General features: G+C 40.2%; 6 protein-coding genes and 1 long non-coding RNA gene across 30 annotated transcripts; 2 read left to right on the forward strand and 5 right to left on the reverse strand.

Moving 5' to 3' along the window:
- Positions 1–547: 547 nt before the first annotated feature.
- Positions 548–13042, reverse strand: MSS51 (MSS51 mitochondrial translational activator). Of its 2 annotated transcripts, XM_024986623.1 has the most exons (7): positions 10567–13042; positions 4068–4312; positions 3646–3801; positions 2904–3028; positions 2146–2712; positions 1746–1839; positions 548–1482 (listed from the first exon to the last, which is right to left on the reverse strand). In XM_024986623.1, exons 2-7 carry the CDS (start codon positions 4286–4288, stop codon positions 1263–1265), a joined length of 1383 nt encoding a protein of 460 aa, XP_024842391.1. In that variant the 5' UTR covers positions 4289–4312; positions 10567–13042; the 3' UTR covers positions 548–1262. The 2 variants fall into 2 exon arrangements, with proteins under 2 accessions (XP_024842391.1, NP_001192570.1); NM_001205641.1 differs by lacking the exon at positions 10567–13042 and having other exon boundaries at positions 4068–4718.
- Positions 13043–13189: 147 nt separating this feature from the next.
- On the reverse strand, positions 13190–61133 carry PPP3CB (protein phosphatase 3 catalytic subunit beta). Of its 7 annotated transcripts, none has more exons than XM_024986803.2 (15): positions 60914–61133; positions 45994–46194; positions 45171–45295; positions 42230–42341; positions 40296–40441; positions 39891–40030; positions 39706–39783; positions 39506–39600; positions 36642–36767; positions 29305–29382; positions 24027–24053; positions 21883–21964; positions 21047–21144; positions 16205–16234; positions 13190–14802 (listed from the first exon to the last, which is right to left on the reverse strand). In XM_024986803.2, the coding sequence occupies exons 1-15, from the start codon at positions 60996–60998 to the stop codon at positions 14624–14626; spliced, it is 1602 nt and encodes a 533-aa protein (XP_024842571.1). In that variant the 5' UTR covers positions 60999–61133; the 3' UTR covers positions 13190–14623. The 7 variants fall into 7 exon arrangements, with proteins under 7 accessions (XP_024842571.1, XP_024842570.1, XP_024842572.1 ...); XM_024986802.2 differs by having other exon boundaries at positions 21883–21967; XM_024986804.2 differs by lacking the exon at positions 24027–24053.
- Positions 60066–69619, forward strand: LOC112444726 (uncharacterized). The gene is made up of 2 exons (XM_024986834.2): positions 60066–60926; positions 69302–69619. Exon 1 carries the CDS (start codon positions 60452–60454, stop codon positions 60917–60919), a length of 468 nt encoding a protein of 155 aa, XP_024842602.1. The 5' UTR covers positions 60066–60451; the 3' UTR covers positions 60920–60926; positions 69302–69619.
- USP54 (ubiquitin specific peptidase 54) lies at positions 62968–194173 on the reverse strand. 15 transcript variants are annotated; one of them, XM_005226500.4, is made up of 24 exons: positions 193594–194173; positions 183560–183601; positions 124849–125704; positions 122232–122324; positions 107150–107284; positions 105409–105522; positions 105187–105269; positions 104662–104767; positions 104405–104551; positions 102597–102746; positions 100776–100944; positions 99277–99447; positions 96635–96766; positions 96084–96464; positions 95592–95820; positions 94549–94682; positions 91638–91805; positions 89073–89192; positions 87960–88155; positions 84764–86151; positions 70355–70473; positions 69614–69754; positions 65959–66145; positions 62968–64268 (listed from the first exon to the last, which is right to left on the reverse strand). In XM_005226500.4, the coding sequence occupies exons 3-24, from the start codon at positions 124993–124995 to the stop codon at positions 63709–63711; spliced, it is 5070 nt and encodes a 1689-aa protein (XP_005226557.2). In that variant the 5' UTR covers positions 124996–125704; positions 183560–183601; positions 193594–194173; the 3' UTR covers positions 62968–63708. The 15 variants fall into 15 exon arrangements, with proteins under 15 accessions (XP_005226557.2, XP_005226558.2, XP_059738658.1 ...); XM_005226501.5 differs by lacking the exon at positions 193594–194173 and adding an exon at positions 193222–193429; XM_059882675.1 differs by lacking the exon at positions 91638–91805.
- LOC132344142 (uncharacterized) lies at positions 137939–139932 on the forward strand. Its single transcript, XR_009493262.1, has 2 exons — positions 137939–138363; positions 139711–139932. It is a non-coding gene; the product is annotated as an uncharacterized lncRNA (long non-coding RNA).
- An 8035-nt stretch (positions 194174–202208) lies between the features above and the next one.
- Positions 202209–214594, reverse strand: MYOZ1 (myozenin 1). 3 transcript variants are annotated; one of them, NM_174397.2, is given in 7 exon segments: positions 202209–202719; positions 204643–204815; positions 205210–205446; positions 207352–207530; positions 208431–208521; positions 209915–210016; positions 214530–214594. In NM_174397.2, coding segments are annotated over 5 exon segments (894 nt in total). In that variant the 5' UTR covers positions 208504–208521; positions 209915–210016; positions 214530–214594; the 3' UTR covers positions 202209–202487.
- On the reverse strand, positions 212383–221801 carry SYNPO2L (synaptopodin 2 like). Its single transcript, XM_005226507.5, has 4 exons — positions 221594–221801; positions 220173–220324; positions 219252–219766; positions 212383–216054 (listed from the first exon to the last, which is right to left on the reverse strand). The coding sequence occupies exons 1-4, from the start codon at positions 221696–221698 to the stop codon at positions 213905–213907; spliced, it is 2922 nt and encodes a 973-aa protein (XP_005226564.1). The 5' UTR covers positions 221699–221801; the 3' UTR covers positions 212383–213904.
- Between the last annotated feature and the right edge of the window lie 1218 nt (positions 221802–223019).

Consider the following 223019-nt stretch of genomic DNA (forward strand, 5'->3'; position numbering starts at 1 on the left):
AAAGTAGCTGCACAACTTTACATCCCTACAAGTAGTGTATGAGGGTTCAATTTCTCTACATTAACACTTATTATCTTTTGTATTGTTGTCATACTTGCAAAAGAAGTGCTTTCTTTTATTGTACAAATGCAAATTTCTTTTGATTTGTGTTTCCAGATGACTAACGATGTTGAGCATCTTTTCATGTCCTTATTGATCATCTGTGTATCTTCTTTGGCGAAACATCTGTTCACATCATTTTCCCATTTTTAAATTGAGTTTTTTGTCCTTTTATTATTGAGCTGTAAGAGTTCTATATAATAATCTGGATACAAGTGGAGAGGCTGAGGTCTTAACAAGTTGTAGAAATGAATACTTAGGGAATATCCTAATCCTGAGAGTGTGGTAAGAAATGGATGACAACGGACAGGGTGTGGTATAGTGACAGGCCTAAAAAGAGAACTGACGTTAACCACTCCTTTGGCAAGAGAGAAACCTCCAATCTTGAGATGGTCAATGTAGACAAGTAACACTTGCCAGTGAATAGGAAATAAGATAAGACAAGTGATTTAAGAAGCCCCAAACTGAATTTATTGTGGTGTAGACCAAGTGATAACAAACTGCAGTATATTCAAGTAAAGTCTGAGACACCCTGGGATATCTAAAATACAACACAAGGGCAAAAAGTTGCTCTAAAGTTAGAAGAAACAGGAAACAGGAAACAGGAAACAGGAAAAAGAACAGGAAAAAAAGAAACAGGAAAATGAGAAATGTATCTTGAAAAAGCCAGGAAGTACAACAGTTTGCCAATCCTCACAACCTCCCCCATGCTCCCAACCACTTCTCTGAATTGCTCATTCTTCCACCACTTCAAGTCATTAAGACATCTGCATTTTTTTAGCCCAAACTGCTGTATAAGAAGAAAATCTTTTTCAAAAGAGTAAGGTGCCATTCTTCTCCTTGGTGCCATCTGGTTCAAGTCAAAAGGTATAACTTTCTCATGAAGGAAACTGTTAAGAACTTTATGGTTTACAAAGACTGATATGAGGGCCTTTTGCGATACACTAAATCTAGAATCTTGTCTCTAGAAGCAACATGTGACTAACCTCTTAGAAATGAGTCACATCATACAGGAGCTCTCATTCAGCTTAGAATCTACCCAGACAAGTGAATTAGGTTTACGATATAGTAGATTTGAAAGTTGGCAACAATCTGGCATCAGCAGATATTTCATCACAGCCTCTCCATTTTCTAGACATCCAGTCATGATCTGGCTCAGCTATTTATACCCTGTCATTTACTTTCTCTTCCAATTGCCTCTTATCCAGCTGGCAGGAGCTTCCAAGAAACATGATATAGTAGGCACTGCAGTAAACTGGCTGCTTGTTGGGGTTGGAGTAGACCTGTTCAGGTTTAAGGGACGCAAAAGGGTTAGCTCCATAGGCTGTGATGTGTGTATCCAGGTCCACCAAAATCTGCAACGAGGCTGCCAACTCCTGATGGCTATGGAAGACAAAGAAAAAAAAAATTGCTCTGCTGATTATGAAAAAGATAGAAGAACTGCTCATTAACCCCCAAAATTACCAAATGTCTATACTAACTGCTCAATTAATTAGCATAGCACTTTGAAGGGATAAGAAAGCCAAGTATGTGAAGGAAGAAAATCCTCACCAGAAGGTAGAACATGAGCAAGGGGGAGAGAAATGAGTTTATCTATAGAGGTGTGAGTGAATCAGGGAGGTACCACAAAGAAAGGAGGTCAAAACCTGTAAACAGTAATCATTGTAGGGATCCCATAATCACGAAGTAGCAAGAGGGTGGGCAGCCAAGCCTCCATCAAGTCCGGGGAAGCATGGAAACCTATGGAAGAAAGTAAGATGGGAATAGAAAGGGGAAATGCAAAGACAGACCCCAAACAACATAGTCCTATAATTGTGTCCAACCCTCACCTAGCTCACCTCCAAGGCTCATCTACCACCACCACCAGCTACCCTAGATTCTTCAACGGAAAATTATGAACCGAAATAAAGCACATAATGATCAAACAGGGTCTTCATTATATTATGTTTAACCTGATCCAATGAAGAGGGCTCTAAAAGTACAAGGACCAGGATGGAAAACTCCCAGAGGACTGACCCCTTATTCCCCCAAACCAACGGCTCTTACCTGGATGGAATGCCACCACCAAATCTGGATGGGCTATCTGCCCAGTCTCTATCTGCTCCTCCCAGAAGTCATGATAGAGGCCCCTATGGCTACTAAGCTGTACTGTGCCAGGTTCCAGGAGTGAAGCTGAGGTACTCTGTGAAAAGCCAGCAGCCACATCTACACCCACCATGATTACATGGAGGCCAAGGTGTCCAGGAAACATGTAGCCAAGCTCATCATAGTCCCCAGGGCGAGTGAGGAATGTCTCTGCATGAGAAGCACCAACCACGTGCACTGTGCTTCCCCCAACCTTCCCAACATTTATTCCCAAGGCTCGAAGCCCAAAGCCCAGTGTCAAGGGCCGAGACAAGACATCTGTCAGCAACCGCTTCAAAGAGCCCTTCAGGACATCTGGGTCTGGTCTTGGCCGTCTTACACTGGCCCACAGGGTGGTCATGGCCTGACTGTCAAGCACAGCATCCATTGTATCATCTAGCTGTAAACGTCGCATAGAAAACCAAGTGTCCCAACCCTGTACAACTTCAGTCAGCCATGACCAAGGTCCTGAGGGTAGGACAAAATCACCTGCAGGAAAGAAGGAATAAGAAGATTCTAATCTTTTCCTGCCTTCAATATTCCCTCTATGTTCATTCTCCCAACCTGTCTCCACAACTGCTACCCCACTCCCCTGTCCCATTCAGTTCCTTTTTTTTTTTTTTTAAACAATATGCTTTCATATGACCATTATGGCAGAGTTCCCAATACCGTCACTCTACCTGTGACCAGAAGCCATTCCATGAGACGGTCCACAGCTACAAGACGCAGTTCTTGACAAACCTTCCTGTGTGTTGGCCAGTCTGACTTCTGGCACTCTGGACCACAGTAATAGACATTTCTGCACCTGAGAGAATGAGCCCCAGAAATAGATGTTCCTATACCTCATAGGTGAATGGGGGACGCCTGGGGAAGGGAACTGATATTTCCGCACCTAGGAAGAAAGATCACTGGGTGAGGAAGGTAGGGAGAGGAACGACAGCTGCTGCACCAAATTTGGGGACTACGTTTGGCAGAGGAGGAAGGAGGGTGTGGGAATGCAATTTTTCTCTTGGATCAGAGTGACACTTCAGCCTCTATCTAGAACTAACTTTTTATATCTCTTATAGAGAAAAAAAAAAAAAGCCCACCAGGAGTTTGTAGCTGCCCTGTTATCACAGGCGTGGCCCCAACCTCTTCAGAACATATATGGTCTTAATACTTAAGTACTCAAGAGAAGAGAGGTAGAAAGGATTATATTCTCGTCTCTGTCTAATCTCCCCATACCAAAATAAACATGAACCTCATAAGCAACTCTTTTCTAATTTCTCTGTGGCCTAGATCAGACAAAATGAGGAATGAACCTAAAGTTATGAAGGTCTGAAATGTCTAAAGGTCTTGTAAGTCTCAGACCTTTCTTCCTGCAATGAAGTCTTGGAACAGGATCATTCCAGAAGTCTCCCCAACCAGCTCTTGACTAATCACCTTTTGCAGTGCCGGAGGACCTTAGAGTCTGAAAGGCCCCTAGGGAGTGCTTTACAGTAAGCACAGAATCGGAATGTGTCCTCCATCTTCTGGAACATTTCTTCAAGGCATCGGTATCCAAAGCCTGACACTGGAGTACCCCCGTCTAGCACCAACCTGCAGAGACAGTATGGAGAAGGAATGGCAACAGGAAAAATATCTCCAAAAGTTCTCATGATACCTACCCTGACTTCTATATATTTTCACCTCTCCTACTCCCATTATTTCTCATTTAAGCAAATTATATTTTATAGTAATAAAACTGGCACAATTTGGGATGAGAAAATCCCTCATTGCAAATACCCCATATTTCCCAAGCTATACTTCCTCTCCACCTTCTGCCGGAGACAATATATCACTCTTTCACAGAGCTACTCACTCACTTGTATTCTTCGTAGCTTTTCATGTTCAGTTTTTGAAGGATCAGCTGGGATAGGCCAGGAACATTATCCTCCAAGGAGGAGAAGCCAAGTTTATCAATGCTAGGGCCAGGTTTAGTGAGGATCAGAGGCACAGGAGCCACAACTGTAGGTGGGGTCTCAACCACAGGAGCCACTGATGAGGGGGATTTCTTGTGCCTTCGTCGTCGGGACCGTGGAGCCATGGTCTATCCAATAATACCTGGGGACTATATGTAGAACAGATATGTAAGTTTGTAAGTTGGACACACATGATGTGTTTTCATATGTTTGACCTTTTACTTGTCATTCTAGTCTCTCAGGCCCAGGTAATAGTAAGATTTATTTCATATCTACTGATTATTGATCACCACATGCAGTTGTAAAAAACAGAGAATTAATTATATGTGAATATAATTATGCATATATGTGTTATACATGAAGTTCTATATATAATATAGATGCTTAGAAAAAGTCTGGGACAGCTCATATAAAACTGATAACAGTTATTTTTCCTCTGAGAAGGGGCAAAGGCCCTACAGTGGGAACTAGGTCAATGAACTTTAGCCTTATTTGCAATGTGTGACTTCTTATACAAAGAATATATTCATGTGCTATTAGTGTGTTCCTAAAAATCAACTTAAAATAAAGGAAAAAGCAAGAAAGGTTTTGGTTGTCCAAAACTATCGTGTAACTGGAGAAATAATCAATCTAATCTAGTTGGAGAAGGAAAACACTCATTTTAAAAGACCTATCATCACATTTATAAGCAATAAACCCAAAAGTAGAAATCAAATGGATGTAAAATGAGCACTAGCACTTACAATGCTGAGTTATATAGCTGGAGCAAGTTATACGAAATAGTTGTGAAAAAAGAAGCGAAAAGCAAAGGAGAAAAGGAAAGATAACATCTGAATGCAGAGTTCCAAAGAACAGCAAGAAGAGATAAGAAAGCCTTCTTCAGTGATCAATGCAAAGAAATAGAGGAAAACAACAGAATGGAAAAGACTAGAGATCTCTTCAAGAAAATTAGAGATACCAAGGGAACATTTCATGCAAAGATGGGCTCGATAAAGGACAGAAATGGTATGGACCTAACAGAAGCAGAAGATATTAAGAAGAGGTGGCAAGAATACACAAAAGAACTGTACAAAAAGATCTTCATGACCCAGATAATCACGATGGTGTGGTCACTGACCTAGAGCCAGACATTTTGGAATGTGAAGTCAAGTGGGCCTTAGAAAGTATCACTACGAACAAAGCTAGTGGAGGTGATAGAATTCCAGTTGAGCTATTTCAAATCCTGAAAGATGATGCTGTGAAAGTGCTGCATTCAATATGCCAGCAAATTTGGAAAACTCAGCAGTGGCCACAGGACTGGAAAAGGTCAGTTTTCATTCCAATCCCAAAGAAAGGCAATGCCAAAGAATGCTCAAACTACCTATTGCACAACTGCACTCATCTCACACGCTAGTAAAGTAATGCTCAAAATTCTCCAAGCCAGGCTTTAGCAATATGTGAACTGTGAACTTCCTGATATTCAAGCTGGTTTTAGAAAAGGCAGAGGAACCAGAGATCAAATTGCCAACATCCGCTGGATCATGGAAAAAGGAAGAGAGTTCCAGAAAAATATCTATTTCTGCTTTATTGACTATGCCAAAGCCTATGACTGTGTGGATCACAATCAACCGTGGAAAATTCTGAAAGAGACGGGAATACCAGAACACCTGATCCGCCTCTTGAGAAATCTGTATGCAGGTCAGGAAGCAACAGTTAGAACTGGACATGGAACAACAGACTGGTTCCAAATAGGAAAAGGAGTACGTCGAGGCTGTATATTGTCACCCTGTTTATTTAACTTATATGCAGAGTACATCATGAGAAACGCTGGACTGGAAGAAACACAAGCTGCAATCAAGATTGCCCTGGGAGAAATATCAATCACCTCAGATATGCAGATGACACCACCCTTATGGCAGAAAATGAAGAGGAACTAAAAAGCCTCTTGATGAAAGTGAAAGTTGAGAGTGAAAAAGTTGGCTTAAAGCTCAACATTCAGAAAATGAAGATCATGGCATGCGGTCCCATCACTTCATGGGAAATAGATGGGGAAACAGTGGAAACAGTGTCAGACTTTATTTTTCTGGGCTCCAAAATCACTGCAGATGGTGACTGCAGCCATGGAATTAACAGACGCTTACTCCTTGGAAGGAAAGTTATGACCAACCTAGATGGCATATTGAAAAGCAGAAACATTACTTTGCCAACAAAGGTTCATCTAGTCAAGGCTATGGTTTTTCCTGTGGTCATGTATGGATGTGAGAGTTGGACTGTGAAGAAAGCTGAAGGCCGAAGAATTGATGCTTTTGAACTGTGGTGTTGGAGAAGACTCTTGAGAGTCCCTTGGACTGCAAGGAGATCCAACCAGTTCATTCTGAAGGAGCTCAGCCCTGGGATTTCTTTGGAAGGAATGATGCTAAAGCTGAAACTCCAGTACTTTGGCCACCTCATGTGAAGAGTTAACTCATTGGAAAAGACTCTGATGCTGGGAGGGATTGGGGGCAAGAGGAGAAGGGGACGACAGAGGAGGAGATGGCTGGATGGCATCACTGATTCGATGGACGTGAGTCTCAGTGAACTCCGGGAGTTGGTGATGGACAGGGATGCCTGGCGTGCTGTGATTCATGGGGTGGCAAAGAGTCGGACATGACTGAGCGACTTATCTGATCTGATCTGATCTGATATGTAGTATTAGGAAAATCTCCTAAAGAGATGAGTTCTGAAGTATAACTAGGCCCACATTCACCAACTACCTAGCAAGAACTCTGTGATGTCCTCCTTTCCTGGCCTGTCTTCTATTCCTTTTACAAGGACTGAGGAAATCAAAGAGACTATATTGGAAAAAATTAAAACACCCATTCATTCAATAAATACTTACTGATAAACAGATGAAATCATTCACAAAATACCATAACAGAAACAAATGTGAAAAAAAATATACAGGACATTTAAATGTCTTATAGAAGGGATAGATGTAAACCATAACAAAAGGCAGTATATAAATCTTACAAGAAAAATGAAACTAAAAGCACTAATGGGAGATCAGAAGAGAGTCTCTTTAGTTGGTAAGCTGCAGGCAGATTTTATGAAGCAGGTAGCAGCTGGAATAGACCATTAAGTATGGTGATGTTTTGAATATACAAATACAGGGAAAGAGGAATTCTAAGCATAGAGAAGAGTATGAGCATAACAAATGTAGATGGGAAAATCCTGGGAACTAAGGAACTAGAATGGTTTGAGTTTAAGTGTAAAGATCTAACTGTAAGAGATAAAACTATAAAATCTTAGAAGAACACAGGAGAAAAGTTTCATGATATTGGATTTGGCAAGTTCCTGAATATAACACAAAAAGCACACACAATAAAATAAAAAAGATAACTTGGACTGCATCAAAATTTTAAACCTTTTGTGCATCAAAGGACAGAGTGAAATGACAACCCACAGAATGGGAAAGAATATTTGTAAAGCACGTATCTGATGAGAGATTAATATCCTGAATATGTGAAGAACTTCTAAAACTCAACAAATGGCTCAATTAAAACTGGGCAAAAGTCTTGAATAGTTCTCCAAAGAAAATATACAAATTGCCAATAAGCATATGATGCTAAACATCACTAATCAAAGGCTAATCAAAACCGTGAGACACCACTTCACTCCAACTAGGATGGCCATTATCGAAATACTAGAAATTAACAGAAGTGTTGGTGAGGATATGGAAAAACTAGAACCTTCCTCAACTGATTGTAGAAGGACAAAATGGTGCAGCTGCTTTGCAAAACAGTATGGCAGCTCTGCAAAAAGTTAAATATAGAATTACCATATGACTCAGCAATTTCACTCCTAGGTATATACTCAAAATAACTGAATACATGCACACAAACAAATGCCTATACACAAATGTCCATAGCAGCACTATTCACAACAGTCAAAAGGTAGAAACAAACTAAAGGTCACCAAAAGATGGATGAATAAACAAACTGGGAGACACATACATACACACATACACATGCTGCTGCTGCTGCTGCTGCTAAGTCGCTTCAGTCGTGTCCGACTCTGTGCGACCCCATAGACGGCAGCCCACCAGGCTCCCCCGTCCCTGGGATTCTCCAGACAAGAACACTGGAGTGGGTTGCCATTTCCTTCTCCAATGCATGAAAGTGAAAAGTGAAAGTGAAGTCACTCAGTCGTGTCTGACCCTCAGCGACCCCATGGACTGCAGCCTACCAGGCTCCTCTGTCCATGGGATTTTCCAGGCAGGAGTACTGGAGTGGGGTGCCATCGCCTTCTCCGCACACATACACATACATACATATAAATTCAGCCATTAAAAGAAATGAATACTGATACATGCTACAATGTGGATAAATTATGCTAAGTGAAAGAAGCCAGACATAAAACAACACATTATATGATTCCAATTTTATGAAGTATCAAGAATAGGTAAATCCAAAGACAGAAAGCAGATCCATGGTTCCAAGGGCTGGGTTAAAGGAGGAATGAGGAATAACTGCTTGGTTATGGGTGTTTTGGGGGGGAGTGACGAAAATGTTTCAGAACTAGATAGAGGTGATGGTCGCACAATAATGTGAATGTACTAAATGTCACTTAATTGCTCATTTTAAAAGGATTATTTTGTTATGTGAATTTTACCTCAATTAAAAAAAAAAAGAAAGGTACCTATAAGAGCTCTTGAAGCTAAAAAGTTGTTTTGCTCCCCAGATAAAAATGCCTGTAGGTACAGGGAAATGACAGGATATGACAATGCCGACAGTGGCTGGTTTTACTATGAATGAGTTAACTATTAAAGTTCAAATCAAGAATTGTGTTCTGCTCCAAAAATGGTCTAACACTGAATCGTTCCAGACCTGATCTGTTGGAGAGAATGCTCATTCAGCTGAGATGTAGGTGGCAGAACAATCAAACAAAAACCCTCCCCTAATCATCCAGCTAACACACATCACTTTACAACATGACTCTTGTAAACCACTGTTCCCAGGCTAATGGAAGAACTAATTTGATTTCCTTTGTACTTTCTTTCTCTTCATCCTTTCATTCTACCCTTGTATTCTTTCCCCTCATTGCATAAAGGAACAGTTTCAAAGTCCACAAAACAGAAATAACTAAGCTCATCTGTATATCATACCTTCTATATTCCCACCAATAAAGAAAAAATTAGACCTAAAGATAGTACATTATTTTAGGATTCAAGAGTCATCTCTCTCTACTAAAGGGTGGATGGAATTGCCCTCATGCCTTAGGATCCCATTTCCAAAAACTGACCTGGCTTTTCCCTCCAATTTTAATCACCAAGCATTTGCTTCACTGGGATTCTTCTGAATCCCAGAATCACTACAATTCTAGAATAAGTATTTATATGCTCTCTCTACTTAGCCCCCTCTGGCAAGACATCACCTTCTTAAACCTTGAAAGAATGGACTTTTCTTTATAGATATGGAGGAAAAGTATTTTTGAGAGAAATCAAGTCTTAATTCCATAAGTAGTATCTTTCTGATATTCAACCAAAGGCCTTTATTCTGCAATAGAAGCCAAATAAGACCAAAAGGTGCTTATCTGCCTTTCCAAAGAGAGGTCCTTCCTCCAATGGAAGATTAAGTCCAAAGGAAGACTGTTTGAACCCGCTAGAAGTCAAGGGATCACAGAGTTTGGGGAAGTATGGTGTTGGTGAAATCTTTGACGTCATACTTGCCTCTGTGTCTGGAGTGGGTTCCTGATACAAATGGACTAATTTTCTGACAGGAAGGTAAGAAGGTGGGAATGAGGAGCCAGATCTTTGCATTTGCATCTGTATATATCATCAGGCTCATGTCTGAGTTTGTATACCCAGATTCCCTGGTCCTAACTTTCCTGCAATGAGATCCAGGATCCTTCAAGTTTGTGGGTGGGGTTGGGGGCTGACCTGAGAGAAACAAAGGCAGTGACTTGAGCTCTAATTTATTCTCAGTATATAGAGAGAACACCAACACCAAGCACTGGAGAAGAGACATGAATTCGATGGCCTACAAAAACTTATTTCTCATCTCTAAATTTCCTAAAATATTACCTAGCCTATTCCCACACCTAGGTTTCCCATCGTCCCTGCTCCTTACCACCAACAGACTCAAATTTCACCAAATCATACTCATCTTTTCACCATCTCCAGACCGGTGAGACTTATCTAATTTTCTCTAATTCACCAGCAAACAAAAAATGTCTTTAGGGAGGTAAGGAAGAGAAGGGTAAGTAAAGCTAGTCACTGGGGATCCTCAAAAGGGGTTGGGAAAAGAAAAAGGAGAAATACATTAGGAACATTGCTATTATGACCACATTTAGCTGCCTAATCAGTGATTAACACTCCCTTGGGTGATAAATTCTTTACTTAACTATAAACTAAGCAAGCAGAGGAGTTGATGGAAAAGTAACTTACCCTGCTAAGCCCTCAGCTTCCTTCCTTCTCTTTCTTCCAAGTGAAGTAAATGCTTGATCTCCTCAGATCCAGGTTGTGGCTGATTTGCAGCTGTCCCTTCATATCACTTTCATTTGCAAACTGCTGAAATGCTGGGTCTCTGTGATTAGGTGTGCCCTGCCAACCAGACAGACAACACTGAATTCTTCCTAACGAGGCAAGCAACGGCCTGGCCCCCTGCCCGTGGACTACTCTCTTTCTGACCTTCCTTCTCTGCCAAGAAGGCTCAGAACTCTGTCAACACTCCCAAGCCCACCAAAGGCCAAGAAGGCTGAGGAAAGGTGAAGCCTACTGCTTCCTGGGCCTCTCTTATTAAGGCAACATTTCTGTTCCCAGTCCACGACGTCAAGAATAAGCCCCGGGGTTAGTTCAGAAGTCAGTATTTGATACACATTAGCACAGAGAAACAGGAACTCCTACAGTTCTAAGATGTCAATCTAGACCTAGGATGGGTTCTCCCAAGCCCAGAGTCCTTTTTAGCATAACAAACACTGCTCTAACTTAACTTGACAACTTAAGTACAAATATAATGCCCAGAAAAGAAGAATAGAAATAGTCATTCAATGGTAAACAAAGGGAAATCAGTTGTAGGAGAAACATCCAGAATTAATTTGTAAAATTCAATTTCCCTGAAAAGAGAGCAAGGCACTTTCTGAGGAGATGTCATCAGGGTATTCCACCTGTTTATTTTAAAAGAGGAATAGTGACTTTCCTCACGGTCTAGTGGTTAAGACTCTGAGCTGCCACTGCAGGGGACGTGGGTTGGACCCACAGAATGTGGCAAAAAAAAAAAAAAAAAAGGAATAAAACTTTCTGGGATATTAATGTAAGCAAGAGCAATATATTAATGACTAAAAACACACTATTTCTAGGAACAGAAAAAAAATAGAAAACAATCAACTCAAATACCTCATTCCTTCCTGTAATGGATGCTGATCCAGAGAATTTTTAATTCCACATTCCTAGCTCCTTGTCACTTAGAGCTATTAAGCACCAGAACCTATCAGAAGTTGCTAGTGCATGGTTCTGTATGACTCTAAGACCTGACTTTGCTCACATCTGGCCCCAGCTATGTCACTTACCTGCTTCTGTGAACATCATCAAACTAGGGAACAGAACCACTTGCAGTGAGGTCCTGGACCGTGGCAAATAAATCTACATATGAACAGATGCAGAGAGTGGATTCCAAGGAAACCTCAAACTGCAGAAGCACAAACTACAAGCAGGGAAGGTGGAAGAAAAGTGTTAAGGATGCCAAAAAAAAAAAAAAACCCATTACATAACATTATGTAGAATAGCTGTGGAAAAGGAAAATCAGTTGCAATAGGCAAAAATCCTGAATAAAATAAGGATAATTCATTTTAAGCAAAGATTTCAGGCCAATTTCAAATTTAATTGGTAGAGCATTTAAAGGTTTTGAGGTTTGTTAATGGCTAAACTGCAAAAGGTCACAGAAGTCAGATCGTCTTTTCTAACTCAGAATGTCATCTTTGAATGTAAAGCAAGATGATATATAGGAAAAATTTGATATTGAATAGTAATTTTACCAACATTACTACTATTCTGGTAGATATTTAAATTTATAATTTAGGAAGATCTGAACTTTTCACAACTTGCATTCATCATCAGTTATGTTTTAAAAAAACTTTTAAAATATTTCTATAGTTCATTGTGAAACTAGTTAAAAGACAGACTAGAAAGAGCTTCCTATTCAACAAATAGGAAAGGATCTATGAGACACTGGGTGATAATACTCTACCACTCTTCATGTATACCCCTTTTTCTGAATTCCATTCTTTCCTCTTATTTTCTTCTTTTTAATTTTTACCATTAACCCTAATTCTTCTGCTTTGCTAACGATGCTTCATGTTTACCTATGCTTCCATAAATATTATATAACCCTAGTGATGGACCTAAGGACTAAAGAAGTTAATACTACTTGATAGATCAGTTAAGCTCTTAATTTAGAAATGCTATTACAGCAAGAAGCTGTAATGATTAACAATTTGAGCTCTCTTTGCTACCAAAAATTAGGCAAGTATAAATATTTCAATTTAATGTTTCATAATGTATCATAATGTTGAAAACTGTAATTAAACTTCCTATACAGTTATATTATAAAATGTTGAACAAAATGCAAATTTCCCTCAATTTGCAAAGTTCTATACTTATTTTGATTATGACAAAGAAGAAAGGAGTATAATGGCAGTATCGTTTTTTTCTTATTGTTAAAACATCTAATATATTCCAAATAGTACTGTAACAAAATTATAGACAATGTTTTCTTTCAATTAAAAGTTAACTGAAACACTGATTTTAAATAGTAGATTTAGGCCTATAATAGGCATCCAGAGTCTCCTAGTGCTCAGTCACTAGTACTCATATAAAACAAGTGCAGTCAAAGTTTTTTTTAAAAAAAGAGCAAAATTTATGAAGACAAGAATTTAATTAATCAAATTAGCATTAACTATCCAGGAGATAATTTTCTCTTAAGGATATATCCCAATTCTATTAACTGGATTTTCTGATTTGCAGGAGAAGGTCAAATCAGACTATATCTTCCAAATAAAACCCAACACAGAGATAGGAGCAGCGGCCCATGCATGGAATTTATTGTGTGCTACTGTTTATAAAATACTCGAATAGTCCTGCACATGCATAATATTTCCAACTTAGACAGGAGACCATACAGGGTGCACTTTCTGGCAAACAAACAATAGATGGTTCCGCTGCCTGGAGCTCTGAGTTGTATTCCAGGGCATGAGGGAAGCAAGCCACCAAAGTAAAGGTAAATACCAAACTGCAGTGGCAGTCAATACAGGTCAGTAATTGTGTAAAATTAGCACATGGTTCCATTTAGTTTACCCAAGCAGTACTGTAACTATCAAAAGAAAATGTTCAACATGCAGTCTTGACTCTTATGCTTCCACTAACATCTGAATGACTGAACAGAACCATTGCTTCTATGCTGCACTGTGTAATCAAAACACTTCCAGAACATTTTAAAATTTCCTTTGCATCAAAACATAAAATGATAGAAAGCCAGCAGTAAATCACCCTGGTGGCTGTATAAGCAACTTGAGTACTCACAATAAACTAAAATTTCTCGTAACATCTAGGTAACCTATACATGTCGTACCTGTACATCATAGGTCTATATATTAAATATCTGCAAAATTAAAACATGCATACACAAAATACGTCAAGTTTTACAGACATGATTTGAATTAAAATTACTTTGACAATGTACAAACTTCTTTTTAAAGTACCTTAAATGAGTAATTCTGTAATTCTTCATAATTCTGAAATTTAGAGATTTTCTTCTTAAATCTGTGGGGTTTAAATCTCAAAAGATCTGGGCAAGAAAGATTCTAAATTAGTTTTTGGATTTGTATTCAAGTAAGAGAGTCTGCCTAGAAACAGGTTATGCATTCATAATTGAAAAAAACCAAGACTATATTACAGAATTAGCCACATTTAAGAACTATAGACCTGAGGTCAGCATTTTATTTAAATGCCAACTGGGTTTCTCAGCATTTTGCCCATAATTCAAAATACAGCTTAGTAACCTCGGAAATGTATTTTAAGACCATGCTAATTCATCCTTTAAAGACATTTCATGGAAAAAAAAAAGTCCACATTAGCTCTTAGGATTGTATTTGAAGTAATGGTTGAAAAACAAAATCTAATTCTACTGAGGGGAAAAAGAAATCTCATTTGTAAACGTAAATGTGTGAACCACAAGCATAAATGGAGGTGTAGTCGCCCTCCACTGGAAATTGCCCCAAGCCCCTTGCTCACTGCTCTCCACCTTGGCAGCGATGACCCAATCTTATCAGTTAGCACATGTCCCAGGGCCCTCAAGCCTCCATCCAGGAAGGGGGCTGGGGTCTCAAAAGCACAATGGTTTCTCCAGAGGGACTGTGACATTTACAGTCAGCTTGGCCGACCCCTCCAGTTCCTCGGGTGATCTGTCCATTTGGGGCCCGAGATGTGAGAGTCCCTGGGAAGCCGTGGGTCACTGGGCACCATGGTTGCCAGTCCCGTGGTTCTCAGTGGCATGTGCGGTGTTCAGAGAATTGAAACCATCTTGCTGTACAGCATCTTTCCGGGGTGGCATTCTCTCATTGATCCTATCCAAACCCTTTGCCTCTTCAAAACTGCAGATTCTATGTGGTGGAGAGAATCCTCGTATTGCTTAACAAAATGCAAATTTGATAAGTCAGTAATTGAAAACATTTCTGAGATTTCAAAAACATAATTAATGATTTTTAAGAAGAAAGAAATTAGTTGTACATAGCAACATTTAAACTGTACTGTAACTGAAGCCTATCCCCATTCCAGATTTCCCCTTAAAATATGAAACATTTAAACCTAAATATAAACATGATAGCTTCATAGATGGCAAGTGTTAGCATAGCCTTAAAAAAACAAGACACAAAAATAGCCCTCTCCTGACCCTGAGATCAGGCAATGGTCTCAGGGTCTCAACCTGACTCCTACTTCATCAATTATCTCCTACCTCAGGCTCTAAAATCAACAGTGGCTATCACAGTAAGACAGCAACAAGAGTAGGGGCAAGTGAGGAGGCTAAACGAATTAATCCTTCACATACAAATCTGTACCAAGAACATGGGAGTAGAAAAGAAATAAAGCTAAAATTTAGCAATTAGAACTACCTTGGAGGACAAGGTATCATCACTCCATCACCACCAATATGAAATGAAAAAGGTGGGAAATGCCTCCAGGAGGTAGATCTGTGTTTGTAGGTAACAAAAAGTATTTAGAGTTCCATATTTAGGAGATGCTTTCCCTAATTCACTAGCTATTCATTGCCTATTTTTTGGAAACCTAAATCAAAACAGACAGCAATCCTCCTTCAACTGGTATGGTTTCTTATTCACTTCATCTGGAGTGATGTATCCTCTATTATTAAAATGTGCATAGAAAAGATTTCCATACTATTGATTATGATCTAGTTGCTTCAATATGCAATCCCTGAGACTCAAAAGTCTGTGCATGTGAACCAAATAAATGGTTGGGGCAGCAAAGCTTTCAGCAACGTGTAATACCAAGTCAATACAGGATACACATGAATATACTATTACCAGCAAACAACAGCCCAAACTGCAGCACAAAATCATAGTGACAGCTCCTGCACTCTCAAGGGAATTACTGAAAATGACTTCATCATTTTTTTATCACGAGAATACCAAACCTGTATCTAGAGAGGATTTCACTCAAGAATATAAAAATGTGAGTAGCAAAGAATCATGCAAAATATGGAACAGGTCTTTATTTGCAACTATAAATGCTATAATATTATAGGATAACATGCTATACTCTAAAGAATTCTGAAACATTAAATGCTTGTCTCATTACTAGACTAGAAAAGGGAAAAAACCAAATTGTCACTATGAATATCAGTCCTTGTGATTTTAAAAAAAAGGAAGAAGAAGATATGACTGTTAAACTTGAGTCAGTGAGTATGATTCATCTTGGGCTGTGCAAGCTAGAAGTAAGACACACCCATAGGACATTCTCTGATGCCCACCCACACACCACAGATCTCTGCCCAGCGCAAGGACTCTGATCGTACCTTTTTCAGCCTCAATAGCCTCAACTGTGGCTGTACAGAAGTGAGCAGAGGCATGCAAAATGAATGAGAGAGATGAGAAGGGTCATATTGTACAGCAGAAAAGGCAATGATCACTTAAAAAATATAACAGTACCCCATACTACATCATCATTTACAATTTAACATATATAGTACCCATATTAGAGAACCCCATCCAATCCCCCAATTCCTGACACAGCACAGTTTACACACAGCACTAAGACACCATCGCTCAATGCACAGAACACATAGACCTATTATAAACACAGACACCTCAGCATCCATGCAAATGCTAGTATTAAAATTATCCATCTTGAATTCAGTATTTTGATGGCCTTAGAATTTTTCAATATGTTTATTATATCACATCCATAACAATTGCAAGGAAATCTCTAGGATGAAATTATGAAATTCTCTAGGGTGAAACCAAGATAGTAGAATTGTAGCAGAGCAAATAGAAGGAAATTCTTTTCTTTCATTTCTAACTGAAATAATACTTATCACCAGTTGGTTCCCTAAGATATAAACTAGAAGGAGTTTAGCAATGCTTTTCCTGTCACTTCTAATTCATAGAGAGAAGCAAAAGCTGCAGAAGTTGCTATGTTCAGAGGATAATGAAATAAAATTTGTGGGCAGTAAACTTGGTAAGTTACACCAACTAGAACAATTTTGTAGTCCTATCCTTTATGGGTAATCTAAAAGGACTCTGCTCATCTACTAGGATTTTCCTTTCTATTCTAACACTGGTGTTCCAAATATCTAAAGATATTAACATAATAGCCTTAAAAAAAAATCCATATATGTTCAGTGTATCATGAACCCAAATCTGCCTCAGATAATAAGAGCCTGCATTCTTAAGTGAAGATAAAAAGGCTACTGAGCATCTATCTTTTCAAGCCCATCTACCAACTAGAGAGGAATCAAGAGATAGAACTGAGGTCTTTCAGGCAATTAAATCCTAATCATTTCATGATATGGACATACATATAAGTCATATAAACAAAAAATGCATTCCTGATATAGCCTATCTCTGGCCTATTTAGAGAATTTCAACATATTTAGTCATATATTTTTTGTAGGCAAAGATTCTTTGGGCTCAATTCTGGGTTCAAACTGTATGAAGCACTCACATTGAAGACCAGGACCAAAAACTGCAGAAGAAAATATTGTCTGATAATATTGCCAAGTCTTAATTCTTCACTTTACCCAAAGTATACAAACTCAGAATATTTAACAATAATGTCCATCCGTTCTATTTTGCTTCTTCTACAAGAAGGTCAATTAGAACAATTATTCCTAAAATGACCTTTTAGCAGTATACATGATTTAAAAATGATAAATTTTATCCAAAGCAGTTATTAATATGAAAGGACACTGATAAATCTAAGGAATTAAAGAAGGCTAAATTAGATAAGTTTGTAGATCTCAATCAGATAGTAAATTGGGGACTCCCCAAAAGAAATATGAACACTGAGTAAAGGAAGAATTTTTCTTAACTGTTAAATCATATTACAAATTAAAGCAGATATACTTAACTGTATACCCACTGTACACATCATCACTTAAAAAATCTAGCCTTGTATGCTTGTAAAATACTCTTATAATTTGTCCACACGGAAAACTGGTATAAGTGACCCACCTCTACTGGATCATCCCTGGAATTCCTATTCTTCAAAACATGGACTATTTTCTTTATAATTTACAAATTAATTGGGAAAATAAGATGCCTACCAGAATGTATGCTTTAAAGAGCTTGTGGTAACAGAAATGACTTTACATGAAATATTTCATAATTTCTATTATATACAGTAATAAATTAAAAAACTGATATTACTATAAGAATTGGTATCTATTTGGGTATATCAATAGTTTAAAAAGTCTGTTAAAATTTTTTCAAATTATAAAATTTGACAATATACTTTTGTGGGCTTTTAATTTTATATGTAAAAGCATTTTCTAGGTCAATTTATATTCTTTGCTCTTTCCCAAGGCCTCTAAATGCTTCTAAATCCTTCTCAGAACACAAAATATACATCACACTCAAAACTGCACACCATGTCAAGCTTGAATGCTTAGAATTCAAAGATCATTTGAAGCTTACACATTAAGCTGGAAAGAAAGAAATCTGATAATTTCAAAATTCAATCTGAAAAGCACTAATTTTCCTCAATTTTTTTCAATTTTACAGGGCGTCCTGACATGGCCTTAGTAAGTTTGGATACAATGCTATTTCAAACTGTGTTCCTCAGTACTACACAGAGTAAGTGATCAAGAGGAAATGACCTTACTATAACATAGATGGTCACATATTTTCTCATATAGTTCCTAGTGAAGGCAGCATTAGGCTAGCTCCCAAACTCCCAGAAGAAAATCAACATAAAATATGATTAACAAATCCTACTCCGATAGTTAGGCAGTCTGTAAAACACTTGAAAAATACTATAAATTAACTGTAATGTTATTGATAAGACAATTTCAATTTTCTGACAACAGGAAAGAGGTCTCAGAATTTTAAAACTTTCTTCTTGCAATACTTAGCTCTCCATTATTCACATAAGGGGTCATCATGTCTATTAAAAATTTTAAATGTTACATAAATTTATAAAAATCACACAGGCGATATGAGTTTTGTTGTTTCAAAATGGGTCTACTCATGCTAGAGAAATTACTTCAATCAAATACTTAAACCACACTATCAAGATCCATTGCTGGCAGAGCTGTAGAGCTATCTAGTCTCCTAAACTAGACCCCTTAAGCTCAGCACTATCCAGTAACTCACTCCATGCCAGGAATAGACAGTCTCTCAGTAAAGCCGTCTTTCAATCCTTCCCTGCAGTTGGGGGTGATTTCAAAGTTGGAAGACTGAGCTTCAGGCTGCATGCAAATTACGATGAACAGAAGTGCTGAGCTATCAGCAAAGCTTGTAATTAGCAGGTGCCAATTACGAAATCTGAAAGGTTTGTTGTGGATACAACATAAAAGTAATATTATACCCAAGGATAACTGAGAGATGACTGTAGTTTAGATTTAAGTATGAGACCCTTCTGGGTTTTTTTTTTCCCTTTTCTGAATAAACAGGAAGAAGTGTAGAACAATTTTCAAGCTATTGAAATTCATCCTTTTCTATTACTCAATTTATTGAATGTTTAAGATCTTAATTTGTTTTAATGAAATTCTTTTCAGCTAATTTTCCTAATGCTTACAACATAATAAGAAAAATGAAAGGCAAGAAATATAAAGAGAATCAAAGTACATTTTTTTAAATAAAAAAAAGAAACTTTGTTCAAAATGAAAATTTGAAGTTATAATTTCAAAACATACTTGTATATCTCACATATACCAGTGGTGGTAGCAGACAACACAATAACATATAAATAGAACATGTATAGGCTACAAGTAGAAATTATTTGTCTACAGAAAAAAATTCTTTTTATTTATTTATTTAAGCATTTATTATGAGACTAAGTGAAATGAAATTACGAGAAGTCAATCTAATTTAAATTTATTGAAAAATGAAAATTAAAACTTTCCTGTTTTTTTGCCTTAAAAAATTGACTAACTACGATACCAAAAAGATACTGTCAATCATGACTAAGGAAAACATCAGATCTGTTGCTTCTTGTCTTAATACAACAATGACCCTTGGAGGGCTGTGGTTACAATAAAACATAAAGTAAGGCTTTACATATCACATTTTCTGCTTTCCAACCAAAAAGGAAAGAAATCTAGACTTGGAGTTACTGTGTATAGACTATAACATTCATATCACTTTCTTCTATTTAATCTGTAATGGGCTTTCAGAAAGTCAACTCAGTATTTACACAAATATTTACGCCAAAAAAACTTGTTTTCTTAGTATAAAATATTCAATGAGCCAGATTACAGGAATGCTTTACGTATAATTCTTTTTATTTTCATGCAAAATAAAGGCACACTTAATAACACCCTTTCAATTTTGACTTACAAGATTTAAATTCAACCCCTTATAACAATGACTTAATATCTAATGTTACATTCACGTTTAGAATGCACAAAGCACAGCAACAAATGCAGCAAACCTTAAAACAAGGCGCTACAAAGTTGCCTCTACATCAAGACAGATAAAGTGCCTGATAGAGTAATTTAATTTAACATACTTTTACAGACATACAGCTAACCTAAAGAAAGACAGACAGATTTAGGAAAGCAGCTACATCTGCAGAGGAAGGAAACAGCATGTTACAGACAGTCAATTATACATAGAACATTTGACAAACACCACAGAAAACAAACTTTGGCATCATTTCCCAGGGTACAAAACCTTGCACAAATGTTTTGGCAAGTGAAGTGCATAAGTAATGTTCTGGGGCTCAGGCAGATTGTTAATTCTAAAATTAACATCTGAAAATATAAGCATAGTCTAATACAATTACATAAATTAAAAAGATAAAAAATAAGAAACTTGGAATTACATTTCCATTTTAAGTAATATGAATATCCTGATTCACATTCTGAAACTGAGGCTTTAAAAGGAAAAGGGTGCATTAGACAAACGAATAAATATTTTAGACATTATGATATGAGTTACTCCCATATCATTTCATGAAAAGCTGAGAGACTGATCATTATTTTCAATTGCAAAGAATACTGATTCTATCAATTTTCTGCCCTGGTCAGGTTCTTAATCAGATATTACCTATCATACAGTATTCTGTTTGTGTCAGCTGCTGAGACAAGAACTAAAAAGCAGAAAGAATTCCCTGCATGCATTATGTGTATTGTTAGCAAAAGAGTGAGGTGTGCCCCAGTCCATCTGAGGCACAGCAAGTTGCATAACATCATTACCACTTTGCAGGGTCTGCCGTCCTCCAGCCAACACTCCACTAGGCAACATCCCTGTGGGAGTCAGGCCCTTGAGTGTCAGCACACTTTCACTCTCCTCCCTACAGCAGAGAGATATAACAAAGATCAGAGACTTCCAACGAGTTCCTAGTTAAAAAGAGGGAATGGGGCCCAGATGAAGGCCATGCATATAACTCATGACATTTGCTGCTACTACCATATTTTCCTCAATTCCAAGATACACATTTTTCCACATTCTAAATGTTTCAGATATGAGGGTATGATGTACAACTGAGACATTTATTGTTTCTCCTGAAAAGTTTATTATATGAGATTCATCAGCAACAGGTATCATAAAATTGAAAAAATATGGGATTTCATATGCTTTAAAGATAAAATGTCTGATATAAGCAGTTTTGCAAACAACTTTTTAAGGACTGACTCATTCGCATGCACTCTTAAACCTGGTCTTCCTGAATTAACCCCAGGAAGACAATTTGGGGCTCCAGCATAAAGGAGTTCCTTTATAGATAAGCAAGTTCATCAGGATCACTCTAAAAAGTGCCCCTGCCTTATTCTGCACTAATCTTCAAGGTACAGATATACTACTTTCATCACAGAAGGATAAGAGATACCAAAGGTGAGAAATAACAATCAAGGGGTCAAAAATGCTAATTTCAAAGAGATTTGTGTTACCATTTGCAACACATAAATATACAACTTCTTTACAGAAAGACTGCTACTATATTGTTTTTAGATATCAAACAGGACACTGTGTGTAGTAAAGCACAATAAAAGTGATTTCTGTAAAACAAATCAGTGGGAAAATGTATCATTACCTGAGAACAGAGAAGACCCTTGCCATCTTGCCAATTGCTCGAATTTTGTTTCTTATGATTTCTTTCCGGGCTGCAGCTGAACCTACTTTCAATGGAATAAATAGAAAGAAAGACTCAAGTTTAGGGCATCCATACTTATATCATCTTATCAGCCTGTTTCACGGTCATCTGAAACAACACCAAGCCCCCTAGCACCAGCTCACATGGAGACTAGATGAACTCATGCCAAAAAGCTTCCCCTTCAATGTTTAGCTCACCACTGGTCTAATATTGGGATCTGATACAGATACAAATGAAAAGTAATCCACAACTTTGACTCTCACACTACTGACTAATGAGTAAAAGAGCGATGGAAAAGAAACTAGAGTCCAACCTATACCACAAACCAGAGGACAAAAAAATGGTAACATTCCTACAGTCTGTCTAACTTTCATGAGAGCCTACAGCATGCAGACTAACAGACTAGAATTGGTAACAGCCTACAGCCTTCTGCTTGGTTAACATAAAAGCCTTTGACATGCAGGCTCGAAATATGCCATTATACTATGACAAAAGAAGCTCCCTTGCTCAAATTTGGTCAGAAAATGTGATATGAAGTGACTACTGGGCAGGTGACCCAGAACTAAGGACCATACCCACATTTCAACAATGTACATCTCAACTTCATGGACTAGAAGTCCTTTAAGGTCATGCAAATACATACAAGCTTTTACATCCCTAGGTGAGTGTGACATAAGGAGAGTGACAATGAGAAAAGACTCCCAAAAAACATGGCTAAAAAATCACTAATGCTTCATCTCCAAAGGGTTAGCTGTACTGCCTATCACTGATACAGAAGAGAATATATCAAAATAACTGAATATATGCCTGAAAAAAAGACTCAAAGGTTGTTATCTTCCTTCCCTTGGCCTCCAGAAAGAACAACAATCTCCATCCTGTTATCTCATATATAGCAACTAGAATCACTCTGACCCAAGAGTGTGGTTCCTTAGAATTGTGCTTCAACATGATGACAACGCACATATGGAAGCACCATAGTTGAGGAGAAGGTTAAGGAAAGGCTAAGACACTAGACCAAAAGGGGCCTTAGGTATATGGAGGTCTGGACAACCACCAGTCTTTTGAGCTACAGTATCTCATTTAAAATTCAAGCAGTCCACAAGCACATATAATTAAAAACTAAGATGATGACTGGACTTTACTGTAAGTAAACAGAAAAAGAAATCCAATTTCAAAGATGAAAACAAAGGACATATTTTAGAGAAAACAGGTTGCACAACCATGTTTATGATGCTCTCAGGGTAATAGTATGAGCAATGAAGCTACAGCTTTTACAAATCCGAAATTGTGTGGGTACCATGGTATTATACAGGTATTTTTAAAATGCCAAAAAATTACTTAAAGTTTCAAAATCATAGAATATTAGAATTTGAAGAGACATTAGAGATACTGCAAAACTTAATTTCCTCATTTTATAGACAAAGAAACTAACTTTACTAAGTATCTTGTCCAAGGACATAAGGATAAATCTGATTCTCTTCAAATAAATTAATATAGATACTTTATTTTAAAATTGATGGAGTTTTTAAAATAGCTAGACTGGAGGAGAGGAGTATGGGGATAGGGGAGGATGGCTGTAAGGAGATACATTCATATTTTCAGCTTTAATTATTATATCTATAAAACTGAATGATATGTAAACTATACTTAATTTCAAATTAAAAATTCACTGGAATATAAAAACACTTTATAAATCAGGATTTTAAATCAGTCTACAAACACATCATGCATAATATTAAAGTAAATGTCCACAGTAAAATTACTTTGGGGAGTAAGACAGACAATCAAACACCCCTAGTCATGCAGGGAAGAGTACAAAACATTACAAATAAGCAAAAGAATGAAATTTTAAAACAAGAGGAATGAAAAAGAGGGAAAAATATTTCCATGCACAGAAAGACAGATATCTTGGAATATGACTTCTAAAAACATCAAATTCTAACTTAGATTAAACTTAAACTAAATTTGCACAAGGCCCAGAGGACTCTGCATAAATATACTCAATGAATACACTAACTTACATGGACATGAGAATAACTTATGAAGTCATATTTCAAAACGATGTTACTCTGTCTGGTCTGTACCTTTTTTATTGCCATATATGAGCCGTTCTTCAGATGGAGAGTCCAGAAAAAAGGAAGTGAATGATGGAGAAAAGGTGGTTGAGACAAATAAAAAGATAGAGATTTAACTTGGCAGTGGTACTGAAGAATGAATGTAGAAAGAAAGGGAGAAAAATGAAGTCCCTCATACTTGAAATTTGAAAAATGTAGTACTGTAGATCTGGCAAATAAGGAGGGATGCCACTGGGTAGAGCTCTAAAGGAAAGATTTCTTAAAAGATATGTGTTCAGAAGAAATTATGGACAGAATGACTATAATATTTGATGAAAGTAGACAAATTAGGGACAGAAAAAAACACGTGAAAACACATAAGACTGATAAAAGACTATGCTAACAACAATCGCACATTTATATTAATACCCCTAAGGAAATGTGTCACCCATGAAAGTATGTTAAGTGAAAGGTAATGACACAAATGAGATACAAACTCATGTGGTTCTTCAAGGACACCAAATCTGCAAAATCTGTAGCATACACAGAGAAATGTAGGTAACTTTATAAACTACCTTGGTGAAAAACCTTACCCACTCCCAATAAAGAAAAGGCAAAGCTTCCCACACTCCATTGTAACAAAAAGCCTATAATTTCTTGAAATCAGAATTGTGGAACTTTTGCACATACTCAGGATCAACAGTATGTGCTATCTGTTCCCAATCCAATCTGGAAGTTTGAGGGACATCTTTTTACACAAATAGCAACAGACTGTTTCAATGTAAGTAATAGCTCTAAGAGTAGGCAGCAGAGATGTTTCATTTGAGCTTTCCATTGAAATGCTGATATACATGATTCCATTACAGGAAATGCAAAGTTTTAGCTTAGTAAAACTGTAACACATATAGGTTATCTATTTCCTTTACCAAACTTAAGACAAATATAACTGAAAGAAACAGTATTCATTCTAAATATCATAGAAATCAGTCTTCAAAAATTCCCTTAAATGATTACATAATACCTCTAAAAGGAATGCTATTGCCATATATTCCTTCAAATTTTTGCCTTCAAAAATAAACCCACAGGTATATTAAACAATACAGAATATCAAAGTCCATCACTTAAGAAGAAAGAGTCATTCCTTTGGCCAATTTCAGCCTTGAATATGCAAAAACTACTCTTTTCTTCCTCCCACTGGGAAATCTCCAATCCTATTTTTCCCCTTTCCCCATGGAAAAGCTAAACTCTTATTCTGCCTCCACAGCAATCCCCAACTCAGTAAGTTTTCTTCCTAAGTCAGGTTTCTCTGCAGGCTCAATCCATAGCATAGCTTCACTGCTGAGCAGGAAAAGGAGAAGGAGAGGACAGAAGGCACGTTATTGTGGTCAAAGGAAAGGAAAAAGATGGAGTTGAGGGGAAGAAATAAGGGAATATGAATAAGAAAGGGAAACAAATGTAGCTCCAGCAGCTGTTTTCCCAACCCACCCTAGTATCTATCCTAAACTCCCTTCCTTTCTTCCATTACTCAAGGTTCTTTCTCCTCCAAATCACTCTCGTTCCTAGACAAACTCCCAGATCCATATCCTCAAAATTTTCTTGGAGTCCCAACTCTTAATACTTGGTAGTGCAAAGGTGAAGCAATGTGAAGTAACTGCACCTGCTATGTTGGCAGTGAAGGGAGATCTATTTCTAGTATGCAAAGTTGGAACTCAGTGTATTTCCCCAGAGAAACACTGTCAAAAATGGTGCTTATGCTCAGACGCTTAGTCGTGTCTGACTCTTTGCGACCCTATGGACTGTAGCTCGCCAGGCTCCTCTGTCTATGGGATTTCCCAGGCAAGAATACTGGAGTGGGTTGCCATGCCTTCCTCCAGGGGATCTTGCAGACCCAGGGATCAAATCTGAGTCTCCTGCATTGGCAGGAGGATTCTTTACCACTAGCATCACCTGGAAAGCCCATAAATGATGCTTCCCAATTTTTAAAATTACTTGAAGAGTGAGGAAGAATTTTGATCCTCTCTATTCCCTCATATGGAAGAGAAGATTTTGAGAAGTTAGGTTACTTTCCTAAGATTACACAGCTAGTATAATGGTAGCACCAAGACATCTGAACCACTGATCCTTTTCACTAAACTACAGTGCCTTTTAATGATCAAATTTGATTCATCTCTGGAGTGTAAGAATGATATAACAAGTTGATAAATAAGTATAATTTTCATTGATAGAAAGAATATTGATAAGATGCATAAATTTCATTAGAAGGAATATAATAAAAATTTGTATTTATTCTTGGTTGAATTCCCAAAAACAATTGTGTCTGCTGCTGCTGCTGCTGCTAAGTCACTTTAGTCAAGTCCAACTCTGTGCGACTCCATGGACGGCAGCCCACCAGGCTCCCCCATCCCTGGGATTCTCCAGGCAAGTACACTGGAGTGGGTTGCCATTTCCTTCTCCAATGCGTGAAAGCGAAAAGTGAAAGTGAAGTCAATCAGTCGTGTCCAACTCTTAGCAACCCCATGGACCGCAGCCTACCAGGCTCCTCCGTCCATGGATTTTCCAGGCAAGAGTACTGGAGTGGGGTGCCACTGCCCTCTCTGACAATTGTGTCTATCTTCATATAAATCATCAATATCTAAACCAAGTACTATATTAGACTTAACAGAGAAATGTTTTCCTTTTTATTATAGAAAGAGGACTCAAGGATCACCTGTCACTACTTCTATTTAACATTATTGATTCAAATTTTTTAAAAGAAATAAAAGATTAAAATGTAGAAAATAACAGTATCAACCTTATGCAAATGGCATTTTTTAAAGCTATGGAAAACAAAATAAAAATTATCGTAGGAAGTAATTCTGCTGATCCAACTTGTTGAACATAAGATAAACCCCAAAATATATAATTATACAGTTAGAAAATACATTAAGAGAGATACCAGTTGCAACAGTAATTAGAATACAAAATAGTGAAATATTAATTTAACTTGGTAATAACAAATTTTTTCAAAGAAAAAACACATAATTTTAAATACAATAATGATATACTGAATATATTAAAAGGAATAATTATAATAAATGAATTATATAGTGCAAAAAAATTTTATCTTAGTTTAGAAAATTATACATTATTTTTAAAAAACTTTCTAGATTCAGATATAGATGGAATGTAATGCCAATTAAAACTCCTACTATGAAAAAAAAAAAAAAAACTCCTACTATGAAATGAAGAGCAGAAATCAATGAAATTCAAGCCAAGAAAATAACAGAGAAAAATCAACAAAATCAAATACTGGTTCTTTTAGAAGTAGAAATAAAAGTGATACACGTCCCCACCAACCAGGCTAAACAAGAAAATAAAGATTTTTTTGAAATTTATTTTTAGAAATAAAAAATCGGTTATAACTACTGAATCATGGATATCAAAATAATAATTAAAAATATTATGAACAATTAAAAAAAACTCTTACTAGATAGTTCACAGAATTTGATATTAACAAAAAAACTCTACTGAAAAAAAATTCATGGGATATGCACAAAAATTATTTCATTATATTATTGATCATTATATCAGTATCTATAACACTGTGAACTAAAATCTAAACCTAGAACTAATCTTACAACAATGGTAGCAGAACAGGGAAAATAAATATTTAATTAAAACTATAAAAATGCTATAGAAAAGACAGATGATGAAATATATTAGAACTAAAAACTTTTCTACAAAACATCAGATAGAGAGAATTAAAATAAGGAAAAATAAATATTACTCATTGAAGCTTATTACCCGCCCCCCAAAAGAACTAACATAAGTTAATTTATTTCAGTTAACGAAACTATAAGCCAGAGTAAAAGCACTCGCTGCCTGCCACCAACAGATGGCAACAGCAGACATGTGTATATATCACTCTGTACTTTGAACAAACAGAATTAAAACAGTTTAAGAACTGAACCTGTTTGTAAGTAAAGATATTTCTGGGAAAAAAAAAAAAAAGCAAGGGGGAGAAATTGAACTAAAAAAAAAAAAAGTAAAGATATTTCTAAATAGCTTTATTCAGATTTTACTTGTTAAGTGGTCACCTGAGAGGAAGTTTACACAGCTGGTAAAGCAGATTTCTTCCTTAGCATCATTAGAATTCAAACAAATATACATTAAACCAACGGTAACTTATTTCTAAGTAAAAATGACCAAAACCCAATTAGGTGGGCCTGTGAAAAAATAGGTCTATGGATTCATTGCTAGAAACACTTCATATTGGTCCAATTCTTATGTAATCTGGCAGTTCACAGCTAAAATAATGAAGCTAAAATTCTTCATACTCATTAACTCTGTAATTTTCCTCAAGAAATTTATTCTAAGAAGGAAAATTAAAACTATTATATGACTATGTTTATTGCATGCTATTCATAATAAAGATAATTTAAAGCAACCCAAATGCCAAACAACATAAGATTAACTACAAAGATTATGGTATAGTAATATATAAAAGTATGCAGGTGTATCATTTTAGCACTATGTAGACCATGTTTAATACATGAGAACATTTATATACTGATTAAAACTATGAAAAATATGCTGCAACAAAGATGTAAGGGGCAGATGGAAGGAAATAAAGAGTTTTCAGCTTATAAATTATTTATATTTTTTGTTTATCCAATTAATTAACGCAATAAATATTTAAGTTCTAAATAAAATCTTCAAAACATAAAAAGAAAAGTAATTTTGCTTCTATGTTGTAGTTTATACTATAAATGTCCATTAGATACACAGGCTGGCTGTCTTACATAAGAACTAATAACCATGCATAACTTTGTTTGTATTAAAAAAAAGGGCTTTCTGAATCTCCAACTAAACTAACAAGAGGTTTCTTAGAACATAACCACTCAAAATTGGGAACAGCTTATTTTGATTTTTGAAAAGAAGTGACAACAACACTATGTATTCAGGTATGTTTCTGATGCACCAAGAATACAGTACCAATGCAACAAAAAGCATTTTTATCCTCCCTTCTCTAAGTAGTGTCCATATTCATGAAGAACCACATTCTTTTAGCACTTCAATTTTCTTTTCCTTCTGTTCTCTTTCAAATTTCCCCTTTCCCAAAATTCATTTTCTTCCCAGTATCAACAGAAAAAAAAAAATCACTAAAATTATTTTAAAGTCTTAAGTAGTATCTAAAAAAAGTGACTTGTCACTTATCAAATAGTATAGCCATTTGAGAGCAATGACTATAATTTACAAGAGTATATTGAAATTGGGCAGTTAAACAATACCATTTCACAATAAAAAACAGTAAAATAAATAGTCATACCATCAAACTGGTCTTCGCCTTCAGTCATAAGTTCATCATCAGAGCAAATACTCAGAACGTTTACCAACATTTCCGTCACTATTAAAAACAAATGTTACACATTAGCTGATTATATTCAACTCTCTATATGTATACAGAGCAACCATTTATAAAAATGATCAAATGATTTATAACACAAGATTAACACATTTAGATAGTAGAAATGATGGAATTAAAAAGCTATATGGGCTTTCAAATGTAAAGAAATCAAATGGCTAACAAGCCTGAGAGAGATTCTTTATGGAGCAAGTAATCAGGTCCCTTAGAGGGAAATAAAAAAAAAAAGCAGCCCCCACAGGGATAAATACAGGGATGAATAACATCTAAACACATACATTAATTTTTCATTATGGATACAACATTAAGGAGTCAGAAAAAAAACAATGGCACAGTTTCATTGTTTCAAAAAGTTTTAGCATTCAATCTTTTAAAACTTGGCTCCAGCAATTCCCCTGAAACTTAATCTTAAGACTACTAATGACTATCTAACAACTAGAACCGACGGTTCTTTTTTAGGCTTAACTCTTCTTCATCATTTTGCCTTCTCTTTTCCCTTGGTTTCCAGGATTCTACTCTTCTGGTTTTTCTACCTTTTAGACATTTTTTTCCCCTGAATCTTCTTTTTATATGTTCAATCTCTCGGTGATTCCATCCGTTCCTATATATTTTCAAGTTATCACCTTTTGAGGATGATTCTGAAGTCTTTACTGCCGGTCTCTACCTCCCCTTAAATTTCTGGATTTCTTTGCTGGTTTTATTGTCAACTGTTTCACACTATCTGTATATTGTCTGTTTCCCCTACTAGAATGAAAGCTTCCTGAGTGCAAGGGGTTGTTCTGTTTACTCCTGCATCCCCAGAGCCATGCATATGAGAGGCATCCAGTAAATATATGACAAATGAGTAAATAAAAAAAGAAAGGTACAAGCAAACTTCAATTAATAAATAAAAATGTCTATTGAGTATTAGCCCCTGGATATCCTGACAACACCTGGAAATGAACACATTCAAAACAAAATTTAATACTGCCCCTATTGTTTCTCCTAATAAATATATTAATAGCATACTATATGCCAGGCACTGTGCTAAAGCTTTGGGATTCAGATAGAAAAGGTTCAGTCTTGACCCTCCAAAAGCTCACTAACTACTAAAGGACATATAGTTATAAATATATATATATATACACAAACTATCACAAAAATGCGATGAGCACTATGCTCTAAGTATGCAGAGTTATGCACAAGATCTGCTGAAGAAAAGCAGGCTTTTGGTTTGGAATAGAAATTTGTCAGGTGGAAGTGGCAGATAAGGCATTCTAAACAGAAGTTAGAAAAAGTATGCAACAGTCAATAAATCAGTGGAATAAAATTAAGGAGTCCAGAAATAAAACAAGTCAGTGGGGAAAGAATAGTTTTTTCAACAAACGGTGCTGGGACAAGTGGATATCCACATACAAAAGGATGAAGTTGGATTCCCACTTTACAACACACACACACACACACACACACACACACACACACAGAGTAAATCAAAAAGGATCAAGAACCTAAACGTAAAAGGTCAAACTATAAAATTTTTAGAAGAAAACACAGCGGCAAATCTTAATGAGCTTGGCAATAGTTTCTTAAATATAACACCAAAGCACAAGCAACAAAAGAAAAAATAAAGAGGACTTCATCAAAATTAAAGACGCTTGTGCTTCAAAGAATATCACCAGTAAAAAGATAATTCACAGGACAGGAGAAAATATTTGCAAATCATATATCTGATATGGGACTCACCTTTAAAATATACAAAGAACTCTTATAATTCAATAGTAAAAAGACAAATAATCCATTTAAAAATGAACATTTCTTAAAATAAGACATGCAAATGTCAAATAAGCACATAAAAATACACTCAATGTCATTATTAATTAGAGAAATGAGATACAATTTCATATCCAATATGATGGCTATAATAAAAAAAAAGATTTTAAAAAAGTATTGGCAAGTATAAGGAAAAACTAGAAACATTATACACTGCTGGTAGGATTATAAAATGGTATAGCTGCTTTGGAAAATAGTTTGGCAGATCCTCAAAAAGTCAGACATAGAGTTATCATATCATCCAGCAATGCTATTCTCAATTACATATCTAAGAAGAATGAAAACATATTGTATAGGAATATTCATCACAGCATTATTCATAGTAGTCAAAAAGTAAAGAGTACCAAATATCCATCAGCTGATGAATGGATAAACAAATTGTGGTATAGCCATACAGTAGAATATTATTTTGTCATAAAAAGGAGTAATATATTGACTCAGGCTACAACATGGATAAACCTTAAAAATATTATGGAAAGAAGTCAGTCACAAAAGACTACATACTGCATGATTCCATTTATCTGAAATTTCCAGAACAGGCAAACCTGTGCAAACAGTAAGCGGACAAGTGGTTGCACAGGGCTGGAGAGAAGATGTGGAGGGAACTGGGAACTGCTAACAGACACAAGGTTTCTTTGGGAGGATGAAGAAAATGTTTCAAAACTGATTGTTGTGACAGACACATAACTCTGAATATACTAAAAATCAGTGAAGTACACAATGGAAATAGGTTAATTGTATGGTATTTGAATTATACCTCAACAAAACTGTTATGAAAAAATAAAGAAAAAGTATTAAGGCATGAAACTTGAAAGAGCATATACATATAGTACATTCAGGAAGTTGGCTATGCTGTTTCATGGCTGGAACATAGAAAACGTGAAAAGAAAACAACAAAAAAATGAAACTGAAGAGAAACTAGGCAAGGTACAAAGACCTCATGTGACAGGTTAAGGTTTGAGAGTTACCAGGGTCATTTACGGTTACTAAATACTAGCTTCTACGTGTGTACTGCTTTCCATCTAGAAACTTTGCTGTGAAGGAAAGGCAAGAGAATCATAGCATAATAGTGGCCAATGAAAGATATCAGATAGGGGAAATGTTATTTTTTATTTAAAGATCAGATATATTTGAACAATTTACAAAAGAGCTTAGTAGAGAGAGTCTGAAGATATAGAACACCTAAGTAATAAAGTAAGTTTCCTGAAAAAGCAGGATAATGGAATATAAGAACAAGTTAGAAACAGTAGCCCTGGATTGAAGGGTCACATCTTCAACAGGCTAAGAATTCAAGATGAGTGCAGTTTATCAGGATGATCTAGTGGTTAGGAATTCATGTTTTCACTACCAAGAGTCAATCCCTAGTTGGGGAACTAAGATCCCCAAAAGCCATGCAGTATAGCACCCCCACCAAAAAAAGATGAGTGCAGTTTAGAAAGCAGGGGAACAGTAAGCAGAGAAAGCTTCCATAGATGGTATGTGTTTTCTCTGACAGTAAGGGAAGTGGCTAGAAAAAGAAAATGTTTAAGTTAAAAAAAAAGAATTTTAGAATACATCCTGGTGGCAATAAGTGGGGAAGGAGACTAGTGACATAAAGATGTTTGGGTACTACTGAGAGCGTAGCTAATGCTAGAAATCAAAGGGTGATACCAAATCATTGTTGTTGTTGTTTAGTCACTAAGTTGTGTCCAACTCTTTTGCAACCCCACAGACTATAGTCCACAAAGCTCCTCTGTCCATGGGATTTCCAAGGCAAGATTGGATTCCATTTCTTTCTCCAGGGGATCTTCCTAACCTAGGGATCAAACCCACATCTCCTGTACTGGAAGGCAGGTTCTTTATCACTAAGTCACCAGGGAAGACCCAAGGCGATATAAATATCTCCAGTAGCACTCTATATCCTAACTGTAAAAATGGAGAAAATGGATAGTTAGACTTTACTGGGGCTAAGATTCATAGGACAAAGTAGAAAAACAAGAGAGAAAAGAGTTTGGGAGTGTGTTAAGAAGAGAAAGAGGCAAAAGGGCATCAGATTAAAAAGAAAACAACAGGGTCAAAGGCCTAGCAATCCCAATGAAGACGAAGAGCAGCCTATAACTGAAGTGAGGGGTTGCTAGAATAACAGGAGTTCTCATCAGCGTGTGTTAATGGCACTATCATTATCACACTCAAAACATCCAAGCCAAATTCAATCATTCCCTCCTCTTAAACAAGCAATCTTGTTAAGTCTCACTGATTCTACTTTTACAGTTCTTGGAGTTCTCCCATGCTTTCCATTCCTGATGTTAACAGGGCTTCATTATGTTTCTGATTCCTGATGAAGTTTCATAACAGGTCTTCCAATCTCTAGTCTTTCTTCCAGTTCATTTCACCAGAGTAATTTTTCTAAATGACTATCATGATTATTTTCTGTTGCAGTTACATCCCACCATTTATCAAAGTTCCAGATTCTCTGTTTAAATGATCAAAATCCTCCTGATCTAATTTTGACTTTTCATTCTTTTTCTACTATTATCATTCTTTCTAATGTATGAAGAGGCTTCCCTGGTGGCTCAGATGGTAAAGAATCTGCCTGCAATGTGGGAGACCCAAGTTCAAATCCTGGGTTGGGAAGATCCCCTGGAGAAGGGAATGGCAATCCACTCCAGTATTCTTGCCTGGAGAATCCCAAGGACAAAGAAGCCTGGCAGGCTACAGTCCATGGGGTTGCAAAAAAGTCGGACACAACTAAGTGATGAACATTTCATTTCATCTTTCAAACATTACTTGCTAATCAAATTGAACTCCTAAACATTTGTCAGTGACCTTATTTCTTTCTTTCTGTCAGACTCAGCCTTGGGAAGTACCTTCTCCTAAAACTGTCTTGCTCACATCTACCTGCACAATTCCAACATTCTTTAAGCCCCAGTTCAAATGCTACTTTAATCTCTCAGATAGAATCTCCTTCTCCTGTTAATTCCAAAAAAAATCTGGTAAATGAACAAATCTTACATATATGACCTTCTATGGCAGATCACACCATACTGGATTCTCTGAAACAGAGGTTCTTAAATTGCGGCCAATAAACCTGATGGCATTACCAATTCGCTTCAGATCTATGAGCATCCTCAAAATGTTACATATGTAAAGATTATACATGTATTTCATACATGAAATTTTCTGGGCGGTGTAAAAGTCTCTAACTTTCACCACGTTCTCAAAAGGGTTTTAATCTTATCTCTGAGATTCATTCTATAATATTTATACATACAAAAAATAACAGCTGAGATCTGATTCAAAACAACTGAGGTGTGGGATAGGGAGCAGTGGATGGGGATATAAATGACACAGTATTGGCCATGATTTGATAACTGTCAAAGCTGAATAATTGGCACATAGTAATTCATCATATTATTCGCTCTACCTTTTATATGCTGCAAGTTTTATAACATAAGATTTTTTAAAAATGAAGTAAAAAGTCCACAAAAGGTTAAAAAACTACTTTCACCTAACTTTGGGATTAAACCAGCCTTCAAGGAAGCCTCTGGCTAGGTTAGTTGCCTCCCAGGGACTAGATCAGAGTCAAACTGGTTTTCTCAATGTGGAATCCAATGAAGAGTCATTTGCAGATTTTCACACCAAAAGAAAATTTTCATTAGAATGAAGAAGTAAATAGGCTATTTAAACAGCTAACGTGTATTAAAATGGAAAAATATGCAAAGAGTTTAAGAAAATTTTCTTACTGTGTTCAACACTGGTTAGAATTCTATTTGTGTATAATGTTCAAATCTGAAATTCTGATTTTAGAAAGATATGAATAATTTAGAGAAGATTCACAGAAAAACAACAAAAATGGTCAGATAGTTTGAATACTTCCTCACAATAGCTAAGATGATGTAGAGTGGCAAAAAAGAACAAAAGATCACTTTGTAGCAGACTTCAAATACAGGATCACTGAAAGAAATCCACTTTCACTTCTGAGAGAGCCACAGAAACTAGATTAAGTTTTCTCATCTCTCAAAAGGAGTTAGACTACATGATTGTGATCACTAAGAGATCTAAAATTCTATCTAAAACCAGGGCAAAAATCAGATGCCCTGGTTTTTGACAGGTGCATTAGCTGAGAAAACCTATTAACTTCTCTTTGTTTGAATACTCATAGCATAAACATTTAGATTAGATATAATGAACTACTTCCTTTTTCGTGGAGGCATCAGAAAATCAAATTAGAAATATCCGTTTTCCTCCTACTTATCTTCCCTGCTTTCCCCACTCCCCATCCCACTCATACTACGTTAAAACAGTTGTGTTGCAGTCTAGCCTGGAGGCAGGAGAATAAACAAGATGAATTCTTAAATTCCCTTTAGCCTGATGAGGCTATGATTGAACTATTTCTCATATACCAAAGATAGAAGGTTATAAGTGTAATGCATCCCTTGCACCTAAGCCCTTTACTGGCCCCCTTCTCAATTGCTAAAGTGGGTAATTCTATCTCCATATTAATGCTGACCTACGGAGTAACTGATGAAGCCCAAAGGGAATCTGCAAAAAACCTGTTGAACATACAGTTTAAGTAGTAACTCTGAATTTTAGAACCAAAAATGCCTTGGCAGAAGTAACATATCTCAGGCAGAAAGGAACATTTTGTAACATAGAGGAGGTGAGAAAAAATAGAGAGGGATATAGAACAAAATGTTTTACAATCATATCTATACTCTAATACTCATATTCCACATATGGAAACTGAGGTATTGCCTCATCGGAAAATTAACGCTAAAATGGAAAAAGAAGAATGTGATAAAGTAAGGAAGTCTTAAGAACTCTACAGAACTAAAATAAAAAACAAAAATAAAACCTCTTAAATAGTATTTATGCTTTTTTAAGCCTATTAAGTACATACTAATAGGAATCTCTAAATTATCAGGAAACCATTACCACTAAAATTATATACATATAACATATTGCTCCATATAGGAGAAGAAATATTAGGTCAGAACCTGAATTTCTCTTTATCATTTCTGACAGTACAGAGCTGCTACAAAATGACTAATACTGCCCCAAATGAAGGCTATTAAATTCTCCCATGAATTGCCATGACATCCCCAAGAGTGATGTTAAAATATGCAAAAGCGTCAGTTCCAAAGCAAAGCCATCTCTCCATTCCTTCATAAAAGATTTAAGCTAAAGAAAAAAAGAAAGAAAACCCAACAGCTGAAGACAACATCAGGCTATTTATAAGTCTTCTCCCAGTCCCCCAGATACCCTCACATGGGGGCTGTAAACAGCTAACTCAAATATCTTTGAGGCTCTCATATCCACACCCACTGACACAAGCAGAGCTGTATCCACAGTGAAACTAGACTTCAGCTCCCTTTAGCAAGTAGTATGTGCCTGCAATAGTAAACTGGAATAAATATAACAGTATAACAACTTTTTTAAAACAAAAATCATACCTTTTTCTCCAACAAACGGTAAAGACCATGTGAAAACATCCATAAAATTGGGCAACCAATAAGGATGTGGAGAACAGTTAAACTGTCGAATATTCATCACATTATTTTCATACTTTAATACAGCAGCTGCAAGATAAGTTTGAATGTCAATGTAACAATTTGTCTTTAGCCCCAAAAGTCTAAAACACATAAAAGCAGAAAAAATATCTTTTAAGGTGGGTGGGAAGTCAAGGGGTGAGTGGAATGAAGGGTAGTAGAGAGGTAGGAACTAATTTTTAGTAGTAATACACTTTTTGCTTCCAACACAGTTTTATGTAGAACATAGATATTTACTTGTCATTATTAATGAAATTCCCAATCTTTCTAGAATGCTTGTTGTACTTTATAATCCAATACAAATAATCCAACATGCACGTTTACTAAATCCAAAATTGTGAGAACTCAGTTTTTTTGAGGAAACACAGAACAGCAATGAGCAATTTTCTAGGTCTAAGAGTTCATACAAGTTGGAGGAATTTAAGAGGGTTCTTTTTAGTTGCAGGCAACCTGAAAAGGACAGCTAAATGGAAATAAAGCAAGAAAAAAAAAAAACACAGAGAAGAAAAAGAAACATTTGGAACATTTTATTTATGAATACAAGAATGTACTTATTTCATGTATTAAAAGAAATCAAGTGAAACTACTACAAAGGAATATTTCACTTCATTTAGGAAAAAATTCCATTAAAATACCAAAAGAGAAAAACTCAAAGTAACATACTCATCTCAATTTCAAGTATCTTTCTAAAGCTTCGTAAGTTGATATAAATAATACCTTAAATTAACCTGATAAAGATTTCAGGCACTGGTTACATTATTTTATGGAACATTGGATTAATGGGCTAGATTCTAATCTAAACTACAGTATATACCATATGTGTAATAGTAAATTATTTAACTAATCTGTTTCTCATTTATAAAACATCCTGCCTATCTCAGAAGTTTAAGGTCAGAGAATATAGTTCACGTGAAACTACAAAAAAGTATAAAATGTTTGGCAGATACTATAATAGTTATGTGCTTACTTTTTTTTAATTTAATGTAAAGCACTGAAATGTATGTATTAAATTCCATGATTTGGGATTCTAGCTGATGTAGAGTTTTGTTTCTCTGATGAAATTCCCATGAAATAAATGTATTTCAAATTTAGCCTCAGAAATTAAGGACTGATACCAAGCTTTTAATTTAAAAAAAGAGAAAGATAAAGAATCTAGAAAATTGCCCTATAGATGGAATGAAACATTATGAACACGTCCTGTACCATGTAAGCACTCAAATCATTAACACCATGTACAGAATTGGCACTATCAAGAGACATTTGATTTTGACAAGACAGATTGAATGGTTTGAGTTTCTTTTTGGAGTACTAAGAAAAGTATCCGTTAATCTCCTGAGTTAAACTCACAAAGGACAACCAGTATGGCAGTAATCAACTGACCACTGAACACCAGTTCCTTTAATACTAACAAAGGGAGGTTACAGGTACAAAGTTAAATATAACAAATCAATTCGGAGAATGGAGTCCAAACTTAGATGTATTTTTCTTTAAAAATGAAGGCTTGCTTCATTAGGTACCTTTATAGAAGTTTCAAAATTTATAAAACAAGATATAATTTAAATGATTATCTTAGCACTGGTATAATCCTTGGAGGCATTATAGTTTCTAAAGACCACCAACTCGGGTAATCTCAATGGTATGGTTGTTTTGGTGATTAATATAGTATGGAGTTCTTACAACATACCCTGTATCCAAGCTATTTGATAGCCTGCTACTGCTACTATCTGATCTCAGGTAAATGTTTTAACCTTTTAACTATCACCTATAATCTTCCAAAAACTCTATTTTGCTCCTCTTTTGAACTCACACCACAAACCCGTATTTAGCAATGACCTCATTAAATGTACTTTAAAAAATCTTTAACCCTCTGTTCTTTACTCCTGGCACAACCACTCCTGTCTGACCTTGGGAACTATGGCATAGTCAACTGAATTTCTGACATGTCAAGACAGAATAGGAGCTGGCTTCTGGATTTCCTCTTCTGAAAATGTGAACTGCCTAAACATACTCAAGCTCATCTTCAATGTCCTTGGCACAAACTTAACTAGATTAAGATCCTTTGGTATTATCTCTCAGTGAATTATGTTCCAAGTTAAAGGAAACCCAGTTGTTACAGACAGATCAAATTTGGAGGGAAGGAGATGGAATATAAACCACTAGAAAAGAAGGTAAATTACAAAGACATAAGAAAAAAAGGAAGAAAGAGCAGTAAAAAGAAAGGAAAGGGGAGACTGTCTTCCTGAAAGAAGGTCGGATTGAATTAAATAAAGGTTCAATTACAAATCATCATGGGGCAGTGGATATAAAAGTAGAGAATAAGAAAGGAAAAGAAAACCTACATCAGTGAACATAAAACAAGAAACAGGGCAAACAACCATATAGTCCAAATACATGAAATGGTCAAAGGAGCAGCAGCAGCTTTATGCAAACAAGAAAACATTCTCTTGATTATAAGAGAAAAGATTTAAGAAAGGGGAGTTTGAGAAAATCATGTGCATTTTTACTTGACAGAGTTACCTCAGAACATTCTTTCACAGGCAGTTTTTGTAAATGACAAAGCTGTGAAATGGTTAATGTTATGACTTAAGTTTCACATTTTGGATTTTCATTTCTTGTCCTCTCCCCTCCCTTATATCTTATATTTTTTCATAAAGAGATTTGGATAGTTACAGTTTCAAACAATGCCCCTTTTCTACTATATTTTCAAAAAATAAGTCAATTAAAATACTAAGTTGTTTAACAATATTTTTTTATCAACAACATCTTACCTTTATTATTGTAGACATCTAAGTAATTAGGTGCCGAAAAAATTGTTATTAATGAAGGGAACCCTGTAGTTTGACTTTTTCTGTACATTCTATAGCTGCAAAACAAATAACTTAATATGCATCGTAAAGCATCAATCATGGTTACTAAGTTTGATTTGTATATAAGGTGTTAATTTGGGTCAGGGAAACAGAGTTCTTACCCTGCATCTTGAGCTTCATGAGCTCTAATAATCGATAACAAATTATTGTTTTGCAAAAATTCACACACTGCTGGATAGCTGTGGGGAAAAAGAGAAAATTAAGTAAAATAATGACTTTCTATATAATGAAAGCATATGCTATTTTTACAACTAAAATGTGATTAAGCTTGAATATTTTTCCTTACTTATAAAAATAAGAACATCCTCGAACTGTATTGTGACTAAAATGTTCCTGTGATTTTTCATTTCCAAAATCTTCAGAAGGATCGGACCATAGCAAGTCACACATTGGTCCAAATGCAGGTGGCTCTTTGAATCTATCTAACTGTGAAAGAAAAAAAAAGAAACAAAGAGCAGAAATAACTTGTCAAAAGTGAGAATGGAATGGACAAAGGAAAGTGGTACCAACTCTGAATACTGTGCATACTACATTGTTCTGAATGGTTAAAAGATATTTTCTTAAAATACCAGTATATTAATTTTTACCATTACCTAATCTTGGCAGTGAAGAGACGTTTGAAGTTTCTAGTCTCTACTCAACAAAATGCTATAAATAGGAATCAACTCTTGTTACTAAAATATATACTCACTCTCCTAATATCATCCAGTGTGTGTATTTCTGGTGAAAGTCCACCATGAACACAAAGAAATTGTTGGTTTAAAAGTGCAGCAAGAGGCAAGCTATCAAAAGCTTCCATACAAGCTTCATAGACTCTTTCTGAATATTTAATTTTACCTAGAGAAAAGAAAAAATTCAGTAATTGAAAACTGCATAATTTGTTAATCATTTAAAACATATACATGCACATACATAAATGACTATTAAAACCAAGGCAAAAAAATTAAAGATATGGATAACAGCCAAGTTTTAGCTAGGGGTTCAGAGTTGGTAAAGGGGTGAGTATCAAAGGCAGCAAGGAGGAATTTATGGGATGATACTTTTCTGTATTGTGACTGTGATGGTAGACAGCTTTAATCATTTGCTAAAGTTGAGAACTAAATACTTCAAAGAGTAAATTTTACTGCATAAAAAAAAATTTTTTTTTTAAAAAAGGCCAGCATCTTACCCATAAGAATCAATAAAGATAAGCAATGTTACTGTACTTACAAAGACAAAATATTTGCTCTCCTTAGATTTATTTTGTGTATGCAGCAGATAGTCATAAAATATTACTAAAAGTAAATAAGTCAAATCTCTAAAAATAGCTCAACTCTTTACCTTTATAGGCCAAGTAAGGCAAAATTAGTACTATACTTAAAGGCAGTGTTAATTATTTTATTCTACGAGTCAGTGACTACTTTTTTGTTACAGGGAAGACTACTGTAACATCACAACAAAATTCAAAGTCCATCCAATTTAAAAAAAAAGAAAAGATCTTATTCTTATTTTGGAGGACCAGAGGGTTTCCTTTAGCCTACAATGAGCAGCGAAGCAAGAAGTCAACGTAACACAAGAAAGAATTAAAGAATTAAACGGTCATCTACTTTTAAAAGTCTGTCATACGTATTCCTTTGCACCTTTATATTTTTAAAGTCCTGGATATTTTGGGATTTTGCTGGACGGCTTGTTACTTATATAAGAAAAAAAGAATTCAGTTCCTATTTCACTGCTTAACACTGTAACATTCAAATACGAGAAGATCTATATCTAGCAATCAGAGGTTATAAACTGGTAGTCTGATGACAGACCTGTTTTCCAACACTGCAGTTTAATAAAAACTTTAATTTGATTGCTTTGAGGTCAAGCACGAACTTTCCAGGCCTCATCTTATATTCATTTAAGTTACCCACCTGATCTTTGAAGTTATATCAGAGTTTGCCACTTCTGCCACTACCTGTCACTATATTGATCTTTATTGCATCATGTTTTGCATCTCAGTAATCTGAAGTTATTTTCTAATTTTAAATCTTAATTCTAAGACTTAATACAGCCATGAGTACTAACAAGTACATAGCTACGAGATGTGAGAAAAGGTCAAACTCTATACTATATGATTGCTTATAGCTATTAGATTACCACAGCCATAAAAATTTGAGAGAAATGGGATAAATATTGTAGACTAAGACCTTCAATTAATCAACTGTGTGTGTATAACACAATCTGCATAATTAAAAAATAAATAAAACAATCTGCAGTGATGACAGGATGATTAATTTGCTAAGAATGTTCATGGGAATGTCTCAATATTGGTGGAGAGAAATCTCCAATGCAACATTTCTTTTCACTTGGTTCATATTCTTCTTGTTAGAAAAAAAATAATTCTAAAATTAAAACTATACACAGAGCTCAAAACTGTTCCTAAGTACATATGTAAAAATCAAATTTAATAGGAAATATTGAAATGAAAACATCTGAATAATATTAAACACTAGAGAACTGTAGACAATCTTCCTGAAAGTTTTACATGTTTGGACACAAAATCTGTTCTTACATCTTACACTATAAAATCTTCAAACTCTTACTACCCACATCACTCTAAAAGAACCCTGAGGAAGTGAAAATAGTTCTCATGGCAGTACTCACATTCCTGCTTAAAGGTAAAATATTCAGTAAGGTGTCTGCATTCATGGTTGCCTCTCAGAAGAAATAATGTACTTGGATACAGAATCTTCAGGACCCATAAATATAAGACACACTACAAAAGAAAATGTTTCCAGTGAATTAATCTTATGTTTTTGTTAATCTTTGTTTCATTTCCTCTAACCCTATTACCCTTATAATTTCTATTACTCTTCATTATCTTTTTATTATCTTTTTCTCTTTGTCCCTTACTAAAACATAAGCTCCATGAAATTAGGGACTTTGTTGTCTTATTCACACCTGATCAGAAAAGTACCTAGCAAGTAGAAGAAGAGCAGTAAACATTTGTTGAATAAATGAGTCAAATAATTTACTTTTGACTTACAAATTGTTTGCTGTAAAAACAATTAGCAGATTGGTCTCCTCCTTAGGTATACCAATAAATAAAACAGTAACAATGTCAAAAATAATAGCAGCTAATATTTACTGAGTATTCATAATATGCCAAGCACTAATTATTCCTCAAACAACTCTATGAAGTATGTAATATTATCTCTGTTTTACAAATGAGGAAACAGAAGCAAAGAGCTTAGGTAACTTGTCCAAAATCACAAAACCTCTAAGTAATGGAGATAGGATTCTAATCCTCTGATTTTAAGCATTATGCCATGCTGCCTAATGAAGAGAAAAGTCATGTTTTATGTTTACTTTGTTCGTTATGAATGTTGCCTTATATAATTAAGTGCTTATTATCTGAAATGATTCAAAGACAATGCAATTTTAAATAAAAAGAATATTAGAACAGCAGCTATTTTTCTCTAAATACACCTAAGAAACAGACTCACATATTACTTATTTGGTTTAAAAAAAGGAAAGACTATTTCATATGTAAATAAGTTTGGTTTACATGATCACATACAAAAAGAAAATACAAACTCTTTATTTTTTTGGCTGCACTGCATAGCTTGCAGGTCTTGGTTCCCTGACCAGGGATCAAACCTGGGTCCTTGGCAATGAAAGTGTGGAGTCCTAACCACTGGACTGCCAGGGAATTCCCACAAACTTTGTTTGAAACAAGTTAAGGTTAACTGAAATGTGTAACACATTTCATTTTATTCACAAGAAAAAAAATAATTAAGCCTGGTAAGTACTTAATAAATACCTGCCCTTTTCACTTATTCTGATTCTTTATTACTTTCCAACAATAAAATGAATTAAAAGAGTCAGCTACAGGGACTTCCCTGGTGGTCCAGTGGTTAAGACTTACAGTGCAGGGGATGGGGGTTCAGTCCCTGATGGGGGAACTAAGATCACACGTGTCAAAAAAACCAAACAGAAAACAAAAACAAAAGTATAACAAATTCAATAAAGACTTTAAAATTGGTCCACATTGAAAATAAAAAAAACAAACTTAAAAGAAAAAGTCTTGTTTAAAAAAAAAAAGTCTGCTACAAAACCCTCTAATACCAAACGCTCAGTTACCAACTAAGCTTCCTAAAATTGTTCTATTGTTTCTGTCAAAGGCCCCAGTCTTTCTATCAAGAAGGGCCAATTTCTAGCTTTCTGAAGGCTCCAAGGGAAGACTGAGAGGGGCTGATGATGACACTATGGACAGAAAGAACAACTCAGGATGATAAAATTCCCAAGGGAATTTGGATGGACAGAGCCTGGAGCTCCCTTTCCCACCAGGGATCCCAGTATACCTCAGAACGGAGGCTGAAAACACTACAGGAGACGTAAACAGCAGTAACTGGCATAGAAATTCATCAGGTAAGGTTTCAATATCTAGTGGAGGACATGGTTAAAAGCACAGGCTCAAACTGCCTAGCTCCACCACTTACTAACAATATGACCTTGGGCAAGTTATTTAACCTTTCCAAGCCTCAGGCTCCTCTATAAAATGGATAAAATAATAGTACTTACCTCATAACTTTGTTGTAAAAATTAATCAAGCATGTTAACTGCTTACAATATGCTTGAAACACATTAATGATAACACACCTATCTATTTGCGGAGCTTCTACTCAACAATTTAACCTCTAAGAATTTGTCCTATAGAAATAACTGGGCAAGTATATAAAGACGTATAAATAATATGGTCCACTGAAGCATCAACTGCCATGGCAAAAAACTGGGAATACCTTAAATGCCTAACAATAAGAATTGATTGACTGTGACTAGTTTAGTCAACAGAATACAATGCAGCTATTAAAAATGATGCTGTAAATTTATAGTTGAACTGGCATGACATCAGAGCATAGGAATTAATAAAAAAAAGAAGTTACAGAACATTATAATAGGAGTTCATTTTCATTCCAAAAAAGGGGAGAAATGCATATATTAGAAAACACAAATTGTTCTATGTCTTAATTTTTATAATTAGAAAAATAAAAGGAGCAAAAAGAACAATCTACTATTAAGTGATAATAAACAGGTCATTTTAATGCCTCTCAAGTTTTTAAAAGCTGATTAATACTTTTAGAATACATAAAGATTCCATATGATATACTTGGGTCTTAATGGCTACAGGAGGAAAGACAGAAGCAGTAGAGTTTAAGTGATAAAAGCATTCTATTTTATTTAATTAGAAAAATACAATTAATCTTTTTTTTTTTTTTGCATGGCTAAATGCCTTTAAGGGCAAGAGAGATAAACAGCATTAGCTCCTCAGGGCCACTAGATAACAGGGCAATAAAGGCCCCTCATTTTGCTTATAATTTCCACTGGGAAATGGTAATTACAGTAACACACACAAAAATTAAGAGAATAGTTTGCAAGACAAAAGAGGAATAAATAATAGCTTTACCTAAAAACTTCAGAATATGCAGAAGTATTAAAAAGAACCCAACACAGGTAATTTAAAGAACTTATTTTATGAGGAAGTAATAGAAATCATCTATGATAACACTTAAAAGCAAATCAAATGATAGTATATGATTATTACCTCTATACTAAAATAACCTCTGTCCACATAATCACCAAGAAAAAGGTATCGTGTATTAGCAGGTGATCCTCCTACTTCAAAAAGTTTCATCAGATCAAAAAATTGGCCATGGATGTCACCACACACTGAAACAAGAAGATTATTAGATATGAAAAAAAAACTCTAAAATAACAAATTTTACTTAAATTCTAATTTCGTCTACATGAGAGAGAGCATAAAATTCTATCAAGAAAGATCTAAGACGGAAGCAATCTATGAAGAGTCATGACAGGGATAATGTGTACCCAACTGTTCATGTGCTCAAGATCTAGAACAAGATATAACAAGAGTATTAAAATTTGTAGTAAGTGACAAAATTTTCATCTAAATTTATAAAACTCTTCTTTAGGAAGTCAAGCATGCACATCTTAGGATGATAAAATTATATTGGCAGTAAAATATCCATTCTAACTCCTTATTTTCTGATGACTTCTGAATGATCATTTTTGGTATCTGATATGGCACTGAGGTATTTGCCCCTGATGACTGAAAGCATAGTAAATAAGTATTTGTTGAATCAAATTCAATGATGGCCAACTCAACTGATGAAACCTTCATAAAAGCATATTAGACTAACTTCTGCACTCAGATTATTTAGGATCATGTTTCTTCATTGAAAACAGGCAAAAACTTTCAAAAGTTATAGGAAATAATCTGGAAATTCAAGATAATGTCCATGTAATACTAATTTAGTATATAATATGCATGAAGAAGAAACAGTTTTATAATTAGGTAAATAATGGTACAGTAAAAAAAATAATATCCAAAACAGAAATAAGTGTACCTGTAATTGGAGCCTCTACTTCTATCATAGTTTTCTCTCTCCGAAGAATGGCAGCACCCTCATTGATAATTCTAAGTGCAATTTCTTCATCTACCCGACCTTCTTTTACTAAGTGGTTCTTCAGAACATCAACCCTGGGTATCCCATCCATATCAAATACTTCTTCAGATGTCAAGCGATGTGTTGGGGGGAAAGGAACAGCTGCAATTTTTTTAATTAATAAAAAAAATCACTATTAATATATTAACATAAAAACTAATCAATGGATCTAGGTAAGTAAGAGTCAAAACTGAAAAGCTGAAGTTTTTGTTTTGTTTCTTCATTTACTAGATAGAGGTATTAACATTTAAAAGCTTTCTTAAAAAGAGAAATCAAATTACACTTCTTTTTAAAATTATATATAACATGAGAATTATTAGAAAAATGAATTGTCTCACAAAATTAAGTTTTTTCAGGATAACTAGAGCTTTCTTTAACTAAAAGAAATGTTTTAGCTTTAACTGCTGCTGCTGCTAAGTCACTTCAGTCGTGTCTGACTCTGTGTGACCCCGATAGACATCAGCCCACCAGGCCTCCTGCCCCTGGGATTCTCCAAGCAAGAACACTGGAGTGGGTTGCCATTTCCTTCTCCAACGCATGAAAGTGAAAAACTGAAAGTGAAGTCACTCAGTCGTGTCCAACTCTTAGCGACCCCATGGACTGCAGCCCACCAGGCTCCTCCATCCATGGGGTTTTCCATGCAAGAGTACTGGAGTGGGGTGCCATTGCCTTCTCCCTAGCTTTAACTAAAGCTAACTAAAACATTTTTTGATAAAACTCTCAAAACATATTACACACTCTTCATCTTAAATGAAGTATAATAAATATAATATCATACAAGCATAAATAGAAATCCCAAATATAAGGTGACTGACCAACTTCCCAATAAAAATATATAAAACAATGCCTGCTGGCCAACTTGAGCAGAAATTTCTGTGCTGTGTTTAGTTGCTCAGCTGTGTCCGACTCTGCGACCCCATGCACCATAGCCTGCCAGGTTCCTCTGTCCATGGGGTTTCTCCAGGCAAGCATTCTGGAGTGGGCTGCCATGCCTCCTCCAGCGGATCTTTTCAGCCCAGGTATTGAATCCAGATCTTCTGCACTGCAGGCGGATTCTTTATGGTCTGAGCCACCAGGGAAGCCCATGAATATGGGAGAGAGTAGCCTATCCCTTCTCCAGGGGAACTTTCTGACCCAGGAAATCAAATCAGGCTCTCCTGCATTGCAGGAGGATTCTTTATCAGCTGAGCTACCAGGGAAGCCCAGAAATTTCTAGAAATATAGATTAAAACAGCCAAACGTTTACTTACAGATTTAAATTAATCTAGATGCATATATATACTTAAAATAATATTAATAAAATACTGCTTTTTCTCTCACCTTCATTTTTCACATAACAGTTTCATTCAAAATCTTTACACACATTTTTGACAGCAGTGCATTCCTTGCCACTGGATTCATTTTTCGTCATCTAAAACACTTTTATAAGCAAATCATCCTCCCTTCCATTTAAGTTGCTTAAGATACAGCACTTTTTAAATACATGTTCAATGCTATTGCTGCAAATTTATCCTAAAACACAATTTCCACTTGTCTAACTACTGAAATAGTTGGCCTTTTTACTCCTGTAGCATATATTTATGATTTCCGCAAGTATTTACCAACTGTATTGTTTTAAATTGAAATCTGTTAAGTGGAATAGAGAACATGAAAGTCCATTTTCAATGGCATCTACCTTAAGGTCATGTGCCTAGGAAAAGTTATTATATATCTGTTAAAATTCTTTATTCCTTTTTAACTGAATCCAACAAATGACCTCTTTATGCATTCAAAATCAGCTTGGGTTGAAGCAGTTTTAGGCTTTTTACCAAATAGTACTTTGTTTTTCAAAAAAAAAAGAAAGAAATTTATAGTAAGAATGTAGTCTACATATAGACCCAAATGTATTTCTCTCTTTTCTGAAATAAATTTTTAAAGAAAAAACTCACTTTGTGTATGGGCATAGACTACACAGTATCTTCCTGACCATCACTGTGATTATCAATTATTATACAGAAGACTGGCAAAGTATAGGATGGACTGCTTCTTCACAGTTCAACTTAAAGTAACTAAAACAGGGGACTGGGTTAGAATTTTATCAATTACCTAAGAAAGAATAATAAATAACCATATTCTCATAGCAGAAAAATGATTTAGGAAGAGCTCAGTTCTTAGAAGTGAAATAAGAACTAAAGCAGAGGAATACAAACCATTTCTAAAAGACTTTGAAATCATCAATCTCTCTAGCTTTTACGTTTTTTTGATAGTAAAACAAAACTTGCTTTTCCCGCCCCCTTCTTGAGAACACATTTATTCCCATTATTTTACTGCATCTAGAACAAGGCATTAAAGTACCCCAAATAGGACTTCCCTGGTGGCTCAGATGGTAAAGAATCCACCTGCAATTCGGGAGACCCGGGTTCGATCCCTGGGTTGCAAAGATCCCCTGGAGGAGTGCATGACAACCCACTCCAGTTATGTCTTGCCTGGAGAATCCCCATGGATAGAGGAGCCTGGTGGGCTACAGTCCATGGGGCCGCTCAAATATAGCTATGTCAGATTCTAAAAAAATAAAAACCTTTATTAATGTATGTTTTTCTTCAACCAAAGATTAAACAGACTATTATACTATATGCTACCGGAGAAGGCAAGGGCAACCTTCTCCAGTACTCTTGCCTGGAAAATCCCATGGACACAGGAGCCTGGTGGGCTGCGGTCCATGGGGTCGCTAGGAGTCGGACACGACTGAGGGACTTCACTTTCACTTTTCACTTTCATGCATTGGAGAAGGAAATGGCAACCCACTCCAGTGTTCTTGCCTGGAGAATCCCAGGGACGGCAGAGCCTGGTGGGCTGCTGTCCATAGGGTCGCACAGAGTCGGACACGACTGAAGTGACTTAGCAGCAGCAGCAGCATACTGTATGCTATAACCAAATTTGCCACTATCAGTAAATCAACTGTTTAAAAACTACAGAAATTAACAATTGCTAAATAAATCAAAAGTTACTTTTGGGACATTACGAAAATATAAAGTTTAAATATCTCTTAAATAAAAATTTCTGAGATCAAACTGGGATATTTTTCTCATCAGGCCAAGAGAATTTTTCCTCTACTCAGGAAAAGAGATACTGTTTAAGATGCTGCATTCCAGATTATGCAGAACATAATTCCTAATAATCAACAACATAATTCCACTAATAGCTGAACTTTGTTCAAAATACAGAACTTCCTAAAAACCTAAGTGGGAGGCCCTCCCCTGCATCAGCCAGCCACCTGTGGCACTGCATGTTCTCACGCACACTGTGATGCCCCACTGCAAGTCACACCGAGCTACTGCTCCTCCTGAACCAAGAGTCAGAATGTCTTACTCATTTGGGGGAAACAAGTATACACTGCCCCCAGACCTGTGTTTTCCATTTCTTTTTCAATTCAAGGCATACTTTTAAATCTCAACAACAGCTGCAATACCTTTTAAGGAATGGGCAGGTAGAGGGGTGAAGAAATGTCACCATAGGTAAAAGCAGATGAAAACTAAACACAACACTGAAACGGGAGAGTAGACCGTTTTGGAAAAATGTTTTAATGTATCAGTAAATAAGAAAATAAGAGGCAAAAAGGCACTGTGCTCTTTGGCAGGTGGAAAAAGGAGCCATAGCAGGTGATATAACTAAGCAAAAGAAAACTGACCAAATAGAATCTGGCCTGATAGGAAATTAATTACTGACACTGGTGGTCAATAGAGGGTTGAATTTGCTATTAATTGAGAAATTAATATTCTCTACTACCATTTTGCAACTCCTAAGGTACTTTTAAAGCATTTCCATCTAATTTTAGGTTTTTAATTGTTTTTTTACATTTCTAATTTGTCTTTAGCCAACTATTCCTGTGTTCCAACTCTTCTAAGTTTTAGATAGGGAAAAACCAGCACATAAATGTATGTACATACAATGTGAATGGCCAATAAACAGAGGAGCTTTCCCCTGTTGCCCAACCCTAAGCAAAGACTCCAAACTATCAGCCCAGTGAGGCCTCCAAAAAAATGTGGGGCACAGCCTGTGCCACCTGAAAACTCTACTCCAAAGTAGCATTCAGATGTCTGTGCTTTTCATCACTGCCATTACTCGCAACTGTCCAAAATAAGTTCTTCTTGAATTTTTTCTCTGTATTTCTTTTATTCACATCATGAGTAAGAGCAAACTCCGGGAGACAGTGAAGGACAGGGAAGCCTGGCATGTGGCTGTTCATGGGGTCGCAGAGTCAGACAGGACTCAGCGACTGAACAAGAACATCCTCAGGCTGTTCCCCTCCCTCCCAATCCTCTTAATTCAGCCTCCAGAATTCCCACCACTCTGAGCAGAAAAGGCTACAGTCTTTTAGCTCTCCATTTCCACATCTAACATCATCACTCCTGTGAAGAAGAAAATGCTGCCTCCTTTGAGGTTCATGTCTTCTGGCTAGTTTATTCTTGTCCTAGCCATCTACGGAGAAGGCAATGGCACCCCACTCCAGTATTCTTGCCTGGAAAATCCCATGGACGGAGGAGCCTGGTAGGCTGCAGTCCATGGGGTCGCTAAGAGTCGCACACGACTGAGCCACTTCCCTTTCACTTTTCACTTTCATGCACTGGAGAAGGAAATGGCAACCCACTCCAGTGTTCTTGCCTGGAGAATCCCAGGGACGGGGGAGCCTACTGGGCTGCCGTTTATGGGATCGCACAGAGTCGGTCACGACTGAAGTGACTTAGCAGCCATCTACTATACTTCTGGTCAACTCTCACATGAAACTCGGGTTCCTAGTTCAAAAGCTTTCTCCTCTCTAAGCACCACCATCATCAATGTCCCTGAAGATGACCTATGTAAACCCAAGAAATGAGAGGTTCTGAGCTCCACTCCACTTAAACTTTCTCAGCCTTGCCCATAATTTTTGCTCCACCTCTGAAATCCTGAACTCCAATCTCTTACTCCATGACCAAAATTTCTAATGCTTTCAGACTCACTCCCTTTTCTCTATTTGTTCTCCAATTATATGAAGAACCTGGACATGTCCCCTAATCAACTACTTCTGGAAACCTTTGCTTCCTGTAATTTTGAAGCTATCCCATCAACCACCCACTTTTTAAACAACATCCTGAATTGTTTTGTTCTTTTCTACTTCTACTTATAAAACTCCAATTCTTGAATGAGCTAGTTTCTAAAGTTGGACATTAAGTAAAAAATCATCAAAATAGTTCAGTGCTTATACAAATTAATGGTCTCCAACTTTGTTGGTCATTGGCACTTGCCAGCAATCCAATTAAACATCCTTGTCTGTGCTCTCTCCCATTCTCCTCAGTGGAGATTTCAAATGGTCACCTCTTCCTTGAATCCTAAACTTAATTTCTCTCTTACTCAGTAATCAACTTTGCATCTTTTTTGGAGAAAATTGAGACCTTCAGACCAAATGTCATCTTTCTGCTCCTCTCCATCTACATTTATACCAGTATCCATCTTTACATTTCTTCCTATCTCAAGAAAGAGGATTCCTCCCACCCAATACTAAACATTCTACTGTGCTTTGAATCCCACCCCACCCCCAACATCTTCACTTCAGTCACCCTTCCCACCCACCCATGCCCTTATTCTGTGTTTCCTGCCTCCAACTCTCCATGGGGTCTTCCCTTTGAGGAGATAAACATACAGTCAGCCCTCCAAAATGACAGGTTGGCATGTGAGGATTCAACCAACCACAGATAGAAAATATTTTAAAAATAAAATTTCAAAAAGAGAATATTGAATTTGCCTCTCTAGCACTACTTCGGAAAAGGCAATGGCACCCCACTCCAGTACTCTTTCCTGGAAAATCCCATAGACGGAGGAGCCTGGTGGGCTGCAGTCCATGGGGTCGCTAAGAGTCGGACTCGACTGAGCAACTTCACTTTCACTTTTCACTTTCACGCATTGGAGAAGGAAATGGCAACCCACTCCAGTGTTCTTGCCTGGAGAATCCCAGGGACGGGGGAGCCTGGTGGGCTGCCGTCTATGGGGTCACACAGAGTCGGACACGACTGAAGCGACTTAGCAGCAGCAGCAGCAGCAGCAACTATTTACATATTATTTACATTGTACTAGGTATTATAAGTAATTTAGAAATGATTTAAAGTAAATGAGAGGATACAGATAGGCTATATCCAAATATTACACCATTTTATAGAAGGGATTTGAGCATCCACTGATTTTGGAAGAGGGATGGGTATCCTGGAATCAAATCCCCACAGATACTAAGGGAAGACTGTACGCAATTCTCTATGATCTTAAAAACAACCCCAAAAGTAATTTTCCCTTACTCCTCATCCCTGTTTCTGCCATATATATCGTATATTTTACAACTAAGCTTCTTGAAAGAGTAATCTACAGTGGATACCGTCATTTTTTCACTTTTTGTCTTCTTTCCTCAACCCACATTTATCTGGCTTCTGCTCTATTCCTTCACCTTATAACTCTCTCTCTCTCGGGTTCTTGAAATCACTCACCTGGTTTTTCCCATAATTCTCTGGTCATACCTGATTAGCCTATCTCATGAACTTCTAGTCCTTTTCCTAATCCTATGACAGTGTGGCTGAGGATTCTGTCCTTGGTCCTCATATTATACTCCTCTCATTCATAACTATGGCTTCAACCAAAATCTATATTTTGTGGACTCCCAAATAGATTACTCAGTCCAGACTGTGCCACTAAACTCGAAATCCCTATTTAACTATTAAATATCTCCACTTGGATGTTCCATAAGTATATTAAACTTAACACAGCCAAAACTTAATGCATGAACTTTCCCTCTGAACCAATATAGTTATTTATCTGGAAATTATCCTAAAAGTCTTTTTCTTCCTCACCCTAACACAGCCAATAAACAGGTCCTAGATAATTCTCTTACCTGGTTTCATCCCTTTGGTTCCAAGACACTGAATAAGGACTTTTTTCCCCAAAAATTACAAAAATCTTTTCAATTTTGCCCAGGTTTCACAGTAACTCAGAATACTCTTTTTAAAATTCAGAACTCAACATCCTCCTGTTGCAAAACTGGATGCATCACGTAAAATCCAAATTCTGTACTTTAACATGTCATACAAAATCCCTTCTAATCTGACCCTTGCCTATATTTCCAACCCTCATCTTTTGCCACTACTCATATTCCAGTCACATACTATACTCCAGATGTTATTTTCATTTTTAAAATAACATCACTCAAAAAAACCTCTGTACACTGCATTCCCTATTATTTATGGGTACACTATTTCCACATTGTCTAATTTTTCTTTGTCCTTAAACTTCATATCAGTGTTCCAATTCTTGAAAAATGTTCCTGTAGATGGCTAGGTTAATGGTGCCCCCTCCTTTGTGGTTTCATAGCAAAGCATATGATGCCGCCTACAGCGTGGTGCCTATCAGCTACACTGTAACTACCTTGCCTCCCGCTCAAGCTTATGAGCTCCTTGAAAGGGAGCAAGCTGTCTTTCATCGCCATATACCTAGTGATTAGAACATAGGTACTAATGAACATTTACTGAATTAATGAAACATGAGTTACAGTTTCTAAATTACTTATCTTTACACTAAGTTTGGAGAAGGCAATGGCACCCCACTCCAGTACTCTTGCCTGGAAAATCCCATGGATGGAGGAGCCTGGTAGGCTGCAGTCCATGAGGTTGCTAAGAGCTGGACATGACTGAGCAACTCCACTTTCACTTTTCACTTTCCTGCATCGGAAAAGGAAATGGCAACCCACTCCAGTGTTCTTGCCTGGAGAATCCCAGGGACGGGGGAGCCTGGTGGGCTGCCGTCTATGGGGGTCGTACAGAGTCGGACATGACTGAGGCGACTTAGCAGCAGTAGCAGTACACTAATTTATATAGCAATGACAATGTATTTCTAGTGCTTTGTTTACAGTTTACAAAATGCTTTCATATACACAATCCTATGATTCTCAGAGACATCCTATGAGTTTGGTAGGACAATTTTATCTCAATTTCACAGAGAGGATAACAGGTTCACACAAGTTAATGGCTCTCTCCAGGTGTTTCAACTAGTAAGGGATAGAGTCATGATTGAAACTGAGGTCTTCAGAATGCTACTCCAGTACCACTTGTCTTATATCAACACAGCGACAATGCTCTTCTGACTGAGAGTCATCAAAATCTCCTGATGAGGAAAAATGGTATAACCCACCCAGCTGCCAGGGGTAGAAGCATGCATTAGCCACATGCTTTAAGGAAAGGTTCAATAAATACTACTAAGTCGTTTCAGTCGTGTCCGACTCTGTGTGACTCCACAGACGGCAGCCCACTAGGCTCCTCTGTCCCTGGGATTCTCTAGGCAAGAACACTGGAGTGGGTTGCCATTGCCTTCTCCAATGCATGAAAGTGAAAAGGGAAAGTGAAGTCGCTCAGTCGTGCCTGACTCTTAGCGACCAGATGGACTGCAGCCTACCAGGCTCCTCCATCCATGGGATTTTCCAGGCAACAGTATTGGAGTGGGGTGCCATTGCCGTCTCCAATAAATACTACAGAACTGTCTTCAAAATTTCTAGGTATCCCCTGAATTCCTTTTAATTTGTGGTGGTTCTCTGAACACGATCCCCTTCCCTCAAAAATTAGTTTCTCCTTCCTGGCTTATTTTTGTTATGATATCATCATTCTTTGTCACTCAGATTTAAAATTTCGATGTCACTGTTCTCTTTCTGGACTCTAGTTCTATTTAAAATTTTCTCTCTCTCTTTTTTTTAATATCTCCATTGCTGCAATGCTAGTTCAAGTTCTTATCACTTTGTATACTAGAAAAATCTAAGTTCTACTTTTCCTCCCCCTTTATTGTACAAAGCACAGCTAAATAAATCTACTCAAAATACTGGGGTGGTTTCCACCCTAATTTCTTTTCTACCCTTTCCTGTTTAGTCCAAAAAGGACTAATGAATAAAGGAGACAAAGTCTGAAACTTATTTTTCAAAGTCCTTCTTAACCATCCCCTGTCTCTTACCTATCACTCCAATCTCTGCCTCTAACTACAACTGCTCAATTTAAACAATCACTAAAGCAAAATTAGTCTCATTACTGTTTTCTTAAAAAAGTTTGCTCTTCTACCTGTTTCATTCCCACATCCAGTCATTGCTCCTGTATATCTACTTTCTAATTATTACTCAGGATTTGTGTCATATTTGGTTTTTCTCTTTCTCATAATTCATCCATGCCATGGTCATTCTACACTTGGACTACTCCATTAACCTTCTGACACCCTGATTTTAGTCTCTTCCATTTTAATCAGTAATCACTTATCAACAATATCATGTTACCTTTCAAAAACCAAAACATTTGGGTCATCCCTCTACTTTAAAACTTTCAATAATGTGTCAGGCCAGGCACTATGGTACAAATTTTCATGAATTGTCTCTGTTAATCCTTCAAAAATCCCGTAACTTTATTAACTGTATTTTGCAGATGAGAAAATTGAGGGCTGGGGATACTCAGTATCTTGTCCTCAGTGAAATGACTGAGGCAGAACTGCTGCTGCTGCTCCTAAGTCGTTTCAGTCATGTCCGACTCTGTGTGACCCCATAGACAGCAGCCCACCAGGCTCCCCCGTCCCTGGGATTCTCCAGGCAAGAACACTGGAGTGGGTTGCCATTTCCTTCTCCAATGCATGAAAGTGAAAAGTGAAAGGGAAGTCGCTCAGTCGTGTCCGACTCTTAGCGACCCCATGGATTGCAGCCCACCAGGCTCCTCCGTCCATGGGATTTTCCAGGAAAGAGTACTGGAGTGGGGTGCCACTGCCTTCTCCGGAGGCAGAACTAGGCAGTCTTAATTCAAACCCAGGCAGTCTTAATCATCCAGTGTTCTTAATCATCCAGAGGCTATACTCCCTAAGTTTCAGGTCCTCAACTTGGTGTGCAAAAAAAACCTTTTCATCTGCTATTTCTTGCAAAGAACTTTACACAATACTGTCACACACTCCATGCTTTTTTCAAACTCCATGCCTTTCTACTGCTGTTTTCTCTATTAGAAAATATTTTCTCCTTCTCAGCCCCACCTTAATATCTGGAGAAATTCTACTCATCCTGTAAGGCTCCCTTCAAAATATAATCCTTTCAGTGAAGCTTTCTCTCCAAGTAAGAGTCAATTCCCTCTATACAGCTCCAACAGCACTTCGTACCTAATTCATTATATTATTTATTTGCAATAGCGTCTCCTCCACTAGACTGCCTCCAAGAAAAATCTATCTTACTTAATATATCTAATTCAATTCCGTATCCCTAATGCCTAGTATAATGTCTGGTACAAAGAGGTATTCAATAAATGATGCACAAATAAATGGTCCCAATCTTCTGCTTATTTGAATCCTACCCATCCTCAAAGCTCTTTCTTCCTATACAAACCCTTGCTAGACCAATCAAATCTAGATTCATTCCTATCTCCTTTGAACTCAACTTGCTGGGTCTGCCACTTAACTGGCAATTATTAATCACACAGCCTTATGACATAAATTATTAACTTTTCATGAGAACCTATTTCCCCAAGGACCAAGATTGTATTTTACCTTTTACACTGTTTCTGAACAATTTTTAGGTATATGGCAGGCATTAAATAAGTAGTTGCTATTTGGTTACTTTGAATTTCAAAAATAAATTTTACATACCATATAAAAATGTCAATTAGTGTTAGCTTATTTCATCTCTATGTAAAAATAAACATTTTTATACTGAAATGAAATCACAGGACTGGCACTAAAACACATCTCATCTAATAAATCAAAATTCTTTCACCCAACTTTTCCTTATAACTCTTGCCAATTCATTCAATAGCACCGGAACCTGAAGCTTTTGCCTCACTACTGAGCACCTGTATTTCTTCCTTGGCATTTTCCTTCTAAGATGACTTGTTGCCAGAGTGTTCTCTTTCCTTCTCACTGCTCTCTCTGTCTCATACACACACACACACGCATGCACACATACACACACACTATTCTCTGTTCCCCTGCTTTCTCTGGGACACATGGTACTGAAGATTTATTTTAGTATGCTTAACAGTTTGACTAGGGTAAAAAAGAAAAGGAAAATCATTTTCAAGAATTATCTTTTTTAGATAGGTTAAGTCCATAAAACAGATTTTGTTTAAAAAAAAATTAAAAATCAAGTTGCTTTAAAATAGAATGAACTAGGGCTTCCCTATGACTCAGTGGTAAAGAATCTGTCTCTCATTGCAGGAGACACTTGTTCGAGCCCTGTTCTGAGAAGATCCCACCCACATGCCACGGAGTAACTAAGCCCATGCACCACAACTATTGAGCCTGTGCTCTAGAACCTGGGAGCCGCAACTATTGAGCCCACGTACCACAATTACGGAAGCCCACACGCCCTACAGTCCATGCTCTGCAACAAGAGAAGCCACTACAAGGAGAAGCTCTCGTACTACAACTAAACGGTAGCCCCTGCTCTCTGCAACTAGAAAAAAGAAAACACAGCAACAAAGACCCAGCACAGCCATAAATAAATAAAATCATTCAAAAAAACAAGCAAACATAATGAACTAGAATTAGCGCACGCACACACACACACACACTCACACATTTGAAGAAGCTATGTGACTCCAAGACCTATGTGGGTCATCTAAAAATCTGTAATGAAAATAAGCAATCCTATTAAAGCTAAGGTACTGGAAAACACATTAGCCAAACAACCTCTGATTTTTAAGCAGGGCGGCAGGCAACAGAACCTAAATGAATCATAAGGCTGCCCATTAGATACATAACAGGTAAAAAACTTACAACACACACATTTTGGTTCAATCTCAAAGTCTGATAATTTAAGAGATAAGGATAATAAAACCTAGGGAGTAAAACATGCTGAATAAAAAAGAAAGTGAGTAGCACTGTGGGTGCTAAAATGAACACATACACAAAACAGACAATGCAATGTAAGCAATAAAGGTGAATTTTTGCATTAAGTGTAATAGATTTATTAATTTCAAGGGAAAATCTAGTTTTACAAATCTGGGACCTCTTCTATACAGCAAAAAGTACATTTTAAAAGTATCTGAGGGAAAAAAGTAAGTACCTGGACATTTCAGGTCAAGTAAATTTCAGGGGGAGGAGGAAGAACAATATAAATAAATTCAGGGTTTTATGCTTTAATTTTACACACACCAATTTTGCTGATGTGGCAAAAAGGCACTAGGAAAAATTAACTGTTCTTCCTAGTTTGTTTCTATTTTCTTATTGCCAACTTACTATGTTAGCTAAAGACAGAAAAATGCTTAACAGAAAATAGTTAAGAGGGCATACTCTCTCACCTAAACCACTTGGGCTCCACCAACTTTCAAACAGATGAATTTACCAGAGCCAGAAGCTGGAGCAGGCCCAGAACTGAACTGTCTTAATGAACCAGGAAACCTAATCACCCATCATCAGGGATATGGAATTACCACTAATAATTTCAGTGAATAGATAATTTATACATGAATCACCTACCATATTCCAAGACCTCAAACTTCACATGATGTGAAATTCAGGCATTTGATACTAAACACAGAAGACCTATTCCCCTTTAAAACCTATGTGACCATAAAACACAGGCCTCTTGGCTAGAAGTGTAAGAGTATAAAATCTGAAACAACAGGGGAAAGTTTCAGGGAGTAAAATACTATTTATATTCAATGCCAATAATGGTCTCTATAACCTTACCACTATGAAATGGTGCAAAACTAGCACATACTAGACTTAAATCTAGATTTGTAACAAGTTAAACTTAAGTTGAATTAGCACCGTGGTTATATAGCTTCAGCAAACTGGTGTTATCATCAAATGCAACATTATATTACAATTACTTACTGAGGAAGGCAAGAAAGAAGCTTGAAAATGAAATATAAAAGATTTCTATAATGAAAGGTAAGTTTCCCAGTAACTTCCAAGGAAGCCAAAAACTCCTGGAGCATCACTAACCAGTCTATTGCACACTGTCTCTAAAGCATGTGATCCGTATCTGCCATTCCAACTGGCTAACGAATTCCATAAAGAAATGAAAGTTGTCTTGAAGAGCATACTACTAAGTACATGGGACCTTATATCCAAGAGTTCGACTATGATTTTCTATATCAACAAACTCCCATTTACCTAAATCAAATGACTTTTATTTCATACCAATAAACTGCAAATATGACTATGTCTTATATTCACAACCCACTCCTAAGGAATATGCCCTATGTCTGGAATCTTATTTTTACTGTATTAAAGCAGTAAAAGGGAAACATTACCATATAAATGACAAAAAAAACAAGAAGATTCACAAGCTAAGTACAGCATAAACTTACTGTTCAGAAATGTGACTGGTTGTCCCATCTAATAGTAGGGTGAAAAGTGCCAGGGGAAATTAACACAGCACAGGCATACTGTCAGAAAATTAACAGGCAGCTCATGTCTCCTATTCCCAACCCAACAAAACTTCAAGATAGCATGAATGTCTGAACTGCCAATCTTTTTTCTTTCTCTTTTTCAAAAGACTTCTTGGGACAAGGATTCCATAAAAGCTTTTTTCAGCTGATGCCTGGCCCGAATATATACACGATTAAGCTTTTAAAATTGTCTACATAAATCTAGATACAAATTAGTATTATCATTAAAGGAGGCTAGAATTGATAAAAACCACAAAACAAAAAGTTTTTCTTGTTTTTAAATATTTTAATGGAAACATGTCTAGTCAGATTTCCAAAACTGGGCTAACAGTGTTTAAACATTATGCCAGTATGTTTGAGAAGTTGAATGAAATAAATAAAACAAATAAAAGAAGTATCTATCTTTCAAAAATAAATGTGATACAATAAAGAAAACTTTATTCTAAAATGACTTCAATTTATTGACCAAGCTACATGATAAAGAAAAATCATTTCAAATTATGTTCTTCACCTCCACAGCAGGGTTTGAAGCTGATGGGCTCTCCCAGAAAGCATGGAAATTTTAAGCAATTCTAAATTAGCCTTCAATTTCTGTATTTCAAATTAATGTGATGACCTGTTGTAGTTAAACAATCATAAATTCTGCACCAGCTGAGAAATATTTAATTTTTTCTTCTAGGGGGAGTCTGTAGGCGTTTGCATGCACGGGAGGGCTAACCCCTCTTGCCCTCTGACCAGTGTTGCGGGTTCTAAGTAAATGCTTCTGCCTATCCCCGAAGCGCTTTTTTTTTTTTTTTAACTGTCTTTTTTTCATCTGGTATGCACTTAAACCCGGGGCCCTCAAATTCTGGTTTGTCCCTTCACCCTTGTCCAATCCCATACAGTTCCCCCAATTTCCGCGCGGGGTGACACCTGAGGGCCGAGTGCGAACCCCTGCGGCTGGCATTAACTAGGCGCGAATAGGGCGGATGGCTGTCACAGGGGAGCAGGCGTGGGCCAAAGGCGAGGTGATTTCTGACTGCTCATCGCCCAGCCCCGCGTGGCTGAAGGTCTCAGAGCCCCTCCGTTCGCCCCGGCAAGCCAGGCGTGCAGCTGTCGCGGTGCAGGAAGCTAATCGCGGCCTCTGGGCCGCTTTGACACGGCGGGCAGGAAAAGAAAGAGGCTCACTGCGACTAGTAGCCTCACCCCTCCAGCTAGGAGACCTACAGAACGAAACCTCTGCCACGGCCCGAAGGCAAGCGAGAGACCTCGGAGCCGCCGCCACCGACTCAGCCCAGCCCAGCAGGGGCCCGCCCAGGGGCCACTCCCCAAGTGAGGCAGCCAGTCACTCGCCCGCCCTTCCGGGCCCGCTCCGGAGGGGACGGTCTCCCGCCCGCCCTCACACAGCTATCTCATCAGGCCAGGCCCCCAGGGCTTCGTCCACCTCTCACCTTTGACGACGCGGTCAGCCCCGGGAGGGGGCGGCGGGGGCGGGGGTGGGGGCGGTGCAGCCCGGGCCGGCTCCGGGGCGGCCATGCTGGGCCCGGGGCTCGGCTACGCGCTGGGCCGGGCGGGGCTGGGGGCGGGGGCGGCGGCTACCAGAGCCAAGCGGCGGCGCCGCCGGGGAACATGGCGGACCCTCTTTCCCTACAGAGGGGCTAAGACCGGCATGCACCGCGCTTGCGGGGGCGGGGGCGGAGCAGGCTCTAGGGACTTGAGCAAAATTACTGAAGCTAGGAGAGAAACAAGACCATGCCAAGGGATCAGCTTAAAATTCTGGGCAAGCAGAAATAAAAGAGTGAGGAGAGATGATTTGTCTGTAGCTAGTTCCTGCGGTGAATGAGTGCTGGGGAACACGACACCGGCTTTCATGGAGCTCCTAGAAAGATGGGGAGACCTGACCAAACCTAAGAATCTCCCGCAAATAGAGAGAAAAAAAAAAAAAGTATAACAATTTGACTATCAGATCCGGGTACTTCGGTTGATAACTGACAGAAGAACTAGAGGAAGCGTTGTAGGTTCTAGAGCGAAGCAACGGTTCAGAATGGAGTTTGAGAGAGAATCTGGCCCTTGTGTTTACAGCCTGGAATTGTCAAGAGTCTGAAAGCAAAGAATGCAGGTAGAGCAGACTAGTCTCCAAGGGTTCAGAATCAAAACAGGTAAGAGGAAAGGAAGGGTTTTGTCACAGATGTTCAAAGAGTCTACGAAATTCACCTGAAAAGGACACAGCCTCCCTCTTAATTCACTGAGAAAAGAGATTTCGAAGGCAATAGGGAATTGGAAATTAGTTCCTCATAAGAAATACCTCTACGATAGAATGTGGGCCCAGGTTTTCTACGGAAACTTTAAAGAGATGTACACTCTTGGGGAAGGGAGTATTGGGACAAGAAATGATTGTTCAATGGATAATTATTAGAAGAAGAGTATGACAGAAGATGAGATTGCTGGGTGGCATCACCGACTCGATGGACATGAGTTTGAGTGAACTCCGGGAGTTGGTGATGGACAGGGAGGCCTGGCATGCTGTGATTCATGGGGTCGCAAAGAGTCGGACACGACTGAGCGACTGAACTGAACCCCAGGAGAGGTACTGGATCAGTAGCAGGGATCAGAATATCCTAAGATCTATATATCTTTTTTTTTTTTTGCTGCACTGAGAGGTATGTCAGATCTCAGTTCCCCAACCAGAGATCAAACCTGTGCCCTATGCAGTGGAAGCGCGGAGTCTTAACCACGGGACTGCCAGGGAAGTCCCAGATCTATATATCTTGATGGCATAGGACTCAAGTAGGATAGAGTGAGAAATGCCTGCCCATCCTCCTGCTCAATTCTACATGTGCTCAGGCAAGCAACAGTCCAAAAGACTTAAAGACCATCTCTCTACCTCTTGACTTGTCAATCTTAATGATCCCGAGAGCTGGAATAATCTAAGAAAAAGAGAAATGCCCAGTGGGTAATGTTTGCTAAGGGAGCTCACATATTATTTTTTAGAGGGAGATGAATTTTCGAGTGAGGAAGGGGTGAAACTGGATCTTTCTTACATGGAAGTGCCATATAATTCTGGAGGGAAGGGAAGGGGCAGCCATATGAAGTGAGCAAGGAAGGGATAAGAGGCACATGATAAACTTGTAGAGGGAGGGCACAACGGGTACCTAGATCAGGAGTGAGTTTGTAAGAGGAGTCTGAATCCCAGAAAATCTCCCTGAGGAGTGAAGGAGAAAGTATGTAATGTGTTGAGTGCCTCTTGGCAGGAAAGGGATAGAAAATATACTAGCAGCAATAACAACAAGGAAAGTCACTCCATATTAGGACTCATTGACTCCTACCTTGAATACATACCCTTCAACCAGTCTTCAACTCCTCTTTGGCTCCTCACTTTCACTCAGTCAAAAGCCATATACTGAGCCCCAGGCCACTGGAAATTGCTATTTCTTGCTTCCCCAGCCCAATACAAAAGAGCAAGAAAATATAAAAGGAATCAAATAGACAATTAAATGACAAGGAATTAAATAGAACTATCTTATAGATTTATTAATGAAAAATACTTTACAAAAACAGTATGTTTGGCCCTAAAATAGTTCAGCTGACTCTGAGGGTTTACAGCGGCGACTGAGCAAGTGGCAGTAATGGCTGTGCTGCTGAGGACAGGAGGGTATGTTAGTGTGCCTGACTCCCATTTGTTCTGAAGAGTAAATGTTATGTTGGCAGCCCCACATTCTAGGCCTAAGGTTTGGGGCTGAGGGAAGGCTGACAGTCCGGGCAGGTGGGCTAGCCTGAATGATGTGGTCAGGACCAAGACTACAGGGCTACATGTCCCGCCAAGAATGAGGGATGGAGAAGACAGAAGGTTGGATCATAGGGATAGGTGGATAAAACAAAGCATAGAAGTTGGTAATATAACAGGGAACAGAATATGAGGGCTTAGAGTATTCAAGAATAAAATGGTGACCCTAAGATCCTAATGAATGGTTGGTGTCCAGAGTAACATGGATTCATCTTTAAAGTGGATCAAATAAAACCCTAAACAGCAGCTGCTTCCTTTTGCTAGGTGAATGGAAATTGAAGTTTCAAATATTCCCTCAAAGAGCCAGGTCTCCTTAGGGGTTCCTGGCACCCCTGGGAGAAACTGCCAACTCTGTGTTGAGATAAGACTTGCACAACCCTGGCAGGGATGCAGGGTACCAATTCTGCTGCAGTACAGTTTAACAGAGAAAGCTGTGGCTCCAGGAGAGGAAAGGGGTGACCCTTACCACCTGCTGTGCTGCAGGGCTCTAGCCCTGATCTGTTCTCTGTTAGGGGCATCTGCTAGGACAAAGAGAAACTCCTCTCTCCCTGTCCTCCTGTGCCTAGATGGCAGGGCATAACTGCTTTGCCTCCAGTCATCATCCGGGGGCATATCTACTCTTCGAGGACCAGGGGCTCGAAACCCTGGAACAGGACCTGAATTCCAAGCTGACCTCAGGGGTACACAAAGACTGCTTGATGGTGGCGACACAGGGTGAACAACAGGAGGGTGGGAGGGTGAATGGAAAAGATCCCCCCAGGACTGAGCATGAGGAACCTGAAGGCCCTGGTGTCTTTCTGGTAGCGTGGCAGTGTGGGTTAGCTGAGGCTTGCACCCTGGAGTAGTCAGGAATCTGGCCCCAACATGCTGGTTGGCCTCTGACCACAGTCCCCGGGAGGCATCTGTTCTGGAACGATGGGGGAGACTCCGGTAGTTCAAAGTCTTTCCTGTGTACTTGACCCCTTCGGAAGTTTCACCCCTGTCACACATAGCCAGAAACTGCTGGACACTCCTCGAAGTTCCTGGGGAGAGAAAAGAAACCCAAAGATTGAGCATCTTCAGTAAAACCATTATCCTTCCCAGAGGACCATTCCTGGCTGTTCCTTTCAACTCCCCGCCTCTTTAAAAACTTACAAATAAGGGAAAGAAGGAACCTAGCTTTGCTTTTAATGTCATTTTTAAAAATTCTTAATATACATTAAAATCAAGTCACTGCCAATCTGTGCAAATGAAACAGTCTCCTGGATGTTGCCATACTCCTATCTCACTGCATTATAATCTGTCCTCCAAAAGACAGACAGACAGACACAAACACACATACATGAATGGCTCTCTGATATTCCAAATATATGTTCTCTGTGATAATTTTACTCCTTAGAGCCACCACTCCAAAACATCACTCAGTTTTTCTTAACATGGTACTTTCACTCCAGTTGAACTGTATCTGCTTACATTCGTGTTCATTCTCCAAGATTTCTGCTTTTGTTTGCACTACTCCCACATACATAATGTAGAATGCCTTTTCTATACATTGATTCCCCTTTACTTAAAAGAAGCAAAATAACTAATTTTCCAAATGTCACTTCTAAACAGTACTTCTCATTTTTACTTTTTAAATTCCATCAATAGCTGTATTATACACACACACACACACACACACATATATATATATATACCTGATTACTGAAACTTTGAGCTCTTTAAGAGCAGAGAACTGCCTTCTTTGTCCCATGTATTTACTGTAGTATTTGGTGCAGAACAAGTTGCAATAAATGCTGCCTTAATGATCAGATACTTCTAGTAACTCTCAAAGGATGCTGGTGACCTGGCAGCTCCACTGAGTAATAAGAAGTCCATTTATCCAGAAGCCCTGCTTATCTAAAGCTCCCTAAAATTTGGGCACAAATATCAACAGTACTACTCAGGTCTAAGAAGATTCTTTTCCCTGGGGATTTATACCCATAGACAAGTTTCTCAACTTTGGCACTACTGATATTTGGGGCTGATAATTCTTTGTCTTAGGAGTAGGGTAGGGGTGTGCAAGGAAACTTCTCTGTGCATTGCTAGATGTTTAGCAGCATCCCTGGCCTTTCTACCCAGTAGATGCCACTGGCACCTCCCCTTTCTCATTAAGAATCACTGCCTCAAATTGTAGATTTGGTCCATGAGGGGAAAAATGGAACAAATCTTGCTGTGGAGCGTCAAAGCAAGCCAGAAGGATGCTGCCCACCTTCCCCAGGATTGTCTGGGTCTCTATACGTGGCATGGGTATTCTGTGCATGGGATCTTTCCAAGTCTGCCATTCACTACTCATCCTCCTAGACCATCCCTCAACTGAGACTTGGGATAAAAGGAGAGAAAAACAGCCGATAGAGATGATATTTCCTGTTTTGGGGGATCCTAAAGACTGGGTACTAATTCCCTGGGTCAGTTAAAATCATATCTTATCACAGCTGAAGCAGTTCATTTTCATGAGTAGTTAGATTCTGGGAGCTCTGGTCTAGACCCCATGTTGCCCAAGAAATGATTCAGTCATGATTCATCAAGATCAATGCTTGATCTTTAAAGCAATAATTCATTTCCCTTTACAACTCCACCTTAGGACCCTCCTTCCCCTTCCCCACCCCCCAACAGATGCACCGATTTGATTCTTCCAGGTCCCTGGAAAAGTACTACATTCCAGCACATAATATTAGATTTGGGGAGAGTTACCTGGGGGTCTATGGGGCTCCCCTGCCATGCTGGGCATCAAGACATCTGGGGACAGGAACTGTGGTTGGGGTGGGTAGAGTTGGGGACCAAGGAGAAATACAGGAGGGTCATGGATGACAGGGAGGGAAGAGGAGCTGGAACAACGATGCCGGGTTTCCAAAGGCTTTTTCCTCACGCTTGATGAATCCTTACAATGAGACAAGACAAAAAAAACATAGAGATGAGGATTAACACACAGCAGGCTATGGTTGGGTAAACACAGTGAGGGAAGCAGGGGGATATGGAAGGAACTAGAGTACAAACATTCCTTAACCTAGAGATGGACCCAATCTACTCGACACTCTTCCCATCAGCCCCTCTAGGAAACATCCTGACTGTGAAACATCCTCCACTATGAACTTAAGACACCAAAGTACAGTTCTCTTCTCTTAATATGTCTTCCTCATAACCCTCACTTTCCCAATCAAGGTCTTTAGCAAAGTCCTTAATGCTACTATCAAAATTAGAGAATGAGATAGAAATTTAAAAATAGAGAAGAGGGAAATTCCCTGGCTATCCAGTGGTAAGGACTGCAAGCTTTCACTGTCAAGGTTCAATCCCTGGTCAGGGGACTAAGATCCTGCAAGACGTGTGGTGTGGTTAAAAAAAAAAAAAAATAACAGAAGCCTCTAAAAAAATTAATAAAAGTGTAAAACAGAGAAGAAATGAGAGAGAAATTCAGAAAGCCAAAAAGATGGAAAAATTCTACACTCACTCTAAATATTGGGAACTAATATTTCCCTAAATATACAGTCAGATATTGGGAACTAATATCTCCCTAAATGTCCAGTCAGAAACTCTCTATTCCATCTCTCCTGTTACTGCTACACTCCAGTCTCCATTTTGGTGCTGCCTGTTAAGTCTGTACCCACTGTTGCTTATGACCTACTTTGTTCATTTGTCATTCACTTATGTGGCAAAGTCTCAGAAATATGTCTTTTAATATATGAGACACTAACATGTCCAAAACTGAACCAACATTCTTCCCAACTCCTCCCTCTGGTACTGTATTTTCTTAAGTCACCTAGACTCAAAATATTGACACTCCCCTTGATTTTGCACTTTTAATCCACAATTCCATTAGTTGCCTATGCCATATACTGTCATTTCTACCTACAGGTTTTATATTTAAAGTCAACTAGACCACTGCAGCAGCCTCCAATTTAGTCTTCCTATCTCCAGCCCACAGCCTCCTTTAGTGTGGCCTGCAAGTTCCATGTGATATGGCAAAGCTGATCTTTCTCCCTTTATCTCCTACCATTCCTGTGCCTTTTACACTCCAACCTTCGTAACGTTCTTCAAACCTACGAAGCTTATTCCACCTTAGGGCCTTTACACTTTGTGTTTCTGTTACTGGGAATGCTCTTCCCATGGCTTACACCTTCATATCACTGAGGTCTCTCATCACATGTTACTTTCTTAGAGCTGATTTTCCTCACTACTCTATCAAAACCAGCCCTGAGAATAACCACTATTACCTCTTTACCCCTTAGCCTCTTGCTTTGTTTTATTCTTTATCACACATTGTCTGGAGTTTACTTGTTTAATGTCTTTTCTCTCCTACTAGAATACATTTCTTTTCACTCCAGTGTCCCCATAACCTTGAACAGCTCCTGGAGGATTATTATAGGCACTTAATAAATAATATATTAAATAAAATAATCTATATGCCAGTGTATCTTATTTCTTTTTTGAAATTGTAAGATACTTTGTGCTGTTTCAGCAGTGTGTGCTCATAGCGCCTAACACAGCCTGGCACACGGTAGGCATTTACCAAGTAGCCTAAGGACCAGATGCCAGTCCTCTCTGCATCTCTATAGCCTCTTACCAAGTCTCCTTTTGGGGTTCTTCAAAAGAAGAACCTTAAATCTGATTCTCTTCAGAGATATGTCCTGGTTTTTTTTTTCCTCTTTTTGCGATTCTCTTCCTCTTTTCAGTGGCTATGATTCTCAAATCTAAATTTTAAGTTTATATGTCTCAGAATCAAAAGCCTACCAGATATCTATCTCCACTCAAGCTTAATACGTCCAGAATTGCACATATCTCGCCCCCCAAATATATTCCTGCTTTTCTTCCCTCAAATATTATCATCATCAACCCACAATTCCTAGATATCATCCTTGATTCTCTTTTCCCCATTTCCAGGCAAGTAGGCACCAAACATTTTAATTTCCTAGTTGACTCTCCAATATGTCCACATCTCTCTATTCTCCCAAACTCCTTACTATGGTTCATGAGATGACCCTTGTTTATAGTCTTAACAGTCTCACTTGTCAACATTCTCCATTTATCCCTCGCCAGACTCTAATCATACCACACCAAAAAGCTTTTTCTAACTCAGTTAATATCTGCTTCAGTCCCCTTTATCTGCTACATTCATTTTAATTCTCCAGGAAGACTTCCCTGATTCCTCAAGCCTGGTTTAGATATCCCCTCTATTTTGCTTCCATAGCATCAAATCCTATCATATTTATATTATAATTGTTTATCTGTCTCCTCCAGTAGACTGTAAAGTCAAGAGAGCAGGGACTGTATCTAGCTCACTCAACACCATTTTTCGGCACAATACCTAGAAGATAAGCTCAGAAAGCATTTGTTTAAAAGAATGAATCAATGAATCAATGAATGATACAGAAGTCAGGCCAAAAGGAAGCCAACTCTCCTAGGAAAATAACAACTTGCCATTAAAGGTATATGAGAACAAATGCTGGGCAGAAAAGACCACCTTTCCCAAAAAGAGTGGCCAACTGTTCAGAGCTATTTATAAATTTATGACAATAAACTGGAAAAAAATGACTACCTCTTGGGTAGTCACTGGGAAAGAAACTGGATCTGAAGAACTGGTGGAAGAGACTTAGTTTTCCTTTTTGTACTTTTCTATTTTTATACCACATATTTAAGACCTGTTTTTTAAAATTTTTATCAAACTGACATGGTGAGCAAGCTTCAATGTACTACTGGTGCTTTATATCCTGACCTATACTTTAATAAAATCTCAAGTTGCCTCAGGCAAGTGTATGAAATTCTCAAAAGGCACATTTTAGAAATCCAACCACTGAAACTATTTGAGTTTGCTGATCTCTGCTGACTTGGATATCCCTGTCCCTTTCATCTGTAGATTACTGCATTAATTCTATATGAAATGCCCCAAAGATGAGGACTTTAAATCATTTTCCTTCTGCTGCCAATGCATATGCTTCATTTCAGCTTGAAAGCCCACTGGACCCCACTGGGTCATTTTCTAGGATGGGGAAGAACAGGAAAAACAAGACGTCATCCCATCTCTTCTTTTTCCTTTGATTAGTGCAATGGATTCTGACCCAGTCAGCAGTCATGGCTCCTCAGAGACTCCTCTCAAGGCTTCTGGGACTCTTCTCATCCTGAGGAAGTCTACATTACACCTTCCAGAACTGCTACAGGGAAAGAACGTTCTTCTGGGCTCCAAGTAAATGTGTGACCAAAAAAAATAATGATTCCATGTCCTCATTTTTGCTGAGTGCACATGGCTTTCCCCAAATCACAACCTTCCATTTCTCTTGCCCCTTCACCCACAGTACATTTTTACCTAGCAAGAGAAAGAAGATGCTCTAAACAGACAGACCCTGATTCTACTTACAAAACTGTGGGACGAGACTGGGACCTCCTCCCTCTCTGAGACAACGGTGCCACTGAGACTGCGTGAGATGCGCCGAAAGTTCTCTGCACCATACTGATCATCCTCCCCACATTCCCGGCTGGGGCCTTGGCAAGGTGCGGCCTTCAAACACACAGACACACAGGCAGACACATAACATCAGACCTGTGGTTTTCCCACAGACTCTGTCCCGAGGGATATGGGAGAGAATAGGGTAAGTAGGACTCACTAGTAGAGATCTGAATTAGATATATTTGAAAGGTAGTAGCCATGTGGCCAGAGAAGGCAATGGCACCCCACTCCAGTACTCTTGCCTGGAAAATCCCATGGACGGAGGAGCCTGGTGGGCTGCAGTCCATGGGGTCGCTAAGAGTCGGACACGACTGAGCGACTTCCCTTTCACTTTTCACTTTCATGCATTGGAGAAGGAAATGGCAACCCACTCCAGTGTTCTTGACTGGAGAATCCCAGGGACGGAGGAGCCTGGTGGGCTGCTGTCTGTGGGGTTGCACAGAGTCGGACACGACTGAAGCAACTTAGCAGCAGCAGCCATATGGCAACCTCCTCTCACTCAAAAGAAGCCCAATCATAGATCATGTTCTCTTCTAATAGCCCCACATTCCTATGCCCTGCCTTATCACCAACCCCGCCACTCATATCTCCCCGTAATTCTTTCCCAACACACCACCCCATGCCCAGAACTCTAGAACCTGAGGTGGCTACCTGAGAAGCAGACACTGAGTTGGCTTCATGGAGACTGTGCTCCATTTCTGCTGTTGGGGTCTTTGAGAGACCAAGGCCAGGGGCTGAGTGCAACCTCCTCCCTACACCATCTGCAGAGCCTGAGGAGGAAAACAAACATAAGTTGAACCCATCTCTTCTCCCAGAGTCTGCACTCAGCCTGCAACACAAAACTCTGGAGTTTTTGCTTCATTAAATAACAAATATTCATCTCTGAATTCAATGGAGGATGGATTCCTAGAATGTAGAAACAGGAGTTTCAGAATATGGATAGCTTCCCATAGGCCATAGGGATCTCAAATACAGGCCCTAGAGAAGGGGCTCTGTGGACACATAGCTAAATAGTAAATATAATCAGCTTTGCTGCTGTCAGATTTGGGTCCAAGACTTATAATAGATATAGAGGAAATTACCTGACACAGTAATTCTCTAGAGCATCTGCGATGACAAGGGAAATGTTGTCTCCAGTCTAGTTAGGAAATTATCATAGTAATCATATATTAAACCATCTCATTTTACAAAACAGGAAAATAAGTTCCAGAGTCTGACAAGTAGTAAGTAGTTTAACCAGGATTAAAACTCAAGTCTTTGGATGTTCACTTCCAATTATATACTATGAGCAGGAGCTCTTCAACATTTTATATGTGTAGTGTGGTCTTTTATTTCCTCATTAGCATCTCTCTAATCACTTACATTCTAAACAAATTCTAAATGTTTATCTCTTCCTAAAAATCTTGTGAGACTGTAAAGAGATGAGCTGCTCCAAACTGGATATGTGACTCCCAAGGGGCTTGCTCCAATACAACTAATTAAGCCTTCTGAAAGCGCACACACCCTTGACCTACATTTGATATATATGTCTATTGCCAATTCACATCTTGATTTGATATTTTGATTCTAATATGTATACCTAGCTAAAGCATGATATTGCTGATACTAAGCTAAAAGGCCAATTATTTTTAATATTTTCTTGTGCTTAAATGCAGTGGTTCCAATACTACCTCTGATTCATCTAGAACTTTTTGAAAATACAGCTTTGTGTATCTCTCCACGGACATACTAAATCAGAATCTTTCTGGTTAGAGCCTGGGAATATTTATTTTTAAGAGATTTCCATAAAGAATGTGGGAGAATAGCCTTAAACATTGTTAGAGGAAATGTGAAATATTATAGTCTTCCTAATAAGCAATCTAGAGATAACCATTAAGATTGAAAATAGATTTACCCTCTTACCCTCTTGAGAATAAGAAGCAAAAATATCAGTTTATTGTGGCATTGTTTGACTAATAACTAGAAATAAAGTAATGCCTATCCACAGCAGAATGGCTAAATACTTTATAGTATCCTCAATATCAAATACTGTTCAGCCACTAAAAAAAAAAAAAAAAAAAGAATTTAATTAAACTAGATGACTTAGAGGAATTTTCAAATATTTTCAAGTATTGAGTTAAAAGAAATCTGTAAAATAATCCCCAACAAAAAGACATGATATATATATATATACATCTGCATAGGATTACATGAACAGAAAAATACAGATATATGCACAGTAGATTATTGTCTGAGAAGGCTGAGGGCAGGGGTAAACAGTAGGGACTGATTTAAGGAAAGGAAAGAGAAATTTTCTATAATAAAAACATCAGGCATGTTATGATCCCATTTATATGAAACTATTCCTCTTTTTTTTTTTTTTTTTTAAGCCATTTCTTCAGTGACTGTGATGGGCAGCCAGATTTAAGAATTATAGTTGTAATGGTTAGAGTTTGCTCAGTTGCTCAGTCGTGTACGACTCTCTGTGTCCCCACGGATTGTAGCCCACCAGGCTCCTCTATCCATGGGATTCTCCGGTCAAGAATACTGGAGGGGGTTGTCATTTCCTCCTCTAGGAGATCTTCCCAACCCAGGGATCAAACCCCTGTCTCCTGTGTCTCTTGCACTGGCAGGCGGATTCTTTACCACTGAGCCACCTGGGAAGCCCAGGAGCACACTGATAAGGCAAGGTGAGCTTTTTGACTAAGAACGGCTCCATGTTATTCATGGCCAAGCCCTGATAAAATCCTTCATCAGACTGAACTCCTTACTTGCCTTCTGCTTCACTGATATATAAAGAACTGTTGGACAGAACCTGGATCCGCTTATTCGCAGACACTTTTGCTTCATTTTTCAACCAAGTGACCTTAATAGGAACTTCTCCATGAGCCTGGCAATCTAAGAATCTAGAATTTGGAATTGCTCTAATCAAATGATTCCCATCTAGCGAACGAGGTAGCCACTGGAATCTCCTGAAGAGACTAAACACTGATTCCTTTAAAGACATTTAAACAGAGGTGAAGGTGGCCTCCGTAAGGGGTACTGTTGAGGGCACTTCTGGCTTTGATAGAAAGCAGAATTAAGGTGCCCCTTCATGGATCACAGCCTTGTCATAGTGAAGGGGCCTGCGTAATAACACAATGAAGCTATGAGCCATGCTGTGCAGGGCGACCCAAGACGGACAGGTCATAGTGGAGAGTTCTGATAAAACGTGGTCCACAGGAGGAGGCAATGGCAAACCACTCCAGTATTCTTGCCTCTGTTGCTGCTGCTGCTGCTGCTAAGTCGCTTCAGTCGTGTCAGACTCTGTGCGACCCCACAGACAGCAGCCCACCAGGCTCTGCCATCCCTGGGATTCTCCAGGCAAGAACACTGGAGTGGGTTGCCATTTCCTTCTCCAATGCATGAAAGTGAAAAGTGAAGTCACTCAGTCGTGTCTGACTCTTCGCGACCCCATGGACTGGAGCCTACCAGCCTTCTCCGTCCATGGGATTTTCTGGGAAGAGTACTGGAGTGGGTTGCCATAGCCTTCTCCGATTCTTGCCTCTAGAACCCCACGAACGGCATGAGAAGGCAAAAAGATTATGAAACCGGAAGATGAGCCTTCCAGGTCAGAAGGTGTCCAATAAGGTACTGGGAAGGAGCAGAGAGAAAGCTCCAGAAAGAATGAAGAGGCTGGGCCAAAGCCGGAATGACACTCAGTTGTGGGTGTGTCTGGTAGTGAAAAGTTGTAAAGTCTAATGCTGTCAAGAACAATATTGCAAAAGAACCTGGACTATTAGGTCCATGAATCAAGGTAAACTGGATGTGGTCAAGCAGGAGATAGCAAGAGTAAACATCGACATCTTAGAAATCAGTGAACTAAAATGGAAAGGAATGGACAAATTTAATTCAGATGACCATTGTATCTACTATTGTGAGCAAGAATCCCTTAGAAGAAATGGAGTAGCCCTCATAGTCAACAAAAGAGACCAAAAAGCAGTTCTTGGGTGCAATCTCAAAAACGACAGAATGATCTCAGTTCATTTCAAGGCATATCATTCAACATCATAGTAATCAAAGTCTATGCCCAACCACTAATGCCGAAGAAGGTGAAGTTGAACAGTTCTGTCAAGACCTACAAGACCTTCTAGCACTAACACCAAAAGGATGTCCTTTACATCACAGGGGATTGGAATGCAAAAGTAGGAAGTCAAACGATACCTGGAAGACCAGGCAAGTTTGGCCATGGAATACAAAATGAACCAGGCCAAAGGCTAACAGAGTTCTGTCAGGAGAAGCATTGGTCATAACAAACACTCTTCCAACAATACAAGAGATGACTCTACACATGGATATCACCAGATGGTCAATATCAAAATCAGATTGATTGTAATTCTTTGCAGCTATAGATGGAGAAGCTCTATATAGTCAGCAAAAATAAGACCTGGAGTTGACTGTGCCTCACATCACAAGCTCCTTACTGCAAAATTCAGACTTAACCTGAACAAACTAGGGAAAACCACTAGGCCATTCAGGTATGACCTAAAGCAAATCCCTTATGGTTATAAAGTAGAGGTGATAAACAGATTCGAGGGCTTAGATCTAGCAGACAGAGTGCCTGAAGAACTATGGACGGAGGTTCATAACACTGTATAGGAGGCAGTGACCAAAATCATCCTAAATAAAAAGAAATTCAAGAAGGCTAAGTGGTTGTCTGAGGAGGCTTTACAAATAGCTGAGAAACGAGCAGCGAAAGGCAAGGGAGAAAGGGAAAGATATACCCAACTGAAGGCAGAGTTCCAGAGAACAGCAAGGAGAGATAAGAAGGACTTCTTAAAAGAACAGTGCAAAGAAATAGAGGAAAACAATAGAATGGAAAAGACTACAGATCTTCTCCAGAAAACTGGAGATACCAAGGGAACATTTCATGCAAAGATGGGCAAAATAAAGGACAGAATGGCAAGGACCTAAAAGAAGCAGAAGAGATTAAGAAGAGCTAGCAAGAATACACAGAAGAACCATACAAAAGAAGTCTTAATGACCCGGATAACCACGATAGTGTGGTTACTTACCTAGAGCCAGACATTCTGGAGTGTGAAGTCAAGTGGGCCTTAGGAAGCATTACTATGAACAAAGCTAGAGGAGGTGACAGAATTCCAGTTGAGCTATTTAAAATGCTAAAAGATGATTCTGTTAAAGTGCAATACTCAATATGTCAGCAAATTTGGTAAACTCAGCAGTGGCTACAGGACTGGAAAAGGTCAGTTTTCATCCCAGTTCCAAAGAAGGGCAAAGCCAAAGATTGTTCAAACTACCATACAATCATGCTCATTTCACATGCTGGAAAGGTAACACTCAAAATCCTTCAAGCTAGGCTTCAGTAGCTTGTGAACTAAGAACTTCCGGATGTACAAGCTGGATTTAGAAAAGGCAGAGGAACCAGAGATCAAATTGTCAACATCTGTTGGATCATAGAAAAAGCAAGGGAATTTCAAAAGAAAATCTGCTTCATTGACTACACTAAAGCCTTTTAACCGTGTAGATCACAACAGACTATGGAAAATTCTTAAAGAGGTGTAAATACCAGAACATGTTACTTCTCTCCTGAGAAACCTGTGTGTGGGTCAAGAAGCAACAGTTAGAACCGGACATGGAACAACCGACTGACTCAAAATTGGGAAAGGAGTACATCAAGGCTGTATATTGTCACCCTGCTTATTATAACTTATATGCAGAGTACCTCATGTGAAATGCCAAGCTGGATGAATCACAGGCTGGAATCAAGATTGCTGGGAGAAATACCAACAACCTCAGATACGCCGATGATACCACTTTAATGGCAGAAAGTGAAGAGGAACTGAGAGCTTCTTGATGAGGTTGAAAGAAGAGTGGAAAAGCTGGCTTAAAACTCAACATTCAGTATGGCAAAATCAATACAGTATTGTAAACTAATTAGCTTTTAATTAAAATAAATAAATTTAAATTTAAAAAAATTAAAACCTTCTGCACAACAAAGGAAACTATAAGCAAGGTGAAAAGACAGCCTTCAGAATGGGAGAAAATAATAGCAAATGAAGCAACTGACAAACAACTAATCTCAAAAATATACAGGCAACTCCTGCAGAAAAATAAATGACCCAATCAAAAAATGGGCCAAAGAACTAAACAGACATATCTCCAAAAAAGACATACAGATGGCTAACACACACATGAAAAGATGCTCAACATCACTCATTATCAGAGAAATGCAAATCAAAACCACAATGAGGTACCATTTCACGCCAGTCAGAATGGGTGCGATCCAAAAGTCTATAAGCAATAAATGCTGGAGAGGGTGTGGAGAAAAGGGAACCCTCTTACACTATTGCTGGGAATGCAAACAAGTACAGCCACTATGGAGAACAGTGTGGAGATTCCTTAAAAAACTGGAAATAGAACTGCCTTATGACCCAGCAATCTCACTGCTGGGCATACAGACCGAGGAAACCAGAATTGAAAGAGACATGTGTACCCCAATGTTCATCACAGCACTGTTTACAATAGCCAGGACATGGAAGCAACCTAGATGTCCATCAGCAGACAAATGGATAAGAAAGCTGTGGTATATATATACAATGGACTATTACGCAGCCATTAAAAAGAATACATTTGAATCAGTTCAAATCCGTTATAATGAGGTGGATGAAACTGGAGCCTACTATACAGAGTGAAGTAAGCCAGAAAGAAAAACACCAATACGGTATACTAACACATATATATGGAATTTAGAAAGTTGGTAATGATAATCCTGTATGCGAGACAGCAAAAGAGACACAGATGTATAGAACAGTCTTTTGGACTCTGTGGGAGAGGGAGAGGGTGGGATGATTTGGGAGAATGGCATTGAAACATGTATATTATCATATATGAAACGAATCACCAATCTAGGTTCAACGCATGATACAGGATGCTTGGGGCTGGTGCATGGGATGACCCAGAGGGATGGTATGGGGAGGGAGGAGGGAGGCGGGTTCAGGATGGGGAACATGTGTACACCTGTGGCAGATTTATGTTGATGTATGGCAAAACTAATACAACATTGTAAAGTAATTAGCCTCCAATTAAAATAAATAAATTTATATTAAAAAAAAACTCAACATTCAGAAAACTAAGATCATGGCATCTGGTTCCATCACTTAATGGCAAACAGATGGGGAAAAAGTGAAAACAGTGATAGATTTTATTCTCTTGGGCTCCAAAACCACTGGAGATGGTGACTGCAGCCACAAAATTAAAAGACATTAGGTCCTTGGAAGGAAAGCTATGACAAACCTAGAGAGTGTATTAAAAAGCAGAGACATCACTTTGCAGACAAAGGTCTGTCTAGTCAAAGCTATGGCTTTTCCATTAGTCATATATGGATGTGAGAGTTGGACCATAAAGAAGGCTGAGCACCAAAGAATTGATGCTTTCAAATTGTGGTGTCGGAGAACACTCTTGAGAGTCCCTTGGATAGCAAGGAGACTAAACCAGTCAATCCTAAAGGAGATCAGTCCTGAATGTTCATTGGAAGGACTGATGCTGGAGCTGAAGCTTCAATACTTTGGCCACCTGATGTGAAGAGCAGACTCATTAGAAAAGACCTTGATGCTGGGAAAGATTGAAGGCAGGAGAAGGGGACGACAGAGGATGAGATGGTTGGATGGCATCACCATTACTGAACATGGGTTTGAGTAAACTCTGGGAGATAGTGAAGGACAGGGAAGCCTGGCATTCTGCAGTGCATTGGTTGCAAAGAGTCAGACAGAACTTAGAGACTGAACAACTGTGAAAAGACATTTGTGGGAAAACTAGAAAAAAAATGAATACTGGCTAGTTACTATATTATATAATTTCTACTATATTATATTAAGAAATTATTGTTAATTTTTTAGGTATAATAGTATCATAGTTCTGCTTTTAAAGGGGGGCTTCCCTGGTGGCTCGGTGGTGAAGAATTCGTCTGCCATTGCAGGGGACACAGATTCACTCTCTGATCCAGGAAGATCCCACATACTACGGAGCAACTAACCCCGTGCACCACAACAATTGAGCCTGTGCCCTAGAGCCTGGGACCCGCAACCACTGAACCCTGCTCACCCTATAGCTCACACGCTGTAACAAGAGTAGTTACCACAATGAGAAACCTGGGCACTGCAACTAAAGAAAAGCCCCTGCAGCAACAAAGACCCAGCATAGGCAAAAAAAAGAAGGAAAAAAAAAAAAAATTCCAGTGGGGAAGGGAAAGGGGAAGAGGGCTGCTAAATCAAAATAAGCCACATGTTGATAATTGGCCAAGATAATCACCATGGAAGTTAGTGATAAGTACAAAGGGGGTGATCATAATACTTTATTGTTGTTTTTCAGTCGCTCAGTGGTGTCCGACTCTTTGCAACCCCATGGACTGCAGCACACCAGGCTTTCCTGTCCTTCACAATCTCCCAGGGCTTGCTGAAACTCATGTCCATTGAGTTGGTTATGTTATCCAACCATCTCATCCTCTGTCATCCCCTCTTCCTCCTGCCTTCAATCTTTCCCAGCATCAGGGTCTTTTCTAATAAATCTGTTTTTTGCATCAGGTGGCCTAAGTATTGGAGTTTTAGCTTCAGCATCAGTCCTTCCAATAAACACCCAGGACTGATCTCCTTTAGGATGGACTGGTTGGATCTCCTTGCAGTCCAAGGGACCCTCAAGAGTCTTCTCCAACACCACAGTTCAAAAGCATCAATTCTTTGGCGTTCAGCTTTCTTCACAGTCCAACTCTCACATTCATACATGACCACTGGAAAAACCATAACCTTGACTAGACAGATTAGAGGTTTACTGACACCTTTTTAGGGTACTGAAAAACACTTTAAAACTGATTGTGGTGAAGGGTGGATGACTATGAATATACTAAAAAACCATTGAACTGTATACTTTAAATAGGTGAGCTGTCCACTATGTAAATTATATATCAATAAAGCTTTTTTTAAAGTAGTAAGTCAGAGAAAGACAAAAAACATACAATCACACTTAGATGTGGGGGTCTTATAAGAATTAAACTCATAGAAACAGAATACAATGATAGTTGCCAAGAGCTAGGGGTTAGGGGAAATATAGAGATACTGGTCAAAGGGTACACATTTCCAATTATAAGATGAATAAGTTCTGAGAATCCTAATGGATAGCATGGTGACTATAGTTAACTATGTTGTGTTATTATATACCTGAAAGTTGCTAAGATGGTAGATCTTAATTAAATATTGTCACCACACACACACACACAACAGTAATTAGGTATGGTGATGGTTTTGTTCACTATCTTTATTGTGGTAACCACTTTGCAACATATACATGTATCAACCATCACACTGTATACTTTAAACTTACAGTGTTACTTATCAACTATAGATATAAATCTGGAGGTAATTTGGTGCTTAATAAATGCTTTCAAATAAAAGAGGGCTCCCCTAAAATATATTCTATCATATATGGACCCTAACCAGCATTTTCCTTCTCGATTGCCTTCCTTCATCTACTTCTCAATTTATTCCACTGATCTCTTCTTTATTTTGTCATGTTAGTTCTGAAAGACTCGATTGAAAAGAGACTAACCAAAATACAGCGTACTTTGGTTTGACAAGTTACTTTCAGGACTGATTCACCAAATGGATTTTAAAAATGTTTTCTTTCACTACCAAGTACAAATTAAAGGTTGGTAGGTATGCTTTCATACTGCCTTCAGAAGTATAATCCTCCTGAGTTTATCAGTATGTATCAAGAGATTTTTTTAAAGTTTACAACTTTCAACTAGTTATTATCCTTCTAAAAGCTTATTCTAAGGAGTTTATCAGAAATGTGGCCAAACTCTTAAGTATAAAGATACTTATCACAGTGCTATATTACCAAAAAATTGGAAGTATTCAACCAAAGTAGAGTGGTTGACTATATTATGGTACATTGATGTGAAGCATATGATAGTCATTAAAAGTAGTTTTTTCCAAAGGGAAAATGCTTATGGATATAAGAAAATCATGGGACTAAACTGTATCCATATTTTACAATGATTCTACTTTCGGTAAAAACAATACAAATACATATATAGTATATATACATAAAAAACAAAACCAGCAGCAACATGGCTGGACCTATAGATTATATTCAGTGAAGTAAATCAGAGAAAGACAAATATACATCACTTACACGTGAAATCAAAAAAGATGATACAAATGAACTTATTTATAAAACGGAAATTGACTCACAGACATAGAAACCAAACTTATGGTTATCAAAGAGGAAAGAGGGGAAGGGATAAACTGGGAGTTTGGGATTAACATATATATACTATTCAAGCTGGTTTTAGAAAAGGCAGAGGAACCAGAGATCAAATTGCCAACATCCGCTGGATCATCGAAAAAGCAAGAGAGTTCCAGAAAAACATCTATTTCTGCTTTATTGACTATGCCAAAGCCTCTGACTGTGTGGATCACAATAAACTGTGGAAAGTTCTGAAAGAGATGGGAATACCAGATGACCTGATCTGCCTCTTGAGAAACCTATATGCAGGTCAGGAAGCAACAGTTAGAACTGGACATGGACTGGATGCTTGGGGCTGGTGCACTGGGACGACCCAGAGGGATGGTATGGGGAGGGAGGAGGGAGGAGGGTTCAGGATGGGGAACACATGTATACCTGTGGCGGATTCATTTTGATATTTGGCAAAACTAATACAATTATGTAAAGTTTAAAAATAAAATAAAATTTTAAAAAATTAAAAAAAAAAAAAAAAAAGAACTGGACATGGAACAACAGACTGGTTCCAAATAGGAAAAGGAATACGTCAAGGCTGTATATCATCACCCTGCTTATTTAACTTAAATGCAGAGTACATCATGAGAAACGCTGGGCTGGAAGAAGCACAAGCTGGAATCAAGACTTCTGGGAGAAATATCAATAACCTCAGATATGCAGATGACACCACCCTTATGGCAGAAAGTGAAGAGGAATTCAAAAGCCTCTTGATGAAAGTGAAAGAGGACAGTGAAAAAGTTGGCTTAAAGCTCAGCATTCAGAAAACGAAGATCATGGCACCTGGTCCCATCACTTCATGGGAAATAGATGAGGAAACAGTGGAAACACTGTCAGACTTTATTTTTCTGGGCTCCAAAATCACTGCAGATGGTGATTACAGCCATGGAATTAAAAGACACTTACTCCTTGGAAGGAAAGTTATGACCAACCTAGATGGCATATTGAAAAGCAGAGACATTATTACTTTGTCAACAAAGGTCCGTCTAGTCAAGGCTATGGTTTTTCCAGTGGTCATGTATGGATGTGAGAGTTGGACTGTGAAGAAAGCTGAGCGCCGAAGAACTGATGGTTTTGAACTGTGGTGTTGGAGAAGACTCTTGAGAGTCCCTTGGACTGCAAGAGATCCAACCAGTCCATTCTGAAGGGGATCAGTCCTGGGATTTCTTTGGAAGGAATGATGCTAAAGCTGAAACTCCAGTACTTTGGCCACCTCATGCGAAGAGTTGACTCATTGGAAAAGACTCTGATGCTGGGAGGGATTGGGGGCAGGAGGAGAAGGGGACGACAGAGGATGAGATGGCTGGATGGCATCACTGACTCGATGGACGTGAGTCTGAGTGAACTCTGGGAGTTGGTGATGGACAGGGAGGCCTGGCGTGCTGCGATTCATGGGGTCGCGAAGAGTCGGACATGACTCAGCAACTGAACTGAACTGAACTGATACAGAAAATACATAAACAAGGACCTATTGCATAGCACAGGTAATAGTCAATATTTTGTAATAGCCCATACTGGAAAAAATATGAAAAACAATACACACACACACACACACACATATATATATATTAACGTACATATGTATACAATGGCTCAGCAGTAAAGAATCAGCCTGCAGTGTAGGAGAAGCAGGTTTCATTACTGGGTCAGGAGGATCCCCTGGAGGAGGAAATGGCAACTCACTCCAGTATTCTTGTCTGAAAAATTCCATGGACAGGGGAGCTTGACGGGCTATAGTCCAAGGAGTCACAAAGAGTTGGACATAACTAAGCAAGCATGCATATATATATATATATATACACGCATACATACATTATATATATTAATATATGAACTGAATCACTTTGCTGTATACTATATATCTAAAACTAATACAACTCTGTAAATCAACCATACTTCAATTTTTTAAAAAAAAGTGTATCAACCAGGGCTGGAACACAACCCAAAGCCAGAAGTAAACTCATGAAATTACTGAGTGGGATTATCAATTTTTCCTACTTTCAGTTTAGTTCAGTTCAGTTCAGTCGCTCACTCGTGTCCAACTCTTTGTGACCCCATGAATCGCAGCACGCTAGGCCTCCCTGTCCATCACCAACTCCTGGAGTTCACTCAGACTCACGTCCATCGAGTCAGTGATGCCATCCAGCCATCTCATCCTCTGTCGTCCCCTTCTCCTCCTGCCCCCAATCCCTCCCAGCATCAGAGTCTTTCCCAATGAGTCAACTCTTCTAGTGAGGTGGCCAAAGTATTGGAGCTTCAGCTTTACCATCATTCCTTCCAAAGAAATCCCAGGACTGATCCCCTTCAGAATGGACTGGTTGGATCTCTTGCAGTCCAAGGGACTCTCAAGAGTCTTCTCCAACACCACAGTTCAAAAGCATCAATTCTTCGGTGCTCAGCTTTCTTCACAGTCCAACTCTCACATCCATACATGACTACTGGAAAAACCATAGCCTTGACTAGACGGACCTTTGTTGGCAAAGTAATGTCTCTGCTTTTCAATATGCCATCTAGGTTGGTCATAACTTTCCTTCCAAGGAGTAAGTGTCTTTTAATTCCATGGCTGCAATCACCATCCGCAGTGATTTAAATAAAGTCTGACACTGTTTCCACTGTTTCCTCATCTATTTCCCATGAAGTGATGGGACCAGATGCCATGATCTTCATTTTCTGAATGCTGAGCTTTAAGCCAACTTTTTCACTGTCCTCTTTCACTTCCATCAAGAAGCTTTTTAGTTCCTCTTCACTTTCTGCCTTAAGGGTGTTGTCATCTGCATATCTGAGGTTATTGATATTTCTCTTGGCAATCTTGATTCCCATCTTGTGCTTCTTCCAGCCCAGCATTTCTCATGATGTACTCTGCATTTAAGTTAAATAAGCAGGGTGATGATATACAGCCTTGATGTACTCCTTTTCCTATTTGGAACCAGTTTGTTGTTCCATGTCCAGTTCTAACTGTTGCTTCCTGACCTGCATGTAGGTTTCTCAAGAGGTAGGTCAGGTGGTCTGGTATTCCCATCTCTTTCAGAACTTTCCACAGTTTATTGTGATCCACACAGTCAGAGGCTTTGGCATAGTCAATAAAGCAGAAATAGATGTTTTTCTGGAACTCTCTTGCTTTTTCCATGATCCAGCCTGTAGAGTTGCAAAGAGTTGGACACACTGAAGCGACTTAGCATGCACCCCAAATAGCAACAATTTTTTTTTTTTTTACTATAGATACTTTTGAAAATATATACAAAGTCTTTTTCAAAAGTATCTATAGTAAAAAAAAAAAAATTGTTGCTATTTGGGGTGCATGCTAAGTCGCTTCAGTGTGTCCAACTCTTTGCAACTCTACAGACTGTAGCCGGCCAGTCTCCTCTGTTCATGAGATTCTCCACCTAAGAATACTGGAGTGGGTTGCCATGCCCTCTTCCAGGGGATCTTCCTGACCCAGGGATTGAACCCATGTCTCTTACATCTCCTGCCTTGGCAGGAGGGTTCTTTACCACTAGCGCTACCTGGGAAGCCCACTGTTTGGGTTAACATATGGACTTTTTGTTTTGTTTGTACTATAATGTTTGACATTCAATTGCTTAGTTCAATTTTAGTCACAGTATATTTTTTATATGTGTTTCTTATTCTTAAAACACTTCACATTTGTATATTCTTTCTCTGTTACATTAGACAGGATCTAACTGAGGCAAACTCCAACTTTTCCTTTTTCTTTAGAATCTTCCCATACTGCTCTGTCCTATGTATCTAAGGATCATAAAAATGTTATTGCAAAGTCTAGAGTGAAGATCCTAAGAAAAACATATTTTAATATCAAATCTTATATTTATGTGGTGACCCCCACTCTGACACTACTGGAAACATAGAAGATTCTGAATAAACACTTGTTTGGCTGTAATTAAATGTTGGTTGGCAGCATGCAAAGAATCTATACCACCTGAACTGAAGATACATTTCTCTAAATCAATTTCACAGAATCATACGTATCATTTTAAGAGTTGCAAAGTATCTTTAAAAGAAAATCACTGAACCAATTTTCTTATAGGTAAAATCTTAGATATTAAATGACTTATCCAAATTTATACTGACAGTTAATGATGGAGACAGGATGATAGTTCAGGCTTTGGAGTTCTTAAGTACATCAATCCTAAATTATAAATATCCTTTATGTCTTCAGTTTATAGAACTATGTGCATGCTTTGCATTTAACATTAGACTTCACTCTTCACACAATATAATCTCACAAAGAGTCAGTAAACAGGTACCCTACAAGCTTACCTCCTTGAAAATTCTAAACCTGGTAGTTCCAGAATGGATGAGGGAAGGTCTTGATATAACTGGTTCAGTACAATCTGGAAATGCTACACTGGAGACCTGGCTCAGTGTGGACATCCTTGTGGCAAGCTGGATCTTGCCATCAGTTCAGTTCCTAAGCCATTGAAGGATGACTTACCCACTCAGCCTCCCCTGTCTCATGCTGAATCACTCTCAAAGGCCCAAGAACCACTCCTTAGCATATATACTGCAGCCGCCCTGGACATACAGTCATTGGTCTCTTTCTTTAGAAGGAGGGAACTAGCCTGTGAGTGATGATTCTGCCCCCATCTCTTCTCTAGCCAGGAAAATGTCTAGCTCTTATCATGAAGTCGTTATAAATAAAGTCAGAAATTCTGCTGCTGCCACCTAAGCTGAGGATATTATTTAGATAGAACACCATCCCCCCTTCTGATCTTATCCTCCTGCCTTCAGCTTTTCTGTGTCCCCCACACCTCCTGCCCCTGGTTGCATTCTTACCTGTTTGGCTCAGCGGGTTCCAGGCTACTTCCTGCTGCCCACATCCAGAACAGCCAGATTGGGAAACCTGAAGACTGGCTTGGTAGAGAGACTCCAATTCTGAGGTCTCCTGCTCTGTGTCCTGGTTCCAATGTGGATGCAAAATGATGTGGTTTCTTTCTGGATAGGTTACACAGGTATGGGAATCATGAGGGGAGGACTTCATTCCTGGCCCAGGGACCCCATGTTTAAGCTGAGAATCACAGAGCCTTGTGACATTCACCCAAGAATCCGAAGGCAAGGAAGTGCCCGAGTCGACGCTGCTGCCCAGCTCCTTAGGCCCAGCATCTCTCACTTGAGACGGTTTCCCGTGGTGAATACCTGACTCTGCCAACCGGGGCTGTCCTCCCCTAGAAGCTTCACCATTAGGCGGCCCAGAGTTCGTGGCAAGAGAAGGATGATTAGCAGGCTCTTCCCAGGAAGGCAGTTTGTTCCTACCATCCAAAGAGGGTTGTTGTTTTGCCCAAGACCAGTGGCCTTTCCCTTGACTCTGTGGGAAAGGAGGCTTACAGTCGGAAGGTGGAGAGTCCTTCCTTAGACTGTTTGGCAAACTTCTATCCTGGGCACCTGTACCATCCCTGGTGGAGGCTCCGTGCATCCTCTGGAACTGCTCTGCCAAAGAGCGGACAAGCCCCTTGGTGGTAGGAAACTCTGGCATAGAGGGCTCCTCGCTGCCTCGATCCATATTTGAAGTCAATGGAATTTTGAAGTTTTGGGTTTGGAGGCATTGGTTAGTTTTCTGTACAGTATTAGAGGAGTGAAGCACAGATGAGGAAGGAGCAGGTTTTACGGGGTGGCAGGCCCTGTACAGAGAAAGGCTAGGCTGAGCTGCTGAATTTGAAGGACCACAGCCTAGACTGTGTGCCTCTCCTCTCTCAGAGGTGGCTATTATTCCAATTGGCTGTGGCCAAGGCATCACCTGGGATGAGTCAGCAGGATCCCTCTTTTCTCGGAATAGCTGTTCTCGATCAGTGTCTCTTCCTTCTCGTTGGGGGGACCTGGCGCAGCTGCTGCTTTCACCCCTGCAGCTTTGCAGCTCATCCTCTGATTCCCAACCATGATGAGAACTCTTCTCAGGTCTCCCTGGTGTTTTAGGTAAGCCCTGCCTGTGGAACACAGAGGGGTCAATACTGTCCACCTCAACAGAAGTAAGAAGGTTCGAGGCAGACCCACTGGGGGAATTGTGCTGTGGAGCAGACAGGGCGGATGACTCTGGGAATAATGGCGAGTGTGGCTCATGGCAGGAAGCAGGTGAGTAAATGAAAGTACTGGCCCCAAACTCCGTATTCGTGTAGGGTTCCAGTTGGGCCTCCTGGCTTAACAATACTTGGAGCGGGATAGGCTGTTCACTGAAATAAATAAAGAGAGCCAGTCATAAGCTGTCTTAATTGACAAGATTACTTACAAAAAGAACTGTTCATCTGGTTCCCATTTCTAGCTATTCACAGAGGGAATGTGAAAAGAAATAGAAAGACAAGCATAAGTAGAGTCAACAGATTGGAGGTTCACAAGAGAAGGCATGTGGTCAGCTCATACCCAAGTAATGGGTAATATTAATTCTCTTTATTAAATATCCTCATCAAAGTTGTACACAGTAATAGTAAGCAAAGCTCTTGCCAATATTCTTCATTACCTGTAAAGTCCCATTCCAATCATCCTCTACTTAAAAATTCAAAACCAAAAATTTCTAGTCCCACATGCAGATGACAAGAAAAGGTAAGCAAAGCCTAGAGATCACTCATACCTAGGGTCCTGAGAGGCAGATCAGCCAAAAGAACCAGAAGGCCATATTTACAGAGTACAGGATGACTTGGGCTCCTGGCATTAATAGAAAGATCAACCATTTCAAGTGTATTCTTATAATCTGGATTTGATCGTGTTTATTCACTGAGACGCTTCCCCAGAGTAACAAATGGTGACTCTCTTGAGATCTGGGAGTGGGAGTAGGGATTAAATGCATTTAATTGGTTTCTTACTAATTGTTTTATATTTCTGATCTGAAAATCTCATTAGAAGCACTTAGATATAACCTTAATTACTCACATATATCAAGTGGCCTTAAGATTTCTGAAAAGAGTTTAGCTCCCTCAATTGCTTACATTCAAATATATCTCTGATCAGATTCTCAAATCAGCATTCAACTAGTAGAGTAAACAATAGGAGAAAAGAAGAAAATGGAAGATCCTAGCTAGGAGCATTAAATTTCAATGATAATATACTATAAACTTTTGTGGATATATTAATTCTATTACCCTTATAACACTGTGAAGAATATATTACTTATAAGGGAAACCTAATGGAGTCCAAAAGACCTGGATTTGAAATTCCATGCTTCTACCACTTACTAACTGAGTAATCCTGGGTATCATACTTAGTTAATCCTCTCTGAGCCTGAGTTTCCTTATTTATAAACCATTGCTAAATAGTAATCCCTGTCTCCTAAGGTTATTGCGAGATAGGTAAAATAAAACATGAAAGTATTTATTTACCTTACTGCCTGGGCAAATATTCAAAAAATGTTAGCTTCCTTTATAACACTTATATTCTGAAAACTACTCAGGCTTATTAACAGCCAACATTAATTCTTACTTAATTCCATCTATTCTAAGTAACAGCCAGTTTCAAGGGCTAAAATGTGGGAACTATACTAATGACCATGGGGACTTTTTTCCTATTCCTGACCACAGGGAAGTAAAACAAAGGGAATCTTCGTGTCTCCTCGCAACCGTTCAGTCAGAGCAAGGAAGACTGCTTTCTCTGCTTCCTTAAGGGACAGGAGACACTGAAATCCGCAAATAAATCACATGGTTTCTACTGCAAAGTGAAATGCAACTCAGATTGCCATGTCTAAGATCATAACATGTACCAATTTAATAATCATGCTGTTACACAAGTCCAGAGACAAACTCACCCACAGGAAATACGGACAAGTGGCCTATTTATGATGCTCTACTTTCTGTATCTTTCTAGGAACTGTTAAGAGAAGGACCAGCAGTGGGATGAGCTTTTCTTTGTATATCTGACCTGAGAGAAGAAATCTTTTCAGAGGACTCTTCTCTCTCCCTGGAGTCGCCAAGACAATGAGAGCTGGCTATGGAGCACCCAAGGTCACTTCCTCCCCTGGCGTCCATAAACTACAGTGGTTCCCAGGCACTACCTTGTTGGCTGAGGAAGGGCTCCTCCCTGTGAGGGGAGGCAGGTTGAGGGCTGCGACGGCGGCTGAGATGATTGCTGCTGCTGCATGCGATCCTGCAGGCTCCGTGCTTTTCGAATACTGATTTGCAACTTCTTATCGACTAGGGCTCTGCTGTGCGTGCTAGAGCTGGCACCATGCAGGGCAAGTCTTAGTTTAGCTAAAATGCAAAAGAAAATATAGCAGAAACAGAACACAAAAATACAAACAAAAATAAAAAATAAAATTCAACCAAAAATGAGCAAAGTTAGGCAGTAAAACTGAAAATATGCAGCAGAACTACAAGGCATGGACCATGCATATGGTATCCAGGGCACAGAGCTGCCTCTGGCTGTAAGGAACATTCATGGAAGCCATGGAGGCCAAACAGGTTAATTCAAATTTAAAAATCAAACAAACAGAAAGCTAAACTAAAATGAGTCAAGAAGATAAATTGGTGCTTCCATCTCAGATGTTACCACTCTCATTGTCCTTTGCAACTGACCTGTCCAATTCTGGTCTCCATTCTCTGCTCCCAACTCCCCCTTCCTGACAGCCAACAGCAGAACTAAGATCCAAACCTGCATCTGTCTTTATAGAACACAGCTTCTTGTGGGTTATATTTAAGAACCAGATACAAATTCTTAGTCCCTTGCTGTAACCCTATGGTGCAGCATACCAGGAAGGCAGGGGAGAAACATAAAGAATCAAATATGCGGTAAGAAGTCACAGGCCTAGGAAGTCACAGCCAATTTATTCATTTCTTCCTGCCCTAAGCTCCACCACGCTAGTCAGTAACTAGCGCCAAGAGCAGACTAACCTCGCCTCTGAGACCTAACTTTATTTGGGGATTAGAAGATAGGTATGGCTGGATAGTTCATTTGTAGACTCCCGCTGAGATTTTTCCAGTAAATATCCACAGGCCACAGTGACAGTGCCCAGCACATTTAGGAATCTGAAAGGAAAAGATAGCTAAAGGGCCTCAGTTTTGGGGAGTGAGAGTAACGAAACCTAAAAGCTCTTTTTATCCTATCTGAGTGAATTACTATCATGAAGTTAGTCAAAAGTGCCATAGCCATAGCGGTTAGAGTTACTTACAGATAGCTTCGTTACAGAGAGCCAAAGCGGCAGCACAGTCTCCCTTCTGCTCCAGATGCAGCGACTCTTCAAACACTGAATCTGCCTCTTGCAGGGACCTCTCAAAGCCGTCACTCCTCCCTGAAAGGGCCAGCACTTTTCATTTTCATAACAACCTGTTCCAACTTTTCATATGTACTGTTGTTTCCCTTCGGTGCACATAAATCCTCAGTGCTGAGCGTCTGGTACACCTTTACTCCAACTGACCATTGCTAATAAGAATTCCCTGAAACTTGTAGGACATCCACTTTTCTTTGCCTTAACTGAGACCTTACCAAAGCCATGAAAGACGGGCATGTCATTGCCCACCACATATTTCAACTCCAAGACCTCTTAGGATGGCCCTCAAGAAAGAACAAAGTACTGTCTATAATAGAAGGGTGGGTTCTTCTGCCTGGAAATGACCTGCTTCCCCACAAAAGTGTAACAAGATACATCTTGGCAGTGTGTGTCCAGAACCCCAGATCTCCCCTGAGACCTCCACTGCTGTGTTAAGGCAAAGTGGCTTCATGACTCTGTGGACAGCCATGTGTAACACTTCTTTCCTGTACTAATTCGTAGTCCTCTCTATACCACCCGCACCTGGAAAATCAGTACTCCTCTTGGGCACAGGTGTTCTACAGTTCCTAACTTCAATACATCTACCAAGTCAGTGGAACCATCTTTGTTCTTGGTTTGCACACACATACCTTTCATTAGCACAGCTAAGTATTTACTTCTATCCTGCCCTTGCTCACCAAACCTACCACAAAAGAGTCACCTTCCCACACAGTGACCATGAAATGTTGCCTTCTCCCCAAAAGTGAATATGTGCCAAAGCAGGTACAGGAGTCGAAGAGCAGTGCCAGATAAAAAGTGACAAACTACTGCAAGTGTAAATCCTCAGGTTTATGTATCCCACTGCCTTTTCCTCACTCATAACCATAAATCAGTAGTCAGCTGTAATGTAACTTCATCTGTGATTGGAATTAATGGTGAGTTTCACAAGCTCACAAGGAAAAAAAAATCATATTATTTCTCCCATAATATCCCCATCCTCCATTAAACTCCAGCTGGGCATGGTAAGAAAAGCTCTTCCATACCCCTATCATTCACTCCCTAACTCACTAATAACTTTTGGAGAATAATGGGAAGACAGTGGAAGTAGCATTTGGGTTCTACTCCACCTCTAGAGTTATGGTTCCTGGGGTAGGGGGTACACAGGCTTGAAATTTTCTCATTATATCTGAAATCAACTGAATCTATGCAACCTTTATAATCAGAGGTGGTGGCTACAGCAATTAAAAAATGTTCTCTACAGAGACATAGGAAAACTACAGCTGGCCAATCATTGTACTAAATTTTAATTCTTATCCTCCCGAATTCTTAGCACCCCATTCCTTGCTCTTCCAGGAGATGCTAAACCAAAACATCTGGAGCACTGATAGTGAAATACAACCAGAGGGACCCATTCTCAACTCTGACGTACTACCCAACTGACAGAGCGGGGAGAAGGGCAAGGGAGGAAGATGACAAGACCCCTCTTTCAGAAGCAACATAAACCTGAGACCCCAATGTGATACAGCTTAAGGAAAAAAAATCAGAAAAAGCTATCTAAGTAGAGGGATATCTAAGAAATTAGGAAAGGTAAGCTAATTTGGAGACAAATACAATATTCTGGGAAGTGTAAGGCAACAATGGCCTTGAATCAAAAGACAGTAGAATTAGAGGAGAAAAGGGGCCCCCCAAAAAGCCCAGGAAGTTTCTCTGAGTGTTGATAAGAAGAAAGAAGTGAGCAAGAGAAAGCAGCCACCCAAAAGAGCCCAGGCTCCTGCTCTTTACACTGCTTTAGCACAATCTGCTGTATCTGGCTGGAGGTTCTGAACAGTAAATTTATTTCATAGACAAACAGAGATATAGATTTCAGGGCCTATTTAAAATAGACACCTCAGCCTTTTTAAACTCTTATTTTGAAGGCTAGTCTCTGCTGGTGTAAAATGACATCTTAAAGCAATCGAAGAAAAAAACAGTAACTAATCTGGGGCAGCCAGAGCAGCTGAAATAAAGGCCAGGACAACTGTGTGAGATTGGAAAGTGAACCATCAGAGGATGAAAAGGCAGTCAGCCTCTTGTTCTTAGAACCTCCTTGGTAGATCCACTTTCCTGAAGCTCCAGGTAGGAAATCTCAAGGGCATTTTTCTGCTGAGCAAGAATTCCCCTCACAGTCAGTGAGGTTCACTCATTGCCTTTTTCTGCTGTTTCTGAACTGTCAGTAGTTTAATTTACACCTTCTATAGCTGCTCATCAGAAATACTTTCCATGAACAATATACTATCTCCAATCTACAAGCTTTTAACAGGCCCCAAATCAGCGCCTGTCTCTAACCAACTGGCTTGTTGCCTCCTACTTTAGTTCTCACTGAAATGGCTAAATTAAGATAAAATAAAACTCTGCTAAAGAAAAGACAGAATTTATGAGCTCAAATACCTTTTTCCTTCCCCCTCTCTCTGTCCCCATCACCCACAACCTAATGCTCACAACAATTACCCTGATTCTGCAGTTCATCCAAGTCCATGAAGCGGCTGGGATGAGGGTTAAACCCTTTAGCTGCCTCTAATTCCTTCTCTCGTTTCCTTCGAAGTTCCTGTTCCTGTGCCCTTCTGGCCACTTCTTCCTGCAATTCATCCAGTTCAGTTTTGGAAGATATCTCCCCACCTGGAATACAAGCAAGGGAGAAGAGAAACCGCCACTCTCCCATAACCAAGACTAAGCACCTGCTATGTTCACGGTCACCACACTGCTTTTTCTTTGGAACTCTTGGCTTCAGTTTGGAATGCAAATTTGGACAGTGTTTGCCATATCAGATTCAGGATGAGGCCTGGGGCATGAATAATAGTAATAAGAGTGGTGTTTATTGAGCACTTTATAACAAAAATAACAACACGGCAACATTTGTGGAGCGTTTACTACGCGACAGGCATAGTTGCAAGCGCTTTTGCCTGTATTATTTCATGTAATTCTCTCAACAATATGTGAGGTAGATACTATTATTGCCCACATTTTAAGAATGAAGAAACTGAGTCACAAAGACAATAAATAACTTCCCCCAAATAACAAAGATGGCAAATGGTAAAGCTGAATTAAAGTCAAATAGCTTAAATTCATAATCCAAGCTTTTAACTATTAAGGAGCATTCTCTACTGCCACTGATTCACCAGGAAGTTTCAAGCAAGTCAATTTCTCTCCCTTAATTTCCACCACCTTCCAAATGAGTTTGTAAAATATCCATGGTAGTAAACCTGAATTTTATCAGTGTTCATAGATGGAATCAAATAGATCTAAAAGGATAACCACGATATATTAAGTGAAAAGCCAAGTGACATAATAATATCTATAGTATAACTTTCTTTTATTTATTTTCAAATGGTAGTAATAAATTTATTTAGGGGTTCCCAGGTGGGTCAGTGCTAAAGAAGCCACCTGCCAATGCAGGAGACGTGGGTTCGATCCCTGGGTCAAAAAGATCCCCTGGAGAAGGAAATGGCAATCCACTCCAGTATTCTTGCCTGGGAAATTCCATGGCCAGAGGAGCCTAGTGGGCTATAGTCCATGGGGTCGCAAAAGAGTTGGACACAACTTAGCAACTAAACAACAACTACAATAAACTTATCATTATACTTGTACATAGAATACAAAGCATAGAAAGAGATGTAGAAAGATATATACCATAATGGTAACACTGGTTCCTTCAAACTCAAGAGGCACAGGGCAGGTTACCAAACTGTTGGACTTGTGTTAACCTCTGTAATTTTTTAAAAGGGTGATCAGTCACCAGATAAAAAAAATAGAGTTTACAAGGAGGATGGTAGTGTAGTGTAGTATATAAGGAATTTATTCTAACTCCTTGCCAAATATCTTTTACAAGTTGAGGAATCCAGTTGGTGAGTTCTATACAGCTAGTCTAGAATTAGGGCTATCAGTGAAGTCATAAGATTCAGTCTTTAGTGTGCTGAAAAGCTACTGGCTGTTAAAAGAGAAGGGAGAACAGGCTAAAGTAAGAGCACAGGTATCTCAAAACTATGTTAGTCAATATGAGACAAAATGTGGGAAATAAACTAAACCTATAATTTCATTAGGAAGAATAAATTTCTTCCATGGGTTTCTAACTGTAACCTACTCTAGCCCAGAATTTCAGAGATTATCTGCCCCTACATGCATTGTTCTGCTTTGCCAGATGTTAGCAGTCCATGCCCGTCACTCATACCTGAAAGAGTTCAGACCTTTTTATTTCTGCTGCATATCACACTTCCAGCCACCTCTAGGAACGTTCCGTGGTCATTAAGAGAACTGGCTGTCAAACCAGTAAAGTTCCTGGTCTCATCTCTATAGTTTTCCGTGTAGCATTCTGTCCTCATCTCCCTAGTGAGCTGGCCACAAATCTATATTCAGATGTTCATTAAATCAGACCATAATTAAACTTCTGCCCACACATGCGACTCCCGATTCATCTAACATACCAGAAAAAAAGGGGGATGATGAAACACATCTTTCATAGAAGGTTGATTTCTAAGTTAGACAAGTGGATCCCAGAAATCCTCAGCTGACTAAACAATACTGAATACATATTATCTTCCCTCAAAAATCACAAAAAGTCTCCATCTTGGGGAGACTATACAGTTGTTACCTCGATTTTCTGCTCTAAGTAGGGATCTATTTATTTTGCTTATTTGAATATGCACTCTAAGTATATATGTGTGTTGTGAGAAGAATGTAAATAGGATATAAAATCTATGACTACCTCAAATCTCTATGCTTGGTGTATGATGCCTAAAATTCCAATATTCCTTTATCTTTAAGCTTTGACTTGTGAAAATACTAGCTTCTCTTAAAGAAAGCACATTTTCAGGCATTTCCAGTCACATACATCTAGTGTGAAAGAGTCAGATCATCCCTTTAGAGCTTCTTTGGAGAAGGAGGGACACAGGCACGTTCAAGAAGGAAAAACCAAGCAGGGATACTAGGCAGGAGAGAGAGGCAGGGGTAAGGGTAGCTCTGACCTGCTCATTTCCCAATTTTGTCTATAGTCTACATGTCCCCCTTGTTATCTCAATTCAGAGAAATAAACAATAAAAAGTCCATTCCCAAGAGGATGCCTCTACACCGAGGAAAGCCCCAGGACGTATTCTTCTGAGGAAAGCAGGTGCTCCTGACACTGTTCACCGTGTTTCTGTTCCTTCTTGCTTCCACCAGAAGGAAAGGAGCACGCAAGTGAGCTGTGACAGAACAACAGCGAAAAAGATAAACCTGGAGAGACAGCGGATCGATCGCCTTCACGTTCACGTCCTGGTGAAACAAAGTGCAACTGCCCTCTCATTTCAAATGTGCTCAGGTTAGGCTGTTTTCCAGACAGGACTAGCAGTGAAATCCAGCTCTCCAAACCCAGTGTCCCTCCACTTACCTGAAAGGGGCTGGTTCTTCATCCAGCCACTCCTGGACACGGCAGAGTCTGCCTCCAGGATGCTGCTGCTGTGAGACTTAGGGATGTGACGCCAGGAAGGGGCCAATCCTGCTGACCTCTTAGCACTTGGATCCCTTCAAAACAGAAACCAGAGGCGAGGGAAAGCATCAGAACGCTGGTAAACAGCAATAGTCATAGGACCAAATTCCCTCCAAAAGCAACAACAAAACCCCAAAGCACCAAACTAACATTAAAATATCTGCTAAACTATTTCTGAATATCTAAACACCCATTCGTTCCCCCATCTTATCGCACCTCATTCACGTTTTGTGTGTGTCTGGCACAAAATTTCTTTAATGAATTAATAAACAGATGTTCTCATATACACTGCCTTCCTCTTTCCTACACTTTTATAGAATCTTTGCGTGTGTAAAACTGAACAGGGTCTGAGGTCAGGTAAGAGCAGTGGGAAAGTATGATGATACAGTTTATCAATCTTGTAGATGATTCCCTCCTTTCAAAGCAACTATACTGTTGGCAAACTTGTCTCTGAGGCAATTCAGTAAAAAAACAATGTATGGAGATCTGAAATATATAAAGCAAATGGGTTTTATGGACAAGGTGCAATGACCACTATTAAACTGTCATTGTTATCTTATGGAATGATGAATATCATTGGCTTCATAAGACACAGACTCCCTGGTGAACCTAAAAATAAAAATAGTAAAATAAAAGGCAGGAATAAACAAAAATTGGATTTTCTCTCTGATCGTATACAAGTTTCAATTCACTAACTCATTCTTTCATTAAAAGTTTGCCAGTTATTTTGAATATAACACTTTAAAAAAGTTGTCTCCCCTTTCTCAAATGCCTTTGCTTCTTCCCCCAGCAGAGGGTGCTGTTGCCACAGAAATTGATAGAGCACAGTTTGCTTGCCCACACCAGGGCAACACAGTGCATCGCTTTACTTGCGTGAGTTAAGAGCCTCTTGGTGGCTTACATTCTGTGAGGAACAATACAGCTATTCAAAGGCCAAACAATACCTGCAGACACTTGAGCTCTCAGGCAGGGCTGCATCCAGGCTGACAGGGCTGCTGCTGTTCCTCTCACTGCTCTCGTAGCCAGATTCCATTCGCTGGATGAGGCGAGGGTGTTGCTCTAAAAAGTGACAGCCTGGCCGTGCTGGGCCCCAGATCTTGTACTGGGGGCTTGGTCCAGTTCTAATGTCATAAGCAGGCGGCTTGCTTGACTCATCTGGTGTAAATTCTTTTGCTATACCAATCAAAGGACAAGTGTGGAAAGGGAGGTAGATTTAGCATCTGCCTCAAAACAAGACACAACTAACCCCTCCCTCTAGTAACTCATTCATTGAGCTCACATCCACAGTAGGCCACTCATGAGGGTAAAATTTTTACCCTTCAAGGTAAAAATATACTTGCCAAGTCTACCAGAAAACCCAGGCTTTATATATATACATATATAAATAAAAATCAACTTTATTCAAAAGCTCAATTCTTCCCTAATTATCTTCTCACCTGAATCTTCAGAAAAGGGGCTAAGCTGGGTATAGCCACTGTGCTTCCTTTTGTCCTTACTAAAGATACTGTCAATATTCAGAGACTCCCGTTTGGGTCTCCATGTTGGACGATATTTGCTAGAAGAACTGGATTTTGACTCGCTGCTGGTACTCTCTACTTCCCAGTCACGAGAGTGTAAAGGCAGGCTCCGAGGAGGTTTTTTGTCCGTCTGTTCTCCTCCCTTCCCTACACAAGGAGGTCCTAGGGTGGTCTGAGAAGCCAGGGATGGTCTGTTATGGATCATATTGCTGACTGTCTCTTTAAAATCCCTTAGCCTGTTGGTGCTGCTGGATGATTTGGAGGCATTCCTAGGAGCCTGCTTCTCTTTCAGTGTTTCTCCTAAAAACACAAAGAATGAAACAACTGTAAACGTTTAAAGCCATCATGGATACCCAGACCCCAGAGTCGAGAAAGAAAGGCCTTTGAGCAGAGAGAAGAAGCCACAGGCTGAAGTGTGACAAAAGCGAGACAGAGGAAAGAAAGAAAGAGAAGCTCTGCAGGGGGCTTGCCTTCACTGTGGTACCCTGAGGCCTGAGACTCATCGCCTTTCCTCCTGACCCGGCCAGAGCTCCTCTTGCGCTCTATCAATGACCCTTTCTTGGATGGGAGTTTCTGATTACATTCACTATCAGTCAGGTGTCCTGAAGAAAACAAGGAAATGAGGGTAAGTTGGTATCTGAGACTGACCTCCATCCATTTGAGAACCTACTCTCCCTTTGGGATTCCTGGCAGCGTCACCAAACTTAGGGGATCAGAAGCTGCAGAGGCCAAAACTATGTATCTGATTTAAGTGCAGCAGGAATCTCTCAGTAGACAAAGGCTTTAAGCTCAAGTATTTATCAGGAATTTCCAAATTTACAGTGTCTCCTGAGCAATGACCAGTCTCAGTCTCCCTCATAATCCTTTCTGGTGACCCAGAAGGATATATCACTTGGTAGTCTGTAAAAAGCAAACGTTTTAAAGATTTTATAAGAATGTCATGTACCAATATATTTTCATTCTCATCAAAAGAAGACAGAGTTTTCCTTCTATTTATTTAACAACACAAATTAAGTGAAGGCTAATTTCTGTTACATCTGGTATTATCCCAGGGGGCCCTAGGCTTTGCCCACAAAAGCTCTGACTATGTATGGCTTTAAGACCCAATTCTAAACATGTGTTAAGAACTGGGTCTGGGAATCATCCCAAAGGACATTTGAACTTTGAATAATTCAAATCATTCCCAGCCATAACCCAAGTCTTACCAAATTTGACTTCACCCAGAGATTACATTTCATAGTTCCTCAATACTTATCTCTGGGAAACCCGGGAGATCTGGGCTCTTTTATGTAACTTGCCACATTTCATGACCACAGTACATAAATGTACATACTGTATGTACGTATGTATGATCTGACCACAGTCAGATTCTAAAGGTTTAAGCTGCTGGAAGCCAAAGGTGAATTAAGCAACTGAAATAAACTGGAATGTAGACTTAGAGGAAACCCCCTAGGGTTCTCAAAATGTCTGAGAGCTAGCAGAAATTTGCTTTCATATGTTAGTTATGAAAATCCTTATACATATTCAGGTACAAGATGCAATGATATGGCTACATATTTACAATCACTTACCAACACAATCTTTTATTGCTTTTATCTAATAATTTGCAATCTCTGGGCTGATTTAAGAAAGATTTAAGAAAGGAAGAAATCAACTGGAACAACTAAATTCACTAATGTTAAACCAATGTGCATGCTTCCCCACCCCCGGCCATTCACAAACCCTTAAAATAAACCTGACTCTCCTCATTTATCCTGTGACTTGGTTTCTCCCTGGTTCAGTTTCAGAAGTATCATCTAACAAAAATCACACTTTGCCGTAGTCATTCATACAACAGTCATCAAAAGAAATCCAACATGAATCTGACCAAAACACTATATCCAACTACCAATTTATAAAAAATAGAGAGGACAAAGAAATATGCTAAAGTTTACCACATAGACACAATCAGCAAAATTTAGAATGAGGAGAAACTGTAGCACAAACTATCTAGTTGTACAACAATAAATAGAAAGGAAGAAATAGAGGAGAAACCTGCAGATGAAAAGAAATGCAAGATTTATCAACCCATTACAATGTGGCTCATTTGGATTCTGAGTCAAACAAAAAACTACTAAAAATGTGAAATTATAGACACTAGGATATTTGAACACTCACTGGTTATTTAACGGTTTTAAGAAGTTAATGGTATGTTAAAAAATGATTATTTTAGATACATACTAAAATACTTCTGGAAAAGGGGATATAATGTCTGGGATTTGCTTCAAAATAACCCATGAGTAGGGGAAGTGGGCAGAGGTACAGATAAAACTAGACTGACAAAGAGTTATAATTATTGAAACTAGGTGACAGGTACGTGAAGGGGCTGCATACTATTCTGTATACTTTTGAATATGTTTGAGAGCCTCTATTTTTTTTTTTAAGGGTATGCACAGGATGTAAACACTAATTCCCAAGTCTCTAAGAGTATGGGTACTGTTCTATGCTTTCAATGATGAGCTTTTTGTCTCAGCAGTCACTCACTGTTCTTCCTTTTATACCCTGTAATGATTTCTTCTAGTGACACAGGCACAATCTTCTATAGATTAACAGAACAATTCAAGAACATTCTCTGCATGGAATTCACAATAACAAACAGGCTAACTTTTCATTTTTTTGGTTCTCTGTCCTTCAGGAAGCCTAGCAAGGTGATGAGCAGGTTCCCCATCCACAAATACATCCCTTCTCGAAAATCCCTTTGAGATGTGAATGTGATGAGGTGCAGGATCACAATGGTTAATGGGACACTATGAGAATGAGGGATCAAGAGCACAGCAGGAGAAAAGTTTTTAGAAAAAGACTTCAGGATAAACAATCACATTATAATCACATAAATAATCTCATTACAATGGTCCTTACTGAGAGGCTGCTGTTGACAGGTACGTGTCCAATGGAACACCATTGTTCATTCAGAATTGCATTGCTTCCTTTCATCCCAGTCAATTACTCAAGTTCTCTGCATTGCCCCCTTTGCATGACAAACATTTCTGACTTGCCACGTTTCCTTTTTCTTGGGAGACCCTCCATGTAGAATAGAGTAAGGCAGGCAGGGTTGACTGTGTTAAGTCCCTACCTGTGTCCCGACTGCTCTGAGACGTGGAATCAGTCTCCACATTATAGATGACTGTCCCCTGAGAATCAGAAGAGAAGTGACTGACCACAGACTCATGGTGGAAGTGTTTGTAGGGATAGCTCTCCGTTGAGGAATCTGTTCGAGTATCACTTGAGATGGAGGGCTCCCTCCCTGAGGGAAGGAGGAGACAGGCAAAGGTGAGGAGAGAGATGACAGTGACAGAGAGAGGGGCAAAGAGTTGGATGGCAACACAAGTCCATGAGGTAGGAACTTCCTAAACAGTAGGATAAGAAGGATATACCAGAGCTGTTCTTTCTGACACCCAACCTCAGATAACACACACACATATAAATAATGCCTCCCACTCCTGCCCCTACCTTGCTGAAGCCCTCAATTTGCCTGCCACTGTGAAAAACTGTGGGGCTTTTAGAAAGCTGAAGGAGGGAAAAGTAAGAAGAAAGAAAAAAGCTGTGGAAAGCAAAATCTAGTTAGATGGCAAGTCCCAGGCTGACACATAACACGTTGCTTCCCTATCCCATAATTTTTCTCCTATACTGTCAGAAAAGTCATTTGTAAAAATTTAGTTTATATTATAAATTATAAGCATGTTTAACATGCATGAGACATTCAGGGGCAGTTATTTATACTTTGGTGTGAATTAGTTCATTTGGACTGCTTTCCTCTGCACAACTGGCTGAGATAAGCACGACAGTGTGAATGGGTGTTTGAAGGGAGAAGCGGCAGAGCAGGTCTGGGTGGGGCGCAAGGGCGGAGTGAGCACACCAAGTGGGAGGGAGGCACAAAGAAAGAGGAAAAGAGTCCAGAGATGAGTCTCTTCTCTTTCAAAATTATATGCAGGGCCATCCAGCCCTAGATCCAAAACAGGAAAAAGAACATGACTTTTCCCTCATTTTAGGAATCAAGCCAAAACCATCAGGGTTGTATTTCTATTATAGGATGAATTTCTGAGGGACAGCCTGAGATCTTAGCAATAAAGCTGAAATTGTTTCCACAGGAAAACATGATTTAAGTTCCAAATAATTGAATTAGAAGTGAACAGCTACAGAATATTGCTTCTGCACTTGGCATTTTAAAACAAAAATCTCTCATCCCGAACAAAGTGACTAGCTTTGTAGTAACTCGTATCATTTTCTTGGTCCTAACAATTCACATCACTGTTAAATCGCTAGTAAAAATCAGTCACCTTAGCAATATGAGATGGTTAAATAATGAGGTTTCCTCATAAACTTAATATCTCAGTCTAAATCAACATAACTTCCTTCTGACTTTTGAATCGGGGCCAGATGATCAAAACAACACATTCAGACAACAGTGAAGGCAACTAAGCCTGGCACAACGTGGGCTTCAGCACGAGTTGGCAAATCTGCCTTATCTTTCTCCAAGCTAAGTCAAGTGCTAGGCTCATGGCTATGAGACCCTACTATCTAGTCATCACATGGCCAGAGGGAGGGAGGAAAGTAAAGAGCTGGGCTGCTCACCTGAATCTTCACTATCGTAGCATGTCCTGCTGTACGACTGGAACTCAACTTGGGGGGGCAAGTCCTGGGTGGACACTGGGGTACCCTGGGGATCTGCATAAAGCAGCAGCAAAGGCTGATAATGCCCCTTGATGCATTTGGTCACCACATCCTTCCACTTGGGCCCAATCTGAACCAGAACAACCAGAAAAGCAAGACAATTATACTTCATGTCCATAATTCAACATATATCTTTCTGTTCTATTTTTCTAAAGAAAAAGAGATGAAAAGACAAGAACTGGGTAAAAAGACAACAGAAGAGATCACAGACCTAAATTTAAGACAAAATCTTTTTTTAAAATTTTTGGCCACACCATGAGGCATGCAGGTAGTTCCCCAACCAGGGATCAAACCTGTGCCTCCTACACAGTGAAAGCACAGAATCTTAACCAACGGACCACCAGGAAAGTACCAATGAATTTTTTGTTAATTCTTTTTTTGTGAGATCCTTTTAGCTAAGGAATGATGAATAAAATTGTTCTTATTCATGTAAAACATCAATTCAGTTGTGAAATATGAATAAAAGTTCTCAAAGCTGAATATGCTATGTGAGGCAATTTCAGTTGTACTTGGGGACCAATTTCTTTTCACAGACATCAAATAAAAGCCCCTGCTTGAAATCTGCATTTCTATCATTTTCTCCTAAATATTACAATCACTTGTATGAAGCTAGAGAGCACACAGAAACTCTCACAGACTGCCTTAGAATAAGTGACATTCCGTTTCAGAGTTCACATGTGGCAGGACATAAAATGTCAAACCGCTTAGCATGGACAGCTGAAGCTTGCAGCTTTAGCTTTGTGCTGGATTCAGTGCTGCCAGTGGGAAAAAGTGACAGGACAGCCACGGAAACAACAATCCAGTCAAATCCCCACACTGACTTCTCCTAAGTCTGCACCAGTCACGTTCTTAGACGGTGTGTTCTTGCAGTCAGACAACTAGCACAGTGCTTATTTCATAACAGATGTTCAGTAAATGTGTAACTGAGTTATTTTAACTGAAACACATTTATATGCTTTTTTCATACAAATCATATTTACTATAAGGCGGTGGTATTATTTTTCAAATAAAAAAATCTAAAGCTCAAAGAACTTACATAAGTCGCCCAAAATTACAACAGCAAAAAAGAGACGAAGAAGAGAATCAGGGAATTTGACAAATTCCCACTTTACTATTTGTGGGAGATATTACGAAAGGTCCACAGTTGGGATAGATCAGAGTCAGCAATTTCCTAGATGCTAACCTTATCACAAGAGGCTTCCTAACTCACATGGATCATTTAAACTACTTCAGCCACATGCTCCATGGTTTAGATAGCACCAAATTTCCAGCTTTAAATATCATCATGGCCTTATTTTTTTTACACTATCCCGAAACACGTTAATCCACGATAGAGTATTTCAGGGAGATAACTACTACAAAACAATTTATAGCAGTCCTGAGACAAAGCATTACTCACTGTTAATTCCAAGATTTGGAATTCTGAATTCCGTGCTAAGCTTATAAACTAATTTGAGACATTAGATTGTTCTTGCTCAAATCAACCAATGACTGTATTTAAAAAGCCCTTTTAACTATAAATAGAGAACTGTGCTGAATGCTTGGTGAGGGGATTCAAAGACAATATAGAAGATAAATTGATTCTGTCTTTAAGGAACTTGTTTTGTTGGGAGAGACAGGCAGACAGACAACAAAATTATGAAAATAAAACACTGAAGACAAATAACCGTAGTTTTTTGTCCCAGGCACCAAACACATCAAGAAGGGTTTGAATATTCCTACCTCCTTGACATGAGCATCATCAAAATACATCCATTTGCGGATTTTTGTTTGGAAAAAGAATGTAGAGTAATGTTTGCCGTAGTAACAGATCATTCCTACTAAGTACAGTTCAGACTGCTTAGCCCGGTCATCTGTCACTCTGAAAAACAGCTGTGGGGAAAGAGGAGAAAGCAAAGAAGAGTCACATACTCAATCCTCTCATATCATCTCTCAAAAGACTCCATCATTTCTTAATTAAGGTACTGACTTGCTTCTTGTTTGGCTAGTCCATATTATCATAAGTAATGAACCTAAAAAGGCAGAATTTAAGGAAAAGAGAGAAAATGGTCAAACTGGTAAGGTGGTGATGCTTCTTCATACATTTTAATAATTTTTCTTGCTGGGGCTTATCCTAAGAGGAGCCAGGAATGTTGGGGGAAAAAAGAATAAAACTTTCTTAAGTTTCAAAAGTTATTTATCAGCTGGTGCCATAAATACAAAGTTCCTGCTGAGACAATAAGTAGAGGATAAGAAAGGCCTTAGGAGGAGGAATTGCTTCACACTGGTTACTAGCATTTCAGTTCCAAGATGTCCAGCACTGTCCTGGGTACAAAGAGACATATAAAATGTTTGAAGGCAAGGACTCTTGCCTTAAGGAACCTGTTTGGTTGAGAAAGCAATCATAAAAACAAAACAAAAGTAGAAGAGAAAACATATGCTACAGAAAAAGTGAGCTCTTTATTGTGCAGAGCTATTATGTCAGAGAGTCTTTGGCAAGGAAATCTAAAATAAGATCCCAGTAGTCCACTTATTCTCAGCCACAACTTAACGACATTAAAAGACAACAAAGGATCTCCTTAGCCACAGGACCATCAGAGAGAGAAACCAGTAGAAAGGAAATTACAAACTTCCTGGCTCTTCCTCTGAACTGAAGGAAAATTCTGGCTGTACCTATATTAGGACATGCAGCTGATAAGGCAATGACCCCATGTTTGAAGTCTGTTCCCTACTTCCCTGAATAGATGCGTGGAAAACCACTAGAACTCTCTTCCAAGCCAATTCATTACCGTGTCAACAGACACTGGTTCCTCACCATGAATTTAATATCTGTGACTCATGTCACCAACTTCTACCTCTTTCATCGCCCACAGCAGCACTAGTCAGGACTGCTTACCTCTTTGACCTTACTACCTCCCATGGATGAATACACTGGTATTAACTAACAATGAGCAGAGCACAGGATAACTCTATGAATTCTTTGATTTTTTTTAAATTAATTATTTATTTTTGGCTGCGCTGGGTCTTCATCGTTGTGTGGGCTTTCTCTAGATTCAGTGAGTAGCGGCTCCTCTCCAGTTGTGACGCTCAGGCTCCTCACTGCAGCGGCTTCTCTTGTTGCAGAGCACAGCCTCTAGGGTCTGCAGGCTCAGCAGCTGTTGCACATGGGATTAGCTGGTCTGTGACACATGGGACCTTCCCGGACCAGGGATCAAACCCATGTCTCCTGCACTGGCAGGCAGATTCTTAACCAATGGACCACCAAGGAAGTACTGAATTACTTCATTTTTATCAATAACTAAGCTCTGCCCATCGTAGCTTTCAAGGCCAAGATCATTCCATATCTTCCAAAAAGCCTTTGCCGCCTATACACAGAAATGTGAGCATGTACATGCATGCATATGCATGTCTACATACATATACAATCCATTTGTTCAAAACTCTTTAATATTTGTCATTTAGGATACACCTTTGTGTTTAGAGCTCATTGCCCTTGAGCAATACTAAGATACAAGAACTCCAAGTGAGAGATACAGGTAATTAACACTCACATCACCCAGCTTAAGGCAGGTGCCCAGGCTGTGAATGACATCCTCTGCCAAGTCTGAGTGGTCCGAGTCCCATACCAGCCCAATAGTGATAATCTGTGGTGCGTTCATCAACACACGGCGAATCCGAATCCTTTCTCCACAGTTGCTCTGAAATACACATATAAGGTCAGTTTGACATGTTTCTCACTGGCTCTGCCTTAATTCCACTAACCCCAGGGCTCTCCTCCCCACTCTGAACCCCACACCTGACAACTCACCGGGCAGTTCCGCAGATCCCCCATGGTGCTGGCATTCTGCAGCAGCTCACCAAACATGCTTGGTGAGGGTTTTTCTCGTCTTTCCAGCATACAAATAGCCTGATTGCTTCGAGATGGGAAGTTGAAGGGGGATGATTTGGGGAGTTGTACAGAGTTATAGCTAAATCAAATAAATCATTCATGCAGATTCCTAACTCACATGTTTGACTTCCTTCCTCTGCCCACTATGCTAAAACCCCTTGTCCTGACCAGCCTCAGTGTCCCACAGAGTAAGTGAGCCTGCTGGTCCCAAATCCAAAGCTCATAGAATCCCCATTCCTCCTCCCACTCTGCTGGCCAGAACTGGGACTAAGAGAAGGGGAGAGATGGGACAGGAAAGGAAGAGAACAAAGGTTATTCAAAATGACTGTTCTGAGATCCCACAGTATAGCAAAGACTCAGCAATAAGGCTACAGCTACCTGGGAGCCTTTGGTTAAAACCCAGGAATGCCTATGAATACAGAGAACGAAACGCGTAAGACTCACCAAAGGGAAGTAGTGGAGATATAATGCACCATCTGGATGAAAGGCAGCGGGTCAGAAGTGGCGCCACAGCTGGTACATACGCACTAAGCCCAGGAAGAAAAAAGTGAAACCAGTAGCCATAGTCATTAACTCGTTTGGCCCCCATGTGACACTCTGCATCCTCGGATAAAGTGTTCTTAAAGAAAAGGTCTAAGAAGTGATAGGGATAAAGATAAGGTTCACCTGCTCGAACAGTGTCATCGCAAACTTCTGGTGGGAGATGCAGTGCTGGGCAGTACATATGTCCTCTTTGGTTTCATCAGCAATGTGGAAGTGAATTCTCATCAGGAGGTTTTCCTAACAGGGAAGGAACAAAAGCAGCGTATGAAAAACATTTAACAAAGAAAAGCACAAATTTGTTGGCAGTTTACTCAGAGAGACAGCAATCTTTCTGGGAGGTGAGAATATCTCTGATATATTTAAAAAGTTTTTAATTTGAAATAATTATCAATTCACAGAAAGTTTCCCAAAAAAATTGTATAGGCAGTCCATGCACACTTCACCCAGTTTCCTCCACAGAAGGCATCTTACATAACTATAGTATGATACCCACACCAGCAAATGGACATCAGCACAATCCAGAGTTTATTCAGATTTCACTGGCTTTACAGACATTCATCGGTGGGTCTGTAAAGCTCAATTCAGTTTTATCACATGTATAGTCATATAAACACCTTCACAATCAAGATATAAAACAGTTTCATCACCACAAAGCTCCCTAATGCTATCCTTTTATAACTTTACCCATTCAATCCCAACCTTAACATATTAGCAACCACTAATATGTTCTCCTAGCTCTACAATGTTATTATTTTAAGAATGCTATATAAATGGGATCAACCTTTTGATACTGCGTTTTTCTCTCAACATAATTCCCTTTAGATCATTCAAGTAGTTGCACATCAACCGTTTACTTTTACTGCTGCATAGTATTCCATGGCATAGAAGTACCACAGTTTGTCTCACCATCTATCCATTAAAAGTTATTTGGGGCTTTTTACTTTGGGGCTATTATACATAAAGCTTCTATGAATATTCATGGATAGGTTTTCATATGAACATATGTTTTCATCTCTCTGGGATTCATGCCTAGGAATCTAACTTCTGAATCTTATGGTAGTTTTCAAGTTTAGTGTTTTAAGAAACTGCCAGGGGACTTGCCTGGTGGTCCAGTGGTTATGACTCTGCACTCCCAATGCAGGGGGCATGGATTTAACCCCTGGTCAGGGAACTAAGATCTCACATGCTGTGCGGTGCACAGGGAAAAAAGAAACTGCCAAAGTGTTCTCAAGAGTGGCTAGATCATTATAGATTCCTACCAGCAATAAATCAGGGATCCAGTTTCTCAGGGGTACATTTTAACCTGTAATAGGATGTACATTTAGGGTGGCACCTGGAGTTGAAAAAAGTGAGGGTTGTCTACTAAAAATCACCCAAAGTAGCACATCATGTTTGTGCTAAGGACTCAGCTACTGTCTATTTAATTATCCTGGGTAATGCAGGAGCTCTCAAAGTGTGGTTCCCCAGACCAGGAGTATCAGGATTAGCTCACCTAGGAACTTGTTTCAGATATTCTTGGGCCCTACTCCAAACCTACCAAATCAGAAACTCAAGAGAGTAGGACCCAGCAATTTATATTTATATAACGAGCCTTGTCTCCTCTGAAGGTGAGAGCTACTGTTCTGTGCAATGGCAAGCACGAAACGACCCTAAGCCTGAAGGAAAAAGAATAAACCCACAATTCACACTGAGAATGAATTCATACTCAGCAGAGACAACTTAGAGCTCTGAGAAACCAGGGAAATTCTAGTGCTAGCTGTAGAGATGAGGAATACAGTAAATACCACAGTAAAGTAGCAAGTCCCTGACAGAGACCATCCACAGACTCACCCCGTATCAAAGAGGGCCAGGGGCCAGCACTTACAAAGCACTCCGCGGCATCATCCATAATTCCCAGCTGGAAACGCTGCTCATCCTGAAAAGTCTTTGCCAGAGCACTGCGGAGAGCGTCAGATGGAAGCACTTTTTCACTACTGCACTGAAACTGGTTAAAGATTCCCTGTGGAGAAGAGGTTAGACAAGGGGAAAAGCACAGTGCTGTTACTCAGCTTCTATGCATCCCAGTCGGCCACGCTAGCATCTCCATGCTTCTAGCTATGGAACCAAATGTACCTTCCAGGAGTTGATATGCCTGCAGTAAGTAATAAAAAAAAGTAAAAAACAAGATTCATAGGAATGGGCATGACATGCGCTCATAAGGATCCTTGCTCTTCCATCTGAGTGTGATATACCATTAAGGACACATTAGGAGAGACTGTTGTCATGCGTTAAAGAAATGCAGTTACCTCATTTCCTCTGATATATAAAGAGATAAATGGTCTATAGTAAATAAAGATAAATTATAGGTCAATAAACTGGCTAATTATTCTCTGGTGACTCATCCTATGAAATCTGGCCCTATTCTTTTAAACTGTTTAGCTACTAGAAAATTACCCAAAAGTAAAAGGAATAATATAACAAATACGTACATGTCTAACACTCAGAAATAAACATTCTATCATGTTTACTTCTAATCTGCAGATAAAGCTAAAGTCCCCTTTAAGCCCAGTCACTCACTATCATGAGTTCACAGCACAATCTTTTGTTTTTATTTTTAAGTGTGTGTGTATATTTATCTCTCAATAACATATAGTATGCTTGTGTGTACAGCTTCTTTGTTTATGTAACAAGTATCACACTGAATTTTACTTTTTTAAAAAAAATTCAGCATTATTTTTGAGGTTATCCACACATTTCACCCCTTCTCCTTGCTGTATGGCATTACATCAGGTTACTCTAGCACATCTATTTATCATTTTTTAATTGACAGAAATTTTGGCAGTCTCCACTTTTTTGCTATTATAAAGAGATTATGGCAACTTAAACTTCTACCAGTGCCTGAATATAAATAAATTGCCCCGTATCCTTGTCAGCAATTAATATAGTCAAACTGGTTAATTTTAGTCTTTCTAACTGCCTCAGTTTTTCTGGGTCTTCTGTGAGTACTACTTATAGCAAATACCTTCTTCTAGTCTTCTGGTATCTTTCAAGCAAAGCAGTTTTTTATTTTGGTGTAACTAAATGTATCTGCCTTCTCCATCTTTACCTGTATTTGAAACAATGATTAATGTGATATGCAGAGAATGGAAACAGAGAGTGGCAACAGTGGCACCTGGCTTGAGGTGTCTTCCCCAGTGGTATTAGACCCTCCGCCCGGAGATTAGAATGTGTTCGCTGACATTACATGGCCCAGATCCACACTAAGCCACCCAGATAAACTACTCCCCCAACAGTGAGTGACATATCAACATGAAAAAGAAGGTCTCTCTCCTGAAATCCTTGTTAGTAATTATTCATATTAAAAAAAAAAATCCAGGGTTATTTTTCAGACTTACAAATGAGACCAGAAATGAGACCACTTTTATCAACCTACCTACGTGAGCTAACAGTAAGAGGTCCCACCAACCTAAAATGGCTATTCTTGGTCCTCATTTTACTCGACACTTTATTTGCAGTACCTCAGTCACTCATTCCCTTCAGATTTTTATCCAAACATTACTTTCTCAATATAGTATTCCTTGATCACTCTATTTAAAACAGCAAGCTTCCCCCACTTTTTCTAAACCTCCCACGTTTATCTGTTTTAACTTTCCCTATGGCACTTGTTACCAACAGTCATTCCATGTATTTTATTTATTTATTGTCTAAATGCACTCCCTAGAATATGAAGTCAGAAATTTCTATCCTTTAATTCCTTGCTATACTCCAGCACGAAGAATAGTACTGGCATGTAAAAGGCTATCAACAATTAGTTTTCGGGCTTCCCTGGTGGCTCAGTGGTAAAGAATCCACCTGCCAATACAGGAGACAAAGGTTTGATCCCTAACCTGGGAAGGTCCCACATGTTGCATAGAAACTAAGCTTGTGCGCCACAGCTACTGAGGCTGGCTCTATAGCCAGGAAACCACAACTGCCGAGCCTGAGCGCCACAACTACTGAAGCCCTCACTCCCCAGAGCCTGCGCTCCGCAACAAGAGAGGCCACCGTGCTGAGAAGCCTTCACACTGCAACTGGAGAGCAACCCCTCTCGCCGTCACGGGACAGAGAACCACACAACAATGAGGACCCAGTGCGGCTAAGACAGTATATAAATAAATTTTAAACGTTTTTTTTTTTTAATTTTTAAAAATCTAGTTTTAAATGAACGTATGATTTTATATGAGTAGATCTTATTAAGGGAAAATATTAAGTCCCTACTCTTTTTAAGCAGATGAAGAATCAACTTTCTGAGTGAAAATTTTTAAAGTAATATAACCAGTTCAAGCAAAATGGGACTAAACCTCATTCTTCTAATTTCAAGTAGGAACTGTTTTCTTCACACTATTTTCTTAATATCATCATTCCACCTCATACACATTGAACATCTATCCCTATAATAACTTGGGAACAATTTACCTTGTACCTGGCTATTATTTGCCTATAAACAAGTCTATGATATGAAGGAGGCAGTACCAACAAACTATATTTAGTATTATTTAACAAGCATGGAGTTGGGGGCAGAGGTCTCTTATAATTACTTTTAAGTTATTTTGGACTGACCTAGAAAGTTTGAAAAAGTCTATTATAAGATCAGGTAAAGGCAGAGCAAGATCTTCCATAATTTGTTGCTGGAAGTGAAAGAACATCTATCAGTGACCCCTTAAACTAGACCAAAAGGAAAGGTCTAGGTCCACAGTTAACACTCCCAGCGGCAAGTGGATACCGGCCAACACATTTAAACACTCCCAGAGGGCAACTGGATACCGACCAAGTGACCAATGGTATTTTGAAACTTGGGAAAATGTGAAGAAAAAAGGAAAAGGAAAGTAAGAAAAGAAGTAGTGACTGCTTCTACATATGGTGATCTGAACACTTGATGATATAATGAAAGAGAGTCACTTGAGCATGGCCAAACTTGGTAACCGCTATCATATTCCCACCTGTCATTCTTCTCAATCATTAATGGTAAGGCATCAATGCTCTTGGGCAAGGGATGGATAAGGTTTGGTCCTTTGTTCAGAGCCCACAATCAGTTCCAAAACAAACCAATACAAAATTAGTTTCAGGACAGTTCTGTACAAACACAACGAATGCAAACTACAGCCCCTTTAGTGTTTCTCAACTGGGTTTCCTCAAGAATTAAGTCTTAATACTCGAAGGCATCAACAGCTCCTAATGAATTAACTTCTCTCCTACACACAGTACTAGTTATGTTACCATCCTAGAGAGAATTAAGAAAATGGCCACTCAAAATACTTTATGGCTCCGATGACCCTATTTGAGAAAGGACAGAGCTCCATGGAGAGATGGCATAGCATAATAGCATAATAGTATGGACTGTGGAACCATACTATTTGTGTTCAAAATCCCAGCCCTATTATTTATCATCTATATGACCTTGAACAAGTTACTTAACTCCTCTAGGCTTTAGTTTTCTCTTCTAAAAGAGAATTAATAATAGTATTTACCTCCTAGGATTATTTAAGGATTACCTAAATTATCTATCTTTATACTTACATCTTAGACAGATACTTATATCTTAGTCTGACAGTATGAAAGTGCTATCTAACTGCTGTTATTATCATCACCATTCTATCTGGGAGTTATTTTAGGTTACTGCCTGCACTGACCTATGAAGAAAGGCCTTGAGTCAGATACACTTCTGCCTTGAGCTACCTCCTCAGTCTCTGAGATCTGGGTACGAAGGTTGAAACTCTTCTCTATTCTGCCGCTTGTATTTAAGAGGCTGATTTCCCATGACCTAGATAACAAGGGAAAGAAAGACTTAAAGTCAGAGCTCTGCCTGCATCCACGGTGCATATGCAACAACAGATCTGGCTCTTGCGCTCAGTGGCATCATCTCCATGCTACTCTTTTTTAACCTCTTAGTTACAGACAGCTTTCTCCATACACACTGAATATCTTTTCAGAATAGCCTCTGCTTGCATATTCTTTCTTTTCTTATTTTAACTATTATCGGTCTTGTTAGGAAAAGCATGTGCATAAGGGATGAGGCAGCCTCAGCCTGCCCAGCGTGCATCTGTGGAGCCACAGCTCTGGAAGAAGCTAGAGCACAAAGCCCCTCTGTTAGGGCAGCACACTAACCCCTGTGTGTCCCTCTCACAGGAGCACAAGGCTGGAACGAGCCTTCTCCTGTTCCCTTTTTCGCCCTCCTCCCACCTTTCCCAGAGGGAGATCCTATTCACACCAAAGAAAGCCAAGAACATTTAGTTCAGCAATAAGAACAGGTGGTAGCACCAATAAGGAACAAAAACTGGTATTCTTCCAGTTGCTGAGTTCTATGGCAGAGAGGGAGAGAGGGCAGGAAGAACCAAAACCCAGGAATCATTTTCCTCTGTGGGGTCCCTGTCAGTTTCATTTCAATAAATAGAAAACCCAACTTGGAGGTTTCTCTCTGCTCTTCTTCACAGAGTGAAACCAAAGAGGTGTTCCTTTTCATTCTCAGGAAAAGGCAAATTACTTTTTGTTTATTAACTATTTTCCTGGATGCGGTGCAAAAGCAACAAGACTTTAATGACTAAAAGCAGGTGCTTCCCCACCCATCTCTCTTGGATCAAGGAGCAAAACAATTCTACCCACATGAGCATATAATTATTTGGATTAGTAAAAACCATGTAAATAAGATAAAAGCACCATAAAGACAGAAAGTCTTTGTACTTTGGCATGTACAAATGCAGCTGTTGCTTGAGATTTTTTTTCTTTCCCTTAAAACACAGACTTTGTCTTTAAGCAAGGAATAGCTGATTATTTCTCTCTCAGAACTTCCTAGCTCTGTATCAAAAAGAAGTCATGAGTAGGGAAGATACAGGTCAAAGAAAAGGGCTGTCACTAAATTTGATGCTTTATGGACCCAAGGTTTTTGGAAAGTGCCCTAGTTGGCAGTCCAACTCACCTCTGAGAGGTGTCCAGCAATATTTTCTACAAAGGCATGACGCATGTTACACACTGCTGCTAACTCAATTCTCAGGATTTCTCTTCTTGCTTTGAGCTTCCCAAATCTATAATTTTGGCTCTTGTAACTATCTTTTTTTCCCCCACACCTCCTGGAAATCATACACCTAAATAAATCATAAACCTAGACATGGCCAATTGAGCATGTTTGTAAACACAATCCTTTGAAAGGAAGATAAAGGAGCTACTCCTAGTGGGTCACTGACTGCTGAAAGAGAGAAATTTCATCCTAGTTTTGTGTGTTCAAAAGAAAGTTGAACGTTTTCTTTCAAGAGGAGAAAGAATGTTTAAATGTTTACCATTCTGGCACCCAAAACAGTAACACTGGATTTTTAACATTTATTGCAAAGAAGTTCAAACATACCAGGTTAGACAAAACGGCACAATAAATTTCCTTGTACCCATTATCCATTCTCAACAACTATTGGCCTGTGGCCAAGCTTATTCTATATATATCACCCACCCACTCACCCCTTTCCCAGATCATTTTGAAACAAATACCAGACATTATCCATCTGTAAATATTCAGGAGATGCCTCTAAAAAAGTAAGAACACTTCTAGTTTAAAACATAACCATAATACTACTACCACACTCTTAGAAAAAGGTATTCAGTCAGTTCAACAGAAACGCTTGCTCAAACTTTGGGGGAGGCAGAGAACAGCTGGCCAGTTTCTCTCCTGGGATTCTTTAACTTTATGTCTTAAAATAGCCTCTGGACTTCCTAATTAGAAAATTAACCACATATCCTATTTCAGTTCCTTTAAATTAAATTCAGTTATCAATACCATTTTCTCCCCATGAGTTTAGGGCTTTATTTGCACTCAGTTCATAATCTAAAACCTTGGACTTGCAGTGGTGAAGTAAAAGACCATCATAAACTACCTTTCACCCTCATTCCTCCCACTCATACAAAAAAGACACCCACATACACACAAAGGTAGAGACACAGAAATACCAAGACTTCAAGACACTGGACAGGTAGACACAGAGGCATAAATAGGCCAGATTCATCAGGGAATAGTACTGCTTTCAGTGGGAAACCATAAACTAATACTGAGCTAAACTAAACTAAAATATAAGTCAATCTGCTAGTTTTTGCCAAGATCAAAAATGTAGGACCATATAGATTACCAACAGAATTCAAATCAAATTTTGAGAATCAATATCCTAACCATTTACTCCATGGGGAAATAAAAAATGGAACCCTTCTGGACAAGCACAAGGATTGTGAGATTGTATAAGTTTCAGGTTCTGCCATAAACTCTGGAAAGGAAGGAATCATGGTGATCTACTATATTTTTCCCTGTAGTCATATTCTCTATTTGAAATATCATGTAAAATTCTGAACTCTAGAATTTCATTTTTGCTTTTTTTTTAACTTTATATTGGAGTATAGCCAATTAACAGGTGATGCTAGTGGTAAATAAAACCTGCCTGCCAATGCAGGAGACATAAGAGATGCAGGTTCGACTCCTGAGTCAGGAATGCCCTAGAGGAGGGCATGCAATCCACTCCAGTATTCTTGCCTGGAGAATCCCATGGACAGAGGAGCCTCATGGGCTCCGGTCCATAGGATCGCAAAGAGCTGGACACAACTAAAGTGACTTAGGAGTAGCAGCACAGCCAATTAACAAGGCCGTGATAGTTTCAGGTGGACAGCAATGAGACTCAGCCGCACATATATAATTTTTCAAAGGATAAGAGCTTAAGTTTTATACTATCCAAGTTATGTCAATTGTTAAATTAACTCAGAAAACTTAGGGACAGACTAATACAACTTTAAGAAAAGTTAGGGACTTCCCCAATGGTCGAGCGGTTAAGAATCTGTGCTTCCACTGTAGGGGGCACAGGTTCCACCCCTGGTCAGGGATCTAGCATGCCATGTGTGCAGTGTGGCCAAAAAGTTAAAAAAAAAAAAAAAAGACTAAGAAAGGTTAACAGAAAGATCACAAAAATACAGTCATATTCCACAAATAGGCAAATCAATGAAGTTCAACTTAGACACGTGCCTTAGACATAAGGACCTTCCTTATGTGAGGGCTGTTTGTTATGAGCTAAAATTTCTGGGTAACATACCAGAAATCTAATTTCCTGGTTTACACAGTCAGTCCAGGATAATGGGTTTATTGTTTTCTGATAGTGGCAATGACTACAAGACAATGAAGACCTTCCTAAAATCTACAGAAAAAACAAACGAACAAAAATGACCAGACTGTAATTCCTATACCACTTTACTCCGTATGTGTATGTTTCAGTCCCCTGCATAGTAACAGCTACATGGTACAAAATAAAAAAATATTGAGATTTGTTCCCTTAACCCTCAAATTTCCTCCCAGTTAACAAGTGAGCAATCAGCAGAGCATAGACTTTACTGCTCCTTCACAATAGTCTTACTGCTCTACAGATATAGACTTATACATTCCAGGACACCTTAATATACAAAAACCCATTTCTTCCATCCCTACCTCCATCATCACCACCACTCTGAGGCTTTTAGGCCTTATACTAAGTCTTAAAAAAAAAAAATTCACTAATTGAGAAGATTTATTGGATTTAATCAATCAATGCAGCATTCTTCTTTGCCTATAACAAAAAACACTCTGTCCTACATCCTGGCACTGCAAAGCCTCTAGTACAATCCCTGGAAGGAGAACAAAATCTTTGTGGCATACTAAGTACAGAGGACGGATTTCCTCCTCTGGATAGAGATAAATAAATAAACCAACACCAAAGTAAAATCATACCCTGGGGGCCAGGGTGTACGAGCAGATTCGATATGAGTAAGAGCTCTGGGCTGTAGGCATGACAAGGGTTTAGGTCAGTAATACTAGATGAGAATAAATTTGGTGTTTTAGAAGGGACAGGGTAATTAGCACACAAGTCCCTTCTATTTGCTAAATCAGAGTTGAAAGACATCGTGGTTCAAAGTAAGCAGAAAGACTAACAAATTCTTCATTAATAATTTGCATGCAAGATTTCGAGGCTGCAATTACTTTAGGGACTTAATGTCAAGTAACACCAAAAAAAAAGCCAACAGTATATTCTACAGGACCAAAAGAAATAGACTATCAAAACTAGTCCATTTCTGTGGTTTTGTGTACAAACCACCAGTACAAAGTACTGGACACAACATATTCTAGTGTACCAGGGAAGGTTATAAGACACAGGATTACTGACAGACATTCACAGACCAAAAGAAAAAACAAAATAAAGACATGATCCAAATGTATCCACATAAGGCCAATAGTAAATGTATATTTAAGGTGCTAGGTAAAGTAAACAACTGGAGAAAAAGCAGGGATACATATCTTTCAGCCAGACTTGGAAGGGCAAATCCTTCATCCAAACATCAGATTAAGAGAAAGTTGGCTAACTTCTGACTCATCGAGGAACATGTTTGTGTTTCTTTTTGTCCTTAATAGTAGGTTCTAGAGATAAGCAATTATGCTCTAACATAAAGAATTCTGACTTTATAGAATTGGAAAGTTTTGCAGACAATTTCAAATTCAGGGATTCTGGAGTCTCTTGTTTTAAAAAAAAATCTAAGAAATAAGAATTTTATGTATAAAACTTAGCACTAAAGAATGCAAACAGGTCATGAAGTATCAGCAAAAAGGAATTCTTACTGGCCTCATCAAATATTCCCCTAATTTTTAAATAGAAAAATATTTACAATTATACTCACAGAGAAAAAAATATAGAATTATGCCCACGCTGGTCACCACAAAGTTAACATGTAACCTAACCACAGGATATGGTAAAACTGCTATGCTGACAGAACCCTAGCCTTTCACTCTTTCAACAGCTGACCTTTACCATCATGGACTCCCCTCCCTGTCCCCACCCCCACCCCTGCATATCTCACTCTTTCCTTATTAAATGAGGCAGGAAGGCTTAGATTAGTGGACCTACTAAAAAAATTATGAGGCTAAATGTCACAATATGAAAATCTGTGAAACAGGACAAAGTGAGAGAGCATATAAGAGAGAAAGAAAAAGGCAATACCCAAACTCCGTAACAAAAACACCAAGAACTACTACAAGACTCGGGCTTCCCTAGTGGCTCAGATAGTAAAGCATCTGCCCGCAATGCGGGAGACCTGAGTTTGATCCCCAGGTTGGGAAGATCACCTGGAGGAAGGCAGGGCAACTAAAAGACTACATGAACCCAGAAAAGCTGTGTTTATATTAAGGTCCAGGCACTGAGCATAGCACCAAGAGAGAAGAAAAGCTGGGCCACCTTCCCCAAAACCCACTCAGCCATGCCAAACATTGTTTAAGTCAATCACAGAGCTACATAGAGAGAGTATTTTTAAAACTTCATAAAGAAGATAAATTCTTACGAGTCCTGACAGGTAGATGTGGTTTGATTCAAAAGGGATGTGTTACTGTTTTATTTATCATTATGCTATTGTTTGGGGTGACAAGGGGTGCAGCAGAGTGAATGGCGTCTGCAACGCGTACTGAAGAAGCAGGCACACTATGTGCCACTGTCTACTGTCGTAGCTGAAACAGTCTTGGCAAGGAGAGGAAGGCGAAAGGAAGTGCGAAATTAGTTTTTTACATGTCTATAATCTTGCTTTTTAAAGTGATTTAACAGACGATTGGAAGCCGCTCCAGTGTTATAAGGGAGTAACTTCAAAATATCACTCCAGGGCAGTCTAAGGTTCAAACAAATAGGAAGATATTAGAGATGGGGCGGGGGGAGTATTCTTTTTACTAAAATGGTGGGCAAAAAGACATTACTAGAAATATCACAGACCAGAAAGGAGGCATAAAGCGAAATAAAGACGCCTGTGAGGGAATACAGACTATTTTGTTTCCCTCTCTACACTTTAGGCTTTCCAGATTGCTGTATTTTTCTATAATAAAAATCATCATTCAAATAAAGAACAAACATGATGGGTATATACAACCAAAGAATAATAAATCCCCATGTGCTTACCACACAACTTAAAAAAATGGAAAAATTGAGTTTGAGACTCCCTAATTGATTATATCCTCTCCATTCCATGTTCCAGAGGTAACCATTATCCCAAATTGTGTGAAAATCATTCCTTTTTTCTCTGCAGTTTTATCATATGTATGTATCCCTGAACAATATGTTATTTAGTTCTGCCTGTTTTTGCTTTGTATATAAATGGAATCATAGTTTAGCAGTCTTCAGTGACTTGCTTTTTTCATTCAATGGGATTACATCTCTACTGCTCTTAGAGATGATAGGAAACCAATCATCTTAGGAAACCAATGGGATTACATCCCAATAAACCTACCAAAAATATATGTAACTTATCTACCAAATATCATAGCTTGCTGCTGCTGCTGCTGCTAAGTCGCTTCAGCCGTGTCCGACTCTGTGCAACCCCATAGACGGCAGCCCACCAGGCTCCGCCGTCCCTGGGATTCTCCAGGCAAAACACTGGAGTGGGTTGCCATTTCCTTCTCCAATGCATGAAAGTGAAAAGGGAAACTGAAGTCGCTCAGTTGTGTCCAACTCTTCGTGACCCCATGGACTGTAGCCCACCAGGCTCCTCTGTCCATGGGATTTTCCAGGCAAGAATACTGGAGTGGGTTGCATAGCCTACCTTCAACATGCTCAGAACATTTACATTAGCCTACAGTTGGGCAAAACAATCTAATACAAAGCCTACTTTGTTGTAAAGTGAATATCTGATCTAATTTACTGAATACTGAAAGTGAAAAATAGAATGGTTGTATGGGTACAGAATGGTTATAACTGTATTGGTTGGTTAAATCTTATGATTGTGTGGCTGACAGGGAATGACTGACTGTGGTTGACTGACAGCTCATTATAGCTGCCCAGCAACACAAGAAAGTATCATATCACATCACTAGCCCAAGAAAAAAATCAAAATGCAAAATAAGGTTTCTACTGAATGCATATCGCTTTCGTATCATCATAAAGTCAAAACAATCATAAGTCAAACCATCATAAGTCGAGGACTGTCTGTAATGTTTCTGTGATTAATTTAAGTTGATATACGTAGCTGCCAACTATTCATTATCACTACTATATAGTATTTTACTCTGGGAATAAACCATAATTTTTAATTCATTACACTATAGTTGGAATGGGTTGCTTCCATTTTTCTGTCATCATAGGAAAATACTACCTTAAATATCCTCTAATGTATCTTCTGGTGTGTATGTACAGGAAGTTTTCTACAGGGAATATCTAGGAGTAGAGTTACTGAGTAGCAGGATACCTGTTACTTCAATTTTGTTTGACAAATGCAATGACAACTTGGTTTCCTAAATAGTGGTATCAATTTATATTCCAATCAATAATGTACATAAATTCTCATTATTCTACCTTTTAGGTAACAATTTTATCCAACTTTTAAATTTCTACTATCTGAAGGGTATGGTTTAATTAACATTTCTTAGATTACTAAATGGATGTTGAGGCTGAAACTCCAATACTTTGGCCACCTGATGTGAAGAGCTGACTCACTGGAAAAGACCCTGATGCTGGGAAAGATTGAGGGCAAGAAGAGAAGGGGATGACAGAGGATGAGATAGTTGCATGGCATCATCGACTCTATGGACATGGGTTTGGGTGGACTCCAGGAGTCGGTAATGGACAGGGAGGCCTGACGTGCTACGATTCATGGGGTCACAAAGAGTTGGACACGACTAAGTGACTGAACTGAACTGCCTGAGATTACTAAAGAGGGTAAGCCTTTTTCATATCCTTTAAAGTTAATTGGCTTTCCCATTCTGAGAAATGTCTATTTATGTCTTTTAAAAAAAAAAATTTTTTGGGGGGGGCCATGTTTGGGCATGTGGGATCTTAGCTTCCCAACCAGGAACTGAACTTGTTACCCCTGCATTAGGAGCACAGGCACAGAGTCTTAAACACTGGACTACCATGGAAGTCCCTATTTATGTCTTTTGTTAGTTTTTCTGTTGACTCATTTTATTTTTTACTTACTCTTCATGGGAGTTCTCTAAGTGCTATGCTAGATACCAATCCTTGTTGATTATATATAATGCAAACATTTTCTCACAATTTGTAGCCCTGTATATTTACTGTCTTTATGGAATCCTCTGATGAACAGAAGTTCTTGAATTTTCTATAGTAAAATATGTCAAACTTTTTAGCTTTGTATTTTTCATTACTTACTTATTAAATCCTCTCTATCACTTAGGCCTTGATACTCCCTTATAGTTTCTTCTAAAACTTACAAAATTTTGTTTCTCACATTTTAGTCCTTAATTCATCTGAAATTCTTACTTTTGGTATAATATGAAGTAGGGATCTAATTTCCTTTTTGTTTATACAAATAACCAACTATCTAAGCACATTTATTGGAAAATCTAAGACTCTAATTTTCAAATTAAGTGCACAATAATTAAATGAATGCAAATAATGCCATCTAAAACAAAGTATGTGCAAACTAGAGCTTAATTATGTAACATTTATTTAGCACTGAGGGATTGAAAAGCATTTTACGAAAAAAAAAATCAAGTTTTTAATCTTCCGATATAGCAAATTTGATAGCTCAGTTGGTAAAGAATCTGCCTTCAATGCAGGAGACCCCAGTTCGATTCCTGGGTTGGGAAGATCCCCTGGAGAAGGGATAGGCTACCCACTCCAGTATTCTGGCCTGGAGAATTCCATAGACTATATAGTCCATGGAGAAGGTAACGGCACCCCACTCCAGTACTCACTCTTGCCTGGAAAATCCCATGGACGAAGGAGCCTGGTAGGCTGCAGTTCATGGGGTCGCTAAGAGTCGGACACGACTGAGCAACTTCACTTTCACTTTTAACTTTCATGCATTGGAGAAGGAAATGGCAACCCACTCCAGTGTTCTTGCCTGGAGAATCCCAGGGACGGGGGAGCCTGGTGGGCTGCCGTCTATGGGGTCGCACAGAGTCGGACACGACTGAAGTGACTTAGCAATATAGTCCATGGGGTCACAAAGAGCCAGACACAACTGAGCAACTTTCACTTTACATAGCAAAAGCATCAGTGAAGGAAAAGAAATCTAATGGATAGACCAGGCAATGATGTGATTGATGAGGAAAGCACCAGAATTCCAACACATCCTCAGAGCTAGAAAGTCCTAAATCATAATCTTTGATTCACTAAGCCCATTTACTTACCTATCATAAGCAACTGCTTCTCTGAAAAACTCCCAAGATACACCCCTGGCCCTCTAGCTTGAAAAACCAGATGTCTCAGGTGTCCCATAAGGTCTGGTGGTTGGTTTTCTTTATCTGACTTATATAATTGTATTGATTTATATTAAAGTAACAATTTGTCCCTCTGGAAAATGAAACATAACAAGACCGTGACAACCAATTCTCCAGAGTCCAGTCTGGGTCAGTGAAGAATAGGGCACAGTCCTAACTAATCAAAGGCATGTCAGAGGGTCATGTAAGTGCCATCATCTCTTCCTGGTACAGATATGAGTTTTCTATCTGTAGAAATCTATCAGTAGAAATTCTATCTGTAGGAGATTCTCCTACCAGGTATTCCCCAGGATTCAGATACCCCTAGCAAGTAACTTGCCCTGTTTTTTTTGGTTTTAATGTCATGAACCAGACTTCCCTTGGACTTGATGGCCAAAGGACCACTATGTTTCTTGTCTATCTAAAATAAGATACTTAATGTCAATGTACCTTTCAGAAAATCAAGCCAAATACTTTTTTGAATGGACTTCTGTCTGAATGGATATAGTCAGAAATGTTACAACTTGTAAAAAATCTGGTTTCATTAAAATTTCATATTTAAACTCAATTAACCAATAATTTATTTTCCTAATTTATTTTTTTGTTTTTTTGCTGCACTAAGAGGCACAGAGGATCTTAGTTGCCCAACCAGGGATCAAACCCATGTCCCCTGTGGTGGAAGCATGTAATCTTAACCACTAGACTGCCAAGGAAGTCCTCAATAATTTATATTCTATATTTTGCTAAGCTATAATGGTTGCAAACAAAGAGAAAAAAAAGATATTTGTGACGCTAGTGGCAAAAAGTTCAGAAGTCTCAGTTATCTCTTTTCAGAGATATCAGCCTACCGTGGACTAAAACTTCAAACTGATGTTGGCCAAAAAATTGTTTTGACTCAGCTGTTGCAAATTTAACTAGGAAATAACCCTGGAGTTTTTTGGTTATAATTCCTGTTCTCAGATATAAAAACAACTAAGTTAATAATGATCACAACCAAGCATCCTTGTGACAAACCAAGGATTCAGACTTCATGCGACTGAAAAATGACCCTAGAAGCTTCATCATCCAACCACAAATAATGCATTGTATATCTGGACCAAGAAAACAGAGAGCATACATGTTGGAAAACTGATGGAGAATGGGCCTTTTATACATCCTAGTTCTTTCTCTTTAGCAACTTACCTAAAATCTCTGAGTCAGAACTCTCTCACATTACACCATTTTATTTGTCTCTAAATGAATCCTCAGTTTCACTTTATTCAGAAATGAAAAAATTGGAGTCAGACTAAAATAGAACCAATATAAAGAATCTATTACATGTGATAATGGGAAATATTAGGGAATGGGAAAATGGGAAAATTTTAGTACTGGTTTTTCTTCATAGAAACAGTTTGTTGCTAAATTTAGCTTTTATAGACAATAGTTAATTCCATGAAAAACAGCTGGTTGTTTGTTTTTTCAAAATGAAAATTTAGTATTAGTTTTTCAGATAAATACTCAAAGTCTGAGCACATGTAAATAGTACCCTATCACATTAAATAGAGTTGTATGGGCAAAAGGTTCAGAGAAACAGAATACCAAGTAGTATTTCTTTGAAGCAAGCAAAATTAATCATACTTATCCTTTGCACTAAACCAGAGGCAGATAATGTAGCAACAAATTCTTTAGCATTAATCTGAACAATCAAACCACCTCAATATCGATCATTTGGCAACCTAATGACAGTGAGAAGAAACAAGTTTGAAGTATTTACCTTGAGAGCACAAAAGATGCAGGAATCTCCCATGCATTTGTGAGTTGTAAGCTGCCTAAAGCTACGTCGGAAGATGTCCAAGTGCCATAAAACCTGAGGAAAAGGGAGGATACTTCATTACACCACAAAAATTCCCCATTTAAATCAAGAAGTCAAGCAAATATAGGTAACGATCACAGAAGACATCATTACTCTCAAGAGAAAAGTTCATTCTAATCTATCAAAAAAAGTCCAAATACAGTGAAGTATCCAATCAGAGGCACAGATGACCATATTATAGAAAAAACACTAATTCAAACATAAAGTAGATCACACAGAGAAAATGTGGTATGACATACATCAAATGCGATCCTAAAGAGGTATTTTATGGGTTAAAAACTGCAGAATAAGGATTTATTTTAATGGCCCACACAAGAAAAGCAAAAATATTTAAAAACTTATTTAGAAGCTTGAATTGCAGTGTGGAATTTTGTCTTTGTTAGATTTCTCCATTTTGGACCTTTCTGAGAGAGGTGTGACCTCCTTAAGTCAACAGAATTTAAAAAATAACGGTAAAATCAACAGTGATAAATCTGTTCACAGAATGTAACTTTGACAGAAAGTGATGAGAATAGCACTTTACTTTTATGGTATTTCTCTCAAAAACCCATAACCCCAGTTTAATCATGAGAATCACATCAAATTCCAATAATGGGACATCCTACTAAATACTTGACTAGTACTATTCAAAACTGTCCTGATTATCAAAACAAGGAAACTGAGAAACTATCACAGCCAAGAGGAGCCTGACAAGTAAATGCAGCATCTTGGATTGGATTCTGGGATACAAAAAGGCGCTATGTAAAAAACTCAGGAAATCTGAACAAACTTTGAACTTTAGTTAAGAAAGAAACAGTGTAATATATAGCATAAATGCCTTAGGAAGCTTCTCTTATCTGGAAAACATTTTAAAAGCATCATATCTGAAAAGGCACTACACTTTAGGCGTACCAGATAATAGACACTTCTGGGGTATCTTCACATTGATACTTAGGTATCTATAGGTATATATTTCCAAAGTTTGTTGAAATATGCTACACTCCCAAATAAGTAACACCTTTTTATAATAAATGTAATGGGTTCAATACACCTGTGGTGAACATAGCTTTCATACCATAAAAGTTAGAATATTAGCTCATAGAAACAATTAATTTTAACTTGTAACAAGATTATAATAGGCACTCCAAAACTATCAATGTCTTCAAGTATAAAAATAGAAATATGTATATGTAGATAAATTATATGTTCTATAATTGAGTAGTGGCAATGAATGAACTAAGACTGGTAAATGTTAATCACTGTTGAGCCTGGTTGTTGTGTGCATGAACATTCATAATACAAAATAAGTAAGTAAATAAGCTTGACAAGATTCTTGAACTACAAGTGAGAAAACTGAAATACTATTACCTGTACAAAGTCACAAGGCTAGTCTAAAGAAAGGCTAAAACTCGGACCTGGGTCTCCTAATTCTTAAGTCCAGTGCTTTTTATACCAAATACATTGTCATGTCTTTTTTTCTCTCATAACAACTTATTTTCTCATATATCTGAGGTGTAAAGCTAATTAATACTTTACCCAAGCATATTTATCTTAAGATTTACTTTTACTCTGAAGAGGAGAGAAAGGGGAAAGTTATCACTTGAAAGTTAGACTAAGAGGGATGAACCTATCACACTATGGCCCTGATTGGCCAGGGCAGACAGACAGACAGTAAGCACCGGGGTTTTGAGAAGGCTAACGTAGCCTGGAAAATCCCATGGATGGAGGAGCCTGGTAGGCTGCAGTCCATGGGGTTACTAAGAGTCGGACATGACTGAGCGACTTAACTTTGACTTTTCACTTTCATGCAATGGAGAAGGAAATGGCAACCCACTCCAGTGTTCTTGCCTGGAGAATCCCACGGACAGAGGAGCCTGGTGGGCTGCCGTCTGTGGGGTCGCACAGAGTCGGATACAACTGAAGCGACTTAGCAGCAGCAGCAGCAATGTGGCAAGCAAAACCAAAAGGGAAAATTTAGAGTAGCTAATCAACTTAGGGGAATTTATTTTCTACCAGCTCTGTGTAAGCATATCTAATCAGATACTACAGGAGAGCTCAGAGGAAGGAGACAAAGAAGTGGACAAAGACTGGACCCCAATCAGTGAGTATGCTGAGAGCCTGAATATTATGAGACGAGAATAACATACCTGAAAATCTTTGACTTATGGAAAGAATTTTGCTTTCTAGACTGGAGGAAAGCAACTAGGGTGATGAGACACCTTAGTCTCAAATGGAAAAAAAAAAAAAAACAGTAGAGACTGTTCAGGAAAAAAGTCAAGCAAGTAGTACGATCTAGTCCATGTACCTCCCTTTAGTTAGTTATTATTTCTATTACCATTATTAATCTCTTTTACAAATCAGGTAATTGAGACTCAAACAGATAAAGTGACTTGCCTATGATCACAGAGATGAACTTAAAAAATGATCTTAAGCTGCTGATCTCAAACAGAGACTATCAAGTATTAGATTTTAAAAAGTAAACAGAAATACAGCATCAGCAACTGAAAGTTGAAGTTCACCAAAAAGAAATTATCCTTACCTGCAAGGCACTGTTGAGGAAGCAGCTGTTTTGTCCTGGCTCATTGCTGAGGCCTTTGCTGGGAGCTATGGAGGTTGAGCTTCGCGGAGCAAACATCCCCTGGACACTACCACGGCCCCCTGAAAAATAATTTCTCTTCCAAGACATTACTGTTCACATTTAGCCTGAAAACAAGAGAATATTTTGTATCTTTGGGGGAGTCCTTAGTCTTTGTGGAAGTCCTTAATACAAAGAGAATCCAGAATTTAACAAATTTATGTTGAAGGACTTTGAATTTACAACCTTTCAAACATCATATAGGTAGCTCAAGAAACTCAGGCATCCTTAGATCCACAAGCCAGAGCTGTCCTCAACTTGTTCCAAACAATGCCTAAAATTTAACATGGCACAGGACAAATTCAAACCGAGAAGTCCTTAAGTATCGCTTCCTTCTATTTTTCTTGAACCGACTCCATAAAATTCTGGTGAAGTGGCTGTAATCCTCAACTCCAACAGAATCCAGGATCAGGGTAGAGTGTGTTCTTTAGGCTTGTTTATAATGCTTCCTGTGGATTGAAGATTTTCCCAACTGGAAGGAGAGGCAGACAGACAACCAAGAATCCAGCACAACTCTCCTTGCCTTCCACTGCCCTGTCCCATTGTCCCATCATCCTCTGAAGTAAAAACCCAGGTTCTAAGCAATTGACATCGATTTCAGAAAGCTAAGAAGTTTGTTTGAAATACATGGAGTTTCTGCTGTTGTTGCTCTGCTGCTGTTCTTTAATATGTCCCAAACATCTTCTATTATTCCATCCACAACTTCAGAAAATCTCTTCTCTTTTCCTCTGTGACCAGACTAGCCAGCTGTGCCAGAGAGCTTTAACAGAAAGAAAAAAAAAAATCAAAAGCTTGCGTCACTTAATGACTCTACTAGCTTTGTGCTGTTCTGCCAAGATCAACGTTGCCTCACCTCGCACTATAAACTTGAAACCTTGGCAAACAATACATAGCCCTCCCCCAACCAAAAAAATAAGCCCAACAACAACAAAAAGGAGAACCACTCAACAGGCAGGGGGAAAAGGTGTGAGCAGCCTTACTTTCATAGGAGACTTCTCTCAAATTTTCTAGAAGAAAGTTGATCTGGACAAATATAAAACTCCAATGCGAACTTTCCACAACCAGGCTAAGAAAAAAATTACCAAGTAAACACATACCAAACTGGGAAATTCAAACAGTTTCTTTTGGATGTTTTGAGTACAGAAAATTTTAAAGGTGTTTTACATGCCCATGGCTACAAAAGCCTATTTAAAGGTGGGAGGGGCATGTTATCACTTTACTGAGTAAAGATGTCCCATCCCAGAGAAACCCTCATGGTGAGTAAACCATATGTCCTTAATATTCAGTCCAAAAAACCAAAATCTTCTTCTGCCCTGTTTGTTTGTATGTTACATTTTTTGTCCCAGAGGATCAGAGAGATAATTTGGGTTACAAATCACTTAATCCTCAGATTATATCCAAGGCAGTCACCATCAGAGGCCATCCATTGACCAACAGTAATCTTCAACTAATTAAAATGCCAAAGAAGCAAGAGGCAAAAATTTCCTTGGAAGAAAATGCTTCTAATATTCACCTTTAAGTTCTCCTATAAGGCCGCCAGGTCCACATAAAGAAAAAATTTAGAATGTTAAATATTAAATTTGGCTTCTAACAGTTGCCCAAGCTTCTGCTTTCCTTCTCACCATCATATGGATGACCTAAAAAACCAAAAATGCTGTAACAGTTTCATCCTTCTCAGATCACCTAGCACTATCTATAGTGTGTTCAGTGGAAAAGCTGAGGCACAGGAACATTAAATGGTTGCATAAGAATGTTCTTTCCCTTCTCTAAATTCCCAGACTATTTATAATCCACAGGTCACAATTAAAGTATTTGATTATACATTATAGTGTCATATTATTCTCTATTTGTTTTTATTGCTCTTTATTTGTTTTATATGGTGTCAGTCATATATTCTGACCATGACTGTATGAAATGGAATACTAGCTAGTGTCAGACATGTGCTAAACAATACCTACATTCTTTACTCAATCTTCATAACAGCCCAATCAGTAGGTATTAATAGTTCCATTTTACAGAAGCGTAAAGGGAAGCTTAAAGACATTAACTTGCTCAAATCAAAGTTGGTAAGTGGGAGACATAGTTTTGTTTGACTACTTACTGTGACTTACTTATGCATTTTATTATATTATTCCAAAAGCTCCTAACACAGTGCTAGTCATAAGGAAGCGCTCAATAAATACTGCCTGATGATTAGCACACAGCACCAGGAAACATCCCACGTCTCCCACACAGACTACAAGACCCTCAACTCTCTACACACACCCTCATACACACCCCACCGGAGGCCACTAAGCAATTACCAACAAGCCATGCAGCATTCCTTCAGCTTAACTGCTGCAAAGGAATGACAAGGACCAAGCCTCCACTCTGCTCAAAGCCAAAAACTTGGCAGCAGGATCCACGTGAGGAGCTCACTGAAACTCCGCCTGCCCTATGATACACACCCGTGAGTTCAGGGAGCAAAGGGAAAAAAGGCAGTAGCAGAAAAAGATTCTCAGGCTCTGGATGGCCTGTGTAGGGGAAGGCAAAAAGCTCTCACGCTTGAATTAGGTGTGTCAGAAACCAGAGGTGAGAGCCAAAAAGAACAAAGCCAAGAGGGGCAGTAACAAACGGTCCAAAGAAACACTGAAGACAAAATATTTCAATTAAATTGCAGGTCTTGCACCAAACAATATAATCCATCTGTGAAACATACATGAGAAAGTAAATAAAGAATTCTACCCACAAAGCCCTAACTTTTGGGGGAGTGGGGGAGGCACCGTATGGCATGTGGAATCTCAGTTCCTGGACCAGGGATGGAACCTGTGCTCGCCCACGCAGTCTTAACCACCAGACCACCAGGAAGTCTTGGATTTATCTAACAACCTTCTTCTTTTTTTTCTTTTTTTAGCAGTTTATGTATTTTTATTATTTTTGTTTGCACTGGGTCTTCGTTGCTGTGCACGGGCTTTTCTCTAGTTGTGGCGAGCAGGGTCTACGCTCTAGTTGCAGCGCTGGAACTTCTCACTGCAGTGGCTCCTCTTATTGTAGAGCACAGGCTTTAGGCACACGGGCTTCAGTAGCTACAGCATGTGGGCTCAGTAGTTGAAGCACACAGGCTTAGTTGCTCTGCGGCATGTGGAATCTTCCCGGACTAGGGATTGAACCCATGTGCCCTGGAGAAGGAAATGGCAACCCACTCCAGTGTTCTTGCCTGGAGAATCCCAGGGACGGGGGGGAGCCTGGTGGGCTGCCGTCTATGGGGTCACACAGAGGGGGGACACGACTGAAGTGATTTAGCAGCAGTAGCAGCCCTGGATTGACAGGCAGATTCCTATCCACTGTCTACCAGGGAAGTCCCTAACAACCAATTTTTAAAAGAAAAAGAACTTCCTAGGCAATATTGAAGTATTTTAGGGGTAAAAGAGCATAATGTCTGCAACTTACTCTGAAATGGTTCAGAAAAAAAGACTTGTGGGTATGTGTGCATACTTACATATACATGGAGAAAGAAGGAGAGAGAAAATAATAAACTGAAAACAGCAAAATGTTACCAATAAATAAATCTGGCTGAAGGGTATATGGAAATTCTTTATTCCATTTCGTAGAACTTGTTTATAAGTTTTTAATTATTTTCTTAAGTTGAAAAGGAACTGATATCTTCAAATAATAAAACAATTTAAAATTACATAAGAAAATATAAAAAATGTACAGCTATGTGGCCAAATTAAAAGGAAATAAGTGTTAAGTCACTTAGTCGTACCCGACTGTCTGTGACCCCATGGACTATAGCCCACCAGACTCCTCATCCATGGAATTCTCCAGGCAAGAATACTGGAGTGGGTTGCTATTTCCTTCTCCAAAAAGGAAATAAGGCTGGAATACTATTTCTATGAAAAGGAGAGTTTGAAATAGAATATAAGGTCAGATTGTCGTAAGGAGTAAATGATGTACAGTAATCATGATATTGGGGCTCCCCAGGTGGTGCAGTGATGAAGAATCCGCTTGCCAATGCAGGAGACATAAGAGACAAGGGTTCCATCCCTGGGTCAGGAAGATCTCCTGGAGTTGGAAATGGCAACCCATTCCAGTATTCTTGCCTGGAAAATTCCATGGACAGAGGAGTCTGGTGAGTTGGAGTCCATGGGGGTCCAAAGAGTTGGACATGACTTGGTGATTGAGCACACACACACAACAATTATGATATTATTAAGAGGACTAGGACAAGACTTGCAGTTGGAAAATATGGGCTCAATTTCCAGATTTTTATTACTTTCTGTAATCCCAAACAACGTAGCTGTCCTGAACTTTGTTTTCTAGGTCTATAAAACAGCTTTACAATATCTATTTCACACAATGACTGAGATTTAACATGATAGGTATGTGCAAGCAAGTTTTCAAAACAAAGAATAAATTGTGAGTGAACTGCTGTGCCTAAAAATAGAGAAGTAAATTTCTGTTTGGGCACCTCAGGATACGAGAAAGTTGCAAGCCAACAGGAATAAGTCTTCTACTTGTACAAAAAGAACTGTAATAGGGCTCACACAGAGCAAGGTACATATCAGTATTATTGAGCCATGTGCTTGAAGAAACATTTAAATTTTACAATTATTTTAAAAATACAAAGATTAACATGAAAAGGTAAACAACTCAGTTCAGTTCAGTTCAGTTGCTCAGTCGTGTCCGACTCTTTGTGACCCCATGAATCGCAGCACGCCAGGCCTCCCTGTCCATCACCAACTCCCAGAGTTCACTCAGACTCACGTCCATCGAGTCAGTGATGCCATCCAGCCATCTCATCCTCTGTCGTCCCCTTCTCCTCCTGCCCCCAATCCAAAAGTCCATTCTGAAGGAGATCAGCCCTGGGATTTCTTTGGAAGGAATGATGCTAAAGCTGAAACTCCATTACTTTGGCCACCTCATGTGAAGAGTTGACTCATTGGAAAAAAAAACAACTCAGTCTGTTAACAAGAAATAGGGTAACATTTTAGAAGGTCTAAAGAATGACAAGAAAACCATGAAAAGTATCTCAGTTTCTAATGAAGGAACAGTAGCCCCATTACTAGCGATTAAAGCCAAAAGTAACCCAAACAATAGGAAGTCAAACTGGACTTTGTGACTGAAGTCACATTTGACTCAAATGTGAGTCAAAATTTGCTCACATTTCTGGTTTCTGTTCATCTGTGGAGCAGTTTACTTATAATTTACTGAAGAATCTATATTTGCCATATAGTCAAAGTTGTGGTTTTTCCAGTAGTCATGTATGGATTTAAGAGTTGGACCATAAAGAAGGCTGAGAACCAAAGGATTGATGCTTTTGAACTGTGGTGTTGGAGAAGACTCCTGAGAGTCCCCTGGACTGCAAAGAGATCAAACCAGTCAATCCTAAAGGAAATCAGTCCTGAATAATCATTGGAAGGACTGATGCTGAAACTGAAGCTCCAATACTTTGGCCACTTGATACAAAAAGCTGACTCGTTGGAAAACATCCTGATTCTGGGAAAGACTGAAGGCAGGAGGAGAAAGGGATGACAGACGATGAGATGGTTGGATGGCATCACCGACTCGATGGACATGAGTCTGAGCAAACTCCGGGAGTTGGTGATGGACAGGGAAGCCTGGCATGCTGCCATCCATGGGGTCACGGAGTCAGACACGACTGAGTGACTGAACTGAACTGAACTATATTTGCACTGATAAATCAACAGACAGTTATCTCAATTCCTTGGTACACTCCACACATCAATAATTACAAACTGGGAATTGGGGGTGGGGGTGGGAGGGAGGTTCAATAGGGAGGGGATATTTATATATTTATATATATACACACACATATGGGCTTCCCTGTTGGCTCAGAGGTTAAAGTGTCTGCCGGCAATACGGGAGACCCAGGTTAGATCCCTGGGTCAGGAAGATCCCCTGGAGAAGGAAATGGCAACCCACTCCAGGATTCTTGCCTGGAGAATCCCATGGACAGAGAAGCCTGGTGGGCTACAATCCATGGGGTCACAAAGAGTCAGACACGACTGAGTAACTTTACTTACTTACACATATATGGCTGATTCACTTTGTTGTATAGCAGAAACTAACACAACATTGTAAAGGCATTATACTCCAATTTTTTAAAAAATTACAAACCACATTCACAATATCTTATTGCTTAATATGAGGATATCAATATAGTAACCCCTATACAAATTAGTTATTATTATCATTCACACGTTCCCTTCTCATGAACTCTTTCCCCTTTAAAGATAACCATATACAGGTATCCCATATTCTTTTTTTTTAAAAAAAAGTAACAGCAAACACCACCTTGAACTTATTTACTCCTATGCCTACTGTCTTAAATTTTTTTCAACCTTTCACTGCTAAACATCTCTGTAAAATAATTTACCACTGCTACTTTTCCTTGCTCACCATTAATCTCGTCAGAACATGGTACTGTTCCTTCACTCTACCACCACAATATTATTCCATGGTACATTTGTTTTCAAAAGCAATCTAATTTCAAAACCTACTGGCTCTTCCATATGCTTCAGTCTTCTTAACTTTTCTGCAGCACCTAACACTGGCTGCCTGATCTTACACAATCCTGAATTCATAGGGTGAATTAAAAAGAAAATGAGAGAATACCAAAAATGAAAGAATGACAAATGAATACTGATTCTCCTATCCTCCAACAATCCATTTTCTCTCTCCTTTGCTGCTTTCTTAAAAGCGAACATTCCCTAAAGTTAAAATCAGGTGTGCCTGCTCTTGTCTAGAGTGCTCCCCATGGTGTTCTCATCCCCTTTTCCATCAGAACTTAAACCATCACTTCTGGCTGATAAATGATAAATCTCATGAACTCTGAAACAAAATTACTAACTATGTGCATATTGTCTCACTTTCAAAACAAGTTTAACATGTCGACGAAATCTGAAGTCACATCCTTCTCCAACAAAAGAGTCCTTCCTCTTATTCTCCCCTCACCTATTTTGTCAACTAATGGCATCTCCAATTACTCAGGTTCTAAATCTTAGCTGTTTATCAGTCTCTGACACCTTTCTATCCCTCTCCCCCTTCCGCATCCACAGTGTAAGGTCTGTCAATTACCCCTTCAAAATCTCTTACATCGATCCTTCTTTCTCACTTCCACTGTCATCACCTAGTTGGTACCACAATTACCCCTCCTGGTGGCTCAGATGGTTAAGAATCTGCCCTGCAATGCAGGAGACCCAGGTTCGGTTCCTGGGTCAGGACAATTTCCTGGAGAAGGAAATGGCAACCCACTCTAGTACTCTTGCCTGGAGAATCCCATGGACAGAAGAGTCTAGTGGGCTACAGTAAAACGGGGTCACAAAGAGTCAGACACAACTGAGTGACTAACACTAGACTATTACAATACATAAGTCTTTCTGGCCTCCTGTCTCTTGCTAGCCAATTCATTCATAAAATTAGTTTTTTGAACTAATATTTCTCTTTAACATACTTCATTACTTACTTGTGATTTCACACACACAAAAAGTGGAAAGCTTGAATTGTTCCTTAGCAGTAGAACAATGTCAGCTATTCAGCTAAAAAAGGTTTTTGATAGGACCAGTCCCACCTTTTTAGGTCCCCCAAAAAAGTAATGATGTCTACTCTTAACTGCCCCTGTTCAACATCATACTGGAAGTCCTAGTATGTACAACAAGGCAAGAAAAAGAAATTTTAAAAACATATAGATTATAATGAAATAAAATAACCATCTTTATAGATACTATGTTCTATACTTGAAAATCCTAAGAAATCTACCCAAAAACCTCTAAGAACTAATAAGTGAAGTCAGGTCACAGAATACAAAGTCAATATTTTTTAAGGAATCACTTGTGTTTCTGTATAATAACAATGAACACTGGAAACTGAAATTCCTTTAAAGTACTACTTACAATACTATCTTTACCACTGAGCCACCATAAATACAAAATACTTAGGTAAAAACATAAATATATGTAAGCTCTATATCCCCAAAACTACAAAACCTAAGTAAGTGGATAGGCATGTGACATTTGTAAACTGGACATTTCAGTTTTAAGATGCCAATTCATTCCAAACTAATGCAGAGATTTAATGCAATTTCAAATCAAAACTCCAACAAGATTTCTTTTTGTAGAAATTAACCAGCTGATTCTAAAAGTTACATGGAGGCAAGGGAAGTATAATAGCCAAAAGAATTTTAAAACAGAAGAAACAAGGTGGAACATTCACTGGTCAGTACTATATGGTACTGGTGAAAAGACAGACACACAGAGCGCTGGAACAAAACAGAGAGCCCAGAAACAGGCTGACACGAATAATGTCACCGATTTTCAGTACAAGTGCAAAGGTAACTCAAAGGAGAAAGGATAGTCATTTCAACAAATGAAGTTGGAACAACTGGACAAACCTATTAAAAAAAAAAACTGAACCTTGACCCATAACTTACATTTTATACAAAAATAACTCAAAATGGATTACAGTCCTAAATGAAAACCTAAAACTATAAAAATTCTAGAAGACAAAAATGTTGTGACCTTGGGCTAAGTAAAGACTCCTTACATACAAAACAAAAGCACAATACATAAAAGAAAAAAGAAACATAGAACTGGACTTCATCATAATTAAGAAGTTCTATTATTTGAAAGGCACTATTAAGAGAATGAAAAGGCCCAAAGATTAAAAAATATTTTCAAATAACATAGTGAATAAATGATTTGTATCCAAAATATGCATCGAACACTAAACTTAATGAGCAAAATTATCCAATTTTCTTAAATAGCAGATAAACATATAAAAAGATATTTACCATTATTATTAGTCTTTAGGGGGATGGAATTAAAATCACACTACATAGCTAAAAACAAAAACTATAAAAAGAAGTTATTTAAAATCTGACAACAACAAATACTAGAGAATAAGAATGAGAGCAACTGAAAGTCTCCCAAACCGCTGACAAAAATGCAAAATGACTCTGTTGGCAATTACATACAATGTTAAATGTACTTTTACCATCTGAACTAGCAACCTCATTTCTAGGTATTTTACCCCAAAAGAAATAAAAGCTTATGCTATGTAAAAACCTTTACACAAATGTTTACAGTGCCTTTATATATAATCACCGAAAACTGGAAATAACCCAAATGTTCTTCAACTAGTTAATGGTACATACATACATTAAACTCAACAATAGAAAGTAATAATACTAACACACAAAATAATATGGATGAATCTGAAATGTACTATGATGAGACTCGAAAGGTCATATGCTATACAATTTTACTTTTATGACATTTTGGAAAAGTCAAAATTAAAATTCAAAAGTCAAAACAGACCAGTAGTTGCCAGAAGTTGGAGGTGAGGGTAAGAGTTGATTACAAAGGGGCAGTACCAGCATGATGAAGCTGTTACATGTCTTGATTGTGCTGGGAGTTACACTACCTCTATACATGTAGAGGAATGTTAGGTCCATGAATCAAGGTAAATTGGATGTGGTCAAATAGAAGATGGTAAGAGTAAACATCGACATTTTAGTACTTGGGGAACTAAAATGGATGGCAACAGGTAAATTTAATTCAGATGCTAATTATATCTACTACTGTGGGCAAGAATCCCTTAGAAGAAATGGAGTAGCCATCATAGTCAACAAGAGTCCAAAATGCAGTGAAAGTGAAGTCGCTTAGTCATGTCCGACTCTGCAACCCCGTGGACTATAGCTCGCCAGGCTCCTCTGTCTATGGGATTCTCCAGGCAAGAATACTGGAGTGGTTTGCCATTTCCTTCTCCAAATATCTTTTTCTTCCCCCGTTCCTGGACCACAGTGGCATGTGCGATCTTCCCAGACTGGGGATTGAACCTATGCTGTGTGCCACGGGAACACAGAGTCTTAACCACTGGGCCATGAGGAAGTCCACTTTGGTTGCAATTTCAAAAGCAACAGAATGATCTCAGCTCATTCCCAAGGCAAGCCATTCAACATCACAGTAATCCCAGTCTATGCCCCAACCACTAATGCCAAAGAAGCTAAGTCGAACAGTTCTATGAAGACCTACAAGGCCTTCTAGAATTAAAACCAAAAAACATGTCCTTTTCATCATAGGGGATTGGAATGCAAAGTAGGAAGTCAAGAGATAACTGTACTAACAAGCAAGTTTGGCCTTGGAGTACCAAGTGAAGCAGGGCAAAGGCTACTAAGAGTTTTGTCAAGAGAACACGCTGGTCAGAGCAAACGGGTTGTCTGAGGAGGCCATACAAATAGCTGAGAAAAGAGAAGGGAAAGGCAAAGGAGAAAGGAAAAGATATACCCAACTAATGCAGTTCCAAAGAATAGCAAGGAGAGATCAGAAAGCATTCTTAAGTGAACAACGCAAAGAAGTAGAGGAAAACAATACAACAGGAAAGAAAAGAGATCTCTTCAAGAAAATTAGAGATACCAAAGGAACATTTCATTGAGATGGTCTCAATAAAGGACAAAAATGGCAAGGACCTAATAGAAGCAGGAGAGATTAAGAAGAGGTGGCAAGGATACACAGAAGAACTATACAAAAAAAGGTTTTAATGATCTGGATAAGCATGATGCTGTGGTCACTCACCTAGAGCCAGACCTCCTGGAATGCAAAGTCAAGTGGGCCTTAGGAAGCAACACTATAAACAAAGCTAGTGGAGGTGATGGAATTCCAGTTGAGCTATTTCAAATCTTAAAAGATGATGCTGTGAAAGTGCTGCACTCAATATGCCAGCCAATCTGGAAAACTCAGCAGTGGCCACAGGACTGAAAAAGGTCAGTTTCCATTCCAATCCCAAAGAAAGGCAATGCCAAAGAATGTTCAAACTACCACACAACTGCATTCATTTCACATGCTTCCCAAGGTAATGCTCAGTATCCTTCAAGCTAGTCTTCAACAGTACATAAACCAACAACATCGAGATGTACAAGACGGATTTAGAAAAGGCAGAGGAACCAGAGATCAAATTGCCAACATCCACTGGATCACAGAAAAAGCAAGAGAATTCCACAAAAACATCTACTTCTGCTTCATTGACTACACTAAAGCCTTTGACTGTGTGGATCACAACAAACTGTGAAAATTTCTTAAAGAAATACCAGACCACCTGACCTGCCTCCTGAGAAACCTCAGGTCAAGAAGCAACAGTCAAGAAACAACAGTCAGAACCAGACATGGGACAACGGAATGGTTCAAAATTGGGAAAAGAATACATCAAGGCTGTATATTGTCACCCTGCTTATTTAACTTACATGCAGAGTACATCATGCGAAATGCCAGGCTGGATGAATCACAAATTGGAATCAAGATTACCAGTAGAAATATTAACCACCTCAGATACGCAGATGACATCACCATTATGGCAGAAAGCAAAGAGGAACTCTTTGCTCTTGCCTCTAGATGAGGGTGAAAGAGAAGAGTGAAAAAGCTGGCTTAAAACTCAACATTCAGAAAACTAAGATCATGGCATCCAGTCCCATCACTTCATGGCAAATAGATGGGGAAAAAGTGGAAACAATGACAGATTTTATTTTCTTGGACTCCAAAATCACTGCAGACATGAAAAGATGCTTGCTCCTTGGAAGAAAAGCTATGACCAACCTAAACAGCACATTAAAGAGCAGAGACATCACTTTGCCAACAAAGGTCTGTATAGTCATATCTATGGCTTTTCCAGTAGTCATGTACAGATGAGAGCCAGACCATAAAGAAGGCTGAGCATCAAAGAATTGATACTTTTGAACTGTGGTGCTAGAGAAGACTCTTGAGAGTCCCTTGGACAGCAAGGAGATCAAACCAGTCAATCCTAAAGGAAATCAGTCCTGAATGTTCATTGATTGGAAGGACTGATGCTGAAGCTGAAGCTCCAATACTTTGGCTACTTGATGTGAAGAGGTGACTCACTGGAAAAGACCCTGATTCTGGGAAAGATTAAGGGCAAGAGGAGAAGGGGGCAACCGAGGATGAGATGGTTGGATGGCATCACTGACTCAATGGCCAGGAGCTGGAGCAAACCCCAACACATAGTGAAGTACAGGAAAGTCTGAAGGGCTGCAGTTCTCGGGGTTGCAAAGAGTCGGACACGACTGAGCCACTTAACAACCACCACTACCACCAAGGTTGAATCATGAAGAAATTAAAAATCTGAACATAAATTCTTATATTTATTTAATCTTTAATCTACTTTAAAGTAATCTACTTTAGACTTTTTAAATCATCATTACTACTGGGATTTACTAAGTCAAAACAGCCTGCCTCACTTTCCTGTCTCTAACATCAGGTATACTCCTAGGAAGCTTAGAAGCCAAAATTGGGAAGGAAGCGTGTCATCTTATTACCTATTAGTGAAATGCAGTTACTAAGCTTTATGTCCCATATTGTTCCCAATCTGAACATACTAACTTCCTGTGGGCAGGGTAAAAACCTTTCCCCTGTGGGAAATGACAGAAAACAGTGGGTCCCAAACTTTTTGCAGATTCCCACATCCAGAAGCAGACTTAACAAGAAACCATGAAGATTAAATTTCAAGGCACTCTCTTGCACAGGCCCTCAGGCCCAATATTCAATTTTCTATTTTTTAAAAAATGTTTTCCTTAAAGTGGGTCCCCTAAATTATATTAAGCTCCAGGACCCACAGAATCTGAATCATATTACAGAAAATGGGCTTCTATCGTACATGTTACTTGAAAAAATATTTAATTCAAAAAGCTACTTTGAATTCAGTAATACTAATAAATTTGTATTTTACTAATCAAACATCTAATATGTTATTCATTGTTTACAATTTTCTTAGCACTAAATAGACCTAAATTGTACTGTCTGGTTTACATTTGGATTTTTCATTCTTAGGCAGACTGTAATATTTCTACTACAGATCCACAGTTGACAGAGTAGAAATGGCAGGGCTAAATTTAAAAGGCTCAAGACTGACAGCGTTAGAGCAATAAAGCTCTAGCTGATGACCTTCAGAAAAAAAAATCATTTTATTTCTCTGTATTAATGAAACACAGAGAATGATTACTTCACAATGAGTATACACAATACATCATAATGTGCTGCCATATTTCTCAGGCCAAAGTATTAAACCAGGCTACAGATGCAGCTACCCTAGCTATCCACTACTGTATTCCACACCAAACAGCTAAGCTGCTCGTAGCCTCTATTTCTGAAAAAACCCTAAGCAGTCATTCAAATGTTTGGTGAAATGAAACTGGCTTATGCCTAAAGAGAAATGAGGCCTGGAAGGACACTGGGCCACAGGAAGAGCCCATCACCCTAAGAGACAGTGGGGTGAAGGGGGTTCAGAGACATATAGCTTATTAGCACTGGAGACTTCATTATGAATGGGATACGAGTGTGACTGACACCAGTAAAGACTAGAGGGATTTGCTCCTGCAGAACCTGAGGGTCCTTTGATGAAACCAGGAATAAGGTACAAGTACCCTGGAAGGGGATAAGTCTCTTACGGAAATTCATTTCATAATCATTAAATGAAGTTCAGTGAGGTCTCTAAGTAATACTACTAATTCCATGCACAGAGAATTCCATGACATTCATGCAAATGACAGTATCAAAATATCTCCAACCAGATATTTATCAACTACAAAGGAAAGAATTTAACTTTACTGTAGAGAAACCAGGCAGAGAGGCCCTTAACCAAGTGATCGGGTCAAACATCACCAGCAAAAATAAATAATGACATTATGAATCCCGTGTTAATAATGCATTGAGAACACATTTCTGTGATAGTCTTGACTAAACCTTATAATCTCAGTTCAATCATGAGAGGGAAAAAAAAAAAAGACAAATCTAAATTGAGGGACATTTGACCAAATACCTGGCTAATACTCTCCCAAAATGTCAGAGTTATAAAAGACAAAGAAAGACTGAGAAACTTTTACAGAACAGAAGAGACTAACAAAGAAAAATGCGTGAAATGCAATGTGAGATCCTAGATAGAATCCTCAGTAAAGAATAATGATGAACAAACTAGTGAAGCTTGAAGGTCTTTCCTTAATAGTATTGAACCAAAGTTAATTTCCTGGTTCTCATCATTGTACTATGGTTATACAAGATGATAACATGAAAGGAAGCTGAGTAAGAGATATCTAAAAACACTCTGTACCATCTTTACAACTTTTCTGTAAGTCCCAAATTAGTCCAAAACAAAAAACTTTTTAACTATGCAAATACTTCACTGAGGGAGATGAAAGCTTGGCCCCAGTAAGGAACAGAGGTATTTGGAGGATTAACTTTCTACACTTACAAGTGTAGGTGGACGAATAGTTTGTGATCATGGGGAACTTAAGAGTCCAGTGAAGACTTCTTTGAAATCTATGGGTTTACGATGTTTACCCTCACAGTTCAGCAGGTAATGGGTTAAGTTCTATTAGTTCAGAAGTCTGTTTCTCAGAGCTTGATTTACCTGGAATGAACTATTAGAAAAGTTTTTCAATCTGTAAGATCAAGAAAAAGTAAATGTAAAAGGACAGGGGTCTTGTTAGGGTGATGCATTTTTTTCCCCTCTTTTCTCTATTTTCTAAATTATCTATAATTCACGGATAAATTCTGTTTAGTTTACGATTTCCTTCAAGTAAAACTAAAATTGGATTTTAAACTCATTTTCCCTAAGAACAGAATGAAAGGGCTCTGGACCAGAGGCAACCAATCATTGAGACACCTAAGATCCTAACAATATGAAAGCTGTTTAATAATTGGTAACTACTGCCTATCTAAAAACAGAAGGCTAGATTTCGATTTCTATTTCTTTTCATTCCAGTCTCATTGCTACTGCTGCTATGTTCAGATCCTCTCCCCACTGGGCTACTACACCACATTACTGACTCATTGCCAGACCTCCACTGCTGCATATGAGACCAGCAGAGGACTCCTAAAATACCATGCCCTTCCCCTTTTCGATGGCTTCTAGTGATGAGGATTCTTTTGGCTAGAGAAAAATGGTACTTTAAAAAATAAAAAATGGAATTTTCATAATTCACAAGGGGAGAAATTAATGGATGGAGTTTTCACAAGTTTCTCTCCCATAATTTTTTCCTGTCCACTTATTCCACTCTCGGGGCAAAAACATGAACAAACAGTAAACTTAAAGAAAACCAAAGCAGTCAGCAGGACCTACTTTGACAATTTTTGTTACTGACTCATGTTCATGATTGTGTTTTTCTTATTGCATGTTTTTATTTTGTTTTCTTTTTCATGTTTTTATATTCACATATTCTGCTAGTAAAATTAACTACTAACTTATAAAATTGAATTAAATATGTGTGACACTTACACAAAGTTTAAGAGTCATTAGACCTTACCACCATTTTCCAGTTACATCTTGTACTCACTCATTCACAGATGAATTTGTAGAAGATATACCTGGATCAATTGATCAGATATCTGAGCCCCTATTAAGTGCCCCTCACTCATCTTCCACTCCAAGATGAGCATTCCCATCCTCTCCCATATTACAGTTACTTGTATACAGGGACTACTTCATATATTCCTTAAGGGTATCTTTCATTCCACAGAGAAGTTGAATATAACAGGCACCGAATCACTGAAAGTTTATTTCAAGAGGAAACTTTCTGTTTGAAGGGATAAGGATCTAGAACAATCAATTCCAACATTCTGATAGACTCTGACTCTCCTTAAATGAGTCCCCCAAATCTCCATATCTAGCTTGAGATATTGCAGACATTTTTTTCTAAGAAGACTATATAAGTGAATCAATATTTGCTTTTGATTCAAGCTTAAAAATAAACACAGATAGCATCTACAAGCATTAAAAAAAGGTCACACTATTTGTTGATTTATGGGCTGATTATTGCAAACTCCCCAGTGAATACTGCTACCCAACTCAAACAATTTCCTGTGGGTTGGACTTTGGCAGCCTCAAATTATTACATCATGTACAACAAGAAAAACTCTATGCTGATAAAAGACAGAAAGCTTTATTTTTTTCTTTTGTGAGAACTTGGAAAACTGTCATTTACCATAAATCTGTTCAAAACCAGCTGGAAAAAAAAAAACAAGCCAAGTTTCACTTTGTTATAAATGACAAACTAAATAACTAAGAAATGACAGTTGTATGCTACTTAGCCCCTCCTTACAAAGATCCAGAGCTATATGGGTAATTTACAGACTTGTATGGGAGGCAGTGGGCTTTCCAGGCAGCCAGGGGATGAAGAATCCACCTGCAATGCAGGAGACACAGGGGACAAGGGTTCGATCCCTGGATTGGGAAGATCCCCTGGAGGAGGGCATGGCAACCCACTCCAGTATTCTTGTCTGGAGAATCCCATGGACAGAGGAGCCTGGTAGACTACAGTCCATGCGGTCACAAAGAGTCGGACATAACTGAAGCAACTGAGCACAAATGAACATAAGAGAGGCAGCAAGACAGTAGAAAGAACTCAGTGGCTAAAAACACAGCGTCTACAGGAGCAACTGCCTTACATAACCTCAGGAAACACCATGCTCATTGTGGAGATCCAGGAGGTACCATTCTAAGAGAATACAATGTGAATTTTAAAAGTTTGGGAGCTAGAGTTCACAGGGCAGAACAGTTTTGGATTCTATCACCTAACATCTGTGTCATCTTGACCAACTTACTGAATCAATTATTGAAGTCTCCGATAATGAGGTGGGATTAAAAAATAACATGTCTCCCACAGAACTCTTACAAGGATTAAATGAAATAGTGTGTATGTGTGCATGTGTGTAAAATTAGCCCAGTATCTAGGACTTAGTAAATGAGGCATAAGTGTTTTTATGATAAAAATTAATAAATAAATGTTTTGATGATAATTATCATAAAGAAGAATAAGATGAATCTACATTCCAATCCTGCTCCATCACGTTCAGGTCATTTACCACCTGTAATAAATGTGATTTATTGAGAGTACTGTAACAAAATTCTAATATTCAGGGCCAGATACAAAATAGAAGTTCCATAAGTAGTAGCTATGATGATGAAAACTGCATCCCCATACCAATTGTCTCTCTTTCCTTTTCCCTCTCTCTCTTATACACACAAACACAGACACACATACACTTACTATAAAAATTCTATGAGATTAAATTATAATTGATAGTACAAACAGAAAGCCATATCAAAATGAAGGAAAATGTATTCTAAAAATAATGCATTCTCAATACAATTCAACTATTGGTTTTTCTAGTAGCCATGTATGGATGTGAGAGTTGGACCATAAAGAAGCCTGAGTGCCAAAGAATTGATACTTTCGAACTGTAGTGTTAGAGTAGACTCTTGAGAGTCCCTTGGACAGCAAAGAGATCAAACCAGTCAATCCTAAAGGAAATCAGTCCTGAATAATCATTGGAAGGACTGATGCTAAAGTTGAAGCTCCCATATTTTAGCCACCTGATGTGAAGAGCCAACTCACTGGAAAAGACCCTGATGTTGGGAAAGATTGAAGGCAGGAGGAGGACGACAGTGGATGAGATGGCTGGATGGCATCACCAACTCGATGGACATGGATTTGAGCAAACTCTGAGAGATAGTGAAGGACAGGGAAGCCCGGAGTGCTGCAGTTCATAGAGTCCTAGGGGTCATAGAGTCGGACACGACCAAGCAACTGAACAATCACTGTCAACATTTAGCTCAAAAAACTTCAGTGACAAAATACTTATAGTCAAAACTCCTAGGACTTAAATGGTCTTCCACAGTCTTAACCCATGTATTTCCAACCTCAAGTATCACTGTTCCCCTTAAAACAGAATAGAAGATTTGTTCTCCATATATGCCCAGCATTTTACTCAATAAGGAATATGTACATTTATTGAAGAAAGTCTGCATATAAGTGGACCCATGAAGTTCCATCCCCTGTTGTCCAAGAGTCATCTGTATTATCCTTGCCCTGGCCTCATCTTCCCAGTACTTCCTAATACTAGAAATCCACTCCACTCAACAAACCTGTTTGAAGAAGCCACTCAGCTGGTAAGTTATAGTAATGATGACTAATGACAATCACACCCTATTAGAAAGGAGTAGTCATTTATAATTAGTTCATTTCCCAAAAGATTTTCTAAATACTGTTCCCCACCAACTGGGACTTACTCTGTCTCAGGAACTTTGTTATTCAGTGCTTACCCAACACATAAGTACTTTATTAGAATACAAAGTAGAATGTTACATTGCTTTACCTTCAACAAATGTTCAGTGACTGTTAAATAAATAAATGAAGAACTGAGTTTTTTTAAACACATTTTTCAATTTAGAGAGAACTCAGTTATAAGCATAATCAGTCACCTCTTTATTTCTTCCCTGAATCTACCTAAATCTATCATACCTAAATCATATTATACCTAAATTGTACCTTCTGTTTCTCAAAGGTCTATGGAAGAAAGATACTTTACCTAATAGCCAGTAGGACAAACACAACATTCTACTCATATACATAGCTAATATCCAAACTAGTAACAATGGCAGATAAAGGAAAGAGAATCAACAGCAATTATAGGCACCAAGACAGCAAAATGATAACTACGCATTAAATAAAGTTGCCTTATACTATCCTTTAGCTCAGTATCTTAGAATCAAAGTTTTTTCCTAATTTTTTAAACCACTGAGGTTTTTTCTTTAACTTAAATGCTCAATTACAACCATTCACTATTTATGAATCATTATAAACTTACCATTACCCGAATTATTTCAGCACAAACAATAATGAAAGCATGATGGCTCTATCAAAAGCCACTGCCTGCACTGACTTGCCTCCCTTCTGCTGGGAGAACACTGGCACTGAATGGCACAAGCAACTCCAGTGTGAGACACTAGGCACATGACTGGGAAGGTGACAGAGGACACCGAGAGAAGGAGTGGAGGGGTGGGCAGGAGTCCACTGAAGTTCACTCCAGAAGCCTTCACGATACTCAAGCAAAAACATGCTACCAGACTCCCGGTTTTAAGCCAGTTCAGATCTTACTTCTACCACTGACAACTGAGAGACCTGCGGCACCTCTTCCGGCTGTAAGATTATAATAACAGCAGCCGCCACGTGTGCCACGAGCCCTGTTCCCCAGTTGTGTCCCACTCTCTGCGACCCCATGAACTGTAGCCTGTCAGGCTCCTCTGTCCATGGAATTTTCCAGGCAAGGACACTGGAGTGGGTTGCCATTTCCTCCTCCAGGGGATCTTCCAAGCGCAAGGATCAAACCCCCATCTCTTGTGTCCCCTGCATTGACAGATGGTTCTTGACCAAGAGTGCCACCTGGGAAGCCATCACTTAGTGAACACCAACTCTGTGCTAGCCACAAGACAAATGGTACATCCTTTAATTCTCATGATTCATCTACCAAGTAGGCATTATTTCCCTCATTTTCCAGAAAAGTAAAACCCAAGTTCCACTCGTGCACAACTGTTTCCCAGGGGGATAATACTACCTACTTAACAAGGTTGTACTGGAAATTAGAAGTAAATGCAAAGCACTTACCACATGAACTAGCACTTGTCACACAGTAGGAGCTTAGGAATTCATTATTATACAAGTGCACCTATCACTTGAATAAGTGACTCAATTGAACTTCAATGAAATCCCACAAATAAGTTTTCCTTTATATCATCTTCCATACAAAAATAATAATTAGCAGTACTTCTGTAGAACCCAAGGTTTACAACTTTATAACTGTTTAAAATACCATAGGATCATCCATTCAGTGCCAATACACAAACACACACACACACATATACTGTTTTTTAGTTGAGAATCAAAATGTATAACCCAAGGAAATAGAAAGCCCATTATGAAAGTGATATTTGCCTTAAGCTGAGTACCAAAATATTAAATATTTTACTTACAAAAAGATTATAGATCTCACATCTCAAGAGAGAAGGTGCTAATGAACAAATCTAACTTCCCAAAAATAATTCCCAGAAGCATCTGTTATCCTCAAGTACTCAGCAAACCATTTCCCAGAACTGACAATATATTGCCAAAATCTTAGTGAATTTTGCCAACATTCTGCTGAGAGGAAAAAAGAATCATTCCAGTTCTTGAAATAAGTGCTACTTTTCAGTTTAGCCACAAAATACGGTCTTTTCTCTGTTATTACTTTTATCAATATGTTAATACTGAAAATAAATATAAAGAAATCACAAATAATCTTCTGTCTGAAGGAAATTTAAATCCACATCCCTTATCTTTAATTCTATAAGCTCAAGAAAATCTATGAGAATGGGTTTTTAAACCAATAATAAAAATCAATTTTCTAAAGCCTTAATAATTGAATCAGAGGAGGGAAGAACAGAAACAACAGTCAGCATTAAAGAAGCCTTCTGAAAGTTAAGAGTCCTATAACCTCAATTTCAAAATTTAAACTTTTGCTGTTAAAAGCAACACTTCACAAAGACTGATCAGTTCCCTCCATCCCTCCATCCATCCCGTTTTACCACAAACACACACTCACCAGAGAGCAGACTCAACTCCCAGCAAAAGGCCTTCAGCAATCAAGGGCATTTGTGGGACGAGAGATACAGGAATGGGGAGGGGCAAGCGAAGAGCTGGAGTTCTGGGGAGGGAAGGGTACGGAGTGAGGAGAGGCAGCTAACAACAATGGAAAACTGTGATTCTAAGCCACAAAGGCTTCCCACAGAACAGGGTAACAGGGGAAGGACAATTCTTTTCACCACCTACCAGGAGCTCAGCACTGATAACTCATAATAAAGCTAAAAAGATGGAGCTTCCAACTAAACACAAAGTAAACTTAAGAAACTAACCAAAAGTAACTTGAAAGGACATATCACAAACTTCATAGAGGCTTAAGAAAAACATTTAGGAGTCGGTTTCCTCCAGGGGCATTCCTGATGACAAAGGTCAGCAGTATAACAATAAGGTCTGCAGAGTGGCAGCTGCTTTCAAATGGAGGGCTAGCACTAAAAAACAGTCCTTTGCACTAACAGTCAAAAGGAGCACCAGAAGACACGTAACACTGTGATTATTTAAATCCTTAATTCACAATTCTAAGACTATCTAGACTTAAGTTGAATTAGATCATTTTAAGAGGCAAAACTATCTCAACTCCTTTAAAAAAAGATATTCTTAAAGAAAATTTTTGTGTGAACCGAGCCGTTAGATTCAAGAATAATTTTTCTAAAGCTTGAAATCTCAAAGGGTCCCAACCTGAAAAGTAAAGACAGTGAAAGATCTTCCCTACTTCTCTCAGGGAAGAGGCCAAACAAATTATATCATCAAAAACAAACAGCAGGCAGAGTCCTACCCCCAAACATGTGATCAGTCCACCCAGAACTTACATTTGCAGGCGGGGCACAAAGGCCCCAGAGGACCAGCACACACCCTTCTATGTACTGCTTACTCCCTGTTAGAAACCAGTTTTACTGAAAGGAGTTGTTTTATAAGCATACAGATGAAAAACTCACCAGCAGAACCCTCGCCAAATAGGAAGGAAAGTCTGCAGAGATGGTTATATATTCCAGAAATGGAATATTTCCTGCCATATCAATAAACAAGGATATCACAGTCATCAGCAATTGCAGCCCTCCTATGTGTGTGTGTGTGTGTGTGTGTGTGTATATACACACACACATATATATGTTTTTCCTCGTAGCTCAGACAACCTGGAATCAACCCCTGGTTCAGGAAGATCCCTGGAGAAGGGAATGGCTACCCACTCCAATATTCTTGCCAGGAGAATTTCATCGACAGAGAAGCCTAGAGGACTACAGTCCTTGGGGTTATAAAGAGTCAGACACAATTGAGGGACTAACACTTTCACTTTCATTTATATACGTGTGTGTGTGTGTGTGTGTGTGTGTGTGTGTGTGTTGGAGAAGGCAATGGCACCCCACTCCAGTACTCTTGCCTGGAAAATCCCATGGACGGAGGAGCCTGGTAGGCTGCAGTCCATGGGGTCTCGAAGAGTCGGGCATGACTGAGCGACTTCACTTTCACTTTTCACTTTCATGCACTGGAGAAGGAAATGGCAACCCACTCCAGTGTTCTTGCCTGGAGAGTCCCAGGGACGGCGGAGCCTTGGGGGGCTGCCGTCTATGGGGTCGCAGAGTCGGACACAACTGAATCGACTTAGCAGCAGCAGCAGCAGTGTGTGTGTGTGTACCTGCAGCAGTGTGTGTGTGTGTATCTGCAGCCATCAGACTACAACTACTTCCTATGATGAGCCCTGAGGAAAAGAAGCTCAGGATGGAAAAACACAGGATACTGGCCCCAGATAAGCATTAGTTGCTAAGTTGTGTCCAGCTCCTTGCAACCCATGGACTGTAGCCCACTGGGTTCCTCTGTCCACGGGATTTCCCAGGCAAGAATACCAGAGTGGTTGCCATTTTGTCAGGGAATCTTCCCAATCCAGGGATTGAACCTGGGGCCTCCTGCATTGCAGGCAGATTCTTTACCACCTGAACAACCAAAGCAGCCCAGCTCCAGATAAGTGAGTTACATAAGCAAGGGATGATTACAGTGAGCCCAGATTCTTCCATCTTCCCATACACAGAAAAGCACCAAATTCCTTCACTTGGGATATCTGGCTTTCTTCAATTAACAACAATTTTTTGATGTTCAGACTACCTGCCCTTTGTTGAAAAACTTCTATATAACCTGGCTCCTTCCCTCATCTCCGAGTGATCTCTCAGAGTTACTTAAGATGCTGCCTCTTGGACTTAGGCCCTAAAAATTTCCACCAAATAAAATATAACTCTCAACCTTTAGGTTGTGAATATTTTTAAGTTGACATATTCATTCATAATTCATGGAATTAATCAAATAAAACTAGCATACTGGGGCAGAGTTACAGAGCTTCAACCCTGGTTACAATGTAACTAAATACCATGACTTCTCATCTCAGTCAAGTAAGGGAGGTGATCCACAGGCAAACACATTAATGGACTGTAATCTTTTTTGAAGCCCCTCAGAAAATATTCCACACAAAACTCTCCTGTGTACTCACATTCTGCCTTGTAAAAGTTATTTTTGGACTTTTCTTATTTCCTTTTCATAGGAGGAGATTAGACTGCATAGGAGAGTCTATCTCATAACGAGAACCCTGTGTCAACCACTGGCCCTCTCAACTAAAAATAAATTAAGTAACTACAGCTTTGTGCTAGACGAGTGCCAAATTGCTTGTAGCAGTGTTTTTGTGGCATGATTACTAGGTCAAGATGTTGCCGGGAGACCCCTTCCAAAGGCTTGAAAACGAATTGTCCGAGGAGACACATGTACTGACAAAGCAAAAGACTTTATGGGAAGGGGCGCTGGGGTGGAGAGCAGGAGGGTAGAACTGCTCTACCACATGGCTCACTGTCTTAGGTTTTATGCTAAGAGGGTTATTAGTTTGGGGGTTGTCGCTGGACAATCTTGTTTGGCCCATATTTGGTCTGACTTAAGTTTCTTCCTGGTGGTGAAACAGGAGGGAAGGGGGCAGGGCACAACCTTTAAAAGAATGACATAGCCTGAGGACACAACAAAAACTGATTAGAGCCAAACAGGTCCAAGATGGTGAACCAGTCAACTTCCACTAAACCTTGAGCCTCAGTATACACTCATTGTACCACAGCAGCGAGCTAAGTGACACAACAATGCTGAGGCCAACCATCAAAGAGCAAAAAGTAGGCAATAGCCCAATTCCTGTTAATCCTTGCTCCTTCTCCAAAATAATTGGAATACTCTTCCCACTCATTGGGCTTCCCTGGGGGCTCAGCTGGTTAAGAACCCACCTGCCAATGCAGGAGACTCAAGAGACATGGGTTCGATCCCTGGGTCAGGAAGATCCCCTGGAGAGGGGAATGGGAACAGTTTCAGAAAAAAACAAAACATACGTCAACAGATGAATGGATAAATAAATGTGACATATTCACTGCACAGAACAGTATTCAGTCATTATATGAATAAAGTATTAACACATGCTACCACATGTAAATATTGAAAACAGTAAGTGAAAAGGCCAGTAATAAGGATCTCCTGTTGTATGATCCCAATTATATGAAACACCCATAATAGGCAAATTACAGAGATAGAAAGTAGATTAGTGGTTGCCTAGGGCTGCGAGGAGGTGTGAAAGAAATAGAAAGTGACTGCTAAGAGATAAACAATTTCTTTCGGAGGTGACAAAAATGTTCTAAAATTGACTGTGGTGATGGTTATTCAATTCTAAAAATACTAAAAACCACTGAATTATAAAACTTTAAATTGTGTGTTATGTGAATTATATGTCAATAAATTTTTGTTTTTTGTTTCTTTTTTTTAATCACAGTTTTCCTCTTTGCAAAACAAGGGCACTCTTTGTTTCATGTCTGTGGTTTAAATTAGGTTCCCATAAACAATAGCAGCTGTCACCTGGTAAAAGTAAATGGGCTTCAAATGCTTGGCAAACAACTTCTGTGTGTATGACATTTTGAATAGCTGTTTTTAAAGTATACATAAGCACGAAAATCAGGCTATCAAGGCATTCTTAGTCTCTGACACTGTCATTTAATTCAGGACAGGATGCAATAATCATTTCTCTAATCAAGAAGTCAACAGTAATACTACTGATAATAGAAATGTTCAAAGTGAATGGACAAGATAACTCACTTTGACAAAAATAAGGCTGAAAATGCCACTGAAATGGTATATCCACAAAAGTCAGAGTACAAGTTTTATGTTTGGGTAGAAAGACAGAACAGATGAAGAAGCAGCCTGAAATGATACTTGCTGGACATACCCTTTGCTGCTGCTGCTGCTGCTGCTGCTGCTGCTGCTAAGTCTCTTCAGTCGTGTCCGACTCTGTGCGACCCCATAGACGGCAGCCCACCAGGCTCCCCCGTCCCTGGGATTCTCCAGGCAAGAACACTGGAGTGGGTTGCCATTTCCTTCTCCAATGCATGAAAGTGAAAAGTGAAAGTGAAGTCGCTCAGTTGTGTCCGACTCCTTGCAACCCCATGGACTGCAGCCCACCAGGCTCCTCCGTCCATGGGATTTTCCAGGCAAGAGTACTGGAGTGGGGTGCCATTGCCTTCTCCGACACCCTTTGCTAAACAACTACAAACATTCCCCTACACATCTGTAGAAATCCTTCCTGTTGTGTTTTGGGCAAATCTCCCCAGAGTACTCACTCAAAAGCTGACATAAAATCATCTGTTTGATAAACAATTTTGACTGTGCTCAGAGTGCAAAAAAGCAAACAACTAATGAACTTTTGGTAAGTGAAAAGGGGGACAGAGGAAAGGGGGAAAGTGGGCAAGTATTTACCTTCATTAAAGAGACTTATGCACCACTCCTGAATTGGTGATCTGAACTATGACGGGGAAAGGGGAAACAGGACAGCATAGTATTAACGTTTTGAGAAAGGATAAAATCCTTCATACCAATTTGTTTTCTTTCCTTAAACAAAGAGTTTAAATGTCCAGTTCACAGAAAAAAAAAGTAGATGATCAATAAAGATAGGGAAAATGTCCTATCTCATTCATAATTAGAAAGTGAGGTCACCCAGTCATGTCCGCCTCTTTGCAACCCTATGGACTGTAGCCTACCAGGCTCCTCCATCCGTGGGATTCTCCAGGCAAGAATACTGGAGTGGGTTGCCATTTCCTTCTCCAGGATTCATAATTAAGGAAATGCAAAATAAAAATACTATCACCTTTCGTATCTCACAATGCCAAACATTTAAAACTTGGGTGAATCCAAGTGAGAGTGAGGAGAGGGATAAATTCTCATTCACTCCTGGCAGAAATAAAATGAATTTGGTGGTATTTCTCAATTTAAAATGCTTATACCCTTTGTTTCAGCAATTCAAATTCTAAAAACTTGTCCTATAGTTTGCAAAGATAATATGAAAATATATTATAGTTACACTGTAATAAATAAAAACTAAAGGTCTGTCATTAGGGGATTGGTTAAATTATGGTGAGTCTCATTTAGAAATATTTACAGATGAAATAATATGTATGGAATTTACTTCAAAATAATTATAGGTTGTCTTGGGAGAAGCAGGGGAAGAATAAACAAAACCACAACTGACCATGTACTTAATAGTTCACAAAGCTGGTGATGGGTACAAGGTGGACTCAACACTCTTCTCCTTACTTCTATATATGTTCAAAATTTTGCATAATAAAATGATACAAACATATTAAACAATCTCACTAAAGGGGGTAGTGGATAAAAGTACTGACTTAACCCTGGAAATGACTAGAGTTTGTAAGCCTAGGGCATAACGAACTGTATATTAGCACTACATTCCAGCTAGTAGAGTACATTCCCACAAATGTACAGGTTAACAATTCCGAAGACACATGTATACTGGAGTTGAATAATTAAGTAAATGAATGGAAGATGGTGGAAGGTTTCCTACTTTTGGAATGGGAAGATACAGATAAGAGGGAAAAAGCTAAAATTATCCATGTGGTAATAGATTAGAGTTGAAGAATGAACTTGTGATTAGCTTATTAAAGACACAGATGGGGGACTCCCCTGGCAATCCAGTGGCTAAGATTCTGTGCTTCCAAAGCACAGAGGATGGGGTTTGATCCCTGGTAGGGGAACTAAGATCCCATGTGCGGAGTGGCATGGCCAAAAAACTTTTTAAATAAAATATAGATGGTTACATCTAGAAATATTTAGAGATAAGTATATATGTATACACCCATATGGGCTTCCCAGTAAAAGAATCCACCTGCCAATGCAGGAGACACAAGAGACAAGAGTTGAACCCTAGGCTGGGAACATCCCCTGGAGTAGGAAATGGCAACCCACTCCAGTATTCTTGCCTGGAAAATTCCATGGACAGAGAAGCCTGGTGGGATATAGTCCAGGAGGTCGCAAAGAATCAAACTCGACTGAGCACAAGCACATATACCCATATATTTATTTGCTCTATCAGCTGAGAATGCTTAGAATCAATGACATCACTGTTGCAACAAGCACATCTACACCTTAGTCGATGTTTTTTTCTTCTTAACTTTTTGGCCACGCCATGGACAGGATGTGGGATCTTGGTTCCCCAACCAGGAACCAAACCAATGCCCCCTGCAGTGGAAGCTCAGAGCCTTAACCACTGGACCAGGGAAGTCCTACAGACTTGATACCTTGGTTTCAAAAACCGTTCTCCAATAAAAGAATCCAAGGTTCCTTGGAGAAATGGCTGATTTTAGGCCTGGAAGAGGAAACACATGAGATGAGCCTGGAGCATCCGGTAATGTCCAAAAGTAAGGAAATGTTGAAGACAAAAAGAAAACAAAAATCCTAAACTGACAGAGGTATGTCAAAGGTACACAGGAGACAAACAAAGGAGTTCCCAATGGCCAAATCTGAAACAATATGAGGGGGAAAAAATTAGTACTGGAGTAACCCAAAGTATAAAATAAATACCTATGAGTCCACACTGATATAAAGAAAAGTACTCCTGGGGAATTCCTGGTGGTCCAGTGGTTAGAACTCCACGCTTTTACTGTTGATGGCCTGGGTTCAAGCCCTTGTCAGGGAACTAAGACCTCACATACTGAGACTAGGGAAAAAAAAAAGAAAAAAGAAATTTCAAAAAGAAAAAAACTGTACTCCAAAGAGTACAGTATGGAGGCGTGATGCTGAAGCAGGGAGACCCTGAGCTCACGGTCTCCCACCAGAATACTGAAGTGGGTAGCCCTCCCCTTCTCCAGGGTATCTTCCCAACCTAGGGATCAAACCCAGGTCTCTTGCATTGCAGGTGGATTCTTTACCAACTGAGCTATCAGGGAAGCCCCCTTCTCCCACAGGCATATCAAAATTACAACAATTTAGAGTATCAATGAGAATGACCTGAAATATCTTCCATAACTACAAGTATAACTAAGGAACCACAGCAGAAGGGCAGAAGGCACAGAGATGCAGTAAAGACACTCTCTCCGGTGGGCAACACACAAACCGGAGGATATCACAGTTGCAGAGGCTTTCCCTAAGGAACAAGAGTTCTGAGCCCCACACTGGGCTCCTCAGTTGGGGTCCTGCACCAGGAAGATGAGTCCCCAGAACATCTGGCTGTGAGGGCTAGAGGAGCTTGCAAAGGAAAGAGCCAGAGGCTGTAGAAACAGAGATTCTACTCTTGACAAGCAAAACAATCTCACATGCTCTGAATTCCAGTACAGGGGCAGTAATTTGAAAGAAGCCTGGGTCAGACACCTTGCTGATCCTGGAGAGCCTTCTGCTGAGGTAGGAAGATAACTGGAGCTCATCCTGGAAACACATATACTGGCAATAGCCATTTTTTTTTTTTTTTGGAGTTTGTTCTACCACAAGGATACTAGTGTTAACAATTATCATTTTGGAGTCCTCCCTCTATCCTTGGGCTTCCCTGATAGCTCAATTGGTAAAGAATCCACCTGCAATGCAGGAGACCCCGGTTCAATTTCTGGGTTGAGAAGTCTGCTGGAGAAGGGATAGGCTATCCACTCCAGTATTCTTGAGCTTCCCTTACAACTCAACTGGTAAAGAAGCCTCCTGCAATGCAGAGACCTGGGTTCGATCCCTGGGTTGGGAAGATCCTCTGAAGAAGGGAAAGGATACCCACTCCAGTATTTTGGCCTGGAGAATTCCATGGACTATATAGTCCGTGGGGTTGCAAAGAGTCGGACACAACTGAGCAACTTTCACTTCACTTCACTGTCCTTTAGCATTGGAGGCTTACTTACCCACCAGCAGACTGACACCAGCCCCAGAATCCAGCCTCGCCCACCAGTGAGCCAAAAGCAGCACTGGGACACCCTGAGCCACACAGCCAGTCATTCCAAGACACAGCCCTGCCCATACCAGCAGGCCAGCACCAAACAAGGGAACCCTGGACCATGCAGCCAGCCATGCCAGGACTCAGTCCTATCCACCCCTGGGCTGGCAGCCAACTGTGCCTGGAGCCAGACACTGGCTACAGTAATCAGCCAACCACAACTATACAATGGCCCCATGCAGCCCACACAGGGGATACCACTAGGGCATACAGCCCAGTGACCAGAGAGGAGTTTGCTGCTGGGCCTCACAGGAAGTCTCTATATAAGGTCATTTCTCCAAGGTCAGGAAACTTAAACAACCTATCTAATAACAGAAATAAACAGAGAATTAGGCAAAATAAGAAGACAGAGGAATATGTTCTAAACAAGGAACAAGATAAAACCTCAGAAAAGGAACTAAATGGAGCAGAGATAAACAATACAAACACATACAAACATGTGGAGGCTAAACAATAGACTCCTCTGTCCATGAGAATTCCCAGGCAAGAATACTGGAGTGTGTTGCCATTTCCTTCTCCTGGGTTGGAATTTTCCCCACCCAAGGATCAAACTCAAGTCTCGTGCATTGGAAGGCAGTTTCTTTACCTCTGAGCCACCTATGCTATGCTATGCTAAGTCACTTCAGTCGTGTCCGACTCTGTGCGACCCCATAGACGGCAGCCCACCAGGCTCCCCCGTCCCTGGGATTCTCCAGGCAAGAACACTGGAGTGGGGTGCCATTTCCTTCTCCAATGCATGAAAGTGAAAAGTGAAAGTGAAGTCGCTCAGTCGTGTCCAACTCTTAGCGACCCCATGGATTGCAGCCTAGCAGGCTCCTCCATCCATGGGATTTTCCAGGCAAGAGTACTGGAGTGGGGTGCCATTGCCTTCTCCACTGAGCCACCTGGGAAGCCCTAAAAATCCATGAGTCACTAAAGAAATCAAGGAAGGGACTTCTCTGGTGGTCCAGTGGTTAAGACACTGTGTTTCCAACCAGGGGTCGAGGGTTAAATCCCTCGTTGGGGAACTAAGAACCCTCACACTGTGGGGCAACTTAGCCTCCATGAGCCCACAATTAGAAAACTGTGAAATGCAACAAAAGAACCTGGGTGCAGCCACAAAGATCCTGCATACTGCAACTAAGACCCAATGCAGCCAGAAATGAAGGAAGGAAGAATTCCAGGAAAGCTCAAGTTTTAAAGATATAGAAGTAAAATAAAATAGGACAGAAATGAACCCATCTATAAAATGGGACTCACAGACATAGAGAACAGACCATGGTTGGCAAGGGGGTGGGGGGTGGTAGAAGAATGAACTGGGAGTTTGGGGTTAGCAGATGCAAGTTATTACACATAGGACAGATAATAAGGTCCTACTGTATAGCACAGGGAACTATATTCAATATCCTGAGACAAACCATAATGGAAAAGAATTTTTTAAGTATATACATAACTGAATCACTTTGTTGTACAGTAGAAATTAACGCAATATTGTAAGTCAACTACATTTCAATTAAAGAAAAGAAAAGGTTGCTATCTAAAGAACTGCTGAATTTATTATTTTAAATTTCATTTTTGTTTCTTTTTAAAAACATTCATTTATTTATTTTTGGCCACATGGCATGTGGGATTTTAATTCCCCAACCAGGGATCAAACCACTGCCCCCTGCATTAGAAGCATGCAGTCTTAACCACTGGACCACCAGAGAAGTCCCTGATGAATTTACTTTAAAAAGAGAAATTTCCTTTTTATTTATTATGTAAATTTGATATCTGCATAAAACCATAAAATATTTAAATAACAGCAAATGAAGATGAATGAAGCAAAAAGAAATGAAGACTATTTGATCTCAAAGCAACTCTACAAAGAAATTTTGAACCTCCCATCTACCCATAAGTTCTTTCTTAAATATTTTAGTTCATTAAACTACTTACTGAGCATCTATTATAGGCTTCCCTCATAGCTCAGTTGGTAAAGAATCAGCCTGCAATGCAGGAGACCCCGGTTCAATTCCTGGGTCGAGAAGATCCCCTGGAGAAGGGATAGGCTACCCACTCCAGTATTCATGGGCTTCACTTGTAGCTCAGCTGGTAAAGAATCCACCTGCAATTCAGGAGACCTAGGTTCAATCCCTGGGTTGGGAAGATCCCCTGGAGAAGGGAAAGGCTACCTACTCCAGTATTCTGGCCTGGAAAATTCCAAGCCAGATATAGTGCTAATGTTAGAAATGCAAATATGACTAAAATCAGAGGACCTTCTAAATGATCACTGTCTAATGAGAGAAAAAAAGAACTATGACCTTGGAAAGTAATATCTGAACTGGGTTTTAATACAGTTGTATAATAAGAATCTAATTTTTGTCTCTGGTTCTTGACAGGGAAGCTTCTAAACCTTCAGAATTTCTCAAATGATACGAGTACCTCTGTTATTCATGTTGGGCCCTTCCAGTCACACTGAATTAATACTAACCAGGTGACTCATAGTGGGCCCCTTGATAGTTTCAGGATAGGGACTGGCAGTACTGGAAAACCCAAGTACTGTGTGGTTAGAAGGTTGGGGCTTTGAGTCACATGATCTCAGACAGACCTCTGGGAAATAGAGGGAGGCTGGAGACTGAGTTCAATCACACAGGCCAATGATTCAATCAATCATGTCTACATAACGGAGTGCCAGTAAAAACTCTGAACACAGAGTTGGTGAACTTCCCTGGTTGATAACACTCATCCATGTGTGAGAAGGGTGAAACATCCTGAAGATAGAGAAGCTTTGCTTTGGGGATCCTCCCAGACTTATCCTATGTATCTCTTCCTTTTGCTGGTTCAAATTTGTAACTTTTCCCTATAATAAAACTGTAATCAGGAACTCCCTGGTGGTCCAGTGGTTAGGACTCAACTCTTTCACTGCCAGAGCCCAGGATCAATCCCTAGTTGGGGAACTAAGATCTTACAAGCTGCATGGCACAGCCAAAAAAAAAAACAACTGTAATCATAAGTATAGCGTTTTCATGAGTTCTGTGAGTTGCTCCACCAAATAATCTAACCTGAGAGAATCGGGAACTCTTGAATTTATAGCTGATTGATCAGAGTTGCAGGTATCCTGGAGACACCTGAACTTGCACTTGGAGTCCAAAGTTCAGATAGTCTCATGAGAAACTGTGCCCTTAATATGAGAACGTTAAGCTAACTCTGGTTAGTTAATGTCAGAACTGTATTGCAAATACCCAAGAGGAATTCACTTAAAATAAGAATTTACAAAGTTATTCATCACAAAGGATAGCACACATCAATACAATGGAACATGAATCAGCCACGAAAAAATTATGTTGTAGATAAATATTTATTGAAATGGAGATATAATCACCTTTCTTTTTATCTCCAGCTCCAGTCTCTTCCCCTGAAGTCGAGACTTGTATGTTCAACTTCCTACTGAACATTACCCCCTGGATGTCTACTAGGTATTTCAAACCTAACACACCCCAAAGAAAAAAATCTTGATTCTTACCATATATACCCCAATCAGCTCCTCCACAGTCTTCCCTATCATAGTTAAAAGCTCTACCATTCACTCACTTCTTTAGGGCAAAACTGGAGTCAGGCTTGACTCCTTTCTTCCCTGACGCCTCACTAGTCCATCAGCAAATCTTATTGATGTTACTCTCAAAACTTATCCCTTCTTACCACCTATAATGCTACCATCCTAGACAAAGTCACCTATGTTTATTGCATAGAATACTGCAATAGCCAGTATGTGCTGTCCTTGCTTCCATTATAATCACTTCTTCACACAGCAACCAGAATAATCTTTTTTAAAAAATCAATATTATTATTCTACATAAAACACTCCAATAAGTTCCCATTACACTCTGAATGAAATCCAGATTTCTAATCTTATTTATTTGGCTGCTTCCAGTCTTAGCTGCAGCATGGGGGATCTTTTGTTATGGTCTGAGGAAGACTCTGTGGTGGCGGCACGTGGGCTTAGTTGTTCCTCAGCAAGTGGGATCTTAGATCCCCAATTAGAGATCCAGTCAGCATTCCCTGCATTTCAAGGGACTCTTAACCACTGGACCACCAGGGAAGCCCATGGATCCTTAATCTTAAATCCCTCATGATTTAGTCCCTACTTCTCTCAACAATTTCATTTTTACTGCTCTCTGCCCACCCCATCATTTTTCAGAAAATGACAAGCTAGTTCCCATCTCAAGGCTTTTCCACCATGAATCTCTCTCCATTGAATGCCCATTCCCCAGCTCTTTGCATAGGCTACTACTTTACTTCAATTAGGTCTCTACTTAAATGGTACCCTCCTCGGGCTTCCCTGGTGGTTCAGTGATTATAAGCATTCACCTGCTCATTCAGTGGGTTCATCCCTGGTCTAGAAAGACTCCCACAGCTAAGCCCGTAGGCCACAACTACTGAGCCCAAACTCCGGAGCCTGTGTGCTGTAACAGTTGAAGCCTGCACGCCCTAGAGTCTGTGTTCTGCAACAAGAGAAGTCTGTGTGCCACAACTAGAGACTAGCCTCCACTCTCTACAACTAGAAAAAAGCCCACATGTGGCAACCAAGACCTAGCACAGACAAAAATAAATAAATAAAAAGTTTAAATGTTAATAATTATATATAAATATAGTTATTACATTTATAATTGTATATAACCATATACTTCAGATGTATAAATGATATATATAACTGAATTACTTTGCTGTACACCAGAAACACAACATTGTAAATCAATTTATTGAACTATATTTCAGTAAAATTAATTAAAATTGCCAACTACCAATAAAATCAGTATTTACTTTTTAAAAGTGTATTAAATTAAAATAATGAAATAAAATTATCAAACACCTATCTCCTTACCCTGCTTTATTTTTTTATATTGTATTTATCACTACCAGGCATTTCTCATTATCTGCCTTTCCCATTAGAACACAAGCTCCAAAAGGCAGGGACTTTGTTTATCTTACTTGCTACTGTATCTTCAGAGAGTCCCTTGAACAGCAAGGAGATCAAACAAGTCAGTCTTAAAGGAAATCAACCCTGAATACTCATTGGAAGAACTGATGCTGAAGCCGAAGCTCCAATACTTTGGCCACCTGTTGTGAACAGCCGATTCATTGGAAAAGACCCTGATGCTGGGAAAGACTGAAGGTAGAAGGAGAAGGGGGCAACAGAGGATGAGATGGTTGGATGGCATCACTAATTCAACGGATATGAACTTGGGCAGACTCCAGGAGACAGTGAGGGACAGGGAAGCCTGTAATGCTGCAGTCCGTGGGGTCACAAAGAGTCGGATACAACTTGGTGACTGAACAACAACAACCCAAATCTTCAGAGTCTAGTACACTATGCAGACACATAGTGAGCATACATAAATAACTTGCTGAATGAATGAATGGTTAGAATGTTAGGTGAAAAGGGCAGGTTATAACAGTATTTTCAAAACTGTTCATTTTTATAAAATTAAGCAAAATGGAAAACAAAAGCTACTACACACACAGAGTCAATCCTTATTACATGGATTCCTCACAGGTAAATTTTCCTACTCACTAAAATTCATGTGTAACCTCAAAATCAAGACCTGCAACATTTTCATGGTCATTCACGGACATGTGAATGCACAGATGGTGAAAAATTTGAGTTGCCTGATGTGTACATTACCAACTGAGGTCCAAGGCTGGGAGATATGCAGCCTTCTGGCTTCAGATTTCAAACTATAAATGAGTGTCCTTTTAGTGGTTTATTTAGTGCAATATTTTTCACATTTTTGTGCTTTTGGTGGGTGACTTCACTGTTTAAAATGACTCCCAAGTGTAGTGCAGAAGTGCTGTCTAGTAGTTTCTAGGTGCAAGAAGGCTGTGATGTGCCTTCTACAGAATACATGTGTTAGATAAGGTTAATTCAGGCATAAATTACAGTGCTGTTCACCATGAGTTCAATGTTAATGAATCAATAATATATATTAAATAACGTGTCTTAACAAAAACACACATAAAACAAGGTTACATGTTGATTAGTTAACAAAAATGCAACCAGCAGCTCAGAGGACTCTAACCCTGTATTTCCCCTAGGAGCAATAATTCAGTATTAATTAATTCAGCATTTGCAGTGATACTATAGAACATAGTACCACAAATAAGGAAACAGGGCAGAGAGATTATATATCATTATGTGTGCGTGCTCAGTCATTTCAATAACGTCCAACTCTTTGCAACCCCATGGACTGTAACCTGCCAGGCTCCTCTGTTCAGGGGATTCTCCAGGCAAGAATACTGAAGTGGGTTGCCATTTCCACCTCCAGGGGATCTTTCTGACCCAGGGATCAAACCCGAGCTTCCTGCATCTTCTGCACTGCAGGCAGATTTTTCACCACTGAGACACCAGGGAAGCCCCATATACCATTAAGCTGCTGCTGCTGCTGCTGCTAAGTCACTTCAGTTGTGTCCGACTCTGTGCAACCCCACAGACGGCAGCCCACCAGGCTCCCCCGTCCCTGGGATTCTCCAGGCAAGAACATTGGAGTGGGTTGCCATTTCCTTCTCCGATGCATGAAAGTGAAAAGTGAAAGTGAAGTCGCTCAGTCGTGTCCGACCCTCAGCGACCCCATGGACTGCAGCCTACCAGGCTCCTCCGTCCATGGGATTTTCCAGGCAAGAGTACTGGAGTGGGGTGCCATAGCCTTCTCCAATATACCATTATACCATGGTGTTAATATAGTTATTGCTAGTATAATCTTTGGGTGTGAAGATTATAAGATATTTACTTCTTAATTTTTTCCTTATTTGTATTTTCTATTTTCTTTACAATAAAAAGATTTTTGTTAGAAGAAAAAAAACTGAGTTACTGCTATTATTTTAAAATAAGAATTGTATCAGTAAACATTTCATGGTAGCCAAAGGAATATAAAAACAGGATAAGAACAGTAATAATTAATCAGTAATTAAAAGTGTAAATTTATAGCTCTCCTCCGAACTTTTTAACCTAGATCTTCTAAATGAAGCCTCATATATGCAAATACACATGTAATCCTATACACTTCTTCCCGAGTAGTGATTAATAGACTACTCAAATACTAACAGTTTGAAACTCACCCGTTTATAATCACAAAATCTTAGAGTAGAAATAATCTTTAGAGAGCATACAGTTAAGTTTCTAACCTAATGCAAGAAACTTTTTTATAATCCTTTTTACAAGTGATCACCTACCTTCTATCAGAATATGTTGAAGAACAGAAATCACATTATCCTATAAGGCCATACAATTTAATTTCCATCCACCGCTCTTAGTTTAATCTCTGATCAAAAACAGATCTACTATTTCCTCTTTATGTAAGCCTTTTGGGCTTCCCAGGTGGCGCAACTGGTAAAAAACCCTCCTGCCAACGCAGGAGACATAAGAGACGCAGGTTCAATCCTGGGTCGAGAAGATCCCCTGAAAAAGGCATTGCAATCCATTCTAACACTCTTGTCTGGAGAATCCCCATGGACAGAGGAGCCTGGTGGGATTCAGAAAGAGTCAGACACGACTGAAGAGACTTATTAGCATGCACGCCTGCAAGCCTTTCAAATTTAGAAGACAAAACTCGTGCATTCCCTTAATCATCTCTTTCCAAGCTAAATACTCTATACTACAGCCATGACTGAAAGCAGTATACAACTTTATTCATCCCCTCATATAATCCCCACCCTTAATCTATGGGCTGGATCTGGTAACTTGCTTCTAATGAACAGAATGTAGCAAAGGTGATGGGATGTCATTTCCAGGATTAGGTTATAGACTCTGGCTTCCATCTTCTTCACTGTCATGGAAGTCTCTGTGTTGTATGGAGACTCCCACAAGGCAAGGAACTAAAGGATGCTTCAGCCAACAAGCTAGTAAAGAACTAAGGTCCTCAATCAATTAACCTGTGAGCAACTGAGTCATGCCACATGAGAGGCAGAACCTGGAAAGTGATCATCCCCCAGTTGAATCTTCACATGAAATCAAAGCCCCTGTTAACAACTTGATGACAGCCTATGAGAGATATACCTTGATACCAGACTCACAGAAACAGAGATAACAAATATGTTTTAAGTTGCAAAATTTTGAGGTAATTTGTTATGCAGCAATAGATAACTAGCAATTTCACTTCTCATTGTAGCCTAGGAAAATTCCCATACATGTATCTTTTTTAAATAGAGGAAAACCGAAAACAATTTAAATGTTCATAAAGGAGAATGGATAAATACAATGTGATACAGTCTTAAGATTTAATGCTATATATCATTTTTAAAATGGAATATACAAGGTAGATTTCTAAGGGGGGAAAAAGATTGATAACTTATTTACTGAATTTGAATGAATGGAGTCAAGTTTTAGATCCTATCTACGAGTCTTAGCCTACCAGCACAATCGTGTCCGACTCTTTGTGACCCCGTGGACTATAGCCTACCAGGTTCCTCCATCCATAGATTTTTCAGGCAAGAATACTGGAGTGGGTTGCCATTTCCTTCTCCAAGAGATCTTCCCAACCCAGGGACTGAACCCACATTGTAGGCAGACGCTTTACCATCTGAGCCACCAGGGAAGTCCTCTATAATACTGATCAGAACTTTGAACACCAATCAAATGGAAAAAGCAAAGCAGGACTTCCCTGGTGGCACAGTGGATAAGAATCCGCTGCCAATGCACTGGACACAGGTTCAATCCCTGTCCAGGAAGATCCTACATACTGTGGAGCAACTAAGCCGTGCACCACAACTCCTGAGCCCACGCTCTAGAGCCCTCAAGGCCCAACTACTGAGCCTGTGCTCAGAAACAGAGAAGTCACTGCAATGAGAAGCCCACGCTTCACAACTATAGAGAAGCCCCTGCTCGCTGCAACTGGACAAAGCAATGAACACCCAGTGCAGTCAAAAAGAAACACAAAAAAGCAAGGCCATTATGTCTATGGAAAATTAAAAGCCATGTAAGGAAAAAATTATCATCAGAGTATATAGCCCAAGTTCAATATCTGTATAATATAAACAACAATGATTTCACTCGCAAAATACGTAACTAAGTTAAAAATATAAGGGAGAAGACATATATGTGTTTAAAAGTGCCAATACCTCATGTCCCTCATATTAAACACTTTTTATAGATTTAATAGCTTTTAAAAGTAATTGCTAAAAAAAAAAAAGTAATTGTTATAAGTATACTATTACAAATACTTAAGAGAGCTGATTGTGGTTGCCACTGTGAGAGGGGATAACTGCTATTCTTTCTTCTATGCATATAAACTATTCAAATTTTTTAAACTATGCACATAGGTTACTTTGATAAAAATAAGATAAACTTCCTTGTAGGGAGAAAGAGGAAAGGGGCTTCGATTTTATCTCTATTGTTTTATTTCTAAGAGGGAAAGAAGAAAAATAAATGTTAATAGTAGTTAATTCTGAAAGGTGGGAACGTGGTATTATATATTTTTTCCATTTTAAATGCCATAAAATTTAAATAACTTTCTACACATTCATTTTAAATTATTTTACAATTTCCCAATACCCAAATCCCAACAGTTTCCTACATAAATGGATTCAGACCATTTTTGGTCTAGTCTGCCTCCCTTAGAATGCTTTCAACTTTGTCAGTGTACACTTAAGCCAATATGCAAAATGTGTTTCCAAACTAGTACAAAAATATATTGAAACCAATAGTTTTGTGACCTGGATAAACTTGTAACATAGCTAAAGGCATTTTTGGCAGCCATACTACCTAGGCAATTACTGTTACATTTGTGATTAACCAAAATTCCCAGTTATTTTTCACATGAACCACTGCCCAACCAGCTCTTCCTCATCCTGTTACTGTGCATTTGAGGTTTTGAGTTTAAACACAGGACTTATACTTGCTAAATTTAATTTCAGTTTGACCCCATGATTTCACCTTATGGGCATAATTTTTCAAGCTACAGTCATCATCTGTCAAATTAACTATTCCTTCATCTTTGTAATACCTACATATCTAATTAACATGTTTTAAATTTGATCTAATAACCTAGTGGTTCTAAAGAGAAGTAACAGAATTTAAGAATAGAAATAAGAAGAAATTATTTATAATAATCAAACCTAAACTAAATCTTCTTGGTTAATACGCCATATCATCTGTTTGACCACTTATGTAATTTTTCTGGATTAACATTAATTTTACAGGTCTGCAGTTTTCCAACTACTTTCCTTTTTTCCTTGGATATCAGGATGGTTGACTCTTTCTGGTCTTTATGATTTCTCGAAGATTAACAACGGTGACTCTGAAATCATCAGCCAGTTAATTCAGTAATATGAAACTCAACTGAGCCTTAAAATTTTAATTCACTTTAAAATGATCATTCTTACTTACTATCCTGGGCTAGTTTCTAGTTTAGAATTTGCTATATACTTTCCAGTTTGAAAACTATTGTCCTTGCTGTTAATAATAATTTATACAGTACTTCTCTTTAAAAGACATTTAGAATCTCATCTCACCACCCTTATGGCAGAAAGTGAAGAAGAACTAAAGAGCCTCTTGATGAAAGTGCAAGAGGAGAGTGAAAAAGTTGGCTTAAAATTCAACATTCAGAAAACTAAGATCATGGCATCTGGTCCCATCACTTCATGGAAAAGAGATGGAGAAACAATGACAGACTATCTTTCTGGGCTCCAAAATCACTGCCAGTGGTGACTGCAGCCATGAAATTAAAAGACGCTTGCTCCTTGGAAGAGAAGTTACGACCAACCTAGACAGCATATTAAAAAGCAGAGATATTACTTTGCCAAGAAAGGTCCACCTAGTCAAAGCTATGGTTTTTCCAGTGGTCATGTACAGATGTGAGAATTGGACTATAAAGAAAGCCGAGCGCCGAAGAATTGATGCTTTTGAACTGGGTGTTGGAGAAGAATCTTGAGAGTCCCTTGGACTGAAAGGAGATCCAACCAGTCCATCATAAAGGAAATCAGTCCTGAATATTCATTGGAAGGACTGATGCTGAAGCTGAAACTCCAGTACTTTGGCCATCCGATGCAAAGAACTGACTCACAGGAAAAGACCCGGATGCTGGGAAAGATTGAAGGCGGGAGAAGAAGGGAACGACAGAGGATGAGATGGTTGGATGGCATCACTGACTCAATGGACATGAGCTGTGTAAACTCCGGGAGCTGGTGATGGACAGGGAGGCCTGGTGTGCTGAAGTCCATGGGGTTGCAAAGAGTCGGAAATGACTGAGTGACTGAACTGAACTAAACTGATACAATACTTTTAAAAGACATTTAGAATTTCTCAAAAACCCTTTAAATAGGTTACAAAGAAATTAATATACCATTATGCTATTCTATATATAGGGGAATTGAAGCACAGAGAAACTTAAATTATTTACCCAAGGTCAAAGAGCTACAATGAATCAAAATCTATTGCAGTCTACCTAGGGCTCTTTTTCATAAGGCTATGTAGCTCTCTAACACAAAACTACTTAAGACAGCAGACAAAACTTCTTGCTTAAAAACTGATTTTTCAGTTACTGGTTGACAAGAGTTAAGGAGCAGGTAGGTGTAAAGCAAGTGGGTGTAGCTGTAAAAGGGAAATATGATGTATCCTATGGTGGTGAAAATGCTCTGTACCTTCACTGTATCAATGTCAGTATGCTGGTTGTGACTCTGTACTATAGTTTTTCAAGATGTTACCACTGGGAGAAACTGGGTAAAGAATATATCACAACTAATTCTGAGTGAATTTTGAGAAATATCTCAAAAGAAAAAAAGTTTAAGAAAAACTAATTAATAATTGATATTTCTCTTTTAAGCCAACTTAATTTTAAAGAAGCTTACTTAAACTGAATAGGCAAATTAAAACAAAAAGTAAAACAGAATCAGGCATAGAGCTCTGAAAGTAAGCAGAGTGGACTAAAAAGTGAAGTAAGTCCCACAAACTAAAGCTTTAAAAAAGCCATAATGATCTTTATTAATTAAAAGGGAGCCCTCAAGATTTTTATTTCCTAAAGAAGAAAAATAAAACAAGACAGTCTAGGAAATAAATTATTAAATCACCTCAAAAAGAATCACTAGAATAAAGCTAGAACCACCAAAGCTTTCCTCAACCCATGGTACACTTTACCGCAATCCTCAACTTGGAGAAAAAACAAATGTGCACATGTGTCGCCTTCACCGTGATATTTACAACCACACATTTCAGAAGAGTCCCAAAACTGCTTCTATTTTTTTTTTTTTTTTGCTACTTACAAAGTGGCTAAAGCTTCAACCATTTCCTGATTCTCTCAGCTGCAGGACTTGCAATAAGGAAAACATTCACTCAGCATCTAGGGCAGGTCTGCTTGGAAGAATGAGCTCATCCCTTCAGATGTGCACCTGATCCTCAGGAAGCAGCTCCTCCTCCAGCCAGCAGGTCTTTGTATGTTTAAAGTGACACTCTCACCTGTGTAAGCACTTGGCCAGAGCCAGAACAACTCCTTCCCCGGACACGCCTACTGTCGCCCAGTCATTTCCTGCTCCGGCCACCTCACACAGCCACTACGTTTAGGCAGTCACGGCAGAACTGGCAGTTGCTGCTGCTCTCGTTATGGCCTCACTAGAGAAGAATCTTATTTTCACTTTACATGGAGGTCAGGTCCTTCACTACAATCCTGTGAACATCACACTACTTGTTTCAACAGGTCCTTGACCAGAGTCAGACCTGACAAGAATCACTCCTCTTTTTCAGAACTTACAGCTCATTTTTTAAACTAGGAATGTAACACTTGTACATCTCTCTTATTCTGCTTGTCCTGTCTACAAGTCTCAATTAACAGAGGCAGCTAAATGGACTGCTTGCAGTTATAGCTAAATGCTCCAAACTCAAGTTTGCCCCTCCATTTCACTACCTCTAAGAAAACATTCACTTTGCCATAGCTGGCTATTTACTAGCAAAGCAAATATTAATCCTAACTGAAAAGATATGTAGAACTCACATCAAAATGATGTAATAGTGGTATTTTAATTATTTTCCGTCAAAAGTATGTGGGTACCAAACAGTCATTCAAAAAACATGTCTGTGCACCTGTTACATAAAACTATTTGACAGCGTGCCAAACTGGGCTTTCAACTTAAAAAAAAAAAAAAAAAAAAAAACCCAGAAATCTAAGAATTAACCCTTCTCATCGCAGCATTCCAAGGACTTCTGCAGTATTCTCTGTCATGGTAAGCTTCTAATACACTAAGAGGCTGACTTTGGAATATAAATTAGTCAGCAAAACATCAAATTCACTACTGGTTACCTTTGAGAGATGGCAAGGGATTTGTGATCAAGAAGGGAAAACCCAGGGGCCTTCAACTTATTTAGTAATATTTAATTTGCTGGATAGTAGACACAAGGATACTTACTGTATTATTCTTTTTAAATATCTTAAGTCATAAATAATAAAATATTTTAAAACAGAGAAATTCTGAGCATCAAAAGACATAGTCAGAAGAGTGAAAGGCAACCCACACAATGGACAAAGTATCTGCAAATCATTTATCTGATATGGAGCTAATATCTAGAATATATAAAGAACTCCTTAAAACTTAACAACAATCAATTTAAAAGGGTACAAAGGACTCAAGTAGACATCGCTCTAAAGAAGATATACAAATGGCCAATAAGCACATGAAAAGATGCTCAAAATCATGGGTCTTTAGGAAAATGCAAAGCACAAAAAAAATGAAAATCGAAAACACTCATTAGGATGGCTACGATCAAAAAAAAAAAAAACTAGAATATTACAGTTGTTATTGAGGACATGAAGAGATGGGAACTGCCAGTGGGAATGTACAGTGGTGCAGCCACTGTAGACAATGGTGTGGCAATTTCTCAAAAAAAATTAAAAATGGAACTATCATACAATCCAGCAATTCCACTTCTGGGTATCCAAAAGAATCAAGAGAAGTGGCCAAGAGGATGAAAGACCTTGAACTCACCTCCTCCAATGGGTATGCCAAAATCACAATTATTTATAGAGGAAATACTGATGAGAAAAACTGGAAGACCAGCAGAAAGGATTTCTTCTACAGCTAAAGATATAAAGAAGAAAAGATGGGTAGGAGGGGTGGTGATATGGTATAGTCAAGACTCACATCCCCAGGAAGGCAATTACAATTGCCTAAATGGGAAGACAATTACAATTACCATGGTTCTCCTCAAAGAATGAGGAGTCCACGCCTCATATCCAGGCTCCTAGCCCTGGTTCCAGAGAAGGCAATGGCAAACCACTCCAGTACTCTTGTCTGGAAAATCCCATGGGTGGAGGAGCCTGGTAGGCTGAAGTCCATGGGGTCGCTAAGAGTTGGACACAACTGAGCGACTTCACTTTCAGTTTTCACTTTCATGCATTGGAGAAAGAAATGGCAACCCACTCCAGTGTTCTTGCCTGGAGAATCCCAGGGACGGGGGAGCCTCGTGGGCTGCGGTCTATGGGGTCGCACAGAGTCGGACACGACTGAAGTGACATAGCAGTAGCAGCAGCAGCCCTGGTTCCTGCACCAGGACAACAAGCCCACAACATTTGGCTTTGAAAGCCAGTGGGACTTACATCTGGGAGAGACAGCAGGCTGTGGGAGCCCTTTACGTGTGGGATCCCACCTTAAAGGGCACACACAAAATCTCACACACTCTGGGACTCAGAGCAGAAGCAGTAATTTAAAAAGAGCCTGGGTCAAAACCCACTGATGGTCTTGGAGAGTCTCCTGGAGAGGCAGGAGGTAACTGGAGCTCATTCTAGGGACAAAGACACTGGCAAAAGCTCTTTTGGGGCACTTGTCCTAACATGTGGACACTGATGCTGACAAATGCCAATCTGGAATCCTGCCTTTAGCTTATTAATCCTAGAACCCAGCCCCACCTACCAGCCTATCCGCACCAGTACTGGGACACCTTAGGTCAAGCAGCTAGCCAAGCAGGGACATAGCCCCAACCACCAGCAGGCTAGCCAGAGACTCTGGGACACAGCCTCACCCACCAACGGGCAGGCACCAGCCCAGGAATCCAATACCAGTAGGCTGACACCAGCTTCAAGATACCCAGGACCCCACAGACAGTCATATCAGAAACCTGCCCCCACCCATCAGTAGGCTGGCACTAGGCCCACGACCCCTGGGGCCCTGACCCTACCCACTAGCAGGCCAACAATAGATCCAGGACTCCCTGCTATGCAACCACCCACCCTGGAATATAGCTCTGCCCATCCATGTGCCAATACTAGCCCCAGGACCCCTGGAGCCCCACAGCCAGCCCCCTCATAACCCGTCCCTATCCACCAGCAGCTGATAGCCTCTGCACAAGTCAGGGCCTGGCAACCAACTAGACAGGTGGCCAGTGACACCTACCAGACCACTCACAGTAATCTAGCCTACCACAACAGAAGGATCCACATACATAGCTCTGGTGACCAGAGGTAAGTACACTACTGTCATAGGACGTCTCCTAAAAAAGACCACTTCTCTAAGATCAGGAAAGAAACCAATCTACCAAATACATGAAAATAAAAACAGCAAATCAGGCAAAATGAGGTGACAGAAGAATATGCTCCAAATGAAGGAACAAGATTAAATCTCCAAAAGAACTAAGTGAGTGGAGATAAGCAATCTATTCAATAAAGAGTTCACGATAATGATCATAAAGATGTTCAAGGAACTCAGGAGAAGACTGGATGAAGAGAGTCAGAAGTTAGAGGTTTTTAACACAGAGTTGGAGAATATAAAAAAGAACCAAACAGAGTTGAAAAATACAGTAAATGAAATGAAAAATACACTAGAAGGCAGCAACAGTAGATTAGATGATACAGAGGTACGGAGCAGCAAGCTGGAAGACAGCGTCGTGAAAATCACTAAAGCTAAAAAGAAAAAAGAAAAGAAATGAAGACAGCTTGAAAGACCTCTCAGACAATATCAAGCACACTAACATTCACATTGTAGGGGTCCCAGAAGGAAAAGCGGGAAAAAAGAGACAGAGAACATATTTCAAGATATAATACAGGAAAACTTACCTAACCTGGAAAAGAAAACAAACATTCAGGCCCAGGAAACAGAGAGATCCCAAAAGGATCAATCCAAAGAGGATGACAAGTAAACACACTGTAATTAAAACGGCAAAAACTAAAGAAGAGAGAATATTAAAAATAAGCAACAGATGAACTCCCATAAGGCTGTTCAGTAGAATTCTGAAGGCCAGAGGGAGTGGCACAATATATTTAAAATGATGAAATAGAAAAACCTATAACCAAGAATACTTAACCTCCCAAGGCTTTCATTCAGATTTGATAGAGAAATATGAAGTTTTACTGACAAGCAAAGGCTAGCTAAGAGTTCAGCACCACCAAACCAGCTTTCGGAGAAGGCAGTGGCACCCCACTCCAGTACTCTTGCCTGGAAAATCCCATGGACGGAGGAGCCTGGTGGGCTGCAGTCCATGGGGTCGCTAAGAGTCGGACATGACTGAGCGACTTCACTTTCACTTTAAACTTTCATGCATTGGAGAAGGAAATGGCACCCCACTCCAATGTTCTTGCCTGGAGAATCCCAGGGACGGGGGAGCCTGGTGGGCTGCCGTCTATGGGGTCGCACAGAGTCGGACACGACTGAAGCGACTTAGCAGCAGCAGCAAACCAGCTTTACAGAAACATTTAGCATGGTTAAGAACCCACCTTCCAATGCAGGGGATGTGGGTTCAATCCCTAGTCAGAGAACCAAGATTCCACATGCTGCAAGGCAATTAAACCTGCACGCCACAACTCCTGAGCCCCTGCACCGCAACTAGAGAGAAGCTCACATGACGCAACTGGAGAAGCCCGCTCTGCAACCTAGAGCCCACACGCCACACTGAAGATCCCATGTACCAAACAAAGACCCAGTGCAGTCATATAAATAAATGTTTCTTAAAGAAATGTTTAGGTAACTTCTCTGAGTAAAAAGAAAATCCACAACTAGAAATACAAAAACTACAAAAGGGGCTTCCCTGGTGGCTCAGTGGTAAAGAATCTGCTGGCCAACACAGGAAAAATGGGTTCGATCCCTGATTTAGGGATCCCACAACTAATGAAGCCCACATGCCCTAGAGCCCGCGCTCTGTGACAAGAGAAGCCATCACAATAAGAAGCTTGTACACTGCAACTAGAGAGTAATCCCCGCTAGATGCAACTAGAGAAAAGCCCATGCAGCAATGAAGACCTAGCACAGTCAAAAATAAATAAATAAAATTTTAAAAAAGAAAATTACAAAAGGCAAAATCTCATTGGTAAATGTAATAAACCAACCATACATAAAGCTAGTAGGAAAGTTAAAAGATAAAAATAATCTATATCCACAGTAAGTAGTTAAGGTATACACAAAGATGTAATAGAATATGATTTCAAAATCAGCAAACATGGGTTGGGGGGAGAGTAAAAATGCAGGGTTGTTAAAATGCATTTGAACTTAAAAGATCTGCAGCTTAAAATAATCACATACACACACACACACACACACACACACACACACACACCCACGTGGTTGTTGTTTAGAAGCTAAGTCATCTCCAACTTTTTTGTAATCCCATGAACTGTAGCTCCCCAGGCTCCTCTGTCCATAATACTTCCCAGGCAGGAATACTGGAGTGGGTTGCCATTTCCTTCTCCTGGGATCTTCTTGACCCAGGGATCAAATCCATGTCTTCTACACTGGCAGGTGGATTCTTAACCACTGAGCCACCAGGGAAGCCCATATAGACATATAACTATGTAAAAACTTTCATGGTTACCATAAACCAAAAATCTATAATAAACAAACACACCATAATAAAGAGAAAGGAATTCAAACAGAACAGATAGCCATCAAATTAAAATGTAAAAGATCAAAAGAAGGATGATTTCATTTATATTTGGAATCTAAAAAACAAAACAAATGAATAAACAAAACATAATTATAGATACAGAGAACAAATAAGTGATTTCCAGAGGGAAGGGGAGCTGGGGGAGGAAAGAGATAGGTAAGGGAGATCAAGAGGTACAAACTTTCAGCTGTAAAATAAATGAATCTCTGGTATGAAATGTACAATCTGGGGAATATATTCAATAATTAAGAAATATCTTTGTATGGTGATATATCGTAAGCAGACTCAGCATGGTGATCATTTGAAATATATAGAAATATTAAATCACTATGATGGGTAACTGGAACTAACATAGTGTTGTAGGTCAACTGTACTTCAAAACAAACAAACTCATAGAAAAAGAGGTCAACTTTGTGGTTACCAAGGCAGGAAGGGGAAGGAGGGAGAACTGGATGAAAGTAATCAAAAGGTACAAATTCATAGCTATAAGATAATTAAATACTAGTGATGTAATGTACAACATCAAGGTTATGGTTTTTCCAGTGGTCATGTATGGATGTGAGAGTTGGACTGTAAAGAAAGCTGAGCGCCAAATAATTGATGCTTTTGAACTGTGGTGTTGGAGAAGACTCTAGAGAGTCCCTTGGACTGCAAGGAGATCCAATCAGTCCATTCTGAAGGAGATCAGTCCTGGGATTTCTTTGAAAGGAATGATGCTAAAGCTGAAACTCCAGTACTTTGGCCACCTCATGCGAAGAGTTGATTCATTGGAAAAGACTCTGATGCTGGGAGTGATTGGGGGCAGGAGGAGAAGGGGACGACAGAGGATGAGATGGCTGGATGGCATCACTAACTCGATGGACGTGAGTCTGAGTGAACTCCGGGAGTTGGTGATGGACAGGGAGGCCTGGTGTGCTGCGATTCACGGGGTCGCAAAGAGTCGGACACGACTGAGCGACTGAACTCAGAACTATATGTTATGTATGAAAGTTGTAAGATAGCAAATCTTGAGAGTTCTCATCTCAAGGAAAAATTTTTTCTATTTCTTTAATTTTGTGTCTATATGAGGTGATGAAAGTGAAAGTGTTAGTCACTCAGTTGTGTTTGACTCTTTGTGACCCCATGGACTGCAGCCCTCCAGGCTCCTCTGTCCATGGGATTTTCCAGGCAAGAATACTGGAGTAATTGCCGTTTCCTTCTCCAAGAGATCTTCCTGACCCAGGGATCAAACCTGGGTTTCCTGCATTGCAGGCTGATTCTTTACCATGTGAGCCACCAGGAAACCAAACATGAGATAATGGGTGTTCACTAAACTTACTGTGATAATCATTTCATGATGTATGTAAATCAAATCATTATGCCGTGCACCTTAAACTTACACAGTGCTATGCATCAATTATATCTCAATAAAACCGAAGGAAAAAAGAAACGAAAGCAAGGTCTCAAAGAGACTACTGTATGCCCATATTCACAGCAGCATTATTCACAACAGCCAGAAGATGGAAGCAACCCAAGTGAACCAATAAGCAAAATGTGAAATATACAGACAGCGGAATATTATTCAGCCTTGTAAAGGAACAAAATTCTGATACATGCTACAATACATATGAACCTTATGCTAGGTGAAATAAGCTATGCACAAAAGGACGAATACTCTATAATTTATTTATGTTAGGTACCTAAAGAGGCAAATTTAGAAACAAAAAGTAGAATTGTGGTTGCCAAGCACCGTGGGAAGGGAAGAATGGGGAGGAGTTGTTTAATGGGTATTGAGTTTCAGTTTTGCAAGATAAGAAGAGTTTTGGAGATTGGTTACACAACAACGTGCCTATGTTTAGAACTACTGTCACTCATAAAATGTAAGGTGATAAATTCTTCTTTGTATATTTTACCACAAATAAAAACAGAGAGAACTAATCAAAATAGATCTTAACCCACTAAATATATTGAATTCAAACAGTCTGCTGCTTTTCTCTTCTTTCAGAAATTAATTCAAGCTTTATTGGTGATCTCTGTGGGAAAAAACTGACGTGCCATAGACAATAAACAAATTCATTGCTCTCATCAATTTCATACAACTGAAGAACCTAATATATTGGGGGGCAGCTAATGTACACGTGAAGAAGTACAAAGTGTAGACACACCTCATTTAATTGAGCTTCACTTTTTTTAACAGTAGTTTATTTCTTTATTTATTTTGGCTGTGCTGCTCTTCACTCTTCTCTAGTCTCAGTGAGCAAGGCCTACTCTCTAGTTGTGGCACGCAGGCTTGTCATGACAGTGGCATCTCCTGTTGCAGAGCGTGGGCTGCAGGGCACGCAGGTTTCAGGAGCTGCCGCACATGGGTTCATTAGTTACAGTTCCAGGCTCTAGAATACAGGCTCAATAGTTGCGGCCCAGGGGCTTCGTGGCATGTGGGATCTTCCCAGATTAGGGATCAAACCCATGTCTCCCGCACTGGCAGGTGAATTCATTACCACTGAGACACCAGGGAAGTCCAGAGAAGGCAATGGCACCCCACTCCAGTACTCTTGCCTGGAAAATCCCATGGACGGAAGAGCCTGGTAGGCTGCAGTCCATGGGGTCGCGAAGAGTCGGACACGACTGAGCGACTTCACTTTCACTTTTCACTTTCATACACTGGAGAAGGAAACGGCAACCCACTCCACTATTCTTGCTTGGAGAATCCCAGGGACGGCAGAGCCTGGTGGGCTGCCGTCTATGGGGTCACACAGAGTCGGACACGATTGAAGTGACTTAGCAACAACACCACCAGGGAAGTCCCCATTTTTTCATTATTATACTTGTTATGGCAGTCTCTGATCAGCAATCTCTGCTGTTAATGTTATTTTGGGGCATCACAAATCATGCCCATGTAACACAACAAATTTCATAAACGTTGCTCTGTTCTGACCAATCCACCAACCAGCTGTTCCCCCTTCTCCCTCTTCTAGAGCTTCCCTATTCCCTGAGACACAACAATATAGAAATTAAAAACCCTACACTGGCCTCTAAGTGTTCAAATGAAAGGAAGAGTCACATGTCTCTCACTTTAAATCAAAAGCTAGAAGCGATTAAGCTTAGTGAGGAAGGAACGTCAAGAGCCAAGACAAGCTGAAAGCTATGTCTTATGCAGGAAACAGTTGGCCAAGTTGTTAATGCAAAGGAAAAGTTCTTGAAGGAAATTAAAAGTGCTACTCCAGTGACACATGAATGATAAGAAAGTGAAACAGCCGTACTGCTGATATGGAGAAAGTGTTTGTGGTCTGGGTAGAAGATCAAACCAGCCACAACATTCTCTTAAACCAAAACTTATGCCAGAGCAAGGCCCTAAACGCTACTCAATTCTGTGAAGGCCGAGAGAAGTAAGGGAGCTGTAGAAGAAAAGTTTGAAGCTAACAGAGGTTGGTTCACGAGGTTTAAGGAAAGAAGTCATCTCCGTAACACAGAAACCCAAGGTGAAATAGCAAGTGCTGATGTAGAAGGTACAGCAAGTTATTCAGAAGATATGGCTAAGACAATTAATAAAGGTGGGTACACTAAACAACAGATTTTCAATGTAGACAAAATAGCCTACTATTAGAAGAAAATGACATTTAGGACTTTCATAGCTGGAGAGAAGTCAAAGTCCAGCTTCAAAGCTTCAAAACACAGCCTGACTCTCTTGTTAGGGGCTAATCCTGTTATCAAACCAAATTCAACCTGTCTAACAGACAGCAAAGTCAATCTAATGACACCAAGCTGTGGTGAAGGAAAGTACAGCACTTGTTACATGGCACCAAGCAAGAACAGGTAACTCAAGCTCAAAAGACCAAAACTCCCTGATGGCTTTCAGGCAAGGGTTTTTAAAGGCAACATTAGAATTGAGGATTGCAGAGTGCGTGATCAGCTTATGGACTTCTTTCCAATTGGTCGATGATGAGGTAACAGGATGACATTTTAGAAATTTTAATCATCAACCTTCTGGTTCCAATCAGTCTAGGGTCTGTGAAAAATTCTTAAAAAGATGGGACTACCAGACAACCTTATCTGCTTCCTGAGAAATCTGTATGCAGGTCAGGAAGCAACAGTTAGTACTGGACATGGAACAACAGACTGGTTCCAAATTGGGAAAGGAGGATGTGAAGGCTTTATATTGTCACCTGCTTATTTAACTGATGTGCAGAGTACACTGTGCAAAATACCGGACAGGAGGAAGCACAAGCTGAAATCAAGATTGCCGGGAGAAATACCAATAACCTCAGATACGCAGATGACACCACTGTTATGGCAGAAAGCAAAGAAGAACTAAAGAGCCTATTGATGAAAGTGAAAGAGGAGTGAAAAAGCTGGCTTAAAACTCTCAACATTCAAAAAAACTAAGATCATGGCATCCGGTCTCATCACTTCATGGCAAATAGATGGGGAAACAGTGGAAACAGTGACAGACTTTATTTTCTTGGGCTCCAAAATCACCGCAGATGGTGACTGCAGCCATAAAATCAAAAGCTACTTCCTCTCTGGAAGAAAAGCTATGACCAACCTAGACAGCATATTAAAAAGCAGAGACGTTACTTTGCCAACAGAGGTCCGTCTAGTCAAAGCTATGGTTTTTCCAGTAGTCATGTACAGATATAAGAGTTGGACTATAAAGAAAGCTGAGGGACAAAGAATTGATGCTTTTGAACTGTGGTGTTGGAGAAGACTCTTGAGAGTCCCTTGAACTGCAAGGAGATCAAATCAGTCAATCCTGAAGGAAATCAGTCCTGAATATTCATTGGAAGGACTGATGCTGAAGCTGAAACTCCAATACTTTGACCACCTGATGTGAAGAACTGACTCATTGGGAAAGACCCTGATACTAGGAAAGATTGAGGGCGGGAGAAGAAGGGGACAACAGAGGATGAGATGGTTGAATGGCATCACCGACTAGATGGGCATCAGTTTGAGCAAGGTCTGGGAACTGGTGATGGACAGGTAAGCCTGGTGTGCTGCAGTCCATGGGGTTGCAAAGAGTCAGACATGACTGAGCAACAGAACTGAACTGAATCTAAGGTCTAGTGCTTATGGTTAGTATACAGTCACCATTCTACATCTGGGTGGGGATTTTAGTTTCTGCAGAGCATCTCAAAGATATGTGTCATATTGTTACGTATATCCCTTCAGGAGGAACTAAGAGTCCTGTGATTCTGTTTTATCACTGAACTATGGTTTAAGCTATCATTACTTTTTTCGCTTGATTGCTTTTCCTTTGTTTCTGCATTTCCTCATTTCTCTAATTAATAACTACTTGAGTCTGCTCTGTGGAATTCTGCCTCCTAGGGAAGGCCTAGGAGACTAAAACATTTTCTACAAACAAGAAACAGGGGTTATGGAAGCGCTTTTGTACTTGGTAAGGCCCCACAGGGTCCTGCTCGGTTTCAATATAGTCGGTGACTTTAAGTCAAAACCAACAATCATTTACTGTTTCAAAAACCTTAGGGCCCTTATGAATTATGCTAAGTCTACTCTGTCTGTATTCTATAAATGGAACAACAAATGGACATAAACGGTAGGGACCTAACAGAAAGAGAAGATATTCAGAAGAATACAAAGAAGAATTATACAAAAAAGATCTTAATGGCCAGAATAAACACAATGGTGTGATCACTTACCAGGATGTCAGGAACCAGACATCCTGGAGTGCGAAGTCAAGTGGACCTTAAGAAGCATCACAACAAACAAAGCTAGTAGAGGCGATGGAATTTCAGCTATTTCAAATCCTAAAAGATGATGCTGTTAAAGTGCTACACTCAATATGTCAGCAAATTTGGAAAACTCAACAGTGGCCACAGGACTGGAGAAGGTCAATTTTCATTCCAATCCCAAAGAAGGGCAATGCCAAAGAATGTTCAAACTACCACACAATTGCACTCATTTCACATGCTAACAAGATAATGCTCAAAATCCTTCAAGCTAGGCTTCAACAGTATGTGAGCTAAGAACTTCCAGATGTATAAGCTGGAAGTGAAAAAGGCAGAGGAACCAGAGATCAAATTGTCAACATTTGTTGGAACACAGAAAATGAGTTCCAGAAAAACATCCACTTCTGCTTCTCTGACTACACTAAAGCCTTTGACTGTGTGGATCACAACAAACTGTGGAAAATACTTAGAGATAGGAATACCAGACCACCTTAGCTGTCTCCCGAGAAAACTGTATGCAGGTCAAGAAGCAACACTTAGAACTGGACATGGAACAACACACTGGTTCAAACTTGAGAAAGGAGTACATCAAGGCTGTATATTGTCACCCTGTTTATTTAACTTATAGCAGAGTACATCATGCAAAATGCCAGGCTGAATGAAGCACAAGCTGGAATCAAGATTGCCAGGAGAAATATCAATAACCTCGGATATGCAGATGACACCACCCTTATGGCAGAAAACAAAGAGGAACCAAAGAGCCTCTTGATGAGGGTGAAATAGGAGAGCAAAAAAGCTGGCTTAAAACTCAACATTCAAAAAACTAAGATCATGACATCTAGCCCCATCACTTCATGGCAAATAGATGGGGAAACAATGGAAATAGTGACAGATTTTATTTCCTTGGGCTTCAACAAAATCACTGTGGATGGTGACAGCAGCCATGAAATTAAAAGATGCTTGCTCCTTGGAAGAAAAGCTAAGACAAACCTAGATAGCATATTGAAAAGCAGAGACGTTACTTTGCCATCAAAGGTCCATATAGTCAAAGCCATGGTTTTCCAGTACTCACATACGGATGTGAGAGCCAGATCATAAAGAAGGCTGAGTGCCGAAGAATTGATGTTTTCAAACTGTGGTGTTTGCGAAGACTCTTGAGAGTCCCTTGGACAGCAAGGAGATCAAACCAGTCAATCTTAAAGGAAATCAACCCTGAATATTCACTGGAAGGACTGATTCTGAAGCTGAAGCTCTAATACTTTGGCCACCTGATGCGAAGAGCTGACTCATTGGAAAAGACCCTAATTGGGAAAGATTGAAGGCAGGAGGAGAAGGGAATGAGAGAGGATGAGATGGGATCGTATCACCAACTCAATGGACATGAGTTTGAACAAACTCCAGAAGATGGTAAAGGACAGGGAAGCCTGACGTGTTGCAATCCATGGAGTCGCAAAGAGCTGGACACAACTGAGCAACTGAACAACAGTACTCTGTCTGTGTTCTGTAAATGGAACAACAGAGCCTGGATGACAGCATATCCGTTTACATGGTTTACTGAATATTTTAAGTCCTGTGTTGAGACCTATAACTCAGAAAAAAAGATTCTTTGCAAAATATTGCTGTTCATTGACAATGTACCTGGTCACCTAAGAGTTCTGATGGAGATATACCAAATTAATGTTTTCATGCTTGCTAACACAACATCCATTCTGTAGCTCATGGATCAAGGAGAAATTTTGACTTTCAGGTCTTATAAAAACAGGAGGGAAGGAAATAACCTCTAAAAGAATGACACAGCCCTTGAGGATAAGACACAAACTGGTCAGAACCAGCTAGGTCCAAGATGCAGAAGATTTGATTTTCATGAATCTTGAGCCTCATTATATGCTCACTGCAATATTAATACATTAGCATCTAAATGACACACCTACAGTATCACTGGTGTCATGACACTTTGGAGGCTAACCATAAAAGGTCTAAAAGTGAGCAGTGGCCCGATTCCTGGAAATCTCTGCCCCTTCCCCAAAACCCTCCCACTCCTTAAAACTAACCACACACTCTATCTGTGGAGAGTGTTTCTCCTAAGGCCATTCTCATCTCACCTTTTGAGATGGATTGTAGTCTGTCTATGGACTGTGTATCTAGATAAATCCACTTCCTATCTATCACTCTGTCCCTCACTGAGACATAGAGAACCTGAGCTTTATTAAGTTCTGAGACCAGGCGTGTGATCTCAATTAAAAGACAGTGGGATCAGGTCTCAATCTGGGTGGGCAGTTTCATTATTATTTAAGAAACACATTTTGTAAAGCCATAGCTGCCATGCTGCTTGTATTGCTGGTTAAGTGATAGAATTTCTGTCATGTGGGAAGCCCAGGTTTGACTCAGAATATACTGCACATCCCTTTAGGGTTTCTCCGATGGCTCGGCAGTAAAGAATCCACCTGCAGTGCAAGAGATACCGGAGATGCAGGTTCAGTCTCTGGGTCGGGAAGATCCCCTGGAGGAAGAAATAACAACCCACTCTAGTATTCTTGCCTAAGAAATCCCATGGACAGAGAAGCCTGGCAAGCTACAATCCAAAGGGTCACAAAGAGTCAAACACAACTGAGCACGCATACACACAGCTGCTATAGACAGTAATTCCTCTAATTGATCTGGACAAAGTCAAGTGAAAACCTTCTGGAAAGCACACTCTTCATTCTAAAAGCCATTAAGAATATTTGTGAGGAATTCTTTGGTGGTCCAGTGGTTAGGACTCTCATTGCCAGGGGCCTGGGTTCAATCCCTGGTTGGGGAACTAAAATCCCACAAGCCATGAGGACTGATCAAAAAAAATAATAATAATAATAATAATATTTGTGATTCATGGGAACAGGTCAAATATCAGGAGTTTGGAAGAGGTTTATTCCAACCTTCATGGATGACTTTGAGGGGTACATGATAAAACTTGAACAGATAAGGAGTTACTTCTACAGATGAGCAAAGAATGTGGTTTTTTGAGATGGAATCTACTCCTAGTGAACATGCTTGAAGACTGCTGAAATGACAACAAAAGATTTAGAATACTGCATAAACTTAGTTCATAAAACAGTGGCAGGTTTGGAGAGGACTGACTCCAATTTTGAAAGAAATTCTACTGTGGGTAAAAGGCTATCAAAACAGCATTGCATAGTACAGAGAAGTCATTTGTAAAAGGAATAGTCACTTGATGTGGCAAAGTTCATTGTTCTCTTATTTTAAGAAGCCATCACTACCACCCTAAGCTTTAGCAACCATCACCTCGATGGCCTGATGGCTCAGTCTGCAGCAGACCCTCCAACAGCAGAAAGATTACAATTTGCTGAAGGCTCAGATGTTGGTTAGCATTTTTTAGCAATAAAGTATTTTTTAACTAAGATATATATATATTTGGGGGCGTTTCTTGGTGGTCCAGGGTTAGGACTTTCACTGCCATGGTCCTGATTGAATCCCTGGTCAGGGAACTAAGATCCCACAAGCCTGAGAGCACAGTTAAAAGAAGTGTATTTTTTAGATATAACGCTATTTCATACTTAGGCGACTACAGTATACTGTGTATGTTTACAGTATATTATATAGTAAACTATATTTACTCTTATATCCAGTGGCATACAAAAACTCAGTTGACCCGCTTTATTGCAGTATTCTTTTTATTGTGGTGCTCTGGAACCAAACTGCCTGGAAATATCATTACTAAGATTTCCTGAAAAAAATGAAGATTTAACCTAAAGGTATGCAGTCCCCAAAACTAAGATGAGAGCTTAAAAAAGAAATAATTATTATTCTTCACATTTAATACAAAGTTTGAAATCTGCATTAAATTGTATTAGCCCAATTCCTGAGGTTTATTTAGAAAGGGTGGAGATAAGGAAACTATAATTAAAAAACTAAGAAATAATCCTTCAGAGGAAGTATGTGCTTCATAGGGTTATTGTAAAGAATAAATGAATCATTGCATGTAAAGTTTGAGCAGAGTGGCTGGTACATGGTATTGCTCAACAGAAGTTATTGTTGGAGAAAACCTTCTCCATTTTCTCATGTCCCCATTTTTCCCTCTTAAGCCAACATCATCAAAATTAGTTTGACTGTATTTAACACAAACATGTACAAAACTTAAAACATGGGTTTGGGTGGACTTCAGGAGTTGGTGATGGACAGGGAGGCCTGGCGTGCTGTGGTTCACGGGGTTGCAAAGAGTCGGACACGACTGAGCAACTGAACTGAACTGAACTGACGCAGTTCACAAAGTGATTTTTACAATCACTGTAACTTAATACTTACAACAGTTCAATGAAGAAACAAAGGAAAACTAAAATTTGAGTGCCTATTACATGACAGCTACTATACTGAGAATTAACTTGTAGTATTTCACTTAATTTGTTCAGGTAGGTTATTATTATCCTAATTTCACAGATAAGAGAATTAAGGTTCAGAAATATTTAGTAGTTTGACCAACTTCACACAGCAGCATTAAATTGAAGGGCTGAGATTTGAATTCTGTCTAGCTCCAAAGTTCATATTCATATGACTAAAAACTATTTTCAGCCCTATAAGAGTTTCTCATTCTCTTATTCAATTATTCTTTCATTCACTCCTTCACTCAATCAAACAATTCAACAGTGCCAGCACACTGCTGTAAGCTACCAATATAAAAATTAATAAAATAGCATCTGCTCTCATAGCCTAGAGGGTGTGTATGTCTGAAGGAGGGATGGATGAACACAAATCAACCAGAATACAATTAAGTAAGAATTCAATAATAGTAATATAAGCCAAATGCTACTGAAATATGGAGGTTAAATACTAGCTTAGGGGAATAAGAAAAAGCACCATAGAAGACACAGTTTCACCTGAAATTTTTAAAATATGTGATTACAACTTGATAAAGAGCATCTACACAAAAGCCTGCAGCTAACATCACACTTAAAGGTGAAATAATACTTTCCCCTTAAGGTTAAGAAATATACAACGAGGCTGTATATTGTCACCCTGCTTATTCAACATATATGCAGAGTATAGCATGGGAAATGCTGGGCTGGATGAATCACAAGCTGGAATCAAGATTACCAGGAGAAATATCAACAACCTCAGATATGCACATGATACCACCCTAATGGAAAAAATGAAGAGGAACTAAAGAGACTCTTGGTGACAATGAAAGAGGAAAGTAAAAAAGCTGGCTTTAAACTCAACATTCAAAAAGAACTAAGATCATGGCATTCAGTCCCATCACTTCATGGCAAGTAGAAGGAGAAAAAGTAGAAACAGTGACAGATTTTATTTTCTTGGATTCCCAAATCACTGTAGACAGTGACTATAGCCGTGAAATTAAAAGATGCTTGCTCCTTGGAAAGGAAAGCTATGACAAACCTAGGCAGTGTATTAAAAAGCAGAGACATCACTTTGCCAATAAAGGTCCATATAGTCAAAGCTATGGTTTTCCCAGTAGTCATGTAAAAGATGTGAGAGTTGGCTGAGTGCTGAAAAAATGATGCTTTTGAACTATGGTGCTAGGGAAGACTCTTGAGAGTTCCTTGGACTGCAAGGAGATCAAACCAGTCAATCCTGAAGGAAATCAACTCTGAGTATTCTTTGGAAGGACTGATACTGAAGATGAAACTCCAATATATTGACCATCTGATATGAAGAGCAGACTCATTGGAAAAGACCCTGATGCTGGGAAAGACTGAAGGCAAAAGAAGGGGGCAGCAGAGGACGAAAAGATTAAATAGCATCACCAACTCAATGGACATGAATTTGAGCAAACTCCAGGAGACAGCAAAGGGCAGGGAAGCCTGGAATGCTGCAGTCTATGGGATCGCAAAGAGTCAGACATAACTTAGTGATTGAACAACAACAAACAGGAACAAAGCAAGGAGGTCTGCTGTCATTATATTTAATATCAGCAGTTCTAGGCACTGTAATTAGCAAGAAAGAGGAATAAAACACACACAGATTGCAAAGGGAGAAATAAAACTCTATTTGTAAATGACATAATGTCTATATAGACAATCCCAAGGAATATACAAAAACACTCCTAGAAGTAATAATAAGGTCACGGGATATAAGATCAACACACAAAAATCAATAGATTTCTATATACAGTTGACCCTTGAACAATACAGGGGTTAGGGAAGCAGACACCCTGAGCAGTGGAAAATCCCTACATAACTTTACAGTCACCCGCCAGTATCCATGGCTCCATACCCCGCCATTCAACCAAAGGAAGAGTATGTAGTATTACAGTATGTATTTTTCTCTAAAAATCCATATATAAGTGGACCTGTATCATTCAAACCTGTGTTGTTTAAGGGTCAATTGTACTAACAAAAGATGTGCAGAAATCAAAATTAAAAACATATTACCATTTACAATCACTCTAAAAAATTAAATACTTAAGTATATACACTTACCAAAAACATGTACAGGGTCTGTATGCTGAAAGTTAAAAAATGCTGAAAGAAAGAGATCAAAGAAGACATAAATAAATAGGCTTGTTCATTGACCGGAAGACTCAACATGATAAAACTGTCAATTCTCCCCAGATTAATATATAAGTTTAATGCAATTCCTATCAAAATCCTAGTAAGGCTTTTTTAAGACTTAAACAAATTTATTCTAAAATTTACATGGAAAGGTACAGACTCTAAAACTGCTGAAACAATCTTGATAAAGAATAATAAGTGGAAGGAATTATTCTATCCAATATCAAGCTTATTACAAAGCTCTAGTCATCAAAAGAGTTTGATACTGATACATAGATTAATGGAACAGAATGCTACTGCTAAGTAACTTCAGTCGTGTCCGACTCTGTGCGACCCCATAGACAGCAGCCCACCAGGCTCCCCCATCCCTGGGATTCTCCAGGCAAGAACACTGGAGTGGATTGCCATTTCCTTCTCCAATGCATGAAAGTGAAAAGTGAAAGTGAAGTTGCTCAGTCGTGTCCGACCCTCAGAGATCCCACGGACTGCAGCCTTCAAGGCTCCTCCGTCCATGGGATTTTCCAGGCAAGAGTACTGGAGTAGGGTCCCATTGCCTTCTCCAAATGGAACAGAATAGAGAACCCCAAATTAAGGACCTACATAAATATTCTTAGGGCTTCCCAGGTGGCTCAGTGGTAAAAGAATCCACTTGCCAATGAAGGAGACAGTTTGATTTTTGACAAAAATGAAAAAACAATTTAAAGGAAAAAGGAAAACCTTTTCAACAAATAGTGCTGGAGCAACTAAAATTCCATTGCAAAGAAATTAATTAAACTTAAACTTCATACCTAATATAAATATTAAATCAAAATTATCAAGAACTTAAATGTAAAATATAAAACTCTTAGAAAAAAATATAGACGAAAATCTTTGTGATCTAGAGTCAGGCAAAGAGTTCTTAGACTTGACACCAAAACCTTGATTCATAAAGGAAAAATCGATAAATTGGACCTCATCAAAATTAAAAACTTTTGTACAATAAAAGCTGAGGGGAAAGAATGAAAAGAAAAGCTATAGACTGGGAGAAATTATTTGCAAACCACATATTCAACAAAGAACTAGTACTCTGAATATACAAAGATCTATCAAAACTCAACAGTAAAAAATCAAACTATACAATTAGAAAATAAGTACAAGACAAAAGATCCCTCACCAAAAAGGGTATACAGTTGGCAAATAAACATGTGAAAAGATGTTTAACATGTTTAAAGATGTTTAACAGCCACTAGGGAAATGTAAATCAAAACCACAAAGCCAAGACTCATGGGACACTGGAGGCTCCCAGGTGCAAAATTTAAGGAGGCCCTCACTCTCAAGTAGGGTTGCACTTACACAACCCTAAGAGTGAGTACCTCCTTAAATTTTGCACTTGCACAACCCTTAGTATTCTTATTTTGTGAGCTAAGCACTTCATTTGCCTCATTCATAATAGCCAAAAAGCAGAAACAATCCAAATGGATAAAAAAGAATATGCTTTATTCATATAAGGGAATACAGAATATTTTTGGTGATAAAAAGAATGAAATACTAATACATGCCACAACATGGTTGAACCTTGAAAATACTATGCTGAATGAGAGAAGTCAGTCACAAAAGACTATATATTGATAGTTTATGATTCCATTTATATGAAATGTACAGAATAGGTAAATCTACAGAGATAGAAGTAAATTAGTAGCTCCTAAAGGGGAGGAAAGGTTGAGAAGGAGAATGACTGCCTATGGATATAGTTTCTTTGGGGGGGTGATAAAAATGTAATAAAATTGATTGAAGTGACAGTTGCACAACTATGAACATACAGTAACTTTTGAATTGTACACTTTAAATGAGCCAATTGTATGACATGTGAGTTATATCTTAATAAAATTTGTTTTTAAAGCAGATGTTTAACAACTGTCTATTGAAATAAAGCATAAAAAGGATGAAAGTCATTGTGAAATAAGAACTCCAAATTTAATTTTTTTAAAAGCAGTTGTTGATTCTTTTCATGAGTTGTTAAGAGGAAGCACAGGAAAAACAACTCTAAATCAGACTTCTATACTTTGCCCAATTAAAATCATAATCAGAGTTTGGTTCATAAAGACTTCCTACTCAGAAAAAAAAAAAAAAAGACTTCCTACTCAAAATAACTTGCTAGAGGGCAATTTGTGACTTAAACAGTGGTCCTGACTTATAAACCATATTCATGTATGTGTCTGCTATAAACCGTCAATTTAAAAAAGATAAACAACTTATAAATATACTATATGGCACTGTCTCCAAAACAAAAATAAATAGAATTTGGATAGCCTTTTCTATAGATGTATTCTCTAAGGGGAAAGGCTGAAAACTGAACCTCAAACTGAATTCTGCTTTCCCACTAATTCTCATTAAACATAAAAAAAAAAGTGTTCATATTTTTAATACTGATAAACCAACTTAAACACTTTAGTGAAGGTATGATCAAATAGGTGAACGACTCAGCATTAACTTGGACATTAGAATTTATTCAGTATTATTTCTTCTGGGAATAATACTGTTTTACTAGCAGCTAAATACTTAAGTACTTTATATGATTTTCCTAACTCCATACCCAGCCGTTCCGCCTCTTTCCAATGCTCAGCAATGTATGTCTGGAAAATCCCTTTACTTAATACCCACAATTCCCAGAACATTTTCCTCTGCTTCTGCCCTCTCTCACCTTTTATTTGATGCCTTCACTTGCAGGTACACCCAAACTTTAACAGAACAGGGAATTATCTGCAGCTATCAGTAATGGACGGAGAAGGCAATGGCACCCCACTCCAGTACTCTTGCCTGGAAAATCCCATGGATGGAAGAGCCTGGTAGGCTTCAGTCCATGGGGTCGCTAAGAGTCGGACACGACTGAGAGACTTCACTTTCACCTTTCACTTTCATGCACTGGAGAAGGAAATGGCAACCCACTCCGGTGTTCTTGCCTGGAGAATCCCAGGGATGGCGGAGCCTGGCGGGCTGCCGTCTATGGGGTCGCAGAGTCGGACACGACTGATGCGACTTAGCAGCAGCAGCAGCAGCAGTAATGGAAAAGTTCTAGAATGGGATGGTAAGCTATACGTGAGCAGCAATTCCTAGGTTTTTCTCTACCTTCTGTACTTGGCCATTTTGACAGTCTTTAAGGCAGATACTCTTATTCAGATACCTATTCCTCTCAAGTGGTGCCCAACAGAACTTTCTGCACTAATGGAAACGTTCAGTATCTTCACTGTGTAATACAGTAGACACATGTGACTACTGTGTACTTGAAATGTGGCTGGTACAACTGAAGGACTGAATTTTTAATTTTAAAAGCCACATGTGGCTAGTGGTCTGCATACTGAACAGCACAGCTAGCCGAGATTCCTGCAGAGAAGACAGCTAGTGCCGTAATGCTAAACCCCTTAGCTGGTGTCCAGACACCCAATCAGGATCCTGCTAGTCCTGTCTCCTGGAAGATGTTCCCTGCATCCCCCAACTTGATGAGATGACCCTACATAATGAATAAATAAATCATCTCGAACCACAGTATGAGTATCTGCCTAATTTTCTATAGCTCCTACCACCTCAACTCCTGCTGCTTTGAGCTTGGAGTTACCACCTTCCTTCAGATACTGCACATTTGATCACTGTTTCTCAGACTTTAAGGTATTTATGAATCACCTTGGGATTTGGTTAAGATGTAGGTTCTAATGTGGCATTTCTAACATGCTTCAAAGTGCTTCTATATGGTTTTAACCCTAGGTTCTTGGTTCTCCTACCCCCTGATTTGAATGGTGTTACTGATGGGTCAGCAGCAAACATTAATTCAGATTTCCTAAATATAACAGTACGCTTTTCAGTCATCAAATATTTGTACCATGTAATACAGCTGCACAAAAATATCAATTCTGAGCAGTTGATGTTATTTGATGTGACATACGTTTTTTTGAGCACACTCTTTTACAGAGGTGGCTACGACAATGAGCTAAAGATCACAATTCTAATAACTGAACAACTGGTAAGGGAACCAAGGTTTGCTTGATTCCAAAGCTCACATTCTTTCTGCTATGCCAACCTTCTCCTCAATGCTTAACTCAGGAATGTCCACATGTCGGGATTTCCCTTCAGAAGAGAGTTGTGGAGGAACATTGCTCCTGAAAAGTTATTGCTTCTCCCCAGGCATAATAATAATCAGAAAAACCAGCTTCTTCCATATGTATGATTAAATATCAGACACCACTAATATTTATACATTCTATTGTAGATTTTCAACCCGACCAATTTTATTTAGCTATCCTCTTCCCAGCTTTTTTGTTTTGGCCGAGTGGCATGTGGGATCTTAGTTCCTGACCAGGGATTAAAACCATGCCTCCTGCTGTGGAAATGCAGAGTCTTAACCACTGGACTGCTAGAGAAGTCCCAAGAGCCTTCTTAAGAAAGTCCTCAAAGTCCAGAGGCCATTATGAAAAAGATGTGACTTGTATTTTTTGTGTAAAATACAAAAAATTTAGTATATCAATAGGCACAATAGATAATGCAACACTGTAGAAAATATGCATAATAGATACTAAAATACGTATCTGTATCTATATACATATAAAGAGTTCTTAGTTCTTGTTAATCAACAGGTAAAAGAAAACAATCCAATTAAAAAATACATAAAGAACAGAATAAGCAATTTAAAAAGACAGAAATAAACAGCCCATCAAACAAAAAGATGCTCAAACTAAAAAGTAATCTGAAAACTACAAATTAAAATGTAAAAATCCGCCTGTTACATTAGTAAAAATGTACAAGACTGATATTCAGTGTCAGAGGCACTTTCATAAACTGCTGGTGGAATAAAGAATGGCACACAGGCTGTCTGAAAGGCAAACTGGCTGTATATTTCAAAACTAAAAACATGTAAATCTTTTAAACATTTCTAGGCACCTATTCTAGAGGTATTATAGAACAGTTGCACAAGAGACAAGAATATGGGATGTTCATTTCAGTGTTTCCAATCACTGCAAAAATCTGAGACAACTTAAATGTCCATAGATAAAGAAACAGTTAAATAGATTATATACATTCAAACGGAAATACAATCAGCTGTTAAAAAGTACGCACTGACAGGATGAGATTTCAAAAGCATATTGCTAACTTTAAAAAAAGCTGCAGAAAAAACATCATTCCACTGACTTTAAAAAGATATATATAGACATAGAAATTATAAATAGAAATTGCATATAATGTGTAGAAAAAGAACTGGAAAATTCACCAAACAGGATAGTTCTGGAAGTGGAACCTTTGCTTCTTAGCCTCCATATAAAGTTATTATTATTTTTAAAGAATGTACTCTTTTTTCTCTTTCTTCAAATCAAGTATATAGTTTAAACATCTGTAAGATTTTTAAATGTTTTAAAAAAGACAAACAAGGTCAACAAAAAATGTTTAATTTGCAGTTTTCAGATCACAGGAGTCTACGCATCTTTTTTTTTAATTGAAGGAGTTATTTTACAATGGTGTGTTAATTTCAGCAAAGTGACTCAAATATAGGTTGATAGGGAAGCATATATCAGACTGTTTTTCGGAGTCTTTTCCATTATAGGTTTTATTCCAAGATTTTGAATATAGTTTCCTGTGCTATACAGTAGGTCCTTGTTTTATTTATTTCATATATAGTAGCGTGTCTGTTGGAGAAGGCAATGGCACCCCACTCCAGTACTCTTGCCTGGAAAATCCCATGGACGGAGGAGCCTGGTAGGCTACAGTCCATGGGGTCGCTAAGAGACACGACTGAGCGACTTCCCTTTCACTTTTCACTTTCACGCATTGGAGAAGGAAATGGCAACCCACTCCAGTGTTCTTGCCTGGAGAATCCCAGGGATGGGGGAGGCTGGTGGGCTGCTGTCTCTGGGGTCGCACAGAGTCGGACACAACTGAAGCCGACTTGGCGGCGGCAGCAGCAGCAGCAGCAGCAGCGTGTCTGTTAATTCCAAACTCCCTCCACTCTGCCTTCTCCCTTTGTTAGTTTTCTATGTCTGAGAGTCTGTTTTTTATTTCTTTATTGGATATTTCTATTTCTCTCTGTGAAACTGCTTATTCTACTCTTTGCCTAATTTGTCATTCAGTCACTAAGTCGTGTCCGACTCTGCAACCCCACGGACTGCAACACACCAGGCTTTCTTGTCCTTCACTATCTCCTGGAGTTTGCCTAATAAAAAAAATAAATAAATACAGGAAAATGTTCAACCTCACAGGTAATCAAAGAGACTGAAATCTAAAGTGAGATATCACTTTTCACCTACCATGAGAGTAAATCGTTTCTGGTTTGTTCAATGTCTATTTACTATTGCTAATATAAATGCTGAGAAAGAAATACTTTTTTCCAGTGGATAAAACCTTTCCAGAGGGTGTGTGTAGAAAAAGTCTCAGGCTTTCCTGTGGTGGGTGGAGTTAAAGAAAAGCTTTTAGATCATCATCCTCCTAACACATCATCAAATGCTTTCAGTTTTCAACCCTTCTGGAGAAGTTCCCTTCTTACCCCTCAAGGCTCTTTCTCATCTCATTGTCTTGCTCTAAACCTTTCTTGGAAAAATGTCTCAATGCCTCAAAAATAACTCACATAAAAACATAGGCACACAGCCCACTTAGTTAAAAGGTGTTAGAAAACATGAGAATCTCATTCACACCCACGTGCTATTCCAGCTAAAATCTATATAGAGGGACTGATGCAGAAAGTCAACTCAATGGGAAAAAAAAAAAACCACTGACTCACCTTCAAATCTGCATGTATTTCTTAAAAACACCTAGGACACTGCAGCTGTGTGACTCTAGGCAAGTCATTTAAAAGTTCTCAGTTTCCTCAATATAAAAGGGAGACATAAAATTTGAATTTCAACCAGGAAATCAGAATTTGGACTTTGGAATATAGTTTTAAAAATCTGAAAGCAAATATTTGTGCGTGTGTGTGTGTGTGTGTGCATGCGCGCAAAGTCGCTTCAGCCATGTCCGACTCTTGATGACCATTTGGACTGTAGCCCGCCATGCTCCTCTGTCCACGGGATTCTCCAGGCAAGGATACTGGAATGGGTTGCCATGAGCTCCTCTGGGGATCTTCCCAACCCAGGGATCAAACCCACATCTCTTATATTGGCATTGGCAGGCGGGTTCTGTAACACTAGCAAAACCTGAAAGCAAATACACCAAAAAAAAAAAAAAAAAAAGCCCCGAACTGCAGCAGTCTACAAAAATGTTTGCCTAAATCCCTCAGTCTGCTGTAATAACAGTTGCCCTATATATGAATATAGATAACCATTTCCACTGTCAAAATCATCAGTTTCTGGAAGCTTACAGATGTTAACAATTGCTTATTATAACTATTTCCCCAAGCAAAGCTCCCTATACAATTATACACAACATGAATATGGTAATTTACTCAATTCTCTGTACAATACAAACCTCATATTTAGCATCATGCTAATATTCAAATTAGTTCCCCCATAGTGTAAATATTTGAGGGAGCAAAATCTATGAATAAAGAGAGACTGAATTTTAGTCTTCTGGCCAATTCCACGTTCAATGTCTGGCCCCCTATCCCCATTCCAAGGTTCCTTTACTGCAAAAAGAAAGGAATCCTGCTTAGGTTTTCAGTTGCATAGATTTCCAACTCCAGTCCCTAATCTCCCATTTACTAGCGCCGTGATATTAGACAACTGCCTTAATGTTTTAAGCTTCAATTTTCTTATCTTTAAAATTGAAGTATTAGTATCAGCTGAGTATTGTTAAGATAAAATGAGAAAATTGAGGTGGGAAGAGGGGTGGAAAATAAATAAATGAAATGAGATAATGTGCCTAGGACATTAATAATCACTCAATGAATGATAGCATTTATGCTTCTTATTACTATTATTGACTTAAGAATGTTCAGTGATGTTTAAGAATACTTTTAAAAGACTATTAAATTATGAACTGACCCCTTAATTTTTTCAAGCTTCCATTCTAATTTTATCTCTTCTGAAAAACATAATATGTTTTATTAATGCATCATAATTTAGAATTTGCTTAATATTTTGTAATTTTTTAAATAGTTTTTTCCATTTTATTCTTGTCAACTATTGTTGACAAGTACTCCCTAGGGCCAGAATTTTGTTTCATAAGCCTGTGTTCACAAATGTATTGTGTTTACTACACTGTAATGATTTGCTACTCTATTTTGCTCTCTGAGCAATTTCAAGGCAAAGAGCAAGGCTTACTTGTATTTGTACCCAGAAGGCTCAGTTATCAAACACAGAGAGGTCTCAATGAATGTTTGTCGAAAGGATAAATGAATGAATTTATCTTTTCCCCCAACCCCTGCAATGCCTTGCACAGTACTCTACACATAATAGGAACTCAGTAAAGCTTCTTAATGGATTCATGGAGAAGTCTTTTGGACTCAACCACATAAAGCTTTATCTTGCCTCAGAAAATCATTTCAACTTTAAAGATTAGCTACTAACATTACAAATTAAAAGTTTTAATCTAACATATATCAAATAAATAGGTTCAATGACTAACCACAACAAGGCTAGCTCTAGAAGGATTAAAATCCATTATTCTAATTAATGAATTTGTGAACTCAACATGGAAAAATCCAGTTACATAATCAAAAGAGAGGTTATGCTTTTGCAAATTTAAACGTACCAAAAATAGTGAGAAAAAATTATCAGAAAGCTTGCATCTGTAGATAAAAATGAACAAAATATTTTTCATGCCTGAATTGAAACCACTGTTTTCATTAGAAATAAGAAAACTGGTCCAAACCTGTCTCTAGAAAACACTCCTTGAGACTCAGTGTAAATGCTTTGCCCTCGCAGTGATTTTAACTCCTAGAAGCCTTTTATTTCCAGACTGACGGATATTCAAAACTCTGTCTCCTAAAATAAAAATTCGTTCATTTCTTAAAAGGCAAAGAACCTGAACAGACACAAGGTTTTATATTCAAGTAACTAAAACTATCCTTAGTGCTCAGCCTGGTGCTTCTGCAACAGAAACATTTTCTTAGTTTTAAAATCATATTCATGGAAGGTTTAAAAGTCGTACTACACATTCTTCACTGTATGATCTAAACTGAGTTTACACCGCATATATAATCTCATAAGTACACCGTAAAGAAATTCTACACTTGAATGAATCTGGAAAGAAACGTGAGCTTTGCACACACCCCCTTCTTCCAACTCAATACGCACATCTTAGTTTTTTTTTCTCAAGAATTTCTCTCTCCCGCCCCCATCCCACACGTTATTTCAGAGCAGCAATCATTCATAACCCCACTCATAGTCTCTCCACCGAAAGAACCTTTCCAACTAATACTATTTCACCCAAACCCTCCATTCACATCTCAGAGTCCGTGGGGGATTTCTTTGGAAGGGGCGGGGGGCGGTGAAGTTCCGGCACGCCACCATTCCCGCCAAGCCCTTTAGAAGGAACCAGGTCTTAGCGCGCAGTCCCGGACTAGTGTTAGGCGGACCCCAGTAAACTGCGAAGGTCTGACACCGCACCCGCCGCTCCACCCCCCCACCCCACCCCCGCCGCCTCTCCGCCAGGGCAAAGCAAACCGGGCCCAATCTCTGGGCTCCCATTCAACATACCCTCCTCCTCGCTGTACCCCATTTCTTCCCACTTATTCCTCGGTGTAGCCCGGTCTCTTTTTTCAATTCTGACTCCCCATAACCATCTTGCTCCCAACACACACACCCTTCTATACTCCTGCCCCTGCCCCTTGAACCCTTCTACACCCGGGTCCCTCCCCCTTGGACCTCGCGGCAGCTCCAGCCCTTCCCGCGTGCCCTGGTGCAGACCGGCGCCCTGTCCTTATAACCACTGGACCTGGGTCCCACCCAACACGTCACACGAGGGCCCATTTCTCCCGCGACCCGACCTTCCCCACCCCCTCCCTAAGCGCTACCCCCCCCAGCACCCTGTTACCTCCGGCCCCGCCCCCCTGAGGGTGTCGCACTCACCGCTTCTGCCGCCGCATCCTTAACCGCCGCGGCTGCTATAGCTACAGGGAGCCAAGGCAACCAGCTCTCGCGACAGTTTCCACAGCTACGGCGAGAACAGCCGGGAAGAGCCTCTCGCAAGAAAGTAAATGAGTCAGGCTCGAGACGGCTAAGTATATCTCGCGATAGTGTTGTGTAAAATGGCGGCTGTAAGGCGCTTCGGGGGTGGCCCGGAAAGGTTTGGAGGTAGGCGAGGGCGGGAAAGGATCTTGAGCTGGCGGGAGAGTCGGAAAACTATTGTAGGTAGGACGCAGGAACGGTCCCATCTGAGGAAAGTTAGTATGGCGAATCCTACACTGGAATAACTTTAGGGATGTGGCCGTCATTTCCCAGTGTCTCAGACTTGGAACAGTGTCACCTTTAACTGAAGTTCCGTCTTCCTGGTATTTTCTTTTTGCGTGCCCAGTAGAGATGGAGCGAGCAAGCCAGAAATTGATCTTTCCGTATCTTCGTTAACCTTTCTTCAGGAAATTCATCCGTTCTTCCCCTACCCTGGTTTGGAAAGGACATTTGACTTAACAGAAATGTTTATGTTTATATACTGGTGCCCCGCCCCCATCAATTCTCCCTACCAAAATAGGAAATAAAAGTTTGTTGTTGTTTTTAATCGAGCATAAGCACAGGTGTTTGGATGCGGAAGGGGGCCGCGTTGGTGCGTGATCTGAACTTTGCAGTTGCTTGCCACCCTGTGGGCACATCCTTAGTTGATGACTCTCAACACAGTTTTAAGGGCTTTCTCTCCTGGTGGCGCAGACGGTAAAGCGTGTGCCTGCAATATGGGAGACCCGGGTTCGATCTCTGGGTCAGAAAGATCCTCTGGAGAAGGAAATGGCAACCCACTCCACCCTTGCCTGGAAAATCCCATGGATGGAGGAGCCTGATATGCTACAGTCCATGGGGTCGCAAAGAGTCGGACACGACTGAGCGACTTCACTTTCCTTTCCTTTCTCTACTCTCAGAAAGCTGTAAATGCAGACTGAGTAGGATCTGGAACAGAAGATGGATATATAAAGAACGTTGTTCAGTGAGAATAAAAGGAATAAATGGAGAACTCATTCTCTTCTCTCCAAGCCCCTGAATAGCTCTCATAATCTAGACCAGTGCTGTCCAGTAGAAACATACTGTGAGCCATAACATGCAATTTAAAATTTGTAGTAGCCACATTTTTTTAAAAGTAAGAAAAAGGAAATTTAGTAATCCACATAATCCAACATATTCAAAATATTTCGACATGTAATCAATATTTTGAAATTTCTAAAAATATTTATTTTTGGCTGCATCGGTTCTTAGTTGCAGCACATAGGATCTTCCTTGCAGCATGCAGGATTTTTTGCTGTGATGTGCAGATTCTTTGTCTCAGGGCCTGGGCTTCTCTCTGACTGTGGTGCTGCCCAGGTACAGGAGCACAGAGGCTCAGCAGTTGCCTGTGGGCAAGCTTAGTTTCAGCATGAGGGATTGTCTCTAGTTGTGGCCCACCAGCTCCAGAGCAAGTGGGCTCAGTAGTCCTGCAGCATGTGGGATCTTAGGTCCCCAGCTAGGGATCCAAATGGAGTCCCGTGCAGTGGAAGAAGTTTCTACTGGAAAGCTCTAAACCCTGCACTAGATAATGCATTATCTGAGTGACTTTAGGAGCACAGTATTATGGGCATGTGGTTTATGTAAAAGAATCCCTGAAGTTGCTAACTCAAATGACTGCAGAGCCTAGGAGACTGACAATAAAAGATGACCTGGTATAAAACATAAGGTGGTAGTGGAGCATAGACGGCAGCCCACCAGGCTCCCCGTCCCTGGGATTCTCCAGGCAAGAACACTGGAGTGGGTTGCCATTTCCTTCTCCAATGCATGAAAGGGAAAAGTGAAAGTGAAGTTGCTCAGTCGTGTCCGACTCTATCGACCCCATGGACTGCAGCCTACCAGGCTCCTCCATCCATGGGATTTTCCAGGCAAAAGTACTGGAGTGGGGTGCCATGGCGAGGGCCCACTAAAGACTACAAGCTTCTATTTCAAAGGGAGGTTTCCTGAAGCCATGTGGAAAACAGCATGGAAATTCCTCAAAAAATTATAAATAGAGCTACTATATGATCCAACAATTCCACTCCTGGGAATTTATCTGGAGAAAATGAAAATGCTAACTAGAAAAGATATATGCACCCCTACGTTCTTGACAGCATTATTTACAGTAGTTAAAATTTAAAGCAACCAAAGTTCCCATCAATAGATGAATGGATAAAGAATGTGATACATAAATATTATATATATATAAAATGTATATATAATGAAATATTACTCAGACATAAAAAAGAATCAGATCAGATCAGATCAGTCGCTCAGTCGTGTCCAACTCTTTGCGACCCCATGAATCGCACCACGCCAGGCCTCCCTGTCCATCACCAACTCCCAGAGTTCACTCAGACTCATGGCCATCGAGTCAGTGATGCCATCCAGCCATCTCATCCTCTGTCGTCCCCTTCTCCTCTTGCCCCCAATCCCTCCCAGCATCAGAGTCTTTTCCAATGAGTCAACTCTTCCCATGAGGTGGCCAAAGTACTGGAGTTTCAGCTTTAGCATCATTCCTTCCAAAGAAATCCCAGGGCTGATCTCCTTCAGAATGGACTGGTTGGATCTCCTTGCAGTCCAACGGACTCTCAAGAGTCTTCTCCAACACCATAGTTCAAAAGCATCAATTCTTCGGTGCTCAGCCTTCTTCACAGTCCAACTCTCACATCCATACATGACCACAGGAAAAACCGTAGCCTTGACTAGACAGACCTTTGTTGGCAAAGTAATGTCTCTGCTTTTGAATATGCTATCTAGGTTGGTCACAACTTTCCTTCCAAGGAGTAAGCGTCTTTTAATTTCATGGCTGCAGTCACCATCTGTAGTGATTTTGGAGCCCAGAAAAATAAAGTCTGTGACTGTTTCCACTGTTTCCCCATCTATTTCCCATGAAGTGGTGGGACCGGATGCCATGATCTTCGTTTTCTGAATGTTGAGCTTGAAGCCAACTTTTTCACTCTCCACTTTCACTTTCATCAAGAGGCTTTTTAGTTCCTCTTCACTTTCTGCCATAAGGGTGGTGTCATCTGCATATCTGAGGTTATTGATATTTCTCCCGGAAATCTTGATTCCAGCTTGTGTTTCTTCCAGTCCAGCGTTTCTCATGATGTACTCTGCATATAAGTTAAATAAACAGGGTGACAGTATACAGCCTTGACGTCCTCCTTTTCCTATTTGGAACCAGTCTGTTGTTCCATGTCCAGTTCTAACTGTTGCTTCCTGACCTGCATACAAATTTCTCAAGAGGCAGATCAGGTGTTCTGGTATTCCTATCTCTTTCAGAATTTTCCACAGTTTATTGTGATCCACACAGTCAAAGGCTTTGGCATAGTCAACAAAGAAGAAATAGATGCTTTTCTGGAACTCTCTTGCTTTTTCCATGATCCAGCGGATGTTGGCAATTTGATCTCTGGTTCCTCTGCCTTTTCTAAAACCAGCTTGAACATCAGGAAGTTCACAGTTCACATATTGCTGAAGCCTGGCTTGGAGAATTTTGAGCATTACTTTACTAGCGTGTGAGATGAGTGCAATTGTGTGGTAGTTTGAGCATTCTTTGGCATTGCCTTTCTTTGGGATTGGAATGAAAACTGACCTTTTCCAGTCCTGTGGCCACTGCTGAGTTTTCCACATTTGCTGGCATATTGGGTGCAGCACTTTCACAGCATCATCTTTCAGGATTTGGAATAGCTCAACTGGAATTCCATCACCTCCACTAGCTTTGATCGTAGTGATGCTTTCTAAGGCCCACTTGACTTCACATTCCAGGATGTCTGGCTCTAGGTCAGTGATCACACCATCATGATTATCTGGGTCGTGAAGATCTTTTTTGTATACTTCTTCTGTGTATTCTTGCCATCTCTTCTTAATATCTTCTGCTTCTGTTAGGTCCATACCATTTCTGTCCTTTATCGAGCTCATCTTTGCGTGAAATGTTCCTTTGGTATCTCTGATTTTCTTGAAGAGATCCCTAGTCTTTCCCATTCTGTTGTTTTCCTCTATTTCTTTGCATTGATCGCTGAAGGCAGCTTTCTTATCTATTGCTATTCTTTGGAACTCTGCATTCAGATGTGAGATCTTGTAATTAGTAACAACTTGGATAGACCCAGAAGGCATTATGCTAAGTGAGATAAGTCAGACAGAAAGACAAATACTGTATGATTTCACTTAAGTGTGAAGTCTAAAAAACAACAAATGAGCAAACAAAAACTAGAAACAGTTACAGGTACAGAGAAAAAACAGGTGGTTGCCTGACAGAAGGGTGGTGGGGAGAAGAAAGAGAGGGAGACTAAGGTACAAACTTCCAATTGCAAAATAAATGTCACTGGTATGAAATGTACAACATAGGGAATATAGTCAATAATTGTGTAAAATCTTTTTATGGTGACATCGTAATGACTTACTGTAGTGATAATTTTGCAATGTATAAAAATATCAAATCACTATGTTGTATAACAGGAACTGTAGTGTTATAGGTTAATTATACTTCAAAGATAAACTCATAGAAAAATATGAGATTTGTAGTTATCAGAGGTAGGGAGTTGACAAGGAGTGGGGAATTGGATGAAGGTAATCAAAAGGTACAGACTCCCAGATGTAAGAGAAATATGTGCAACCTGATAAATGATCGACACTGATGTATGTTATATATAGAAGTGGTTAAGAGAACAAATCCTGTGAGTTCTGATCACAAGGAAAAAACATTTTAATAAAAATAAAGGAGTTCAAAACTCTCCTGAATTTTAAAACACAATGATGGCAAGCAGAAGATGTCTATAAGCAATATGGACAGTTAGATCTTCTACCAGAATGTGGCCTCTGTGAACTGTGGGATTCATATGAATGAAACATTTTTGAAGAAACGATGTTTTAACACAACGATGTTCAGGCAAAGGGATAGCGAAACCAAAATTGAGGATTTGACTAGATTTCTGGCTAGATACAAGTATGCACTTTAATACATTAAACCACCACTGCAACTTCTAATGATAATTTGATTTCTATATAGACTTTTCTACTAAGAAGATGGCAAATAGATGGGGAAACAGTGACAGACTTTATTTTTGGGGGCTCCAAAATCACTGCAGATGGTGACTGCAGCCATGAAATTAAAAGACACTCCTTGGAAGGAAAGTTATAACCAACCTAGACAGCATATTAAAAAGCAAAGAGACATTACTTTGCCAACAAAGGTCCGTCTAGGCAAGGCTATGGTTTTTCCAGTAGTCATATGGATGTGAGAGCTGGATGAGGAGGGAGGTGGGAGGAGGGTTCAGGATGGGGAACACATGTATACCTGTGGTGGGTTCATTTTGATATATGGCAAAAGCAATACAATATTGTAAAGTTAAAAAATAAAATTAAATTAAAAAAAAAAAAGAAAGCTCAGCGCCAAAGAATTGATGCATTTGAACTGTGGTGTGTTGGAGAAGACTCTTGAGAGTCCCTTGGACTGCAAGGAGATCCAACCAGTCCATCCTAAAGGAGATCAGTCCTGAGTGTTCATTGGAAGGACTGATGTTGAAGCTGAAACTCCAATACTTTGGCCACCTGATGCAAAGAGCTGATTCATTTGAAAAGATCCTGATGCTGGGAAGGACTGAAGGCAGGAGGAGAAGGAGACGACAGAGGATGAGATGGTTGGATGGCATCACCAACTCAGTGGAGATGAGTTTGAGTAAACTCCAGGAGTTGGTGATGGACAGGGAGGTCTGGCATGCTGTGGTCCATGGGGTTGCAACTGAGCAACTGAACTAAACTGAACTGAACTAAGAAGATAATGTCTCAACCAACCTGGGCTCCCTGTAAATTAATAGGTTTACATCAATATTTCAAATATTCTGAGATTGGAAAAATTAAATTTTTAGGTTTTCAGAGCTGTGGACTATTAGGCCTGGGCATTTTTTTTTTACCTCAATTTTAAGGATAGGCATTTAATAGTTTTATAGTTGACAGGGAAATCTCTTTGTCACCTGAAAGTTCCTATTTGCTTTTGTATCTCTGATGCCTGATAATAGTACCTGGTGTATAGTAGGCATTCAAGAAACATCTGCTGAAGGAATTAGTCCTTAATTTTTGGGGAGGGCTCACAGACTTCTTTAAAAATGTTTTAAAATTTTATTTTATTTATTGGCTGTGCGAGGTCTTAGTTGTGGTATGTGGAGTCTAGTTCCCTGACCAGGGATTGAACCTGGGCTCCCTGCATTGGAAGTGAAGAGTGTTAGCCACTGGACCACAGGAAAGTCCTTTACAGACTTTTAAACATGAGAATCTGATAAAAGTTATGAACCTTTATTCAGGTCCTGTCTGTTCCCTGCCCATATTCCCTCAGCCTATCCTAGAGTTCACTAAAGCTTTGGCAGATAAATCCTATACAAGCCCATAGCTTTCTACTTTAAACACCTGAGTATTCTCCTTGCCTGAAAATGTCAGCAGAGTTAACATTCCCCATAGCAATCTATAACCAATGAGAGATGGGATTTGATAGCTAAATATTCCAATTTCTACCCCTCCTCAGTGAGGCAATTGTAAAGTATGTTTTACTATAGTATTTCTCAAAATTTACTAACACATAAAAATCACCTGGAGAAATTAGTAAGACATAAATTCTTGAATTTCCGTATTTTTTGGCCAGAGTTTGCAGGATCTTAGTTACCCAACCAGAGATCGAACCCAGGTCCCTGGCAGTGAGAGCATCAAATCTTAACCTCTAGACAGCCAGGGAATTCCATTGAATTTGTGATTTTAATCAAACTTCTAGGAGAAAATGATACTGCCAGTCCATGGACCACACTTGAACATCTTTTCTCAGAGTTGCCAATGAGAATCAGCCCCATTTATCCAAAAGATATTTATTGGCCTTCTTTTCACTCCCTTACATTGCTTAGATTCTTGGATCATCTCCCAAATTTACTACTTGCATCCAAATCTTTGTTTCAGCATCTACTGAAATCCAAACTATGACAACTCTTCTTAGAAAAATGCATATAGAAATAGTTTTGTGTATTACTTAGAAGTATGGCTTCCCTTGTGGCTCAGCTGGCAAAGAATCGCCTGCAATGCAGGAGACCTGGGTTCGATCCCTGGGTTGGGAAGATCCCCTGGAGAAAGGAAAAGCTACCCACTCCAGTATTCTGGCCTGGAGAATTCCATGGACTCTATAGCCCATGGGGTGGCAGAGTCAGACACAACTGAGTGACTTTCATTTTCACTTCACTTTAGAAGTATGAATCCTCTGAAATTTATTTAGGTTATAAAGGAAAGTGACCAGAGTAAATATCATGTGACTCTAGGTCCATGAAAACTGAATGAGTCTAGGCAGAGTCTAGGAACTTACTGTAATCATTAATGGCTCATGGAATGAACTGAATTCAGCCAGCTCTCCTTAGAAGTTACTTCCCCAGATCCTAGTAAGTCATCTCTTTATTTTTCCTGGTCTGCATCAAACTCTTATTTTGTGAAACATAAGAGTAAATCTGGGACTCTAAAGAAAATCCATGCTGACTTCCTTGGTGGTCCAGGGGTTAAGAATCTGCCTTGCAATGCAAGGGACACCAGTTCGATCCCTGGTTTGGGAAGATACCACATGCCAGGGAGCAAGTAAGCCCATGCACAACTACTGAGCCAGTGCTCCAGAGCCCGCGAGCCCCAACTACCGAGTCCACGTGCTGCAGCTACTGAAGCCCAAGTGCCTGGAGCCTGTGTTCTGCAACAGAAACCACCTCAATTAGAAGCCCACACACAGCAATTAAAAACAGTCCCCGCTTGCTGCAACTAGAGAAAGCCCAAGTATAGCAACAATGACCCACCACAGTCTAAAAAATAATAGTAATAAATAAATCTTTAAAAAACTTGAAAGAAACCCCATGCTTGAAGTCAATAAAAAGAGTATTGCCACTCATTCCTATTGGACTTTGATGGTTTCTTCCCAATCATAGTGCTTTCTGGACACAATTGCAGTTGCCCCTATGACCCTTAGGTCTTTTCTTGATGTTTTCACACCGAGCCAGGCATACCATAACTGCAGCTGGTTTCTCCCACTTCCTTCTCAATTCTGACATGGCTCCCTGTTCTACTCCATCCTTTCAGGAACCTGTAACCTTTGACAGATATTCCTAAGCTCACCCTCGTGTCATCTGGAAGTCTTGTGGCATGCTCTCATTCTGTGATAATTGGATAATCTTGATTATCCCAATTTCTAATCAGCTACATAAACAGAATTAACACCAGGGTCACCAACGCCTGATTTCCTAAACACAGCACACAATTACTTCTTAGCTTTGCCCACACAGGGGCCAGCACGTGTGTTTGTGCTGATTGTCTTATGTACTACTGAATAAGTATGTCTTTGTGTACACCTATGAATGTGGTTTGGTGGGTGTGGATGAGAGTGGGTATGTAATCAGAACTCAGGTCTAGTCTTGAAGTCTGAATAATGAATGTATGGTATTTTACTTTAATTAGTCCCTGTGCATTGTTAGCCTCAGTTTTTGTCTGCCCTCAAATATGAGAGGAAGAATGAGTTCATTTCCTTGAAGTTTATTAACTGTTACTGAAGGCAGAGCAAATTCCATAAAAGAGCAGGTTCCATACAGAGCAGTGGAAGGGGAGCTCTGAGTTGGTAAGAAAAGGTGCTTGGAGTGGGGACTTCGAGTAAAGGTGGAAAGAAAGATCCTTCCTTGCCTTTTCCCTCCATTCCCACAAGGATCCTGGATTTTCAGTGGGGGTATCCTGCTCAGCATTCCCTCTCCAAAATGGAACCCGAGAGGGGAAACTTGATACAAAGTAGAGGTGGAAACACCTCACAGCTCCTCTGTTTCTCCATCCAAGGGGATGCTAATATCCACATTGTAGTCTACAGGCTCCCCAGAGCTCAGCCAGGGAATAGGGGTTCGATTGAAAGAAGGCCTGTTGGAGAGGTTCTGGTTGTAGAGAACTAGGGGTTCGCTCAGCAAGGGCCCCAGGTCAAACTTGGGCATCTGGAAGGTCATGCGTTTGGAGGCCTTCTCATATCCACCATAAGGCATTGCTGTCCTGAAAAGGAGAAAAATGATTTCATTAAAAACCAGAACAAAAGAAAAAGAGTTTTTTTTGTCAGTGAAATGTTACCCTGTTTGGAGGATGGAGCAGTCTGTGAATTCTAGTTTAAGATCATTTCTGCACTGCTTTTTCTTCTTCTCCCTTAGTAATCCATTGTGCCTTCTGGTTTGCTTGTTTCCCCAAGGCTAATAAAGAGAAAAGTAGTCTAGAGGGTACTAAATAGTCTCATGGATAGCTGTGATCCAAACCAGTCACATTTCAGAGAAACTGACACCAAACACTACAGGCCCAAGGGTCTGAGATCACCTTAAATTGTAGAGACCTCCCTCAAAACCCCTACCCCACCTCCGGTGGATAATGTGTGCCCTAAATGAGAATAATTAACATTTCCTGGAAAATCCAGGCACCTCAGGACCAAAGGACTTCCGTGGTAGCTCAGCTAGTAAAGAATCCACCTGCAATGCAGGAGACCCTGGTTTGATTCCTGGGTCGGGAAGATCCGCTGGAGAAGGGATAGGCTACCGACTCCAGTATTCCTGAGCTTTTCCCTGGTGGCTCAGCTGGTAAAGAATCTGCCTGCAATGCGAGAGACCTGGGTTTGATCCCTGGGTTGGGAAGATCCCCTGGGGAAGGGAATGGCTACTCACTCCAGTATTTTGGCCTAGAGAATTCCATGGACTGTATAGTCCATGGGGTCCCAAAGAGTCAGACACAACTGAGCAACTTTCACTCACTCACTCACTTAGGACCAAAAGCAAAAGCATTTCTCTAGTGCTCCCTGTCCTGTTTTCACACAGTCCAGAGACGCTTAGCTCCAAAACGATAGATATTTGAGCCTATTTGAGCCTTAATGAAGTAGGGAATGGGGCTTCCCTGGTGACTCAGACCGTAAAGAATCTGCCTGCAATGCAGGAGACCTGGGTTTAATCCCCAGGTGGGGAAGATTCCCTGGACCAGGTGGACTAGGGAATGGCAACCCACTCCAGTATTCTTGCCTGGAGAATTCCACGGACAGAGAAGCATGTCGGGCTACAGTCCACGGAGTCACAAAGAGTCGGACACACTAGGCAATTAACACTTTCACTTCACATTTTACTTCAAAGTAGGGAATAAAGAAACAGAATCTTCAATAATATTATAACAACTTTGTGTGGTACGTAATCTATAAAATACTGTGTCACTGTTGTACACCTGAAAACAATATAATGTACGTCAACTATACTTCAATGAAAAAAGAAAAGAGAAATAGAATTCTACTACAAGGACAGTAATGAAAATTATAACTTTGAATGAAGGGACCCCCACTCAAGAGGCCTTTACATGTGTGTAATATATTATTCCCATTTCACAGTCAAGGCAACCAAGGTTCAGAAGTAGGGTTATTTTCCCACACTGCTGCTGCTGCTGCTACTGCTAAGTCGCTTCAGTCGTGTCCGACTCTGTGCGACCCCATAGATGGCAGCCCACCAGGCTCCCCCGTCCCTGGGATTCTCCAGGCAAGAACACTGGCGTAGGTTGCCATTTCCTTCTCCAATGCATGAAAGTGAAAAGTGAAAGTGAAGTTGCTCAGTCGTGTCCGACTATTAGCGGCCCCATGGACTGCAGCCTACCAGGCTCCTCCGTCCATGGGATTTTCCAGGCAAGAGTACTGGAGTGGGGTGCCATTGCCTTCTCCCACACAGCTAATAACAATGAACCAAAATTCAGATCCTGCCTCCTAGCGAATTTTTCTTTCATCATACCATGCTGTTTCTCTGAGCTACAGTGAAAAGAGCAAGAGCCTCCAATTAGGGCCCCCATATTACTCCTACGCCTCCTCAGTCTCCTTCTGAAACATCTGAACCAAAGTCTCGATTCCAACTAAGGACATGTTGCCATACACTGGAATGCATCAGGTTCCTTTCTCATCCCCCTTACCTGTTGAAGGACTTATACTTAGGGAGTTCAGCTTTGGCCCCGTAGGCCAGCAGGTCGATGCCAAGTTCCACTTTCTGCTGGGGGTCAATCCCCATGGCTTTCTCCCATGGGGAAATATAGGTCTTAAACACAGTGATATGTTTTCCTTCTCCACCTGCCTGGTTGTCTGGCAGCCAAGGGAGAGAAATAATAGTCAAATGATAGCAGTTAGGAGGAAATGGAAATTAGTCTAGAGCTCTGTACTGGAAAACTCGCTAGGGGCTGGGGACCAAAGGTAAAACATGCTAGGAATTGTTTATGGTTTGTGAAACCATGATAGCCTGGAGTCAGACATGTGATGAATGAGAGAAAGGTGACTGAGAGATAGGACTTCTGGGTGGAATAGACATGTCTCTGTATTCCTCTGGACCCAGAAGACTCATCAAGATATCTCAACAGGCCTTTCCTGCATCCAACACCCAGTCCAGGCCTCATTCCTAGGGATTTCTCTGCTTTAGGGACCAGACACTTGACTCTTGGGTGAGGATACTTGCCTGTTCCTGTCTCACCAACCCCTGGTGTGCCAGCAGCACCTCCTCTGCCCGAGTGGCCCCCAGGACCACCTGCCCCACCAGATCCAGGGCCAGAGCCAGACCCAGAGCCCGACCCAGAGCCCTGATGATGGTGTTGCTGGTCAGAGCCATACTGCCCGGCAGAGCCACTTCTCCCTGCCTGGCCTCCGCCACTGCTCTTGCTGTAGGAGAATCCCTGGCCAGCTGTCCCCAGCTGTCCCCCCACTGTGGGAATGAACTTCTGGAAGCGATCCTGAAAAGAAAGGACAGAGTGAGGGGAAAGTTAGCAATGGGCACAGGGAATACCATAGCAACTATGAACTGATCAGAGTCAATGGCCAACTCAAAGACGCTGAATCCTCTGAGACTTCCCACCCACTAAATGTTAGTGGATAAACCTGACTGAGAGAAATTAAACTCTCCTTAAGGGATACAACCCCTTTGGCTCAGTTCTTCGAATTACATCTAGGATAGAGGCAAGTTATTGTCCAAACTCCCCTTTCCCATCCTTACCAATGCAAAAAGGATCGAGACTTCTGTTCCACTAAAATTTGAGAGATTCGGTTTGGCATGGAGAACCCAGCCTTAATTTGAGGAACTAAGATCTCTGCCTCTCTCCCACCATCTTGTCTAACAGATAAAAAATGTGTCTCTTCCTCTCCCTTCCTCCTTTCGGTGCCTAGGGAACCAGGACTTCCTGACAGTGAAACTGTAGTGGGTAGGGGGAAGGGTGGCCCAAAGGGCAACACTGGATTCATCCCCAAAGCCTAAAAATAACCCTGCCAACTCCTTCAGGAGGCTCTCCTGGCCACCCACCACGCACACCCCCACGCTCCACCCAGTGTAACCAGACACAGGCAGGGAGGAGGGCTTTTGGCCTCCTAAAGTTAGATGTGGCCGGCTCAGCAATTTTGTTCTGCTCATACATATGGGCCAATGGCAGACACTCCTGCCCCTGGCCCCATGTAGGCATCTATTTTCACTCTCCCCTGGCTGCTTGGGAAAGATGGAGGGGGAAGAAAGGAAATGGAGACGATCCCCTCCTCCTCAGCTGTAACATCTTGTGCCTGGCCCCTCTCCAATCCCTACTTCTCTTTGGAGAATGACCCTGACTAAGGGATGTTGGGCCTTAATGGATGGTTTCAGTCCCTGCATCTATGGCCCTTAGACTGACCCTTTAAATAAAATAATGGCTCAAGAAGAGACGGCTATAAAAATTCACTTACCTCTTTCTAGGGTTGCCAGATTTTTGCACACACAGGACACCAGTTAAATTTGAATTTCAGATACACAACAATAGTTTTTTAGTACAAATATGCCTACGTATTGCATGGGCCATATTTAGATATAAGAAAGTATCCATCATGTATCTGAAATTCAAATTTAACTGGGTATCCTATATTTTCTAATTTAATTTTTAAGGTCCCAAATATTTCATGGGACACACTTATACTAAAAAATTATTGTGTATCTGAAATTCAAATTTAAATATCTTCAATTTTTGTTTCTTTTTTGACTGTGCTGCATGGCTTGTGGGATCTTAATTCCCCAAGCAGGAAGAGAATCCAGGCCCCTGGCAGTGAGAGCACCAAGTCCTAACTACTGGACCACCGGGGAATTCCCTAAGTGCCTTCAATTAAGAAAAAAGAAAGTTACATCCCAAATATTGTGTGAGATATACTTTACAAAAAAACTATTTGTGTGTATCTCAACTTTATTTTTGTAATTGAAGTAGAGTTGATTTATGTATAGATTATACACCATTTAAAGGCATTATAAAATATTGGCTTTATTTCCGGTGCTGTAAATATATCTCTATAGTTTGTTTAGTGTGTATCTCAAATTTAAAACATTGGACCGGGCATCCTATGTTTTATCTGGCAATCCTATCTTTAATACTTAACCATACTGGGGAGGAATTTTCTCTCTGAAGGTGTGGTACTCCTCACCCTGCTTCACCAGCTCTAAGATACAAATTTAGTTTCGGGGTGGGTCGTAATTCACCCTACATCTATTGGAGGCGTGCTATATCTGAGGGGTTAATGAGTTTATAAATTTGCAGGGAGGGGAGGTTGATAATATTTTGGAAACTCTGGGCCTGCCAAGAAGCTGTCAGAAGAGGCACTAGGCTTCAAGAGCTGTAGAGTTCTGAACTCACCATTGAGCTGTCAGAGAAGACATCAGGGTGGTTTTCATAGATAAACTTCTCCACACGCAACTGCCTCAGTTTGAACATCTTGGAGCCCCGGTTAGTGAGCAGCGACAGCTCCTCCAACATCACATCCCTTGGGACACTGATCTTCTTGCCCAGGTTCAGGCCTGAGCTCTCTTGTCCACCTTTCAGGGAGGTGGGGAGGCAGAGACAAGGGAAAGAGGAAAGTGGGGTTTTCTAGTTCCAAATGCAGCTGCCATCCACAACTAAGTGTGTGTCCCAATAGAGATCACTGAGGGAACCAGATGCTGTCTCTGATGTCTGGTTAAATTCTGTCTAGTCTATGAAGGATTTCGATTTCCTGGGTTTGGAGTTGGAGAGAACGTATGGGAAATGGGGTGTAGAGGGGGAGATGGGGAATACTAAAGTGGGGTGGAGAGGGTACATGGCATAACAGAGGTATGGGGTACAAGGCAAAAGAGTAAAGAAACATCATAGGTGGAGAACATTGGGGAAGCCTTAGCATGGGGGGAAGCCCAAAGGCCACCTCTAAATATAGACTCCTGTCTCAACTTCTTTCCCTTCTCTTCCTCTCATAAACTCTGGCTGCAAACAGCCTCTCGGTATTAGGAGAGCTCGTCTACCCCCAGGAAAAATGTTCAAGGAATTTTCCGTTTTAAGTGCTCAAAGCTCCTGAGTTCTGGGGAAAGAAGTAAGGAAATTAAGCACTTATTGAGACCTTACTCTGTGCCAGTCTGCATCATATATATTTTCTCCTCAAACACACCTCGTTGACCTGTGGGTCCTGTTGTCTTGGACCTGTGCTGGGTAACATGGCAGGGATAGTACTGTCTCAGATTACAAGGTGAAAAGGGTGGAAGGGGGAGCAGTCAGTGTTGAATTCTTTGTTGTTCTTTCTTCCCCACCCCCACCCCTGTAAACCCCACCCCCACCCCAAATTCCTCTTGTCTCTTCATATCTCTTCACCTTAAGACATATACAACCTTATGATATTTCTGGAACTCTTGGGCCAGAGATACTCTTACTGAGAAGTCCCATACTAGGTAGGTGCAAACATGCCATACCTCCAGTAAGTTCCATGATCAGCTTGCTCGATTTCCTCTTCTTATTGGGGGCTGGGGTCCCTGAGAGTGGCATTGTGGAGGTGGATGGAGCCTGGACAGGGTGGGAAGGAGAAGCTGAAGGATGGACAGGGTCTAGAGTGAGTGTCTCCAGTAAGGTACTGCTTAAGAACTTCAGGGAAAACATTTCATTGGATTTTTCAGAGAAAAAGCCTTCCTTGGTTGCTCAGACAGTAAACAGTCTGCCTGCTATGCAGGAGACCTGGGTGTGATCCCTGGGTCAGGAAGATCCCCTGGAGAAAGAAATGGCAACCCACTCCAGTATTCTTGCCTGGAAAATCACATGGACCATGGACGGAGGAGCCTGGCGTGCAACACCCCATGGAGTCGCAAAGAGTCTGACACGACCGAGCAACTAACACACACACACAAAAGGTGAAAACCCATTGCTTTATGGCTTCTCTTCTTAGGAAGCAGAGCAGAAAGTATAGGTGTACCCTCTGTTCCTACCTCCTACCAACCTCTCTGTTCAGCTGTTTTACACAGAGATGGTGCAGGGTTTAGGAACACAACATTATGTTGGGAATAAAACAAATTACAGGTAGGGTAATGCACCCACATTTAATTGGTTTGGCATGATATGAAGTTTTTATTTGCATGGGGCTGTCAGTTTGGGGCTGTCATTCCAAGTTCTAGTCTCTCAGTTTTCCCCAAGCCCCAGGGCAGGGGTGAGAAGGTGGGGGTGGAGCAGAAAAAATGTTCTGCCAGCATTGAGGAGAACCAGCCAAAAACATTCTCCATAGGATGAAGAGGTTATTGCCCCTCCCTTGGGCCAGCTGGATCATGGCCTGGGAGGTCACAGCACTGCTCCTGCTCTCTGTCACTCCCCTCCCCAGCCCTGACTGGACCCTAGAACCAGAGTGCAGAGGGAGGTCAGGGGACATTTGAACCTCGATGCATATCAATTCAGCAATATCACAGCAGCAGAAAATTTAGGGAGGACAGAAACATAATCATAGGACCTGGCAGTAGATGGGAACAAGCTGGAAAAAGATACAAATTCCAGCCCCTCCTTCATAGAAGCTGGGTCTCAGCAAAATGCTGTCTTCTGCTGAGTCCTGTCTCACAACACACCTGCAATCCTACTCGCTTAGTGGGGTCTGCTGCAGCTGGAACCCAGGAACTGCTAAATGGACTTTCCCTGTACTCCTCTCAGCCCCAACCAGGTTCTTATTTTCCACCCAGCCTCTCAGTCTCCACCCCTCTGCCCATTTCTTCAGTGCCTCCCCCAACATCTCAGTCCCCCGACCCTCTGGGGTCCTTCTCCCTCCAACTCTCTATGGCTCCCCTCAACTGGACAACTAGGGAATGAGTATAGATGGAGGAGGGGGGCAGCTCCCCTGGGATCAAGGGTCACTATTACAGACACAGACACAGACGTGAACAGAAGGCGCTTCAGCCCCTTGGGCCATCAGCTGGAGACTTACCGGCTGTTCAGGCGGTGGTCAGCTCTCCCTGGGGTCTAGCAGCTCTGGAGGACTGAGCTGCTGTGACTAGAGAACCCGAGCTAGGCAGGCGTGGGGGCAGCACTGGCAGTGGGGGAGGGAGCGTGGTTATTAATAGAGATGATGAGCGCAAGCAGCTCAAATGGCACAGGGGGTACTGAGACCCTGGAACCAAGATCCCGCCCTCCTTGCCCAGAGGCTCGGGAAGCATAGGAAAAGCCTTTGGAATTCTCCCACTAAGCTGTCTGAGCCAAGGATCACTCTGCCCAGGGACTCCCCTTCCTTGGCACCTAGAGGCTCAGATCCAGAGAAGCACTCACGGAGAAACTGAAAACTGAGAGGGAGAGAGGAAGCAGGCAGCAAGTGGCGGATAGGAATTCGGAGTGGGAGAGTGAGAACCAGGAGAACGTGTCTGGAGAGCCATGCAGAGCCAATGTAGGCCGGGGCTGGAGGGACATGTGGGTGCATTTTGGGGGTGGGAAGGCTTAAGATGCTATGTCTGGAGAAGGGAATTTCTGTTCACAATGTAAGTGCCCTTTGAAAGTTCCTGGCTAAGCGGGTCTTTCTGCTGGGAGGACCAGATCTTAGCAGGATAAGGGACCAAATTAACCAAATCCCGTGCTTAGGCTGTCAGGGATGATGTGGGGCAAAACTTGAGCCAGTTTCCTCATTTTTACCATTTGCTGTTGGGGTGCTCAGCTCAGCCTGCTCAGAGGACAGATGTCACTTCTCCCTGGATAGATACGCTTCTTCCTGAGAAGGACATGGAGGCTTCTGACCTGCCAGGGCTTTACTCTTTGAGGTTCCTACTTAGAATTTTCTTCAAAGGGAACACACACCCCATGGGATCTGGACTATCCCATTCACACTGGTCTACAGAAGCCTCTGGGCTGGGGCACAAGCTTGAGAGCACCCTGGAGGGAAGTCTGTCACTTGCCTGAGCCCTTTCTCAGTAGCTGCAAGAACATCCTGGATCCTCCTGTCTTCTGCTCAGGTTTTGCAACCAGCTGCTTCACCTCTGCTGTAGCCACCACCGTGCTGTAGCCGCCTTAGGAAGTGGCTTCTGTAGCTCCCAGAATACCATTTTGTCTTTCTGTGAGCTATCCACTTTTCCTGACCACGTCCTTTTCCCATCCTGAACTTTATAGGTTCAGGTTAGAGGCCAAAAGGTCTCCCTGCTCCTCTCTACTTGGCCTCTGACCAAACCAGTTTAGCCTCCAGATACCTCATCTTTTGTCCTTTTCCTCTGTTCTCTCCTAACCCAAAAAAGCAGTTAGACGAAAAAACATAAGTAGGAAAACATGATTTTGTCATCATTACCATCCTCCCCTCAAAACCCACAAAAACCAACCAAAATTTTGGTCGTCTATGATTGAGTACCTAAAACTACTATGTGAATGAAGATAGAATATGTATTGTAGGCTTTCTGAGCCCTTCCTTTGGAATTCTGTGTGTGTGCATGCGTGCATGTTCAGTCCCTTCAATCGTGTGCGACTCTTTGCAACCCCATGCACTGTATCCCTCCAGGCTCTTCTGTCCATGGGATTTTCCCAGCAAGAGTATTGAAGTGGGTCGTCATGCCCTCCTCCAGTGGAATTTTCTGAGGCTGCTTACTTGTGACAGGATCAGAGTCATAGGCCTGGTTATTGGCACAAATCTGCCCCCTGCTGGTAAAACTGGGATAACAGAACTTCACTTCTCAAAAGTCTAAGTCTAGCCTGCTTTCCGGAGAAGGCAATGGCACCCCACTCCAGTACTCTTGCCTGGAGAATCCCATGGGTGGAGGAGCCTGGTAGGCTGCAGTCCATGGGGTCGCTAGGAGTCAGACACGACTGAGCGACTTCACTTTCACTTTTCACTTTCATGCATTGGAGAAGGAAATGGCAACCCACGCCAGTGTTCTTGCCTGGAGAATCCTAGGGACGGGGGAGCCTGGTGGGCTGCCGTCTATGGGGTGGCACAGAGTTGGACACGACTGAAGTGACTTAGCAGCTTAGCAGCCTGCTTTCCAGTCAGTGCCTTCTCTTTTATTAGTCTCAATCCAGGCTGATCTGCCTTCTCTCTCCCTCTTCCTTCTCTCACCCCACCTTCACCTTCAGCCACTGCCTTCCCTTCATTTCCTCCAGGCAGTTGGAAAATGTTGATGGCAAAAGGGTCAGAGGGCCTTTTCAAATTGTCTTGGTTCTGTAAGCTGAGGCCTCATCTGAGAAGTATGGAGCAGGGGACGGAGAAGGGGAGAATCTAGATAGAGGGAACCGAATGGAGGTGGCTACATGGGGGCAGGACAAAATTGGTAGAGAAGAGCAAAAGGCCTGGGGGTGAAGGGCAAAACAGTAAAAAATAGGAGGACAGGAGCTGAGAAAAAGATCAGGGATCAGGAAAGTGAATTAGATAAGATGAAGGGGAGACCTGGATTTAGGCAAGAAACTAGACAAGATGACAACAGAAGATATAGGGCATAAGTTTATTCTTGTGCACAAACCAAAGCACTGTGGTTCACACTCAATATGCAAAGGAAATGATCAGTTTGCAGGTCAAGCAGTAAAAGTGACTGGTGGTCATGGTGAGAGGGGAGTCCATATCTCTCTAAGACAGAGATCAGGACCTCAAGCTGGAAAGGAAAAAGAGCTAGGATTTGAGGGATGGGATAGCACTAAAAAGAGGTTTTGGCTCTGGGTGTTTCCTTACCCTTTCCCAGGTAGTTATGACAAGCTGCAGAAGACAGAGGAACAGATTCACAGGAGGGAACACAGATTATACCTGTTTTTTCAACACTCAGCACACATTCTCGCATCCCTCTACCATCATCCCCCTTCTCTCTAACAAATACATACTTCTTCCTCATATTTTTTCCCAGTCCCCCTTTTGTACATGGCTGGATTCTTATTATCCAATTTTACTCCACCAACACTGCACTCACCCTAACCATGCTCCTCTCTAAGGCTCAATCCATTTCATTCATTTCTGTCCTGCTTCTGGCTTCTAGCTTACTCGCCACATTAAGGTTCTTTTCCCCTTCCTTTCTGTCTTAGGTTCATGAGGCCATGAAGCCAATGATTTGGTCATTCTCAGAGGACATTTTCTTTCTTTCATTTCCTGGATGCTTTGTTGCTCAGCATGGGCCTCTCAAGTTGTTAGCTTTCTGAAATTCTGAGGAACAGAATTCTTAGTTCTATTCCTGGTCTAACTGATGTAACTCAACCCATACAAACTGCCCTGGTCCTTCGTGTCTCCTCACACTCTGTGAATTTCACAAGATGCTCTACATTTGCTGTAGATGATGATATTTAACTCTAGTCAACCTCTTTCTCCCCTCCAGACATTCTATGTGAGGACAGCTGACTCTTCCTTCATCAGTGCAAAGGTGAGACCCAGATTGGGTCTTTATTTAGACCTCTCCTGTTACTCTTGCCTCAGACAGAAGAGCACGTCTGTGTTCAGGCACACACTTGCACATACACACATTCACAGACATACACATGCCTAGGAATATACCAGCCAAGCTAGGAAAGAAGAGTGAGGAACAGCGAGTAACTTAATGCAAATAGGAGTCAGTTCAGTCCCTTTGCTGCCTGTCTGGTGGTGAGCTTCTCTCCTGAGGTCTTAGTAGTAACTTCCCTGTGTGTTTCTCATTGAATGTTAAAACAAGGCCCACAGAAAAAGGCACAAATGTAGAGAAATAAGGACCAGCACAGGAGTGTAGGTGAAGAGACCTAAAGACAGAGATCCAGGCAAGGAACTACAAAGAGAAGCACAGACACCAAAGCAGAGAGAGTAGGTTGGAAAGCAGCAGGGAGGTTGGGAGCCAGGAGGAAGCTGGGGAACAGGACACCAACTACAAAACTATCTCTGGCAGGGGGAAATTTAGCCTGCTTGAGGTGGGGGGGCAGGGCAGGGAGAGCGCTGGGAAGGAGAAGCAGTTTTAGGAACTGGATGTTCCACCTCCCCTTGGGCCTGGGAGCTGTGCCCTGTTCAGTGGTGGCCCGCCCCGGGCCTCCACACATGAGCCTGCCATCCTGTTCTGGTAGCTGAGAACCGGGGCCTGGCTACTTGGAAGCCACAGGAGCTGGGGGAGGTCCCAAGACCCCTGGGAGACTCTGGAGGAGGGGGTGGGCTAAGGACAGGGGCTGAGGCCAACTCTGTCCTCCAGATGGGCTCATCCAATGTAGTGGCTGCTCTGGGGGCAAGCACAGTGGGGGCTAGGGGTTCCGCAGTGGGCTGGGGCGCTGGAGTTGAAAATCGGCGGATCTCCTGGACTCTGGCAGTTTTGGGAGGCCCTGAGGAGGTGGGTCCAGGAGTCGGGGGAACCTCATCAAAACAGAACATGGCAGTTTTAAGCTGGTAGGGCTGGTGCCGCATGAAATCCAGAGCCTTGATACCCTGCTTAGTGGCTGCCCGAGGCCCTTGGGATTGGGTCTTACTAGGGAGAGTTCGGGCAGCTTGGGGGAAAAAAGGTGAGAGCAGTGGGTTGTAAGCAATAGGAGGTGGAGCACGTATATTGGGTGAATATTTCCAGGAAGAGGGCAGTGAGGGGGTGGGAGAAGGGCTTCTGGGCCGAGGGCCAAGGCCAGGACCAGGTGGAGCTTCCACCACATACCTGTCCGCTCGGCTCTGACGTTTGGCAAACAGCTCCCCTCCCCTCCCCTGAAGCCTTGGTGTTTCAGGGACTCCAGCCGAAGGGGCCGCCCCGTTCACTAACCCATCGAGGAACCCTCGAGAAGGGGGCTTAGGAGCCACTGGGGGTGGAGTCTTAGGAGTCGTAGGGGGTGGGGTCTTGGGAGCCATTGGAGGCGGGGTTTTAGCTGTCACGTGAGGCAACGTCTTGTAACTCCTGCCCCCTGGTGGCTGCATGAAATTGCAGGCTTCAGCCCCGAGGCTCAGAGCATCCTCCTCGGCACCAGATTCCGCGCCCCCAGCCCGGGGTTTTTCATCCAGGTTTTGCACCAACGATAGCAGCTCGGGGTTGGGCGAGTTCTTCGTCTCTTCATTTCCTGACCGGAACATCTGCTTTCGGGTTCCCCGACGCCGGGCCTCCTGGAGGATGCCCGTGCGAGCAGCTGGCACGGAGATGCGTTGCTCCCGAGCGCTGGGGGGCTCAGGGGCCGCGGAGCTAGGGGCAGGCGCTTCTGGGCGCGCAGCAGGTCGCAGAGGCGACGACAGGAAGATAGAAGCGGTGGAGGTCATGGCAGCTCCGCTAGCGGGGGCGGGGGCCTCTGGGGCTCCGCCTGGTGTAACAGGACGGTTAGGGGCTGGGATGTATAGGGAGCTGGTGGCCGTCACGGGGCCGGTGGGGCGTGGGGTGCTGGGGGAAGCGGGGACTGGCACGTGGCTGGGAACCCCTGAAGTGAGGCTGGGCACAGGAGTGGTACCCTGCGGAGGAGACAGGAAAGGCGGTGGGGCGGGGCTGAGGCCTCCCAGGCTCTCATTTGCCCTCTTGGGAGCTAGAGGCCGGAAAATAACCGAGGTGGTGCCTGAGCGCTGCCCTTGTAAGCCGGGAGTAAAGGGCCTAGCTGAACGGTTAAATATGCTTGGAGCTGAGGTAGAGGTTCCACAGCCAGGGAGGAAAGGTCTGGGGCTGGCCACAGGGGCTGGCGAAGGGCTGGATGGGAGCAGAGCCGCCTCTGGCGGAGCGCTTTGTGGCCGAGGTGGAGACTGCAGGCCCTGCCCGTTGAGCGTGGCCACTGGAACTTCCTGGGCCGGCTGCTGGGTGATGGAGGCTGTGCGCTGGCGCTGCTGTTCAAAGAGTTGGGCCCCTCGCCCGGAGGCCTCACTCAGCCCCCGGCCCTCTGCTGTGCCTGAGCTCGGCCTGGCTAGCTCCATGTCCAGGTAGGGGCTGTCCCAGTCGGACTGGTTGGTGAGGCTGCGGGCGTCGGAGAAAGCCTCTTCGTCCAGCTCGGACTCACTGGTTGGAGGCAAGCCGTCCTCCTCCTCAGCGCCGGTCCCCGCTGCAGCCCCAAAGCTCACTAGGGTGTACTTCTTGGCTCTCTGCCGACGTTTCTTAAACATCAGTACCCCCTTGGAGTGGGGGTTGGGGGCTGCAGTGAGCAGGGCTGCAATCGTCCGGCATTTGGTCTTGGCCTCCTTCACACTCCTCTCTTGGAGGCTCTCTGCCCTTTGTAGCTCTGAGGAGAGGAGAAGGCGGGTGGTCAGTATGCATCTGTGAGTCCCAAGGCTCTCCTCCTCCTCCCAGTTCCTTTAGGCCTCTACCTCTGGCCTTTTCACTGGCCTAACCCACAAGGGCTCTCCTACCTGCGGCAGAGTCCTCTGACTTGGGGGCAGAGTGGAGGTGAAAGGTGAAACCAAGGACAATAGAAGGGAAGGCAGAGCCTAGTTGGCTGCCCTGACACCACTCTGACCACACAGCTCTCCTCCCTCTACTCTGCTCCTGTCTTTCTGGAAATCACTTTTACTCACACCACCCGCTTGTCCCCCCTGTCCCCTCCATTTCTGGCTGGCAGTGTGAGGGTGGGGGATGGGGGGGGTCACTCTGCGTGGTAGGCAAGGACATGAAGCAGGTCCCAAGGTAAGAAAGGATGAGAAGGGACACTTCTCCCACCAGAGACCACGCTAGAGGGCTTCTCGGAAAGTTTGAGACTTCCCCTTTTCCTGCCTTTTACCCTATACTAAGGATAAAAGGATCCTTAGCAGTGGGGATCTTCATTCATAATTTCACTACCATCACCTAAGCCACATCATATACATTCACAGAAATAACTCCCACACATCATTTCAACAAGAATATGGCTCTAGGGAAAGACCTATGAGCTTATGTTCTCAGATGTATTTTTCTCCCTCATTCCCATATACTCTAGCTTATATACACCCCAGTTAATAGACACATATGTAAATCCATGTGTCCACACAAAAACATACATGCATAGCCCAGATAGCTCTTCTTCCCAGAATTCCCCTAGCCAAGACACTGTCACTAACAGTTGGGACACAATTTCGTGCCTTCTAACCTCCAAGGCACTCCTTTGTGCCTTAAACCCCTGCTACTCACAGCCAGGGATGGCCTCAGATCCGAGATGCAGGAAAAGCCAGAGTGTTGCTCTCCAAGGCGAGCTTCCAAATCTTTAGAATATCTCAAGGTCACCAGTTGATACAGTCTCCTTTCCCCCAAGCTGAGGGTGGGAGTGAGGTGGGCTTCTTTTAGAGTCAAAGCTGCCCCCCTATTTCAAACCTTCTAGGTAGAGTGCTCAGGCACCACCACCAGGCAGGCACAAAAGGACTGTGCGCTAAGGGGGAGCCAGGACAGGGCCTCCCAGGCCATGTGGGGCCTGGGAGGTGGGGCCAGGAAATGGGAGAGGCTGCCCTGCTGCTAGGACCCTGACTTGGACACAGTTACTCTCTAATCCGTGATCCCCCGTTCCTCCTGAAAAATTCTTGAAATTCCACCTACTTTCCACTCAAGATATCAAGCTCCTTTCTAATTTGGGCGGTCATTCCACCCATTCCAACATTTGTACCACACAATAGTACTAGAGATAGGCACTGGAGTCATAGCTTAGTTCAGATTTTGGTTCCTGGGAAAGTTACTTCATCTCAATGAAGTTCAGTTTCCTCATCTGTAAATGAGGCTAATGGCTACCTCACAGAGTTGCTATGAGGATTCAGTGAGATAATGTAGGTCAGTTTAGCATTTAACCTAAGGTCCATTATGAGTAATCATTACTATCAAAGCTTTCTTGATACTAGCTGCACACAAATGTCTTGTTCACTCATATCTTCTCCCAGAGACTCCTACACACATGCTTCCATATATTCATAGAGTACTCACACTTCTCTCTCTCACACACACCCTTTCTCCATGAGTTTTCCACAGTTCATGTTGTCACAAACCCCTGTGACATGTGGCCATAGCATTAGCCCATCCTGAGAAAAGGGCAGTGAAACTCCTGAGAAAAGAAGGAATAGGAAGGCAACAAGGAGAAGGGGGTAAGAGGGTAAGATCTTTCCCAAAGACCTCCCTTCCTATAGTGTTGATATAGTCCCCTTCATTCTAGATTCCAGAACTCTCTTGGCTATGGGAGGGTAGTACCTGCATAGAATGGGTCCTGGAGCTCAGGAACTGGGTTTGGGGCTTTGTCGCAGCTGGCTTGGCTGAGGGGCTCTTGGCTGATGGGCTCAAAAGTCTCCATGCCGAGAAAGGCAGTGTTGGCTGGAGCAGGACCAGCTTGAGCCACCCCCCACGCCTTTTAAAGCCCCTTTGTCTTGGCCCCTGAGCTGGCAGCTGAATGAGCTCACTGTGCTATTTTTGGAGCCTGGCCCCTTCCCTCCTCTCAGCTGCCCCACAAGCCCCGGTGTGATGGACATGGGCACCTGCCTACCCCTCCCCCCCAACTCCAGTGCACTGAACAATGAGGTCTGCTTGGCTAAAAATATCCCTGAGCCACTAACTACAGTCTCATCCAGCATGATGGGGAAGGGAGAGAGTGCTAAAAGGAGAATTGGGGTTAAGCATGGGATCCTAAGTGTATATCTGGAATTTCTTTGTGGGACATGGGACACTCTCAGGAATGTCAGAGGGTGAACTGTCATGTCCTTAGCCTCTATTCCAGACTCAGAGGCACAAAATTCTATTGATCAGGAATCAGAGTGGTGGGGGAGAGGAGCGAGAGATGAGAACTAGAGGGGTAATCCTGAGATTTCCAAGGTGACAAGGAAGGAGTCCTGTGGGAGGCGTAAGACAGGGAGAAACTTCACTCTTAAACCTTGTACTGTAGCTCACATCAAAAATAGTAGAGAGCCTGAGATAAGTGGAATAGGCTTTTTCTGCCCAGGCCTACATTATTGCCTGAGATAAGAAGCCAAAGATCTCTCCCTCCACCACTTCCTAGGGATCTCATGACTATTCCATAGCCTCCCAGTCCCCAGGAATCTTCATGGAACTAGCAATGCCAAAGGCAGCTCTGATGTTATGCCTGTAGTAACACTGAAGAGTCCCTATGTCCCTGTCCTGCTTCTAAATACTCCCCTGCCCCATGTCTGTGCTCCCCTCACCCATCTGACATCTAGCAATGTCACAACAATAGGCAAACTCTTCATCAGTTCATGTCCTTTTCCAACTTCCCTACTTAGGCCGTTCCTGGGTTAGGTTGAAGGAACCCCCTGTATCTTTTTATCCCACTGGTTCAAACAGCAAAAATAATGGGGATCGTGAGACTAATTATTTTCCCTTCCTCTTCTCCACCTATTCCCAAGACTGTATTCAAGGAAAGCATAAGGTAGATATTGATAGAATGTATGGTGAAGGCGGCTTAGATTTAGGACTCAAACTGAAGTATCCTGAATAATGAAAAGGAGTTCATGCACTCACTGGCTTGTTTGGCCTTCTGGGTATAGGTGGTGGTAAGATCTTCTGCCACTGGGTGAGGAACAGGCCCCACCATAGGGATGAGATTAGGGCCAGGCCGGAGGGGGCCATGGGGCAACAGCAGGGCCTCGGCAGGGGGTGGCTGAAGAGTTGTCCCATCCTCCCAAGATGGGGAGCTCACACGACTGTCACCCTGGCTGGGAGGGCCAAGGACAGCAGGTGCCGGCTCTGCAGGGCTGTCAGACAGGTAGACCTCATCCGGTGGGGCTCCTGGAGGGGTGGGCCTTGTGGGGCCTCGGCGGCGGGGTCGGCGGGGCTTTTCCTGGGTGGCTGGGCCATCAGCATCACTGTCTGTCTCTCCATAGTAAGCCTCACTGTCAGGGGGCGAGAGGAGGCTCCCGGGCTGGAGAGGCTGGGGAACTGGAGCTCCTGGGGGCTCAGGACTCAGTGGAGACAAGGGTGACCGTGCCTGAAGCTCACCCGGGGATGGAGATCGCACAGGTCCCTCGTCCTCTACCCTGTATAGGAAAGATGACAGAACTTGAGAAATGAGCTGGATGACTGATAGCTAGAGAGATCTGGAGGACATGCGAGAAGGCTGTATGGGGAGAGAGGGGACTGGCATTTGGGTGAAATGGATGGGCTGGATAGAGTAGAGATTTGAAGATGAACTGAGAGGCAAATCTGCTTGGCAGGCTTTGAGTGGAAATGGGCTTAAATAGAGATATGATGATGAAGAGACAGGCAAGGGGTCTAAAACAGGCCCACATACCCACATTCAAGTGCTCTGAGAGGCATACACAAACATCCATGCTCCAGCAAAATACACAAGCAGAAATAGGTACTTGTTAGTAGCTGAAGTCAGCTACTAACGGAAGCCCTGGACTAGGGGCTGGGGATAGGCTGGGGTGGAGGAATCCATACCTCCGCACAGTGAGAACAAGCTGATTCCCTGAGGCATCGATAAGGCCCATGGCACTGGCATGAGAGAGGCTGGTGCAGGAGACCCCATTGATGGCCAAAAGCTGATCCCTCTCTCGGAGTCCTGCTCTGCCCGCCTGGCTTCGTCTTCGGATCTGAGAAGGTGTTGGAGGAGAGACTGTAGGTGAGGGAGGGCTCCAAGGGGGAATAGAATGAAAGGAGTTAGGACAGGAAGGAACCATGTGTGGAGGGGATTTTATTGGGCTAGCCAAAAAGTTTGTTCAGGCTTTTCCCTACTATCGTACTGAAAAATCCAAATGAACTTTTTGGCCAACCCATTACTTTAGAGGATAAGAAAGGGTGGAGAGGGGCAAGGGGTGACAGTTAAGGGGGTCAATCTAGAGGGAAGAAGGTGCTAACTGGAGAAAATAACATCATATGAAGGGAGGTAGCGTAATCGCTAAATCAAAGAGGCTTGGGGAAAAATGCCTGGGAGAGACGTACTGGAAATGGCGGTTATCGCCTCAAGGCTTTCCTCCAAAGGAAATATCTATACTAGCCAATATTCTTTGTCTTCTAGTCCTTGGAATCCTAGGCACCGTTATCTATACAGTCAAGATTTTAGAACAGTATTCCAGACTGGAGGGAGTCCAGCAGATTCTGAGATTGTGATTGTGTGTGTGTCGTGTGTGCACACACATACGTATGTTACAGTAATAATAGTACTAGTGGCTATCATTTACTGAGTGCTTACTAAATGTTAGGCACAGTGCCAAGCACTCAACATGTTTTATTGAATTTAATCCTTCAGAACTTAGTATCCATGGAGTAGGTACTATTATTACCTACATTTTACAGTTGAGAAAAATAAGCTTGTGCTATGAAACCAAAATGGTAACAACTTCATCTGACAGGTCAAATCTTGCCATAACCCTCCTAGTACCTAAAATAAATCTTGCCTAGTGAGAGAAGGGATCTGGCGTAGGGAAAGAGGACTGAAGGCAGGGGCAGGGCTGGGCTGAGCTGGATGAGACAGCTTCAGCTCATCACACACCAGTTTAGTTAGAAATGAGAACCTTCCCTACATTCCTGGAGTTTAGAGTAGAGAGGCACAGACCCAGGAGATTGGAGGGTCAGCTCTGGGCCTCTGCTCCTATGGTGTCACAGGGAACCGAGCCAGAGTCTTTCTTTTTCTCTGCTCCCAGAAACCAGGGATTCCCTTTTCTATAGCCCCCCACAAGAAGCCACTGCTCAGATACTACTCCCGCCACCCCATCAGATTTGAGCATGCTCCCTCGACCACCTGCCCACTCCCACTCCACTTCTTCACAGCCTCCCACTTCTCCCCTATAGGCCATCATGTGACTTTTCCCAAGTTCCCTTGGGTTCCCCTTTCCCTGAAACCTCAATATAGGCTCCCTTACCTTGGACACCTGTAAAGGTTTCCTCTGCTCGGCCCCCCCATGAAGTCGGAAGCCCCAGGGGGCTCCCCCTGACAGTGTGACCAGCACCTCCTCCTCAGCACCCATCGCTCAGCTTGGCCTATGGCCCTCGGAGTTTGGACAGCGTCCCAAGGAGAGAAGTCGAGGCGCTGGTACCCCGTCCGGCCTGTCTGGCTGTCCTGCTTCTGCTGCCCTAGGCCTTCCCCCCCACACCACACACCACAGGCAGGCAGCCTGGCCCTGAGATCAGTACAGTCCACACACGTGTCCTGTCAATCGGAGCTGCGCCCAAAATAGTTACCGGCTGTACTCCCCTTCCTCCCCCAGCTGTGTTACTCCCAGAGCTAATTATAGTGAAAATTTCTGCCCGCCCCGTCCCCCATTCTTCTTCATGGACTTTTTATTCAGGACTCAGAGTACTAGCTCTGTGGGCTCTATCACTAATGAACATCCTTTCAGGGATGGTGCCTTCCCTGATGGGGTCATGGACTGATTCCAGCTGCTTTCCTCCAAAGCTGATTCCAAAATGGCAGCAGCAGGGGCCTCGATTCTCGAGCAAGGAATGGCTGGGTTTGTCCCACAGGTTGGCAAGCTCTCCAGAAAGACAGTGCCCCTTTGCTGTATGAATTAACCAATTAATCAAAGTGGATATCCATATCCCACTTGCAGTGCTGGGTACAATGTAGAGAAATTCTGACAAGCCCACTCCAGCTGAAGTACTGCCTGCTTCGTAAAGTTTTCCTGACTGTCTCCCAACTCCCTACCTCTAGAATTAATCCTTCCTTCCTCTGGGCAAAATATGTAGCTTGTTTATATGTCTGTTATTGTAGTTTTCAGCCAATATTAGTTTGTTTATATACCTGTCTCCCTCCTAGATTGTGAGAGTCTTGAAGGCAAGGACTGTGTGCAACAGCCAATCAATAGCCCACAGAGCAATGACTGATGTAACAGGTGCTCAATGTTTGCTGAAATAAATTACCTTTTACAATACATAGTTGGTCGTGGAAAGGTGGGTATAGATAGCTGTGCCTAAACATGCCAACCCATGTTAATAATACAATATTTACTTATTTTTAGGTTTCCATTACATTAATGTCCGTATATTAATATTATGGTGCTGTAATTATTAAAAGCTACAGAGTTTCCTGGAATAGGTGCTCTGCTAGCCTGCTAAATGCTGTTTGCCTTGGTGTATGATGTAGTCATGGAAAGCTCTTGGAATTTAGAGTCAGAATTGGACTTGGATTCTTGTTATATTATTTCTTAGCTGCGTGACCTTGGGCAGTCACTTGACCTCATCAGTAAAAAGAGTATCTAAATATCCATTCATTCACTATTCAAACATTTATTGAGTATTAGCTAGTAATACCAGAGAAGGCAATGGCAACCCACTCCAGTACTCTTGCCT

Source organism: Bos taurus, chromosome 28, assembly GCF_002263795.3.
Source record: "Bos taurus isolate L1 Dominette 01449 registration number 42190680 breed Hereford chromosome 28, ARS-UCD2.0, whole genome shotgun sequence".
In the NCBI taxonomy this organism is placed as follows: domain Eukaryota; kingdom Metazoa; phylum Chordata; class Mammalia; order Artiodactyla; family Bovidae; genus Bos; species Bos taurus.

Bases quoted from the DNA above. Each gene is read 5' to 3' on its own strand.
- MSS51 (XM_024986623.1), bottom strand. From the start codon at position 4,288: ATGGCTCCACGGTCCCGACGACGAAGGCACAAGAAATCCCCCTCATCA. The intron at 3,802-4,067 runs GTGAGTGAGTAG...CTGTCTCTGCAG, and splicing joins AAAAGCTACGAAGAATACAA to GTTGGTGCTAGACGGGGGTA. The intron at 3,029-3,645 runs GTGATTAGTCAA...TCATTCTCTCAG, and splicing joins GTCCTCCGGCACTGCAAAAG to GTGCAGAAATGTCTATTACT.
- LOC112444726 (XM_024986834.2), top strand. From the start codon at position 60,452: ATGGCTGTCACAGGGGAGCAGGCGTGGGCCAAAGGCGAGGTGATTTCT.
- PPP3CB (XM_024986802.2), bottom strand. From the start codon at position 60,998: ATGGCCGCCCCGGAGCCGGCCCGGGCTGCACCGCCCCCACCCCCGCCC. The intron at 40,031-40,295 runs GTGAGTATATAT...TTTCTTTCACAG, and splicing joins CACTGGATGATATTAGGAGA to TTAGATAGATTCAAAGAGCC. The intron at 21,145-21,882 runs GTAATGATACAT...TCTCTGCTGTAG, and splicing joins AGGGTCTTCTCTGTTCTCAG to GGAGGAGAGTGAAAGTGTGC.
- USP54 (XM_005226500.4), bottom strand. From the start codon at position 124,995: ATGTCTTGGAAGAGAAATTATTTTTCAGGGGGCCGTGGTAGTGTCCAG. The intron at 105,270-105,408 runs GTGAACCTTATC...TCCTGGGCTTAG, and splicing joins CGATGACACTGTTCGAGCAG to TGCGTATGTACCAGCTGTGG. The intron at 104,552-104,661 runs GTGAGTTGTCAG...TGTGTATTTCAG, and splicing joins GGGATCTGCGGAACTGCCCG to AGCAACTGTGGAGAAAGGAT.
- MYOZ1 (XM_024986523.2), bottom strand. From the start codon at position 208,503: ATGCCACTCTCAGGGACCCCAGCCCCCAATAAGAAGAGGAAATCGAGC. The intron at 207,531-208,430 runs GTATGGCATGTT...CCTCCCTGAAAG, and splicing joins GATCATGGAACTTACTGGAG to GTGGACAAGAGAGCTCAGGC. The intron at 202,720-204,642 runs GTAAGGGGGATG...TCTCCTTTTCAG, and splicing joins AAGTATAAGTCCTTCAACAG to GACAGCAATGCCTTATGGTG.
- SYNPO2L (XM_005226507.5), bottom strand. From the start codon at position 221,698: ATGGGTGCTGAGGAGGAGGTGCTGGTCACACTGTCAGGGGGAGCCCCC. The intron at 220,325-221,593 runs GTAAGGGAGCCT...ACACCTTCTCAG, and splicing joins AACCTTTACAGGTGTCCAAG to ATCCGAAGACGAAGCCAGGC. The intron at 219,767-220,172 runs GTATGGATTCCT...TTTCCTATACAG, and splicing joins CTTGTTCTCACTGTGCGGAG to GGTAGAGGACGAGGGACCTG.